At 32.5% G+C, this 288,358-nt stretch overlaps 24 protein-coding genes, 2 long non-coding RNA genes, 1 other non-coding gene and 1 pseudogene across 48 annotated transcripts; 17 read left to right on the top strand and 11 right to left on the bottom strand.

Annotated features, from left to right (window-relative positions):
• The first annotated feature begins 18,063 nt into the window (after positions 1–18,063).
• Positions 18,064–19,494, top strand: LOC105772680 (metacaspase-9). The gene is made up of 2 exons (XM_012594086.2): positions 18,064–18,453; positions 18,548–19,494. Exons 1-2 carry the CDS (start codon positions 18,102–18,104, stop codon positions 19,222–19,224), a joined length of 1,029 nt encoding a protein of 342 aa, XP_012449540.1. The 5' UTR covers positions 18,064–18,101; the 3' UTR covers positions 19,225–19,494.
• A 23,206-nt stretch (positions 19,495–42,700) lies between these two features.
• On the top strand, positions 42,701–43,964 carry LOC128041777 (uncharacterized mitochondrial protein AtMg00810-like). The gene is made up of 2 exons (XM_052632101.1): positions 42,701–42,957; positions 43,070–43,964. Exons 1-2 carry the CDS (start codon positions 42,701–42,703, stop codon positions 43,962–43,964), a joined length of 1,152 nt encoding a protein of 383 aa, XP_052488061.1.
• A 12,029-nt stretch (positions 43,965–55,993) lies between these two features.
• LOC105772679 (metacaspase-9) lies at positions 55,994–65,568 on the top strand. The gene is made up of 3 exons (XM_012594085.2): positions 55,994–56,076; positions 64,132–64,541; positions 64,636–65,568. Exons 2-3 carry the CDS (start codon positions 64,190–64,192, stop codon positions 65,313–65,315), a joined length of 1,032 nt encoding a protein of 343 aa, XP_012449539.2. The 5' UTR covers positions 55,994–56,076; positions 64,132–64,189; the 3' UTR covers positions 65,316–65,568.
• A 1,560-nt stretch (positions 65,569–67,128) lies between these two features.
• On the top strand, positions 67,129–68,129 carry LOC105771638 (metacaspase-9). Its single transcript, XM_052632100.1, has 3 exons — positions 67,129–67,135; positions 67,255–67,593; positions 67,669–68,129. Exons 1-3 carry the CDS (start codon positions 67,129–67,131, stop codon positions 68,127–68,129), a joined length of 807 nt encoding a protein of 268 aa, XP_052488060.1.
• A 4,654-nt stretch (positions 68,130–72,783) lies between these two features.
• LOC105772683 (uncharacterized) lies at positions 72,784–73,719 on the bottom strand. Its single transcript, XR_001126854.2, has 2 exons — positions 73,561–73,719; positions 72,784–73,252 (listed from the first exon to the last, which is right to left on the bottom strand). It is a non-coding gene; the product is annotated as an uncharacterized LOC105772683 (long non-coding RNA).
• Positions 73,720–80,485: 6,766 nt separating this feature from the next.
• LOC128041943 (metacaspase-9-like) lies at positions 80,486–81,931 on the top strand. The gene is made up of 2 exons (XM_052632958.1): positions 80,486–80,902; positions 80,997–81,931. The coding sequence occupies exons 1-2, from the start codon at positions 80,551–80,553 to the stop codon at positions 81,674–81,676; spliced, it is 1,032 nt and encodes a 343-aa protein (XP_052488918.1). The 5' UTR covers positions 80,486–80,550; the 3' UTR covers positions 81,677–81,931.
• Positions 81,932–83,408: 1,477 nt separating this feature from the next.
• On the top strand, positions 83,409–84,771 carry LOC105772682 (metacaspase-9). The gene is made up of 2 exons (XM_012594089.2): positions 83,409–83,803; positions 83,879–84,771. Exons 1-2 carry the CDS (start codon positions 83,455–83,457, stop codon positions 84,289–84,291), a joined length of 762 nt encoding a protein of 253 aa, XP_012449543.1. The 5' UTR covers positions 83,409–83,454; the 3' UTR covers positions 84,292–84,771.
• A 15,488-nt stretch (positions 84,772–100,259) lies between these two features.
• LOC105772681 (metacaspase-9) lies at positions 100,260–101,524 on the top strand. The gene is made up of 2 exons (XM_012594087.2): positions 100,260–100,654; positions 100,732–101,524. The coding sequence occupies exons 1-2, from the start codon at positions 100,306–100,308 to the stop codon at positions 101,328–101,330; spliced, it is 948 nt and encodes a 315-aa protein (XP_012449541.1). The 5' UTR covers positions 100,260–100,305; the 3' UTR covers positions 101,331–101,524.
• A 13,866-nt stretch (positions 101,525–115,390) lies between these two features.
• On the bottom strand, positions 115,391–117,457 carry LOC105772677 (polyphenol oxidase I, chloroplastic-like; annotated as a pseudogene).
• A 9,504-nt stretch (positions 117,458–126,961) lies between these two features.
• Positions 126,962–128,987, bottom strand: LOC105772676 (polyphenol oxidase, chloroplastic). Its single transcript, XM_012594084.2, has one exon. It carries the CDS (start codon positions 128,945–128,947, stop codon positions 127,088–127,090), a length of 1,860 nt encoding a protein of 619 aa, XP_012449538.1. The 5' UTR covers positions 128,948–128,987; the 3' UTR covers positions 126,962–127,087.
• A 17,331-nt stretch (positions 128,988–146,318) lies between these two features.
• On the top strand, positions 146,319–149,418 carry LOC105772675 (uncharacterized). Its single transcript, XM_012594083.2, has 4 exons — positions 146,319–146,333; positions 146,660–147,059; positions 147,444–148,454; positions 148,539–149,418. The coding sequence occupies exons 1-4, from the start codon at positions 146,319–146,321 to the stop codon at positions 149,129–149,131; spliced, it is 2,019 nt and encodes a 672-aa protein (XP_012449537.2). The 3' UTR covers positions 149,132–149,418.
• A 1,686-nt stretch (positions 149,419–151,104) lies between these two features.
• On the bottom strand, positions 151,105–159,974 carry LOC105772183 (transcription elongation factor SPT6 homolog). Its single transcript, XM_012593497.2, has 17 exons — positions 159,808–159,974; positions 159,616–159,705; positions 159,242–159,374; positions 159,005–159,071; positions 158,649–158,799; positions 158,436–158,565; positions 158,107–158,353; positions 157,832–158,017; positions 157,631–157,756; positions 157,157–157,543; positions 156,979–157,089; positions 156,105–156,884; positions 155,318–155,459; positions 154,034–155,202; positions 153,227–153,436; positions 152,183–152,648; positions 151,105–151,744 (listed from the first exon to the last, which is right to left on the bottom strand). The coding sequence occupies exons 1-17, from the start codon at positions 159,833–159,835 to the stop codon at positions 151,236–151,238; spliced, it is 4,932 nt and encodes a 1,643-aa protein (XP_012448951.1). The 5' UTR covers positions 159,836–159,974; the 3' UTR covers positions 151,105–151,235.
• Positions 159,975–162,111: 2,137 nt separating this feature from the next.
• LOC105772184 (uncharacterized) lies at positions 162,112–167,074 on the top strand. 2 transcript variants are annotated; one of them, XM_012593501.2, is made up of 2 exons: positions 162,112–162,251; positions 164,724–167,074. In XM_012593501.2, the coding sequence occupies exon 2, from the start codon at positions 164,810–164,812 to the stop codon at positions 166,754–166,756; it is 1,947 nt and encodes a 648-aa protein (XP_012448955.1). In that variant the 5' UTR covers positions 162,112–162,251; positions 164,724–164,809; the 3' UTR covers positions 166,757–167,074. The 2 variants fall into 2 exon arrangements, with proteins under 2 accessions (XP_012448955.1, XP_012448954.1); XM_012593500.2 differs by lacking the exon at positions 162,112–162,251 and adding an exon at positions 163,945–164,094.
• Positions 162,120–179,211, top strand: LOC105772185 (uncharacterized). 5 transcript variants are annotated; one of them, XM_012593504.2, is made up of 3 exons: positions 176,240–176,290; positions 176,482–176,553; positions 176,855–179,211. In XM_012593504.2, exon 3 carries the CDS (start codon positions 176,941–176,943, stop codon positions 178,885–178,887), a length of 1,947 nt encoding a protein of 648 aa, XP_012448958.1. In that variant the 5' UTR covers positions 176,240–176,290; positions 176,482–176,553; positions 176,855–176,940; the 3' UTR covers positions 178,888–179,211. The 5 variants fall into 5 exon arrangements, with proteins under 5 accessions (XP_052488110.1, XP_012448956.1, XP_012448957.1 ...); XM_052632150.1 differs by lacking the exons at positions 176,240–176,290; positions 176,482–176,553 and adding an exon at positions 162,120–162,251; XM_012593502.2 differs by lacking the exons at positions 176,240–176,290; positions 176,482–176,553 and adding an exon at positions 163,945–164,094.
• On the top strand, positions 168,173–174,326 carry LOC105772186 (SAC3 family protein C). 2 transcript variants are annotated; one of them, XM_012593505.2, is made up of 8 exons: positions 168,174–169,018; positions 169,533–169,633; positions 170,514–170,735; positions 172,121–172,339; positions 172,430–172,515; positions 172,623–172,719; positions 173,470–173,562; positions 173,773–174,326. In XM_012593505.2, the coding sequence occupies exons 1-8, from the start codon at positions 168,709–168,711 to the stop codon at positions 173,920–173,922; spliced, it is 1,278 nt and encodes a 425-aa protein (XP_012448959.1). In that variant the 5' UTR covers positions 168,174–168,708; the 3' UTR covers positions 173,923–174,326. The 2 variants fall into 2 exon arrangements, with proteins under 2 accessions (XP_052488111.1, XP_012448959.1); XM_052632151.1 differs by lacking the exon at positions 170,514–170,735 and having other exon boundaries at positions 168,173–169,018.
• Positions 179,212–181,784: 2,573 nt separating the features above from the next.
• Positions 181,785–186,044, bottom strand: LOC105773957 (transcription factor MYB33). Of its 4 annotated transcripts, none has more exons than XM_052632828.1 (5): positions 185,808–186,044; positions 185,586–185,695; positions 184,320–184,735; positions 182,783–183,779; positions 181,785–182,474 (listed from the first exon to the last, which is right to left on the bottom strand). In XM_052632828.1, the coding sequence occupies exons 3-5, from the start codon at positions 184,680–184,682 to the stop codon at positions 182,155–182,157; spliced, it is 1,680 nt and encodes a 559-aa protein (XP_052488788.1). In that variant the 5' UTR covers positions 184,683–184,735; positions 185,586–185,695; positions 185,808–186,044; the 3' UTR covers positions 181,785–182,154. The 4 variants fall into 4 exon arrangements, with proteins under 4 accessions (XP_052488788.1, XP_052488789.1, XP_012451646.1 ...); XM_052632829.1 differs by having other exon boundaries at positions 185,590–185,695; XM_012596192.2 differs by having other exon boundaries at positions 181,785–182,462; positions 185,808–186,042.
• Positions 186,045–189,706: 3,662 nt separating this feature from the next.
• LOC105774020 (protein GET1) lies at positions 189,707–192,998 on the top strand. Of its 4 annotated transcripts, none has more exons than XM_012596315.2 (8): positions 189,707–189,830; positions 190,720–190,911; positions 191,019–191,098; positions 191,185–191,255; positions 191,923–191,993; positions 192,086–192,167; positions 192,348–192,397; positions 192,786–192,998. In XM_012596315.2, exons 2-8 carry the CDS (start codon positions 190,732–190,734, stop codon positions 192,840–192,842), a joined length of 591 nt encoding a protein of 196 aa, XP_012451769.1. In that variant the 5' UTR covers positions 189,707–189,830; positions 190,720–190,731; the 3' UTR covers positions 192,843–192,998. The 4 variants fall into 4 exon arrangements, with proteins under 4 accessions (XP_012451769.1, XP_012451768.1, XP_052487895.1 ...); XM_012596314.2 differs by lacking the exon at positions 189,707–189,830 and adding an exon at positions 189,841–189,947; XM_052631935.1 differs by lacking the exons at positions 189,707–189,830; positions 191,923–191,993 and adding an exon at positions 189,841–189,947.
• A 686-nt stretch (positions 192,999–193,684) lies between these two features.
• LOC105774327 (type I inositol polyphosphate 5-phosphatase 10) lies at positions 193,685–198,396 on the bottom strand. Of its 4 annotated transcripts, none has more exons than XM_012596781.2 (10): positions 197,792–198,396; positions 197,546–197,637; positions 197,358–197,436; positions 196,194–196,275; positions 195,973–196,077; positions 195,264–195,774; positions 194,997–195,190; positions 194,744–194,852; positions 194,142–194,290; positions 193,685–194,007 (listed from the first exon to the last, which is right to left on the bottom strand). In XM_012596781.2, exons 2-10 carry the CDS (start codon positions 197,609–197,611, stop codon positions 193,863–193,865), a joined length of 1,440 nt encoding a protein of 479 aa, XP_012452235.1. In that variant the 5' UTR covers positions 197,612–197,637; positions 197,792–198,396; the 3' UTR covers positions 193,685–193,862. The 4 variants fall into 4 exon arrangements, with proteins under 4 accessions (XP_012452235.1, XP_012452234.1, XP_052488970.1 ...); XM_012596780.2 differs by having other exon boundaries at positions 197,900–198,396; XM_052633010.1 differs by lacking the exon at positions 197,792–198,396 and having other exon boundaries at positions 197,546–197,741.
• A 3,317-nt stretch (positions 198,397–201,713) lies between these two features.
• Positions 201,714–205,221, bottom strand: LOC105773711 (SUN domain-containing protein 1). The gene is made up of 2 exons (XM_012595794.2): positions 203,903–205,221; positions 201,714–202,262 (listed from the first exon to the last, which is right to left on the bottom strand). Exons 1-2 carry the CDS (start codon positions 205,007–205,009, stop codon positions 201,957–201,959), a joined length of 1,413 nt encoding a protein of 470 aa, XP_012451248.1. The 5' UTR covers positions 205,010–205,221; the 3' UTR covers positions 201,714–201,956.
• A 2,052-nt stretch (positions 205,222–207,273) lies between these two features.
• TRNAE-UUC (transfer RNA glutamic acid (anticodon UUC)) lies at positions 207,274–207,345 on the top strand. Its single transcript has one exon. It is a non-coding gene; the product is annotated as a tRNA-Glu (tRNA).
• A 4,286-nt stretch (positions 207,346–211,631) lies between these two features.
• Positions 211,632–218,983, top strand: LOC105773042 (heat shock 70 kDa protein 17). Its single transcript, XM_012594644.2, has 14 exons — positions 211,632–212,488; positions 213,383–213,615; positions 214,358–214,517; positions 214,684–214,929; positions 215,034–215,170; positions 215,481–215,820; positions 215,953–216,114; positions 216,366–216,440; positions 216,516–216,616; positions 216,740–216,809; positions 216,992–217,048; positions 217,144–217,205; positions 218,194–218,266; positions 218,374–218,983. The coding sequence occupies exons 1-14, from the start codon at positions 211,739–211,741 to the stop codon at positions 218,566–218,568; spliced, it is 2,661 nt and encodes an 886-aa protein (XP_012450098.1). The 5' UTR covers positions 211,632–211,738; the 3' UTR covers positions 218,569–218,983.
• Positions 218,984–220,967: 1,984 nt separating this feature from the next.
• LOC128041912 (uncharacterized) lies at positions 220,968–222,807 on the top strand. Its single transcript, XR_008196980.1, has 2 exons — positions 220,968–221,152; positions 221,394–222,807. It is a non-coding gene; the product is annotated as an uncharacterized LOC128041912 (long non-coding RNA).
• A 4,592-nt stretch (positions 222,808–227,399) lies between these two features.
• LOC105772131 (uncharacterized) lies at positions 227,400–229,601 on the bottom strand. Its single transcript, XM_052632098.1, has 3 exons — positions 229,140–229,601; positions 228,454–228,910; positions 227,400–228,349 (listed from the first exon to the last, which is right to left on the bottom strand). The coding sequence occupies exons 1-3, from the start codon at positions 229,599–229,601 to the stop codon at positions 227,400–227,402; spliced, it is 1,869 nt and encodes a 622-aa protein (XP_052488058.1).
• A 1,457-nt stretch (positions 229,602–231,058) lies between these two features.
• LOC128041853 (uncharacterized) lies at positions 231,059–232,563 on the bottom strand (the record flags this gene model as incomplete). The annotated part of the gene is made up of 1 exon (XM_052632381.1): positions 231,059–232,563. A coding segment is annotated over one exon (951 nt), but the record flags the coding sequence as incomplete, so codon positions are not given.
• Positions 232,564–235,937: 3,374 nt separating this feature from the next.
• LOC105772202 (uncharacterized) lies at positions 235,938–249,370 on the bottom strand. Its single transcript, XM_012593532.2, is given in 7 exon segments — positions 235,938–236,220; positions 236,727–238,197; positions 238,200–238,655; positions 239,371–239,962; positions 240,177–240,233; positions 240,235–240,382; positions 249,205–249,370. Coding segments are annotated over 6 exon segments (2,871 nt in total). The 3' UTR covers positions 235,938–236,220; positions 236,727–236,745.
• Positions 249,371–254,147: 4,777 nt separating this feature from the next.
• Positions 254,148–256,878, top strand: LOC105772208 (rhodanese-like domain-containing protein 9, chloroplastic). Of its 7 annotated transcripts, none has more exons than XR_008196671.1 (4): positions 254,148–254,356; positions 254,627–254,749; positions 254,835–254,939; positions 255,018–256,878. XR_008196671.1 is itself a non-coding variant. In XM_012593537.2 (3 exons), exons 1-3 carry the CDS (start codon positions 254,656–254,658, stop codon positions 255,086–255,088), a joined length of 270 nt encoding a protein of 89 aa, XP_012448991.1. In that variant the 5' UTR covers positions 254,151–254,655; the 3' UTR covers positions 255,089–256,878. The 7 variants fall into 7 exon arrangements, 1 of the variants encoding a protein (XP_012448991.1); XR_008196669.1 differs by having other exon boundaries at positions 254,605–254,749; XR_008196670.1 differs by having other exon boundaries at positions 254,148–254,507; positions 254,605–254,749.
• Positions 256,879–258,935: 2,057 nt separating this feature from the next.
• LOC105772204 (serpin-ZX) lies at positions 258,936–260,379 on the top strand. Its single transcript, XM_012593534.2, has 2 exons — positions 258,936–259,369; positions 259,453–260,379. The coding sequence occupies exons 1-2, from the start codon at positions 258,953–258,955 to the stop codon at positions 260,251–260,253; spliced, it is 1,218 nt and encodes a 405-aa protein (XP_012448988.1). The 5' UTR covers positions 258,936–258,952; the 3' UTR covers positions 260,254–260,379.
• Positions 260,380–269,341: 8,962 nt separating this feature from the next.
• On the bottom strand, positions 269,342–271,729 carry LOC105772130 (uncharacterized). The gene has a single exon (XM_012593454.2). The coding sequence runs from the start codon at positions 271,180–271,182 to the stop codon at positions 269,620–269,622; it is 1,563 nt and encodes a 520-aa protein (XP_012448908.1). The 5' UTR covers positions 271,183–271,729; the 3' UTR covers positions 269,342–269,619.
• Positions 271,730–288,358: the final 16,629 nt, after the last annotated feature.

The raw sequence follows: 288,358 nt of genomic DNA, 5'->3' as shown, positions 1-288,358 counted from the left end.
GAACTTGAAAAACAACACGATAGTGAAGGTCTATAGTTAATTTAAGATCAAACACCACAACTCGTCATCATATCACCCAAAAATGAATGGTACGGTGAAGGAAGCCAAGAAGAACATTAAGAAGATCGTCGGGAAAATGACTGAGACTTATAAAGATTGGCATGAGAAGTTACCATTTGCCCTTAATGCTTATCGAACGTCTGTTAGGACTTCCACCGGGGTAACACTTTTCTCATTTGTTCATGGAATAGAGACGATTTTGCCTAATAAAGTCAAGATTCCTTTTCTCTGAGTTTTGTCAGAGCTGAAGTTAGATGAAGCAGAATGGATCCAATCTCGATATGATCTGCTGAACTTGATTGAAGAGAATAGGCTAAAGTTATCCATCATGGTCAGATGTACCACAAACGAATGATGCAAGCTTATGACAAAAAGGTTCACCCTAAAGAATTCCATGAGGGGGACTTGGTATTGAAAAATATCCTTCCTATACAAAAGGACTTCAGAGGAAAATTGATGCCAAACTAGGAAGGACCTTGTGTGATAAAGAAGGCATTTTCTGAAGGAGCTCTTATTTTGGCCGAGATAGATGGAAAAAACTTGCCTAATCCTGTGAATTCAGATTCAATCAAGAAGTACTTCACCTAATAAACAAAATAAAATAAAAGAGGCCAAGGTGAAAACCCACAAATGGCACATTGAGACCAAAGGGGTTTTGAGTTAAAGACCCAAGAAAGGGCAGCTCAAATTTGGATTAAATATTGAATATGTGATGGTTGGGCCTTCTCAGAGGGGAGAACATTACATCTTGGGGCATCAACAAAATACTTTAGAGCTCATAAACACATATCAAGATCAAAATGGTTTTCGAGAAGTTTGTGCAAAGAAGCTCGTGCTATGATATTTGGGGTACCTGTTTTTATCTTACTCATTTTGTATTTTAACAGCGTTTGCTATTTTGATTAATCTATTCATTTCGAGTTTTGCTCCCAATAAATTTTAATCTTTTCCGTTGTTACAATCTTTTTCAAACATTTTTAATTGAAATAACGATTAATAATATTCAAGTAAAAGGACTTCTGCATATTGCTCTGAAAGGTTTCCTAAATAGTACAAGGACCTGAAACAGAACCACTAGTCAAAATTAACCAAATCTAGGAGTTAGAAATTTTTTGGAATGAATAGTTTAAATTGTGATTATTCTTTTGGGTTTTCTGTCAAAGATACCAACTGAACAAGAAGGTAGGGTAATGCGTCAGTGATAGAACCTTGAGGAACAATGAGCAGTGTCAACCTAAGCATTAAAAGGGGATCATTCTCAAAAAATGACATTCTGCATTCATGAAAATATTATCCATACACATCTAGTTAGGAGCATTTGATTCATTCTGATAATAAAATCCTAATCGCTTGGCATAAATATAGGCTTATAAAATGGATTCTACAGGTTATGTTCCCAGAGAACGATGTAACAGATCAGTTAAACCATAAATCTTATCTCCTTGAAGTTGTAATGGAATAGATTAAAGCGACAAATCCTATACCTCTGAAGTTGCAGTGGGTCGGATTAAATCTACCATAACAAGTCTTATCTCCCTGAAGTTACAGTGGAATAGACTAAAGCTACAAGTTACAAATCTTATCTCCCTAAAGTTGCAGTGGAGCAGATTGAAGCGACAAGTCCTATACGTCTGAAGTTGCAGTGGGTCAGATTCCTGAAGTTGTAGTGGAATAGACTAAAGCTACAAGCTACAAATCTTATCTCCCTGAAGTTGTAGTGGAGTAGATTGAAACAATAAGTCCTATAGCTCTGAAGTTGCAGTAGGTCAGATTAAATCTACCATTGCAAGTCTTATCTCCCTGAAGTTGCAGTGGAATATACTAAAGCTGCAAGTTACAAATTTTATCTCCCTGAAGTTACGGTGGAATAGAATAAAGCTAAAAGTTACAAATCTTATCTCCTTGAAGTTACAGTGGAGCATATTGAAACAATAAGTCCTATACCTCTGAAGTTGCAGTAGGTCGGATTAAATTTACCATAGCAAGTCTTATCTCCTTGAAGTTGCAGTGGAGCATATTAAAGATGACAAATCTTATCTCTCTAAAGTTGCAGTAGATCAGATTGAAACCAAAAATCTTATTTCCCTAAAGTTGCAGTGTAACAAATTAAAGCTACAAGTTACAAATCTTATCTCCCTGAAGTTGCAGTGGAGAAAATTGAAGATAGTGAATCTTATCTCTCTAAAGTTGCAGTAGAGCATATTGAAGATAGTGAATCTTATCTCCCTAAAGTTGCAGTGGAGCAGATTGAAGATAGTGAATCTTATCTCCCTGAAGTTGCAGTGGAGCAGATTGAAGATAGCAAATCTTATTCCTCTGAAGTTGTAGTGGAACATATTGAAGCTACAAGTTTCAAATCTTATCTCCCTCAAGTTACAGTGGAGTAGAATGAAGATGCTAATCTTATTTCCTTGAAGTTGCAGTGGAATAGATTAAAGTTACGAGTTACAAATCTTATCTCCCTAAAGTTACAGTGGAGCAGATCTTATTTCCCTAAAGTTGCAGTGGAACAGATTAAAGCTACGAGTTACAAATCTTATCTCCCTAAAGTTACCGTGGAGTAGATTGAAGATAGTGAATCTTATCTCCTTAAAGTTGCAGTGGAACAGATTAAAGCTATGAGTGACAAATCTTATCTCCCTGAAGTTACAGTTGAGCAAATTAAAGATAGCAAATCTTATTTCCCTGAAGTTACAGTGGGGCATATTAAAGATAGCGAATCTTATCTCCCTGAAGTTGTAGTGGAACAGATTAAAGCTACGAGTTACAAATCTTATCTCCCTGAAGTTACAGTGGAGCAGATTGAAGATAGCAAATCTTATTTCCCTAAAGTTGCAGGGGAACAGATTAAAGCTACAAGTTACAAATTTTATCTCCTTCAATTTGCAATGGAGCAGATTGAAGATGCGAATCTTATTTCCCTGAAGTTGCAGTGAAGGAGATTGAAGCTACTAAATTTATCTCCTTGAAGTTGAGTGGAGCAAATTAAAGCGACAATTCTTATACCCCTAAAGTTGCAGTGGGTTAAAACGAGGCTACTTGGAAAAGAGAAATACCAAAAAGTTGAGATTCGACAAGATCAGACAAAATTGGTCCTTCTTAAAGTCTTTACTCTATTCTCGCTACACGACAACAAGCAAAGATGGGCAGCTGTAGAAGCCCAATTTTGCCCCAGCCCAACCAAAAAAACAAACCAAATATAAAAAAATAAATAATAAGAGTCAAAATCTATTTACAAAAAAAAATCAAATCAAGCCCAAACTTACAAACCCAAATGGCCCAAAAAATAAAAATAAAAACCCTAATAGCCTAGTGGCCCACAACCTAAACTGTTTTAAGAAAAAACAGAAACCCTAGTGCCCCTTGCGCCGCGAAGTCTGCCACCATCAATGCCTTTCCCACCGTTGACTCAACCATCACCTGCAAAGAAGAAGCAACACGCAACAGACACAAACAGTAGCCAAAACAATAGAGAAAAAGAAAATAATCTTGTAGATCGATTATAAAAGCCAGAAAACAAATTGTATTTAGGGGGAGAAAAATATAGAAATACGAAAAAGTAATAAAAAAAAGAAAAGAAAAAGTTCAAAAAGAACAAAAGGTAGCCTTTTTTTATTTTTCATTTTTTACTTCAAAGCAAATATAAAAATATAAAAAAATGAAAAAGGGAGTTCTTTTTTTTACCTGTTCCACTGCGCCTTCTGCGCTTTTGGTTAGATCTTGATCGAGATTTTGAGGTTTCTAACCCTAGATTCGCGTTTTACATGTTTAAAAGATCAAAAAGTGGACTTTTGGAATTTTTCGGCCACCGGAGCCAGCGGTCACTGTCGCCAATGACCAGTGGCCATGGTGGACTGGCGACACCCCATGGCAGGATAGAAGGGAGGGGTTGAGACAAAAGAGAGTTTTTTTTTAAATGAGGTTGCAAAAGATTTTTTTAAAGTTTTTTTTACTTATACAAACCCCCCAAAACGACATCGTTTTGGGCTTGGCTTCTAACACCCAAAACGGCGTTGTTTCAACGACGGCTCGACGACCCAACCCTGATCCCCCTAGGATTCGCGTGTTTTTGAGGGAAGAGTCTAATTGCGGCTCCAGTCCTTCCGTTTTTAATTGTTTTTCAATCTGGTCCTAATTCCTTAATTTTATTTTTCTTCTTTTAGATTGCACCATTTAAATTTATTTTATTTTCAATTTAGTCCCCTGATTTGCCAAGGGAACGGTGCGCTTAATAGAGTTTGGGATAGTTTCCCATTTAGTCCCTATTTCTTTTTGCGCATTTCGTTTTGGTCCTTTATCCTATTAGTTTTTTATTTACAATTTATCCCCCTAAATTTCATTTAAATTTTGATTTAGTCCTCTATTTATTCATTCATTTATTTTATTACTGTTTAGCCCATTTATTATTTATTTATCTCGATTTACCCTTTTAATTTCATTTCAGTTAAGATTAAGTCCTTTACTTATTTTAATTCTTTTATTTATTTACCTATTTACTTATTTATTATTCCTTCACTTTTTTTTAATATTTAAAATTGTTTTTTATTTTCTTTTTATAGAGCATTTATTTATTTTCTTTTTTTCTTTTATGTCTTTATTATTATTATTTTATTATCTATTTATTTATTACTTTTTTTAAATAAAGTTGATATTCATTAAAACTGAGCGCATGGCTCAAGACAATGACTGACAATCATCCAGCCAACAACGCAGAAAAACCAAAAAACAGGAAAATAGACCGTCAAAGAACATATAAAAACAAACGGCCACAAAATCAAGGCTAAAACAAGAAGAAAAACCCAAAAGAATACCAGCAGAAAACTTCCGATAGAATGAACAACATGTAGAACTCCAAAAGTCGGAAAAGGAGGAGCTTTGAAAAAAAACAACCAAGGAGATTCTGAGAACCTTCTCCAAGCTTCAAAGCCCACAACAAAATCAGCAACAATGGAACCACTCATAGCGATCCGACTCCACCGCCTCAATAACAGATAAGGGTGCCTCTTCAACCCAGAAGCATGGCAATTTCTGATTCCGGCCTCATAAGCAGCCTTATCTGTTGAAGAGGCACCCTTTAAGATTGCGGACAGAGTAGGCACCCTCAACTGAAGCGTCACTAAAAATGATGCAATCATCAGCAAACAACAAATGAGTTATCGTGAGCTTAGTTCTACCAATCGGAGCTCCGTTTAGCTCTTTTTTAATCTTAGCCTCCCTCAACAGATAAGAAAGCCCTTCTACGCAAAGGAGGAAAAGATAGGGACTAAGAGGATCCCCTTGCCTTAAGCCTCTAGACGGAATAAAACTCTCACTAACATCACCATTAATGCCCTCCGTATAAGTGACCGAACAGACACAACGCATGATAAGAACCAACCAGTCTTGATGAAAGCCCGATCTGGACAACATTTTGGCCAAAAAATCCCATTCCACCCGATCATAAGCTTTACTAAGATCAAGCCTAAGTGCAAAGTTCCAATCTTTACCCTTCTTCTTAATCTTTAGAGAGTGAATAACCTCATAAGCAATAAGGGTATTATCCAAAATTTGCCTTCCAGAAATAAAAGCACCTTGAGCTTCATCAATACAGAAGCCTAGAAAAGGGTTCATACGATCAACGATAACTGTAGCAATGATCTTATTGAGAACATTACATAAGCTAATAGGATGAAATTGTGAAAGATCTTTAGGCTTATCGATTTTGGGGATAAGAACGACATGTGTTTTATTAATCTCACCCATTTCCCTTCTGTCGTTCAAAACCTCCGCAGAAATTAGAAACCTCATCACCAACAATATGCCAAAACCGCTGAAAAAATAGTGGTGGAAAACCATAAGATCCTGGGGGGCCTTCAATGGTACCATTGACTTAACTACTAGCGTAATTTTTTTACACTTAAGAATTAGATTGCATACATGCTTTTATTAGCGTAATTTTTTCTTTATTATTGTCATTTTTATTTTATTTTTATTTTTTTGGTATTCTTGTTATTCTATTATTTCTTTCATTATTTTTAGCACTTGCATGTCATGTCCATTTATTTATTTTTTAAATCGTGCATCTTCCTTCTTCTTCTTCTTTTTATTATTATCTTAAGACACATTATTTATTTATCATCACTATAATATGATTATTAATATTATTAATATTATTATATTATTATTATTATTATTACAATATTCCTTTATTTACTTATTATTTATCATTCTACCCACATAGCTATTTTATATTATTTCATTATCACTATATCATATATCATATTTAAACATTTATCCATTTTTATATTAAGGCCAAATAAATTAAATGCACATCACTTTAAGTGTTACGTTCGTTTTTTTTGCACGATGCATAAAAAAGGAATTTTTAAACCAAAGTGATGTTCATTATTTTTGAAATTAGAAGAGTCGTGTTCCTAACTTACGGAATATGGTTTCTTTCTAAAACTGAAATAGTCGAATATCCATTTCAAATATATCAAAACGAGATTTAAGTAACGATTAAAACGACAATTATTCTGGTTTTTGAAAACTAAAGGCATCGTGTCCTAACTCATGGGGCATGATCTTTCTCCTTGATTAATTCAAAATGAAGCCTTTTCTATTAAAATATCTTAATACAAAGGGATTGCACTTTAAATTCTCTTCAAATTTTCAATTTTCGACAATATACAGAGAGAGATTAACATGCTTACAAGCTCAAATATAGATATCAAGTATCTATATCAGACTAATCAGACAAGCATAACAGTATCTTACTCAGAGCAGAACATCAGACTATCAGATCACATAGTTTAAGGGCTTGGTTAGCCCTTACCGACCCTACAGTAGGCCCACAGTCGATCGGAATGACCCGTGCGGCCCTAAGGAAAATTTCAGTAAAATGGGTGCACATGCCCGTATGGCTTGCCTGTGTAGGCTCACACGCCTAGATTGGCCTTGCTTGTGTGGCCCACATGGCCTGGCCTAATACCCACACGCCCGTGTGGCCCACATGCCCAACTTGGCCTAGCCCATTTGGCAAACATGGCCACAGCCACATCACTACACGGACTTGTCTTGCACCGGCCATGCTTTCGTAGACCATACGATCGTGTTTTCTCATATGACCAACCATACAAGCAACCACACGCCCGTGTGGTGTCGATGTTTTCACTTTCGACTTTCTTCGAAACTCAATTTTTAGCGTAAAGAGTACACACCTATTTTGGTTTTGATGCTACCGTAAACACGAGCCTTCCGGAACCTAAGAATCGACATGCCAACCCTCAATAACAGTCTTAAAACAAGATTAAACTAAAAAATCGAGACCGAAAATAGTTTAAATCAAGAGTTCATCGCTTACCCCCAACACTCCAAACGACTGACTACGATTCCGCAAAAGTAGAGTCGATCTTCTCGATTTGCTGCTGCCAAAACATAAGTCCAACATCAACAGAAAATTCAACATAGCTCTAAACGGGGTTAAAAGAAAGGACTACCTACTCGAGCGAAACATATCACTTTTACTTACCAAACGAGTAAACGCAAAGATTCGAAACACCGCGATAAGGTATCACAATTTTCTTGCTAAAACAAGAAAGAAAAAATCAGAAAAATCCAGTTGAAAAGAAAAAGGGAAGAAAATGACAGAGGAAGAAAAAAGAACGTTAGTTTTTTTTCTAGAAATAAAGAATTTTGAAAAAAAAATCAAAAAAGCAATATTAACCCATATTCCCCCTTTTTCTCCCACTAACCCACTAACTTACAACCTATTCAGACTTTCAGTCCAATCGAAACTCTATCAGACAACTGAGCAAAAATAACACCCACATTCGTTTAGGGATTCAAACACAAGACCTCCAACATAACAACTCCTTACCACTTGAACCAACAAACTCATTCTAATATGGATTAATAGACAATTTTATATAAACCCACTCATCAAGGGCAATGTTTGGATAAAAAATAACAAAATTTGCAAACATGGAAATTGAACCCAAGACCTCACACACACACCTAAAACACCTAACCACTGAAGCAGATACACAATTATGTTAGATATTTACAAAAATAGAAATAAATCATTCAGGGCATTACAAATAAAATCAACTGATGCATTAAAATAGAAGGTTAAAGGATGGAACACAATCCTAAACCCTGCAACGTTTCAGCCTACCAGTAAGCTGGCAGAAGCCTATTGTTGCTAATAGGTGGTGCCTTGTGTATCCCTAAAAATACTAAAAAAAATTAAAGCACTAAAATGAAAAACCTAAAAAAAATCTAAACAAAAACAAACAAAAAAAAACCCAAATCCTTCAATCTTCCTTGCAAAATTATCCACTTTTGACGCACCAGAGGAATTCCTTTGTGGGAGTTGAAAACCCTCACCCGCTTCACAAATGTCTCTCAATTCGTCCCAACTCCGCAAATTTCTGAGCTCCTCAGAGTTTTCAAAACTAAAAACAGACACTCCGGGCTCAGAATGAAAAAAAATCTTCTCTTACCACCATTGCTCCTTTGTGACGATGGCCTCAATGTCTAGTGGAACGTCTACTATAAATCTATAATCTATCTCACTGCCATTATTGTGTTCGAATCCTAACACATATCTCACCACTGATTTTAATTACCTCATTGTTATAGCACTGTATTTTTTCAATATTATTTCGGAGCACTGAGATTTCCTCTAACTGTTTTAACTCTGCAATGTATACCTTAGTGAAACTGACAACTTCACCTAAAATCTACAATAAAAGTTGGTGGAGCCAAAGTGTTTGGCGCCACCAACATGCCACGACAACAATCTGTATTAAAAAATTAATATCTTGGCGGAGTCATGTAGAATGACGCCATTTGTATAAATACTAGGGAAATACTATGATTTTTTAAAGTATGGGAGTTTTAAGCAATTTTACCTTTTTCTGGTGGAGCCAAATAAATTCGCACCACTAGATTCCAAGACACTAGCGTGTTCTTTGTCCTATTGAAACAGGCTATTTTTTTTTCATTCGTTACTTTTTCTCATTCTTTATTCTTTTTCATTTTTTTTTGTTTTTCTTTTTAAGTTTCTTTATTTATTTACTTTTTACTTTTTTCTTATTTTTCCTTTATTTTATTTTATTATTATTAGTTTTATAAAATTTGAAATGCATATTTTAAATGTTTTATAATATTATTTTAAAAATTTTAAATATATAATTTTAAATTTATTGTATTTTTAAATTTAAATATTATTTTTAATATTATAAAATATTTAAAATATATTATGTTTAAAGATATGACCTTTCAAATTTATTATTTGTTTTATCATAATTTAAATGTATATTTGTTAAAAATTATATTTATATTTTAATTTTAAATATAATTTTTTAAATTATATATATTTTTAATTTTTAAAAAATTATATATATTAATTTTAATTTTAAATATAAATTTTAAAATTATATTTTTAAAATTATTTTAAAGATATTCAAACGTTTTTCTAATTTTATTTAAAATTAAAAAAATATTTTATTTAAAAAGTGAAAATTGAATTGATTGGAAAAAATAAAAATGATTTATTTGTTAAAAATATTAAAATTTATATTAGAAAATTTATATATATTAAAAATTTAAAAATATATTATAACTGGTCACATCATGTCAATAACATCAATGATGTGACTAGTCATTAGCCTAATTGTTAGTTAAAAAGAAAAGAAAGAGAAGAAGAACATCCTATTGAAGAAGGTAGGGTTTGGTTACCCTTCAAATATTTTGTAGAAGTAAGGAAGAAAAGAGGGAAAAAGAGAGAGTTATTTATAGTTTTATTTTTCATTTTATATTTTATAGTTATTGTAATATAATAATTAATTATATTTAATTTGTGGAATTTTTAAAATTATACAGATATCAAAATGTCTTCTGGAGCAAATACAGACCACACTTCATCAAGTATCAAAGGAACAATAAAATTAATTATAAATTAAATAAAAAAATCGTTTTGATTGCATGAAACCGATCTTTATTTGATTCTTATTATCCTTTTTTAACTTCTTTTTGCATGAAATTGATCCTTACGTGTAATACCCCCTACCTGTATTCGTCGCCGAAATAGGGTATGAGGCATTACCAGATTTTACCGAATAATTTTTTTGTTATTATGAGTTAAATACTATTCATTTATCGAACCATGTCATGACGTCCCTTGGATGGGCCTCCAAAGCCCAAAACATATATTGGGACCAAACCGGGATTAAATCGAAACTATAAGAAATTTTTCGCAAAATCCCAAAGTTTTTTTTTTATGAACTCAACCAATCCATTTCAATATATTTTCAAGATAGACTCAAACATATCCATAAAATAACCTCATCACATACCAAAACCAAGATTTGTTAGTCATACCAATGGCTAACCATACATTCATTTCACATTAACATTTACTTTATTAGCTTATACGTGCCATTGATTTCCAAAATAAATTTTTTTATATACCGAAATCTTGAGGTTGATAGTGTGATGCGTCTCCGACCAAATCCGACCTCCGAGCTCTTAACACTACAACACATGGGAAAAGGAAACAGGGTAAGCACTTTGTGCTTAGTAAGCTTATGTAACAAGAATTATATTTACCTAATATTTTCAATACAATACAATAAACATTCATACATCCATTCAATGCATTATTTCCCCTAACATGCACAAACTCAACATTCAAGTTAGTTCAATAATTTCCATGTATCAATAATATATATATCATGATTGATGAGCTCATCAATTCCATGATTTCCATTCCCTTGTTATTTTTTCATATTTATCCTGTTGAAATTCTTGGAATTTCGATAGATTTTCATTGGTACACCTAAGTGTACAAATCTGGGTCCGTCAATTCATATTCATGTGCGCACATTTCCATTTCAGAGAGCACACTCCTGCGAATCTCATCCTTACAGCGGGATTACCAGTCCAGGCTAAATCCCCTGCAATGACAATTACTCTAATGAGCTTGGATCTGAATTACCAGTCTAGGCTAAATTCAGACCCTAATAAGGATTACCCGTCCGAGCTAAATCCATTTTCCACATATTCTTCGGGAGAGCTATATCAGGATAGGATCACCTGTCTGGGCTAGATCCTTTTTACCGTCAATTCCTTTTCAGAGATCCATCGAATTTTCCTTCCATTCAACCGGGATTTATTTTCTCTTTTCATCAAGAATATCAATACTTCATCAATTATCATACAACAAACATCCAAATCATATTCACATCAAGAAAAATATATTTCAAGCATTTAAGAATATAATTCAAGTTACATGAACTTACCTCGACACTTGTTCATATGCAAAAATCTACTAATCCTGAACTTTTTCTTTTCCTCGATCTAGCTTCAGATTTGAATTTTTGGATTTAAATAAATAAATTTAATCATTAATTTAATACATTTTATGTTCATATGTAACATTCTCTATAATCCCATTATTATTTATAGTTCATTCAAAGTCGTCTCCTTGAGTCATAGTCACTAAATTATTTATATCTTGAGCTAATTTTCCCCAAAACTATACTCACATATATTCTTACCATAAAATTTTAAGAATTTTTGGTTTAGCCAAATAGTACAGTTTATTCTTTAAAATTTCCCCTATTTCACTGCTCGATAGTTCTGACCTCTCTTCACTAAAAATTAATTATCTCATTGTACAAAATTCAGATATTGTTTCTGTTTATTTCTCTTGAAAATAGATTCACGGAGGATTCTAAAAATATAAACTTATTCCTATAATTATTTTTTCAAATTTTTGATAATTTTCCAAAGTCAGAACAGGGGATTCCAAACTCATTCTGCTCTATCTAACTAAACTTAAAATATCTCAAAATCTATAACTCTTTTGCTTGATCTATTTCTTTTATGTGAAAGTAGACTCATTCAGCTTCAATTTCATATATTATTCAGTCTCTAATTCAATTTATAAATTTTTTGGTGATTTTTCAAAATTAACCTGCTGCTGCTATCCAAAACTTTTTCAGTGTATGATGTTAATTACCATTTTCCCTTAAACTTTCAATAAATGATAATTTCATCCCTGCTCAATTAACCTCTCAATTGAGCTGATTTTTCTCAATTAACACTTTATTCCATCACCTTAAAGTACTTTATAACCTTTGGAAATTAGAATTTTAGCACTAGACTTTAATTCCAATTTTTTCACAATTAGGTCTTACAAATCAATTTCTATTGAAATTACCTATTAAAATAATCTCATAAACAAATTAAAGTTTCAATTTCATGCTATTTTATCATAAACTTACAGCACTCAACCATGGTGACTTTCAATTTTATTCATGAAATCAAAAACTAATGAATTTAGTAATAGGACCTAGTTGTAATAGTCTTAGAAACATAAAAATTACAAGAAAAATGTAAGGATTAACTCACTTGGTGCAAAAATTATGAAATACCAGCTTGAATAAACCCTTAGGACGTTTTTTGCTGATGATAATGAAGAAAATATGAAGAGAATTCTAGATATTCCAATTTGGTCCCATTTTTATGTTAGTAAAATTTGTTATTTTCCCATTTTACCCTTATTTCACCAATTATCCTGATTTTTCTCAGCTTATGCCACCCAAAATATCTCTTTTTGGGCTTATTTACAATTTATGTCTCTTCTCATTTAACAATTGAGCTATCTAATCCTTCTAGTAACTTTTTCACCCTTTTCAATTTAGTCCTTTTCACTTAATTGACTACCCAAACATTAAAATTTTCTAATGAAATTTTAATACCATATTACTAACACTTCATAAATGTTTATAAAAATATTTTTGACTCGGTTTTACAAGATTGAGGTCTCGATACCTTGTTTTTACCTAATTTCTTCAATAATTTATTTTTCTAACTAACCACTAAATCGGTAAAAAAAAATTTATCGATATTTTTATACGATTTTTCTATCATATCAATATTCATGCAAAAATATTAAAATAAATTTCTCTTTAAATCGAATTTGTGGTTACGAAACCACTGTTCCGATAACCTTGAATTTAAGCCATTACCCTACGTGTTAGCTATAATTTTTTTAATTTATGACACATTCATAAGTTTATATATTAATTTTTAATATGACGACCTTTCTACTTAATTTTGCATTGTTACTGTGGTTGGTTCCATTTGTGGGGTATAAAATAGTTACATTTGTCTTTAACGAGTGAATATATATATTTTATAAAAGTTCTCATATGTAAGATAAATTTTCAAGTTTGAATATGTCTAGTTTATATTATATGTAAAACTCTATGAATTATTATAGATATCGGTTCAATAAAAATAAGTCTTTTTTATTTTTATATTTACTCATACCACCTATGTTTTTTAGGACATTATTGTTTTTTTTATTATGTATTTTTGTAGTTATATAGTTATATGATTAGGACATAATAATCACATTTGATCTCTACGTGTTATTATTAATATTTTATGATAAATCTTCATTCTATTATTAATATTTTATTACTCATTTAATTTAACTTAAATAAAAAATACTTAGAATGACTACGTTGGTATAGTATAAGTGTGATGTTTTTTTTTTCTCAAACTTTCAATTTTACTATTCAATTTATGTTTAAATTATATAGATAATTGATTTATCATATTTTTATAAAAATTTTACCATATAAGATGGGTTTCGAGTTTTGAGGTTGTGGTTTCATTTTTCCTAGTACAATCCAGACGAGTGGGTCATGCTATACTTACACTTGGCGGGATTTGAGGACGTTGCATTAATCCGAAGGTTTGGCCTGAGGGTGAACTTAATATCCGCCTTGGTTGAGCGGTGGTGTATAGAGACCCGCACCTTCAATATGCCCTACGGGGAGGGCATTATCACATTGAAAGACTTCGCTATGCAACTTGGGTTAGGAGTTGATGGTCTTGTAGTCACGGGCCGAAACAAAGTGTTGGAACCTTCAGTACTATGCCATAGATTACTTGGACGGTCCGCTAGTGATGAGGACCAAAATTTCACATGTATGAAATTGGCATGGTTAAGAGCAAATTTTAAGGAGTTATCGAGCATTGCCACTAAGCTCGAGGTGATGTGTGCTGCTTAAGCCTATATTATGCAGTTGATCAGGGGGTATTTATGCTGAACAACACGTCTAATAGGGTCCACTTAAAGTACTTGCCTCTATTGGAGGATTTCTCTCATGCCGGTAGTTACAGCTAGGGATCGACAGTGTTGGCCATATTGTACCATGAGCTTTGCCGAGCAACAAAACATGGGGTTAGTAACAAGGCTAGTTGTCTAGATTTACAGCAGTCCTGGGCTCTATACTGGATGCCGTTTCTAACGGATGTTAGGCACCAACCATATTCGTGGCCACTTATAAATAGGTAAAAACAAAATTATACTTAACATTTAATGACTCATAAATGTGGATAATATTTTCCCAAGTTTAACTGCTAACGTATTTGTTCCGATTTCAGATGGGCCACATCTTTGGGAATTGGTGCGAGCCAAACATTAATCATTTACTGCCAAATGATAGAGACGTTCGCTAGAGAGAAAATAATATATATTAATATGGTTTAAGTAACGTTGATTTAACTTATCCACTTGCAGTATGTGATGTGACTTGATTCATTATGTTATATTGTGCAGTTCTTGTGGATGTCGTATTCTACACCGAACATTGCAACCCTTCTTCCTCAGTGGGTTCATACTGAAGCCCATGTGTGGTGCATTAACACGCTGGTGCTCAACTTCTCAACCGTTGAGTGGTACAACATAGATCGAGTTATGCGACAATTGTGCTGGTCGAGCCACAACAATTGAAGATCACGAGGGGAAATATACAACAGATTGGAGCATGGAACATCAATGTTATGTTGCACTATGGAATACCCGGTACGACCGGCAGCCTGAGATGCGCTCTTGCATGTTTGACTTCAGTCCATCAACTGAATACATGTAGTGGAACATGACTCGATGATATTTATATAGTGGGGAACTTATGATAGTATCAAATTACGGCTACAAACATGGAAGTTAACTTATGGGGGAGCTAGAGGATCAACATATGGCGGAGCCTGACTTGGAGGACCAACTTTTGAACACATCAGACCAATGGGTTGATGCTTTTTGTGATGAGTCGCAGAGCAGTTCATATCACTCAGACATGGGCGGTTCGAGTTCATATCACCCAGACGTAGGCGGTTCGAGTTCATATCACCCAGACATAGGCGGTTCGAGTTCATATCACCCAGAGCAACCACCAATATCATTTGATATGTTTGGTAATAACATGTACTACACCCCACCTCAGGCCATGTTCGATCCAACTGTTGATCCTCCTGATGTGCTGATCCATTTGATATATCAATACACGAATGATTGGGCTATCTTTCACTAGTGGCATGATGTAGTTGCAAATACTTTTGGCATCCAATTTCTGGTGGTCTTGAGATATACGTGCGACAATGCATGTATGACGCCCTTCTAATTTTTGTATTTACTACTATTGAGTCCTCTGTATAAATGGAGCTCGAACCCGCCAACCACACCCATCTCCAGCTTTTCAATATTTCCCAACATATAATGTCAGTGTAGACTTGGCAACCTTGTAATCAATCGACAACTTCATGCTATACTATTTGAAGGCAAACACATAGTCTGTCTTGGTCTCAAACTATTTCCCAATGAACAACACTTCCAACTATGAAATTGACGTCAATCTATGAGCATGTACTATATCGAAGTACCCAGGGAACTCGGATGCATGCATTGCATTTGGATCTACGTTCAACATGTCGCCCTCAGGTTCATTTCATAAAATAATGCCACGAGTAAGGTTACTGAATGAAGGGCCGTGAACATCTTCAACCTTCTCCAGGCCTTCATCATCGATATCTTCTAAAACCTTATCAACATCGAGGTCACTAAAATCTTCAACGTCCTAATCAAAATCTTTACCATTATTGGTCATTTCTTTGACATCTACCTCTTTACTTATTATCACCTCCGGATGTATTTATAGATGGGGACCGGGGGCAGGGTTGTTATATGAACTCCCACAATAATTTGGATTTTTGAGTATCTGCGATGTCCCACCACATTTTAACTGGTCTGTCTATCCGACATTACGATTAAAGTCTAATTTATGATGTTAACTTTTTAGACTAACATTCTCAATAGGCTCAAAGTCTGTTAACTCAACAAATAACTCAACTGGTTGGGGGTTCTCACTCTCAGTCGACCACCATATTTCCATCATAGAGCCCAAGTCATCTTCATCTAACAATTACATATCACCAAATTTAGATGGATGTAACACCCTAAAATTTTTATGTCTGCTTCTGTAAAATTTTGACACACAAGTATCTGTTTACTTCAGTGGTTAAGTGTTCTAGGTGTGTATGTGTGAGGTCCCAATTTCAAGGCTTAGCTTTGGCAATTTTTTTTATTTTTGGAGTTAAGCCCTATCTCTATTCAATGGGCTTATATTTAATTGTTTGTAAATCCATATTAGAATGAGCCTGCTGGCTCGAGTGGTAAGGAGTTGGTGTATTGGAGGTTCTGTGTTTGAATCTCTATGTTAGCGTAGGTAATATTTTTGCTCGGCTTTGTGGTAGAGTTCAGTTGTAGTAGAATTCTGAGTAATGGGTGGTTATGATTGGGGATGTAGTGGGATTCGGGTAAAACTTGTTTCCCAAAAATCTCTCCTGGAAAAAAAATGACGTTCCTCTCTTCTTTCTTCTGTAACTCTTTTCTCTTTTTGCTTTCCTCTCATTATTCTTTCTTTTCTTCATTTTGGGTAAAAATTTGGGTCCTAATTTCGGTGTTTGATCCAAGGTGTTGTACGTTGGTAAGTGAACATAGAATGTTTTGCTCGAATTGGAGTTTTTCTTTAAAATTTATTTTTTGTTCATTTGAATCTTTCCATTTGGAACCTCATTCTCTGTTTTGGTAGCAGTAAATCAGAAAGTAAAGGCTTGTTTCGTGAAGAGTCGTAATCAAAATTGCTCGGGGTGTTGGGGTAGGTGTTGAATGGTAGTTTAGATTGGTTGTCGGTTTTTTAGTTACGATTCAATCATGTGTTAAGTCTGTTTCTAAGCATTGGTATGTCAATTTTTAGGTTCTGGAGTGTTCATGGTTGCAGTAACATCAAAACCGAACTAGGTGTGTACCAAAAATACAAAAAATGAGGTTTCGACAAAATTTAAAAAATGCCACTGTCGATGCCACACAGGCGTGTGGTCACCCGTGTGGTAGGCCGTGTGTGAGTGCACGACCATATGATCGACGAAGGCATGGCCGTGCACAGTACACATCCATGTGGTGGCTCGCGTGTAGCTGTGTGGGTTGATTATATCCCCACATGGAGTGTAAGGTTGGACGGAGATGGTGCATAGAGGCTGGATGGGTAGGATTTTTGTGACTGCATATCTGTTACTGCTACTGATACTGTGATGGGCTAAGGCCCAACTGCATGATTGTTTTTGTATTGAAATGGGCTAAGGCCCAAACCGGGACATCGACATCGAAAAAGGCTTAAGCCTGCATCGTGGTTATCTGCTTTCGTCTGCTTTATTTGTATGGGGATTACACACTGAGTTTACATAAACTCACCCCTTCTGTTTAATCTGTACAGGTAGTCCCCAGATATAGGTGGATCGGTGCGGCGGAGGACTCAGTGGTTGCCACACGACTTCTTTTATACTGTTTATTACCTATTTGTGATTTTACTTTTATTTGGGAGTATTTTGCTGTAACTATGGCCTTTACGGATTTTGGTTTAAATTTGGATTTTGCACGGTTTTATGATTTAAATCTGCTAGTGTTAGGTAAAACACGGGTTTCCAAATGAAATTAATGTTTTTTGAGGGTTATTTTTATAAAAAAGCCTTTTTTTTTTCTAAACAAAAAATAAAATAAAATAGTTGTACCTACCATGTATTATTTATTAGAGTATGGTCAGTGAGCATAGTGTAAACTACAGGGTGTATGTGTGTACATATATAGGTGTTTAGTGCAACGTCCGAAGCACAAGACAAAACAAGCGACCCAAATTAGAAGCAAGATGGCCACCGAATGTAAGAAGAGAGCCGTTCTGGTCGGATGCAACTACCCCAACACCTTCAAAGAGTTGAGCGGATGCGTAAACGATGCGAAAGCCATGAGAGATATGATCTTGAGCAGGTTTGGCTTTGATTCCGAAAATGTTGAGCTCCTAACTGATGAACCAGAGTCCAAGTATAAGCCTACACGGGCAAACATTATGGCTGCACTCAAGAAGATGGTGGACGCGGCTAAAGAAGGAGATGTCCTGCTTTTCCACTTTAGTGGACATGGAATTGTGGACCGCATTGACCACCACCAGCCTTCCAACAAGGGTGAAGCAATTGTGCCTTGTGATTTCAATCCCATTTTTGGTACGTAATCAACTCGGTAAATTAAATTATTAAAATTCTCTCAATCTAAGCAAACTGTTATTTATATCATATTGTGGTTGCGATGGTTGTGCAGACGTGGACTTGGGGCAATTGATTAAGCAACTACCAAGTGGATCAAGCTTCACAATGGTTTCGGATTCCTGCCACAGTGGTGGTCTGATTGATAAAAGTAAAGAACAAATTGGACCCCATAGTACTCTAAGGGGTATAGCACTACCTGTTGATTACAAGACTAGGGGCATTTCCTTAGGAACCTTATACCAGTGCCTACAAACAGTAGCCAACGTCATAATCGCGACACAAAGCTTATTTCCCACAAGAGCACTTGGGAATGCCATCAACACTGGAACAGGTAATATGGAGGGTATTGGCTCTATTTTGACCACAATCTTTGGGAACAATGTGAGTCTCAAATTCCTACCCCATGATGAACGTGATATTGTGAATTTGAGGTCACTGACGGAGGATGAGGGAATTCTGTTAAGTGGGTGCCAAGCCAATGAGGAATCGAGTGATATGGGAGCGAGTGACAAAACCGGAGGAATGGGGTTTGGGGCCTTTACCTATACAGTTCTGAAGGTCATCAGGGAGAGCAATGATGCATTAACCAATAGAGAACTTGTGGTGAAGGTCAGGAATGAAATAATAAAGCTAGGATGTGGACAGCAGCACCCTTGCCTTTATTGCACTGATGAGAATGCTGATGCAGCTTTTCTTGGCAACCAACCCAACACCACTACGGGTGCGTAAGCTGCCGGCTTTGAACCAGGGTTTTCGATCACTAGAGGTCGAAACTGTAAACTAAATAATAATGTGCTCCATCGGTGTGCACTACTACGAAGTTGAAGTTAGCCTTCATTACTGCGTCTGTGTGTGTTTGCTTATTACTATCGTCTGTGTGTGTGTTTGCGTATTACGATCGTATGTCTCTGTGTTTTAAGGCCTTCAAGCTTATGTAATTGCCATGTATGGCTATTTCATGAATAATTTTATGATAAAATAAAACGGCCTCTTTTGCAAGATTTTTATCTATAAGCGTCAGTGTTTGACATTTTGTTCTTCTGGTGTTGTATTGAAGTAATGCAAGGATGTAGCGATTTATAAAAACAAAAATTTACATGAAAAATATAAAAAGAGTTTAAAATTAAAAATTAAAATTAAAACAAAGTAAAAATAAATTATAAAACAAAAGAAAAGAAAATTAATGAGAAGAAACTCTAGAAGTACTAAAATCTTCGTTTGATTCAAAGATTCGATCATCAATGCAAAAATAACTTCAATACCTTTAATAAATTAGTTCTAGTTATTGACTCAGTGTCGGACAACCAATCTCTCATTGTTCGATAGCCAAGAGAAAACTCGTTTGAAATTATTTCCTAATCGATAAATAACCCTGTAACTCAACGCCCCAGATTTAACTTACCGCCAGTATTAAGAACGAGAGAGTCCAAATTCTAACCAACAAACTCATCCTAGTGAGATTCATTTTAGCTATATCACACATTCACACCACATAAACATAAACTACACAAACGAATTATGCAGTTTGTCACTAGTATTAGAATGAATTATACAATTATGGGTTTAACAATTCTAATTGACAAAACAATCATTATAGGCTATCAAATACCGACTGAACATTCAATAAACCTGAAAAGTTGTAATTAAAACAAAAAATGCATGAATACTAAAGAACAAAGAAAAATTAAAGTAAAAATTAAGTCTCACAAATTTATTAAATCAAAATTTGATAAAACCTTCGACTAGATGGAGAGTTTAAAAAGCCACAAAATAAAGAAAACAAAATAAAACTAAGAATGGCTAGGTTTAGGTCTCCCCTCGTCTTAACCTAATAATGTCTATCTATAGGGAAAAAATAATATAATAGAGAAAGTACAAAAGTGCCATTAATTATATAAAGCAAAAGTTTTCAAGATATTTTGGCAATTTTTCCGTCAAACTTCTAGGACATTTTTTGATGTCTTCCTGATGTTTTTGGGCTTCATCTGCAAAACAACTTTAGTTAGTTATGTCAATTTTCTTCAAATCTATATATTATGAGCCCAAAACTAAAATTTGTAGCTTAAGTTATTGCCAAAATACTGAAACTGTATTGTAAATGTTGAAAGTCCAACCCGCAAAACTTGTCAAAAATAAACTTTAAGCTTTTTTTTATCTCTAATTATTCTCTAAATCAATAATAAATAAAATAAAATATAATTAATATAATTGAAAATATAAATAACATCATTTAAGAGGAAAAATATCACAAATTATCCTTATTTTTTATAGAGGGTTTTTTGGGTGTCTTCAAAAAATATTTTGGAGTTTTGGTAATTAAACTGAATAAGTTTGAAGTGAAAATATTTATCTCTTTTTATTTAATTCCCAACATAAAATCCAAGTAAGTTTCCTTGGTTTGAATTAGGTTAGACTTAAAATTGGTTGATAAATTAAAAAAAAGAGAGTAAGTGTTAAAAAATTAAATTATAAAATTAGTTTGATATATATTTTAAAGTAATTTCTAATGTCACATGCCTATGATTTTACGTATTTAATTTTAATTAATTTTAAATAATGTATTTTAATTATTGTTACCTATAGTAAATTATAATATTAAGTTGAAAATATGAAAAATAAGTAAAATAACATGAAACAATTATAATAATATTTAATGATAAATATGAAAAATATTTACGCTAAATTAATAAACACATTTGATAATGGTGATTAAAAATAATTGATGAAATTTGACTCTTTTTAAAAACACAAACCCATAAAATATTTTTCGCTTACACCAAATAAATAACGGATAAATAAATAAAAAAAGAAACGGTTTTAAAACTACATCACATAGTATAAATAAGTGGTTCATAGGCATGTCGAAGAACACGACATCAAAAAGTTTGGAAAACAAATTACCATCTAAACTCAGTATTCAATTATGAACTCAGATTGAAGTTATTAGGTATGACAACTCAAATTGTCCAATAGATTTTGAAATGCTTCGCTTCGAATGAAATAGATTTTTTTTTTGTTTGAAAAGTGGATGCAGGGCTGAACGGGGTGGATTTTTTCTTTTGGGTAATAAGTACGAAGCAGTTACGATAATGCAGGGTGGGATGGGACGGGATGGGATTAGATGGATTTATACAACATGCAAATGATGGAGTGGTAATAGGTTTAGCAATATCTGCTCTCACCCGACTTTATTGTCATCTCTAGAAGCTACACCAGATTGAATCATAATAGTAAATTTTAATTAAATTATAAAAAAAATCTTTTTTGGCTAAAGAATAAAGTAATACTAAATTACATCTATAAAAACATAATCAAAATACTACTTGTCGAAACCATTTTTTATTTTGAAAAAACGGGGTCTACTTTTAAAACGAAAAAATGGAGTCGCCACCGATCTTTTATTGAGGTGTGATTGGATCACCTTGAAAACGATTTTAGGTCTACGAATTTTGAGAAAATAGGTTCAGGAGTCGGTTACGCACGTGGAAGGGTTAGCACCCTCATAACGCCCAAAATTGGTACCTAATTTATTATTAATGTCTTATAGTCGAATGTCGTAAATTTGAAAAGATTAAAAACAATCCCCCTTTATTAATAACATATCTTAAAATAGTACTTGGATAAATTTAAACGAATGTAAAAAAGCCTTCTCATCCCGAGACGACAAAATGTTGTATCCCGTAAGTTAGGATGCAACATTTCAATTCCCGAGCGTAAGCTAAAAAATCTTTATTGAAACTTTGTATATTTGAAAACTAAGATATTTAGCCGTTTTAGTTCGATGAGAAAGATCGAAACACTGTAAGTTAGAGCACGATTTCTCATCGTTCCAAAGACGACATATTGCAAACTTCTTTTTCCCTTTTTTTACGAAATTGGATTAAAGCGAAGGTTTAATGCAATATTAACAATGATATAAATTTGATTTATTCGAAATGAAAAGAAATGAAATAATCAAATTAACCATGATGTAATGTTCGGAACTGAAAAGTAAATGTATGAACATGGAATAATATACATGGGCAAAATACTAAACAATATGCGCGTACAAACCCCAAACACACATAATAATTATCGAACTCGAAATAATATATAAAACTAACTTAATTCCAAAGAAATGGTACATAAATGAAACAACATGAAGTAAGTAATATGCTAAAAAATCTATTATGCAAATCAATTAATTAAGATAAAATGAATACATGACATGAATTGAAATAAATCATTTAATAAATTATTTAAAACAACTAATAAAACAAAATATACAAAAATATTTAAGCAAATGAAATATGAAGAAAAATTAGAATATACATTATATAGAAAAATAATAAAAATAATTTAGAAAATAAGTAATATGCATAATCCAAAATAAATAGTATGTATATGGATGAAGTTTAAAACAATACATGAATTAAAACAAATAATATCTACAATTTGAAATGAATTGGATAATTTACAATAAATAATATATAATAAATTTGAAATAATAATACATATAAAATTTAAAAATTTTGATGATAATTCTAGGATAATCATACGTGATAAATCCAAAATAATAGTATATACTAAATTTAAAAATATTAATGATAAATTTGAAATAGATATACAAGATAAATTTAAAGTAATGTTAACAATGAATTTAAAATAATAATATTGATAAATTACAAATAACAAAACATGATAAATCTAAAATAATAATATACAATACACTTAGATAATATTAATGATTAATTTAATAATAATAAGTATAAACATTCAAATAATATCAGATTTAAAATTTTAAAAATCATAATAATCAATACTTAAATAAATAAAACACAAGCAAAATAAATCAAACTAGTGAGGATTAAATTGAATTTAAAATAGAATTAAAAGGAAAAATGAGAATAAAACAAAAGCTGAGGGCCAAAATATGGAAAAAATAGATAGTATAAAAATAAATTGCAATTGATAATATATGGAAAGAAATTTAAAGCAAATAATCAAACAATTTAAAATAGATGATTTATAACACGAGTTTTAAAAATAAACAACATGTGTGACATAATATTAAAACAAATAAAGTATATAATTAATGGAAAAAATAAAAGAATGATAAGAATGGTTAAATGGATGAACGATATGTAAATAAGAAAGTTGATGGATAAATAAACGAATAAAAGTAAAAGAATAATTAATGATTAAACAATTAAATGGATAAATAAAAAATGTTAAAAAAAACGCTTAAGTCAGCCTTACTCCCACAATATGAAGATTCAACGAAATTCTTCCACCAAAATCCAACTCAAATGAAAGCAACTTAAAATGAAACAAAGATGAACGAAAAACAAAATAAGAACAAGCCACATAAAATAAGAACGCAAGAGAAGGAGAAATTTGAGTGAATGCTCTTAAGAATTATTATTGCTTCCAACTCCAGTGTTTTACAATGAAGGAAAGGTCTCTATTTATAGTTGAGCCTCCCCAAATCCAACGGTATAGATCAATTACATCAACGGCTAAGATTTAAAGGGTATCTACAAATTAAATATCTAAGATTACAAAATATTATCTTCTAAGATTGCATATCTTATCTAAGATTGCATATCATATCTAAGATTGCATATCCTTTTTCAAGTAATGGGTCATTCCGATCGGGCCAAATGATACAATGTTGGACTAGACTTGGACTTTGTTTTATTATTTTGAGTTTATTATTTTTTTGTGAGCCCGGGCTAAATTGGCCTATTACAGCTGCCCCTCTTTGCTCATTGTCGTGTAACGAAAATGAAGCAAAGACTAAATTAGAAGGCCAATTTTGTCCGGTTGTGTTGGACATTGGTGCGCTTCTTCTTCAAGTAGCCTCTTCTTGACCCACTGGAGCTTCGGGGAGATAAGGCTCACTTCGTTTAACCTACTCCACTGCAACTTCAGGGAGATAAGATTGATATCTTCAACCGGCTCCACTGTAACTTCAGGGAGATAAGGTTGGTTATCTTCAGTCTTGATCTGCTCCGCTGCAACGCTATGGAAACAAGATTCGCTACCTTGAGCTTTAATCTGTTCTACTGTAACGCCAAAGAGATAAGATTCACTGCCTTCGATCTGCTCTATTACTGTTTAAGGATACATGATCTACAATCTTCGACCTACTCCACTGCTGCTCAGGGAGAAGGGATTGGTGGCTTAAATCTGCTTCCCTACTACCTTGGGAAGATAGGATTTGCTGCCTTCCATCTGCTCCACTACTGCTTAGGGAGACATGATTTACAATCTTCAACCTACTCCACTGCTACTCAGGGAGATAGGACTGGTGGCTTAAATCTGCTTCCCTACTACCTTGGGAAGATAAGATTTATCATCTTCGATCTGCTCCACTACTGCTTAGGGAGACATGATCTACAATCTTCAATCTACTTTGCTGCCAATACAGGAAGACAAGATTTGCTATCTTCAATCTACTTCGCTGCTAATACAGGAAGACAAGATCTGCTATCTTCGATCTACTTCCCTGCCAATACAGGAAGACAAGATCTGCTATCTTCGATCTACTTCCATGCCAATACAGGAAGACAAGATTTGCTATCTTCGATCTACTTCGCTACCAATACAAGAAGACAAGACCTGCTATCTTCGATCTACTTCACTGCCAATACAGGAAGACAAGATCTGATATCTTCTATCCAACAAGATGCCGCAATCGCCACTAACCGAAAGCTTTTTTGCAGACCTATCAGGGGCATGTTCCAGTACAAAGTAAAGAATTCTTCAAAATTCACCACATTCTTCCAATCAAAACTCTATCAATTAGAAATACGAGACCAAAAACTACATATTAATAAAAGGACATAGAAAAGACAAATGATTAACATTTTCTTTAACTCTATCACACCATGGACAGCCACTAGATAACGGGTCCAGCTGTATCCCTCACCTAATCAAAAAATCTTTCGTTGGTACAAGTTGTAGATTTAGTTTTTTACTTTAATTTAATCATTTTTTAGTCTTTATACTTGCTTTACTCTCGTACAAAATTGATAGATATTAAATACCACATCATCGAGAACTTGTTTATTATTTATGCCTTAGAATGCATGATTTGATTTATATGTTTGATTATTTATATTTTCTCGAATTTTGAAATTTCTATCCTAACCCAATCACTAGTCATTAAATATGTTAAGCTAAGTTTTTGTATTTCCACAAATTTGCTATTATCTATTAAGCTAAATTTCATAGCACTACAAAAAACGGGCAAATAACCAATAAAAGCCCCTTTATTTTTAAAATTACCGAAATTGGCCAGGTTCTGAATTAATTACCGAAATGGACCATTTCCCACAAAAACTCGTCCACGTCAGCGCGTTGTCAGAGGATAAAGCAGGAAAACGCTTCCTCAAGGAAGCGCTTTGTCCACGTGGACAGAAAATGCTTCCTCAAGGAAGCGCTTTCCTTGTTTTTTAGGATTTAGGGTTTTTTGTAATTAGAGTTAAGGTTTTGGGATTTTTGAGTTTTTAGATTTTAGGGTTTTAAGGAAAAAACTAAATAAATAAGAGTTTAAGGTTTAGGGTTTCTTAATTAAATTAATTATAAATTTTAACAAATTAAAAATTAATTAAAAATTATTTATTAAGTCTAACTTTGTTTAAATATAGTTAAATATTAATTACAATTATTATATTTTTCTCGAATTTTAATTTAAACTTCTACAATTTAAAATATATATTAAATATTAAAATATTAAAATTTATGTTAAATTCCATTAAATAAAGTTATTAATACTTATTTATAAATCATTCACTAACAATCAATAAAATATTTACCCATGATCTTAAGACCTTAATTAAGGAATTATTATCCTAAAATATTCTATTATTAATATGATTGTATTATATTAAATTTCATGTATTTTTGCATATTATATTATATTAATATTTATTATTTATTATAAATTTAAAATTACAGCAAAAGATAAATTTAATATATATATAAAGTTTTAACTCTTTTATGTTTTCATAAAAACTTTTTTATTTTAAAATTTGAAAATACAAAATTCATTATATATTTTATTTTAATTTATTATTAAAAATTCTTTTAATAAATTTAATTTTACTAAAACATTTAATTTTATTAGTTTATTTTTGGGCAAATAACCAATAAAAGCCCTTTATTTTTAAAATTACCGAAATGGGCGAGTTTAAAATATATAACGAATAACAACTAATTTTATTTGATTTTTCTTAAAACCCTAAATACTAAACCCCAATCTAATTTTTTAAAATTTATAATTAATTTACTCAAGTAATCCTAAACCCTAATTTATTTGATTTTTCATTAAAACCACGAACACTAAACCCTAATCTAATTTTTTAAAATTTATAATTAATTTACTCAAGTAACCCTAAACCCTAATTTATTTAATTTTTCTTAAAACCATAAACACTAAACCCTAATCTAATTTTTTAAAATTTATAATTAATTTAATTAAGAAACCCTAGACCCTTATTTATTTAATTTTTTTCTTTAAAACCCTAAAATCTACAAACTCAAAAACCTTAAAACCCTAAATCTAATTGCAAAAACCTAAATCTAATTTTTTTTCCTTGAGGAAGCATTTTCCTGCTTTATCCCTTGACAACGCGCTGACATGGACGCGTTTTTGGGAGAAATGGTCCATTTCGGTAATTAATTCAGAACCTGGCCCATTTCGATAATTTTAAAAATAAAGGAGCTTTTATTGGTTATTTGCCCACAAAAAACAAAGATAAAGTTCTATCTCATAATCCACGGTTTAAGTTTTGTACTTGAGAGTTGTGCACAATTATTATGGATGAAGCAAAAGTGAATTGATTATGGTGTCGAAACAACAACAACACAAGTACATTAAACTAAGGGTGTGCAAAATTTGGATAAAATCAAAAAAATTTGGTTAACCGACCGAATTCGGTTAATCAGTCGGTTAACCGAATTTTTTTGGTCGGAGGTCGGTTAATTATTTTTTGATTTTTCGGTTAACGGTTAATTTGGTTCAAAATCAGTCGGTTAACCAAATTTTTTCGGTTTAACCGAAAAAATTAATAAATAAAATTATAATATATAAATAGGCCCACTATTCATCTAAACCCAATCCAAATCCAAGTATTCAACCCAACCCAATTACCCAACCCAACCCAACTCAATCATAAAAATTACAAATAATTTAATAAATAAAAATAAAATTCTAAAACTAAAATTAAAACTAAAGTCTAAAAGTCTAAAAATAATTTAATTATGTAGTGATTCAATTCGGTTAATTCGATTAATTCGGATAATTTGGTTAATTTGGGTAATTCGGTTAATTCGGTTAGTTCGATTAATTTTTAACTAAAAATAAAAAAAACATATAATTTTCGGTTAATTCAATTAACCGAATAACTTAGTGATTTTATTCACTCTACCTAACAAGAAAATGCTTTATTTTAACTTGAGAATAGTTGTATCAATTTCTATCTTTGTTTGATGTGCTTTACAATGGAGACAGACCAAAATTTTAAAATCAATCTTGACTTTGGGTCACAACTTGAAAACCAAACAACCAAATCAATCTTGACTTTGGGTCACAACTTGGAAACCAAACAACGAGGATGGGGACAAACAACAATAACTGTAAGGAAAAGTATGAAATTGTGATTTCGCGTCATCACTATTCCTTTCTAATAGGAAGATGATAAATCGGATTTTTAGTATTTTTAATTGGATTTGAATTTTAAAAAAACTGAAAATTAATAGAAAAAATGATCTTATTTAATTCATTTAATTAACGAAATGTAAAATAAAAAATTAAATAGTAAAATTTAAATTAAAATTATAAATATATAACCCTCAACGTCACCACCATTATCTTCCCCGCTACCACATACATTTTATACAACTTTCCTCCTTTGATTATCCTTTTTGTTTTTTATATTCGGGTAATTTTTTAGTTGGAATGAGGGTGATGTAAGAATTTGTTTTTGAAAAGGCATAATTAAATTATATATTTTTTATGAAAATTAAAATCATTTTAATTTAGTTATATAAATGATAACTATTTTGCATTTTCTTAAATTAATAAGTTGAATAGCATATTTATAGGTTTTAAAATTAGAGTTTTATTAGTATTTTTTAAATATACTCGTGGGCAGCGAGATCAATTAATTTTGTGTCTCCTTTTAATTAATGGTTACGAATTACTATATATGTTTTTTTTATTTTACAAAAAATTCAACATCCATAAATGTCGAGTTTTGTTTAAATATTATCCAAAGCTATTAGAAAATTAAATCATATTATTACGGTTTAAGATTCGGTGTTAATGTGTTGTAATAATTTCAAAATAATTACTCTAATTCCAATGACACAAAAACTTGGTGGTACAATAAACATCACTAAATTAGACATCTATCGGTGTCGAGGTAAAAAAAATATATTCTATAAGATAACTTTCCAAAAGCATTTTATAATAAATATTTTTAAAAATATTTAAATAGAAAACACTATTAAATTATGAAAAATTAATGGTAAATAATGAACAACAAAATAACATATTAGTAAGTAATTGATGATAATTATATTTATAATTATATATATTTTTAAGTTACATCTTATAGTTGTATTAAAAGTTATAAAAAAATTACATTGAATCACTAAACTCAAATTAATAAACTAAAATACATTTAGATAAACTCATTAAAATAAATAATTAATTAACCATTAAAGATATTCATGAGCTAAATTGGGCCTAGACTCTTTTTTTTTTTTAAATTTAGGTTAAGTTTAAACTCGACTCAATTTGTCTAAAAAGCTTATATTATTGTTTATAAAATAATAAAATTGTTATGAATATCTTATTAAGTGGATGTCAATTAAGATTAAGATAAGTTTTGATGTACTTTAAATTCTTATAGTCATTAGAAGTGGATCTCTACTTTATTTATACTTCTTATGCCTATAAATAGAGACTTTAAAGAAACTTTGTAAATATTTCGATTGATCAATAAAATATGCTTTCTTTGCTTTCTCATTTTATTTGTTATTTACTTTCTGTCCTTTTATTTTATAACACGTTATTAGCACAATTTTCTTTTAATTGTTTTTCTCCATAAGTCACAATTTTTTTCCCTTTCACAAAGCCTTACCCCTTTCAAGCAACAACCAATGCAATAGTCGGTCACTCAAATTTGCTACTCAAGCTGTTGCCAATTGCCTTCTAGAGCTACTGTTATTTCAGTCTTCAATTGGGACCTGCACATTATGGGTAATTATTATACAGAAAAAATTATATAATCCTTAAGTGGTATGTTTTTCTCCTTTGTTGATTGATTTTTGGTAAAAAAATATTATTAATTTATAGTTTCTTTTAATAAATTATAGTATGTATGATATTTGGATGATTAAAAGTTTGTATGATTAAATTATTGTTATTAAATATGCTTGAAATTATTGTATAATATCTTTTAAATTGAATTTATAAATAGTTGATTAGAGCATCATAAGATTTTATAACATATATGTGGTATTGAAATTTGGTATAATGTGTATCGATAACTTTCAAGCATCGTACAATATTTTTAATTATTAACATATCCAAAAAATCTAACGCTTCACTCTCGTACAATTCATTAATTATTAAACATCTTTTTTTTAATTTTCACTTAATTTTTTATTTATTAAACAACATCTTACTTTTTATTACAATGTAAAATTAATTTAAATGAATGTGTTTATAAATTATTAATATTTTTAATACTTATTTAAAATTAAAATTATATTTATTTTTATCAAATTAATCAATCCAACTAATTGAAGAAAAATCATAAATCTAATTGACTTAAAAAGTAACTTAGTGGTTTTATTCACTCTACCTAACAAGATATTACTTTATTTGAACTTGAGAATAGCTGTATTAATTTGTATCTTTGTTTGATGTGCTTTACAATGGAGACAGAAGGCCAAAAATTCAAAGTCAATCTTGATTTTGGGTCACAACTTGGAAATTAAACAATGAGGATGGGGACAAATAATAATCACTGTGAGGAGAAAGGGTTGTATGAAATTGTGATTTCACGTCATCTCTATATTTTTCTAATAGGAGTATGATAAATTAGATTTCTAGCATTTTTAGTTGGATTTGATTTATATGTTTGATTATTTATATTTTCTCGAATTTTGAAATTTCCATCCTAACCCAAGCACATTAAACATATCCAAAAATATCTAACACTTCACTCTCGTACAATTTATGAATTATTAAATAACACCTTTTTTTATTTTTCACTTAATTTTTTGATTTATTAAACAACATCTTACTTTTTATTACAGTGTAAAATTAATTTAAATGAATGTGTTTATAAATTATTAATATTTAATCAATCCAACTAATTGAAAAAAACCATAAATTTAATTGACATAAAAAATAACTTAGTGATTTTATTCACTCTACCTAACAAGATAATGCTTTATTTGAACTTGAGAATAGTTGTATCAATTTGTATCTTTGTTTGATGTGCTTTACAATGGAGACAGACCAAAAATTCAAAAGCAATCTTGATTTTGGGTCACAACTTAGAAACCAAACAACCAAATCAATCTCGACTTTGGGTCACAACTTGGAAACCAAACAACGAGGATGGGGACAAACAATAATAACTGTAATTCTTTTTAAGTTTTGATTAAATGTGTTACATATTGTTTTAAGCATCTCATTTGTTCATGAAAATGAAAATTAATTGATTTATTTATATCGTTATAGTAGGTTTTATAATTAAATAATATATTTGATTAAAACATATCTAGTATGCAAATTTATGTTAACAAACCAATGAATTTTATGGTTATTCAGATTTGGTTTAGTTCAAAGAATTGTTAAAGGTAGTAGTTCATACGTTTTATATTATTTCATTTGCTAATTATTTAGGGAAATAACATGAGCAATTGTAAATGAAAAGTTCTATGAGCTTGAATGGTTGGATTTTGATTTAAATTCCATGCATGTTTATGATGATGATTATGAAAAAAATTGCTAGTTTTTCATTATGTCATATTTTTATGCTTGAGATGTGATGTTTATTGATATATTTAGTATAGACTTGTTTTTATACATGACCTGGGTAGTTATTTTTGGTAGTTAACTGATTATGCAAAAATTTTGTTAAAAGGGTTTTAAAAGTATTTTGAATCAAACTCAGGAATTTTCGCATTTGAAGCGAGAATCATACCACTAGACCAAATGCCCTTCATTTCAAGATTTTGGCATATTCCCTGAAGCAAATATTGCATATAATTATTTGAAAATTATATTTATTGACTTAGTGACATTATAGACTTCACATTGATTTAGACATTTTCAGTAGTAAATGTCACGATAGTACCTATATGTAGATACAAAGTAAAATGAATGATAGTAAAATTATCAATTTGTTACAATTTAGTACAATTGAAGCGTATGTTAAAGTAAACTAAAAGTTTACTAATACAAATGCAAGTACTACTTGGCGTGACTAGTTAAACCATCCTAGATCAAATATGATGTGAAAATTAATTGAGAATTCATATGATATTATTAAAGAACCATAATATTCTTTAATTTAAAGAATTCTCATTTGATGCTTGTTCTCAATGAAAATTGATTGTTAGAAACTCACTAGCTAAAGTTGAGATTTAATGTCTTACATTTTTGAAATGAATATGGGCCTATTCATCCATTATGTGAATGATTTTGATATTATATGATTTTGGTAGATGGATCTACAAAATAATCACGTATGTGTTATCAACTTGCAACCTATCGTTTGCAAGATTGTTTATTTAAATAATTAATTTCAGATCATGCAATTAAGATAATTCATCTTGCTAATCTTGATGAATTTATATCTTAGTATTTTATTGATGAAGTTTGAAAAACTTTTGTAAAAGTTTGTTATTTATGCACATAATAGTTTAGAGAAATTATTTTTAAATGCCTCGATTAATGCCTAAACCGTTACTTATGAAAACTAAACTTCCTATTTCAACATGAGATTATGTTGATTTACGTGTTGTACGCATCAAACCAATAAGTTATAAATACTTCCCATTATGATTGGTTTTTTATTAAGAGCTAAATATTTCTCATCTTTGAATTTTTGTATGTGTGTATATATTCCAATTACTCCGACACAATGCAAAAAGATGAGTCAATCCTCAAATAGAGTTGGGAATATATATTAATTACAAGTCTCTTTGTATGTATTGGAGATTCAATTATGACATGATTTGTGATTACTATTTTGATTCGATAGTTTTCCCAACATGAGGGGGAGAGAAATAACAACTTGTAATGAGTTAGGGGGAACGTAATTTGAACTAGCAGCTCAACGAGGAAAACTCATTACAAGTTAACTGTCAGATGTATTTAAAAACTTAATAAGAATAACCAAATATTATATAACATCTAATATTTTAATTTGAATCAAAGTCCCAGCAGGACAATCAGTTAGAATAAATAATAGATTGATCGATTCCAAAGATGAAAATTCTTCTAGATGGTCAAATAGTGGAGACAGGTGCTCCAAAAGAGACCCAAGACATAACTAATAAGTAAAACTCCAGAAGAGATTCAGGTACCTGAAATTGAAGAGTAAAATAATAGATCTCAATAAGTTATGCCAATTCGAGAAAATGTGAAACCAAATAATAAAAGTGGTTGACAATAATTTTGCATGCAATGTTATTATTGAAATAATGAAACAAAAGGAGGATCTTGAATAAATCTATTGAGAAATATAGATATAGAATAAATTAATCAAAATAGAAAGATGCAATTCAAGTACAATTAAATTTGTGGAGTTTTTGGACCAGTAGTCCAAATATCTCAAGGTATAAAGCCAGTGAGGGTGCAAATGAAGTAGTTTTGCAAAAGCAAAATTATAATATGAAGTTTTTTGCTAAGTCCTGGCATTTATTATGAAAAGAAATAATATTTTTTTTGTGGTGGATGCAATAATTTTTAGATATATTATTTTGACAATTCATAGAAGATTTAACTTATGTCTAATGGTTGTTGTTACAACCTTTTTGTGAACCACTATATAGTAAAATTTATATTCAAATCCTTGAAGGATTTAGGATGCTAGAAGCATATTGAAATTGTCGGGAAATTGTTCATTTATATGAATTGAAATAATTGGAACATATGTGGTAAATTTGACTCAATGAATAGTAGTTGAAGGAGGATTATAAAATGATCCAAAATACCTATTTGTGTTTTTATAGAGGAATTATGATTAAAGTTTGTTATGATTATTGTTGAAACTCTTCAAGAGATCAAAATATATTTCCCCTAAAATTTTCCCCACTCATGACTTCCAAAAGAACGGTGATATAAATGCTTAGCAAATTCATTAATATAGTCATTTGAAAACTAGTATTCAATTCAATAGAATATGAGAAAGTATATGATGTTTTTATGAAGGGGAGTAACTATGCATTGTACTATTTTTCCCTTAACCGAGGTTTTATCCCATTGGGTTTTTCTGGTAAAGTTTTTAATGGTGCAACATAATATACGCATTTAGATATGTTTACTTTTTTCCTGCACTAGGATTTTTTCCCACAAGATCTTTATCTTAGTAAAGTTTTAACGAGGCACATTATCTACCAATGGACATCCAAGGGGGAGTGTTATGAATATCTTATTAAGTGGATGTCCATCAAGATCAAGATAATTTTTGATGTACTTTAAATTCTTATAGCCATTAGAAGTAGGTCTATACTTCATTTATACTTCTTATGTCTATAAATAGAAATTTTGGAGAAACTTTGTAAATATTTCAATTGATCAATAAAATACGCTCTCTCTTTGCTTTCTCATTTTCTTTGTTCTTTACTTTTTGTCCTTTTATTTTATAGCAAAAATTATATTTTATATTAATATTTATCTAAGTTCTTGATTGAGTTAATGTCACCTTTAATCGGGTTACCAACTCGATTAAAAGTTAAGAAAATGTCATTTTGTAATTAAACTAAACAATATTATTCAAGGATATTTTAATCTTTTAACTTAAAAAAGCCAATAAAATATGTATATGGTGAGATTCGAACTCTTGCTAATTGCATTAATAAAATTTATATTTACTACTCAACTAAAGTTTTAATTTGATATTTTATACATTTTAATTTTTTGTGCACACTTTATTACCCCCATCATTGTATATATTAATAATATATTTAATGAGTTGGTGTCACAAGTTAACTCGATATTGACTCAAGATTGATGAAAAGTGTCAATATTATGATAAACAATTTAATTTGTTTTTTTTCATTTTAATAGCATACATATTTAATGCGCTATTATTAAATAGTTTTAAATAATACATTTAATTATTTATTATAAATTATTTCTCTTTTTAAAGAGAAATTTATTAATTCATTCAATAAATAAGACCATACAATTCAGGGGAAAAAAGTAACAAACACCCATTGAACGTGCTAAAGGACAAGCTCCATCAACATAACAAAAGCTTTAGCTTCAACATCAATAGAACATTATGGCACGTTGACAATCGACTCTGTCACAACTCAAGCACAACATAAAGAGTGATTGCAAGCACTTAATACAATAAGGAAATCAACCCCGGATGGTCCAAAACAGTGAGCATAAATCGACAAAAGAACTGAGCATCCACCAAACTAGAGGGCACAACGACAAAAGCAACCCTAAAATTACTCGCAAACACAAGATTATAAGGACTAAACTGAATTAAATGTAAAATTGATTATATAAATAAGAAATAGGAGGTCTCTAATGGACCATAGTGAAATCAAATTTTAATTTGGAGTTTTAAATTGAAAGTTATGTTAGTCTCAGTTTTAGGGACTGAATTGAATAAATTAAAATTTTGTATAAATTGACAATTGATTGTGAATTGGTTGTTTATTGATAGTGTTATGTGTTTATGTTAATCCATAACTAACGTCGACCTAGATTCATCGAGAGGAAAAGGAAAATCCAAAGCTATTGATTAGATCAAAATTTTTGGTTTGTAATTCTATGATTTGGGAACCATTTAGTTGTTTCATATTTATATCATTCTACATTATATGGAATTGGAGGTGAGTTATTGATAATTTTTGAGCTAAATTGATATGATTTGAATTGAATATCGAAGCAAGGACTAAATTGAATAGAATAGAAAATTTTATGACTTACTTGATATGTGAAATTCGGTTGATATATATATAAGTTATGTATTGTAACAACCCTATACCGATCTAACCATACGGACACTGGTATAAGACTATTACATTTGGTACCAAAACGATTATGGCTAGATATTGTTTGAACAAAACATTTATACATAGCATTATAACTTACCAACCATATTTGCAAACATACATATAGTTTTACTAATTCATTTCATATATATATATATACCAAAATACGTAAAATACCTAAAATAGATAGAAATCCAAGAGTTTACATTTTAATTCCTAACACATGGAAGCATAACTGACTGTCTATGTACATGCCATTTTAATTCAAAATATGGTACCTACTTCTGAAGCTCTTGAAGATGTGATGAGATGAGAGATCTTCTATCCTGACTTTACCTCTTCGAGTAAAAGCGTACCTCACGCGTTAAAATTAAACGCGTTAAGCGAATGAAGGCTTAGTAAGCACTACAAGAATAAACAAATAAATAAATCTAAACAAAATATGTCAAACTCATTCTGTTATTACGTATTTACGTACGTATAAGCTTCATAAAACTTACCTTAGCATTTTAATGATTCGCTTTTCCACAAATCATAATCTTAACCCAAAGTAGATTTTATAGAACACACCGGATATACGGAACAAATACAGAGGTGCATTGGTATGCACTAATGAACAGAGAGCACTAAAGTGCTATACAGAGAGCACAGGTGTGCTAAACAAAGAGCACTGACGTGCTAAAATCAGAGAGCACCAACGTGCTAATAATCAGAGAGCACCAACGTGCTAATAATCAGAGAGCGCGCTAAAGTTCCTTAATGGCATGCCACTAATATCCTGATAGTTCTAAATTCCATCTACTTGGGCATTAAAACTGAATCTCATTCAATTAAATACTTTATAGAATTATTTCGAAAAAGATTTCTCATTTCTCCATCATTACAATTTAGTGCACATTTCACAATTCACAATTATCACACCATTTTCACATATATACACTTTTGTCAATATTTACTTAATGTTCAATCAATATACCACTACATACTTTCCATCTATAATATAGGCATTTAAATAAAATAATTTAAAATAAAAATAACCTTGTAGTACTTACTACAAAAGGTTGAGATGATATCTTCCTTCACTCCTTAGCCTTCTCTTTTCCTTTTCTTCAATTTCATATAAAACACATAACATTTATATATTAGAAAAACAATCAAATAACTTTCCTATATGATTTAATAAGAATAAACATATATGATATAATAATTTCATAATTTCTTACCTTAGCTAATATTTCAATTTAATTCATAACTAAAATTATTTCTATTTCTATCACAATCTATACATTATTTTTACTTAAATTCTACTTACAACTTGACTTAACTCTCAAATTTTCACTAATAAACCTTAATTTCAATTTCTTATAATTTTACATTAAACTTATAACCGATTTCTCAATTTAATCTTTTCCCAATCCTAGTTTGAATTTCCATCAACTCAACCTCTAATTCATCCACTAATTCAATATAAACTACATAAAAAATTCTACAAACTTTCAAAATTTCAACATATACTTGCTAGTATTTTGATCTAGAATCATAAAAACTCAAAGATTTCAAGAAAAGGACTTAATTTGACTTACCAATTTGAAATTGAACCTTAAAATCCTAATTTTCTTCTTTACTTTTCTTTCTTTCTTTCTCCCTATTTCTCCCTGTTCCGTTTGAATTGTATTCATTTCTTTCTTTTCATTTCTTTTCTTTTGTTTTATCTATATAATAATATAATATAATAACTTACTTATTAATTAAATAACATAATATAATATATATAACTTAAATTAAAAAATATCTTAGATATTTCATTTGTTATGTCACTCAATTATAGAAAAAGGCATAATTGCCTATTTGGTCCTTTTAACTTTCTTTAATTTATAATTAAACTTTTATACTTATTTCAATCTAATCCCTTTTCCTAATTACTTCTAATTACATCAAATTCTCCTAGTCAAAACATAATTAGACACACAACTAACTTAGTAAATATTTATAATAAATATTTACAAATCGATTCTTAGGAACAAAGTCCCTAAATGTATATTTTATTTAATCTATTTAAATAAATTTTACCATATAATCAATAAAGTTTTATTATCAAAATTTTCATGCAACCTTCCTATCATAATATAGACCATATCACAATATTAAAATAAATTTTCTTTCTAACTCGGATTTGTGGTTACGAAACCACTATTCCGATTTACTGAAAATGGGTCATTACATGTATTGAATTGGTAAACTGATGATGAAAATCAAAATGAATAAACATGAATCAGGTTGTATATTGAAATTGAAATTTGGTTACCTTATTATTTGTCGGACCGAGTTAGTTGGCGTACCATAGGGTCAAGTTATTATTTGGAAACCATCGTTGCTCGGCAATCTGGGTGGTAATTACATACTTGAGTCATCGTTGTCAGGTAATTCAGGGTGACAATTTTATCAGATCGTTTTGTGGGTAATTATATTTTTTTACTAGAACATACGTGCCAAGTATTCATTAAGCACATTTGTTTGGTATGGATACCAAATTGAAGTAAAACTCATATATTAAATTTTAAAAAAAAACCCTACATACCAAATGGAATATTAACTCTTTCCCTTTAGAAACTAACTTTAATATATGCATAATATATATATGGGAAGGGATTTACTTAAAAAAAACTTGAAGTAAAATCATTAAAATAGAAGAATAAAGGATGGAACACAATCCTAAACCCTGCAATGTTTCAGCCCACCAGCTAGCTGGCAGAAGCCTATTGCTGCTAATGGGTGGTGCCTCGGGTATCCCTAAAAAGGCTGAGAAAACTTAAAGCACTAAAATGAAAAACCTAAAAAACAAAAAACTTTTAAACAAAAAGCAAACAAAAAACCCAAGTCCTTCAATCTTCCTAGAGGTGCTCATGGGCCGGGCCGGCCCGCCCGAAATATGGGAGGGTTTGGGTAAAAATATAGGCTCGAAATATGGGCTTGGGCAAAAAAATGAGGCCCGTTTAGAAAACGGGTCGGGCCTCGGGCACCACTTTTTTGGCTCGGGTCCGGCCCGGCCTGGCCCGATATAATAAATATATTTATTTTTTAATTTTTTTAATTTTAAAATACTTTTTTATTATTTTTAAAATAAATTTTTGGTATTTATTAAAAAAATGGGCCGGGCCGATCCGGCCCGGGCAAAATTTTAGGCCCGTATTTCGGGTCGGGCTGGGCCTGGGCCAAAATTTTTTATGGGCCCGGCTCGGCCCGGCCCATGAGCACCTCTAAATCTTCCCTGCAAAATCATCCACTCCCGACACACTGGAGGAATTCCTCTGTGGGAGTTGAAACCCTCACCCGTTTCACAAATGTCTCTTATTTCATCCCAACTCCGCAGATTTCTGAGCTCCTTGGAGTTTTCAAAACTGAAAACAAACACTCCAGACTCAGAATGAAAAAAAATCTTCTCTTACTATCGTTGCTCCTTTGTGACTATGGCCTCAACGTCCAGTGGAACGTCTTCTACCTAGTAGATCGGCCTTTCACGCCGTGTTCCCCAAGCTGCCATTCCGTGTATTGCTCTATTTGCCGCTCGCAGGACGTATCGAGAGGTAAAAATTTGAAACCTGGTTACTTTATCCGTAATCTCAATAATAATGTTGCCTATAACTGATCTATCAATCTCTGATTTTTTGATTCTTTTTAGGACTGTGAGTGCATTGCCTTCTATACAAACATCTCCAAAGCCCATTTCTTCTGCAAAGATAACTGCTTCTAAACATGAATGTGCTTATTCTATTGTTGGGTCTTAGACATTTTTAATCGGGTAAATGCATGAGCCCATAACCAATCCTAAAACAGATTTGTGAGTCTGCTTGTTGAAGTCAGCCCCCATGCAGCAGCCAAGGTGGCCATGCAAGGTGGCCATGCAGGGAACGTGCTTCAACATCAAACCGAAACTGCATTGTTTCATTTGGTTACTCAAATGAACATTTTGTATTTTAGTTTGTTTTAAACTTAGTTGGTAGCTGCATTTTGATGTAATTAGGTGCTGAATGACAAGTTTAGGTAGTTGCTTATGTGTTCAAACAAGTTTACCAAGTTACTAGGCAATTTAGTGGTGTTAGGTATGTTATTAGGTGGTAACTTGTTTGTTTTGCTGTTGTTATCTCATATATGTATTGGCATTACGCCTTGTGAAGTGGTTAATGAAAATTCAGCTCATTTTCATTCAAATTTATCTCTTTCTTTTCTGTTTTCCAATGCAAATTTCTTTTTTTTTCTTCCTTTCTTCTTCGATAGTTTCTTCAGAATGCTCGACACTTGCTGTCCAAGTAAAGCAGAAACAAGCTTGCTGCTGCCTCTTGCACCAACAATTGGTATCTAGAGCCCTTGTCTTAGTGGACCTGTTGCTTCAAACTAAGGAACCTGATGGCTTCTTTAGGATTTTCACCAGCAGCCCCACTAGTCTTCAATGGAGAAGGCTTTCACATATGGCTGGTAAAGATGAAGACTTACCTGCAGGCCTTTGATCTGTGGGAAGTTGTCAACACAGATCTTGAGCCAGACTGCCGAGGCCAATCCCACATGAGCTCGGATCGAGCAACATCTTGATGAGAGGACCAAAAGGCACAAAGCCATGTCCTGCATTCAGATCTGTGTGTCAGATGTCATCTTTACCAGAATTATGGCCTGTGAGACTCCAAAAAAGGCCTGGGACAAGCTTAAGGAGGAGTTTCAAGGCACTGAGAGGACAAGGCAACAACAACTGTTGAATTTGAGAAGGGATTTTGAGAATCTGAAGATGAAGGAAGAAGAAACAGTGAAGCAGTATGCAGATAGAATCATGGTAGTGGTTAACAGTATAAGGCTCTTTGGTGAGCACTTTGATGAGGCAAGAATAGTGGAGAAAGTCCTCTCCAGTTTGCCTGAGAGATATGAGGCCAAGATATCCTCCCTAAAGGACTCAAGAGACCTAGCTAGCATCTCTTTGACCGAGCTTATTAACACTTTTTATGCTCAGGAACAAAGAAGAGCTAGCAGAGCTGAAGATCACCAGGAAGGTGCATTTCATGCCAAGGCCAGAGAAGCCTCGAGCATCAATGCTCAAAGAGGCAAAAAGCCTTAGAAAAGCAGGCCTAAGCCTGATGCTGCAAGGAGCAATGACCAGCCCTGCAAACATTGCAAGAGGCCAGGTCATCCAGAAGACGAGATCTTGGTTCGGGCGGATGCGAGATGTCAACACTGCAAGAAGAAAGGCCATGTTGAAAGGGTTTGCAAAAACAAAACCAAGCCGAGGCAGAGTCAATTTCAACAACCAAAGGTTGAAGCTCGAGTAGCTGAGGACAGTAGTGACCAAGAAGAGCAGGTCTTTGCTGTTTCTTGCTTAGCTGCTGAGAAGAAATGTTCAAAAGACTGGTTATTGGACAGTGGCTGCACTAACCACATGTCACCAGATGCCTCCTTGTTTAAAACCTTGGATAGAAGTTGCAAAACCAAGGTCAAGGTTGGAAATGGTCAATTCATAAGGGCTGAAGGAAGAGGAGAGGTGCTGATATGTACTTTTACAGGCAACAAGATCATTCCAAATGTGCTATTGGTGCCTGAGATTGATAGAAACCTTCTCAGCATAGCTCAATTGCTAGAGAAAGGCTACTCTGTTGTGTTCAATGACAAACAGTGCCACATTACTGATCCAAGTGGATCAAGCCTTATGACAGTCATAATGACTGATAAATGCTTTGAGGTTCATTGGCCAAATGACTCAAAGTTAGCATACACAGCCTCTGTTGATGATTCTAACATTTGGCATCAAAGGCTCGGGCATGCCAACTTCAGATCAATGGCTCGAATGGCCAAAGAAGGCTTGGTAGAGAACTTCACCAGCTCAGTAGAGCATGATGATGTGTGTGAAGTGTGCCAAATGGGAAAACAGGCAAGGCTGCCATTTCCTACAAACTCAGCATGGAGAGCCACTTAAAGACTGCAGCTGGTGCACTCTGATGTATGTGGACCTATGATAACTGAATCACTCAGCAAAAATAGGTATTTCATTCTCTTCATTGATGATTTTACAAGGTTTTGCTAGATTTTCTTTCTGAAACACAAGTCTGAGGTAGCTCAAGTGTTTGTGAAGTTTAAAATGGCTGTTGAGACAGAAACAGGTTGCAAGCTGAAATCGATAAGGTCAGACAATGGCACTGAGTACACTTCAGCTCAGTTTCAAGCTATTTGCAATGATGCTAGCATCAAACACTAGCTTACAAATGTCTACACACCTCAGCAGAATGGGGTAGCTGAAAGAAAGAACAGAAGTCTGATGGATATGGCCAGATGTCTCCTGTTTGAGAAGAAATTGCCCAAGACCATGTGGGCTGAGGCAGTAAACACTGATGTCTACCTTCAGAATAGGCTTCCTACCAAAGCTCTTGCATCCAAGACACCTTTCGAGGCTTGGTTTGGATTCAAGCCTTCCTTGGCACATCTGAAGGTGTTTGGTTACCTGTGCTATGCACAAATACCAGCAGCAAAGAGGGATAAGCTATCTGAAAGGGCTCAACCAGGTGTCCTAGTGGGTTATAGCTCAGTCAAGAAGGGCTACAGGGTTCTGGATCCCTTGACAAGCACAGTCCAGGTGAGCACAGATGTCATTTTTTATGAAAAAGCTTGCTGGAATTGGGAAAAGAGTGAACCAGAAGCTGCTTCAAAAGACCTGGTGCCTGATCAAGCTGAACTCGAGCAGCTTGGTCCTGAGATGGATGTTGATGATGTGCCTGTGAGAGGCACAAGGCCCCTAGGTGAGATTTATGAAAGGGCACAGGTTGCTATAGCTGAACCTACCTGTTTTGAAGAGGCTGAGGCAAATGAGGGTTGGAAACAGGCTATGGTTGATGAAATCAACATGATTGAGAAGAACCAAACATGAGAGTTGGTTGAAAAGCCAACTAACAGAAAGACCATTGGTGTAAAATGGGTCTATCGAATGAAGCATAATGTAGATGGAGGTTTAAACAAGCTGAAAGCCAGGCTAGTTGTGAAGGGCTTTAGTCAGAGATATGGTCTGGACTACATGGAAACATTTGCTCCAATGAGCGGACTCGATACAATCGATTGTTTGGTTCTTTGTAGTCGCTCAGAACAGATGGACAATCCATCAAATGGATGTCAAGTCTGCATTCCTCAATGGATTCTTGGAAGAGGAGATATACATCGAGCAACCTCTAGGATTCATAATGCCTGGTAAGGAACATTTGGTGTATAGGCTAAGAAAGGCCTTGTATGGCCTAAAACAGGCCCCTCGAGCCTGGTATGCTCGGATTGACTCATACCTGGTCAGTTTGGGATTTTAAAGGAGTGCTAGTGAGCCAACACTATATGTTAAAAGAAATCGAGCTGAAACACAGCTCATTGTCTCACTCTATGTTGATGATCTTCTAGTGACTGGAGGAGACAAGTTCATGTTAGCTGATTTCAAAACAAAAATGAAGGAAATGTTTGAGATGTCAGACCTGGGATTGATGACATATTTCCTAGGAATGGAAGTAAATCAAGCAGAAGGAGGAATCTTCTTGAGACAAAAATCATTTGCCATGAAAGTTCTAGCCAAATTCTCAATGGAGAATTGTAAACCAACCAGCACACCTATGGCTGTTGGCATGAAGCTATCGAGCCAAGAAGACCATGAATCTGTCTGTGAAACTGATTACAGAAGCCTTGTTGGTTGTTTACTGTATCTGACAGCAATAAGACCTGATATTCTGTTTGCTATGAGCATGCTATCAAGATTCATACATTGCTGCAACCAGCAGCATTACAAAGCTGGAAAACGGGTGCTGAGATATATCAAAGGCACCTTGAGCCATGGAATACATTTCAGTAGGGCTAAAGAATTGAAACTGATTGGCTACACTGACAGCGATTGGGCTGGTTCAAAAGATGACATGAAGAGCACCTCTGGTTATTCTTTTACACTTGGCTCAGCTATGATTTGTTGGAGTTCAAGAAAACAAACAATGGTGGCTCAGTCGACAGCTGAAGCTGAGTATGTAGCAGCTGCCAATGCTCTTAATCAAGCTATGTGGCTGAGAAAAATTTTGAGCAATTTGAACCTACAGCAGAATGAAGCAACTGTGATACATTATGACAACAAGTCAGCAGTTGCTATTGCTAAAAATTCTGTCTTCCATGGCAGGACAAAACATTTCAACATTAAACTGCATGTGATAAGAGAAATGGAACAAGCTTGAGAGATCGAGCTGATTCATTGCAGCTCAGAAAATCAGATTGCCGATATCTTCACAAAATCACTTGGTACATCGAGATTTCTAAACCTAAGAAAGCAACTAGGAGTCTACTGCATAGAAGCTGAGGAAGAGTGTTGAAGTCAGCCCCCATGTAGCAGCCAAGGTGGCCATGCAAGGTGGCCATGCAGGGAACGTGCTTCAACATCAAACCGAAACTGCATTGTTTCATTTGGTTACTCAAATGAACATTTTGTATTTTAGTTTGTTTTGAACTTAGTTGGTAGCTGCATTTTGATGTAATTAGGTGCTGAATGACAAGTTTAGGTAGTTGCTTATATGTTCAAACAAGTTTACCAAGTTACTAGGCAATTTAGTGGTGTTAGGTATGTTATTAGGTGGTAACTTGTTTGTTTTGCTGTTGTTATCTCATATATGTATTGGCATTATGCCTTGTGAAGTGGTTAATGAAAATTCAGCTCATTTTCATTCAAATTTATCTCTTTCTTTTCAGTTTTCCATTGCAAATTTCTTTTTTTTTCTTCCTTTCTTCTTCGATAGTTTCTTCAGCAAGGCTCGACACTTGCTGTCCAAGCAAAGTAGAAACAAGCTTGCTGCTGCCTCTTGCACCAACACTGCTGTTGGAAAGAGGCATCAAAATTAACTTTCAGTTGATCTCCCTTTGGAGGTTCCCACTGTATTTCTTCAATATTATTTCGGATCACTGAGATTTCCTCTTAACTGTTTTAACTCGACAATGTATGCCTTAATGAAACTGACAACTTCACATACTCTTTCTCTTTTACCTTCATGATATAACTTGTTTCTATTATGCCAAATGGCCTAATATGCAATGGTTGTGTTTATGTTTTGCAAAATGTTACAGTTTCCGAAAACATACACAAACCAAATTTTCCATCCTTGATTTGTGTTTGTGTGCAAGGGTACCATTCCTATCTCCTGAAGCACTTGTTTCATAAAAGCATAGTCTCGAAAGAGATGGTCCACCATTTCGTCTTCCTTCTTACAGATCGAGCAGAGGGCCTCCTCCCTTAGTCTTCGATACTTTAGATTACTTAGCAAAGGCAGAAAATTATTTAGAAACCTTCCATAGGTGTATTATGATTTTGTTTGGAATTTTGAGGTTCCAGAGCTTTGTGTAATAGTTTTTTTGGTAGCAATGTCTTGTAAATTATTATCATCCTCTGTCCCGTCTTGGCCACCAGAAATGCACCACTTGTACTTGCTTTTGACCGAGTATTCTCCCGTATTATCACCCTTTAAGATTAAAGCATTTGATAAGAGTTGTTCACCAGTGGGATGGTTAAAATCAACTCGGCTTGCTTCTTCATGAACAATCTTTCTACTGGATCCATTTTCCAGGTATTAGTTTCACTATTAATGAGGTCTGCAACCTTCGAGCATCTAATGTCAATATTCTGAATTTTTACCTTTCCGTCTCCAGGTCCTGGAATCCAAGCATCTTCTATATATTCATTGTCATGCCATTCCCAATTCTCCAGCCAGTACCATCTTCCAAAATGCTACGAGCACCCCAAATGCTTCGCTAGGTAAAAGAAGGGTGATATCCTAAACCTGCATTCATAAACTCACTCCTTGGATAATACTTACCTTTCATTACTCGTGCAAGTAAACTGGTAGAATTGGTAATTAGTTTCCAACCCTACTTCGCTAAAAGGGTTTTATTAAAAATTGAAAGATCTCTAAAACCAATTCCCCCTTGTGCCTTTGGGGTACATATATATAGAACGCCAATTGCACCAATGAATTCCTTTATTTGTTTTCGAATTGCGTATCTAGAATTTGCACATCATAATCTCTTAATTCTCAACATAAAGAAATTGGCATAAAAAAACACTGCATTGCATAAATTGGAATGACTTGTAAAGTGGATTTGATAAATACCTCCTTCCCCCCTATTGATAGATTGCGTACACTCCATGCTTTTATTATATTAATGAACCTTTCCTTTAAATTGACGAATGCGTTCTTCTTTGTTCTTCTGACCATCGTTAGTAACCCAAGATACTTCTCTGGATTATTAGACATTCTAACTCCCAATTTGCACATTGTCTTCCTCACTTGTATTTATGCTAAAATAAATCAGGGATTCGTTAAAATTCACCATCTGTCCAGACATGCTTTCGTAGCCCTTAATCACTTCTTTCATCGCAAGAGCCCTTTCCATTGTTGCCTTGCCAAAATACTTACAAAATTAAAGTGGTTTTTATGTACTTCTGTAATTCTTTATATAATTAATATTTTAATAATCCTATCATCATATTTCATATTCCATTCTTATAAATCATGCATGTTGAGTTTTAAATAAATTAAAAATCGACCACGAGCCAAATATTTTATACCATATAACTAGTTATTCAACAAAACAAAATGTGCCTACCTACCTGTATATATCGTTGCAAAATCGCCCCCCCCCCCAAAAAAAAACCTTATCCAATTATGCCATCAAATTAACTAAAAAGTTATTATTTTGTTTTATTCTCCTTGAAATTTGGTATAAAAACCCTATCGAGGAAATGCAAATGCAAGGTTAACATTAAGAAATTGAATATAGAATCTTCTTCTTCATCTTTGAGTGTTGTAAGAAAAATGGTGATTAAGCAGTTAATAGCTTATGCTGCAGCTGTGATAGCAAGCTTGCTAGTGAAGTTCATGGCACTGAGTCTGATATAACCGAGTTCTGCTCATAATCTACTAAATTTATTATTTTATCCACACCTTAACTCTTGCCAATTCAACCCATTCAAAAGTATTATTATTAAATAAAACACATATTTTTCAATTCTACTTAAAATTTTTATCGAATTTAATATAATCAATTAACTGGCGGAGCCTAACTGTTTTGGAGGTTGGGATTAAATTGTAATTTGTAATTTTAATAGCCTATATATTTGTAATTTTAAAGGGTCAAATTAAATTTTATCATCTTTGGAGGGTTAAAGTACAATTTTACTATTACTAATTAAGAAAGGACTAAAGTATAAAATAAAAGGTGCAAATTTATAAAGGTATCTACATCCTTTACTATTTTAAATAAAAACCGAATTAAAATTGAGAATAAAATATTTGTGTTACTAAATCACATGCCTTTTATCATTTTATAAATTTTGAGTTAGGTATACTTAACCTAACTCAATAAACTGCATGTGAGCCGAAAACAATATTATTTAAAAATAAAAATAAAGCCCTATGCACTTTATGTTTATCTTTTATACCTAAATCTTAATTTTTTTAAAAATAAAACCCTATGCATTTTAAAAAATAATTTTCACTCTTTTTAAAGAATGGTTAATTTAATTCAATAATAGATACTATTTTTAATAATTTTATTTATAATATTTATTTTATTTCATTACTTTCAAATAATATATTTATAAATAATGAAATATATTTATAAATAATGTTAAATACATAAATTTAAATTATATAATTAATTTTATATATTAAAAAAGAATTTGCTTATACTATCGCGAAATTAAAGTAATTTTACACGCCCATATATTTTTGCATGATTCTTAACTTAACAATCCAATCATTGAATTTGTTGATATTATTGTAAATTCTCAATTGATTCGATATTTTTATCTATCCATCTAAAATATTGTATGTATTAACATTCATTCAAAGATTAAAAGTATTTTGCATAAAACAAATAGTTAAATTTTTTAATTTACGTGAAATTTCACATGCATGATTTATATAAATGAAATATGAAATATGGTGTTTTATCTTTAAAATATTAATCGTACAAAAATATACGGAATGGTGTAAACTTCTTTAGTTTAATTTTAGTTTAATGTCTATAATGGTCATTTTTCCTTTTTACTATAAATCTATAATCTATCTCATTTTAATAATCTCATTATTATAGTAATTAATCTCACCACCACTGTTGTTTTTAATCTCACTGGAACGAATCTGGTCACCATAGAAGGTGACCAAAGTAAGCAAGGGTTGTGGCTCCTTTAAAAAGAAAAATACTCTTTAGACCTCCTAAAATGAAAACCTATTATTTAAGCCATTATAAAATTCTAGTTTATCCTCAAAAATATAAAATGTTAATTTATTATCTCTAAAAATTTAAAAAATTATAAAGAAATAAACTAATATAATTATCAACTTTTATACTTTAAAAACAGTTTTCTTACTTCAGCATGATTCAAATAGACCCAAAAGACAGAGAAAATCAGATGCAGGATAGTAGGACAGACAGTACTTGCAGACAAAGGCCAAAGTGATTCATGACCAAGACAAAAACATAAAGATAAGGTGATGGACTAATGCGAAGCAGATCATATCACGTTATAATCATTTATCTACGACCACAACCCTCTATTTTCTATCATTTTTCTTCTTTGTGTGAAAAAGGAATACCTAGCTTAATTAATTACTATGCTCTTTTTTTATAAAAATAACTCAAAAATTTAATTAATTACTTAAATAACCTTTTTTTCACAAAATGTGAAAATAATAAAAATTTACAATACAAGTTAGAGGAGCCAAAGTGTTTTGCACGTCAAGAATCTACATTAATAAATCATTTTTTTAGTGAAGCCATGTAAAATAACACAACTTGTATAAATATTAGAGAAATATTATGATTTTTAAAAGTAAAATATTTAAGCAATTTTATCTTTTCTGGTGAACCAAATAAATTTATGCTACCAAATTCTAAGATACTAGCCGGTTCCTTGTCCTATTGAAACAACCTAAATATTTTTTTCATTCGTTACTTCTTTTCTCTGATTCTTTGTCCTTTTCATTTTTCTTTTAAACTTTTTATTTATTTACTTTTTAAGTTTTTATTTGTCCTTTATTTATTTATTTTATTTGTTTTATTTATTATTGGTTTTATAAAATTTGAAATGTATATTTGAAATGTTTTATAATATTATTTTTAAAACTATATATTATTTTTAATTTTAAATATTATTTTTAATATTATAAAATATTTAAAATATATTATTTTTAAAGATATATTTATTATTTGTTTTATAATATTTTAAATGCATATTTAAAAATTTTAAATATAATTTTAATTTTAAATATATATTTTTAAAATTATGATTTTAAAATTATTTTAAAGATATTCAAAAGTTTTTCTAAAATTCTATTTAAATTTTTTAAAATATTTTATTTAAAAAGTGGAAATTGAATTGATTGGAAAAAAATAAAAAATAATTTATTGGTTAAAAAGGATTAAAAATATATATTAGAAAATTTTTATATATTAGAAAATAAAAAAATATATTTTAACTGGTCACATCGTGTCAGTGAAATTAGGGGTGTTCAGTCGGTTAACTGACCTAAAATAACATTAACCGAATCAAAATTTTTTCAAAAATATAAATCGAACCAAAATTTTTCGGTTAATTCGGTCGGTTAACCGAAATTATATATTTTTTATTTTTGGTTAAAAATTAACCGAATTAACCGAATTACCCGAATTAACCGAAAATTATATTTTTTATTTTTATTTATTAAATTATTTGTAATTTTTATGATTGGGTAATTGGGTTAGGTTGGATATTTGGGTTTGGATTGGATTTAGGTGAATAGTGGGCCTATTTATATATTATAATTTTATTTATTAATTTTTTCGGTTAAACTGAAAAAATTTGGTTAACCAACCGGTTTCGAACCGAATTAACCGTTAACTGAAAATTTTAAAAATAATTAATCGAGCCTCGACTGAAAAAATTCGGTTAACCGACCGATTAACCGAATTTTTATAGATTAACCGAATTTTTTCGATTTTACCCAAATTTTGCACACCTCTAAGTGACATTAGCGATGTGACTAGTCATTAGCCTAATTGTTAGTTAAAAAAAAGAAAAAAAGAGAAGAAGAACATTATTTAAGAAGAAGAACATTCTATTTAAGAAGGTGGGGTTTGGTCGCCCCTTCAAATATTTTGTAAAAGGAAGGAAGAAAAGAGAAAAAAAAAAGTAAGTTATTTATAGTTTTATTTTGTAATTTTATATTTTATAGTTATTGTAATATAGTAATTAATTATATTTATTTTATGTAATTTTTTTAAATTATGCGAGATATCAAAATGCTTTCGGAGCAAATACGGATTACACTTCATCGAGTATCAATGAAACATTTAAATTAATTATAAATTAAATAAGAAATCATTTTGATTGCATGAAACCGATCTCTATTTGGTTGTTATTATCCCTTTTAACTTATTTTTGCATGAAATTGATCTTTTCCTATTAGCTATATATATTTTTTAATTTATGACACATTCATAAATTTATATATTAATTTTTTAATATGACGACCTTTACGCTTAATTTTGCATTGTTATTGTGCTTAGTTCCATTTGTGGGGTACAAAAATTTACATTTGTCTTTAATGAGTGAATTTTTTTTATAAAAGTTCTCATATGTAGATAAAATTTTGAGTTTGAATATCGTAGTTTATATTATATGTAAAACTCTATATATTATTATAGATATTGATTCAATAAAAATAAGTCTTTTTTTATTTATATTACCCATACCACCTATGTGTTTTTAGGACATTATTGTTTTTTTTTTGTTTTATGTATTTTTTGTAGTTATATGATTGCCCTCCACCCCCGATTAATCCATCTTTGATTCCTGTTATACCTCAAGTGAGTGATCCGTTGAGATTACTAAAGCCTCCTGTTGATAAAATCCGAAAACACGGGGCCAAAGAGTTCAGAGCCACTGATGATGATGATGCTCAGCGAGCTAAATTCTGGCTAAATAATACTATTCGAGTGTTTGATGAGTTATCTTGCATCCCTGACGAGTGCTTAAAATGTGCCATATCTTTGCTACGGGACACTGCATATCACTGGTGGAATACACTAGTATCAGTGGGTCCGAAAGAGCGAGTGACCTGGGAATTGTTTCAGTCTGAGTTCCGTAAGAAATACATCAGCCAGAGATTCATTGATCAGAAACGCAAGGAATTTCTTGAATTGAAACAGGGTCGGATGACAGTGACAGAATATGAGCGGAAATTTGTGAGACTCAGTAGGTATGCCCGAGAGTGTGTTTCGACTGAAGCTATTATGTGTAAAAGATTTGAAGATGGGCTGAATGAAGATATTAAACTGTTAGTTGGCATACTTGAGATAAAAGAGTTCGTAGTACTTGTTAAACGAGCTTACAAAGCAGAATAACTCGGGAAAGAGAAGAGAAAAGCTGACTTTGAAGCTAGAGATTTCCGTAAAAGGTCATTTTGTAAGCCATTTCAGTCGACCTCAAAGAAGTTTCGAGATGATACTAGTCGTTCAAAGACTATTGTGGGGTATTCACGACGGGATCCGGATAGACCACCTGTGAGCTCGAGAGCTACTTCAGTAGCGAGTGTGGGTAATGTCAGGTCAAATCAATTCGAGTGTGAACATTGTGGTAAACGACATTCTGGTAGTTGGAGATTACATGATCGAGCCTATTTTAAATGTAGATCGAGGGATCATTTCATTCGTGAGTGCCCAGAGTTAGTGGATCAAAATCTGGTACAAAATACGAGATTGGGTAACACTGCAGCTAGAGGTAGACCACCCAGAAACACGGGTAATATGAGTGGCTATCAGAGGGGGACCAAAGATACAACTGTTAGATCTGAGGCTAACGCACCTGCCAGAGCATATGCTATACGCGCTCGTGAGGAGGCTTTATCCCCAAACGTTATTACTTGTGCTTTCACTCTCTATGATACTAATGTTATTGCACTGATTGATATTGGTTTGACTCATTCATATGTGTGTGAGACTTTAGTATCCAGTAAGACTTTGCTTGTTGGGTCTACTGAGTTTGTGATTAGAGTATCAAATCCCCTGGGCCGGTGTGTTTTGGTTGATAAAGTGTGTAAGAATTGTCCGTTGATGATTCGAGATTTATGTTTTACGGCTGTTTTGATGTTGTTGCCATTTGACGAGTTCGATACTATTTTGGGTATGGACTGGTTGACTTTACACGATGCTGTGGTTAACTGTAAAAGAAAGACTATCGATTTAAGGTGCCAGAACGACGAGATTATTTAGATTGAATCTAAAGATCTAAATGGTTTACCAGCAGTAATATCCTCGATGTTGGCTCAAAAGTATGTGAGAAAAGGTTGTAAAGCTTACCTTGCATATATTCTTGATAGTAAAGTGACTGAAAAAAAGATTGAATCCTTGCCGATTGTGTGTGAGTATTCATATGTGTTTCCCAAAGAATTGTCGGGTTTGCCACCTATTCGAGAGGTAGAGTTTGGTATTGATTTAGTACCAGGGACGACTCCGTACCGTATGGCACCGACTAAATTAAAAGAGATGAAAGCATAGTTGCAAGAGTTGACAGATAAAGGTTTCGCACGACCGAGTTTCTCTCCTTGAGGTGCACCAGTTCTATTTGTGAGAAAGAAAGATGGAACGATGAGAATGTGTATTGATTACCGGCAGCTCAATAAGGTGACTATAAATAATAAATATTCATTGCAACGTATTGACGATTTGTTCGATCAGCTAAAAAGGGCTTCAATGTTTTCGAAGATAGATTTGAGATTGGGTTACTATCAGTTGTGAGTTAAAGACTCTGATGTGCCAAAGACAGCTTTCTGAACGAGGTACAGACATTACGAATTCCTGGTTATGCCTTTCAGGCTTACTAATGCACCTGCTGTTTTCATGGATTTGATGAATCGAATCTTTAGACAGTATCTAGATCAGTTTGTGGTAGTATTCATAGATGACGTTTTGATCTACTCTCGTGATGAAATCAAACATGCTGAACATCTAAGACTTGTGTTACAAACTTTGCGAGATAAACAATTGTATGCAAAGTTTAGTAAATGTAAGTTCTAGTTATGCGAAGTCAGTTTTTTGGGCCATTTTGTATTAGCATCGGGTATTCGGGTTGATGTAAGTAAAATTTTAGCTATACTTGATTGGAAACCTCTGAGAAATGTCTCTGAAGTTTGAAGTCTTTTGGGACTCGCTGGTTATTATAGACAGTTCGTGAAAGGTTTTTCTATGATTGCGACCCTGATGGCGAAGTTGCTACAGAAAGATGTTAAGTTCGAGTGGTCAAAAAAGTGTCAGAAAAGCTTTGATCAGTTGAAATTCCTTTTGACCGAAGCTCCAGTACTAGTTCAGCTAGAGACAGGTAAAGAATTTGTTATTTTTAGTGATGCATCTTTGAACGGTTTGGGCTGTATTTTGATGCAGGAAGGCAAAGTTGTAGCTTATGCCTCGAGACAGTTGAAGCCACATGAAAAGAACTATCCGACGCATGATCTCAAATTGGCCGCTATTGTGTTTGGTTTGAAAATGTGGCGCCACTATTTATTCGGTGAAAAATGTCATGCTTACTCTGATCACAAAATCTTGAAATATTTGATGACTCAGAAGGACCTAAATTTGAGACAGCGACGGTGGTTAGAGTTGCTAAAAGATTATAAGCTTGTGATTGATTATCATTCGGGAAAGGCTAATGTTGTTGTGAATGCCTTAAGTCAAAAATCACTATTTGCTTTACGTGCAATGAACGCGCATATAGCTATGTCTGATGATGGTGCAATGGTAGCTGAGTTGAAAGTAAAACCGCTATTTGTTCAATATATTTGTGAAGCTCAGAAAGATGATAATGATTTAATTGCAAAACGGGCTCAGTGTGATTTGAATGTTGATTCAGAGTTTCTAGTTGATGCTGAGGATTGTTTGAGATTCAGAAACCGACTATGTGTTCTGAATAATTCAGACTTAATTCATATGATCTTGATTGAAGCTCATAATAGTCGATTATCTATTCATCCGGGTAGCACGAAAATGTATAATGATCTAAAATAGCACTATTGGTGGCGCGGTATGAAGCGAGATATTTCTGACTTTGTTTCACAATGTTTAATATGTCAACAAGTAAAAGCCGAGCATCAGTTACCTTTTGGATTGCTTCAGCTGATCATGATACCTAAATGGAAATGGGACCGAGTCACAATGGATTTTGTATCTGGTTTATCGTTGACACCGAGCAAGAAAGATTCAATCTGGGTTATTATTGATAGATTGACAAAATTAGCTCACTTTGTTCCAGTCCATACTGATTATTCACTTGATAAACTTGCTGAATTATACATTTCTCAAATTGTGAGGTTGCATGGTGTGCCTATTTCTATTGTTTCGGACAGAGACCCGAGGTTCACATCGCGGTTTTAAAAGAAACTACAAGATGCTTTAGGTGCGAAACTACATTTTGGCACAGCTTTCCATCCAGAAACAGTTGAACGAATCATTCAGATACTTGAGGATATGTTGAGATGTTGCATTCTTGAGTTTGAAGGTACGTGGGAACAATATTTACCTTTGATTGAATTGTCATATAATAATAGCTTTCAATCTAGTATCAAAATGCAACCTTACGAGCCTTTATACGGTCGTAAATGTCGTACACCATTGTATTGGACTGAATTCAGTGAAAATAAGATACACGGGGTCGATTTGATTAAAGAAACTGAATAGAAAGTGAAAGTGATTCGCGATAATCTGAAAACATCATCGGATCGTCAAAAATCATATGCAGACTTGAAAAGAAAATATATAGAGTTTCAGATTGGAGATAAAGTTTTTTTAAAAGTACCATCGTGGAAGAAAATACTCAAATTCAGTCGTAAAGTCAAATTGAGTCTGAGATTCATTGGACCGTATGAGATTATAGAGCGTGTCGAGCCAGTTGCTTATTGATTGCTGCTGCCACCTGAGTTAGAAAAGATTCACAATGTATTCCATGTTTCGATGCTTCGTAGGTATAGATCCGGTCCTTTGCATGTGATTAGTCCTACCGAGATTGAAATTAAGTCTGATATGTCATATGAAAAAGAACCGATTAGTATTCTGGCTCGTGAGGTTAAAGAATTACGAAATAAGAAAATTCCGTTAGTCAAAGTACTGTGACATAAACACAGAGTTGAGGAAGCAACCTGGGAGCCAGAGGATGCAATGAAAGAACGTTACCCACACCTATTCACCCGTAAGATTTTCAAGGACGAAAATCCCTAAAGGGAGAGAGTTGTAACAACCCGATTTTGACCCTAATCGGAACAGTGGTTTCGGGACCACACATCCGAGTCTAAAAAATATTTTAATATTTTTATTCTGTATTTATTATGTGTGAATTTACATGTGTGAAAGTTTCGTGAATTAATTTTATTGTTTGAGTGCTTAATTTGAGAAAAAGGGCTTAATCGCGTAAAATGAAAATTTAGTGGTTAAATATGAAAGTGTCTAATTGTTGTTGTCTTTATACTATGATGCAATTAGCACATTATATAAGTTAGTGGATGGCAATGGTCAAGAATGACCTTATATTATATGTTTTGTATATTCTTTATTAAAGGTTATTTTGGTAACATAATAGTTTCTTATTATTATATGTTAATAAAATAAAACATAAAATAAGAAAACCATGCTATTGTTCATCTTTGTTTTCACCGAAACTACAAAAGAAATAAAGAAAGAAAAAGCTTTGAACATTCGGCAATTACAAGTCTTAATTAAGGTTAGATTTTGTTTCGATTTTTATAATTTTTATGTTTTAATATCGTTGTTTCGAGTACTACAAAGCCCATGCTTGAATTTTGTATTTGTTGTGTATTTTGTAAGATGCCATTGAAGAGAACTTGTTGTTTTTGTTTTTAGATGATGGAAAATAAATATATGTGGTTAGATTTTCATGTTTTAATTAGTAATTTTTTTGATAAAAATGTGTATTAAGGACTAAATTAAGAAAAGCGTAAATTGAGGGGTCAAATGCTAAATAAATGAAAAATATGGAGTTGTATGGACACTAGGAATATTCGACCCTTAAAGAGTGTAGTCAAATTTGGTGTATTTTGTGTTTTGAGCAAAAAGGGTTAAATTGTAAAAAGTGGGAAATGTTAGGGGTAAAATTGTAATTTGCCCATTCATGTGTTTTTAGGCTAAATTGAATAGAATCGTGTTTAAATAAGCTTAATTTAAATATGTTTAGATCAAGAATTAAAGAAATCGGATTTGGATCGGGGAAAGACAAAAGTGGTCGAGTAGCCGATTTATTATTCAACGACATCCGAGGTAAGTCTGTAAGCATATAAATGTTGTTAAATTTAATTATATACATAGGTCACATAATAAATTCAATTTTATGAATTTTATTTGATGATGGCCGAATATGATTAAGCTAGAAATATGTATTTTTGAGTTTGATTTGATTAGGTTCAATAATCAGAAGCCCCGTACGAGCCTTAGGAATAGATAGGATTTCCAATATGTGATTTTCTGTAAGACCACGTCTGGGACGTTGACATCGACTTGTGATTACGTGTAAGACCACGTCTGGGATGTTGGCATCGACTTGTGTTTACGTGTAAGACCTTGTCTTGCACAGTGACATCAATTTGTAAATACATGTAAGACCACGTCTAGGACGTTGGCATTGTACGAGCTTTCCGACTATTTGCATATCATTTTCAATGCAGAACGGCTCAACGGGCATCGTTAATTTAAGAACAAATGTGAAAACAAATTTAAAATTTCAGGTATGTATTATTACCATGTTAAGAAATTAAGGTAAGTTTTATATTGAATTGATGATTCAAGATTATTTAGTAAGTCTATAATGTGTAAATATGTTTGAAATTATGAGTGATTTTGGCTTATTATCATAATTGTGATATATATATATGATGATGATGATGAATATACTTGTATTCTAGTAGTAAAAATTCGACTTACATATGCTAAATGTATAAATTAAAGCCATGCGAAAATGGCTTAATTAGATTGTTGTGATCGGTTTGGGTGAATTATGGTTTAGGCATATTTTGATTATGATTAAGCATTTTATGGATGGTATTATATATGTGAATGTTATGTGTGATTTGTTTGGATATGAAATTGCAAATGGTATGTTTAATTCATGGGAATTGATGTTAAATGATATTATAGGTGTATATGTTTGATTAATTAATGTAATTGCCGATAGTTATAATTTGATATTTATTTTATAGCATATAATAATATGGATATATATATATATATATATATATATATATATATATATAACTGGTAATGAAATGCTTAGTTTTGTAAGGTAATGTAATGAAATATATATTTTGGAAATGGTTTAAGCATGAGCATTTATGCGCATGCATTTATATAGATAGTTCAATTATATGTATTTAAACAGGTAAATGATATGATTTATATGCTTTGGTATTGGATGATCTGTAATAGCCCGATTTTAGGCCTAGTCGGAACAGTGGTTTCGGGACCACAAATCCGACGAAAAAAAAAATGTAATGGCTTGAATTTTCAGAGGTGTCGGAACGGTGATTCGAGATCACTAAATTCGACAAATGGGTAGAAAATATTATTAATTTAGTAAGTATAAGTTAAATGTGAAGTTAGGAAAATTTTTGAAATAGTGAATAGTGCACTAGAAATAAATATTAAAATAATTAGAATCAAAATGAGGTATCAAGACCTCGGGATTTTAAACCGAGCCATAAATATTTTATAAATATTTATGGAGTGTTAAAAGTTAGTATTAAAGTTTCGTTAAGAAATTTTAAAGTTCGATAATTAATTGAACAAAAGGACTAAATTGTAACAAATGCAAAATTATAGGAAATAATTAAATAGCTTAAATGATAAAAGGAAGAGGGCTTAAAAGGTAAATAGACCCAAGGCCTATTTGGGCTGGACGGCAGGGCATGAAATCAGCAGAAAGTAAAGAGAATTAAGGGTAAAATTGGAATATTGCAAAATTTGCTTAATAAAGTTAGGACCAAAGTGGAATTATCTAGATTTCTCTTCATTTTTCTGAATTCTCATCAGCTAAAACACCATGGAAGGGCTTCTTCAAGCTGGTTCTTCATATTTTATTACAAGTAAGTTCAATTCTTGACTATCTCTTGAAATTTTTGTATTTTTATGACTTTTACAACTAGGCCCACTTGTTAAATTCATTAGTTTTGATTTTATGAAAGAAGTTGAAAGTTGATATGAATATGTGCTGGAAGTATATGATGATTTAGCATGAAATTAGAGCTTTAAATTGTTCATATGCTGATTTTATTGAAAGAATTGAATAGAAAGTGAATGTTTGGGACCTAATAGTAAAAGAGTTTGAAGATAGAGTTATATGTGGAAATTCTGAATTTCAATAGTTGTGTAACAACTTATAATGCCTAGTAAAGCAATAATAGAGAAAATTAGATTAATTGAGGGTTAATTGAGAAAGGACCGAATTGTATAAACTGTGAAATTTGGGGCAAAATGGAAATCAACATTTTGCACTAAAGCAGTTTTGGACAGCAGCAGTAGTGTAACTTTGAAAATCACCAAAATTGTAGAGATTGAATTAGAGGATGAATAAAATATGAAACTAAAGCTTATTGAGTCTAGTTTCTTATAAAAGAAATGATGTGAGCAATGGAATTGTAAATCATGAGATATAATAGATTTTGTGAGACAAGGTCAGAATGAATTCGGGTTCCCCTGTTCTGACTTTGGAAAATCATTAAAAACTGTAAAAAAATGATTATGAGTTATAGTTTATATGGTTAGAATCCTTAATGAGTCTATTTTTAGAAGAAACAAGCTAAAACATCATCCGAATTCTGTACAATGAGATAATTAATTTTTAGTGAAGAGTGGTCGAAACTGTCAGACAGCGAAACAGGGGAAACTTTAAAGAATAAACTGTATTATTTGGCTCAACCAAAAATTCTGAAAACTTTATGCTATGAATATATGTGAGTCTAGTTTCAGGGAAAATTAACGGATCTTAATTTGGAGCTCTGTAGCTCTGGGTAAAAATAATTTAGTGACTCTGACTCGGATAAACAGCTTTGAATATACATGTTAGTGAATATTGAAATTATGGTTAATGTTGTTTAAGTGTGTTATACACATTAAGGATGTGGAATGGAGAGGAGGAGGAGGAAAATTGAGAAATATATGAATGATTTGTGTATAATTGGTCATATGTTTGATTATAATTGATAGATGATGAAATAGAAATGATGCTTAAATTTGTGCATTATTGGACATGGTTTAAGCTCATGTGTGAAAATAAAGTTTCATAGCATGTGTGTATGGTATATTCGGTATATGATTTGGCATGAAATAATGTCATGAATGGTTTATCATGTGATTAGTTCCAAAAAGAGTTATGTTTCAATACACTAGCTTGCAACTATGGTTGAATGATATGTTTATATCTTGTGTAATGTGCATAGGAAACAAGTGTGGAAGATAATGAAATAGTAAGTTCATATGGCTGAAATTTAATGATTAAATGTTAATTTCATGAATTATACAATGTATGATGAAATGTATTTATTGTTGAAATGAGAATAAAATAAAAATGTGAAAATCGAATAAATGATCAAATTAAGTGGAACATGGATTTGAGTACTTCTGATCAAGTGACAAAGTGATAAGTGGTAGTTTTAGCTACACTTATCTGATCAAGTGACAAAGTGATAAGTGGTTACACTTATCTAATCAAGTGACAAAGTGATAAGTGCTAAACTTATCTGATCAAGAGACAAAGTGATAAGTGGCTACACTTATCTGATCAAGAAACAAAGTGATAAGTGGTTACACTTATCTGATCAAGAGACAAAGTGATAAGTGGCTACACTTATCGATCAAATGATAAAGTGATAAGTGGTAGCTTCACTACACTTATCTCGATCAAGTGGCAAAGTGATAAGTGGTAGCCTAGCTACACTTATCGATCAAGGACAAGTGATAAGAGGTCATATGTCAAAGTGAAAGTGAAGTACTCAATTTTCCGTAACCGTTCCCTAATTTGATTAAGGATGGTAAGTGACAAATGGGCCCAAATGAATTAAAGTAAATGAATAAGTGGTAGTGTATTTATACCGGGATGATGTTGTTATTTAAGCTAAAGTGATATTTTCATTGCAAAATTAAGAATTTCATAAATGTGTTATTGAATGATATAATCGATAAACGTTGAGTTAAATGGTAAATACGTATTAGTGTTAAACTTAGTGACATTGAATTGTACGTGAATTAAATGGAAATTGCTAGTGATATGATCTAAATTGTGAGCATGAGAAATTGCGAATTAAATGAAATGGAAATGAAGCATTGAATTGTATGAGTATGTACCGGGTCTCGTAGGCCCTAATTATTATGATTATAATATTTTGAGGATATATTGTGAAAAGTTATAGAAACATGTTAATTATTTTGAAAGTTTTTATTTAGATGAAATTTTATAACTCGGTTAAATACGTTTACAAGTGTATGTGTTTTGGTAATGCCTCGTACCCTATTCCGGTGTTGGATACGGGTAAGGGGTGTTACATGATCAATTTGGTTAGATTGATGTTAGATTTAATTTAGGCATATTATGCGCTAGACGAATTGGTATTACTTTGGCCACTTCAATTTAATTATTTAGTAAAGAAAATTTGCTATGCATGGGTTTGCATTTGGTTTTAAATAGGACAAATTAGTTTGATCATATGATTTTATTATAAGCCATGTATATTTGGTTAAAGGTTAAATTCATGTTATTTATTATATTTATTAGTATAAGGACATAATTTGTTATTCAAGTTGTAATTGTATTTGATTAATTTATGTAATATTTGAATAAGATTTTGAGATTTATTAAATAGGTAATAGGAAATATTGTATATACTGAGATAGATTATTTGGTTCATGTTTAATTCCAAAAAGTGTGGTTGACTATGAAATTTGAGTGAGTGTTATATTATCTTAATGAATATATATAATGTTTCTTGGAAATGGTAAGATTATATATTTGAATAAATATAGTGAAATATCAATTTTATTCAAATCGATAAATGTACACCTTTACTATATTTGAATGGATAGTCTATGTATTCCACTTGATTGTTAAGCATGCAAATTTGGTTTACTTGAATTTTATATTTGATTTTGCTATGCTATATATATATATAACATAGTGCATGATTCATTTTATTTTGGATTTACCATTTATTAATTAAAATTAGAATTAAGCTTTTGGTTCGGTAATGCCTCATAAACCCAATCCAACGACGGTCACGGGTTAGGGGTGTTACAATGAGGGCGACCTAATGTTGAAGAGGATTCTCCCTCTACAAAAAGATTTTAGAGGGAAATGGATGCCAAATTGGGAAAGACCTTATGTTGTAAAGAAGGCCTTTTCCGGAGGAGCTTTGATTTTGAGTAAGATGGATGGTAAAAACTTGCCAAATCTTGTAAACTTAGACTCAATCAAGACACACTTCACTTGAAAAAAAGAGAAGGGACAAAGGCAAAAACTCGCAAAGGGCGCTTTGAGTCCTAAAAAGGACTAAGGTGAAAACCCACAAAGGGCGCCTTAAGTTCTAAAAAAAAAAAAGAGAGATCAAGGTGAAAACCCACAAAGGGCGCTTTGAGTCATAAAAAAATAATAATAAAAAAGAAAAAAGAAAAAAGAAAAAGGAGAGGCCAAGGTAAAAATCTGCAAAGGGCGCCTTGAGACCAAAGGGGATTTGAGTTGAAAACTGGAAAAGGGCAGCTTAAATCTTTTATTAGAATGGGACATGAGGTGATCAGAACAGCTGAAATTTTGATCAAATTGGGGCATGTGATGATCTTCTTATACCTGAATCAACAGGAAAGGGTAGGCGACATATTGGGGCAGCGACAAAGTACTGTAGATCTCCTAAACACATGTCAAACTCGGAATGGTCTTTAGAAAGTTTGTACAGAGAAACTCAAGCTACGATATTTGGGGCATCTAGTCTTCATACTATTTATATTGAATTTGTTGTTCTTAGAATACTTCATTCTTTTTCAAGATACATGTTCCCACTTAATTCCTCTTTTATTTTACTATCTTCGATAATTTATTCATTTCGAGCCGTGCTCCCAAATCAATTCTATTTTTATCCATTGATATGATCTTTTGCAAGCATGTGGCATTGGAATGATGATTAATGGACTAATAATACTTTCTCAAAGGAAGTTTTGCATATTACTCTAGAAGTTTCTAAATAATACAAGAACCTAAAACATAACTATTGTTTAGAACGCACCAAGTTTAAAGGTTGAAATATCTAAGAAGGAAAAGTCTAAATTAAGACTATCCCTTCAAATTTTGTTGTCAAAATGTTGATTGAACAAAATGACAAGATGCCGTGTTGGTGACAAAGCTTCAATGAACAAACAAGCAATGATCACCCAGTGATAAGAATATGTTTTCTTGGAGAAGAAAGTTCTACAATTGTGCATAAACATTTGGTATGACACTCTAAGAAAGTGTAAGAGACCAAAGAGATTCAGATCTTGTATCCTTGAATTGTAGGATGAGAGGATTGAGAAAGAGCCAGATCTTATATTCCTAAATTACAGTGGGAGGAAGATAGTTTAAATTTTATGTCCTAAAAGCACAGTGCATTGAACCTTGAATATTACAATGGATTGAACCTTGAAGATTATAGTGGACGCAATCTGGTTAAGTAAGATATGAGTTTTACCAGCCGAACAAGATGGCGTTCTGATGTGTTGGTAATAAATCCTTAATGAACAATGAACAATAACAACTCAAACATTAGGGGATTATTTTCATGACATTTTGTATTCATGCATGCATATTTGATTAGGAGATTTTAATTCATTCCGATCATAACATCCTAATCACTAGGCATAAATAGGCCCATAAAAAGGATTCTACAGGTCATGTTCCCTAGAAAACAGATCGGTGAAACCACAAATCCTATCTCCCTGAAGTTACAGTGGAGTGGATTGCAGACACTAGTCTTATCACCCTTGCGTTAAGACTGAAGGCAACGGATGTTATTTCACTGACGTTGCAGTGGAAAGATTTGAACGGATCTGTAGAGATTGGAAACTTGTAAAATAATCTGGACATTGCCCTTCCACAACAAATAGCTATTTTTGCACTAATCTTCCTTTTCATTTCTGCCAGCTTTACAGTTTTTTGAATCGCAACCCTACCCTTTGCCGACCTTGAAATACACAACCAACATCATCTTCTACAATTTCGCCATAAAAGAGAACGTAAACCAAAAACACCTTATTATTAATCTTTAATAGAATTTTTGAACTCTCCTACTAAACACAACAATTTTACCATTCTATATATGCTAGAGAACCAAGAGGTGGAGCCATAAAGAATGGCTCCACCAAAATAAAATATTAAATATTAAATATTTATATTTTAAAAAACATATTTTAAAAATGACACTTGTAATAAAGTGGTGAAGCCATTCTAAAACACATATTATTTTTAAATTTTAAATAGAATTAAAAAACGTTTGAATATCTTTAAAAATAATTTAAAAATATATATTTAAAATTTTAAAAATATATTTAAAAATTTTAAATATACATTTAAAATATTATAAAACAAATAATAAATTTGAAAGGTCATATCATTAAAAATAATATATTTTAAATATTTTATAATTTTAAAAAATATTTAAAATTTTAAAAAATATTTAAATATAGAAAATATATTTAAAAATTTTAAAAGTAATATTATAAAACATTTAAAATACACATTTGAGATTTTATAAAACCAATAATAAACAAATAAATAAAATATATAAGGGACAAATCAAAAAACTTAAAAAGTAAATAAATAAAAAACTTAAAAGAAAAAAAATCAAAAGGACAAAGAATCAGAAAAAGTAACGAATGAAAAAAAATAAAAAATTTAGGCTGTTTTAATAGGCAAATAAGTAGAACAGGCTAGTGTCTTCGAATTAGAAAAAGGTAAAATTGTCTATCCCCACTCTTTCAAAAATCATAATATTTTCATAGTATTTATACAAGTGGCGGCTCTACTAAAAATTTAATTTTTTAATATAAATTGCTAACGTGACATGTTGGTGGCGCCAAACACTTTGGCTCCACCAACTTTTTCCATAGATTTCAGGTTTTTATCAAAAAAATAAGTCATTTAAATAATTAATTATTTTTGGGTTGTTTTTATAAAAAAAAGCCCCTTTTTTTTCTAAACAAAAAATAAAAGAAAACAGTTGTACCTACCAACATGATGTATTATTTATTAGAGTATGGTCAGTGAGCATAGTGTAAACTACAGTGTGTATGTGTGCATATATATAGGTGTTTAGTGCAACGTCCGAAGCACAAGACAAGACAAGCGACCCAAAACAGAAGCAAGATGGCCACCGAATGTAAGAAGAGAGCCGTTCTGGTCGGATGCAACTACCCCAACACCATCAACAAGTTGAGCGGATGCGTAAACGATGCGAAAGCCATGAGAGAAATGATCGTGAGCAGGTTTGGCTTTGATTCCGAAAATGTTGAGCTCCTAACTGATGAACCAGAGTCCACGTATAAGCCTACACGTGCAAACATTATGGCTGCACTCAAGAAGATGGTGGTCGCGGCTAAAGAAGGAGATGTCCTGCTTTTCCACTTTAGTGGACATGGACTTGTGCACCGCATTGACCCCCACCAGCCTCCCAACGAGGGTGAAGCAATTGTGCCTTGTGATCTCAATCCCATTTTTGGTACGTAATCAACTCGGTAAATTAAATTATTAAAATACTCTCAATCTAAGCAAACTGTTATTTATATCATATTGTGGTTGCGATGGTTGTGCAGACGTGGACTTGGGGCAATTGATTCAGCTACTACCAAGTGGATCAAGCTTCACAATCGTTTCGGATTCCTGCCACAGTGGTGGTCTGATTGATAAAAGTAAAGAACAAATTGGACCCCATAGTACTCTAAGGGGTATAGCACCACCTGTTGATTACAAGACTAGGGGCATTTCCTTAGCAACCTTATTCCAGTGCCTACAAACAGCGGCCAACGTCATAATCGCGACACAAGACTTATTTCCCACAAGAGCACTTGGGAATGCCATCAACACTGGAACAGATAATATGACGGGTATTAGCTCTCTTTTGACCACAATCTTTGGGAACAATGTGAGTCTCAAATTCCTACCCCATTATGAGCGTGATATTTTGAATTTGAGGTCACTGACGGAGGATGAGGGAATTCTGTTAAGTGGGTGCCAAGCCAATGAGCTTTCAATTGATATGCCAGCGAGTGAGAAAACCGGAGGAAAGGCGTTTGGGGCCTTTACCTATTCAGTTCTGAAGGTCATCAAGGAGAGCGAATTAGGTGCATTAACCAATAGACAGCTTGTGGTGAAGGCTAGGAATGAAATAATAAAGCTAGGAATTGGGCAGCAGCACCCTTGCCTTTATTGCAGTGATGGGAATGCTGATGCAGCTTTTCTTGGCCACCAACCCAACACCACTACGGGTGCATAAGCTGCCGGCTTTGAACCAGGGTTTTCGATCACTAGAGGTCGAAACTGTAAACTAAATAATAATGTGCTCCATCGGTGTGCACTACTACGAAGTTGAAGTTAGCCTTCATTACTGCGTCTGTGTGTGTGTTTGCTTATTAATTACTATCGTATGTCTGTGTTTTAAGGCCTTCAAGCTTATGTAATCGCCATGTATGGCTATCTCATGTATAATTTTATGATAAAATAAAACGGCCTCTTTTGCAAGATTTTTAGTTATAGTGTTTGCCATTTGGTTCTTTTGGTGTTGTATTGAAGTAATGCAAGGATGTAGAGATTTATAAAAACAAAAACTTACATGAAAAATATAAAAAGATTTTAAAATTAAAACAAAGTAAAAATAAATTATAAAACAACAGAAAAGAAAATTAATGAGAAGAAACTCTAGCTAGAAGTAAAATCTTTGTTTGATTCAAAGATTTGATCATCAATGCAAAAATAACTTCAATACCTTTAATAAATTAGTTCTAGTTGTTGACTCAGTGTAATGCAACCCATCTCTCATTGTTCGATAGCCAAGAGAAAACTCGTTTGAAATTATTTCCTAATCGATAAATAACCCTGTAACTCAACGCCCTAGATTTAACTTATCGGCAGTATTAAGAACGAGAGAGTCCAAATTCTAACTAACAAACTCATCCTAGCGAGATTCATTTTAGCTATATCACACATTCACACCACATAAATATAAATTGCGACATAAGGGAATTATGTAGTTTGTCACTAGTATTAGAATGAATTATACAATTATGGATTTAAGAATTCTAATTGACAAAACAGTCATTCTAAGCTATCAAATACCGACTGAACATTCAATAAACCTGAAAAGTTGTAATTAAAACAAAAAATGCATGAATACCAAAGAACAAAGAAAAATTAAAGCAAAAATTAAGTCTCACAAATTTATTAAATCAAAATCTGATAAAACCTTCGACTAGATGGAGAGTTTAAAAAGCCACAAACTAAAAAAACAAAATAAAACTAAGAACACCTAGGTCTAGGTCTCCCCTCGTCTTAACCTAATAATGTCCATTTATAGAGAAAAATAATATAATAGAGAAAGTACAAAAGTACCATTAATTATATAAAGCAAAAGTTTTCAAGATATTTTGGCAATTTTTCGGTCAAACTTCCAGGACATTTTTTGATGTCTTCTTGATGTTTTTGGGCTTCATCCGCGAAACAAATTTAGTTAGTTATGTCAATTTTCTTCAAATTTGTATATTATGAGCCCAAAACTAAAATCTGTAGCTTAAGTTATTACCAAAATACTTAAACTGTATTGTAAATATTGAAAGTCCAACCCGCAAAACGTGTCAAAAATAAACTTTAAGCTCTTTTTTTTCTCCAATTATTCTCTAAATCAATAATAACTAATATAAAATATAAATAATATAATTAAAATATAAATAAAATCATTTAAGAGGAAAAATATCACAAAATCCTTATTTTTATAGAGCAAAAATATAAATAACAAGGGTGTGTGAATAGTGTTGAGAGGAAGTCAGACTTAATTTTTAACTTAATAAGCCACATCTTACCATTTAGTAGAGTGTACAATTAATTGAAATGAACGTGTTTATTAATTATTAATAATTATTAATATTTGTATGACTAAATTACATCTATGAAAACATAATCTGCCTTTATCATTTTTAAAAAATTATGTTAGGTATACTTAACGTATTTAAATAAATTGGATGTTAGCCAAAAATAATATTAGTTTGTTAAAAAGAAAAAACAAGTAAAACCCTATCCACTTTATGATCATCTTAATGGACAGTACACAGGCCGTAAATTAGTGTACATATATATAGGGTCTTAGTGAGACGGTGGAAGCACATTAATACAAGGGTACAAGCAACACAAAATAGTCAAATTAGCAAAGCAAGATGGGTAAGGGTACGAGAGAGCAGTTCTGGTGGGATGCAACTACCCCGAGACCCAATTCGGCTTGCATGGACGCATCAATGATGTGAAAACCATAGGAGATGGGATCCTGAACTTTGGGTTCAAGGAAAGTGATATTAATGTCCTCACCGGTGCGCCAGGGTCGTCGGTTCTGCCTACCGGCGCAAACATTAGGGATGCACTTAATAGAATGGCGTGCAATGCTAAAGCAGGAGATGTCCTATTTTTCTACTTCAGTGGACATGGAACACGCATTCCAATCTTTCAACCTGGCCAGCCTTTCAAGCAAGATGAAGCAATCGTGGCTTGTGATTTAAATCTTGTCACGGGTAGGTTTTTGTTTGAATTTAAATATTTATTTTAGCAATATATATTCATACCCTATATATACATGGTTTCTGCAGATGTGGACTTCAGCCGTTTAGTTAACCGGCTACCAGAAGGAGCAAGCTTCACAATCCTATCAGATTCGTGCCACAGTGGTGGTCTCATTGAAAAAGAGAAAGAACAATTTGGTGTTGAGCATATGACGACACCAGTAAATCCCAACATGCCTAAACCGTCTAAGGTTAAGGTTAAGAGTCTTCCTTTTGATATCATACATGGTGCGATAGATACAGCAGCAGGCCTCCTACACGACGCAGTAAATATTGGCCAAAAGATTTTCGGAATCTTCGGGAAAGATGTGAGGCTCAAATTCCATCCTCACTACGTAGATGGGTTAATGGTGTTGGATCCACTGAAGGAGGATGATGGGATTTTATTAAGAGGGTGTGAAGCCTATGAGACATCATATGACTATTTGGGGATGCGGTGGTTAACGTACTCTTGGTTTTTAATTTTCACAACTTCAAATCAAAACTGAGCACGACCACACTTGGTTTCGCTAATCCAATTTTTTTTTAACATTGATTTTGTGATGTGACACCAACCATTGAATTTATCAATATTGTTGTACCTTTCATGTATGTAAAATTTTAAATTGATTCGATATTTCATCATAGCTATCTAAAATATTATATATATTAACATTTATTAAACGATTAAAAATATTCTTAAATAAAACAAATAGTTAGAAATTTTTAATTTATGTTAAAAATATGCACGATGTGTTTAAATGAAATATTAAATATGTCGTTTTTATCATTAAAATAATAATCATAGAAAAATATACGGAAAGGTGAAAACTAATTTATTTTAATGTCTATGATGGTCATTTTCCTTTCTTACTATAAATCTATTATCTATCTTCCCGCCATTCTTGTGTTTGAATCCGCATCTCACCACTAATTTTAACATCATCACTGTAGTAACTAATCTCACTGCTATAGTAATTAATCTCATCGCCATCCCTATTCTCAATCTCACAAGAATTAATCTTGTCTCCAAAGGCGGTGACCATAGCGGGTAGGGGTTGTGGCTAGACTTGATCATGGGCTCAATCGGGTTGGGATTCTAGGCTCGTTTTCTAGGCTTAAGCCCTACCCGACCAAAAAATGGGCCTAAATTTTTGATCAAGCCTGACCCAGATAAACAATGCCAAACCTGAGCCTTGCCCGGCCCGCCTATATTAGAATATTTTATACTTTTTTATTTTAAAAAATATAATACATCAAATACACTAAAAATATTGAAATAAATGTTTCCCAACTAATTGAAAATAGTAGCAAAATTAACAATAAAGCAATAATTATACAATATACAAATAATAGCAACAAAATAGTAACAATATAATAGCAAACAATAGTTAACAGTAGCAAGGAAAATTTTTTAAGCAAATTTGGGTCGGGTTGGGCCCAAGCAAAAAAATCTTACCCGAGGCTCGGCCCCTTTGGAAAATGGATATTATTTTTTGTCCAAGTCTGTTTTTTGGGGCTATATTTTTGCCCAATCTCTCTCACTTGTCAAGAGAACCATTTGACTTGGACAGGTGACCCAACTCATAATCAAGTCTAATCGTAGCGCCCTTAAAATGAAAATTACTCTTTATACCCCTAAAATGGAAAACTATTATTTAAACCTCTGTAATATCAATAAAATTATAAGTTAAACATTGTATAAATACAGTTTATCGTAAAAAAATATAAAATTTTGATTTAACACTTCTTAAATCTATATAGATACAAAGTTTAACACTTAAAAACAAATTTCTAATTTTACCTCTGCAAACCGCACATTCAAATAGATCCTATTAATACATAGAAATCAGAAGCTAGGCAACACAATCACGATAGTAGGACCGACATGCAGCACTTGCAGACAAAGGCCAACGTGAGTCACGACCAAAACAAAAACATAAAGATGAGGTGGTGGACGAAGGCGAAGCAGATCATATCATGCTGTTATAATCATTTATCTTCGTCTTTGTGTGAAAAAGGAATACCTAGCTGCCTTTTGCTAGAGCTTTCTTGCTTCAGTCGGAAACCACCTTGTCTTACGCTTTGTCCATCACAACACCTGTCCTCCTCCCAATTTGGATTAATCACCCACTCTATATGTTGATTTCTTATTAGAGGCCAAATATATCACATTATTGAAACACCCTCAATCTAAGCGAACTATTATTTATGTCATATGGTGGTTGCGATGGTTGTGCAGACGTCGACTTGGGGCACTTGATTCAACGACTACCAAGTGGATTAAGCTTCATAATTATTTCTGATTCCTGCCACAGTGGTGGTCTGATTGATAAAACTAAAGAACAAATTGGACCCCATAGTACTCTAAGGGCTATACCACCATCTATTGATTACAGGACTAGGGGAATTTCCATTGAAACCTTATATCGGAGCCTACAAACAGTAGCCAACGTCATGAGCATGACGTCAAGCTTTTTGGACAAAACAGTATTTGCCAATACCATCAACACTGGAACAAATAATATGAACATGTTACTAACTCTATAATACTGAAAAATATTGAAAGAAAAGACTAATTAAATTGTTTGTATTGTTAACCTTTTTCTATCAGTATAGAGATAATACTTATATGCATGAGACTTGAGCTAACTACTACTAACTAACCTACTAACAATATACCAGTCTTGATAACAGACTAACAGCCTAATACATTCACCTACTCTAACATTTACCCAGCTTCTCAATAGGTAAGATCCGAAGGAAATTACAAAACTGAGTAAACAAAGAGACAGACAACGGTTTCCTTAAAATGTCAGCAACTTGGTCACAGGCTGGTACCTCACCAACAATGAGTGAACTGTTAGCAACCTTTTCACGGACAAAGAAAAGGTCAAGTTCAACATGTTTAAACTTGAAGTGTAAAACCAGATTGGCAGCAATCGCTACTGCACTAGAATTGTCACATCAAATAGTAGGAGAGTCAGCAGAATGAAGTTGTAACTCCGTTAGCAGATAGACTAACCATATTATATCACTGGTGGCGGCAGTAAGAGTTCAATATTCTACTTCTGCTGTTGATCGAGAAATAACTTGTTGCTTTTTTGAACACCACGAGATGGGCGTATTTCCAAAATACACATAATTCCACCTGGAAACTTATTCTGTCACCAAGCGGTCGAAAGGTAATCGGGTGTAAATGGCTCTTCAAAGTAAAAAAAAATTTGGATGGAACGATTGCAAGTCGGATAGCTCGGTTAGTGGCTAAAGGATGTTCTCAGGTACTTGGATGTGATTTTAAGGAAACGTTTAGTCCGGGGGTCAAGCATGCTACTATTCGAGTTATACTATCAGTCGCTGTCTCAAGACGTTAATAATGTGTTTTTTAAATGGCAATCTTACTGATTAAGTGTTTATGCAGTAACCTCCAGGGTATGTTCAGTTTAGTCCTAATGGTGAACCTTTGGTGTGTCGTCTTAAGAAGGCATTATATGGACTGTGACAGGCTCCACGTGTTTGGTTTAAAAAGTTAAAGTGTTTCCTACTTTCAATTGGATTTCATATATCCAAGTCGAGTTCGTCCTTATTTATTCAAGTCATACCTTCTGTCACTCTATATGTTCTTGTGTATGGATGATATTATTGTTACTGGAAGTGTACCTACATGTATTGAAAGTTTTGTTCAGAAATTGCATAAGGAGTTTTCTCTTAAAGTATGGGTGATCTTCATTACTTTTTTGGAGTTGAGGTGACTCGTTCCTCTGATGGATGTTTCCATCAATGCCAGCAAAAGTACGTTCGTGATTTGCTTAACAGGTGTTGTATGACTCATGCAAAGAGTGTTCATACTCCTATGATTAGCTCATCATCTTTGTCTAAGGATGGCGGGGAATGACTTTTTGATCCCACTGAATACAGAAGTGTTGCAGGGGCGCTACAGTATGTGGTTCTAACTCGACCTGATATTGCCTACGCAGTAAATCGCATCTGCCAATTTATGGATACACCCACTACTATACATCTGGTTGCTTTAAAATGCATATTGCGGTATTTGTGTGGTACTCTAGACTATGGGATTGTGTTTCGTTCGTCTACTCAGCTCTCTTTAGTTGGTTATGCCGATGCAAATTGGGGGCTGGATCTTGATGATCGTCGATCCACAACTGGCTATTGTGTATATTTTGGTCACAACTTAGTGTCATAGTGTTCAAAGAAATAACAAGTTGTGTCTCATTCCACAGTCGAAGCTAAATATCGGAGTCTTACTGCAGTAACGAGTGATGTTCTTTTGCTGACTTCATTACTAAAAGAATTAGAACTTCAGTCTAATGATTTCCTTACTATATGGTATGACAACTCAAGTGCAGTTGCAGTTGCTATGAATCTGGTTTTACATTCTAAGTTTAAACACGTGGAGCTTGATTTGTTCTTTATTTGTGAAAGAGCTGCTGCTGGGTCTTTAGTTGTGGGTGAAATACTTGCGTGTGATCAAATTTTTGACATTCTTACTAAGCCTTTATCTGTTTCTTCTTTCGCTCGGTTTCGAAGTCTTCTTCAGGTGTTACCCGTCGGAAAGATAGGTTAATGTTAAAATATAAAATAATAGCTGTTAGTATTGATAGGCAACATTTAGTTTTTTTTATTCTCATCAATCTATTAATTTGTTAGCAGCAATTATAAATAATAGCTAACTCAAGTACTCTATTATTGTGAAATGGTAGAGGAAGGGAAATCACCTGTTTTCTTGATCAATATAGCATTACTTTGTTCATTAAGAAAGTTCTTAACACGTTCTAATTGTCCCAATTTGCCCAGCTCGTATGTAAATAAATAAAACCAAATACCAAATAAAAATTCAAAGTCCAAATACAGTCCAATTGCTAGCCCAAACCCAAACCCGATTTCAAAATACACTAAGACCCAATCTAAATCCCTAACCTAATAAACAGTGGCTCAATTACAGAGGCCCAATACCTAGCCCAAGACCACGAGACAAAACCTTAGCAGCAATAGATGCTTTTTGCCTTTGCGTCGTAGCCGAACCCAGGCCCCCCGCACGTGCGCCCCTCCGAACTTGTACTTGCACAACAAAAATGGCAACAAACAGCATAGGTAGGAAAAAAATAGTAAGAAAATAAAAAATCGCAAAACAAGGCCATCAGATAACAGAATAGATTTCTTTTTATGTTATTTTCTTGTTTCATTTTGGCTATAAAAAGCCATTGAAAATTTGTAAATGGGGGGTACGAAAAGAAATAAAAATTGGCCATTTCTAAATTCTTTGCTCCGTTCCCGTTACACGACAACGAACAAAGAGGGGCAGCTATAATTGGCCCAATTTACCTGGCCCCTATGTAAATAAATAAAACCAAATACCAAATAAAAATTCAAAGTTCAAATACAGTCCAATTGCCAGCCCAAACCCAATCCCGATTACAAAATACACTAAGACCCAATCTAAATCCTTAACCAAATAAATAGTTGCCCAATTACAGAGGCCCAATGCCTAGCCCTAGACCACGAAACAGAAACCTTAGCAGCAATAGTAGCTTTCTGCCTTTGCGCCGCAGCCGAACCTAGGCCCCCCGCGCATGTTGCGCCTCCGCGCACGTGCGCCCCTCCGAGGTTGTACCTGCACAACAAAAATGGGAACAAACAGCAGAGGTAGGAAAAAATAGTAAGAAAATAAAAAATCGCAAATAAAGGCCATCAGATGACAGAATAGATTTCTTTTTATTTTATTTTCTTGTTTCATTTTGGCTACAAAAGCCATTGAAAATTTGCAAATGGAGGATACGAAAAGAAATAAAAATTGCTAAAAGACAGAAATCCAGAGGTGATTTCATTTTTTTTCCTCTCTCGATAATTTTTTTCTGTTCTTGAATCTTTTTATTTATTTATCGTGAATGAAGAAAAAAGAAATAGTTAAGAGTCGGTTACCTGGTAGTCGAACCTTTGTTCGCTACATCGCAATCGGAGGCGGGCGAAGGGCGGAAGGCCTTTGAACGGCCTAATTGTTGAACGGCGCTCGGAGAGGGTGAGACAATTTTTTTTAGGGATTGATTTTTAAATCATAAATGGCTACTAATTTTAGGGTTAAAATTGGTTTGTATATGATAAAAGAAACGGCGCCGTTTGGGGCCTATTTTAATGACTCCAAAACGACGCCATACCGCCATGTATACCTGCGTAGTGACCCGACCCGGGGAAAGATCCGCGCATTTTGTAGCGCATGGGGAATTTGTGCAAATGGTCCCCCACTTTTATAACGTATTCAAATAAATTCTTTAATGGTTTTTAAATTTTGCCTGACATTTTCTTTTTGTATCATTTTGGTCCACATCAAAATGCAACGTTTTGAGGGAAGGCAATATTTCCCGTTTGGCCCTCATATTATTCGCGCGTTATGCTCTGGCCCTTCATTTTGTTTTATTTTTTTCCCTTTTAATTCTATTTTGAGTTCAATTTAATCCCTACTAATTTAATGTGCTTGATTTTTTTAAAATTTTATTTAAGCATCTATTATTCCCTTATTTTTAATGTATTTAATTTTAAAATTAAAATTATTTATATTTATTATTAACATTGTTTAAATTTATTGTATATTATTATTTTAATTTTATATGTATTATTTTTCTAAGCTCTTCATGCATTATTATTATTTTTAAATTTATTATATATATTATGAAGTTTTTCATTCCATATGTATTACTTTTTAAATTAATATATGTATATTATTTTGTGTGTTTTGATTTTCTTCTTATATAATATTTATTTTAAAATTTATTTGGATACTATTATTTTATGTAGTATTTATTTTGAACTATGTTTTTGATTTATTTCAAACTTTGATATATGTATATATTATTTTAAATTTATATAATTCCCTTCTTTCATGTCATTTGTTTTTTAGTTGTTTTAAAATTTGTTACATTTTATTTGTGTTAATTTGCTTCGTATTTCTTTCAAAATGGACTTTTGATTCATTAGCTTTTAAAGTTAGTATTTGTATAAAGATGATTGCTCTCATGTGTATTGTATTGCTTATTTGTATTTATTTGTCGCTCATTAGCATGCACTTTAGTGTACGAATTATCCTTTCGCGTTATACATTATCATTCCATCGTTTTTTTCTTAAAGGATTACGCTTAATTAAAGTAATTAAATTGTTTTATTCAAAGGTTTTCAAAATAACACAATACTCGGTATCCAAGATTCTCGAGAAGATTGTGCCCTAACTTACTGGGTTTTAATTTTCCTCGATGAATTTAGGTAACCCTGTATCCTTTTTTCCGAAGAACGTAAAAATTCCAAAATTAAAGCTTATCTCGAGGATTCAAAACGTTGGGTCCTAAATAATTGGATATGACATTTTATTATCTCGAGATGAAGTTTTCTAATAAAGGCAAATTCATGTTGTTATCGGAACTTCAAAGAATCATACCCTAACTTATGGGGTTTCGATTTCTTCATTGAAGCAAGATGATTAAATTTTTTAGTTTTCAAAATAATAAATTCCAATAAATATTTTTCTAAAGGGGAATTGTTTTTAAGACATTAATAATCAATTAGGTAACAATCTTATACCATATAACTAGTTATTCAACAGAATAAAATGTGCCTACCTACCTGTATATATCGTTGCAAAATCGACCCCAAATAAAAAAATAAAAAAAAAACCTTACCAATTATGCCATCAAATTAACTAAAAAGTTATTATTATTTTGTTTTATTCTCCTTGAAAATTGGTATAGAAGCGCCATCAAGGAAATGCAAATGCAAGGTTAACATTAAGAAATTAAATATAGAATCTTCTTCTTCATCTTTGAGTGTTGCAATAAAAATAGTGATTAAGCAGTTAATAGCTTATGCTGCAGCTGTGTTAGCAAGCTTGCTAGTGAAGTTCATGGCACTGAGTCTGATATGACCAAGTTCTGCATATAATCTACTAAATTTATTATTTTATCCACACCTTATCTCTTGCCAATTCAACCAAATTCAACCCATTCAAAAGTATTATTATTAAATAAAGCACATATTTTTTCAATTCTACCTGTGAAGTTTAAAATTTTTATCGAATTTGATATAATTATTTAAGTGGCGGAGCCTAAATTTTTTTGGGTTGGAATTAAATTGTAATTTGTAATTTTAAAGGGTTAAATCAAAATTTTATCATCTTTGGAGGGTTAAAGTACAATTTTACCATTACTAATTTAATATTTTATAAATTATAAAGGGCTTGAATAAAAATTTACCATTTTAAGGGATGCCATGCTACCTGGATCTCCACTATGCTCCGTCACTGTATACAATAAATCTCTAAATGAAATTAAGAAATGACTGAACTATAAAATAAAAGGTGCAAATTTATAAAGGTATCTACATCCTTTACTGTTTTAAATAAAAAATTGAATTAAAATTAAGAATAAAATATTTGTATTACTAAATCACATGCCTTTTATCATTTTTATAAATTTTGAGTTAGGTATACTTAACCTAACTCAATAAACTGCATGTGAGCCAAAAACAATATTATTTAAAAATAAAAAATAAAGCCCTATGCACTTTATGATTATCTTTTACACCTAAATCTTAATTTTTTAAAAATAAAACCCTATGCATTTTAAAAAATAATTTTCACTCTTTTTAAAGAATGGTTAATTTAATTCAATAATAGATACTATTTTTAATAATTTTATTTATAATATTTATTTTATTTCATTACTTTCAAATAATATATTTATAAATAATGAAATATATTTATAAATAATGTTAACTACATAAATTTAAATTATATAATTAATTTTATATATTAAAAAAGAATTCACTTATACTAGTGCGAAACTAAAGTAATTTTACACGATTTCCTATATTTTTGCATGATTCTTAACTTAACAATCCAATCATTGAATTTGGTGATATTATTGTATATTCTCAATTGATTCTATATTTTATCTATCGATCTAAAATGTTGTATGTATTAACATTCATTCAAAGATTAAAAGTATTTTACATAAAACATGAAATATGAAATATGGTGTTTTTATCGCTAAAATATTAATCGTACAAAAATATACGGAATGGTGTAAACTTCCTTAGTTTAATTTTAGTTTAGTGCCTATATTATGCAGCTAATCGGGGGTACTTATGTCGAACAACACGTCTAATAAGGTCCACTTAAAGTACTTGCCTCTATGTGAGGACTTCTCTCGTGTCGATAATTACAGCTGGGGATCGGCAGTGTTGGCCAAATTGTACCATGAGCTTTGCCGAGCAACAAAACATGGGGTTAGTAACATGGCTGGTTGACTAAATCTGCTGCAATCTTGGGCTCTATACAGGATGCCATTTCTAGTGGTTGTTAGGCACCAACCATATTCGTCGCCACTTGTAAATAGGTAAAAACAAAATTATACTTAACATTTAATTGCTAACATGTTTGTTTCGGTTTTAGATGGGCCACGTCTCCGCGAATTGGTGCGACCTAAACATTAATCATTTACCAACAAATGATAGAGGCATCCGTCGGAAAGAAAGTAATACATATTAACATGGTTTAAGTAACGTTGATTTAACTTATCCACTTGCAGTATGTGATGTGACTTGACTCATTATGTTATATTGTGCAGTTCTTGTGGATGTTGTATTCAGCACCGAACATTGCAACCCTTATTCCTTAGTGGGTTCACGTAGAAGCCCATGTGTGGTGTATTAACATGCCAGTGCTCAACTTCTCAACCATTGTGTGGTACAATACCGATCGAGTTATGTGACAATTTGTGTAACACCTCAAACCCAGCATAGACATTATCGCCAAATTTGGTAATGCTGCGATGAAGGGTTTTGAAATCAGAACCATTTCGATAAATCAACCAAGTTTTATAAATAATACTGAAAACATTATTTAATTAATTCATATTCCAAAACATAATTTTGAGCAGAAATATTAGAAATCGTTATATTTGAAAATCCCGTTTGCATTTTCAAAAAAACCTTTGTTTAGTAAAAACCACGGTTTTAGCCAACCGTCACAAATGAAGAGTTAATTCGAAAATCCAAATCTAAAATAAAACCAAACAGTCCGGAGAGTCCCTTAATTACAAAACTCCCAGAAATAATCCATAACTAAACAAAAACCACCAATTAAAATTAGTTCACAAACTTGTGGTTACCGTGAAACTCTGCCGCACCGATTTGCCTAAGACTGTGGATTACCTGAACATAACAGACAAGTAGAACTGAATTTTCGCAAACTTAGTGTTTAACCCAACAGAAATAGACATGCAGTACATACACAAAATCTCATATACAGTCAAATATAGATTCAGACCTAAGTCCATAGTAGATGCAATTATCAGAATCAGATAAGCAGAATAGATACATGTAGCACTATGGAATGCCCGATACAACAAGCGGCCTGAGATGCACTTCTGCATGTTTGACTTCAGTCCTTTGACTGAATACATGTAGTGGTACATGACTCGATGGCGTATTTAGTTATATGGTGGGCAACATATAATAGTACCGGACACAGCTATAGATATGTAAGTCAACCTATGGGGGAGCTAGAGGATCAACATATGGCGGAGCCCGACTCGGAGGACCAACCTTTAAACATATCGTACCAATAGGTTGATGCTTTTTGTGAAGAGTCACAGAGCAGTTCATATCACCTGGACATGGGCGGTTCGAGTTCATATTACCCAGAGCAACCACCGATATCATTTGATATGTTTGGTAATAACATTTATACACTCCGCCTCATTCCATGTTTGATCCAGCTGCTGATCCTCCTGATGTGCCGATCCATTTGATATGTCGACACAAGAATGATTGGACTATCTTTCATTAGTGACATGATGCAGTTGCAAATAATTTTGGCATCCAATTTTTGGGGATCTTGAGAATACGCACGACAGTGCATGTATGACACCATTCTAATTTTCGTATTTGCCACTATTGAGTCTTCTGTATAAATGCAACCCGAACCCGTCAAGCACACCCATCGTCGGCTCTCCAGCATTTCTTAACATATAATGTCGGTGTAGACTTGGCAACCTTGTAATCAATCGATAACTTCATGCTATAATTAATGTTTGATGGCAAACACACAGCCCGCCTTGTTCTCGAACCATTACCCAATGAACAACTCCTCCAACTACGAAATTGACGTCAATCTATGAGCATGTACTATATCAGTGTACTCAGGGAACTCGGATGCATGCACTGCATCTGGATCTAGATTCAACAGGTCACCTCCAGGTTCATTTCGTAAAATAATGCCACGACTCGGGTTATTGAATGAAGGGCAGTGAACGTCTTCCACCTCCTCCGGGCCTTCATCAACGATATCGTCCGGAACCTTATCAACATCGAGGTCGCTAAAATCGTAAACGTCCTGATCAGAATCTTCATCATTATTGGTCATTTCTTTGATATCTGCCTCTGTGCTTATTATCACCTCCGAATGTATTTGTAGACAGGGACCGGGGGTAGGGTTGTTATACGAACTCCCACCATAATTTGGATTTTCGGGTATCTGCAATGTCCCACCGCATTCTAACTAGTCTGTCCATCTGGCATTACGACCAAAGTCAAATTCGCGATGTTGACTTATTGGACTAACATTTTCAACAGGCTCTGAGTTTGCTAACTCAGTAAATAACTCAACTGGTTGGGGATTCTCACTTCCAGTCGACCACCATATTTCCATCATAGTGCCCAAGTCATCATCATCTAACAGTTGCATCTCACAAAATTTGAACAGATCTGTAGAGATTGGAAACTTGTAAAATAATCTGGACATTGCCCTTCCACAACAAATAGCTATTTTTGCACTAATCTTCCTTTTCATTTCTGCCAGCTTTACAGTTTTTTGAATCGCAACCCTACTCTTTGCCGACATTGAAATACACAACCAACATCACCTTCTACAATTTCGCCATAAAAGAGAACGTAAACCAAAACACCTCATTATTCATCTTTAACAGAATTTTTGAACTCTCCTACTAAACACAACAATTTCACCATTCTATATATGCTAGAGAACCAAGAGGTGGAGCCATAAAGAATGGCTCCACCAAAATAAAATATTAAATATTAAATATTTATATTTAAAAACATATTTTAAAAAATGACACTTGTAATAAAGTGGTGAAGCCATTCTAAAAACACATATTATTTTTAAATTTTAAATAGAATTAAAAAAATGTTTGAATATCTTTAAAATAATTTAAAATATATATGTAAAATTTTAAAAATATATTTAAAATTTTTAAATATATATTTAAAATATTATAAAACAAATAATAAATTTGAAAGCTCATAATTTTAAAAATAATATATTTTAAATATTTTATAATATTAAAAATAATATTTAAAAATTAAAAATAATATTTAAATTTAGAAAAATATATTTAAAATATTTAAAAATAATATTATAAAACATTTAAAATATACATTTGAGATTTTATAAAATCAATAATAAACAAATAAATAAAATATATAAGGGACAAATAAAAAAAAAACTTAAAAAGAAAAAAAATCATAATATTTCCGTAGTATTTATACAAGTGGCGGCTCTACTAAAAAATTAATTTTTTAATATAAATTGCTGACGTGGCATGTTGGTGGCACACTTTGGCTCCACCAACTTTTTCCATAGATTTCAGGTTATTTTCGTATTTTATCAAAAAAATAAGTCATTTAAGTAATTAATTATTTTTGGGTTGTTTTTATAAAAAAAGCCCTTTTTTTTTTCTAAACAAAAAATAAAAGAAAACAGTTGTACCTACCAACATGATGTATTATTTATTAGAGTATGGTCAGTGAGCATAGTGTAAACTACAGTGTGTATGTGTGCATATATATAGGTGTTTAGTGCAACGTCCGAAGCACAAGACAAGACAAGCGACCCAAAACAGAAGCAAGATGGCCACCGAATGTAAGAAGAGAGCCGTTCTGGTCGGATGCAACTACCCCAACACCATCAACAAGTTGAGCGGATGCGTAAACGATGCGAAAGCCATGAGAGAAATGATCGTGAGCAGGTTTGGCTTTGATTCCGAAAATGTTGAGCTCCTAACTGATGAGCCAGAGTCCACGTGTAAGCCTACACGTGCAAACATTATGGCTGCACTCAAGAAGATGGTGGTCGCGGCTAAAGAAGGAGATGTCCTGCTTTTCCACTTTAGTGGACATGGACTTGTGCACCGCATTGACCCCCACCAGCCTCCCAACGAGGGTGAAGCAATTGTGCCTTGTGATCTCAATCCCATTTTTGGTACGTAATCAACTCGGTAAATTAAATTATTAAAATACTCTCAATCTAAGCAAACTGTTATTTATATCATATTGTGGTTGCGATGGGTGTGCAGACGTGGACTTGGGGCAATTGATTCAGCTACTACCAAGTGGATCAAGCTTCACAATCGTTTCGGATTCCTGCCACAGTGGTGGTCTGATTGATAAAAGTAAAGAACAAATTGGACCCCATAGTACTCTAAGGGGTATAGCACCACCTGTTGATTACAAGACTAGGGGCATTTCCTTAGCAACCTTATTCCAGTGCCTACAAACAGCGGCCAACGTCATAATCGCGACACAAGACTTATTTCCCACAAGAGCACTTGGGAATGCCATCAACACTGGAACAGATAATATGACGGGTATTGGCTCTCTTTTGACCACAATCTTTGGGAACAATGTGAGTCTCAAATTCCTACCCCATTATGAGCGTGATATTTTGAATTTGAGGTCACTGACGGAGGATGAGGGAATTCTGTTAAGTGGGTGCCAAGCCAATGAGCTTTCAATTGATATGCCAGCGAGTGAGAAAACCGGAGGAAAGGCGTTTGGGGCCTTTACCTATTCAGTTCTGAAGGTCATCAAGGAGAGCGAATTAGGTGCATTAACCAATAGGCAGCTTGTGGTGAAGGCTAGGAATGAAATAATAAAGCTAGGAATTGGGCAGCAGCACCCTTGCCTTTATTGCAGTGATGAGAATGCTGATGCAGCTTTTCTTGGCCACCAACCCAACACCACTACGGGTGCATAAGCTGCCGGCTTTGAACCAGGGTTTTCGATCACTAGAGGTCGAAACTGTAAACTAAATAATAATGTGCTCCATCGGTGTGCACTACTACGAAGTTGAAGTTAGCCTTCACTACTGCGTCTGTGTGTGTTTGCTTATTAATTACTATCGTATGTCTGTGTTTTAAGGCCTTCAAGCTTATGTAATCGCCATGTATGGCTATCTCATGTATAATTTTATGATAAAATAAAACGGCCTCTTTTGCAAGATTTTTAGTTATAGTGTTTGCCATTTGGTTCTTTTGGTGTTGTATTGAAGTAATGCAAGGATGTAGAGATTTATAAAAACAAAAACTTACATGAAAAATATAAAAAGATTTTAAAATTAAAAATTAAAATTAAAACAAAGTAAAAATAAATTATAAAAGAAAATTAATGAGAAGAAACTCTAGCTAGAAGTAAAATCTTTGTTTGATTCAAAGATTCGATCATCAATGCAAAAATAACTTCAATACCTTTAATAAATTAGTTCTAGTTGTTGACTCAGTGTAAGGCAACCCATCTCTCATCGTTCGATAGCCAAGAGAAAACTCGTTTGAAATTATTTCCTAATCGATAAATAACCCTGTAACTCAACGCCCTAAATTTAACTTATCGGCAGTATTAAGAACGAGAGAGTCCAAATTCTAACTAACAAACTCATCCTAGCGAGATTCATTTTAGCTATATCACACATTCACACCACATAAACATAAACTGCGACATAAACGAATTATGTAGTTTGTCACTAGTATTAGAAAATGGGCATTATTTTTTGTCCAAGCCTATTTTTCAAGCTTATATTTTGCCTAAACTCTCACTTTTCAGGAGGGCTATCGGACTTAGAGGGTGACCAAACTCATAATCAAGTCTAATTGTGCCCCTTACAATAAAAATTACTCTTTATAGAAATAGAAAGCTATTATTTAAATCTCGCTCAAATCAATAAAATTATAAGTTAAACTTTATATAATTACAATTTATTCCCAAAAAAAATATAAAATTTTGATTTAACAATTCTTTAATCTATATAGATACATAATTTAACTTTTAACCCTTAAAATCCATTTTGTAACCTCACCCCTACACCAACCTCACATTCAAATAGACCCTAATACATAGAAATCAGAAGCTAGACAACACAACGACGATAGTAGGACCGACAGCACTTGCAGACGACGGCCAACGTGAGTCACGACCAAGATAAAAACCTAAAGATGAGGTGATGGACGAAGGCGAAGCAGATCTAATCATTTATCTTCGACCACCACCCTATATTTTCTATCCTTTATCGTCTTTTGTCTGAAAAAGGAATACCTAGCTGCCTTTTGCTAGAGCTTTCCTGCTTCAGTCGGAAACCACCTTGTCTTACGCTTTGTCCATCACAACACCTGTCCTCCTCCCAATTCGGATTAATCACCCACTCTTTTATTTTTAATTTATTTCGTATTCGATATTATCAAATAATTCCATAACTCCAGAGTCACTCTTTTATGCAGTACTGATATGCAAATTCCTTGCACAAAATGTTTGCATATGCATGGATTTCGCATGCATTTTCAAAAACACAAAAGACAAACAAAAGTGTTGTACCTGCCTACCTACCTACCTACCTACCTACCTACCTACCTACATGCCGTCATCTTTATGGTCAGTACACATGCTGTAAATTAATGTGTATATATATAGGTTCTTAGTGAGACAGTGGAAGCACATTAATACAACGGTACAAGCTACACAAAATAGTCAAATTAGCGAAGCAAGATGAGTAAGGGTACGAAGAGAGCAGTTCTGGTGGGATGCAACTACCCCAAGACCCAATTCAGCGTGCATGGATGCGTCAATGATGTGAAAGCCATAAGAGGTGTGATCCTGGACATTGGGTTTAAGGAAAGCGATGTTAATGTCCTCACCGATGCGCCAGGGTCGCCGGTTCTGCCTACGGGTGCAAACATTAAGGATGCACTTAATAGAATGGTGAACAAGGCTAAAGCAGGAGATATCCTATTTTTCTACTTCAGTGGACATGGAACGCGCATTCCAATCTTTCAACCTGGCCAGCCTTTCAAGCAAGATGAAGCAATCGTGGCTTGTGATTTAAATCTTGTCACCGGTAGGTTTTTGTTTGAGTTTATATATTTTTTTTAGCAACATATATTCATACCCTATATATACATGGTTTCTGCAGATGTGGACTTCAGCCGTTTAGTTAACCGGCTACCAGAAGGAGCAAGCTTCACAATCCTATCAGATTCGTGCCACAGTGGTGGTCTCATTGAAAAAGAGAAAGAACAATTTGGTCCTGAGCATATGATGACTCCAGTAAAACCCAACAAGCCTAAACCATCTAAGGCTAAGGCTAAGGCTAAGAGTCTTACTTTTGATATCATACACAGTGCGATAGATACAGCAGCAGGCATCCTACACGATGCAGCAAATGTTGGCCAAAAGATTTTCGGAATCTTCGGGAAAGATGTGAGTCTCAAATTCCATCCTCACTACGTAGATGGGTTAATGGTGTTGGATCCACCGGAGGAGGATGAAGGGATTTTATTAAGTGGGTGTGAAGCCAACGAGGGGATATTTACTAAAATATTATAACAAAAATAAAAAATTACCAAAATGTTATAACTTTTTTTATTTACCAAAATAAATATATTTTTTATTTACCAAAATATATAAAAAAAACCAAAAAAATAATGAAAAAAAAAATCTAACCGATGTGACGGGTGTACCTTGGTCACGCCAATGGGATTGGCGGCACCAAAGGTGCCATAGCCATTGGCGGCACTAATGGTGCCAATACCATTGGCGGCACCAATGTTTATGGGGGGGGTCGGTGGTGGGGGGACCAGAAGGAGAGGGAAAGAAAGAAAGAAAGAAAAAAAGAAAGAAAGGAGATGAAAGAAAGAAAAAGAAGGAAAGAAAAGGAAAGGAGAAGAGAAAAAAAGAAAGAAAGAAAGAAGAAGAAAAGGAAAGGATAAGAAAAAAGAAAGAAAGAAGGAAAGAAAAAGAAAGGAGAAGAGAAAAAAAGAAGAAGAAGAAGAGGGAAGGAAGGAAAAAGAAAAGAAAAGAAAAGGTATTTTTTATAAATTTAATTTTTTTAATATTTGTGTGTTTAAAATTTATGTTACGTACATTATAGTTATTTTATTATTTTGTTTAGCATATATATTTTATGAAATATATTTAGAATGAAAAAATAATGGTATGTACATTGTATGTTGAATAAGGATTTTTTATGAAATTTATTTAGGAATTTGAAATTTAAATTTTAGGAAAATAGCATTAAAAGAAAATGACAAAGAAGTATGTTTAAGAAAACATAAAATACTGAAAAGAAAAATGGGAATTGTATATTTATCGAAAATAATAAAATGGGAATAAAAATGCAAAAAGTGTACATGTAATAAATTTCAAACATAATAAATTGAAATAATATAAAATTATAAAATAAAAATTACGATATTGTTAAAAATAATAAAATACTGAAAAAATATGAACAAATGGTCAAGTAAGAGTGTATTAGTAAATTTTTTAAAAATTCGAAATAAGTTATACAAATAATTGAAACAAAATGTCTTGAAATAATATAAAATAATAAAATACGAAAATAATATATTTTTCTTGAAAGTAATAAAATCGGAAAATAATAATACGACCAAAGGGCGGGGAAAGGGTTTATTTCGGTTTTTACCAAAATATTAGAAAAATATGAAAATATTATAAAATTTTTTATTTACCGAATAATGGGTTTTACAAATATATTAAAAAATTAAAATTAACCAAAATGTTATAAGTTTTTTTATTTACTAAAATATATATATATATATTTTATTTACCAAAATATATAAAAAAACTGCAAAAAAAGGGTGATGGTTATTTTTTACGTAAAATTAATACTGAGCAAAGGCGGGGGGTAAGGGTTATTTTTATAGAAAATTAATTTAAATAACACACTAGATTAATAAATTTCAAACATTATGCACTTTGGAATAATGTAAAATTATAAATTTAGAAATTATGATATTTTTTAAAGGAATAAAATGCGGAGAAAAAAATACGAATAAATGGCTGAAGTAAGAATTTTTTTCTAACTTTTTTTTCAACTTGCAGGCATCGCAATGGCTGGATTGATTCAAAGCAATATTAGACACATATCTGATGCGACTAATAACGCGGTATGATTTATTATTTGTTAATCAGAAGTTCTATTTATTTTAAAAGGATATATGCAGTATATACAAAGAAATTATGTTATCGTAATATTTTTCTGTAATTTAACACTATCAGGACTCGTTCTGAGTATTAAGGGGCCGCGTGAGTGTTTTAAAGAAAGCTCCGGATGATCGATTGCTGCCATACCTGGAGCTAGCCAGATTTGGGTCAGTAGCATTCATCCGGTCGTCCGACTTGCGCTTTGATTTATTATCTGCGCTAGTGGAGCGGTGGCGTCCGGAGACCCATACTTTCCATTTTCCGTGCGGGGAGTGCACGGTGACCTTGGAGGATGTTGCGGTCAATTGGGCTCCCAATTGATCGGAATCCGTGAACGGAGTATCATCATTCACCGATCCGGTTGCAGTTTGCTATCAACTCCTAGGAGAGTCGCCAGAGGACGGCGACAAATATTTTTCCGGCATCAAATTTACATGGCTAAAAGCCAAAATTAGACAATTATCAGCGACCGCCACTGAAGGTGAGTTGATGTGCGTTGCCCGAGCGTACATCATGCATATGATAGGGGCAGTACTCATGCCTGATGCAAACGGCGACAGTGTGCATTTGTCGTACCTGCCCCTGCTAGCTTATTTCTCCACTGCTAGGCGGTATAGCTGGGGTTCCGCCGTTCTAGCAACGCTCTACCGGGAGCTTTGTCGGGAGACAAAGCCGCAGGTTAAAGACATCGGCGGATGCCTCATACTGCTGCAGTCGTGGGCGCTTTATCGGATGCCATTTTTGGCACTCGTTAGTCACCAACCCTATCTGTATCCACTGCCACTCAGGTGATAAGACGCTAAATTGTCATTATTTGTAGTCATAATATATTGAGTAATGTTACCAACCCTATACCCTATACTATTTTTTATAGGTGGACGACCCGTCCTGGCATCGGGAAGTCGTCTGATGTCCCAATATACCGCATGAGGATTGAACAGCATGCCCGGGAAGGGGTAAGCTGCTATTCTAATATTCATGACATCTATTCTATTTCTATATCTTAATCACATGTTATCGGTCTAACTCGTTACAATGTTATTACTCATGCAGTTTATATGGATGCCATACCGGAGGCGGGAAATTGCAAATGTCGTACCCTCGTCCGCACTCGTTGATTCCCACATATGGTGCATTAACACACCAATTATTAATTTCAACTCGTCAAGTGGTATCACGTCGATCGCGTGCTTCGGCAGTTTGGGTGCATCCAACCTATCCCGGATCCGCCGGCCCAGTTGGAGGATGATCACGGCTTGACAAAGAGAGGAAGAGTTCAATTGGGCTTGGGAATCAAGCACCGGAAATACGTCGCACTGTGGAACGATCGATTTCGTCGAATTCCTCAAATGGTTATGGCTACGGACCTGCAACCATCATTGGAGTATACACAATGGTACCATAGTTGCAGGAAGCCATATTTACTTGAAGTACAATCGAACTATAATCCTCCCGTACGTACAGCAAGTTGGGGCATCCGACGAACCGAGCCCGATGGATCCAGATCCGACGGCATATTGTTCTCCGCAACTGACAGAGCCGGAGCAGGACCCCCAGCCAAATCCTGGACATTCACAGTCAAATGTGGATTCACATGGCTATCGTCCGGATTTGGTGGGCGATGATATTATCCGAAGCTTCGCAGAGGCGAATACGCCTCGAGTTTGAACTGCTTTGGATCCCCTTGCCGATGACGGCATGCCCGGCCCGTCCGACACGTATTCGCAGCATTATGGTTCAAGTTCGTCGGCGGCGAACGAGGCACAGGACCTTTCCTCTATGTTTTCCACGCCCCCACCTGCGGACGATGAGGATGTTGGTCGTCTCCCAGACCGTGAGCGTCGACCTCCGCAGAGGTATACCCCCCGGACAACACCATCGAAACATTGATTTTAGGGATTTGATGCACTTTTTGTATAAAAAGCCATATTTGTATTTTAATTGACCTTACTTCTGATTTTTTTGTATAAATATCCATTATTATTATTTTTCATTATATTAAAGCTCAATCGAATTATGAATGCCTCTATTTTCGATATAATCTTAATAATTCCAAGTGCGCACATGGTACAAAGCTGAATAAAATTACTGTTTATAACAAAATACAAAGCATATCAATTTCACCCCGATCCGGACGACTGACCAAAATGAAAGTTTCGGTTAGGGCATTTATTCCGGCTATGACCACTTAACCGGCATATTCCACAACGCTTTCCATCAAATTTTTCCCTAATGTCCATCCCATTACGGATTCTGCTTGACTGCAGACGACCACTTGGATTCCTCCTTAGCCCTCTGTCTGGGATCAGCTCAAAAGTCATCGGCGACACCTCCCACATAGATAGGTCCGGCAGGACAGGGAACTCATTCTCCCAGACACGCAATGTGCGCTCCAGCGTGTACACATCATCGACATATTGTTCAACATCAAGGTTGACTTTAGCACACGCCGCCACGATATGTGCACAGGGATAATGAATTGTTTCAAACTTCCCTTTTCGATCGTATGCATTAGGAGATCAACTCAGAGGACCTAGGTCGACGATCGATGTTCTCGAGAATCAAACGTTTCCAGTCGTCGTGAATATATTTCCACGTTCATTGACCTCGCCAACCGACGGTTTACGACCATTGCATCCCTTACATGTTCGACAAACACATGTCCCGCCTGAATTTGGCCGACTTAATGCTAGCCCATTCTTGGCATCAAAGTAGCCAGCCTGTAGAAAGTAGCAGGAAATACCGATACAATCGGAAGATGACGTGTTTTCAACAAGACAGCATTGATCCACTCGACTAAGTTTGTGGTCATGTGGCCGTAACGAAAGCCCTCGTCAAAACTTTGAGCCCACTGCCACGGCTCCATTGTGCGCAACCATTTTCGGAAAGATGTGTTTGTCTGCCCCTCCATGTCACTCTCAAGTCGGATCATTCTTTGCCGGAAAATATGTGGCTCTAACTCGTACGCTGCATACATATTAACGAAAAATAAGTTCTAGTAAGTCGATAACATCAAACATTACAACTTATAGTGAAAAGATAAGGTTATCATTTACCCATTGCCACGACTTGTCTCTTCCAGTCTGCATTCTTATAATTTTTATGGAAGTTAGACGCAATGTGACGAATGCAGTAAACGGATCTCCATGGTAAACCAGAACGCCTAATAGCTGCAATTAAACCCTTCCCTCTATCAGAGATGATGCAAATGTTATCGTTCCTAATAACATACCTTCGCAGATTTGTGAGGAAGAATTCCCAAGACTCCATGTTCTCTTTATCTACGATAGCAAATGCTATCGGGAGCACGTTTCTGTTACCTTCTTGAGCAACTGCAAGAAGTAGGATCTGTGTATATTTTCCAAATAGCCATGTCCCATCCACCTGCACAAGTGGCTTGCAGTGGGAAAATGCTCGCACACATGGATCGAACGTCTAGAACATCTGATGGAAAATCCTTTTTGCCGGCTGTAACTGGTCATCCGGGCCGTAATATGGACTTATCTGTAACTCAATCACAGTCCCCGGTACGTACTTCCACATAGCAGCTATCCAACCTTGAAGCTCGTTATACGACGAATCGTAATCCCCATACAGTTGCTCCATCGCCATCTGTTTAGCTATCCATGCCTTCCGATATGAGACTCGATACTGGAATCGTGCTTGGATTTTCGCAATGAGTATCGAAACTTTAATGGTCGGCATGTCCTTCACCATTGGCATGATACACGCACAAATAGTTTTTGAATCAAGTTTTCCATGATCTTCTATCATACGTGTTGATGTGCATGTATGAGGACCAACAAATTTTCGTATCTCCCACAGCTGAGAACTTCTAATGAATGCAGCTCGTACCCGCCAATTGCAGCCTTCCGCTGCCTTCCAACACGCCTCAACATATATTGTCGGAGTAGACACGGATACTTTATAATCCACCGATATCTTCATGCTGTACCGTTTAATGGCATATACGCACTCTTCTTTACAGCTGAATCTCTGGCCTATGAATATCTCATCATCATCAGATGTTACGGGCAGCCCGTGAGAATGAACTATTTCAGGGTACTCCAGAAACTCAGCTACATACGCTGCGTCGGGGTCTATGAGCGACATATGTGGCTTAGGATTATTGTGTATCACAATACGCCGCATCTGCTCCCCAACCGAAGAAGCGTTAATGCCTTCATCGTTGTTGACATCTTCATCGTCAATATCATCAGGTACATCGTCAACATCGGGATCACCGTCACTATCGACCTCTTCATCCCAATGATCGCCACTACCTTCTTCTTCGCCAGCACCTTCTTCTTCACCACCAACCATGTCAACATCGGGTGTAATATTCAGGTTGATACCGATCCCTCCCATAGTTGATTCACTATCAACGTATGATATTGGAGTCACCATCCACGGTTCTTCAGCCCCGTCTTCTTCATCAGATGCATTAAAATCTTCATTTTGCTCCATCCCGACTAACTCAGCAAATAAGTGAATCGGTGCATTCTTCTCACTCCCATTCCCACAGTAGAGATCGACCATTGTCTCCACGTCTTCGTCGTCTACAAGTTCCATCTCGACGAATTTGACCAGATTTGTCGAAACCGGAAACTTGTAGAAAATTTTTGCTATCCTTCTCCCACAACGTCTATGAATTTTTGCACTAATCCTTACCTTCATTTCATCGAACGATACATTTCTATTAAATCTCATTGCTATTTGTTGCCGACATTCAAATACACATCCAACACTTGTTGTCAAGATGACTCAATCGAAATAAACGCATACAAGAAACTTAGCATCCATCTTCAATATTTAATCTGTCAAAAAAAAAACAAAATCTCATAAAAATTCTCGAACGGTAACTAAATTACTTAAAAAAAATTTTATACTCAAAATAATATACAAAATGATACACACTAAAATTATTAATTTTACTAAAAATAATAACTAACTAACTAACTATAATAATAATACTAGTTTTTACTAACTAGTTTATTTTCAGAAATAAAAATAATAAGTAACCATAATAATAATACTAGTTTTTGCTAACTATAATATTACTAAGTTACATCTTAATACATTAATAACATCTTAATACTAACAACAACAACAACAACAACAACAACAACAACAATAATAATAATAATAATAATAATAATAATAATAATAATAATACTAACTAATACTATTATTTTGAGTTTTATTAATCTTAATAACTAAAGTAAAACAAAAAATATTACAAAATATACAAAATAATAACAACAATATAATCAATTATTTTTTAAAAAATACCTTCTTTTTCTCCTCTTTTTCTCTTCTTTTACGCAGTAACTCTTCTTCTTCTTTTTTTATCTTTTGATTTTTCTCTCTTCAGCTGGACAAAGGTCGTTTTTATAATACGAGTAGTGCCGCCAATCAATACGGCACCATTGGTGCCGCCAATGGTATTGGCACCATTGGTGCCGCCAATGGCTTTGGCACCTTTGGTGCCGCCAATCCCATTGGCGTGACCAAGGTACACCCGTCACATCGGTCAGATTTTTTTTCAGGTTTTTTTTTTGTTTTTTTGTTTTTTTTTATATATTTTGGTAAATAAAAAAATATATATTTTGGTAAATAAAAAAAAAGTTATAACATTTTGATAATTTTTTATTTTTGTTATAATATTTTAGTAAAAAACCCGCCAGTGAGACATCATATGACCTGGTCTTGGAGAATAAAGCCTTTGTGGCTGAGGCTGCCAAGATTTTGAAGAACAATGGATTCGAGCAGAACCCTTGCCTTTATTGCAGTGATGAGAATACAAACACACTTTTCTTGGGTGGCTTTGCTTAAATTTCTGATCAAAATGCTGGTGCTCAGGCTGTCAGTAATGTGCTTATGTTTTGCACTACTACTAGAATAAATTTGACAGCCTGTTGACTTATATCTACCTACCGCTGTTTTCTTATGCATCTCCTATATAGTGTGCGTTTGCTATGTGTGAAATTCTAGTGTAATAATAAATAAATAAATAAAGTCTTATTTCGTCCTATAGAGTCTTTTTAATTTTATAAGTTAGAGTAAGGAAGGTTCTGGATTGTTATAATCAAAGGAGAGCGCACAATAGAAAAATGGAGTGGCGAACTTCAAGGTGTTGCAACGATATTTATCGATAACCTTCCGAATAACATGCATTACGTGAGTGATTTCAAAGTTAAATGGTCCGATTCTATCATAAACGGCCTGTAGTAAATATGACACGCTCCAATTTAAGAGTTTCATTTTGGAAGAGATCTTTTCTGGTTAGAGACAAAAGATATATGCGGATGAACATCGACCACTAGGAGTGAGCGTTCGATCGGATCGAGTGAAAAAATTAAAATATTTTTACAATTTAACTAATTCTATATTAAAACACATAACTTTGAAATCATTTATTTTTTTTAATTCATTAAAAAAAAGAGTAAAAATAGTATTATAAAATTGAATTATTAATTAACTTATTTAGGTCCCAAAATGATAATTTTAGAGTTTTCTAATTTTATATATATTCTTTTGAGTTTTTAATATATATTTTAAAATATTTAAATTCTTAAATTTTTATAAATATTTTGTAATTTTTGTAATTTTTTTGAGAGAAAGATCTATTTGCTCAATTTTAAAATCGATAGGGACCAAATGTGTATTTACACCAATTTATTGTAACATCCCAAAATAGGACCTAGGAGTTTTAGAGGTAATTTAGGAATTTTAGCCTTAGAGTGTTCGAAATTTTACGAAATGGTTTATCGATAATATTTTTACTATGATTAAAATTAAATCAATTTCTGAAAATGAGTTTTAAATACCTTTAATTTTGAAGGTAGTATTGATTTGTAAAAAAGTTAAAATTGTGAGTTTTTAAGAGGCAATTAAAACAAATTTTAAAAATCAACCTAAAATCATCCCCACCTATAAGTTTCACGTTAGTCTTCTCCATCTTCATGCTTTTCTTCCACTTTTTGATCTTCAACCTTAATTCTCTTGATTTCTCTCATCACCCAAGCCAAATATCTCCATAAAAATAAGCTTTTAAAAATGATTAGTTTTGAATTTTAAAACTGACTATATTTAGGAAGTTCTATAGAAGACTGTCATTCATATCTTACATAAAACAATTAGTTTGAACATTTTTAATTTACATTAAATAGGTGGAGATTGTTAGAATTAAGTGACCCAAATCATTATTTAAATAAAATATCAGGTAAAATAAAATAAAAGTAAAATCCCTATAAAATTATACTTCTTTTATTTTATTTTAGAATAAGGTTTTTAAACCTTATTAAACTCTATCTATTTGATATTGATTAGAATAAGGTGTTTTACTCCTATTAGATTATGGTTTTACAAGCCTATAAATAGGTATAGTCTACTCCTCTTGTAATTAATTCGAATTCGACATAGTAAATTTTCTTCTCCTTTGCCCGTGGTTTTTTTTTCCCAAAAGGGTTTCCACGTAAAATCTGTGTGTTTTTTATTTTTATTTTTTATTTTTCTTTGCGATATATTGTCATTACCGACATTATATTTTTCACAAATTGGTATTAGAGCTTTCGGGTTATTCATCTCAATCACGATAATGACGTCTTTGAAGTATGAAATTTCGCTGTTGGATCGCAACACCAGATTCGCATTGCGGCAAATAAAGATGCAAGTAGTTCTTGCATAGATAGACTTAGAGGAAGCCCTACTAGGGGTAGATAAGGTGCCTTCAACATTGACGGAGGAAGAGAAGAAGCGCAAGGATCGAAAGGCGTTAACACAGTTACATCTGCATTTGTCTAACGAAATTTTGCAGGATGTGATGAAGGAGAAGACCGCCGTTGGATTATGGAAAAGGTTGGAACAAATATGTATGTCGAAAACTCTAACTAGTAAACTGCATATGAAGCAGCGTCTTTATGATCATCGTTTAGAGGAAGGTGCGTCTGTGCACGAACACTTGACAGTGTTTAAAAAAATTCTCTCAAATTTAGAGGCCATGGAGGTTGAGTATGATAAGGAAGATCTAGGGTTGATTCTACTTTGTTCGTTGCCCCCGTCTTATTCAACCTTTAGAGATACAATTTTATATAGCCGCGAGTCTCTCACAGTTGATGAGGTTTATGATTCTTTAACCTCGTATGATAAGATGAAGTATCTTGTGGTTAAAATTGACTCTCAAGGAGAGGGTCTCATTGTTCGTGGGAGACAAGATCGGAATTTTGATGATGATCGTGGAAGGACACAGGAACGGAATCCTCGCTGTAAATCTAAAGGTAGATCGAAGTCTTCAAACAGAGGTAAAACTTGTAACTTCTGCAAGAAGAATTGTTGACACCATTTTTTGGATGAAAAAAGGGTCAACTTGGATTTTGAAAATGAAAACGGGAGTCGCCACCAATCCTTTTTTGTGAGGTGTGATTGGATCACCTCGAAAAGTGGTTGTTTTGAATAAACGGTTTGATTTTATTAAAACAACAAGTTCGGTCCACGAAATTCAGAAAAACGGGTTCGGGAGTCGGTTACGCACGAGGAAGGATTAGCACCCTCGATACGCCCAAAATTGGTACCTAGTTGATTAGTTAATGTCTTAATGTCGAAAATTGAAAACTTTGAAGAATTTTAAAAATACGATCCTTATATTATAATGTTGAAAATTTTCGGGAAAATGAGGCATATTTCACGTTAATCGAGGAAAAGAATCATATCCAGTAAGTTAGGACACAATTTCTCGAATTTTCGATGCGCGAATGAATGCCGAAAATTTAAAAGATGTCTGACTATCTCGAATTTAAAAAAGGGATCAAGTCCAGTAAGTTAGGACTCGATCTTTTCTTAATTTCCAAGATCATTTAAAAATTCGGTTAAAAAACTCGCGTATTTAGATTTATCGTGAAAATCGAAACCCAGTAAGTTAGGGTACGACTTTCTCGAGTCTAAACATGAAATTTTATTTATTCAAAAGTCATAATTTATACATTGAATGAAAAATAATTTAACGCCTAATAGTAGAAATAAAACATGATGTTAATGCTTGTAACAAAACAATAATGAATTCGATAATGTAAGTATGAATAATACGAGTAACAAATAAAAGATAAATAAATAAAAACGAATTAAACATGCAAAAGAATAAGCAAATAAACTACTCGAATAAAAGTGGGCATAAATAAATAAAAGAAAATAAACACATGCGAAATAACGAAACCATAAAAGAAATAAAAATATATAAATACATGTATATATATATATTTTAGAATTATGAAAATATAGAAAATATTTAAAAATATGTATACGTATATCTATGTGTAATAAAATACATAGAAATAGATATAGGTATGTGTAAGTATGAAAATGAAATATAAAATATATTTATAATAACTTTAAAATGTATGTGTATATGGATTAGGAAAATGTATATATTTACACACAATAAAATAAAATAAAATAAAATATGTACATATATATTATAAAAAAGTATGCGTTTGTATATGTAAAATATATAACAAGAATTTTAAAATTAAAAGAGTATAAACATAATAATAATAATAATAATAATAATAATAATAATAATAATAATTTGAAATCATGAAAAGCTAGAAGTAAATAATAAATAATAAAAGATACAGTAAGATAAAAATATATATATAAAAACTAAAAACTAAAAAGAAATATATAATATATAATATAATATAATATATAAAAAGGTAATGCAAAACTAATTTATATAATAATGATGAATAAATAAATAAATATAAGGGAAAATAAAAACTAATAATAAATAACAATAATAATAATAACATCTCATTTATTGATTTAATAATAAAACAAATAAAATAACACAAAAAAAAGGCTAAACTAGATATTAAAGCAAAATTCGGGGCCAAATCTATAAATAAATAAAAGAGGAAGGACAAAGTTGAACGCGCGAACAACAAGAAGGGATCAAGAGAGCAATTTTTCCTTCTTTCCCAAAACGCACAGCATCATAGGACCAAATTGTAAAGAAAAATAAACTAATGTGCGAATTTAAAAAAAAACAAAAGGGCCTTGATTGTAAAATTATTTAAAAGCGGAAGGGCTAAAAACGCAATTAGCCCTTCCGCTCAAAAACACGCGGATCTTGGCCTGGAGCGGGTCGGGTGGATCGGGTCAAAGCCAAAATGACGCCGTTTTGGCGTTTTAGAGGGCTGAGCAAAACGACGCCGTTTTGCTTCCCTATTTAAACCAACTTTTTTCCAGAAACTTTCATTTTTCTTTCTTCTTCAAAAAAACTCCCTCATTCTCTCTCAACCCCCTTTCTTCTCCCCCAAAATCCGGCCAAGCTTCCGGCGAGCCACCACCGTAGCGCCACCGCGCCGGCCACCGTGTACGGTGGCCGGAAAAATAAAAAAAAGGTAATTTTTTTATTTTGCTAATATAAACTATTTTTATATGTATATATATATATATGTTTGAAAATAGGAAATGAACGTATATATAAAAAAAAGAAAAAAAAGAATCCGAAATGAAAAAGGAGAGATCACCTTTTAGTGTCTCTTTTTTTTCTATTGATCTTTCTTCCCTTTTTTGTTACAAAAGTCCCTCAAAAAACCCCCGTTACATTTTTTTAATGGCCTTTAAATAGCCATTTTTTACATCTTTTTAATCTGTTCTTGCGCTCTTGTCACTTCTTTCTTTCTGTTTGCAGGCGCAAATGGGTGAGCAAGTGGGCTGTGGCGTCAGAAGCAAGTGGCGGCTAGGAGCAGGTGGTGGCAGTTGGGGTTGGTGGCTGCAGCAGCTGAAGCTAGGGTTAGGGGCTAGGGTTTCTTTTCTTTTGTTTTTTTTTTTGTTATTGTTTTCTGATTTGGGCTGAAAAGTTTTTTATTGGGTTTGGGTTGTTATTTGTTATTGGGCTAATTGTTTTGGTTCCTTGGGCCCGGGTCAAAAATTGGGCTTGTACAGCTGCCCCTCTTTGCTTGTTGTCGTGTAACGATAACAGAGCAAAGACTAAGAAAGACCAATTTTTGCCCGGTCTCACCGAGTCTTGACTTCTCTAACGCCTCTCTTTCCAAGTAGTTTCATTCCAGTCCAGTATGTCTTGTTGCTTCGATCCATTCCGGTGCAACTTCAAAAAGACAAGACTTGTAGCTTCAATCCACTCTGTTATAACTTCAGGGGGACGAGATTTGTGGTTTTAGTCTGCTCCACTACAACGTTAGGGAGATAAGGTTTGTGTCTTCGATCTGCTTCGCTGTCAATGCAGGAAGGCAAGATTTGTTATCTTCAACCAGCTCCGTTACTACCGAGAGAGGCAAGGTTTGTGTCTTTGATCTGCTTCGCTGTCAATGCATGAAGGCAAGATCTGTTGTCTTCAACCAGCTCCACTACAACCGAGAGAGGCAAGGTTTGTATCTTCGATCTGCTTCGAGTGATGTTAGGAATGAATTTTCTCTACTTCAATTAACATCTCCCTGTTAATCATATATTTACCAAGTTTTCGTTTGATAAACCCAAGAAAAATACTGAATTTGTATTATTAAAATTTTATGTATGTCACAGAAAATTAAATGCTGAATATATTTATATTATTGGGCAAGTGTAAATACTGAATTTTGAAAAGTACTTATTTCATGATTTTAACTTCTTTCATGTAACATTTTGTATTAGTCTGAATTTTAGAGTGCAGGTTCCAGAAGCTCGAGGCATTCACAGAGTGATTGGAAATGCTTACTTAATCCCATTCAACGTTTTCCATATTTTTCAACAATTTTAATATTTTTATTTATAAAATTTGTTTTATTTCATTACTTCAAATCGTATTTAATATTTTATTTACATTAGTTAGGTGTATAAACAAATATATTTATAAATAATATTAAATGCATAAATTTAAATGATATAATTAATTTTGCACATTAAAAGGGAGGGATCTGCTTACACCAAGTGTGAAACTAAATTAAATTTATACGCTTTCATATATTTTTCGATATTATTGCACTTTTCATGCATTTAAATTTTCAAATTGATTCTATACTTCTATCATATCGATCTAAAATATTGTATATATTAACATTTATTAAACAATTAAAAGTATTCATGCATAAAATAAATAGTTAGAAAATTTTAATTTATGTTAAAGATATGCATGATTTATATAAATGAAATATTAAATATGACGCTTTTATCATTAAAATATTACTTGTACAAAAGCATATGGAAGGGTGTAAGCTACTTTAGTTTAATGTCCATAATGGTCATTTTGCATTTTTACTATAAATCTATAATCTATCTTACTGTCCTTGTTGTGTTTGAATCCCAAAATCATTTCACTACTGATTTTAATCTTATCACTATAGTAACTAATCTCACCACTATAGTATTTAATGTCATCGTCACCGCTATTTTTAATATCATTGAAATTAATCTCATCGCTAGTAGTGACCAGAGCAAATAGGGACGTGGCTAGAATTGATCATGGGCTAAGTTGAGTTGGGAATTTAGGCCCATTTTCTAGGCTTGGGCCTAACTTGACTTGAAAAAGGAGCTTAAAATTTTGATCAAGCCCAGTCCAGATAAGAAAATGCCAAACCTATGCCTGGTTCAGCCCACCCGTATTAAACTTTTTTTATATTATTTTTATTTAAAAAATATAATATATCAAATACACTACAAAAATAAAAATAAATATTTTCCAACAAATTGAAAATACATTTAAAAAAATTATACTTGAATAACACTAAGATAGTTGCAACTTAGCAAGAAAATGCCTCTAAAATAATAGCAAAATTAATAGTAAAACAAACTTATACGATATTCAAACATTAACAATAAAATAGTAGCAATATAATAGCAAAATTGTAGCAAAGCAGCAGGAAATTTTTTTTAAGCAAATTCGAGCAGGGTCGGGTCTGAGCAAAAAATATTAACTGAGACCCAACCTGTTTGGAAAACAAACATTATTTTTTGTCCAAGCCTATTTTTCAAATCTATATTTTTGCTTAAACAATCCCGCTTTTTGGGCAGGTCTTCGAGTTTGAAAGAATAACCCAACCCATAATCAGGTCTAATCGTAGCCCCTTCAAATAAAAATTACTCTTTATACCGTCTAAAATAAAAAATTACTATTTAGACAAATCTATTAAATTATATGTTAAACATTGTATAATTACAATTTATTTCAAAAAAGAATAATAAAATTTTGATTTAACACTTCTAAGTACTATATAGATACATAATTTAACTTCAACCCTTAAAATCAATTTTCTAACCTGACCCTTACACAAACCGCACATTCAAATTAATATACCATAAGACATAGAAATCAGAAGCTAGGCGAAACAATCACGATAGTAGGACCGACAGCACTTGCAGACGAAGACCGACATGAGTCACGACCAAGATAATAACATAAAGATGAGGTGGTGGACGAAGGCGAAGCAGATCATATCAGTGCTGTTATAATCATTTATCTTCGAACACCACCCTATATTTTCTATCTTTTATCGTCTTTGTCTAAAAAAGGAATACCTAGCTGCCTTTTGCTAGAGCTTTCTTGCTTCAATCGAAAACCACCTTGTCTTCCTTTTTGTCCGTCACAACACCTGTCCTCCTCCCAATTCCGATTAACGACCCACTCTTTTATTTTTAATTTATTTCACATTCAATATTATCAAATAATTCCATAACTCCAGAGTCACTTTTTAATGCAGTACTTTAGAGTTGTGTGACCCAAATTCTAAGAGATTGCTTGCAAGTCAAGTTAAACAAAAATATATTTTCTTTCTAGAAGATTTGGTATTTATTAGTATAATATATTTAGCATTTATTAGCATAGTTTATTTGGCTTACTAATTTAACCTATAAATAGGCTCTTTTACAATCTTAGAAAAATACACCCAGTAGATTAGAACTGATAACACATTCAGAGAATTTTGTGTTTACGTTTTGAGGGTTCTTTGTTTTTTGGGTTTTCGGGGTTTAGTTTTTATCTCCATCTTTTGTACTCTTCATTCTTTTGCAGTTATAGTAAAATTATCTTTGCCCGTGATTTTTTTATCCCCTTTGGAGGGATTTTTCCACGTTAAATTTGTATGTTCATCTTCTCAATTTCTTCTACTATTTTTACTTATTCGTTGCTTAATCGGGACCATCCTAACAAGTACTGATATGCAAATTCCTTGCACAAAATGTTTGCATTTGCATGGATTTCGCATGCATTTTCCAAAACACAAAAGACAAACAAAAGTGTTGTACCTGCCTACCTACCTACCTACCTACCTACATGCCGTCATCTTTATGGTCAGTACACGTGCTGTAAATTAGTGTGTATATATATAGGTTCTTAGTGAGACAGTGGAAGCACATTAATACAACGGTACAAGCAACACAAAATAGTCAAATTAGCGAAGCAAGATGAGTAAGGGTACGAAGAGAGCAGTTCTGGTGGGATGCAACTACCCCAAGACCCAATTCAGCTTGCATGGATGCATCAATGATGTGAAAGCCATAAGAGGTGTGATCCTGGACATTGGGTTTAAGGAAAGCGATGTTAATGTCCTCACCGATGCGCCAGGGTCGCCGGTTCATCCTACGGGTGTAAACATTAAGGATGCACTCAATAGAATGGTGAACAAGGCTAAAGCAGGAGATATTCTATTTTTCTACTTCAGTGGACATGGAACACGCGTTCCAATCTTTCAACCTGGCCAGCCTTTCAAGCAAGATGAAGCAATCGTGGCTTGTGATTTAAATCTTGTCACCGGTAGGTTTTTGTTTGAATTTATATATTTATTTTAGCAACATATATTCATACCCTATATATATACTTGGTTTCTGCAGATGTGGACTTCAGACGTTTAGTTAATCGGCTACCAGAAGGAGCAAGCTTCACAATCCTATCAGATTCGTGCCACAGTGGGGGTCTCATTGAAAAAGAGAAAGAACAATTTGGTGGTCAGCATATGACGACAACAGTAAATACCGACAAGCCTAAACCGTCTAAGGCTAAGGCTAAGAGTCTTCCTTTTGATATCATACATAGTGCGATAGATACAGCAGCAGGCATCCTACACGACGCAGCAAATGTTGGCCAAAAGATTTTCGGAATCTTCGGGAAAGATGTGAGTCTCAAATTCCATCCTCACTACGTAGAGGGGTTAATGGTGTTGGATCCACTGGAGGAGGATGAAGGGATTTTATTAAGTGGATGTGAAGCCAATGAGACATCATATGACCTGGTCTTGGAAAATAAAGCCTTTGGGGCGTTCACCGATGCTGTGGTTAACGTAATCAATCAGAACTTGGGTGTTGGAATAAGCAACAGACACCTCGTGGCTGAGGCTGCCAAGATTTTGAAGAACAATGGATTCGAGCAGAACCCTTGCCTTTATTGCAGTGATGAGAATACAAACACACTTTTCTTGGGTGGCTTTGCTTAAATTTCTGATCAAAATGCTGGTGCTCAGGCTGTCAGTGTCGTCAATAATAATGTGCTTATGTTTTGCACTACTACTAGAATAAGTTTTGACAGCCTGTTGACTTATATCTACCTACAGCTGTTTTCTTATGCATCTCTGCGTTTGTTATGTGTGAAATTCTAGTGTATAAATAAATAAAAGTTTTTATTGTCTTATTTAGAGTTTTTTTTTTTAATTTTATAAGTTAGGTTAAGGGAGGTTCCAGATTGTGAAACTCAGGGTGTCCGAATGCATTAGGAGCGGTCCGATTCCACCGTAAACGGTTTGTGGTAAATATGACACGCTCCAATTCAAGATCTTTAATTTGGAAGAGATCCTTTTTGGTTAGAGACAAAAGATATATGCGGATAAATTTCAACCAGTAAGGATGTGTTTTGTTCCAATAGAGTGAAAAAATTATTTTTTTTACAATATAATAAATTCTATATTAGATTACATAAATTTAAAATTAGATATTTTGAAAATTCATTCAAAGAAAAATAAGAGAAAATAAAGATACTTCAGTATGAAAAACTTGAATAATTAATTTACTTATTTAGGTCTCAAAATGATTATTTAAGAATCTTTTTAATTTTTATATATTCTTTAGATTTTTTAAATTTTATAAACATTTGGAATTTTTTTGTAATTTTTGTTGAGAGAGAGATCAATTTGCTCATTTTCAAAATTGACAGGGGCCAAAGGTGTATTTACACCACTCTACTATTTGAGTTATTCAAATTGTAAAATTTAACCCGACTTCAATCCAAAACTAGAATTACTTATCCTAGTTTACTAAAAACAAATTAAATAACTCGAATAACTAAATTCAATTAACTCGAAATTTAATTTTTCTAAATCAATCGAACTCACTCCTATCCATCACTATGAGCCAATCAACAAGGTGTTTATAGTGGATTCATTAGGTGAGGAGGTTTGGAATGCAGGTTCCAGAAGCTCGAGGCATTCATAGAGTGATTAGAAATGTTTACATTAATTCTCTTCAACCTTGGGAGAACGGTTAACAAATTTAATTTAATGTTTTTATTTATAATATTTGTTTTATTTCATTACTTGCAAATAATATTTTATATTTTATATACGTTTGTTAGGTGTATAAAGAAATATATTTGTTAACACATCTCACTATTGATTTTAATCTCATCATTATCACTATTTTCAATCTCATTGGAATTAATCTCGTTGCTAGAGGCAATGACTAGAGCAAGTAGGGCTCATGGCTAGACCTGATCATGGACCAAGTTGACTTGAAAAATGAGTCTAAAATTTTGTCCAAGCCTAGCTTACGTAAAATTGCTAAACCTGAGCTCGACCCGGCTCACCCGTATTAAATTTTTTATATTATTTTTATTTAAAAATATAAATACACTAAAAATATTAAAATAAATATATTTAACCAATTAAAAATTATATTTAAATAGCATAAGGTAGTTGCAATTAGCAAGCAAATATCTCTAAAATAGTAGCAAAATTAATAATAAAACAAAGTTATACAATATCCTGATATAATAACAACAATATAATAGCAATATAATAGTAAAATGATAGCAAAACAACATTAAATAGCACCAAGAAATTCTTTTTAAGCAAATTTGGGTCAGACTAAGCTCGAACAGAAAAATCTTACTCAAGGCTCGACTCGTGTAGAAACGGGTCTTATTTTTTGTCTAAGTCTATTTTTCAGGCCTATATTTTTATCTAAATCCTTTCACTTTTTAGGCAAATCTTCAAGTAGTCGTCCATAATCAGATATAGTCATGACCCCTTAAAATGAAAATTACTCTTTATACCCCATAAAATAAAAAATTGCTATTTTGATCAAAGTCTACGAAATTATAAATTAAACATTATAAAATTACAATTTTTCCAAAAAATAATAAAATTTTAATTCAACACCTCTAAAAACTATAGAAATCAAAGGCTAGGCAACAGAATCACGATTGTAGGACCGACAGCACTTGCAGACGAAGGCCAATTCAGAAAGTTAGTGAATAGAAGTTGTTAGTAAGTTAGTGAGGTTGTTACTCAATTCAGAAAGTCTATAAATACTGTACATTAAGAATTAAGAAGTAAGCAAATTTGAATAAACAAACAAGAAGTTTATTCTATTATTTTCTCCATTTTCACTCTGTTTGGATAGATATCTCCTTCTTTTATCTAGTTCTTTCAGTCACAACCAAGATAAAAACATAAAGATGAGGTGATGGACGAAGGCGAAGCAGATCATATCAGTGTTATTACAATCATTTATCTTCGACCACCACCCTATATGTTCTATATTTTATCTTCTTCGTCTGAAAAGCAATACCTAGCTGCCTTTTGCTAGAGTTTTCTTGCTTCTGTTGGAAACCACCTTGTCTTCATCTTTGTCCATCACAACACCTATCCTCCTCTCAATTCGGATTAATCACCCACTCCATATGTTGATTTCTTCTTAGAGGCCAAATATATCAAATTATTGAAACACCCTCAATCTAAGCGAACTATTATTCATATCATATGGTGGTCGCGATGGTTGCGCAGACGTCGAATTGGGGCACTTGATTCAGCAACTACCAAGCAGATTAAGCTTCACAATCGTTTCTGATTCCTGCCACAGTGGTGGTCCGATTGATAAAACTAAAGAACAAATTGAAAAGGGGTATAGCACCATCTGTTGATTACAGGACTAGGGGCGTTTCCATTGAAACATTATATTAGAGCCTACAAACAGCAGCCAACGTCATAAGCACGACGTCAAGCTTCTTGGACACAACATCAGTTGCCAATGCCATCAACACTGCAACATATAATATGTTGGAAGGGTAATAAAAATAACTCAAATACTAATTTTTTATTACACACAAATAAACACAATACAAATATAAACTCTTTTTTCTCTCTATACTAGCTGCTGCTAGTTTTTCCTTTTTATATAACTCACAACACCTTTCTTTCTTTTTTCCTCTCAAGCTCACTAATGTTTTCAACACACACTCATTTAATTTTAATTTCATAAGACTCTACTTAGGTATTTATAAGCATAGTAAACCGACTTAAACTTTATCAAGCCTTGCCGTCTAAGACTATTCAAGCTGTTGTCATCATTATCCTTTGTCCTTGATTTTTCATGAAACTTCCAGCATGATAATGCTTTATCATTTGTGCAGGCCAATTTACAAAGTTGCAGGCTACCTTCCAATTCAATTTCAAGCGACGTTTCCATGAGGTTTGAAGTCAATTTGGATAGAAATTCTTTGGCTGCAATTTTTATGCCGACTTTGAAAGTCTCTAACACTCCCCATCAAACCGAACTTTTCATTCCAAGCTTTTCTGGCTTCGTAAAAATGCCCGCCAATTAATCTTCTGCAGTAAATTAACTCCATATTTTTATTTTTCATTTAATTTTGAATAAAATGATACTTTGTATCGATATGCTTGTTTCGACTATGAGACACTAAATTTTTTGCAAAAGATATTGTAGACTTGTTCTCAACATAAATTATAATTGAACCTTATTGTATAATAGATAATTTACCCAAAATATTCTTCAACCAAATTGCTTGATACTTGCATGTTGCAACAGCCATGTATTCTGCTTCAAATGTTGAGAGGCTACTGCTTGTTACTTTTTCGATGACCATGAAAATGCCGCGAAGCCAATATGGAATAAATATCTGGATGTGCTTTTGCGATCATCCAAGTCACCACCATAATCACTATTTGAATAGCCAATCAATTTTGAACTCTGTGAGTGTGTATAAAATAAACCATGATCCATCGTACCTTTGATGTATCTCAAAATTCTCTTTGCTGCAATCAAGTGATCTTGTTTTGGCTTCTCAATGTATTTGCTAACTATTCCCACTACGTACATGATGTATGGCCCTGTGATAGTCAAGTACCTTAAACTTCCAATGATACTTTTAAATAAAGTTGGATTTACCGGCTCTCTAGATGAACCAACACTTAATTTCATGCCTGGTTCTGCTGGCATGGCTACCATGGCTTGCAATCTTTCATTTTGAATTTTCTTAAAATCTGTTCCGCATACTTTTTTTGAGACACAAATGGTCCATCTTTCATTTGCTTCACTTCGACTCCAAGAAAGTATGACATTTCACCGATATCTGTCATTTCAAATTCTTTAGTCATAGCTTTCTTAAAGTCATTGAACATACCTGGATTGTTTCCTGTGAAAATCATATCATCCACATATAAGCACATGATCATTATGTCACCAACTTCATTTTGCTTCGTATATAGAGCATACTCGTATAAGCTTTTCACGAAACCCGTTCTTCTAAAAGTATTCATCTATTCTTGTGTTCTATGCTCTCGGGGCTTGCTTCAATCTATATAAAGCTTTCTTCAAGTGATAAACTTTGTCAATATCCAGGTGGTTGTTCAATGTAGACTTCTTCTTCCAAGTAGCCATTAAGGAATACTGACTTCACGTCCATCTGATAAATTTTCCATTTATTTTGTGCTGCAATTGCCATGAAAAGCCTTATAGTATCAATTCTGGGGACCGAAGTAAATACTTCATCATAGTCCACACCATATCTTTGCTTGTAGCCTTTTGCAACTAGTCTTGCTTTGTATTTCTCCATTTTTCCTTCTTTGTTGGTCTTCATCTTGTACACCCATTTGATTCCAATTGGACTATGTCCTTCTAGTAGACTTGTTAACTCCCATAAGCCATTTCTTCTTATTGTTGTAATTTCTTCATCCATTGCCTTTTTCCATCTGACATCTTCAATTGCATCTTCATATGTTATTGGATCACATTCCGTCATTAAATAGAATAATGAGTAATCGAGTGTTGTTTCTATGGGTTCTGTGACATCATAAATATCGCGTGAACTACACATTCTTGTAGGTGCTTCCTCTGAGTTGCTGGTACTGTTGCTGGTTGGTGATGATGATGTTGTAGGAGTTGTTGCAACAGGATGGAGGAAAGCTTTGATCGTCGCCTTGTTCTTGATTAATGAAGTCATCGTCTTTGTCATCACCGAAAAATAATCCTTCAATTTTCCTCTCTTCTTCGCTCCATCTCTAGTAATCAGCTTCATCGAATTCAACATCTCTTGAAATAATAACTTTCTTGGTGAGAGGGTTGTATAGCCTATATGTCTTGCTTCTCTTTTCATAACCAATGAAAATACATTTTACTCATTTATCGTCAACCTTCTTTCTCATCTGGTCAGTAACATAAGCATATGTGATGCATCCAAAAATCTTGAGATGTCTGACTCCTGGCTTCTGATTGCTCTAAGCTTCATTTGACGTCTTGTATTTCACACTTTTTGTTGGACGCTGGTTAAACAAATAAACAACACGTTGAACAGCTTCAGCCTAGAAAGTTCTTGGTAATGCTTACATTTAACCATGCTTCTTGACATATCAAGAATAGTGCGGTTCTTTCTTTCAACGACCCCATTTTGTTGTGGCATGTACGCAGTTGTCAACTGGTGAATAATTCCATGCTTCTAGCAGAAGCTTTCAAATAGCTTTGAAGTATACTAACTGCCTCTATCAGTCCTGAGTATCTTAATGAAATGTCCACTCTGTTTTTCTACCAGGGCTTTGAACTCGATAAATTTGTCAAATGCTTTTGATTTTGTTTTAAGAAGATATACCCAACTTTTTATGCTAAAATCATCAATAAAAGTAACATAGTACCTATTTCCACCAAGTGATGGTATCTTAAAAGGACTTGCTATGTCAAATTGCACGATCTTCAATAGTCTTTTGGCTCGTCAAGTTTTTTCAACTTCAAAACTCTATCTATGTTGTTTTCCTTTAATGCAGGCTTCACACAGTTGATAAGAGGATTAATTTCTGGCAGCCCATTCACTATATTTTCTTTTAACAATAGCTTCAGACCAGAAAATCCAATATGCCTGAACCTTAAATGCCACAGCCATGAATCATCTTTAATTGTGTTCTTCATACATTTCACTTCTCCAGATTCAATGTCAATAGTAAACAAACGGTTACGCGTCATATCAACCTGGGCAATTAATTCACCACTCTTATTTTTTAGAGCGAGCATGCAATCCTTCATATGTACTTCATATCCTTTTTTCTAGAAGCTGTCCAAGGCCGATGATGTTGATTTTCAAAGCTGGTACGTAATAAACATCTGATATGAACTTTTTTTCTCCATTTTTTGTGTAATCGTAACTTTGCCTTTACCTTTGACCGTGGTGTACAATTCATCTCCAGACGTTACTAATCCATGAATATTCTCATCCAACTCTAAATGTAACACCCCTATACCATGTTCAACTTAAGAAACCTGATATAGGAATATTACATTTGGTGCCAAATTAATTCTTGGCTAATTACTAATATAATTGAACATAAAAACTAATACTTGGAACATACCTAATATTTTTCCTAAGTACATGCCATTCTAATCAAAACTTTAAAACATACCCTGTTGTTGCTTGAAGATGTGATGAGATGAAAACTTGCAATCTCAAATTCAACTCTTCAAAAATTTCTGTACCTAATCTGCGCACTGAAACAAACCGTACGCTGAGTATACACCCAGTGGTATTACTATAATTCAAATACTTAAAGTAAAAACAATATATATACATTAATTCTTACCACTATTTACCATTAATAAATCATTCATGCATTTAAACTTAAATTTTAATTTAATAATATATATATATATATATATATATATATAAATAGTTTCTCTTCATTGTAATTTATATATCTTCTTACTATATCAATATCAATTTCTTGCATTTCTTCAATATCTATTTCATAAAACATTATTTCATATATTTCATTTCTATATCTCTATTTAATAACTTATTCTAATTCATATCCAAAACCTTACAACATTAATCTTTCGATGACTATTTCACATTCATTTCAACTTCCCATTCCATTTTAATAAATCATCCATCATCGGTTTTCATTGTCAATTTGTTCTTTTATATTCAATTTATAATTGTAGTCTTTAAATACTCAATTTATACATTAAATCCATAATTATATTTCAATAACTTGTATTCAATTAAATTCAAGTATTATTTCACTATTTCAAATCATTTTATTTTCACTTCTCATTTTTACATAATTTCATATTACCAAGAACTATTTCGTAAAATTTATCATCATCTATTTCTTGAACCATAATTCTCACATTCCATTATCACATATCAATTCAATGTCTCATTTCAAATCAATTTAGTTCAATTCAAATTGCTTTTAATTTCCAATCAATATACCTTCAAATATTCACTTAATTCATAATTCAATTTCATTTCTTACTTCAACTCTTTTATTTTCCCATATTAACATGACTCGGACTTTAACGGATACACGGATCCAACCAAACACACCAGTATGGCAACCAGTGCCTCATCGGATAGTTCGAAGCAATAGTTGACACCCAGTGTCTCATCGGCCAAGCCGAAGTAAGTTGGTACCCAGTACCTCATCGAATCTATCCGAAGTAATATAGTGACACCTAGTGTCTCATCGACTCGAGGTCGAAGTATCCCTGAACTCTTCCAATCCTATGGCATGCCAACTATATCCGACTCAGCCCGACTAGTTAATAGGGTATTCAAGTCATTTTCTATTTCAAATTCACTTTCAATTCAATCACAATTCAATTCAATTTCACTTTCCACTTTCTAGTCAATACACAGTTCAAATAATTTCACTTCGATTCAATTCAATTCAATTCACTTTTCCAATTAATATGCAATTCATATATTCACACGTATTCATAATTTCATTCACTTTTATTCAATGCATATTTTTAATTCATTTTCCAATCAAATTCAAATCACTAATTATTTTTCAATCAATATACATTTCAAATACTCACGTATTTTCTTCATTCAATTCAATTTGATTCAATTCAAATCAATATTATCATTTCAATTACTTACCTAATTTTACTTACCATACATATAAATTTAAATATAACATTTAATAATAAGTAATTTGAATTATAGTAATACAAACCCGAATCTCGCAATTACTCCTCGACGACCTTCTCCTTCCCTTTTTATGTCAATACATCGAATTCTTTATTAGCAAATTAAAGCTTAAAGCCTCAAACTCTAGTTTTTCCCTTTTCTTTTCTTTCCCCTTTCCTTTCTTTCATTTTCGTCTGTTCTTTGTTTCATTTTGCCTATTCTGTTTCTTTTACTTCTTTTCTTTCTTTTATTTTTTAGTTTCTTGTACTCACTTTATTTTATTTACTTAATAATTAATATAATATCTTATGCTTATATATTAAGTAAACCAATTATTTAATTACACTTGTACATAATTATATTATTACACTTGTATAAATTTTGTACCATATATTTGTCAATTATCTTATTTATTCAATAAAATATATTTAATAACAAATAATAATATTACAAATATACATATATTTTATTGATAAATGTACAATATCATCTCTACCATACATTTGCCATCATTTATTTTATTTATCACACAAAATCTTATAATTTAATTATTTATCTTTTTACATGTATTGATTAATCACAATACATTTGGCACAATATAATATCATGATAATAATATTAATTAATATTATAAATATCTTTTTACTTAAATTTTAAGCAAATAAATAATTTTAATACAAGTGTATATATATTCACATATTACACATGTACCACTTATCACCCTACATTTGTTATGTCTTAATTTATTTATTTATTTATTTCATAATATAATTGTCGAAACCATTTTTATTTAAACGGGGTCGACTTTTATTTAAAAACGAAAATGGAGTCGCCACCAATCTATTTTTATGAGGTGTGATTGGGTCAACTGGAAAAGTAGTTGTTTTTAATAAACGATTTGATTTTATTAAAAATAACAATTTTGGTCCACGAAATTCAGAAAAATGGGTTTGGGAGTCTGTTATGTACAATGAAGGATTAGCACCCTCATAACGCCCAAAATTGATACCTAGTTGATTAATTAATGTCTTAATGTCGAATATTGAAAATTTAAAGAGATCAAAACAATTCCCCTTTTAAAATCCTTATTGAAATTTATTATTTTGAAAGCTAAATAAAATTTGGCCATCTTACTTTAATGAAGAAATCGAAACCCCGTAAGTTAGGGTACGATTCTTTGAAGTTCCGATGACAACACACAAAGTTGTTTTTATTAAAAATCTCATGTTGAGATAAAAAAACGTCGTATCCAGTGAGTTAGGATATAACATTTTGAATTCTCGAGAATATGCTTTTATTTGAAATTTGTATGATTTTATTGAAAAAGGGATACTCGGCTATTTTGAATTTAACGAGAAAATTGAAGCCCAGTAAGTTAAGGCATAATCTTCTCGAAAATCTTAAATATCGAGTCTTGTTTTATAAACTTTTGAATAAAATGTAATGTGATTAAATGATAACATACGACAAAAAAGGATAATTTGTAAATGAAGTGAATAACAAATAATTAATAAACAAATATAAACATGCATGGCAACAATAATTTCAATCATACATTATATAAATACCAATATCAATATTTTAAAATTAAATGAATTAATAATCAATTTTAAAAGATATACTAAAGAAATCAATGGCAAAAGGAGAAATTATAATCAATAAATTATACGTTCAAAGTTTTAAAATAAACAATATATATGAGTTAAAACAAATAATATATATGAATGTACAATTTAATACAAATAATATCTACAATTTGAAATGAATTGGATAATTTACAATAAATAATATATAATAAATTTGAAATAATAGTACATATAAAATTTAAAAATTTTGATGATAATTCTAGAATATAATAATCATATGTGATAAATCCAAAATAATAGTATATAATAAATTTAAAATATTAATGATAAATTTGAAATAGATATATATGATAAATTTAAAATAATGTTAACAATGAATTTAAAATAATAATATTGATAAATTACAAATAATAAAACATGATAAATCTAAAATAATAATATACAATACACTTAGATAATATTAATGATTAATTTAATAATAATAAGTATAAACATTCAAATAATATCAGATTCAAAATTTAAAAAAAACATAATAATCAATACTTAAATAAATAAAGCACAAGCAAATTAAATCAAACTAGTGAGGATTAAATTGAATTTAAAATGTAATTAAAAGGAAAAAATGAGAATAAAACCAAACTGAGGGCCAAAATATGGAAAAAAATAGATAGAATAAAAATAAATTGCAATTGATAATATATGAAAAAATTTAAAGCAAGTAATCAAACAATTTAAAATGGATGATTTATAACACAAGTTTTAAAAAATAAACAACATGTGTGACATAATATTAAAACAAATAAAGTATATAATTAATGAAAAAATAAAAGAATGATAAGAATGGTTAAATGAATGAACAATATGTAAATAAGAAAGTTGATGGATAAATAAACAAATAAAAGTAAAAGAATAATTAATGATTAAACAATTAAATAGATAAATAAAAAAGGTTAAAAAACGCTTAAGTCAGCCTTACTCCCACAATATGAAGATTCAACGAAATTCCTCCACCAAAATCCAACTCAAATGAAAGCAACTTAAAAAGAAACGTAGATGAACGGAAAACAAAATAAGAACAAGCCACAGAAAATAAGAACTCAAGAGAAGGAGAAATTTGAGTGAATGCTCTTAAGAATTATTATTGCTCCAAACTCTAGTGTTTTACAATGAAGGGAGAGGTCTCTATTTATAGTTGAGCCTCCCCAAATCCAACGGTATAGATCAATTACATCAACGGCTAAGATTTAAAGGGTATCTACAAATTAAATCTCTAAGATTACAAAATCTTATCTTCTAAGATTGCATATCATATCTAAGATTGCATATCATTTTTCAAGTAATATGTCATTCCGATCGGGCCAAATGATACAATTTTGGATTGGACTTGAATTTTGTTTTATTATTTTAGGTTTTTTTTTTGTGAGCCCGTACTAAATTGGTCTATTACAATAATAATTAATATAATTTATAATTTAATAATAAATAAAACCTTAATAATAAAATCATATTAAAATCTTAGATTTTAAAGGCTTATGCCGCCTCACTTATGCTAAATGGCTTATTTGCCATTCTGGTCCTTTTTTTTTCTTTTAATCTATAATTAGACTTTCATTCTTTATTCAATTTAATCCTTTTTCCTAATTACTTTAAATTAGGCTAAATTCACTAAATAAAAATCTAATTAAACACACTATTAAACTCATAATTACTCCTAATATTTATTTACTAACTCAGTTTACTAAGACGGAGGCTCGATATTGCACTTTTCCGATGTCCGTGAATTTTGGGTCATTACATTAAAAATAAGTCTTTTCAGTCATACATGTGATTGCTGACGCAATTATCAAGATACCAAATATTTTTACTTGATTTTTCACTTTTTTTATAAGTGAGGAATTACCTAGATTCCAAGTTTTCTTCTTCTTTAGTTGTTGCTACATGATTTCTCTCCTCCACCTTGGGAGTTGATCTACACTCGTAACTATAATGGTCATATTTATTGCAATTATAACATTGTATTTGAGATTTATCTCCTTGTTGAAATCTATCTCTGCCTTGACCTCGAACTCCTCGTCCACGACTTGATGTTTGATATTCTTCACTTGTTTGGGCTCTACCATATGCTTGGTTGCCTTGTTTACGTGTTCCTCGCCCACCTCTATTTCTACCTTTATATCCTCTACGGTATCCTCCACGATTGCTTGTACCTTGTCTAAAATTATCCCAAGCTCCACTTTTGATGAAGGACAACTTGCTTTGTAAGACTTGATCCAAATTTCCAATATCATCATTTTGCTTCATTTTATGCTCATGGGCTTAGAGGGAACCTACAAGTTCGTCGATTGATATTTGTGACAAATCTTTTGACTCTTCAATGGCAACCACCACATAATCAAATTTGCGTGTCAATGACCGCAAATTTTTTTCCATTACTCTGACATCATCAAGTGTTTCTCCATTCCTTTTTATTTTATTTACCATTGCTTTAACTCGGGTGACATATTCATCAACACTTCTAAAGGTTTCATTTTCAATGTCTCAAATTTGGCTCTACGGGTTTATAAACATACCTTTTTGGCCTTTTCCGCTCCTTGAAGGGATTTTTGCAAAATTCCCCAAGCATCCTTTGATGTCTTCACATCTAAAATTTTTTCAAAGGTTGATTCATCAACACCTTATAAAATAAAGAACAACACTCTCATATCCTTTTTACGAGCTTCTTTCAATACTCTTTTTTCTTTGTTTGTCAAAGTCGCTTCGATAGATGCATTTCCGGGCTCGACACATCCTTCTTTGACAACGTCCCAACAATCTTGAGAACCGAGCAAAGCCTTCATCTAGTTGCTCCAATTGCCATAATTTGGCTTTGTTAATTTCGATATTTGCGGTTGAATCATGGTTGCCATTGTGATATTGACACAAACCTATCTCTGATACTACTTGTTGGAAGCGTAATAAAAATAACTCAAATACTTTTTTTTTTTTTTGCACACAAATAAACACATTATCAATACAAACTTATTATTCTCTCTATACTAGCTACTGCTAGTTTTTCCTTTTTATATAACTCACAACACTTTTCTTTATTTTTTTCTCTCAAGCTCACTAATGTTTTCAACACACTCATTTAATTTTAATTTCATAAGACTCTACTTACATATTTATAAGCATAGTAAACCTTAAACTTTATCAAGGCTTGCCGTCTAAGACTATTCAAGCTGCTGCCATCATTATCCTTTGTCCTTGATTTTTCATGAAACTTCTAGCATGATAATGCTTTATCCTTTGTGCAGGCCAATTTGTAAAGTTGCAGGCCACTTTGCAATTCAATTTCAAGCTACGTAGAAATTCTTTGGCTGCAATTTTTATGCCGACTTTGAAATTCAGGTTTGTTCTCTAACATAATATGCGGATGTTGGCCCTCTTTTGACCACAATCTTTGGGAACAATGTGAGTCTCAAATTTCTACCCATTATGAACATGATATTTTGAATTTGAGGTCACTAACGGAGGATGAGGGAATTCTGTTAAGGGGTGCCAAGCGAATGAGTTTTCAATTGATATGCGAGGGAGTGACGAAACCGGAGGAAAGGCGTTTGGGGCCTGGGTCAAAACGAGGTTCAAATTGTTTAGAAAATGGTTCTTGTTTTTTGTCTAAATTTACTTTTTAGATTTATATTTTTATCTAAATCTTTTCATATTTTGGGTAGACTTATTTTTTATTATTAAGTTGTAATTCGAGTCAGGCGAGATCAGTTTTATTTCGAAAAGTTTTCTTCTAAGGCTTGGTTTATATGGACTGAGTTGTTTCTGCTTTTTTTCGGCCTATGGTGAAAAAGATCATCTTATATAATTATTTTATTTTTTTTAATAACACAAAAATCTGATGATAATTATAGTGACAACTTCTAAAATGAGAATCAAAATAATTTTAGCCATTAGATCGAAATAAATGGTTTTAAGTTTTAGATTTTGTATTTATCTTATTTTACTAAAATAAAATTAACAACACCTAATCTTTCCTCTTCTTTTTTTCTTTTCATCGTGTAACTAAAGTCTTAGGTTAAAAAAACTTGATAATCTTTATTTTCAAATTTAACTGTATTTTTGAGTAAAATTGGAAAGAAGAGCAAGAGGGTTATTAAGATTAATCAATATTGGTATTAGATATTTGTTTATCTTGATTGAAAAATTGATCCATTATTTGAGATTTTTTGGTTGAGTAAAAGTGAAAAATTAAATGACCATTTCATTCTTACAAAAAAATTGAGATTTTTCTTAGTTGATTTCAACCCTCGCTTTTACTCCGCCAATGAAAACATTCCAATTTTTTAGAATGAAATGATCGAACAGTTTTTCAATAAAGAAAACAAATACTTAATACACAAATTGATTAATCTTGCTAACTCTAATATCTTACTTTCAAATTTTTTTTTAAAAGATAAATCTGAATGTAAAGATTATTCAATTTTGTTTTGATCTAAAAGAACAAAAAAAAAAATGGAATGTTGTTGATTATTCAACTTATTTTGATTTAATATCTCCCTGTTTGTTGTTCATAATTAAACACAATGAGTTACCATCACCATCCGGTATCCCAAACATAAAATCCAAACAAGTCCCCCTATCTGAGAACATAACAAAGGATTCAATGGGCATAAACATGATGGCCTTATTCAGCAAATTAATCGATTAGTCTCGAATGTAGTCGATCTTAACGTTACCAATCGAAACAAGACCCTCCCCTTCTTGAGGCACCAATGTCACCACAATGTTGTCTTCACCTTCAATACCCAACTCCTCCAACAAATCCGATATTGAAAAAGTCAAGGTTGTGGTAAGCTTTGCCCCAGTCTGGCCATGTCCATGTGGTAAATTCGTAAAGCTCCCGACGAATTCTGAGTCTTCTGGTCCCACTGGTTTCCCATCATCTTCATCATCGTCGTCGTTAATGCACACATCGAATTTCACTGGAGCATCTTTGTCTAACTGGATGTTTTCAATAACCAACACTTCTTCTTCTTCTTCTTCTTCTTCTTCTTCTTCTTCTTCATCTTTTTTTCCAATCTTAGTCCTTGATTTCTTTGGCCTTGGAACCTCAAAGCGAACTATCTTGTCTAAAACTATAGGGAAAGCAATGGTATTGTTTATTTCGGCTGCCATTGCTCGACCAGGAGCACGACCAGATGGGGGACGGCGACGGGGAGCCCGACCACGACTTCGAGGAGTTGCCTTGCTTCCAAGCCATGGAATATCAACACTTTGGTAATCGTACCCCAAAGCTCTGGAGTCAAGGCAATCGCGAACCTTAACACGAACCGGATTTTTATTCTCATCGTAGAAAAGAAATGCAGAATCGAGCCAATCCCTGTCGTCGATATCACGTCGCTTCTTCCCCGGTAATGTCTTCCAAATGTTCCATATTCGGTCAACATTGGCGTGATGAGCGTAGAAAATTGGGTCTCTACCGGCAGGATAGAAACTCCCCATGTCTTCATTATAGGGTTCTTCCTTGTCACCAACCCAAATGTGAACGGCAATGTGAGAGCCGTCCTCAACGGAACCCGCTCCTAGATCGCGAGTAGAACCAGCGCGGTTACACCTTTCCAAAGAAAAGAGAAGGGATCTTGGTGCGTACCATTTCCCTATACATCAAATTGAGATTACATTTTATTTGACGTTCCCTTGATAAATCATTGTCTCTGCCACCGTTTAGATTAACCAAACTGGGCGGTAGGTGACTCAAATCGCGCTTGCTATCGTAGAGTGGTGAATTAGAGCCTACATAGATTTCAGGCATAGATATGCCACTGGGAGAATCCCAGTTCCAATATGGAATCGCGAAATCTGGATCGTTAATTAATTTCCCCAATATCCTCTCGAAGAATTACAGATAAAACCTATGGAATGGGAAAAATAGCCATGAACCGTGAACTTGAATTGGTTGACTGGGGAACAACGTTTGAGGACAAGCATCATTGCAATAGGGACAATGAACATTAGCTTTTTGCATGAAACTACGAGGATCATCCTTATCAAGTTCTCTCATGAGCCTCAATGCTTCTTCAAATTTTTTCAAGTACCGAGAATCAACTAAATGTGCTGCCGGCCTATACCGTATTTTACGAACGGAAGGTGGTTTGAAATCTATGATAGTTGTTGATACTGGTGGGCAGCAGGCGACACCCATGGTGGGAAGACCCGTCTTTTGAACCGTTGCTTCCGCACATTGAGACAGGTCAGGGGCGGCTATTGGGGCTGCCAATGCAAATGGGTCACCACCAAGAAGGTTGGTTGCACCATAAAAACTTCCTCCAAGGCCTAGAAGGATATCCCTCCTATCGAACCTATTGAGAGAAGAGTCTGCATTTTTGGTTTTGCACGACACTACTTTCTTGGAAACAAAGTTGAAAAGCTTTTTCTTCCTAAATATGGAACCTCGACATGTTTTGGAGAAATTGGGAAGAGTGATGAAAGTTGATGGGAAATTGGCAGTGGAAGCCATAGCTAAATAGCTTGACTTGATTGTGTGATGATGATTAAACTAAGAAAGCATGGAATTTATAGCGAAAATCGATGGGGTTGGATCCTTTGTCATTATTCATGTGCAAAAGGAAGGAAAAAGAAAACGTTGAACAAATCAGTATTCTGGATAACGTGGTGTTTTATCCACAATTTTTATTTGGTTTTTTTAGTGCAAATAATCGTAAAATTTTATGGTTGCAGACGGATTCACATGATTTCATGCAACAAATTTTCACTTGGGTCATTCTTGGAAAGGTGACAAAACGTGAAAAACATTTGAAATCGTCGGTATATATATACACCCTGTCTATACAGGGACGGGCCGCACGGAAAATTATTATTATTTTAGATTTTCTTGAAGCTCTTTTAAAATTATAAGTTAATGATAAAATACATTTTGACCCTCTAGAGATAAAAATTTCCCACCTTAGTCTTTTGAAATTCTAAATTAATAAGTATATACAAAATAAAATTATACTTTCATCCTTTTAAAATTTTATAATTGAATTTTGACCCAAAAATAAACTTCTGACTTCATCCCTATGTTTATTTAGGGATGACACCCCCAATAGCCCCCCAAAGTGGATAATTTTCTATTTAAGCTCTTTACAATTTATAAATTTTTAAATTACTAATGGTAAAATTGTACTTTGGTCAACCAAAAATGATAAAATTTTGATTTAATCCTTTAAAAATTATAAATGTCGAAACCATTTTTTATTTTGAAAAATGGGGTTGGCTTGGATTTTGAAAAAAAAAAAAAGAAAATGGGAGTCGCCACCGATCCTTTTTATTTAGGTATGATCGGGTCACCTCAAAAAGTGGTTATTTTTAATAAGCAATTCGACTTTATTAAAACAACGATTTTGGTCCACGAAATTCCAAAAAACGGGTTCGGGAGTCGGTTACGTACGAGGAATGATTAGCACCCTCGTAATGCTCAAAAATTGGTACCTAGTTAATTAATTAATGTCTTAATGTCGAAAATTGAAAACTTTGAAGAGATTTAAAATACGATCTTTTGTTTTTTTTAACTTATATAAAACAAGTTACTCGATAAAACCCTCTCATTTCGAAAAGAGAAAATGTCACACCCAATGAGTTAGGGCATGATATTTCACTTCCTCAAAAACAAGCTTGTCCAAAAAAAACTCGTGCAATAAAATTTAAAAGGATATTCAATTGTTTAAGTCAGATGAAGAAATCGCAGCCCAATACGTTAGGGCACAATTTCTCAAAATTCTAAACATTGAATATTACCTTTATTATTTTTAGAAAAAAAAATCCTCATCTCGAGAAAACAACATGTCATATCCAATGCGCTAGGGCACAACGTATTGAATTCTCGATAATGAGCTTTTTATTTATGTTTTGATTAAAGAGCATTCTCGATTATTCAGATTCAACGAAAGATTTGGAACCCAATACGTTAGGGCTCAATCTTCTCGAAGATTCCAAATATCGAGTATTGCCTTTATTTTTCAAAATTTTCTCTTTATACAAATTTGGGTAACAATTATATAATGGAGTACTAACAATTGTAATAATATAAATATAAATAGCATGATCAAGAACAATAATAATAATAATAATAATAATAATAATAATAATAATAATGAAAAGATAAATAAAAAACAAATCAATCATGTATACACAATATCAAGTAAATAAACAAATAAAACCGAAACATTTAAAGAATATAATAATGGTCATGTGAATAAAGAAATAAATAAACATCAAGTAAAGCAATAATAATAATAAAGAAAATAGATAAAAATTATAAAATATAAAAATATATATATGTACATTTAAGAAAAATATTTATGTATGTGAATTATAAAAATAAATAAATAAATAAATAAATATAAATATACATATTTTAATATGTAAAAAAATATAAGTATGTATATAAAATTATGAAACATAGAAAATATATAAAAGTATGTGTATATATATTTATAAAAAATTAAAAATGTGTACGTATATGTATATATTATAAAACGTATGTATGTATACATGCGTATATATAACAAAATTTGAAATTTAAAGGCATAAAAATTAAATAATAATGATACAAGATTAATGATGCCACATAATAGTATTAATAATATTAAAATAATTAATTTAATAAAATAATAATAAATAGAGGATTAAATAGCATCAATAATAAAAGACCAATGAATTTAAAACAAAGAGTATAAAATAAAAATATAAGGCAAAATAAAATGTAAACAAATTTGAAAATAATGAATTTGAAAATGAATAAAAAGGGAAAAAAAGATTTGAAATGAACAATATACAAATCAATAGATAAATTATACACAAATCAACAAAATAAGAACAAGCCACAGAAAATAAGAACGCAAGAGAGAGAGAAATTTAAGTGAATACTTTTAAGAATTATTATTACTCCCCACTCCCCCCTTTTACAATGAAGGGAGAGGCCTCTATTTATAGTTGAGCCTCCCCAAATCCAACGGTACAGATCAATTACATCAACGGCTAAGATTAAATGGTATCTACAAATTAAATCTCTAAGATTACAAAATCATATCTTCTAAGATTGCATATCATATCTAAGATTGCATATATCATATCTAAGATTGCATATCCTTAAAGATTATGTTTCCATAAGCTTGTAGATGGACCTTTAACCTTTTCAAGTAATGGGTCATTCCGATCGGGCCAAATGATATAATTTTGTACTGGACTTAGACTTTGTTTTATTATTTTGGGTTTATTATTTTTTTGTGAGCCCGAGCTAAAATTGGGTATTACAATAAACATATATGCTATTAAATTGGTGAAATTGTATTTTCACTATCGTTAAAATAAACAATTTAATTCCACCCCCTCCCCAAAAAATGAAATTTCCTGGCTTCACCCCTAAGCTAATTATTATTTTAGTCCCTTGAAGTTTTTAAAATCATAAGTTAGTTTAATTGTAAAAATACACTTTGGCACTCTAAGATGAAATTTTTCCAATTTAATCCCTTCAAAATTCTAAATTAACAGGCATATACAAAGATAAAATTATACTTTAGCCCCAAAAGATTTTTTGTGTTTCTTTTATTTATTAAAATATATTTTTATTTGATATAATTGATGTAAAATAATATCATCCAAGTCATTTAATATAATTAAAAATATTAATTATTTCAATAATTAAAATATTACCAAATAAAATATTATATTTTTTCAAAAAATTATATTTAAAAGATTAAAATTATTTAAATAAAAAAATTAAATTAAGTGAAGCGGGGAGAAGATAGATATATCCAATATCTATGGAGCTAGTAATGGTAGTGTTCAAGATCATACACCCATGATGGAGCATGGCAGATATTAGGACCAAGCATACCAACTGTGGAGCGGTGATGGAATTGACAATATCCACCCCGCCTAACTTAATTACCATCCCTATATACTTTATCATGCACATTTGTATGTGTTACAAGTTAAAGATTACACAATCGAATTAAATGAATAATTTTATTATTTTTTAATTATTTTAATATTTATTTAAATTTAATATTATATTTATTTTTATCAAATCAATCAATTCTCACTTATGTTGGTTTTCTATAAATGAAATTTTTAACATTATTTTAAGTTAGATTTAAGTTTAGTGGCATCAAAATAAGATAGTGTGAAAGGATATTATTGACTCTACCAAAGGAGAAATTGTACCTGAACTTGAGAATTGATGCATAGTTTGATGTACATGCAAATTGACTTCATGTTTTACTAATTACATATTTTACACGTGTGTTTATTTTTAATTTAAAAATAATATACATTTTCATATAATTAATATTAAGTGTTTCTTATAATTAAATATGACTGATCATCAAGAATATTGAGTGAATAATAATACAACATCAAACCTCGTTATTGAATGAAACAAAGGCATAATGATTTATTTGGCCTCAACTTTATAAAAAAAAGTCATTTTATTCCTCAATTTAATTTTTCATCTCTTTTAGCTATTGAACTTGCATTATTTGTCAAATTACCTCAAAATAGATGGAAAAAGTAATGTCGGTTAACTTTGCTAACATGGCATCCATGTGAAAGTTCACGTGTATCTCACATCAGCAATTAATTGATTTTTAAAAAATTAAAATATTAAAAAAATATTTCTTGTATTTTTAATAATTTTTTTACTTTTTTAAATTTTTTTATATTTAAAAAATTAATTAATTTCTAACGTGACATTTATGTGGATTGACAGATGTTAACTTTTTCATCCAATTTAGGGTGGTTTGACAAACAATGCAAGTTTAAGGGCTAAAAGAGGTAGAAAATTAAATGAAGGGTTAAAATAATTTTTTTATAAAGTTGGAGGGTCAAAAAAATCATTATGCCTAAAAAAATAGTGACAAACATATAAATAAATCCGAGTAGCTTTGTTTAAACCATAATTAAATAATAATTAATTATAAATAAATACTAATAACCTAAACTCTAAACTTAAAAGACCCTAAATCCTAAAACCTAGACCCAAGAGTTATTAGTAGTTATTTATAATAATTACTAAATTATATTTGATTATGTTTGTTGAGGCAAAATGTGTTGAGAATTGCTGAGTGGCACTCGATAGTGCCAACTACAGATTGCCATTGAAGTGGTTAAATACTTAATTACCTTATTTGCTTTGGTAATTTAACGAAGAAAATAGTTGGACCTGGTTATGTGCTATTTAATTGAAGATTTTTTTGGTCCATTTATGGAAACTAAATCTTAGCTTTTGAAAATTAGATTGGATTGGAGTGAATCAAATAAACCCTTGGAATATGGAGGATCAATCAAGATTTAATGATTTATTTTGTAACTTTTTGAAGTTAAATGACCAAAATGTAAACATATTAATAATTTAATGATCTTTGGTGTAGTTTACCCTAAATAATAAAATATAAATTGATATTATAAATATCCAATCCCTTATACCACCTTACCAATATTAGCTTCCCCACTACCACATGTATACTGCCTACCGACACTTTCAACATATTGTACCACCTGCTCGCTACCTGCCACTTTCAGTCCACCTTGATTTATCTGTTTCCGTCTCCTTCCCCTTTGTCTTGCTTCTTGTCTCCTATCAACGCCCTTAATTCTTACCTTTTCCATGCCTTAAATATGTTAGAACTTTTTCGGCTTTTTTATTTTAATCCAGGAAATCATCAACCATATAATTAGAGAAATAGGTCAAAGACCATATTACATCAAGGTGGTGAAGACCATTGTGCAGGATATTGCAGAGCACGAGAATAGGGCCGAGAGGCGCACGGCTATGCCCTAATGAAAAAACTCTCCAAAGGAGAGAGCAAAGAAGCGTACAAGAGGCGCTTGGAGATGAGCACTCATTCAGGCTCAAGTTTGAGCAATTTTTTATTTTTATTTTTAGGAGATAGATTAAACAGGACCCAACTCACTACGTTTGAAGGTTTTTTTTTTTTTTTTTAAAGTAAGCTGGAAATTTTATTTCTAGTAAAAATAAATTAAATAAATATACAACTATTGATACGTCCACTGAAAATAGTAATATAACCTGATAGAATTCATTAAAACAAAACAAAAAATTAAAAGTATTTATTAAGATTGAAACAAAATTAAAGCCAGATGAATCCACAACTAAATTCCATTGCCAGCAAGCAAACTGAAAACGTCTCTATTCAATTCTTCAGAAAATAATCACTTTAATCGATCAAGAAAGAGAGAATCGGAGTTCAAGAGTCGATAGTATCTCCGCTACCAAGACCAAGTATCACTAATTGAGCGGATCCACCCATCGTCGATCCATTACTGCAGCGTTTTCGACACCCACCGAGGTTTCCTCCATCTAGTGCATGGAACAAGAATATGACTACCCTATACTGACGAGCGTACATGTGCGGAGTTGTTAAATCGACACGGTACAAATCGAAAAGTTAGTTCTCGGACCTATTGCTTTTTGCCTTAATATCCTTCACAATAATACTAACCGTTGAGTCGTCATCCATAGAAGATTGAAGCTTCTTATTAGGCCTGGTCAGGTCAAGTTGCAGTTAAGCTTTTTTTCTGGTTTAGCTCGTCTAAAAAACTTGTTTTATTGTTTAAAATAATAAAATATTAAACATATATTTTATATTAATTTTTATAATCAAATTCAAATTTAAAAATATTTTGATTACTTAAATTCTATTTTGGTTTGGTCTCGGCTCGAGACATAAAACCTTTGCCGAAACCAATTTATGGATAAGTCTAGTTCTTATTACTTTTTTTTTTTTTGAATTTTTGAAATAATTTATATTTTTTGAATTTTTAATTTAATTTTGAATTTTAAATAATGCATTTCATAATTTTTAGTAAACCTTTTACGATTTTTTATTGAAAATAAGAAAAATTTTTAATTTTTAATTTTTAAAAAATATTTTTATGTACTTTTAATGTGTAAGAATTAAATTGACAATCACCACATCAATAATAGGGACGAAAAATATGGTATTGGCAAGTATCGTTGGAGGCCCAATGTGGTGAATTCTCAACAATGTCGAAGGTTTGGAAAGGAGTTGTGGAAGTTAGAAGACACGAAGGGATGGACAAAATGTTAGGTGAAGGAAGCTTTATATGGTGCGTCGGCAGTGGGAGATCAGTTTCATTTTGGATGGATCATTGGATTGGACTGTGTGCTTTGAAAGACAGATTCCCCAGACTTTCTTCTTGGCTTTGAAGAAAAATATCACGGTGGACGAGGCTTGGGATGATCTTCACAAGGGTGAAAGATTTTTCAAAAGAGATTTGTTTGAACAGGAGAGGGTGTCTGCAATGGAGTTGTGGCAGATTTTCAAAGGGGTCTCTTTAAATGAGAACAAGGCAGATCAGTTAATGTGGGAGGTGGACAGCAAAGGGAAATGTACTGTGAAGAAAGTTGTGTTTTCTCTTGATTGTGAGGTTCTTTGGCGCATCAAAAGGTGTGGTTTTCTTTCATTTGGAAGCTATGCGTTCCAACAAAGGTGCAACGCTTCCTATGGCTGTTATTCCAAAATGGCATACCTTCAAAATGCATTTTTAAGGGATCGAGGTATTCCAACAGTTAATGGTCGTGTTAATTGTTCTTGGTGCAATGAAGCTGAAGAGAATTGTGATAAATTTTTCTTTCGTTCTTCCTCTTGGAAAGCTTAGGACTGTTTTTCAATGGTGGGGTGTTATGTGGGTGATTCCTTGGAATGTCAGTGATTTTGTGTACGTTGCTGCATGTTTGGAAGATCGAATGTTAAGAGGAAGTGGCTTCTTGCTTGTGGCGCTATGTTATGGTCATTGTGGCTAGCTAGGAATGAATTAATACTTAATGGAAAAGAGTGGATTGCTGAAGAGATCATTTTCCTTTGCAAAATGCGATCTATTTGTTGGATTAGAACCATTATTGGTGGTAAGTGAGCTTGGTTGGTGGCATGAACCATGGTTTGAGAATGGTCGGTTGAAAGGGGGCAACATCCTTTCCTTGCAGATGGAGGAGTCGTCTCTTCATTTTTATTTTATGTCTTGTATTCAGAGTGAAGAAAGGCTTGGGGGATGGTGTGGGGCGATTGTTGGGGTTGATTTATGGCCCCTTGGAGTGGATGGGATTGTTTGCAACGGAGTGTAAGGCTGTTCGTCGACAGAAGTTAGTGATTGGGCTGCCTACTGATGATATGGTGTAGATGTTGAAGTATGCTGGAAATGCCCAAGGGTGAATGTTGGATTAAGAAAATTATATATTATTCATGAACTATATAAAATTCTTAATTTCTTGCATAAATATATGTAATTATTTATTGTGATTCCAACTCAAATTAAATATAATTCATATAAAGGTTTAATCAACATGGTGAAATTTCAAAACAGAATTAATCACCGACATCTCAACCTTGAGCGAATCAATTTTAAGTATTGTTGGTATTAGTAGGCATTATAAAGGAAGAAAAATAAATAAATAAAATATATAAAGAGAGAAATAATGTAAAATAAATAGAAAAAGTTAAAACAATTAAAAGTTTATATGAAGTGACAATCTATAATTGGTTGTAATTTTTTAACTAATATAACATTTTGGTGTAAAATGGTGATGGAAGAATAGTTTAGGTATCACTTATGATAAAAAAATTTAAGTACCAATTTGGGAAAAAGAATATACTAATTTGTGGGTTGAACTTTTTTAAATAGACTTAATGGGTTAACTAGCAGATATACCAATTTGGGGAAAAAAATAGCTTAAGGATAACTGATAACAAAAAAAAAAGAGTTTAGATACCAAAATGAAAAAATAACATAACTTAGGCACCAATTTGCGAATCAAGCCTTCATATAATTATAATATATATTAGATTAGATTATATAAATGTATTCTTTATAAAATATTGCATGTAAAATATAAAGCTACCTATCATATAAATAATTAAAAAATTCATTTAAAAATAAGTAATATAACTTTTTGGGTTAATGAAAACATAATAATTTAATATAAATTTTAAATTTATTTATTATTTTATAAACTCATTTAATTAAAGTATTTTAATTGACTCGAAATTCTTATAAATGTATGACAATTTTTTATAAAGTAAATATATTTAATAAAATATTTTAGTAAAATTAAAATTTTTATTTATAAATATGATAAAATTTAAGCATAATGACTTATTTAGTCCTCCAACTTTAGAAAACAAAAAGTCATTTTAACCCTTCATATAATCTTCGCCACTTTTAACTATTAAACTAGTTTTTTTGTCAAAACACTTTATAATGAATAGAAAAATTAACGCTTAATAATTTTGTTTATGTGACATTCCACATGTATGTCACATCAATAATTGATTAAAATTTTAAAAATTATAAAATTTATAGAATTTTATTATAATTTTATTATTAAATAAAACTTATAATTTTATAATATTTTTATAATTTTAATGCTTTTTAATTTTGTAAAAAGAATTAAGTAAATGTTGATGTGGCATACACGTGGATGTGTCAACAAAGTTAATAGATATTAATTTTTTCATTTATTTTGGGACAATTTGATAAACAACATAAATTTAAGGGTTAAAAGAGACAAAATTAAATGAAGAACTAAAATGATATTTTTTATAAAGCTGAAAGATCAAATAAACCATTATACTTAAAATTTATAAATAATACAAAAAGTAAATGGTAAAATTTAATAATAAAATTTGGCAAGATTGGATTGTCGGGTTCAATCATAATTTAGATGTTTGTTCAATCTTTAATATTGAATTCTAGAGTACCTCGGACGAGTTAGTCTTGTAAGATATGTCAAAGCCTTAATTTAAACAGATTACTTGGAAGCATTCAATGCTATTCAAGATGGCTATTTGGAGGTATCAAATTTAGTTTTGGTTGGACGAATTAAATAGATGTTACAGTGCAAGAAGTATTGGATAGTTAAAGAAATCAAGTTGTTACTCTGTTAACTAAAATATCTCGTGATTGAATTGATGATAGGCAGAAAATATCAGGCGCGTTTAGGAGTTGATTATCTTCTTGAGCAAGATAAAGCTGCCGCTGCTTTTGTTCATTTAGCTTGATATTTTTATTAAAAAAAAAAGAGACACATGCAAGAAACAAATTAATGAACCCCATCAATCCGATCTAGCGAGAACACAAAGGATGAAGCAAAATATTCACCCCCAAATCAACAAACGTAGTCGATCTTAATGTTACCAATCGAAACTTCCCCTTCTTTAGGCACCAAAGTCACCACAATGCTATCTTCAAATGGATTAATCTTCAAATCCTCCAGCGCTTCTGATAATGGCAAATACAGATTTGTACTAAGCATCGTCTCGGAGTGGCAATTATCTCCGTGCGGTAAATTCGAAAAGCTCCCCACGAACTCCGCATCTTCCGGTTTGCAAGGGTTGTCGTCGTCTTCGTCGTCATTAATGGAGACATCGAATTGCACTGAGTCATTTCTGTCTAGCTGTATGTTTTGAAGAACCAATACTTCTTCATCATCTTTTTTCTTTGATTTCTTTGGCCTTGGAATCTCAATGCGCACGGCCACCTTGTCTAAAACTATAGGAAAACCCCTGCGGTTTTTACTCTTTCGTCTGGCTGCTACATCCTGACCCCGATCCTGACCCCGCCCCACACCAGGACGACTCCTTCGAGGTGTTGGCTTGCTTCTAAGCCATGGAATATCAACACTTTGGTAATCGTACCCCAAAGTTTTAGAGTCAAGGCAATCGCGAACTTTAACACGAACCATATTTGCATTCTCATCGTAGAAAAGAAACGAAGAATTAAGCCAAACATTTTCGTTGAAATCATGTCGCTTCTTCCCTGGCAATGTCTTCCAAATGTTCCACATTCGATCAACATTGCCATGATGAGCGTAGAACAAAGGGTCTCTACCAGCAGAATAGAAATTCCCCATGTCTTCGTTATAAGGTGGATTCTTGGCACCAACGAACTTGTGAACGGCGATATGAGCACCGTTCTCAATGGTACCACCTCTCGGTTCGGGAGTACAACCGATATCGGTTTCGGATACACAACCGCCAAGGTACGCCGCTCCATGGAAACAAGAAGCGGTCTTGGCGGACCGTACCATTTGCTGATACATCACATAGAGATTACTATTTATTTGTTCCCTCTTTGCTAATTCATAAAAATCATCCTTTTTTTTTGGTTTTACAAAAGATTTACCGTCATTAAGATTAACCAAAACGTCCGGCTGATGCTCCAAATTGCGGTTTTCATCGTACAATGGAGAGTAAGGGTCTAAATATATCTGAGGCATAGTCATCCCACAGGGAGAATCCCAGTTCCAAAATGGCATTGCGAAATCTGGATCACCAATCAACTTGCCCAATATCCTCTCAAAGAAATACAGATACATCCTATGGAATGGGAAAAAAAGCCACGAGTAGTGAACTTCAAGTTTTTGATCGGGGAACCCCACTTGACTATAAGCCCCATTGCAATAGGCACAATGAATATTGGCTTGTTGCATGAAATTACGTGGATCATCCACAGGGAGAGCTTTCATTCTCTCCATTGCCGATTCAAATTTATACAGGTAATCACGATCAACTAAATGTGCTGCCGGCCGATAACGGATCTTGCAACCTAAAGGTGGTTCGAAGTCTATGATCTTTGAATCTTTTAACTTTGGTGGGCAGCAAGGGACATTCATGCAGGTTGTACCGGCATCTACGGTTGATTCCCCACAGCTGGACAGGTCAGGCTCAATTGGGACGACTGCCAATGCAAATGGGTCTCTAACAAGGCTGGTTGCACCGTAGAGACTTCCTCCAAGGCCAAGGAGGATGTCCCTTCTATCGAACCTATTGAGAAAAGAAGTGTGATCTGCATCGTTTTGTTTCCCATTGCTGGCTTTGCATGACACTACTCTTTTGGAGTTAAAGTTGAAAGGCTTTTTCTTCTTAAATATGGAACCTTGAGATGTTTTGGGAAGGAATGTTGAAGTTTGAATGGAGAAATTAGGAAGGGTGAGGAGGGTTGATGGGGAATTGGTAGTGGAAGCCATTGCGAACTAGCTTGATTTGATTGTGTGAAGATGGTTAACCTAAAAGCATGGAATTTATAGTGAAATCAATGGGCTTGGAGCCGCTGGCACAATTAAAGTGCATTGAATTACTTTTTGTCATTTGACGGTGATGGATCTTATATGGAGCGGGGTATAGTAACAAAAGTCTTCAAAAACAAAGGTTTTTAGAAAACGTTAAATTTCATGTGAAATTTTAATTATGAAATCGACAGTACAATAATCACCAGAGGTGATTCTACAACGAAAATTATCATTTAAATACGAAAAAAAATACTACAACCTATATCCACATATTATACATTTGTCTCAGCTTCCTTTTCAATGTGATTGGTTAACCGGCAGTGGAAGCTTTTACTAGAGGGGGCGCTCTTGGTCCAGTGAATGTCGCTTGTTCATCCTTATCATTTAGTAGCCTAGAATAACATTCAAAATGACAATGACCAAATTTTTACCTTATGAAGCATTTTATTTTAGATTTATCAAAATCTCGTCATTTATCCTTACTTTGGTCATCATTGATTTTGTAATTCTTGCTACCATTTCTGTTGCCACTTTTTCTATTAGCTCAAACTTCTCCCTATATTGTTGGAAAAAAAATTTAGAAAATACAGAGGAAAATAAATTTAGGTTGTGATATCTAAAATAATAAACACTTAATCCAAATTATATCTTTTTGATTCGTTTAGGATTAGCGCTTCGACCGAGTAGCCTTCTCCACAATCCTCAAGCTCATGTCTGCCAAATGTGAGCTCACTTCGAATTAGAAAATTTTTCATAAAAATTACCAGTGGGGTAATTTTGCAATCTCTCTAAACTTTTGGGTCAAGTTATAAATCAAAAAAATATCTCTAGAAATTTTTTAGAATAATCTCTTCAGAAAATTTTCTCTCTACAACTTTCTCTTGAACTCAAGTGTGTGTAAATAATGACTCAATGCTCTCTTTATATAAGGAGAGTTTAGAGAGTTCAACTATGATTAAACTAAATCACTTTAATATTCAATTAATATAATATAATATTTATCAAGATAAATATTAGATTAAATTTAATATTAAATCTTATTAAAATAATAAAATATTTATCTACAAGATAAACATAAAATTAAATTTAATGTTAAACTATTAAAATAATATTATTTTTGAAGTAGTTAATTTGAAATCAAATTCTCTGGTAGAGTCCCAATAGGAGAGTAACCCTTCCACAACTCAATCATCGATGACCAACTGCCGCCAGTCACCAGGACGCCGCCGTTGCAGCCACCCACACCGACATGTCCGGTGACGTAGGTGCGACACCCTTACGGCACCCTAAGCTGGTTTGGTTCGGGTCAATGTCAACCCGACCAATTCAATCTAGTCACCAATTGGACCGTCGGCCCGGTTTCACATACCGGGCCCAGTTCGACCAGTTTTTGGGTCATGGTCTTGGTCTTGGTTTTGGGCTCTCACGCTCACGATCTCAGGTCCAATTTTTAAGTTCAATTACCTATTGGGCCAATTGTCTTACTTGAAAATTAATTTCCAAAAATATCATATTAATTTTAATTGATTTGATTAATTTAATTTTACTTGATCAAAATTAATTTTCCCAAAAATCACTTAGATTTTCCAAATTAATTTTTTAAGAAAAATTTTTAATCAAATTCTCTAGTTGAACAATTCTCACGACCACCTAATTTAATTCCATATCGAATAAATTAACTCAATTAAATCATTTCTAAAGTCGTAGAATTTTCTTCTGATTCAAATGCAGAACGATCAAGCTTTTGTTGAGCTAACGGATGGACCAATTGAACATATACAATTAGGCTCTAATGATTGTAATTATGTCCAAAAGCATCGTTACGATAATTCGCAATTACTTAATCAAGAGTCAGTCCATAAGAAGTGCCATAATTGAAAACTCCTTATTGTATACTCTTTAAGAAAGCAATTCATCCAACTACTTTGTCCAATGACCTCATGATGTGTGTTACCCTCATATGATATCATTGATTCCTTTGAGTTAAAGTCGTTCACTTAATACAATCTTATTTTATCTCATTATCACCATTGTGTCTTCTTAATGATTAATACGACCACTGTCAACAAATGACTGTAATAAATTACTCTTTCGAGAATAAGCACCCTGTGGCCACGTTTTATATTTATCAATCCATACAATGCCAATGAGAGGATATCATTAACTCTTTAATTGAGCTATGAATTACATTGTTGCTAGTAAAGTCATGTCATACACAAGTTATGTACCCAACATACCGACTGTGGGCTCGATCATCCTTAGAGCATAAGCCTCCACTTGTATCAAAGCACATGGGTTCGATACGCATGGTCAGTGGCTAACTTAAGATTTGGGTAAACCACACCATGAACGTCACAAGTGAATTAATTCACAAATAGATTCAAAATTAATTCATTTTGGGTCCAGTCCAATGTATCATTCTACCAATGAATACATCTATTTCTCTACTAATGGAGTCAACTGCTCCAATAGCCAAGACTAGCAATCTCCCCAATTGGAATTGTAGAAGACATAATAATCCTTCTCAGTATGTGAATCAAATGCTCACTTTGATTCTTTTACGAGATTACGAACTAATTTAGATTATCTACTAAAATAAGTCGTCTTTCTCACAATGTAAATATTCTTTACAATGTCACTTATCTTCAGTTTGAACTTTAGACAATCAATGAGCTAATATTTGCTTGTCACAATTTTGCTATGTATTGTAAATATAAAAGACCGAAAATACAAAAGACATAATAGCGAAATGTGAAATTAATTTTATTTATTAATTCACTGTTTAAATAAATAAAAAGCAGTTACATGTTTACTAAAATATGGGCACATTTCCCAATATATACCTCTACCTTTACCTATTCCTCTAAAATTGAAAAAAAAAAGTAAAAGCCTTCAAAGTTTGTTCCTTGAAGGCTGAAGTACAATTCATCTTTTGCTCATGTACAAATAAAGAGTTTTACAACTCATCAAGAGACAAGACATGTCAAACTTCAGCATCATGGAGTGCAAAATCTTCTCCACTATGGTGGCACCCTCCATCTTCTCATCATAGAACTACATCCTATTACAAATCTCCATGGTTCTAACACAATTGCTAGTGATAGATTCCCATTCATTTATCTATAGAGTCTCGAAGTCCCTCCTCAAGGCTTGAAGATGTTATTACTTCACTCTGGCAGTGCCTCGATACTTTTTCTTCATGGAATCTCATATATCCTTGAAAGTTTTTTTGCAAAGAACAGTTTTCAAGATGGGACAATCAATAGCTTGAAAGAGATGATTTTTCACCTTCAAATCTTTCAGTATTCTCGCTTCGAACTTTACTTTCCAGGCATTAGTCAAAGTTTCTCCTTCTGCAGGCTCTTCGATACCTGCCTCAACCATTGGCCAATACTTTTTTGACCATAGGAAATTCTCCATTAGCGTACTCCAATGGTCATAGTGATCATCAAAATAAGGAATAACTACTTGAACAAAACTACTTTCCGAGGCCATAGGTGAAAGGTTTTCTAAGCTAACAAGAATAAACTTGGCTTTGATGCCACTGTTGGAAAAAGGGTATGTTGTCACTTTCACGAATGGTGCTTGTGAGATTTCTAATCCATCTAGAACAGTTGTTGCTATTATGGAAATAAGTCAGAATAGGTTGTTTCCATTGAAGATTGAGGTTGTTCAATCTTGTTTAATAGTTGTACCAGCCCAATTTTGCCCACCAGCCCACTGACCTAATGACCCAAACCCCAACAGCCAATTACAGGCCCAATGTCCTAGCCCAGCAAACCCAAAGTCAAACTAGGGTTTCAGCTTTTCTGAAACCCTAGCGCCGTAGCTACCTGCCCTTTGACACTGCCACCGCTTGCCACCGTCGGCCACTTGCACCGTCACTTGTAAAGAAGAGAAACAAACAAGACAGGAACAGTAACAAAAATTGACTTTAAAAGCCGAAGAACATGTAACTTTGAGGGGGCTTTTTCTTTTTTATTTTCCCAATTTTTGTAACAAAAAAGCAAATATCAACAGAATAATAAAAAAAATCAAGCTTCAAGGTGATTTCCTAGTTTTTTCGATTACAATCTTTTTTTTGGTTATTTTATTTTCTATTTTGATTTCTAAAAACGAAAATAAAAAATAAATAAAAAGGAGAAACTCACCGCGGGTCACTGGTTTCCTCCTCGTTGGAGACTCCTCCGGTGACGAAACCGACTGTAGGGAAGCCTAACGACCTTTTCCCCATCGTTTTTGGTTATTTTGAGGCCGAATCCGAGTTTAGAAGGTCGGGATCTATAGGGGCACGCCTTTCTATACTCGCCGGCCACTGTGTACGGCGTCGTCGGCGTCGGCGATCCGACGGCCGATACGGTGGCCCTTGGCCAGACCCGAGACCAGAAAATGGGGGGTTTGAGAGCCTTTTTTTTTGTTTTTTTGGAGAAAAAAGGAAAAATGAGAAGTTTTGACAAATTTTTGGCTTTTATAGCTTGCACAAAACGGCGCCGTTTAGCCCCATGACCCGCGCGTTTTCATGGAATAGGTTATTTGCAATCCTGGCCCTGCAACTTTGTTTATTTTCACTTTTTAATTCGGCCCTGCAACTTTGTTTGGATTTCAATCGGATCCCTGACCCCTCAGCGCCCTAAAAAGTGGACACGTGTCCAGGGTCTGGTATATTCACTCATTTGGCCCCCCGCCCTTTCATGCTATTTTCCATTTTCATCCCTCCGTATTTATTTTATTACAATTTCGACCCTTTAATTTTATTTTTATTCCTAATTAGTCTATTTGTGTTATTTTTGTATTTTATTTACATACTTATCTATTCATTGTTATATTATTGCATCATATTATTATTATTTTTATTATTATTATTATTATTAGTGCATTTTATTTATCCATTTATACCATTTTTAGATTTTGTTATATATATATACTTTTTTATGTACTTTATAATTTGTCTATACATACATTTTTATATATAAATATACATACATACATGCGCTCTTATAATATATATATGTATATATGTATATATACTTGCATGGGCAGATTTTCATAATCTATCTATACTCATATACTCATATATATATTTTAATATCCATACGCATGTCTATATCTATATGTATATAACCGTGTACCCTTTTATATTCACAATTATGTATATATTCATACAAATGTTTTTTTATATATTTTATATATACACATCAATACTCTTTTTAAAAATACACACATGTACATATTTTTAAGTGTTTTTTAAATGTGTATATATATACATACTTTTATCTTTTATATACTTCATAATTTTTATATACCTACATATATACATATTATAATACATACTTACATATATTTTCATGTATAATAATTTTAAAATATGTATACATGTATATACTTTTCATATTTCCGTAATTTTATACACATATGTATATACACTTACACATTTTGTATAATTTCAAATACATACATATACATTTTTATATACATTCCTTTTATTTCTTCTATAATTTCATTGTTTCGTGCGACATTTGCTTTCTATCTTATGCTCATTTTATTTGAAAAGCTTATCTGCTTATTACCTTGTATAATTAGTTTGTCTTTTATTTATCTTTTATTTGCTACTGCTCGTATTATTTTTACTTGCATATCATAATAGTTATTCTATCATATATAATTTTTACTCGAATACGTAAAAAGCGAAAATTTTAAAAATATAAGTACCACTCGGTATTTGGAATCTTCGAGAGAATCAAGCCCTAACGTATTGGGTTCCGATTTTATTTGTTGAATCTAAATAATCGAGATTACTCTTTTTATAAAAAAAATATAACTAAAAAGCTCATTATCGAGAATTCAATACGTTGTGTCTTAACGCATTGGACGTGACACGTTATTTTCTCGAGACGAGGATTTTTTCGCAATAAACGCAATATTTAATGTTTAATATTTTGAGAAATTGTGCCCTAACGTATTGGGTCGTGATTTCTTCTTTTGATTTAAACGTTTGAATATCCTTTTAAACTTTATTACATGAATCTTTTCAAACTCAAGTTTTAAAAATCACGTCCTAACTTACTGGTCGTGATCTCCCTTTTAAATTCGAGATAGCTAAAATGTCTTTTAAATAAGCATTTTTATTCGCGTATCGGGAATTCGAGACATTGTGTCCTAACTCACTGGATATGATTCTTTTTCTCGATCAACGTGAAATATGCCCTTTTTCCCAAAAATTCTCAACATACAAGGATCGTATTTTTAAAATTCTTCAAAGTTTTCAATTTTCGACATTAAGACATTAGCTAATCAACTAGGTACCAATTTTGGGCGTTATGAGGGTGCTAATCCTTCCTCGTACGTAATCGACTCCCGAACCTGAATTTTTTTCTTCTGAATTTTGCAGACCAAACTCGTTGTTTTCATAAAATTAAATCGTTTATTAAAAACAACCACTTTTCAAGGTGATCCAATCACACCTTATCAAAAAGGATTGGTGGCGACTCCCGTTTTTTTCGTTTTCGTCAAAACCCAAGTTGACCCCGTTTTCATCTAAAAAAAATGGTGTCAACAATAGTAGAAGTTAAATATCCTTCTTGGTTGTGGTATTTTTGCTATGGTCATTTAAACTTTGGTGGTTTGAAGATACTTAAAAATAAAAATATGGTGACTGGTCTTCCTCCAATTATCTTTCCTTTGCTAGTTTGTGAAGAATTTGTTGCTAGCAAACCACATCGATCTCAATTTCCTAAAGGTAAGTTATGGAAAGTAAAAGAGGTATTGGAGTTGGTGCATTCAGACATTTGTGGGCCAATAAATCCAATTTATAATGGAAATTTATTACCTTTATTGATTATTATACTTGTAAGACATGGGTTTACCTTTACAAGAAAAATCAAATTTAAAAGCTTTAAAGCTAGTGTAGGAAATGAGAAAGGAAGAACCATTCAACCTCTTCGAACTAGTCCTGGTGGTGAATATTCCTCTAAGGCGTTTGAAGACTTGTGATGTTCACAGCATCCAAAGAGAGCTCACAACTGCTTATACACAACAAAAAAATATAATGTATCAGAGAGGAAAAATTAAACCATTCTCAACATGGTTCGAAGCCTACTAGTAAGAGGGAGAATTCCAAAGGTGTTTTGGTCAAAAGCTATAAATTGGAACATCCACATCTTGAATAGGAGCCCTACTAATTCTCTTCAAGATGTGACTCCGGAGAAGGCTTAAAGTGGAAGGAGACCGGTGATAGATCACTTCAGAATTTTTAGGCGCATTACCTAAGCACATGTCTCAAAGGAGAAATGGAAGAAGCTTGTTGATGTGTCTTTTTTGGTATTAGTGAAACATCAAATTGAGGGCATACAAATTGTTTAATCCTGTGAGAAAGAAGGTCATGATTAGCCGAGAGTTATGTTTCATGAAGAGAAAACTTGGGATTGGGATGAAGCACAACCTATACAGTTCTTTATGATAATAAAGCTGAAGAAATGCTCAAGAATACTTCTCTATTAGCCACTAAAGTATTGTTTACACATAAAGAAGAAACTAGTACAATAGCTGAAGCACTTCGTCATGTTCGAAGAAGGCCAGCATGGATGTAAGATTATGACGTAACCAAAATTAGAGAAAATGATGATGCAATTGCTCAATTTGCATTATTTACAGATTGTGGCCCAACAAGTTTTGAAAATGTTGCCAATGAGGCAAAATGGAAAGAGGCAATGGATGCTAAAATCAAAGCCATTAAAAGGAATGATACTTAGGAGATGACTGATCTTCTTGAGGGGCACAAAACCATTGGTGTCAAGTGGATCTACAAGACGAAGTTGAAGGAAAACAAAGAGGTTGAGAAGTGCAATACGCAATTAGCGGCTAAGGGGTACAAACAAGAGTATGGTGTAGACTACACAAAAGTTTTTACCCTAGTTGCAAGACATAACACTATCAGATTGGTGATTGCTTTAGTAGCGCAGAACTCTTGGTCAATCTTCCAGTTAGATATCAAGTCGACATTCTTACATGAATACTTGAAGGAAGAGAAAAAGTATGTGAGAGAGATTTTGGACAAATTCAAGATGAAGAATTGTAACTCTTCCAACACTCCAACTGAGTTTGGTTTAAAACTTATTAAAGAATGTGGATAGCATAGTTTACAAGAAAATTGTAGGTAGTTTGATGTATCTAACTCTATTAGTATTCTATGAGTCTTATTAGCAGGTACATGAAGAGCCCGATTGAAAAACATTTATTAGCTGCTAAGAGAATCCTTCGTTACTTATAAAGAACCAAAGATTTTGGATTTTCTACAAAAAGGGTGACAAACATGATTGGCTTCACTGGTAGTGATTATGCAAGAGATCAAGATGACAGAATAAGCATTTTAAGTTATGTTTTTATGCTTAGAACAGGAGCTATTTCGTGATCATCTAAAAAACAATCCATTGTCATATTTTTTGACACTACAGCTTGTGCTTGTCAAGCTATTTGGCTTAGGAGAATCCTTGAACAACTACAATTCAAGCCAAAAAGAGCCGCTATATTTTTTTGTGATAACAACTCAGCCATCAAGTTGTCAAAAAATCTTGTGTTGCATGGAAGAAGCAAGAATATTGATGTAAAATATTACTTTCTGTCATATTTCAGCAATGAAAGAGCAATTAAGGTAAAGTATTACAGAAGTGAAAATTAAGTTGTTGATGTATTTACTAAGCCTCTCAAGTTGGCATCATTTGTCAAGTTCAGGAAAATACTTGGTCTTTGACATCGAGTAGTAAGTATTTATTAAACTGAAAGTTCATTGTACTTTCAGTTTAAGGGAGGGATTGTTGAGTTTTTTTCGTAAATAATCCCTAGAAATTAGGGATTGTTGAGCTCATTCGGCTTTGCTATTTTTAGCTTTGAGTTACTAATTTTAGCTATTATAAAGCCTATGAAAGGCTAGAACCATTTGAAATTATTCATCAATTCAATAAATATCATATTCTCTCATTTGAGTTGAAAGCTTATTTTTCCTCTCTTTCGCTACTTGTAAGTGCAACATGCTTAAAAGATTTAATCCCAATAATTTTATTTGGTATAGTTTATTTTAAGTATAGAGAGCCTTCAACCATATTTTGTTTTTGATCCTTAGTATGTATAAATTTGAGATTTAATTCTTATACTTTTTTAATAAAATTTGGTCTCTTTACTATTTCAGTTAAAATGTTAAAGCAGACTTATTCTTAAAAAAACCCATTCAAAATCATTTTGATAAACTATTTTTGTTTTGTTGGAATAATATTCTTAAGAAAAATTGGCGTCAATATTATAACAAACAAAATAGAACAGAAGGCAACAAAAGGGAGGAATAGAGGAAAACAAAAAGAAAAAAGAAATTGACAAAAAGAATAAAAGTGGAACGATAGAGAAAGAGGGAGGAGGGAAGAATGTGAGAACGTGGAAAGGAAGTGGGAGAGTTTTGGGGGAATAATTTAAAAAAAAATTCAATTAAACCACCCATAAGCCCACTAAATTTGATTAGTTATCCTTATTAGATTTTCCCCAAAGTTCAAAACAAGAATTTACACACAAAGGTTCAAACATAAGACCTAAGGGTTAGCTAACACCTTACCATTATACTAACAAATTCATTCTTGTCAACAAATACACACAAATATTTCTTAAACCAGATACTAGGCCCATTCTTGACATTTTTGAGGCCCTCGGTAAAACAATAAAATAGCGTTTGAGGTTCCTTAAAAGTTGGAGAAAAAAAATTTTAGGTCCCTTAAGAGTTGATAAAAAAATTTTGGGCCCTTTAAAGCTAAAAAAAGTTTTTTGAGGCCCCTTAAAAATTGAGAAACAATATTTTGGACCCCTTTAAGCCTTGGACCCTAGGTGGCCGCACCTTCAGACAACCCCCAAGGTCGGGCTGCCAGATACCCAAAGCTAGAGGTTTAGACAAAATTGGAAAAATACAAGGGGAAAATATGTGAACCTAGAACCTCTCTCACACAAGCACAATCTGTTAACCATTGAACTAAATCAATTCATTTTACAAAATTTCCACAACCTTAACTCAAAAGCCGGACGTAACCACTATTGGTTTCACTAACTCGATTTCTTCTTACCCAGTTTTTGGGATGTGACAGATTCTACTTGTGTGGCATGGGTCATACCGCAGAGAGTCACGAACTCCTAGTAGCAACCCCAGTCCGATTTTATGCTTAATGAGAATCTGTGGGGGCAAGAGGTCGAACAAGTTACAAGATTCGGGTCACACAAACTCTAACAAATATGATAAACAAATTAATCTATTTTTTTTCATTTTAATAACATACATATTTAATGTGTTATTACTAATTAATTTTAAATAATACATTTAATTATTTATTATAAATTATAATTTCTAAATGTATATTTATACTCTAAATTTATAATTTTCACGCACATATACTTGTAATAAGATTTCTAATATACATTATAATTAATCCGTCGGGTCAACAACTATCCTACCTATAAACAGCTCCGTATACGTACAATTAATTTTGGAGGGACAATTAATTGCAATTAATTCACTATTTATGCTCATCATCTGCACCACAACAAAGTTAATCAATACCTTCGTCTAACCCCTGACACCTCCGCACCATCCTCCAGTCAGAGGTATTGATTATAACACTGTTGGAATCACCCTTGCTTTGATTTCAAACGTACTGAGCTTCCCTTTGAGTAACGTCTGTTTCTTTCCTATTATATCCTTGCCTTTTATTTATATAATTTTATTTCTTCTTTTGTTTATTTTTTTAATTTAAATTTTTGGAAATAACTCTAATAATTTAATTTTTAACGAATATTACAAGATCTAACACCTAAAGCGGACAGTTTATTTAACTAAGATGTAAAATTTTGAAGAATGAAATAAATTTTGAAAAGTTTACGTATTTTTTTTAATATTTAAATTTGTTATCATTATATTTATCAATAATATAAAGTATTATAAATTTAAAAGCAGGTCGAATTGGGCTTGGTCCTTAAATGTTCAAGCTCGAGTTTGGCCCATATTTTAAACAAGCCTAATTTTTTGGGGTCAAACCCATTTTTCAAGCCTAATATTTTTGTTCAAACCCCCTCAAATTTCGAACAGACCTTCAGACCTATGCGGGTAGCCCGACCCACGAACAGGTCTAGGTGTATGATCTATTTTAAACGATTTTAATGAATAGTACCAACTTAAATATAACTAGTTGTAAAATGGTATAATGATAAATTTAGCCTTCAATGTTTATATTTTTTATCAATTTGGCCTTTATTCTTTTTTTGAGCTAAATTTTACTCTTAATTTTTTTCAAAAAGAGTCTAATCATGCTAAACAATTCAAAATTATAAAAATCAAAATTAAAAAATATAAAAGGTTCATAAAATTTCAAAAGAAACAACTCGGAGTGCACGTGGATTGCCATGCAGGCTATCGTGTTTAAATTTTTGGCATTTTAACTAATATTCTCATTAAAAAAAGTATCATTTTAACTCTTTTCTAAAAGGTTGAAGGCCAAAATTTATCTCAAAAAAAAAACAAAGGTCAAATTGATAAAATATATAAATGTTAAGAACTAAATTTAACATTATGCCTTGTCCTCATATTTAATTAAAATCCATAGAAATAAAGCTAAAAGCTTAAAACGTGTAATAAATATTCATTCATCACCTAAACAGTTAATATTTCAGAACATAAGGATCAAATCATAAAGTCTGTAAAACTTAGGATTTGTTGATTTATTTGTAAATTTTTGTAATATTTAATAGCAAAATAATAAAACATATTTATATATTTAATATTAAATAAATACACTTAAAAATAAAAAAATAAAGGCCGAAGAGTCTTAAAACCAAATAGCCCAATATTAATGCAATAAGTTTATTAACAAAGCTCATACTAAATAAAATCCAAAATTTAGCTTGTGATCTACGATAACCATTCATCCAATATAATAAAATTTAAAATAATGCTTAGAATTATTTATAACTTATTTATGTCTCAGTGTACTCGAACTCATATTCTCCTGCACTAGCAACAATACCGATGTCAATAGATTTAAGACAATGGGCAAAAGATTCTAACTTTATGTAAAGATGAATTTTTATGTTATTTGATCAACATTTATATTAATTGTATTTATAAAATATTAGTTGATTTTATTAGTATGTAAAGCATTCATGGGCCGCTAGGTTTATGTTGGATTTATATTTAGTATCAATATGTTTATTTAAGTTTGGTTTAATTCGAAATATTAAATTATTTTATTTAAATTTGAATCGAGCCCAGATATCATATACTAGAAGAAAAGCACCTATACCAAGCAAAATGAAGTGAATACCCAAAATTATGGTCATTTTATTTCTATCTTTCTATACATAAAGAGTTTTAGGTCCTAAAGTGCATGATAAATACCGTCAAAACTCAATACAGCAAAAGAAATTAAGTGAAGTATTCCAGAGTTACAAAGTATGAAAATGTGTCTATAACTTCTCCGTCAGGACCTACCCCAACCAAGAGTAGTTAGGTAGGGAAGTAAAATTAATATTCATTAATGTTCGTACATGGGATTTTTTAGGACAATATGAACCGCTTTAAATAGGTTCATTGCTCTGGCCCGAAATATGATTAAGCCGACAAACAAATAGCATAATTTTTAAATAAATCTAATATTTGTATAGCAATAAATAGTGAAAAGAATTAAATATATATTGAATAACAAAATATAAATTAATCCCTTAGCATCTCTTCCCCGCTACCACATATATTTTATACAACTTTTCTCCTTTGATTATCCCTTTGGTTTTGTATTTCGTCTTCATCCCCTCGTGAATCTCGTTTCCCTTTTTTTTGTTGCCTTAGTCAGCAAAACTTTTTTTTTTCGAGTAATTTTTGAAGTTCGAATAAGGGTGAAGTCAAAAATTTATTTTTTCGAAAAGTCATAATTAAATTATATATTCTTTATGAGAGTTAAAATGAAATCTTATCATTTTAATAGTTTATATCTTTTTTAATTTTTAAAAGATTAAATCAAAATTTTATCATTTTTTAAGAGTTAAAGTAAAATTTTACAATGTACTAACTTAAAAATAAATTTTAAAAGACTAAAAACGAGATTTCTCGTTTTAAGAAGGGCCAGGGCGCTCCCAACCCCAAAATGAATTTGATACATAAATTCATAAATTCATCTGGATTCCCATTTTACAAGGGGTCGTATATATAATTACATAAAATTAAAATTTACGTATTAAATTACACATTGAATAAATATTTATATAATTTTAAAATTTATCCCAAAAAATTATAAATTTTGTTTAATTTTCCCAAAGTCATCCCTTACTACTCAAGAGATAATTTTTATGGGTAGTTTACTAGATATAGGGACAAAAAGAATATCACTAGTTTTTCTTCACAAACTTATAAATCTAGAGGCAAAAAAGAAAGGGGTTCGTGGACTCTTTCTTCCATAGCTTTTTCTACATTATATTCATGTCATTTAGTCATTGAATTCTTCTTCCTTCGATATCAACAATTATAGGTATGGACCGTGCTATTTCCACATTGGTGATGTCGCCCTATTGTGGAAAAGTCCATCTTGTATTTGATTTTTAAAGTCAAACAAGAGAGGGTAAATTACATTCAAGGTTACTTGGCTATTAGTAATTTAAAAAGTTACAAATTAGTCATTTAACTATTCAAAATCTATCATTTAAGTCATTGGACCATTAGGTTGCTAGTGGATGTCTGACATGATCGTTAACTCACTATTCATCATAGGGTAAACTACACCCAAGGTCACTTAAATATTAATAAGTTTGCACTTTGGTCACTCAATTTCAGAAGAGTTACAAGTTGGTCACTAAACTATTCAAAAGTTTTAGGGTTTTAGGAACCTCTTTCACTATTGTATTCCAGTAATCTCGCCATTGTCCAACCTCCTCCTTCAGCAAAGAAACACATAAAAGTATAGCTCTATCCTCCCTCTTTCAACTTTATGATTTAATTTTCCTTAAAATGGCCTAAAACTTCGTTGATTCAAACTCAAAACTCTAACAAGGAAGCTATTTGATCTTTGTCTGCCATCATCGGATGGTCACTTGAGTCCAGTATGTTCATCTTCTCAATAAAGCTTTCTCCTTGACCTTTTGTTTGAGCCTCCATGCCCGAAACTCTCTGATTAACTCCTAACTGAATCTAGTATGTTTATGTCTCATTATATATATATATATATATATATATATATATATATATATTTCATTCTCTTTTCTTTGATTCTATAAGTCCTATTTGAGGATGCTAACATAGGAGACTTTCTTCCTTCTTTTATTTGTTATTATTTGGCATTTTTGTATGATTTATTGTGGTTGTAGTGATATTTGGTTGTTGGTTTGGGATAAGGGTGTGTGAATAGTGTTGAGGGGAGGTTAGATTTTCTCTTAGGAGAAGTCTTTGAAGTATTGCCCACTTGAGAGCCAACAGAATCCTCAACAGAAGGTATTGTCCTCGTGTCAAGGTTTTTTCCTCAACCTCCACAAAGAGCCATTGTACCTATATCCACCAACCGAGCCCCCCTTTGAGAACCGCATAGCGGCTCTTTGTGGAGGCCAGGGAAAAAACCCCGACACGAGAACAATACCTCTTATTAAGGGGTCCATCAACTCCCAAATAGATGACACTTAGAAGACTTCTCCCAAAAAGAGAGTCCGACCTCCCCTCAACAAATAGCTTGATTGTGGATTTTCTTTACATTAGTTAGGCGTATAAAGAAATATATTTATACTTATATTTATAAATAATATTAATTACATAATTTTAAACTATATAATTAACTTTATATATTAAAATGGGAGAGATCCGCTTACACTAGTGTGAAACTAAAGTAATTTTATACGCTTCCATATATTTTATATGATTATTAATTTAACAATCCAACCATTGAATTTATCAATATTATTGTATGATTCAAGCATGCAAATTTTAAATTGATTTGATATTTCTATCTTATCAATATAAAATATTGTATATATTAACATTTATTAAACAGTTAAAAGTATTTTTACATAAAACAAATAGTTAGAAATTTTTAATTTACGCAAATTTGACATGCATAATTTATATAAATAAAATATGAAATATAATATTTTTATCTTTAAAATATTAATTGTACAAAAATATACAGAAGGGTGCAAACTACTTTAGTTTAATTTTAGTTTAATGTTCATAATGGTCATTTTGCTTTCTTACTATAAATCTACAATCCATATGTTTAAATCCTCTCACACATCTCACCGGTGATTTTAATCTCATCACCATAATAATTAATTTCACTGTCACATCTATTTTCAATCTCACTAGAATTAATCTCGTCGTAAAGGCGGTGACCGGAGCAGGCAAGGGGAGTGGCGCTCTTAAAATAAAAATTATTACTTTTTAGACCCCTAAAATGGAAAATTGTTATTTGGGCCTTTCTAAATTAATCTATAAATTATAAGTTAAACATTGTAAAATCACAATTTATAAATTTTGATTTAAAACCTCTAAAAACTATAAAAATATAAACTAATATAATTATAAAATTACATTTCAACTCTTATAAAAATATATAATTTAACTTCAATCCTTAAAAATATCAACATATCAACAGAAACACAATAGTAGGACTGACAGCACTTGCAGACGAAGGCCAACGTGAGTCACGACCAAGATAAAAACATAAAGATGAGGTGGTGGACGAAGGCGAAGCAGATCCTACCAGTGCTGTCATAATCATTTATCTTCGACCACCACCCTATATTTTCTATCTTTTCTCTTCTTGTCTGAAAAAGGAATACCTAGCTGCCTTTTATCAGAGCTTACTTGCTTCTGTCGGGAACCACCTTGTCTTACGCTTTGTCCATCACAACACCTGTCCTCACCCCAATTCGGATGAATCACCCACTCCACATGTTGATTTCTTATTAGAGGCCAAATATATCCAAATTGTACTATGGAAAGCTTTTCAAATTATTGGTTTTTTGTGTATAAATTTACACGTAGTCAATCAAGCATTTCATGCAACTCCATTAAAAGTGTTTAAAAATAAGTACAAATAGTTGATGATACATTGGTTTAATGGTAGGAAGGAAACTTTAGATGAGGTTTGGATGGGTGGTTGGGTGTGATACGTTGCGTTTAGTTTATTTTTATCTCATATTACATCTAATCTCACCACCACTGTTGTTTTTACACTAACTATAGGTAAAGACACCGCTCATCCAAACTAAGCCTTAATTTTACATTTAAGTCTAAAAATACATTGGTTTGTAATTATTCTTTTGAGTTGTTACAACGGAAGTTATAACTTGTTTCGACAATTAAACAATGCAATATAGTGATTGAGTAACTTATGTATGAAACATTCTATTACGAATTTAAATATATTTTGATTATTAATTTAATATTTTAATTAATTATTGAGTAAAGCATGAATGTAATGTTTCGTTAATATTGTACCTTCTAATTTTAAAAATACTTTCTTTTTTTTGATGAACCAAATATTGAAGTGATGAGTCATCTAATTAACTAATAGTACATATAAACCCAATTTTTTGAATGGTGCACGTGATTTGCTCTATCCATGACACCAAAAGAAACAAATAAAAATAAGCAATTATTATATCATTTATATATTTGGTCTTTTTTTAGTTAAATTTGGTCTTTTAATCTTTTAAAAGTAGACATGTCCATAGATCAAGCCGGACTCCTAGAAAGTGAGAGGGCTTGGAGAAAAAAATAAACTCGAAAAATGAGATTGGATAAGGGCCTCAAGTAAGGTGTTTTTTTCCCAGCCCGACCCGAATTTACAAAAAGAAAAAAATATATATGTTGTTTTCTCACTGTTTTCATGCCATTTCACTATTATGTTACTACTTTTTTGCTGTTATTGTTAGGATATTATATAAATCTTATTTTATTGTTAATTTTATTATTAGTTTAGTGGTATTTTCTTGTTAAGGTGCACGATGTTAGTGTTATTTAAGTATAAAGATTTTTTAAAATTTATTTTCAAGTTGTTGGGAAACATTTATTTGAATGTTTTTAGTGTTTTATATTTTTTTTAAAATAATATAAAAATTTTAATACGGTAAGCTGGGCCAGGCTCAAGTTTTAGCATTTTTATTTGGGCCAAGCTTAGGTAAAATTTTAGGCCCATGTTTCGAGTCGGGTCAAGAATGAACTTATCAAATGGGCCTAAAATTTTGTCAAGCCCCAACTCATGGATAGGTTCATTAAAAAACAATCGAATTGATGTTTTTAATAAAAATACTAACTAAAACATTATATTTAAACATGGCAGCCCGCATGGTAAACCATGTGTATTCATGCTATTCTTTTAAATTTATATAAACATTTTTTTAATATTTTTTTCATAAATTTTAAATTATTTATTGCTGTGCCATATATGACAAATAATATTATGTCAGCATAAAGTACATGTGCACTACCACACGAATCGTCATGCCAACATCGTTAAAAAAATTAATATTCTAGTCAAACATTTTTATTAAAAAATAATTTAAAAAATTTAACTAAAAAAAATAACAACCATAAATTTTGAAATAAAAATATTGTAGGTGCCAACTTGTCGTGAGCTTATGAGTTATATGACATTGCATGGTAACGTAAACTAGTTTGTGTGTGTGTATATATATGGGTTCTTCCTGCAACATCCGAATCAGAAGACAAGCAAACTCAAAGACAGAATGAAGACAGCTCTTCTGGTGGGATGCAACTACCCCAACACCCCCTACAAGTTGAAAGGATGCATAAATGATGTGCATGCCATGAGAGACGTGATTTTGAAAAGGTTTAACTTTGATCCTCAACATGTTGAGCTCATAACTGATGAACCAGGGTCCCCAAAAATGCCTACACGTGCAAACATTATGGCTGGACTTGCAGAAATGGTGAAAGAGGCTAAAGAAGGAGATGTCCTATTATTCCACTTCAGTGGACATGGAGTTGAGGCAGACATGAAACCAGGCCGGAAGGATGATGCGATCGTGCCTTGTGATCTCAATCTCATTTATGGTAGGTTTTTTATACTTCCTAATTGATGGTGTCTTATAGTGGAATTTGCACAATAATTTTATTTTATAAAGTAAATTATATTATTTTAAAGAAATTTTTTGTCATTTTTATTCTTTTTATGAATAAAAAATATAGAAATATAGTACACATAGTAGGGTTTGAACCCACAATTTCATAGTTTTCGAAACTCAAATTCAACAAATCAAAAATTCAACCTTAAATGTCAAAATATAAATCTAACTTTAAATCTTAAAAAATAATAATTAATTTTTTTTTTTAAATATTAATGTTGATCATGATTCCAAATTGGGATCACAACTCGTCAACTACATAATTTCCTTTATTAATCATATCATTTTTTTATAAATATACATGGCTGTGCAGACGTGGACATCAGGCACTTGATTCAGCAGCTGCCAAAAGAAACAAGCTTCACAATCGTTTCAGATTCGTGCCACAGCGGTGGTCTCATCGACAAAGAGAAAGAACAAATTGGACCCCATAAGGGTATAGCACCATCGGTTGACGCCCAGAAGAGGGGAATTTCACTTGAATCAATACACCAAGGCCTACAAACAGCAGCCAACGTCATAAACGCCGCATCAGACGTATTGGGCACAACAGTTGCCTTCGGCACTACTGGATTAGATATTGTCAGCAACATTGGCCATCTTTTGACCGGAATCTTTCGAGACAACGTCAGTTTAAAATTCCGACCCTCTCAGGAGCCAAGGTCATTAACGGAGGATGAGGGGATTCTATTAAGTGGGTGCCAAGCCGATGAGCTATCCCTTGATTTGGAACCGGGTGACAAAACCCAAGGAAAGGCGTATGGGGCCTTTACATATTCACTTCAAAAGATTATCAACGAGACCCATGGTGCATTAACCAATAAACAGCTTGTGATGAATGTTAGGGATGAAATAACCAGCCTTGGATTTCACGAGCAACACCCTTGCCTTTATTGCAGTGATAAGAATGCTGGTACAGCTTTCTTGGCCACCATTCCAACACCCTTAGCCTTTCCCATGATTAACGAGCTGGTGCCTAAAAAGAAAGCTGTTCTTGTGGGTTGTAATTACCCAAAGACCCCTTACAACCTGAAAGGATGCATAAATGATGTGGAGAACATAAGAAGGTTGATTATGAAAAGGTTTAACTTTGATCGACATTTTATTAAGGTGCTGACTGATAATTATATACCAGGCTCATGCGCTATGCCTACGGGTATAAAAATTAAGGCTGCACTTTATGAAATGGTGAAAACTGCTAGACCAGGAGATGTCCTGTTCTTCTACTTTAGTGGACACGGAACAGCTGTTCCTGTTTTGAAACCCGGTCAGCCTCTCAGACTGGATGAAGCTATCGTGCCTTGCGATTTTAATCTTATCACTGGTAAGCCTACGCCTAGCTTTTAATTTCCCATTGCATCCATGCATATGTATATGTTACAACTAATTAATTATACTGTTTGCACAGACGTGGATTTCAGGGATTTAGTTAACCAACTACCCGAAAGAGTAAACTTCACGATCCTTTCAGATTCGTGCCACAGCGGTGGTCTCATCGACAAAGAGAAAGAACAAATCGGACCCAACACTTTACGGAAGGGCGAAAAATCACCGGAGTGTATAACTCGGGGTAAGAGCATTGAATTTCCTGTCATACATGATATCATAGACCTAGTATCAGATGCTGCCCACCAAGCAACAAACATAGCGGAGCAGTTTTTTGGATTCTTCGGAAGGGATATTGTGTCTCTCAAATTCAATCACGAAGCTGCAAAGCAAAAGGGGTTATTGGGTTTGCAGCCACATGAAGATAAAGGGATATTGGTAAGTGGGTGTGAAGCATACGAGACATCATTCGACGTGGTCCTCGACGGAAACTCGTATGGGGCGTTTACCGATGCAGTGGTGAAAGTATCTATGGGAGGATATGTTAAAATCAGCAATAAGGATCTTGTGACGAAAGCTCGAGATATTTTGAAGCAAAATGGATTTGATCAAACCCCTTGCCTTTATTGCAGTAATGCCGATTTAGATGCAGATTTCTTGGGTGAGGTTGCTTAACTATTGATCGAAATGGTGTTGCTTCGGCTGTCAAAACGTAGAATAATAATGTGATATATGTTCATCGTTGGTTGCACTACTAGTAATGCTGTAATAAATTTGAGAGCAACTGCTATCATTGTTTAACCAAGGTCCCTACCTTCTTATGTGTTATCATATGTTTGTTTTGCTTGAAAATCTAGAGCACCCTCTGTATTGGAAGTTAAGGCTTTCATCCTTATTCCATTTCCTATGTTTCATCATAGTAAATAAATAAATAAAGGTATAATATCAAATTTAACCCTCAACATTTGCATCTTTTATCAATTTAAACCTTATTCTTTTTTTGAGCTAAATTTGACCATCAAGCTTTTAAACCATAGTCAAATCACATTTTTAATGAAAATATTGACTAAAACATTAATCTTTTAGCTATGTTAGCGTGGCAACTCACGTAGCAGTCCTTACGTACTTCTTGTTGCCCATATAATGGGGTCCAATACCATTTGAAATAATAGAACCAGACACAAGCACTAAAAACATCTCACAAACTCTTTAATTTGAGTCATTTAAAACTTCAAAATGTGATTGAGAAGAATTTTGTTCTAAAAAACAATTTCTCATATTAACATCGACTCAATAAAGCATAAAAAAAAAGCTTGGATCATACGTATTAGCATATTGCATACTTCATAACTTTATTCGTATGTAGAATTGAGATGATCCATAAGTTGAAGAGTACATGATAAAAAATATCTTGATAATATTAATAATACACATTCGATTCGGATGATGAATAACTCTATCAAGGAACAGACGATGACAATGAGTATTTGTTAAATGTTAAAGAGGAAATAGTCCAAGAAATATGAAATGCTAGAATAATTAAATAAAATTACATATAACGTAATGAATTACAATTTGTTGTAATTACAAGAGAGTATAAGTTTTGTAATTACTACTCTAGTAATTATACTTTCATTCAATTATATTGTGTTGTTCAAACAAACCCTAGATCTTTTCGAATGTAAAGGATAAATAAAATATTTATAGTGTTAATGAATTTTGAAAACTAGATGAGAATTAAATTTTAATATATTTAATTTTAAAAATTAAATTTACATATCGAATTACATATTAAATCAATATTCATGTCTAAAAAAAGTTTGTATATAATTTTGAGATTTAAATGAACTATAAACTTTAGTTAATTGTCCCTAAGCCATTCCTCTCTCATTCAAGAGATAACTTTTATGGATAGTTATAAATTATCAAGGGCGGATAATTTTTATGCATCTTGTGGAGAGCATTATGCCGAATTGCTTGATTATTTTTCTCTTAATTCAATTAGTAGACATTCTTTGTGAGAGGTTAACCTTTTGTAAGAAGTTGGGACTAACTATTGAGGTCGCAATTACTTCATCAATTGTACAATGAAACCTTCACTGAACGAGGCTCAATAGAATAAGAGTTTTCGAACTGCGTTAATAAACAACTATGTACGAAATCTTTTTTTTATTTTCGTTTCATTATGAATGTATTAAAATTATTACAAAAATTTATTTTTCACCTATATTATAGGCATATGATAATCTAATATAACTTAATTAGATGTTATGTAATACATCCCTTGTATTAAATCTTTTAAACATGAACTGGTTAAATTTTCTTAATATTTGCATTTTAACCTCAACGTGCTATAATTACATATCATAAATAAAGAATAATACAAATAACATCCCTACTCTTACTTCAAATTATCAAACAATAAAAATATATACAAGAAGAATGAAGGAAAAATGGAACCAAAACTCCATCCTCCAATGTTGATCCTTGATTCGTTTTTTTTTTTTTTACCTACATTCGTATTTACTTGCTAGTTGTAAGACTTAATATTTTTACTCAAAACCCTTTAAAACCTTTAAGCAAAAATCTACCACTGCCATCTCTATGCCTACTTGATTTAAAGTAATAATAAATATGTACACTTGCAGTACTAACAAGATTTGATTTTTATTAGCAAGAGTGAATAGGTAGCCTACACGCAAAGCTAAAGATGCCTCTTAAAAACTAAGCCCTACAACCCATGGCTTGGCTAAGGGGAAAAACAAAATTTCTGGGGGTTTCACCAACCACCAGAATTACCGCTCTTGGGAGCAGATCCCCAGCCAGAACCCCCATTGTCAGTACCACCACTTGCTTGGTCCCAACCTCCACTACCACCACCCCAACCACTGCCGCTGCCATTGCCACCTCCACTTTCAGTTCCAGAAGCACCCCAACCACTGCCACCGCCACTGCCACCCCAGCCACTGCCGCTGCCATTGCCATTTCCACTTTCAGTTCCAGAAGCACCCCAGCCACTGCCGCTGCCACCTCCACTTTCAGTTCCAGAAGCACCCCAACCACCAGGGAAAGCGTCTGTACCTGGAGAGTTTTGAACTTTAGCTCCCGGGAAACTGCCCCAACCACCATCATCCCCTTTCTTGCTGCTACCTGAATCCCATTTGGGGGTATCATCGTAAGATGAATCTTGCCCATTGTTACGCCCCCGGTTGCTGTTATACGAGCCACCCCTACCACGTCCACGACCACCACGTGGAGCACCACTTTGATGCCCATCTCGGCCACGACCTACATGAAACAACCAAATTGACCACAAATTAGACAAAACTTGAATATACAGGAATGCATACAAATAAAGGGAGCAACATTCTAGGTAGCTTAATTCGAAGTTTTTCTAATGTACAGGCAATTATTACTAATTTTCTCGCACAACGAATGAACTTCATTTATTTACTGCAAGAAAATTATAAAAATTCAACAAAAGCTAAATAATTAGTCAAAACTAAAAAGATGTATTTACTGAAACATGTAGTCAAATGGTTCGGAATCAGGCTGGCTTTTCCATTGTCAAACAAACTTTGGCAGTTCACATTCAAAAGACTAATAGAAGAACTAGTGGAGAATTCGAAAATGTCAGTATGTCATACTCAAGTGGTACTCAGTAAACGGAGATGCATTTAATAGATATTTTTAACACAAACAATAACTGGTTATTTCAATGTTTACCTGTTCTAGAACCTGGAGTGGAAGATTGACCCCTGTCATGAGAATGCCCTTTCCAACCACCCATAGATCCCCCAGAAGAGCCATCAGCAGCAGGGCTCCGCATTGGTACCATTGCCGCAACTGATCTAATTGATTGAGCTGACTCATGCTGTGGATCGTCAATATGCTTCTGGAAATAAGCAACCAGACGATCAATGTCCTCGAACATCCTTTTTCGGAACTTGAATCCCTTAGGATATAAGCCAATATACTCGTGATGTGGATTCGAAGTCCGTATATAAGTAAGAATAAAAGTGCCAGGATGTTCATGAGAAATGCCAAAGCAATACACTATTCTCATAGGATACTCTGATTTCTCAATCTTTAGAAGCTCATCAACCTCTACTTTAGTTCCCTTCCTGAACTTGCGATAACTCAGCATCGCCTTCAGATGAGACACAAGGGGGTCGACATATCGATCCATTACCTGCAATTTAAATGCATTCAAAAGAAATCCATTACATGCATTCTTATGCCTTGCAATATATCATTTTATGTTACAACAATTTATTCAAAAAAAACAGATTTTCAATGTTAATGGTTTCTTCCTAATTTTGTTTAGGGGGCTTCTGCATTCAAAGATAATGAATAAATATCATTTAGTTCATTTTTATTAAGATGATCCATACAGCTTTAAAGCCAAACACATCAAGGGGCAACCATGAATTCTTGCCCATGCAAGAAGAACAGTCAATTAAAAGTTCAGAATCCTCCAGTGTAAGTCCTCAAGGTTTAAGGCATTGACAAACAGGTTTTTTATATGATGATAACAACCAAAAAACAATCAACATTCAATTCTTCAGCATCTATGTTCTAACCCTGAAATCTGTCTTCCAGTTTATGATCAGCCATTGTTTCTACAAATGCACAAGATTCTTACTGCAACCTCTCTCCCAATTAAGCAAAATGCCTATATGGTTATTTCCAATTTATTCACATCCCTTGCAAAGTTTAAGGCATATATCAGAAAAACCCAGGAAAATAAGAATTAAGAGAATGACTTACCTCGTCCAAATCCTCAAAAGTGTCTTCCCCAATTTTCAACGTCTTCCCAATGCGGAGCAGGCTGGTAATGTCCTTGTGTTCTTTTCCACCTTCAACTATATCCTTGTGAGCATAAACTCCATTATAAACTTTGAGAGTTAAGGTTAGAAAAGAAGGCCCACGAGAACTGGGACGGATGATGCTTTCTCCAGGATCCTTATCGGATAAATACTGCCCAACACAAGAAAAGAAAAACATGATTAAATCCAAATATATAGTCAGACATTAGTTTAAAGAAGCAAAACAAAATGAGATTGCAGATATTTCATATTTGAGAAGGAAGCAAGGTGTCATGGCTTTAAGCAACCACAAGCTGCCTTGGATAATAAATGCATCCAAAAGCTGCCAAATGTGCAACATCATCAAACAATCAAGTCATCATTTGTTAATTTTGTATATTCTATGGGATTAATTGTATTATTAGATGTTTGGATACCTCAGGTTACAGCAACTGGTCTACTTATTTACCATTACATATTCATCAAAACAGGGTTATCAATCCAAAACCTGCCTAACGTGCAACATCATCACAAACAATCAAGTCATCATTTGTTAATTTTGTATTTTCTTTTTGCACACAAAAGATGCATTAAGGTTGAAATAATATTATTGCAAGACTGGAAGTTGGAACAAAGAAATTGAGAAGAGTTTATATTTATTCTTTTGAACTTATAGAATATACTATATGACCACAGACAAGGGTGAACTTAAAATTAATTCAAACCAATCAAAGGTAAACTTAAAAAGTTAATTACTAAAAAAACTTACCTCAATAGCTTCATCAGCAGTAATATTTTGGAAGCGTGGATGGACAATCATCCTCGGCTTAAAATGTTTCTTGGCCATTTCCCTCTCTTTACGAGCTTTCTCTTGGTCACTCTGTATGCTGCTTCGCTCCTCATGGTAGTAAGGGTCAAGGTTCTGGACATGCTGGTGTCGGCTTCTCATCTCACTGTCTTTACAAACCAGGAACACCTGATACCTATTCTTTTGAATTGATTTGATCTTGCATGTCAAGATGTCACCTTCATGCAGCCTATCAGACAACTCGACAATATCTCTCGAGTCATCTGCATAGTCTTCTTTCATAATCATCCCAGTTAATCCAGATTCAAGTGCACAAATAGCCCGTCCACCTTGCACTCTGCGAACTGTTGCTTGCACAACCCGGCCTTCTGCCAGGGTATCCTCAGTTTCACCTGAAATCATGTAGAACTCCTCATCTTGACTTGGTTCTTTATATGGTTTCCGCCAATCCTGAAAGCCCTGAATTAATTCCCTTCTTATATCAAAAAAGGTCTCCCTCTTATTCCCGCGCTTCTTGCTTTCTAGATAGTTATCAAGACGAAGGCTTTTTAACAAACTTGGTCGGTCCCTAACATGTTCTATTGCCATTTCCAATGCATCATCCTCATCATTGTCACCTTTAAAATCCTCATCGTAAACATCTTTGGCCAATTCCTGGGCAACAAGATAAGATTCTGGATGTATTCTAGTGTCATCCAACAAATCAATGAACTGGCTGCTATTGGCAGCAAGCCCACTCCGACGGACACGTAGAAAGGCTACTGCATTGACAAAAACCTTCTTCCCAAGTCCATGGGCTTGCAAAAAGTCTTTTCGACTGAAAATTGTTCCAACTCTTACTAATGACCTCTGCAGTGATGCTGCCTTTCTACTCCCAATTCCGGAAATGAATTGCAAAGGAGCAAACAACCATTCATGGCTTGCAGCCAAATTAACATCAAGGCCAACCTGGTTTGCGACATCAACCAAAACCTGTTCAATCATGCTATACTTCTCATCTGCTGTTAGAAAGTTCTCCATAGGATTAAGCTTCCAAGACAATATTTCCTTCTCAGGGCCACAAAGAGTTGCAACCATTGCCAGTGGATTTTGAAGATAACGCCCAAGAGCAACAGCCCGTTTAACAATGCCTGACAATATTTATAATGGACTAGATCATCAATAAATCAAGATGGATAGAAACTTGCATACCTAACAACAATTCAAAAACTACAGGCAGAATATCGTGAATGAAGATCTATTCACCTGATGTGCCAGGTAACTGATCCGCTGAAATCCGAGAATTTTCATAGAGACGGGGTAGAGACTCATCCCCATATACAATGCTCAGCTCATCCATTTCATGCCCAACATCTCTAGGATTTTCCTCCACCATCTTAAAAATAATCTGGTAAAGAAGACATAAACTACATAAGCAGCAAATAGCATGAAGAACAGACCATTTAAGAAGCACAACTTATTGAACACTGAAAATTCATTCGTTCTGCAAAAAATGACATTATACTTGATATCAGAATATGATCTGATAACAATGGAATATACTAAATAAGCACAAGGAATAAAAGGACCAACTATACAAGACAATTAAAAATTGAGAACCCAACAACTTCATAAACAATTACAGTTCCATTATTATAGTTAATCAGGATGCTTGAAGCAAGTATTTCAGCAAGTAATTTGGGTCCTTTCAAGAGGACAAGTACAGAAATTTGTTCTTGATAACATGTGGGTCTTTTTATGAGGACAAGTAAGATTTACCTTTAGACGGTTCCCAAAAAAAAAAGATTTACCATTAGAAGATAAGAAATTCACTGAAAGGGACTTAAATGACAATAGGCCTTAACAAAGTGAGACACATCTCAAACAAAGACCTGCAAACTTAGAAGTGGTAGAGACATGCTAAACTAATATTTTGCTAAAATAACAACAAAAAGAAATTAACCAAGAAAAACAAAACTAAAACATAAAGCTAAAGGAGACTATTTCAGATAAGTGGAAAAGAAAGCCTACAGCTCAACAATGATAAGCCTACCTCATAAATATCATCTTTCAAACGGGTACAAGACAAATTCACAGCTCCAAGAACAACAACATGTGGTTGATGATCAGTCATAAACTTCAAAACACGCTGCTGATCATTTTTCTTGCGTTGCTGGTCATTAACATTTTGAGACCGTAATGTAAGAGAACCAGTGTAAAGCACATCAAGCACCTCTCCGGATGAATCTAACATCACAAAAGTAGTTGCAGGCTTCCCAGGGCCCCAACAGCATGCCATGACACGTGGTGCAGCTTCCTCTTCAGAATTAATATCATTTTCCTTCTTTTGATAAGGCCCCACGGAAACTTTATTCCACAAATCCTTGCCATATTCCAAAAGTAACCAGTTCTTAGCTCCACTAGCCAACAAGGATCTCGCTTCTTTCTCCATCGATGGCAAAAGGAAACCAAAAAGAGCATCATTCAGTATCTGCTTTCTCTGTTCATTCCATTGTTGAGCAGATTTACTAACGCCATTACTGAGATATCTTTCGTTACATTCTTTAATCAAGTCATCCATAATTTTTTCTGGCAGCTTAAAAGTTACTTGAAGAAGCTTCTCCTCTTCAGCCTTCTGGATTAGAAGCCACTGTGCGTCCTCAAATTTGCTCAATGGTTTTTCCCGCAGCCACTTAACACCAGCAAACTGATGGAAAGAATCTATGGCTATTTTTCCATCAGATGTTGGACTGGTTGATACTACAGCATTCTCCATATAAATATTACGAACATATTTCTTGACAGATGGCTCACAACTTATCTCAAGCGCCGCCTAGAGGAAAAACAATAAATAAGTAGACATGATAAAACAAGGTTGTTATGGTCAACAGTAGTACTTGTTTGCTCATAAGAAGAACACTGTATACCATATGTCTGGCTCCTTTGAGGACAGATTGTGGAGTCTCAAACATTGCACATGTAAAGTTTGAAGCCATCTCTTCTGGTATCTCCTTAGGATCTTCCAACTCATCAACAGGCTACAATCAAAGAATGAGCATTAGATCTCTCAATAGAATATAACAGAAATTAACCAAGCACACTTACCAACTTTTCAAGAGATAGCTGAGATCCAAGTTGCTGAGCACTGTATCCAAACTTGCTTGCAACCTCCCAGAGACCAGCCTTATAGCAAATACTATATTGTGATCTCCTCTTTGGCCTCTTATATTGACCTTCATCTGCACCAACCTCACCTGGTGGGAAATGCAAGTTAAACTTGGCATCAACATCATCAACTTCCCTTTCTGATTCTGCATCCTTGAGATCTTTAAGAATTGACTCAAAAAGTTGTTGGTTCAAGTTAAGTCTTGTCTCATCATATATCCGACGAGATTCTTCTTCAAATCGCTTACTATAATGTGACTGAAGGCCACTCTTCCTCTTTTGAAGAAGCAGCCATTTCCGGTCCAAATCCTGAATTGCCCAAAGTACCTAAAATGAAGCATAGTATCCATTATTAACAGGAATAAACTTCTGAAGTTGATTAGATACACAATAAAAAAAATTTTGATTAGTTACCTTGTGCCACTTTATTGTAGGTTTTTTATCAGATTTTTCCTGATCAACATCATCAACCTCATGTGGCCCAGGATCTTGCAGCAGACTTAGGCACTGCTCCTTGCGATACATCGCAATAAAGGGAATCTGAAAGAAAGAATACTAAGAAAAACGAAAGCAGTGCAACAGTAGTCATGTATCAATCAAATCAGTAAGTCGTACATCTAATTTCTGCACATGTGTTAGGTCCAAAAACCTCATGATGTCATCCTTGTTTATAGAAAGATCCATCCTTTCTTTACCAAATAACGGTACTGCACCACTTGTAAGCTGTTTATGCATCCAGTTGCTCTCTTCTATTATGCTCTCTTCATCCATTGGAGGACTGCCAGTGCTTTCCTCAGAAATCTACAAAAACAAATGTGAAGCCAATCGACTTGTGTTAAGAGAGATCAAGGAAATAAATAGTTAGAACATTAATAACTACATCAACAAACCTGCATTCTTTCTGGAAGATCAATCGTCCGAATTTCATCATCCTTTACTGTCATATACTTTTCAGAAAGAACAGTGGGTTCGAATTGATCTTCAAGTCTCCTTTCTTTCTGATCACTATAATCTAATCCCTGTTTGCGTAGCTGCAGGAGTTCATCAACATCACCAAATATATCTTGAGCTTCCTTTAAAGCAGATGACGAAACATCAAATGCATGCCTTGATTTCTTATTCTTCATCTTCTTCCGTCTACAAAACAAGTTACTTCAAGGGACTTCCAAAATTAAAGTACAAAAGGGATTGGCATATTCATGCAGCACATAGGTTGTACCTAACAGAAGCCCCAGGCACATCATCTTCTTCTACAATAAAGTCTGCCATTTCATCTTCTTCACCCATATCTCCATCCTCTTCCTCTTCTATTTGTTCTTCATCTTCAGGAAGATCTTCAAGAGGTTGCCCTAAAATATTACATATGCCAACCAGTTATTTAAAACTGAATTCAAATGATAATGATAATGGATGCTATGCTAAATATACAAACCATCATCATCGCCAAATAAGGTACGCTTAAGCTTTTCCTCAGCAGTTGCTCCACCCTTCATGCTACCATCAAACTCATCATCAGAGAGCCCATATCGTATCCCATCTAAATCCCTTTGAGCCTTTTTTAGCCGCTTAAATTTCTTGCTACCCTGGAAAAAATTGTGAAGCAGAAAGCTCAATTATATAGGTAAAATAGTTGCGCAGGGAAACAAATTATACAAAAATAATCACTATGATCAAATCTAACATTAATTCAGCAAAACTAAAAGAACTTAAATGAGATAAAATTACACTCATAGAACTTAACAATCATCATTTTTTATTTCTTCGGGGCAGGGAATCAAATCTAACAACCTTTGGTACATTAACGTCATTCTCCCGGAGGAGCTCATAGTCATCTTCATCAAGGTCCTCAGCTTCCCTGAAAACATTGATACAAGCATCATCAGAAATTAGCTAAACTACCCTCTCTGACTAATAAAATGATATGAAGCTTTTTTAAACTAAATAAACAAAATACTAATAATATCTCATCTTCATTTTACAGAAAATGTAGCAGTAGCATAGCATCAATGGAGGAAAAATACTCACTTCTTCTTTCTTTTTTTCTTTTTTTTCCGCCTCTCCTCATCGCTATCTTCCCTCTCTTCAGCTTCATCTACCTCTTCATCCTCCACATCATCAACTATGAATCCATCATTCTCATATTCATCTTGCCCCTCATCTGTTCAAAACAAAAATAAATAATCAAATAACTACAACGAATTTATGAACCCAGACAAAACTGAAGAACACCCTCCCGCCCAAATGAGCAAAATATAACACCCATCATGGCATTCAGCCCTAATTTTACTTTCATTCTCATTGTTTCTCTAAAAATTTAAATAAATAAAAAACGAATTCAGAACTCAAAAAAAGATCCCCAATATTGAAAGGAGAAATTGGATATCAGAAACAAGCTATACCGTCTTCTTCTTCGTCGTCGTCGTCAGGGTCGCGGCCATTGAGTGTGTCTCCCTCAATGGGCTCTCCATCTTCGTCGAGTTCCAACTCCTCTACACGCATTGAACCCCCAAACCCAAAACAAAAAAAAAATTGTAAGAAAATTTAAGGGTTCGTTAGCCAAAAAAAACCAAAAAAGCTTATAACGGTATCACCTTCGTCAGACACCACGTTTTTGCCCATAGTTCAGAAACGGGAACCAATGCAGAGAAAGAAAGACTTCAATTTGCCAGTGGGATTGAAACCACCTAAAATCGTTCTGCTTTCATCTGATAGAAAACCCTAGTTATTAAATATTTAAATAAATAGGAACATTTACTGGTATATTTGTGTATTCTTAAATAATAATTTACCTAAAAATTCTATAACAAGCATATGAAAATATAAGCATGTATTTAAAAATATTAATGTATATTAAAATAAAATTTTAAATTTAAGAATATTAAAAAACTATAATTATTTATTATGGTATTTTTAAATTAATTAATAATAACATATATAGTATGTAAATATTAAAATGAAAAACTGATTAAATTGTGAGAAAAATTAAATTAATTAATAATAACACATCAATATATTATATTAAGTGGATGTACTTTGTAAAAATCTATTGATCAATAAAATATTCTCTATTGCTTACCATATTTTCTTTGTTCTTTACTCTCTTTATCTCTCATGATATTGTCAACAATACTGAGTTGATATCGAGTTAACCCGTAACAACTCAATGAGTCCAATGAGTAGTGAGAGTGGTTTTAAAAGTAGTTTAAGGTGATTAAGCATAGCCCAATGAGTTCGATACGATTCGAGAATACGAATTATTAACCTTTCAGTGCTTGTTGTGAAAAAGATTCATTTGCGTTGCAACATAGAACTGCGAAGCGAAAAGATTTTGAAATTGCAGGTCATGTCGCGACAGACATACCATTATGTTGCGACACATAACTTCAAGCCCAGAAAAATGAAAAAAATTAAGGGCGTCTCGTGTCACAATAGCATAATCTGCCACTTCCTTATTTTAGACTTTCACAAAAATCTTCCAAGATTTTATGTGACAATCACGTAAAGTTAACCCTAAAACCCTATATAAATCACCCTTGAAAGATCAAAAGGGTAATTTTATCATTAAATTATCTTACAAATTTATAATTATTAATGTGAAAATATAATTTCACCTTCTTTTATGGTTAATGTTCTTCCTTGTATGGTTATTCGATTCGAATCGAATAAAATTTTAATTTTGAGTAGTTTTAATAAATTAAAAATATTATATAGAAATTTATTGGTAAAAAGATTTTCTAGTCCCTTTTAATTTAAATATTATGTAAATTGGTCCTCAAAAATTGAAATAATTTAATCATTGTCAATTTAGAAAGCAAGCAAATAAGGATAATTGTACATAATTTTGATTGGTATAATAATAAATTTTGTCCTCGTTTTGGCAATTCGGTCATGATTTATCGAATTTAGCTTGTAAGTTTATACATTTTGTCAATTTCATAATGATTTAACAATTCAGCCCGTAATAATTACACATTCCGTCAACATTCGTGTAAAATATATAAACATTAAAGATTAAATTTTTTATTATACCAACCAAAATTATGTACAATTGATGGAAAGCATTAATATTGTATTTAATTGCCCTTATTTGTTCACTTTCGAAAATTTCAGGGATTAAATTGCTCCAAATTTTTTAGAGAATGATCAATTTTATCAAAATCAAAATCAAGAGGGACCAAAAAGATGTTTTTACCAAATTTCTTTAAATAAAAAGTATATTTTAACTAGACTTGATAATGAGACGGGTTACTTGCCCAAACACGAAGGTTGACCCAAAAAGTAAGAAGTTTTGGGCAAAAATATAGGCCTGAAAAATGAGCTTAGACAAAGAATAAGGCATTGCTTTTAAACGAATTGGGCCTAGGATAATATTTTTTAGCTTGAGCCCGACCTGATATAAATTTGCTTAAAAAATTTCCCCTGCTATTGTTTGTTGTTGTTTTCTGCTATTTGTTATTGTTTTGTAGTTGTTTTGCTATTATATTGCTATTATTTGGATATTATATAATTTTTATTTTATTATTAATTTTACTATTATTTTAGAGATATTTGCTTGCTAAATTACTATTATTTTAGTGTATCTGATGTATTATATTTTTTAAATTTATTTTTATATATAAAAAATAATATAAGCGAGCCGAGCCGAGCTCGGGTTTAGTATTTTTTATCTGAGTTAAACTTGGATAAAATTTTAGACTCATTTTTTGAGCTAATCTAAACTTAAAATTTTACATTTGCATGGACCAAATCCGACTCGACTCATGATAAGGTATAATCTCAACTAATTAAATTTTGTACATAATAAGTGAAAAAGAAAAAAGAAAATGCGCCCCTGTTTTCAGTAATTAGGCTTAAGATTTGGGCTAGCCCAAGTGTCCCAACTGCATACCCTGCTTATCTTCCCTACTCGGCCAGGAGTCGACTCATTTACCCTTTTCCCTATACTATATATACACATATGTAATTCCCGAGTTTCAGATCAAAAGAAACTGCGTCACCAATAACATCCATTGCCTCCTCGCCACGTTAATCCAAGGTAACCCTAGTTTTTCTTGATTGTTGTTGTGTATTTTTAGTTTTTTTGTGTTCAAACTTGAATGAAGAAAGAAAAGCATGTAATGGAACAAATTGTTGAATTCGAAGGTTAGATTGTAGGGAATATGGGAAGAAACGGTTTGTGTATGAGAAAAAAACTGAAAGGGGAAGATAAAAGAAGTTATTATATGTTTTCTTAATGAACGAGAATATAGGGTTTAAATAATATTGTTTCATTTGTGATTGGGTGTGAAGCGTTTTATCATAATTGATTAAATAATTTTCCTTCTTTCTCTTGTTTGGAAGGATGGAAAAAAAGGGTTTTTGAAGGAAAACGAGCTTATCCACCATCTAAACTTGGCTTCTAAAGTAAATGAGTTTTAAGATTATGTTAGAATTCGTTTCATGCGAGTTGCTAAGCTAATGGAACGAATTGTTAGATGAATTTAGGCAATCAATAATTTTCCTTCAAAAAAAAAAAGAAAAAAACCCTTTGACGTCTAGCTGTATCTTTCTTAATAGTTTTGATTGAAATCTTTTTCTTTCTCTTGTTTGGAAGAATGGAATAAAAATTGGCTTTTGAAGGGAAAGGGAGTGATGGTCCATTTTGTTACATTCCCCCCCCCCCCTATACAAGCTTATTCACTGTTTAAACATGGTTTCTTTAATAATTTAGTTTTAAGATTCTGTTTGAATTTGTTTTGCGCGTGTTGCTAAGTGAATCGAACATTTTGTTCGATGAATATAATCAATGAAAAATTTTTCCTTTTTGTAATCCATTAGATCAAGACTTTTACTTAATTGCAAACCTTTGATGCCTAGCTATCTATTTGTTCGTAGTTTTGATTAAAATATTATTCCCTCTCTTGGTTATGAGGATGGGAAAATGGGTTTTCGAAGGGGAAGGTAGCGACCATCTGTTTCACTCCATTTCTGTTCCATATGAGCTTATTCACTGTTCATTATTGTCCTCTTTAGTAAATGAGTTTTGAGATTTTTGTTAGAATTTGTTAAACATGGCTCACTAAGTCAATAGAGAAGAGACTCCTATTATACATTAGGTCTAGACTTTACTTAAACTAGGCACATCTTTTATGAACAAAGATAAAGTGTCTTTTTTTTTCTACTTTTGATGATGTGTGCACTTCTGCAAGAATAATGAGTCTAGTTTCAAGTAATGACTTTTAGCAGTGTGCAGAATTCGGGTCAAACCACCCAAACCAACCCAACCGACCCGGTTCGGTTTTCTGGTACAATTTGGGCGGTTTTGGTTTTATGTTGGTTTCTTACATCGGTTTGGGCAGTGATCTTGGGTCGGTTCTGATTTTGAATTTTAGAACCGCTGAAACCGAATTAACAGACTTAACATAATTATTAAATATAATATATATTAAACCCAAACCCAATATCTCATAACACAAATTAAATCTCAAGCCCAAATACCCCCTAGCCACAACCGGCCAAGGGCCTAAACCCAAAAAAAAAGTTGGGAATTAGGAATGAAAAAATAATAATAATAATTCTAATTCCTAAATAAAAGTTACTAATCCTAAAACTAAAAACTAAAAAAAAGGAAAAAAAAAACATTCCCCTCCCTGCTGCAGGCGTTATCCCGTTGTCGGTCGCCCACCCCGACCCCCGTCGTCCAGCAGTTAGCCTCTGTCTGTCGGCCATTCCCCCCTGCTCACCCCTACCGTCGGCCTCTCCTGTCCTCCTCACCTCTGCATCGTAATCATTGTCTGTTGGCCATTGACCTCTGCTCCTCATCTATATCCGTCGGTCGGCCGTTGACCTCTGCCTCTCTCAGTCTTTCAAATCTCTGTTCACTGAATCATTGTTCTAAGGTAATTTCTAGGGTTTATATATTTATTATGTATTTTTGTGTTTCAACTATATAATATATTTCAATTTATGGGTAATGAGTTTGGTGGTTGCATTGTACTCAATTATATAAATTTGTGTTTGTATTTCTTATTGTCTCTGCTATTTTGTATTATGTTATGGTTGGAACTGTTTTATCATCATTTTATCATGTTTGGAAAAAAAGGAAACTAATCTCGGTTTGGTTAGTGGCCGACCGAACCGATCGACCCTAATTCGGGTCGGTTTTGTTGGTTCTCCCCCAAAATCAGTCGGTTTCGGTTTCATAAAAGGAGGAAGTCGGTTTAGTTCGCTTTCGGTTTTTCTGCACCAAACCGACTGATTGCTTGCCCCTAAATTGACTTTAATTTTAGAAAGGATTGAGCTAGGGGTTGTGGATGAAGAGATAATTTACTTTTCTTTCTAGTTTTTTACTTTAATCGTACATTTGCTAGCTCCAATCGAGCATTCTGGTACTGTAGGGCTAAGCCAACTGTATAGTGCCTGCTCACCAGCCAATACCATGAAAAAATCTTTTGGTTGCATCATTTTAGCATTATATATCTGTTGTGACCATATTAACACAAGCTGTACTGATTGCATCTTTTTGCAGATTGTCAAACTAGCAAAAGCTATTCCCAGATATTGGTATTGGTATTTATTGTCCTTTTGTGGTTTTGTGCATCCACCATAAACATTATGGCGGTCCGCACAAGCATTCAGCTTATAGCGTATTCTCAGGAGCTTGTGGACGGACAGCCACTCTATGTTTCTTCAAATTGCCTTCCTGTTAAGGCTTTAAAATACGAACCTGCTGGCCATGCCTTCCATAATGCTGCTCTTAAACTCTTTGGCTGTGAGGAGGATGATACTACTGAAGTTGATGATCAGAAAGTTGGTAATGATAAGGAGCAAGTGTATATGCCATCATCCGATTCATATAGCAGCAAAGGGAAAAAGAAATCTGGTGCTGATGGGAAGCAGCAAGATCACTATGCATTGCTCGGGTTGAGCCATTTAAGATACCTTGCCACTGAGGATCAGATAAGGAAAAGCTACCGTGAAGCTGCCTTGAGACATCATCCTGACAAACTCGCGAATCTTCTTCTTGCAGAGGAGACTGAGGCTGCAAAACAAGCTAAGAAGGATGAAATTGAGAATCACTTCAAGTCCATCCAAGAAGCATATGAGATTTTGATCGATCCTATAAAGAGAAGAATCTACGACTCCACTGATGAGTTTGATGATGAAATTCCTACCGAATGTGCCCCGCAAGACTTCTTCAAGGTTTTTGGTCCAGCTTTCATGAGGAATGGACGATGGTCGGTGACCCAGCCTATCCCATCTTTAGGAGATGACAGTACTTCGCTAAAAGATGTGGACAATTTCTATAATTTTTGGTATAGTTTCAAAAGCTGGAGGGAATTCCCACATGCGGATGAGTATGACCTCGAGCAATCTGAGTCTCGGGACCATAAAAGGTGGATGGAGAGGCAGAATGCAAAACTATCTGAGAAGGCTAGGAAGGAGGAATATGCTCGGATTCGTGCACTTGTTGATAATGCCTATAAAAGAGACCCAAGAATACTTAGGAGGAAGGAAGAGGAGAAAGCTGAGAAACAGAGGAAAAAAGAAGCTAAGGTTCGTGCAAAGCAGTTGCAGGAGGAAGAAGCTGCTAGGGCTGCTGAAGAGGAGAGACGCCGGAAAGAGGAGGAGGAGAAACGAGCTGCCGAAGCTGCTTTACAGCATAAGAAAAATAAGGAGAAAGAGAAGAAGCTCCTCCGGAAAGAGCGAACTCGACTTCGAGCACTTTCTGCACCTGTTTTATCACAACATTTACTTGATCTTTCTGAGGAGGATGTAGAAAGTTTATGTATGACCCTTGGCTTTGAACAGCTTAGAAGTTTATGTGATAAGATGGATAACAAAGAAGCATTAGAGCGGGCTAAACTAATCCAAGATGCCCGTGGATACAATAGCAACACGGAAGAGAAAAAAATAGATGATACGAATGGCTCACATCTGAATGGTTCCGTGGACTCAAATGGAAGTATCCTCTCGAGCAGCAGCTCTGAGAAGAAGGAGAAACCTTGGACCAAGGAAGAGATTGAGCTATTGAGAAAAGGAACCCAGAAATATCCGAAAGGGACATCTCATAGGTGGGAAGTTATTTCAGAGTACATTGGTACGGGTCGGTCTGTGGAAGAGATTCTAAAAGCTACCAAAACAGTACTCCTCCAGAAGCCTGATGCTACAAAAGCATTTGACTCTTTTCTCGAGAAGAGGAAACCGGCAGCAACTATTGCATCTCCACTTTCCACTAGGGAGGAAGTAGAAGGGGTTTCTATGCCTTCAAGGACTGAAAACACAACTGCGAAGACTAGCAGCGCTGAAGACTCTGGTAAAGCTGCAAGTAATCCTGTCGATGTGGTTTCTGGCAATGGTGTTTCATCAAGTTCAGAACAAGATGTATGGTCTGCTGTACAAGAGAGAGCACTGATTCAGGCTCTGAAGACATTCCCAAAGGAAACCAGTCAGCGTTGGGAACGAGTAGCCACTGCTGTTCCCGGGAAGACTGTAAACCAATGCAAGAAAAAATTTGCATTACTGAAGGAAAACTTTAGAAGCAAGAAAAGCACAGCTTAGTCACTTGATTAAATACCAAGGGGGCCGAGAAGTGATATATCTTAAAGAGGGAGTCGTCTTAACACATCTTGGAACCTGCCTGAGCTACAACATATGTGTAACGAAACCAACCTCTCTTCTTAGTTCCTACATTCTGACTTCTGCTATGCCATAGAGGTTTCCATAACAAATGTTTTCTACAGCAATTAGCTTTATATATTGATATAAAATATACTATTTCTCATTGATTTTGTATGGAGCAGTATTTGCTTAGGTACCAATAACAATGGCTATTTTTGTTTTATTTAATGCTATATGGTTTCAATCATTGTTTTGATATATTTGTTATGTTCTTATCATACTTGTATTTCTTTTTATCATTATATTTGTTTTAGTTATTTTTGAGTATCAAATCATCTAATCCATTAGTGTAGGCTCTATTATATGTAACGTATGTGTGTATGGGGCCAAGACGGATCCCAGTTTGATATTTTTGAAGATAAAAAAGGTTAAGGTGGTCAGTATCCTTTAAAAATATTTAAAATATCAAATAAATAAATTAAACAAATTTCAGTAATAAAATATTCATGAATAGTTCTCAATTGATTTTGTGATTGATTTTTTGGTGGAAGGTTGTTGATAGAGAAAAGTTCATTCTATTCTATCTTTTTGAAAATTGTGGTGTTAGTTTTAAAGTGATTTGGATAGACGGTGGAGTGCGATGTGTTGTATTTAACTTATTTTTTTGTCTCACATTAAACTATTTAATTTTTTTTAGTTTTTAGATTATTAGGATCGAGGTTTCTTGTTGAGATACTTTTCAGATGACCAAGTGTCTAAAAAATCATGCTGACTAGTAATGACAAGTCAACAATTCAAGATTAAAAATAATTGTGGCGGTAAGTTTAATTATTATAACTATGAAGTAAAAAATTTCCACACTCACACCAGCATAGTGTATTGTATAAATTTGTAACTCCATTATTGTAAGATAAGTTTCATTTTTTAATGAACTGAAACAAGTATTTCCTAAAAGGAAAAAATTCATCAATCAATTTCACAAAAGTTAACTCATTATTAACAATTTTAGAATTGATTCACATAAAAATTTATTAAAATTATATATTAATAAAATGAAAAATTTATTAAAATATTCTAAAAAGTCTTCAATCTTTGAAATTGAGTGAGTATTGAATATGATATTTGTGAATTTACTTAAATATTAAAATATTTTTATGATTTTTATTAAAATTTAAAAGGATATTTTATCATTTTCTGAAAATTCTTTAATTAATATTTAATAAATATTATTTATTATTTTTAAAATTACTATTTTTATATCTTTTTCAAATTTTTAGTTAATATTAAAAAAATTATTCTCATAATATTTGGATTTTTTTTATTTATGATATTTATATTTTAACAGCCTAAAAGTCACGAATGCATGTTATTTCCTTCTCTGTCACTGCTGACCGACTTCCGTTGAGGGCTTTCCCACCACCAGCTACTTAATCAGATATCGTCTACGATCGCCACTGCCGCCGTGTATCCTCCCCCTTTCTTTTTCCTTTCCTCCCCATCGTTTTCTCTTCACAGTTCTCCCACCGCCTCGTCATTCGATTCGCCGGATCTGATCCGTGTCGGCACCGGTACGGCACCCCTAACTGCCGAGTCCGGGTAATGGAGGTCTTAAGTAATGATTTTTATTTTTGGAAGGATTGTGGTTGCGGGTTCTGGATGAAGAGATAATTTACTTTTCTTTCTAGTTTTTTTTCCCTTTGATCGTACATTTGGTAGCTCCCATTGAGCAGTCTGCTACAGTAGGGCTAAGCCAACGGAATGGTTCCTGCTCACCGAACCAATATCGTGAAATAATCTTTTGGTTGCATCGTTTTAGCATTATATATCTGTTGTGACCGTATTAACACTGCTGTCGAAGGTGAAAACCGAAGCTCAACCGGGCAATAGACGCCATGGACGACAGCAGCCGCCGCCTTCAACAGCGTCGAAACCAGCCCTCCTTTTCTTCTTCTTCCTCGACCGGCCCAACACGTTTCCGGTCTCAAAATTTCTCTACAAATCCAACCAAAACCACCCAATCCTCAAACTTCGTTCCACGCTCCAATTCTACCACTGCAACTACCCCTAACAATACTAGAAATCCCGGCCATATCCGTAACCGGAAATCCGAAACATATGATGGGATTAATCAACAGCAAGAAGAACAAGAAGCAAGAGAAGACGTTGGTTCTATAATTGGAACTTGCCCTTTCATGTGCCCTGGTAATTTATTCATTTAATTATTTCAAAATTTGTGATTAGAAGCTAAAAGTTAGCAACTTTAGTCTTGTTTTAATGTTCTGAAAATTGGGTTTTCCGTATTTTTTTATGTTGGTTTATGATTTTTCATAAATTTGCTCGATTGTTACTTTGGTTACTTATCTTTGGTTCCTAGAAGCTGAAGAAAATGGTAGAAACATGAAGCTCTAATTGCAACTTCACTTTGCAGACATAAATACGAAACCAAGTAGCAATCAGTTTATGCTAGATTGCTAGCTACCAAGATACCTCTAGTACCGAAAATATGTCCGTACGCGTCCAACCATGTTATGATCATGTTTTAACAGTGTCCGACTTTGTTTTTAATTTTTAATTTTATTTTTCCGACACATATTTTATCGTGTTGGAATTGTATCCCACACTTGTACACTGCGTTGAGAGAAGTATCTGTGCTTCTTAGATGCTAGTTATTTATCAAAATATGTAGTTTGTAACCTTTTCATCACTGTTACAACAGATGGGGAGAGGGCTCAGCGGGAACGCCTACGAGATTTAGCTGTTTTCGAAAGGTTACATGGAGATCCTAGGAAAACATCTCCATCTTTAGCTGTCAAAAAGGTAAGCTTTTGTACTTTCAAGCATTTAAATTTTTTTTTGTTTTATTTGTTCGGACAGCTTTTTAATATGTAGTTCATTAAGGTGTTCACAATGGGTATTCATGCATTGCCTTTGAGGTTGATTGAAATTTATCATCTTAAATAAATTGTTAATAAAATTACAGATTGTAATGGCGTGGATTCAGATATCCGCAAATATTTGATCTTTTTTTTTGCGTATTCGGATACAATAATTATCATCCATAACAAATTAGGGGCAAATGCAGATATTAACCATCAGATATTCTTTATCCAAATTCATATGTTAAATAAATTTTGTACTGCTAAATATAATCAATCTTTTATGTTGTTATGTTTATGAATTTGCTATTAATATGATCCTAAAAAATGAATCATGCATGTCATCTACCATGATATCAAAATTCTGGTTGTGTCTATGTTTTTTTAACTCTTTATTTTTCATAGTATTTGTGTTCGATGCATTTTTGGACATGGTCTATCCAATGATTTGAACATCACAGTTAAATCCCCCGACCAAGAATTTAGGAGTCTTGTGCACTTTTATTCTATGTTACTTGGACTCTGTTTTGAGTGTCAGATGTAGAGAGTCCTTAAAGGATCATATCCCCATACCCATTTCCAGATATGTGTTGAATCTGAGTTTTAAATATTGATACTTAAATAAAAATGAAGAGTTGGAGTAACATAACTATGCTACTACTCCTTTATTAGATTAATCACAATCACGTGGAAAGCAATGTTTAATAAATAAGGAAGTTAATCTGTATGCTTAATCCAGTTGCTTAAATATGACAATATCTATTATTTAAATGCATTTTATCGAATGTTGAAGGCTGTTGATAATCCTTTGCTTTTGCTAGTTTTGCCGAACCATATCAGTAAAGCATGTCCAAGCATCGGATGTGCGCCCTCTTGCAGTATTAGAAGATACATTAAACTACCTTTTAAACCTACTGGACTCGAGTGAACATCCTTTTGAAGTGGTTCATGACTTCATTTTCGATAGGACTCGATCAATAAGGCAGGATCTTAGCATGCAGCATATAGTCAATGATAGAGCAATTTGCATGTACGAGAAAATGGTACGATATTCTTGCCCAGGAACATATGCCTTTTATTATTTGGAATCAAATGAGAGTGTTGAATAAGGAGTGTGTTTGTCTAACATGGGTATATTAATTTTTTCTTTCAAGATTTTCATATAATTGGAGGGAATGATTTGCTTGCCATAAACATTTGCCTTTTGTTTAAACCTTTATATTTGTTGTATCAAGAGCCTATGTTACTCAAACTCAAGTGAAAGTGTTGGATACAAATGTTTCTAACATGGGTATCTTCATTTTCATACCTATATCCAAATTTTAGACACAAGTGTCAAACACATATACTTACAGAAAGATGAATAGTCTGAGCAACATAATCATGAGTTGCACCTATGTTCTCGAAGTTGATTGTGAGTGGTGGACACAGATATGTTCAATTTTTCAAGATATTCATATATTTTGAGAGTCGTTGGAGGATTATATCCTCATACACACGTCAAGATATGAGTTGAGTATGAGTGTCAAGCATAGAAACTTAAAAGAAAAATGAAGAGTTGGAGCAACTGTTGTATTGCTTGATTTACTCTTCTCCAGATTCTATGTCAGAATTATGCCTATTGATGATACTTCATTCTTATCACTTGCATTGCATTCTAAACCTTAAAAAAGCTTACATCCTTCATCTTATTGATGATGGTATCTTACTGGTGGATACTGTGTTTTTAACTCATTTATCATTGTAGGTTTCGGTTGGTTATGTTGCTCCAGCCCTTCATTTAACTTGAAGTATCAATGTTTGATATTTGTATTTGACATATATTTGGACATGAGTGTGGGGTTTTGACTCCACAGGGATATTGTCACATGCATGAAAAAATTTTAAACCAATTGAGCGAACTTGTGGGGGACACATGCCTGTAGCCAACTCTTGCGTCCAAATCCGAGTAACATAGCTGGTTGTATTGTGGCAGAGTAGCTTGAATAGTCTTGCTTAGATAGAACGCAATCCAGTGTTGTCAGAATTGAGCCAGACCAGTCGGTTGAACCGGGAATCAAAGGTCCAATCAGTGAGAAATAACTGGAATTAGCCAAACAAATTTGAAACAGTAAAAAGTTGGAAATTGGGAATAGAAAAAACCAGATTTTTTGTTTTTCCTTTATTATTTTTTATCTTTTAACAAAAAGATTTGGATTTTTTCATTGTGTTTTGGTTCATTGTTTATCTTTGAATTTTGAAAATATAGTTTTCTTCAATTTAAAAAAAATTTAATTATTAATTTATTCTTTTTCTAAGTGGTTGAATTGCCCGGGTCAACCAATTGAACCGGGATTGGAGGTCCAACCAGTTCAATCTCTGATTCAGTTCTTACCACATAGGTAAAAGCTTGATCCAATATAGAATCTTTATATATTTCCCCACACAGGTAAAATTTCATGTAATCTCTCACCAAAGGCTCAGAAACTGTACCAGTTCGAGTATTTCGTCATTGCAATATCTAAACATGGAGCAGCTTACAAAGGCTTTGGCATCTCTGTATGTTTTGTATGCAGCTAATCGCAACAACAACTTTGTTTACAAGAATGAAGCACAGTTTCGTTCATTTTATGTGCTTCTTCACCTCGATTCAAAGAACCAACAAATGGTGATATCTATATTTCACTGTTTTCATGACTATGTACTCCATCCATAATTTCATCCTTATTGGTTCTGAACTACTGCTTCGGATTTGCAGGAGGAGTCGTTGTCATATTGGTTTCGCAATGTACCTTCTCCCGTAATGAAGTCTAAAGAAATGCATTTTGCCCGGCAAGTTCTAAGGTAACCTTGAAGTTTCTCAATGCCTACCGCTGCAATTTCTTAATTATTTTCTCAGAAATTAATCTCAAATCAGAAGGGAACTAAGATATCTCTTTATTTCTCTACAGATTTTATCGAATGGGAAATTATAAGCGTTTTCTCTGTACCGTATCGTCTGAGGCATCATATTTACAGTACTGTATTATAGAGCCTAATGTGAACGAGGTAATCTACCACATCATTTGTTGCATAACCTTTCTCTTTTTGGCATTTTCTTTTTTGATTTGTTGCACATAGTTTTCAACCATAGTATTGAGTATAGTGGTACAATGCTTTATGGACATAATGTTAGAAACTTATGTTAACAGGACTCGAGTGTGTGTGACATTGGTTTGTTCATTTTCTTTTCCCTAAGTTTCTTTTCTTGTATTTGAGTTCTTGGAGGATATCCCATACCTATATCCGGATATTTATCGGACACGAATGTTGGACATGAGTACTTCAATAAACAAAGGAAAAAAAAAGCCAGATATAAAAGTTGACATATACAAATTCTGTTATAGTCAATTTATGTGTAAACTATATGAAAAAATTGCTAGAAATATATTTTAACATATACTAAATCAAAATAGAATGATTTTTTTTGTGGAATTATAAGATTGTTTTATGATAAATTTTCATTTTTTAAGCTTAAAGATAAATTGGAAATAGGTTAAATATTCTTCAATTTTTTTTAATATCCTTCAAATTTTAAATTTTACAAAAATTCCTAATAAATGTTAGCCAGTCTTTGGTATTGAGATATGGTCTTTCAAGGACCTTTTAAATACATGAAAAATTTTGAGAATGCTTGTGCCGATACATATCTATGTCTAATATTTACACCCAGGTTCAAGTAACATAGATAAGTTCCTTGTATTTGTTGTACGTGTTTTGCCCTTTAATTTTCATTTCCACTTTCAAATTTTTTTACAGGTCCGAGCACTGGCAATTTCCTATATAAATAATTGTTGCTACAAGCTTCATCCTTATCCTTTGGAACAATTGTCCAAACTTTTGATGATGAAGGTATTATTTCCTACACTTGAGATTTTTTATTATGTTACTTGGATTCAGGTACGAGTGTCAGATATTAGCATGGTCAAAATTTTCTAAGTTTTTAGATACGTGTTGAACACGAATTCTTCAAAATAAAAGAAGAGTCGGAATAACATAGATCCTTTATTTTAGCATTGTAAATCTATGTATTATGATTTGGATGTGGTATTGTTTTTATAGGAATTGGATGTGGAATCCCTTTGCCATGCATGTGGCCTCAAGATTACATCAGACGATGGCGAAAATAAGTCATTACCGACGAAGCAAACAACGTTCTCAATCCCAAAAGAAAGTTTGCAGAGCTACGAACTTGTGGGATTACAACAATAAATGAGGTAACCTTCCCTTCTAACTTAACGGGTTAGACTTTCGATTTTAGGTTAGGGTCCCTTTTTGTATTTCGGGTTTAGAGTACAACAAGACATTGAAGGAAGAAATACAAAAGATAAAGCAATTGCTAAAATTCGAACTCAAAAGCTGTGATACCATATTTGTCTATATATGCATTTTTCTGCAGACAGGTTACAACCATTATATTTAAGTTTCAATAAGAATGGTGGGTGGATAATTCTTGTATACCATATTTGTCTATATATGCATTTTTCTGCAGACAGGTTACAACCATTATATTTAAGTTTCAACTAGACTGGTGGGTGGATCATTCTTGTATACTGTGTTAACATTATATTGTTTTTTTTATCAATAAATATTTTGTGCTGTGAATAATATTATAACTAGGGCTGAATTCTTATGTTGATTGAGCTTTACCATTGTTGATTAATAAATTGGGTATAATTATCACTCAAAAATATCACTAGTTTAGAGTTTAGATAGCATAAAATTTAGCTAATTATTAATATTAATATTATATATATTTTATAATTTAGATGTTAAATGTCAATTTAAATTTTATGTAAAATGCATTTAAAATACATAATCAAATTGTAAGCACGTATATAATTAATATTAAAATTAGGAGATTATTTGTTTTGAACCTATTTATATTATAATATGATTCATGTGTTTTAGTTATGCTCTATGTTATATCTGAATTATTGGTTACTTGATTGATGTAATATTAATATTTTAATTATTTAATTAAAATTGAACTAATCCATATATTAAAGTCTTAATACCTATTTTTATTCTTGTACTATGCATAAATTTTGAATTTGGTACCTCAAGTTTTTTTATTACTTTGGTTCTCATGTTTTCATTTTTGTCTGTCTCATTAGTCCAGTTCTTAACAACCTCAATCAATTAAATGATGTCACATGACAACTTAAATTTTAAAATTTGAAGATATAAACGGGGTTTAAGGCCTTCCAAAGGGTGGTTTTATATTTATATTAATTTATATCTTTATAATTATTTTGAAAGTCTAATTTATATCTTTATAATTTATTGATAATTTAATTTCAATCAATTTCAAAATAAGTAAATAAGAACCATTAAACATAATATTAATATTTTCATCAATTATAAATATTTTTATTGGGATAATAATAAATTTAATTCTCAAAGTTTACATACTTAATCAATTTAGTATTGATTTAAAATTTGGCTTGAAACATTTATACATTCCATCAACAGTGACACAAAATACATAAACATCAAGGGTTAAATTTGTTATTATACCTATCAAAATTATATATAATTGACGAGAATGCTAACACCGTAATTAATTGTCTAAAGTTGCCCACTTTTGGAATTGGCAAACACTAAGTTGCTCTAATTTTTTGAGAGAGATCAATTTACTCAAAATCAAAATTAAGAGGGACTAGAAAGGTGTTTTTACCAATTCTGTTTAAATATGAAATTGGTCTTAACTAGACCTAATCATGGGTCGAGTCACTCAATCAGGCTTAAAGGTTCACTTGAAAAATGTGAGAGTCTGAGCAAAAATATAAACCCAAAAATGGATTTGGACAAAAAAATATTCATTTTTTAAACAGGTTAGGCATCGAGTAGATTTTTTCTACCCAGGCTTGAATGAGCCTAAACTTTCTCTCTATTATTATTTTGCTATCATTTTGCTATCATATTGTTACTATTATTATTATTATTATTTGGATATTATATAACTTTTGTTTTATTGTTAATTTTGCTACTATTTTAGAGGTATTTGCTTGCTAAGTTGTAACTATCTTATTGTTATTTAAATATAAAAGCTTTTTAATGTATTTTCAATTTGTTGGGAAACATTTAATTTAATATTTTTAGTGTATTTGATGTATTATATTTTTTAAACTTGTTTTTATATTAAAAAATAATATAAAAATTTAATACGGACGAACCAAGCCGAACTCGAGGATAGCATTATTAATCTGGATCGAGTTTAGACAAGATTTTAGACTCATTTTTCAAAATCGGACCAGATCTAAACCTAAAAAACGGATTTAAAAATTTATATCGATTTCATTTAAACCCGATTAGACCCGACCCATAATCATGTATAATCCCAAATAATAAATTTTGTTGGAGCTCATATTTTGAGTAATTAGGCTTAAGATTTGGGCTAACCCAAGTGTCTCAGTTGCGTAGCCTGCTTATCTTTCATACTCGGCCGAGAGCCCACGCATTTACCCTTTTACTTACATTATATATATACACACGCACATATGTAATTCCCGAGTTTCAGATCAAAGGAAACTGCATCACCAATAGCATTCATTGCCTCCTCGCCCGTTAATCCAAGGTAACCATAAAACCCCATCATTAACACTAAAACCCTAGGAACTAAAACTGTAAAAGTTACGAGTACATGTTATCTTCTTCTCTGTTATTGCCGACCGACTGCTGTTAGGGGCTTTTAGCAGATCTCTACTATCGCCGCAGCCGTGTATCCTCCTCCTTTTTATCTTTCTTCTCATCGTCTTTTCTTCTCAGTTCTCCCACTGCCGCGTCCGTCGATTTTGCCGGATCTGATCCGTGTCCAGTGTCGGAATCCGTGTCGATCCGGTACGGCTCCCCTAACTGCTGAGTCCGGGTAACGGAGGTTTCAAGTACTGATTTTTATTTTAGGAATGATTGTGGTTGGGGGTTGTGGATGAAGAGATAATTTATGTTTTCTTTCTGGTCTTTTTGTTTCTTTAATCGTACACTTGTTAGCTCCGATCGAGCAGTCTGGTACTGTAGGGCTAAGCTAACCGAATGGTTCCTGCTCACCGAGCCGATATCGTGAAATAATCTTTTGGTTGCATCATTATATATCTGTTTTGAACGTATTAACACAAGCTGTGCTGATTGCAACTTTTTGCAGATTGTCAAACTAGCAAAAGCTATTCCCAGATATTGGTATTGGCATTTATTGTCCTTTTGTGGTTTCGTGTATCCACCATAAACATTATGGCGGTCCGCACAAGCATTCAGCTTATATCGTATTCTCAGGAGCTTGTGGACGGACAGCCACTCTATGTTTCTTCAAATTGCCTTCCTGTTAAGGCTTTAAAATATGAACCGGCTGGCCATGCCTTTCATAATGCTGCTCTTAAACTCTTTGGCTGTGAGGAAGATGATACTACTGAAGTTGATGATCAGAAAGTCGTTAATGATAAGGAGCAAGTGTATATGCCATCATCTGATTCGTATAGCAACAAAGGGAAAAAGAAATCTGGTGCTGATGGCAAGCAGCAAGATCACTATGCATTGCTTGGGTTGAGCCATTTAAGATATCTTGCCACTGAGGATCAGATAAGGAAAAGTTACCGTGAAGCTGCCTTGAGACATCATCCTGACAAACTCGCGAATCTTCTTCTTGCAGAGGAGACGGAGGCTGCAAAACAAGCTAAGAAGGATGAAATTGAGAATCACTTCAAGTCCATCCAAGAAGCATATGAGATTTTGATCGATCCTGTAAGGAGAAGAATCTATGACTCCACTGATGAGTTTGATGATGAAATTCCTACCGAATGTGCCCCACAAGACTTCTTCAAGGTGTTTGGTCCAGCTTTCATGAGGAATGGGCGATGGTCGGTGACCCAGCCTATCCCATCTTTAGGAGATGACAGTACTCCGCTAAAAGATGTGGACAATTTCTATAATTTTTGGTATAGTTTCAAAAGCTGGAGGGAATTCCCCCATGCGGATGAGTATGACCTCGAACAAGCTGAGTCTCGGGACCATAAAAGGTGGATGGAGAGGCAGAATGCAAAACTTTCCGAGAAGGCTAGGAAGGAGGAATATGCTCGGATTCGTGCACTTGTTGATAATGCCTATAAAAGAGACCCAAGAATACTTAGGAGGAAGGAAGAGGAGAAAGCTGAGAAACAGAGGAAAAAAGAAGCTAAGGTTCGTGCAAAGCAGTTGCAGGAGGAAGAAGCTGCTAGGGCTGCTGAAGAGGAGAGACGCTGGAAAGAGGAGGAGGAGAAACGAGCTGCCGAAGCTGCTTTACAGCATAAGAAAAATAAGGAGAAAGAGAAGAAGCTCCTCCGGAAAGAGCGAACTCGACTTCGAGCACTTTCTGCACCTGTTTTATCACAACATTTACTTGATCTTTCTGAGGAGGATGTAGAAAGTTTATGTATGACCCTTGGCTTTGAGCAGCTTAGAAGTTTATGTGATAAGATGGATAACAAAGAAGCATTAGAGCGGGCTAAACTAATCCAAGATGTCCTTGGATACAATAGCAACACGGAAGAGAAAAAAATAGATGATACGAACGGCTCACATCTGAATGGTTCTGTGGACTCAAATGGAAGTATCCTCTTGAGCAGCAGCTCTGAGAAGAAGGAGAAACCTTGGACCAAGGAAGAGATTGAGCTTTTGAGAAAAGGAACCCAGAAATATCCAAAAGGGACATCTCGTAGGTGGGAGGTTATTTCAGAGTACATTGGTACGGGTCGGTCTGTGGAAGAGATTCTAAAAGCTACCAAAACAGTACTCCTCCAGAAGCCTGATGCTACAAAAGCATTTGACTCTTTTCTCGAGAAGAGGAAACCGGCGGCAACTATTGCATCTCCACTTTCCACTAGGGAGGAAGTAGAAGGGGTTTCTATGCCTTCAAGGACTGAAAACACAACTGCGAAGACTAGCAGCCCTGAAGACTCTGGTAAAGCTGCAAGTAATCCTGTCGATGTGGTTTCTGGCAATGGTGTTTCATCAAATTCGGAACAAGATGTGTGGTCTGCTGTACAAGAAAGAGCACTGATTCAGGCTCTGAAGACATTCCCAAAGGAAACCAGTCAGCGTTGGGAACGAGTAGCCACTGCTGTTCCTGGGAAGACCGTAAACCAATGCAAGAAAAAATTTGCATTACTGAAGGAAAACTTCAGAAGCAAGAAAAGCACAGCTTAGTCACTTGATTAAACACCGACGGGCCGAGAAGTGAGATATATCTTCACTAGGGAATCGTATTAACGCAATTCAGAACCTGCCTGAGCTACAACATATGTCTAACGAAACCAACCTCTCTCCTTAGTTCCTACATTCTGACTTCTGGTATGGCATAGAGGTTTCCATAACAGAAGTTTTCTGCAGCAATTAGCTTTATATATTGATATAAATTATGCTACATGTCATTGATTTTTGTATGGAGCAGTATTTGCATAGATACCTATAACAATGGCCATTTTTGTTTTAATTAATGCTTTATGGGTTCAATCATTATTTTGATTCTAATTTACCCTACATTTTTGTGATTTATACTAAGTTGCTATGTGTTGTGTATCTTTTACAAGTCATGAACATCATTTTATATGTGTCGTTTATTGCGATTTATAAGCATAAATGCGTGTGCATGTATGTATGTTAAATTTACTGGAGAATCTGAGTGACTCTTACCAAAGCAGATGTTGACACATACCAAAGCAAATTTGGGTTCATAATTTCATTTGCTTTCACCACTGTTGTTGATGCCATCACCACCGAAGCAGGAGGAATTGGGTGGTTGTGGTCGCCCTCGTTTTTAATATTCAACCCATTTTTAGTTGTTTATATTTTTAAATGTTTTATAATATTTAATTTTGTTTTTATATTATTTATTATTATTTATATGTTTTAATACTCAACACTTTTTTGTTCTCGAGATGGTAATTTCATTTGTCAAATCATTAATATTTTATAGGAGGCTTAACTTATAAATTAGTATTTAAATTATGTCTTATTAAATATTTTTTGGCACGAAAGATATCTAAATTTTTTTTAAGGTGGTATCTTTTTAGTTTTTATACAATATTGGGGTAGGGATAGGGTAACATATATTGAAAACGTGTGTCTGCTCCATAAAAGTCAATGTGGTATCTTTGTTAGTTCAATTGTTAATTAAATTGTAAATCTTTTCTCTTTTTAGAATTAGATCGGTAGTTGAACTAGTCAAGCCACTAGTTTTAAATATTATTAGTCTGTCCAACTCATCAAATAAATCATTTAAAAATTCATAAAGATAAAAATATTTAAAATTAAAGAAACTTAGTTCAATTGGTTTTTTAGCTTGGTTCAATTGGACTGTATCGGTTCTTGGATCAATACATTCAACCCTGTCTCCGGACCACTACCCCGACCAATTCCTGATTTAGTTTTGAAAATTCTAATTTTAATTGATGAAACATAATTTTGGATCTTGTTAGGTAGAGCAAGTAGGTAGCGAAGTTTGAAAATAAAATTAATCGCCAACATCTCAATCTTTAGAGGGCAAATTTTGAGCATTGCTTCTATTCCTAGTCATTATATAGGAAGAAGAAAGAAAATAAAGAAAAAATAGAGATAACTAATGTAAAAAGAAGGAAAAATAAAAGAACTAAAAATATATTTTTGAGTTTATAAGAATTGGAAATTCATTATTTATTGGAATTTTTAGCGAATATAGCATTTTGATGTAAATTGGGTAAATAAGAATGGTTTAAGTATCATTTCGACTAAAAAAACTTAGGTACCAAAATAGGAAATAAGTCATAGTGTAAGTACCAATTTGTGGGTTAAGTCTTTTAAAATAATTAGACTTAACAGTTTAACTAATAAAGGTATCAACTTGGAGGAAAAAGTAGTTTATATACTTGTGACCAAAAAAATTTTAGGTGCTAAAACGAAAAAAAGGGTATAGCTTAAATAACAATATAGCTTAAATACCAATTTGTGGATTAAGTTCGTAAGTTAATTGAATTTTTAGGATTAGGTCCAAATTGATGGCATATGCAAAAATTGAGGATAAATTTATTAATTTTTTTTAGATTTAAGATCAAATTAATAGATTATTTATAATATTAAGAGCTAAACAATAAAAAGAAGAAAGTAATATCAATATTCTCATCTGGTGACGAAAGTATTTTAATGATAAAAGTGAGTAAAAGATTGAATTAAACTAAGGAGGACTAAATTAATAAAAAAATGTAAGTGATGAAAACAAGAAAAGATTAGAAAGTGACAAACCGAGTAGTTTACACAGCATAATACTCCGAGTAACACAAATAAAAGTAATAGAAAGAAAAAGCATAAATATGTATACCTATAATGGCATTTCCCATTCTTTTCGCCTTCCCAATACATAGAAGTCTTGAATTTCAATTTTAAGTTCTATACTTAGTTTTAATATAATTATTATCTATTTCTATTACAACTACAGTGTTGATGCTATTTTTCTATTCTAACAAAAACATTATCTTATCATAGGTGATTTTAGGAAAAGATTTTACATCAATATTTTTAACATTTGAACTTTTTCTTAATTTTGAAATGTCACATTTAATGGAAGAATTTTAACAACTAAAATTGAAATTTTAAATTCCTAAAATAAATAAATTAAATTCCTAAAAATAAAAGTAGAGGTGTTATTTGAACTTCAAAATTTCTTTTCTCTATAATTTGGAATGAACAACCAACGTGAAGCATGGGAAAATCATACTAAAAAATTAAAAAGGGGGGAACAAAAACTAAATAAGGCAACCGCAAGGAGAAAGGTACCAATCCAATCCACCGCAACTCCCCATACCAAACCCTAAACATTAAAAGTAATAAGCCCCAAAAGTGCAAATAAATAAGTCTTCAAAGAAGTTAATAAAATAGAACTTCAAAGAAGGAACCAAACACCAACATACGTTTATTTCAAAGCCATGTTGCGGACTAAAAGCACCTTTGTCCGATATAAGTATACTAAAGACACTCCGAATACATGAAAAAGAACCTAAGAGATTATTGGAACACATACTCCTATTTGATACTTGTACCCGAATCCGAGTAACATAGATGCAATGTTGGTATGACTGAAAACTAGAAATGGGTTTCATACACAAATCAGCATCAGCTAAGACACATGCATCAAATAGCCAAAATCATGGTACCAAGATTCCATGCTAAAAGTGCACAATTATTCTAAAATTTTAACAACATCTTGAACGCATCTGTATGCCTAATAGTTCTGTATCGGCATACACACATTCAACAGTTCAACATGAAAAACATCGAAAACAACAAACCGAACATTCACGACTCTCACCATATTATAGTCTCACCCCAAATGAACTTCGTTACATCAGGCCCGCTTGACCACACAGGTCAAACAAATCATGCAATGAATGAAACAAAAAGAACATAGCTTCAGAGAAGTTCATACAATCAAGATGGCACATCTCAAGGGAGTTCGGACATTTGACAGACGGCAGGCATATTGTTCCATGCACAAGAACCAAGGCCCCATGCTTGACTTGAGATAGATGTTCCAGCTGCCATATTCTTGTATTCACTACTCAAATCATCACCAAGAAGGGCTGCTATGGAGTCGGTCATGATGGTTTGGTCCTTATCGTAACCAGAATCTTGCTCAAGCCAATTAGAAGCAAGTAATGTATCAGGGTGACAACTGTCCAACCGAATAGGAGCCTCATTTTGTATCTCTGGGGTGAAAACATAGTCAGCTGGCTCTGATTTCACATGAGACTCTGAAAAACAATCTAAAATTGAGTTACTACACACTAGAAAAACAATAGAGAAATTGAGCACGTACATTTCTCGCCAGTACACTTGGAATATTAGATCAAGTAGGGATGACGATGGATAGTTAAAAGTTGGATATCCAACACTATTTGATCCGATTTTTGCGGATTCATATCTGATATACAGATATTAGATTTATAACCTGAGACAAATTCGGAGCAGATACAGATAGGAATCCTAGGATATCTGAATAGATATCCATTTACATTTTAGTAAAAACTAAAGAATATCATGTTTATCAAGTTTAGATCAGAGAGGTGCTCACCAGTAAAGGTTTCAGCAGGTGGCTGTTCATCCAACGTACTGCCACTTGCACTGATACACTCACTTAAAAGAGAAGTTGCCGAATGACCCATTGGAGAAAGAGGCTCACCACAGTTTTCCCATTCTGTCTCACAGATGTTGAAGGTGGAACTTTCAGCTATATCACCAGGAGTAGCTGAATATGAACTCTTCTCAGATGCATGGTTCTTTGCACTGCTTAGAGTTTTTGCCTCATGAAGTAAAGCATCCAGCAGGCCACTATTACGGGGTGAAAGGCTATCTGACTCTGCTATGCTGGTTGGTGGTGGTGACTGGATAAAAGCATCAACAGACTCAAGTAAAGGTGGTGGGCAAGAAAATGTGCCCCAGTTACCTAATTCAGTTTCTGGATATTGGAGTGAAGGGAGCTCCAACTTCACAGCCTCCAAAGGAGGCTCTGAAGCAGAGAAATTGCCATTTGAAAGGTTATGGCTACCTGGGAATACACCAAATTGCAAGGAGTTCTTGGTTGCAGGATCTGGTTCAATTGGAAAAGACAACCCAAAGGATTGAGCAGCCTTGTCTGAGATATCATCTTGAAACTGCTCAAACAAGGGGCATTCATTTTTAACAGCACCAGTGTAACCAGGGAAAAAGGCTGTAGCTTCTCGAAGACGTTTCTGGCGATGGATTGTTGGTGGCATGAAACTACAATATTGAGAACCTAGACCTTTCATCAGCATGCTGCTTGTAGATATATCAGGAAGTTCAGGGACGTAAGGCAGGACATTTTGACTTGTCTTTAAACTGTCAAATATGACATCAGGTATCTCATAGCTGTTGTTCTGCAAGATATCATGAGGTCCTTCATCCCCTCCATTAACTGCACTGGTACCATGACTGTCCTGCAATGCTTGCAAGCACACTTCAGGAGGGTAGAGAGGTAACCCAGCACGCTGACGTCTCTTAATCCGGGTATTCCAATAATTTTTTATCTCATTATCTGTACGACCAGGCAACTGCACAACAGAGCAAAGAGAGTTTCAGACACCTAAAAGACAGATGTATAAAACTTTGGTAGCTGGAAGTTTTATCATGCTTTGAACTAGTGTTTAGCATTTCCAAGGTGAAATAGCTGCCATAGAATTCTGGAAAACATAATTTGCTATTGTTCAGCATCTAGCACAAAAAATCATAACACAGAAAAAATGCTAAATGTGGTTTATTCAGGAGTAAGATCTGATAAGAACAGGGGATGGAAGAAGGGGAAATCATGATACCGAGCAGTGTTTTTTATTAATTGTTATAATCCGGGGATATGACCAGTTCAACCAGGCCAGGAATAACATTGCTCTTATGTGTGAAATCACATAAAAATCACTAAACCACTGTCTCAAGTCATTTAACCTGCCATAAATTTATTATAGAAGGAAAGTGTCCAAAGTCTACTTTTTTTATGTAATACTTTTTAACTCTTTTTTATTTCAGGTTCAAAAAATTTCTGTATTCAACCAATCATGAAAATAACTAGATCCACAGTAACTGAATTGAACACTCACATGTGCAGCCATTCGAGCCCATTTATTTCCCATCTTTGCATGGAGCTCAATGATCAGCTGTTCTTCTTCTTGAGTAAATGCCCCTTTCTTCAAGTTTGGCCTCAAGTGATTTGCCCAACGTAAGCGACAACTTTTTCCACAACGAAATAGTCCAGAGTGCTTCTGAACAGCATTCCAGTTGCCTTCCCCATGCTTCTTCACATAGTCAATTAAAATTGCATCTTCAGCAGACGTCCATGGTCCTTTCTTCAGAACAATTCCCCCACCGGTACCTCCTCCACAGTTGCCATCATCAATCAACGATGATTCTGTCTGATCCTTAGAGAGAATCCCATCTTCCCTCTCATTTTTGGTGTGACTCATCTCTTTGTAATCACACACAAACTCCCTACCAACAAGTGAGAACCATCCAAAACCTGAAACAAGAGAAAAGATGGAAAACACGCAAATTTAAAATACCAAGAACCAAAGAAAACGCAGAACCTTTTCCTCTCACTTTTTCATAATTGCACTCAAACTGCTATAGGTACATGATTATCTCTCTCTCTCTCTTTTTACGATATACTCGCTTTATGCATCACGACAAGCTACAAGTGGATCAACCAGCTGACTCATTTATTCAAATATTAAAGAAGAAATTAAGAAAGCATAAATACACATTTTAAATCTATGGAACCAAACAAAAGTTGTTGGTAAAATATATTCACATCTCTCCACATAGAACGAATTCGGAAACGACATATAAAGTCGTCTCTCAAAGGATAGCTGTTTTGCGGCAAAAGAAAACGTCATCTCTCTACAGATAACCGATTCGCAAATGACCGAAAAAGTCATGGAATGCAGAAAGATTAGAGACGGTAGACAGAAAACAAATTTATCCGCAGAGTATAAAATACAGCAAACATGGATGTAAACCGTGTATCAAGGTCCAATTCTATTCCAAAAAAGGAAAAATCGCTTCAATCTTTGGAAGTTCAATTAAACCCTTTAACTTAATTTAGAAAGCGAATAACACATTTCCAGAAATGATGACAATAAATAAGTTCAGATAAAAGGTAAAATCCAAAATGCATTTATTGCAGAATAATTCTGTCATAAGTTACTCCAATAATCCATCATTAATAATCTATACGCTGCAATAATTGCACTGTCAACTATCTAGTTACATTAGATTAATCCATATCTACCAATTTCAATAAAGAATCAGAAAAAAGAAAAAAAGAACTACGCGAAAAAAAAATCCAAGGAAATGTAGAACTCGATTACCTGCCTTAAGGAGTAGGAGAAATTTTTGCCAAGAATACGAACTCTTTGAATTAGCTCAAGAATGGTTTCTGATTGAACTGAGAGCTGAGGTAATACCGAAAACTAGAAATCTGAAAATCAACACAAAAAAGATAATTAAAATTACAACAAAATCCTTGATCTAACAATCATTAATAACAAAAGAGGAAACCCTTAAACCAATATATATATATGAATTCTAACCGTAATTTTTGAGCTAGAAGAAAAAGGATCCGAGAATAGAAAGAACAAAACATCGAGATTCAGCAAAACAAACGATTAAAAAAACACAAATGGGAAATTTTTTTTTTCCTTTTTATTTTTTTATTGGAATTTTGAGGATTTGTGATTGGGGAGAGAGAAAATCGAATGAGAAAATGAAAAAAATAATAAAGAAAAGAGAAGTAAGAGAAGGAAATGAGAGAGAATGGGAAGCTAAAAGCTTAAGAGAGAGAAAGAGAATAAAAATCGTCAAAAGTAGAGGAGATATTGGAGAAAAAAAAGGAAGATTTATTATTATTTATTTTTTTAAGCAAATTATATAACTCAATTATCCAACATTTTTATTTTAGGTATTCAAATAAAAAATTTATAATTTAGACACTATTTTAATCATTTTGGCCACTCTTATTTAAACCCTATCATAGATTGAATTACATGTTAAAACTTAAAAAGATCTGTTTAAAAAATAAAAATATTTGAAAAATAAATATAGCTTCGAAAAATGAGCTTGAACAATAAATAAGACTTCTTTTCTAAATGAGTTGAGCCTCGTGTAAGTTCTTTTTAGCCCTTCTCGGCCCAAACTTGTTTTGTTGTTGTTTTGTTGCTGCTTTGTTACCATTTCGCTATAATATTGCTAGTATTTTGTTGTTATTGTTTGGATATTACATAACTCTTATTTTATTATTAATTTTGCTACTATTTTAGAGTATTTGTTTACTAAGTTACAACCATCTTAGGCCAGTTTAACATTGCTTCTCAGAAGCACTTTTGAGATAACAGTATTGCTAAACAAGATGCTTCAAAAGTGCTTTTGGAACAAAAAAATTGCTTCAGAAAAACATTTTTTTATGCTAAAAGTAGAAATAAAAAATTTTAGCTTTTACCCAAATGTGTTTTTTGACCCAAAAATGCTTTTGAAAAGTATTGCTAAACTAATGTTTAGTGTTATTTAAGCTTAAATAAATTTTGTATGTATCAAAGTTTTTAAATTTGTTTTATATAAAAATAATAATTTAATACTGAACAAAATGGATCGACTCAGGTTTAACATTTTTAATTTGGATTAGATTTGAACAAAATTTTAAACTCATTTTTGGACTAAGCTAAACTCAAACCTAAAATTTTACATCAATCTGATTCAACCCAGAGTCGGGTCCATTAAAATCCAAACAAAAATAAAAATTTCTGTTAATATTTAATAATATTATTATTTTAAAATTACACATTTTATTTCTTTGTTTCATCGTCACCACCGTCCTTTGCTCACTACAAATTTAGAAAAGGTTAGGTACATTTTTATCCATCTGATTCATACACAAAAAAATAGTCTAAAATGTTAAATCTAGATTAATATGATGTAGATCAAAAATAAATCTAAAATAATCTCATTTCATATTAAAAATGCTAAATTCGAGTAGCTTCAAAAATGAATCTCTTGTTTCATCTTTCTAATAAAATCTTCACATTTCTTGTTTAACTCTTCATTACTCAATGACTTAAAAGATCTTCAACTTCATCCTCCTCTATTGAAACAACCTCATTTGATCCATCTTCTTCATCTTCATCTTCTAGTTCTACAACCAAGGGCACCTCTTCTTCTCTTTCAACATATTCTGCAACAAGTCTCTTTTGAAATGGACCCTTTTGGCTCTGCCTTTGATGATTCCACCTCTAAATTCTGTGTGGCTACCTCCCTTGCTCATCTTCACACCCTTTTCAGCTTTAATATCGGTCTCTACACTACAACTATCGATCAAACCAGAGCTGGTGGCAATGTAAAGCAAAGCAAAAACATGCAATTCTTGCCTACACTGAAACTAAAGAGCTCTAAACCATATGCCAAAGCTTAGAAGTTGAATATAAATGGGTAGGATAATATAACAGAAAGAAGTGAAAATGGGAGCAAAATCTTGGTGAGTAGCTTCAGCAAATGAGAGGTGGTGATGAATTGAAGTGGGGTTTGAATTCTCTGGTTTTTGTTCTTAATCTCCATGCTTTTTATCTTCTCTGTTGGGCCATGGAATAGGGATTGAGAAAAATATTTGAAGAGAAACAGAGAGGAAGCTTTTGGGGGAGTAGATTCATAACATTAGCTCAAGGGAACAGATAGATTTTTTTTATTTTTGTAATTTTTATCATTGGAAAAATATAATTTCGTCATTTTAATAATTTATTTTTTATTTTTAAAATATCAAATTAAAATTTTATCATTTTAAGGGATTAAAGTGTATTTTAACTTTTATTAATTTAAAATTTTAAAAATTTTAAACGACAAAAAATTTTCATTTTAAGATAGCCGAGTTCTTCCCTACCTCTAGTTACGCCCCTGAGGAAATTATTGACTCCAATTTTCTTTTCTAAATTATTAGTCAACTTTTTTGTGATTTTGGTAACGAAGGATGATGATGATGAACATGATGACGATGAAAGAAAGAAAGCAAATGCGGAAATTTTAAAATAATAATATTATTTAATAGAAAATTCTATTTCTGTTTAGATTTTAATGGGAATGATTAAAATAATTAAATTGTGTAATGTAAATACTTAAATTGTAAATTTTATTCAAGTTTTTGATAATTGGTTGACTATCCATATAATTTATCTTATTTTTTAAGGATTATTATTATTATTAAGATTAAGATTAATTAATTATTTATATATAAATATAATTAATAAATTATTTTTCAAATATTTACAAATGGATAAACATTATCCTGTTTTTACAATGACATTTTAGATGGTGATATTTGTGATTTGGAAGTAGGGATGTTGATTTTGGATTTTTTTAATTCTCAATTTTTATATATATTTTTATTTGCTTTTAACTTTTTAACAATTTATTTTCTTAGATCGAATTTATGTATAATTTATAAGTGTAACTTTTAAATTTTTAAATTTATAATGTTGATATTAATTATATAAAATATTGATGTAAATTGGGATTGAAATTATGTTTTATACTCAAATAATTATATTTCACTTTTAAAGTAGTGATTTAAAGTCTAATTATTTTATTTAGCATGTTTAAAATTGATTTTAATTTTTGGTATAATGATTTATTTCGCCTCCAACTTTATAAAAAATATATTTTAACCTTTCATTTAATTTTCCGCCTTTTATCCCTTAAATTTGCTTTTTTTGTCAAATCACCTCACAACGGATTGAAAAGTTAATATTTATTAATTTTACTAACATGACATATATGTGGATCACATGTCAACACTTAATTTTTCAATATTTTAGAAATTCAAAAAATTATAAAAATTATTTTAAAATTGAAAACAATATTTTTAAATTTTTAAAATGGTAATCTACATATATGCCACTTCAGTATAATTAACAATCGTTAATTTTTTCATATAAAGTGAGGTGATTTGACAAAAAATATAGGTTTAATAGCTAAAAGAGGTGAAAAATTAAATAGATGGTTCAAATGACTTAATTTTTAAACAATTTTTTTTTTCTAAGTGAGGGAACGAATTTATCGTCAATGGCTTAACTCGTTTGACCTGTCTCCCCACGGCTAAAACAATTAAAAAGAACATGAAAGAAAGGACATTAATTAAATAAACAGAGGTTAGAATACGAAGAATAACAATTGAACTGGAGCCATCACATTACTGGATTTTTAAACAAATGGAGGTTTCGATGTCTACTGTAACAACAAAACGAATATTTTCAATCATGAAAATTATGAAAACTAAGCTCTGAAATAAAATAAGAGGATGATTTTATTTCAACTTTCTTTGTGATGTATATTGAGAAAGACATAAATCGAGAATTTTGGACTTATTATTAGTCAAAATTAACTTTTCGAAATTCGAAAAAGTATAGAGATTAAAATGATTAAATTAAAATACAAAGTTAAATCCATAATTTACACATACTAGAAGGACTAATAGCAGAATTTAATCATTATTTAACTTTCTTACTTTTTCTTTCCATTTTTAAACAAAATATCCGCATCTCTGCATTTTTATTTAGCAATCGGCTGTTTCCCAGGTAAGTTATTAATTTCATGTCTCTCTCCTTTAATCGATGCTCTTTATGAATTATTGTTGATATTTGTGGGGGTATTTAGCAATTAGCGTTTGGAATTTTACGCCATCTTCGAATTAGGTAATGTTAAAGGGCTTTTTTCGGGATTCCTATGGTGGTTTAGAAAGAGATTAATGGGTGGGAATTTTGAATAAATTTGCTTGTTTAGGGTTTGGGAATGCCTCTGTTAACGACTCTTTGATTTATGAGACTTATTGGATGCATGTTAGATCGTTATCATTACAGAAATTAGGGTTTCTCTTTCAATTTTGTTTTCAAATTTTTGTCACATTCCTGAGTCTATATCCAATGGTCTTTCCTTCCGTTTGTTGGAACTGGTTATCGATGTCTGTATTTATTTATTTATTATTATTTTGAATTTTTGTGTCTTCATCTCCTAGTAAATAGGTTTGCTGCAATATCCATTAAGTTATTGATATTATTAATCTGTTTCTCCTTTCATGTGGAACTAATGACATTGAGTTAAAGCTCTGACTTTCAGAGTGTGTCGTGTTCAATTTAATATCGGTGAAGGTGAAAGATCTAGTAAAGACAAAAAAAAAAAAAAAAAAAAAGGTTTATTTAAAGAAAAGTTCATATGGGGATTCAAAGGAAGATTTCATCAAAGTCGAAATTGCCTTGGGGAATCAATTTTAATTATAATACTTATTTAGTTAAACTCATGCTTATATAATCAGGAAGAACAAAGGCTTGATTTTACAATGGAACATTTATTTGTATAGGACTTTAATAAGGTAAAATGTAAGTCAGGCTGCAAAAAAGAAGGAAAATTTCATTCCTAGGTTTATTTCCTTGATACGTTTTTCTTTCCCTCAAAATTTTCATGTAACAGCTTAAGAGAAACATGGAAGGAGAAATAATTGGAGAAGGAGAAATCCTGGGAGGAGGAGAAATGCCAGGAGGAGGAGAAGTCCTGGGAGGAGGAGAAATCCTAGAACGAACAAGATCTTTGGCAGCTCCTTTTGTTTTCTTCATTATCATTTCCTTTCAATTTGCTGCCAAACGGCTCCAAGATTTGAAGAGGGTACCAAATTCCGCTTGATATTGTCATTTATGGTTGCTTAATTTTAATATACTAGATTCTCTTGTGGTTTTTCACAATGGTGATTAGATTTCTCTTTTCATGGTTAGGGAGCATCCAAAACTGATAAAGAAATGCAGCTTCGTGCAGAGATTAAGCAGCTTCTAAAAGAGGCTGCCTCCTATTCGCAGTAAGTGATTTAAATAGCATTTAATTCCATTTAATCAGCTTATCAATCACAATTGGCGCATAAACAACATCTATTTTGCTGCATAGGCCATCTACATTTGCACAAGCAGCTAAGCTTAGGAGGATGGCTGCTGCCAAGGAGAAGGAACTTGCAAATTGTGAGGCCATTTTTGGTTTTAGCCTTTGGTTAATTGCTTAATATTTTCCCATTGCATAAGCTTTTATGAATTTGATTCTTTGAACAATCAAATAATGGTTGATATGGAGATTTGATTTATGTTACTCGGACTTGGGTGTTAAGTGTTGTATGGGTATGTCTCTGACACAGGTATGGTTAATTTTTTCTTAAATTTTTCATGTATTTGAAGACTCATTTGAGCTCATTATTCCCGTATCCATGAGCTGGACACTGAGTATTGGACATGGATACTTCAAGAAAAATGAAGGGTCCAAGCAACATGGGTTTAGTGGTCTAAATTGATGGAATATCAGGTTTTTAAACCTTGTTTGGGGAAATATACCGTATATTTCTGTTAAGTTTAACAGGTGAGGAGAGTAAGGATTAATTTAATCCTGAGAGACAAATGAGATCAATATCGTTGCCGTACAGATTATACTTATATTATGGAAAAAGCCGGCTTCAATTACTTGAAGATATCATTAAATATTCTTTCTTGTTCTTCAGCTATATTTCTTTTCTTTTCCAAAAAAGAAAGCTTCATTCCATTAACATTCACTATAGTCTAGTTATTTCCCTTTCATTCTTTTTAACCCCTAAGTTGTTACCATATCATCTGTACTTATAGAAGCAACATTTGATTTCAGATCAGGCACATCTGACGCAAGAGATGAAGCTGTCATATGATTTGTATTTGAAAGTTTTGTTCATTGTAAAGGTGTTTCTCTGTGTAACGAAACTATCTAGAAGTTTGTATATGCTTGTTGGCTTGATTAAATATCCTAAGAGATTTATCGTCTTCTTGAGCAGGTTATAGCTCATGTTGTGATAATCCTTTGGTTTTGGAGCTCCCCTGTTGCTTACGTATCTCAACATCTTGTGCAACCCTTTGGTAATGCACGATAATGATATTGGCAAATATTTAGATTTTAGCTCATTTTCCTCATTGACTGTTAACTTCAGTTTGTCTAAATATGCTTGAGCTGACACTATCAGAAGCAAATGGAGGACAAATATAAATTACACAAAATCAGAGAAAATTGATTGGATTACAACCATCCAATTTTTGCAGGGAGGCTGTTATCCTGGAAGATTGGGGGTTCTTCAGACAACAATGTCCGGGTAAAAATTCTTGTCAATATTAGCAAATCTAACAGTAATTAGAATTTTAACTTCTTCCTTCTATAGAAATAGGATATGAATTCCATCTCTGATTTTCTCTTGTTTACTCCAATTGTTTTTAACATGGCCTATCTAAAAGACCATCTAAAATCTATATTGAGGTGTTTAATGCTATGAACACAAGTACTTTGCCTCAGCCGTACTTGCCTGTTTCTCATATGGATTAAAACTATATTACTCCGACTCTTCATCTGTTCTCATATGGATTAAAACTATTTTACTCCGACTCTTCATCTGTTTTTGAAGGATTCATGTTCGATATCTTTGTCCAACCCATATCCTAACATAGCAAGTTTATTGGTTTTGCCATTTATCTCCTAAATTGCAGGTTGGGATTATACCCTGGTTGATATTATGTTCCAGAGTTAGCAAGTTTGTTTGTTGACTCATCAAGTAACGGCGCAAAGGACCTATGTAACAACATACTTTTTGGTCAATGCATGTTTGAAGTTATGAATTAACATCTGTTCAGAAAAATTGGTTCATTTCATTTTATCAATAAATAAAAGTGAGCAATTTTGGTGTGCTTTTTCTTTGATCATCTACTTTTCTCTCTTCTACCATTTGCTTTATTTTGTTTGCTTATCAATTTATACATAATCAATACATGTCTAATTTTCATGGCTCAAACTTGAAAAAAACTATGAAGAAATATAATCATTCATGGCTTGATTATTTTCCTTGTACCTGAAAATTCTTAGTCTTTTTAGTTTGTTTGAAACTATATTATTTTATTAAAATACATAACTGAAAAGTTTTGGAATTTTATGACTCGGCCTGCCTTATGGATACCTTTTTTGGTACTTTTTGCATTTCCTAAGAGAAGTTATTTAAGTGTTTGTAGATTGGGTAGAGTCTATTATGAATTGGATAAATTATCAAAATAATCACTTTTATTTGTCTCAAGCTACTTATGTTTGAAATGTTATATTTTAGTCATTTACGTTATTGTTTTGTTATGAAATGATTATTCTGCCGTCAAGATCTGTTATAAAATAATTTTTTATTGGGACTGTTATTTGGGAGGTAACAAACGGCAAAATGAACATTTCATAATAAAATAATAATTTTACTAACTAGAATGCAACATTTTAAATATAAATGTAACCTAATATAAATAAAAGTGACTATCAAATGTTTCTAATTTGGATAAAGTTTTCAAGGGAAAAAAGGAAAATTTAACAATTTTTTTCTAACAATTCGAATTTGAGTAAAATTTCTCCAATGTAGAACAAATAATAAGTTTTTATGATCTTAGCAGAATAATTATTTTTAATTTTCAAAGTGATTTAATTTACATTTGCTGTATGCCTAAACATGGAATAATTGTAGAAAATAACCAGATTTTATGATTTTTTTTTCTTTTTGGAAATTGATTTCTTCTTCCTGTCTATTTAACAAAAGGTCATCTTCTCTTTGATCCATCCTCCATTGCTTCAACGCTCACCCAAAATGTCGCACAAACCGGCCGATGATCGGAAAACCTTGATTCTTTCCGTTCATACGAAAGCTGATATATTTCACTTCCACGCCATAGTATTCTGTCACACCTGAAAACTCAAAACCGTTAGAATCAATAAAAGAGTTCGTTCTTATATAGGAGACATGCAAATTATTTTTATCTGACCAGTTTAAACTCCAATCTGATCCGGGTTTTTTAACCAGAAAATTTACAAATACATACCAAGCTGGAGTTCTCCTTTTGTTTTTAGTTTCAACGGTCTCTCCGGCATAGATGTCCGAGTTAAGAGAGTATTTGTAAGTTGGTGCAAAGTATATTTTTCCTTCTTTCCATCCCTTGAATACTCGCCCCGCCTCTCTTTCGATCTTTAGCTGTGCATCCAAATGCACAAATAGGTCTTGTATTAGCAATAATCATCAATGACCCGAATCAATCCATGTCATCTACGATTACTTTGAGAGAGTTGAATATGGATATATGTCTGACAAAAGTATGCATTTTTTGAAGCTTTCATGCATATATGTGTCGGACATTAAGTGCCAAATGCAGTACTTAAAAGAGAAATATAAAGAGCCGGAGCAACATAAATCGATGTAATATAGAAAATCCTGCAACGGTTGAAATCTGTGTTGCTCTGGCTCTTCATTTCTTTTAAGTACTCGTGTTTGGCACTCATATCCCACACTCGTGTCCGAATGCTTACTCAGTCTGAGTAACAAAGGAAGCATCGGATATGAGTACGTATCCAACACGAATGCTTACAATACTTCTCGAAAATTTCCATGTTCGGGTCTTTTCTTTTTTAATATGGTATACGAAATTACCTGATCATTGTTATACAATGTATCCCAGGCTCTCTCTTTTAGAAGCTTTCCGGTATCAGAGTAGCTTAAAGCTATCCTGTAGTTCAAATCCCCTAGCCATATGACCCGACTGCAAAAATTTTCCGATGAAAATAAGTAAAATAATACGAATTTTTCTGAAGAAAAAAATTGAATAATACGGGATTGTAAATGTCAAAAACTGCAACAGATTTGACAATTTTAAAACATGGTTCATAGTTTCATAGATGCATACTCATGATCCAGAATTTTTTCTGGCACCCTACTGTTCGATGTTTTGCAGATCCTTGGAAACTGCGTGTTCCGAAGTATCTCTATGACATCCGAATTTCTCCGAAGTTCATCGCCTTCTTTTTCTCCAGATGCCAAATGACTGCACAAGAAACATAATGCTGTCTTGTGGAAAAGCATGCTCACTGATATACAGCCCTGCATTCATAAATCTTCATTTCAATATATATCCGACGGAAATAAACAAAGCATGGTTCAGTTCTCAACTTACTTTGTTGCCAAGGCACCCGAGAATACCGCGACCTACGCAGGATATCCGTAGGTGGCTTACGTATTGTACAAGCTCTTTCCTCATCCATACCGTGAGAAAAATTCCGACCATTTGCTTGCTTGCTACAAGGCTATACTTAATCGAGTTTGCACTAGAAGGACCGTTAGGTCCGTCTTCATCATCTTCGGATGAAATATCATTTTCATTCGTTTGCGATTGAGGGCACCGGAAACAGAATTCTTTGCTATTCTTCCTTTCCAAACCTATAGGACAGTTGCAGCTCTTCAGCTTCCGTTTATTCTCTGTCCTCAAAGCTTTGCTGGCCTTTCTAAGTTTAATTTTAGGGAAAACCAGTGAACCCTCGGGTGAACCAACGGGTCTGGGTCCTCTTAAAGGAACATAATTCGCCTTGTTTAGTGACCGGTTTATTAAGGTGAGCCATTTCACCGCAGGCTCGTTGTCTTCGATCACAAGCACATTTCCAGCATTCAACGGAACGATTTCCTGAAAACTAATAAACCCAAAAGAAAAAATTCAATTTAAACAATTCCCTTTGCATGATAAAAACATATCCAACCAGAATATTAGTGAAAATCCTATAACAAAACCCTTCCCAGGTTAACTCAACCAGCTTATACATGCTTTAGCACAAACTAAATGTTAATCCAAGAATCTCAAGGTAAAATCTGAGAGAGATTACAAAAATTACCCTAACACATATATGTCTGATTCTTCACGAACTTGAAGAATATCATCGAGGTTGAGTTTGCTATCTGGAGATTTACCTCCTACATTCCATGTCGCAACGAAGACACTAACAAATCAAATGTAACATTGATAAGAGCCTGGTTTATCAAATAAGCAAACCTGCTTTTCAAAAAAGACCAAGATAATTATAAAAAAAAAAAAAAACCCATCTAAGGACACTACCGGAAAGATATATTCTCACTAGCAGCTTTCGTGCTTTTTTCTCTCGAAAGCAAAGGTTGATGTGGTAAATCATATTGTTCTTCTGCAAAAGCGAACAAAATCAACAATCAATTACGAAGAAAGACAAAAAAATAATAAAATAAAATAAAGAAACAAAATTTACTGAATTTGTTGCAATTTATAACCGTATAAAGAACAAGAACTTTCTTTTTCGACGAAACATTCGTTGCTAGAAATCAAACACTCGATTTTCCTACCAGTACTCGATTCAAAACTAAGAACTAAGACTATATAAAAGGCAAAAAAAAAAAGAAAAAAGAGAAAGGAAACATCAACAAAAGTGGTGGTGAATGCTAAGCTTCCATGGATAAAAGTTCCAAAACAAGAATATATTCTCAAACGAATTGCCATTTTCTTGCTTTTTTTCCGTGGTAATTGTCGGAAATTATATATATATATATGTATTTATCCATGTTGTATCACCATAGATACGTATACATGCTTTCATCATCACCATAAGAATCAACCTTATCATCTAAATGAATAATAGAAAAAGATAGAAATTCCGGGACTTAATATAGTTGGTTCATGTAGCCACCTTTAAGAAGGACCAGCAAATCTCGAATCTCGACATCTACAACCCCTCTTTCCCAAGTTCCCCAACCCGAAACTCAAATCTATCCATAAACACCTTTTGCTTTTCACTTCAATAAGCAAAACAAAAAAGCAAGCAATACACATAAAGATCAAAAAGTTGCTTTGGATAATAACTCCAGAACCGGAGCATAACTCGGTTCGTTCATGCAGTCGTCCTTAAACCGTGGCATCGGATCAATCCGGCTTTGGAATCCCAATATCTGATTTATCCTATTCCCAAATCTCAACATATTTTTGTACCCCAAAAAGCAAAAATAAATGGATGCTAATTACTTTCCATTTAAAAAAGGAGAATAGAATAGCATCTTCGACAAATAATCAATATAATTGAGTTTCTTTCATGAAGAACAACTTTTCTTCTTGAATCAAATAATTAAAAATATGATAAGAACATTTTCTTTTCCGATCACTTTTTTCCTAATTTTCTTTTTGGCAAATGCTAAAATATCTTCAAAGTGAAGAAAATTATGATAATTGGTAAATTTATTTGATACTATAAGCACTCACCTGAAGAATCAAATCTCACTTCAATCTCTTTATTACTTTGATTTCTTCCCTTCACACTCAATATTTTACCAATCAAAGACTGGAAAAAAATAATACAAAATAAATTGAAAAATATTTAACAAATAAAATTAATTAAAATTTAAAAATAAAAAGAAAATAAGTAAAGTGGGGGGGGGGGGGGAATTTACTGAAGCCTGCTGGTTTGTTCTGTCTTGATTCATTAGTGTAATGCCAGAAAATCCAACTCCAATCATCACCAAATTAAAACCCTTTAAATTACCTGCAATAAATGAATAAATAAAAAATAAAATTAAATAAACAACAAAAGCAAAATAATGATTCAAAACATGAATTTAACAGTAAAATTTGTGATTTTTTTTTCTCATTAGAGAAGGAAAAAAAAAGAAAGAAAGAAAGAAAGAAAAAACCCATACTTTCTATTTAGAAATCAATCAGTTTTCATGGAAGGAAGGAAGAAGTCAACTGAAGCAAACATATATAAATATATATAAATAAATTAATTGTCTATATATATTTGATACCTCCCAATATGAGAAAAACTTAGTCAAAAGAAGGAGTTGAAGGGGACAAAAAGGGTCAAAAGAAAAAGAAAGAAGAAACCCTGAAAAAATGTAAGAATGTTGGGATGATTTTCTTTTTAAGTGTTCTAGAATTGGTGGTTGAATTGAAACCCAATGACCAATTGGGGTTAAAGTAAAACAATAACAAAAATACAAAAGTATTGGAGTTTCCCAAAAAGCTGTCTGCCTTTAGATTTATTGTTCAAAGACAAGAACCCAAATTTGCTTTGTTTCCATGAATGTTAAATAAAATATAAACATTGGGTTATTATTTTTTTTGGGGGGGGGGGTGGTTGTTGTTTGTTCAGTCGGATTTTGAGAGAGAGATTTTCTCGAGAAAATAAAATGAAAAAGAAAAAACCCAAATGTTCAAAGACAATATTCAGAACCCATATTAGTATTAATATTAATAAAAATATAAGAGTGGATTTTTTTTTTTTTGGGTTATTGCTTGGTTGGTCGGATTTTAGGAGATAGATTTTCTGGAGAAAATAAATTGAAACGCCCCAATGAAAAGAAACTCCTCAAAACGAAACGGTCAAACGTGGGGATCGAATCTCCAATGTCCCCCCCATTATTTTTTATGGGTAAAGAGTTAAAAAAGATGCTTTGTTAGATTTTTCTTGGCTTTTAAGTATTTTTTTTCTTGGAAAATAAAATAAATTTGGTTCTTTTCTTTGTTTGTGTGTGATCTTTTTGAATGAAGAGTCCAAGAAAATTCTTTTATTTATAATCCTTTGGATTTGGATGTAGCTAAAGCGTGTATAATCCGAGTTTGGTCCAACTTATATTTGTTTAATTCTTTTCTAGTTTAAATAAATTATTTTTATAAATTTTATATAAAATATTGAAAACAAAAATATTATCATAATAATAATTTTATTTTTAATTTTTATTAACTCGTGATATCCGTTTTTCATTTTGATATTTAATTTTATCTTATTTTATTACTTAAATTTTAATTTTGATTTTTTTGTAAATTATAATCTCGAGCTTGAGGACGAAGTTATTTAATAAAAAGATTCACTTATAACTATTGCATTGAAAGATTTTGAATTCGAACCACTTGACAGATATATACTGAACCCAAAACTAAAAAATACATGATGGCTAAAAAAGGGATAAATAAGAACACAAATATGACATATCCTAATATATAGTAGTGAAGGATTATAGGGTAAAGCCTTAACAGTAATGTGACTAGTGCAACTTAAACCCACACCAGATCTGGGACTGTGAACACCCTAACTATCAAACCAACACACGGAGTTCAACTTTAATTTTGATCTATTTTACTTTAAAATATTACTCTTGATAACAATTTATCATTTTTCATGTTTTTATGAATGAATTTTATTTATTTTAGATAATTTGAGATAAAATAATAATTCAGAATCAAAACGAATTTTTTAAATATTAAAGTGTTAAAAATATATATAATTGACACCCATACACTTAAATATTATTTTTAATGCAAATTTTTGGATATATTAATTAAAATATAATTTATTTTTAATTTAATATTAAAAATCAAATAAAATTTAAATTAGATTATAACGAGAATTTTAAATCTAATAATAACAAATTTAAATATTAAGATAAATAATATTTATCTTTATGATAATTAAATAATATTTATATTTATATTTATGATATTTATCTTGATTTTATTTTTTATTTTCTTACTTAAAAATTTAGGTTAATTTTTAAATTTTGCTTAAGATTTTAAATTTTATTTTTAAAAATTATTAAAAATAATAATTATCCACGAGTTAAATAAATTATTCAAATCAAAATCTAAAACTTGTAATATATAATATATTATATGAAATTAATATAATAAATATTTAATTCTCGTCATTAGTAAAGTATTTATAATTTTTATTTTTACTTAATCCGACCGTATTAATAAACCCATAAAAATGGGGTCAGAAGCCGCTCGGGGCGGTCAAAGGCATTGCCTACCCTTTAAAGCATTGACTCCGCTAGATCTACGCTTCATGATCAATGGTCCCCCACCGGTCTAAACCATTCATTTTGATCATCAAACCGGATTCCGAAAAACCGGTCTTTTAAACTGATTTTAGTATTTAGAAACCAAATTAGCTACATAAAACATTCAAATAAGCATGGGTTTTGGTTCAAAAGATAAAGATTTAAAAAATTTAAGTGGTTTGAGTGTTAACTCGATTGATATGGGTATTGTTGTCAATACAAGAGAATATTGGTTCGAGTGTGCTGAAGCACATTATCTATCCATTTATGGGTTGAGAAGGGGTTATTAATAGTTTTAGATATTGTGTCAAAAAAATATGACCAAAATATATAATGAGATTGCTAAAAAAAAATCAAATCTAAAAGGTTATATTTTTGAACATCATAATTAAAAAAATCTGATTCTGACTTATTGAGATTTAACTAAAACCCAACATATTATTCGATTTGACAAGCGATATAAACTGATAATTATAGATAGTGGTGATCATAATCCATCCAACAGTGCATATTATAAATAGTATGTCAACATTCAAATCATTGAAGAAACCTTTGTCCCCTCTCCAACCACCGAAGGAATCATCCAGCAAGAACAGCCCTTTTTCCTCCCTTTATTTGCTCATTACAGTTCATAAAACACATGTACCAAAAAAAAAAGGTTCATAAATCACTACTTTATCTTTGAATTAATAAATAAACTAAATTAATAAATTAGGCATTGTAATTTTTATCCGCTAAAAGTACTAGACATGGAAAAGAAAAAACATAAATATGATATTACAGAAGCAAATAGAATATATATATATATATATATGATAATATTATTTTGTTGAAATAAAAAATTTGAGAGCAAGCATTATTTTTCTAGATTTTTATGAATAAATAAAAATATTTTCAAATTAATATTTATTATTTTGTTAAAAATAAGAGTTTTGGTAATTTAACAATTGAGTTAAAATTGATTATAGTTGACACCAACTCAATACCTTTATATATAACTAAATTTTATCACGCGCATATGTGTGTGAAGATCACATATTTAGAATACTATAGGTAATTTTGATTTAATAGTAAAATTTTGGTTCAAATCCAATCAAGTGCAATATTTTTATTTTAAAATAAAATATTAAAATACCCTAAAAATATAATTTATTTTAATGATAAACAAATATTTTAGTAATTTCCTTAACCGAGTTTATATTCACACCAATACCAACTCAACTAGGGCTTAAATAATTTTATAAAAGTAAAATATAGATACAACCGATGAAAGTGATAAAACATGTAAAATACAATTAAAATGTAAATGTTATATTACAATAAAACTTTGATTTAGTGGTAAAATTAATATTTTATATGATGTAAATAGCATGTGCTCAAATCCAATAATGTGTAAAAAATAAAAAAATAAAAAGATTAAATATAATTTATTTTAAGTAAGGAAAGACAATTTTGTAATTCTTCTAACTGAGTTGGTGTCTAATTAATTTGTGACACCAACTCAATCTCAAACTTAAATAATAGTATAAAATAATCTCAGGCTTAAATAATAGTATAAAATATAGATGGATACTGATAGATATATGGCATAGATATAGATGTCAGAATTCATATGAATAAATAACACCTTAAACATGATTTTGACACAGAAAAATAACACAAGCATGACATGAATACACAAGCTATCAAATCTGCTACATACCATTCCGAATTTTCCGGTTATCACGTAGGAAACAAAATTCCATGAAAATTTTCCTACCAGGAGACAAAATTCATCTACTTCTGGTTCATATATATATATGTGTATATATATATCAAAATCATTGTTCTTAATTCAAGTAGAACCTAACTGGAAAGTGGAAACATAAAAGTAGATTCACACTCATTTGCTACACAGACGGAATTCTAACAGGATAAGGAATCTGTATCTAGTTAGTAGAATGATCTGAGTCAATATATAATTAAATGAAGAGACAAAATCGATAAGTACCGAGAAGAATGCAGATAGCAAATACAATATGGATCACAACTCCGTTTTCACCATTAAAACAGAATTGGGTTCGTGACCATGCACCCTCAAACGGTAAATGCAGGTATGTGAAGCACTTCCATGGTTGGAAGAAAAATCCAGCCTAACTGTGTCAACAATTCCGATACCTGCTGTATCCAATACATCAAAGGTCTGAGCATTACTCTTCTCAAGGTCATACGTGAATTCTGCCAAAAGAAACATCTTGTCGGCATCAACAGTGACATCAAGATCACGGCCTTGCAGCCAGCCAGAGACGCGGCAATCCTTGGGTGCACTGGATCTATCGTATGCAACACTCTGTGCATGGGACATGCACAACACAATAAGCACTTGTGACAAGGTTGATAGAGAATGAAAACAGAAAGAGCTTTGCCTTTGAAAATTATACGAAATTGTCAATTTGCCTAGGTCTATCTTGAGTGAACCAGCTTGACTGAATTCCAAAGAGTTTTGGGAAAAAAACTATTTTTTTTTTCATCTTGCAACAATCATAGTAAAAATTTCTCATTGCCCCTACCAAATTACGCTTAAAGCCAAAACACATAAATCCTAGTATTCTTGTGCTCTTATTTTTCCACATTATTTCTAGCTATGTACTTGGTTATTTTCAGTAAATTGCCATTGTTATATTAGCTTGTTCTGCCTGGTGTTTCAACATTTTCCATAATATTAAATTCTTTTGCTATTATCTTAAAATTATGAAAAGGGCAAGGCTGCAAGAAACAAAGGCATGTATATTCATACAAATAGCGGTGAGCTATCCTAATTCTGACATCATAAATGAAAGGTGCTAAACCAAGAATGATTCTTTTATTCATTAATCAAGTGACAATGGTAAATTGCAACTTTGGCAATCCATCACTTGTTGGTTTAGTCAAGATAGGCAAAACAACACGACAGATTAACAAGAACAAATAATGGCACTTCAAGATGTTGTAAGTTAAAATGGAAGGCCAAAACGAAACCCCTTTTGGCATTTTTCAGCCATCTACCAAAGGGTCCTTTCTGTTCTTCAAGCAACAGATACCTAATATCTTAAGATGAAAATCGCCTGCAGTAAACTAAATATAAGAAACAAAAATTGACAACCAATCAAATGTCTATTCCTAGCAATCAATTATTTTTCTACATATACAAATAGCTCTCGTACTCTTTAGATGCAAATCAAGCAGTGCCAGGAAAATCTATATCTTCACTCACTAGTTCCACAAGTATGCCACTATGCCTCTGCTGAAAGTAATTACATATATATACAATGTCCTCATCAGCACAAGCTATTCAAACAATCCTCAGTATTTGTATTGTTAACCAATATCTCTTTGCATGGAACCACTTTTGAAGGAAAGGAAACACTATTAAAACCTCGTTATTTACATATAACTGTAAAAAATAAGACAAAAATATTTACCTATTTGAGGTAGGATGCAGGGAAGGATGGTGTTATATTTACCAATCCTTATTCAAAATCCATATATATCCAGATATATGTTGTTACCTAGTAATTGTACATGTGTTTTTTTTCCTTTAATTTCTAAAAGATCCATATACATATATATATATATATATATATATATCCAACTTTATAAAAGTTGTGGCCCTCATTAAAATTGCGATAGATCTCCTAACTAAAACAAATCTAGCAAAGTTATTAGCTGTTAGATAGGGGAAACAGTGTCCTGAAAGAATAAGAAGCAGAATGCTATTGCAAGATCAGGGGTTGAATCAGAGTTTAAAGATACAGTTCATATTAAGTGTAAATTACTTTGGCAAAAAAGGACTGGCTAAATGAGCTCAAGTTTGAATATTCCCATCCAATGGATCTTATGTTAGAGCTTCAGACTAATCAAACGAAATGCATTACAGTTACACGTTGCATCATAAAACAAAGACAAATATAAAGAAACTTTACAACAATGTAAGCATAATGACAATAATACCTTGGCAACATGTTCCAAAGTAATAGCCTCTGGGATAATAGCAGTGCGCAGCTTAATCTGAACAAACCCATTGCTTCCTTTCAATGGAAAGCACTGCCCTGGCTCTCCAAAACTTGGCTTCAACATCTTGTCTGCATCCTGATGAACTCCATTTCGGCTAGTTTTTAGAAACCAGTTGATTCCCTTTCCAGCAAGAAAGGGCTCTGAATGCCGAACAACCTTTCCCCCACCTGACGAGAGAGCATAATCAGCCCTGCCGAGCCCATCCGAGGCATGCTTCTCAATCTCATTCTTCACAATCTCTCTCGCATAGGCTCCTAGATCGCTTAAACTCACTGCATTCTCGGACTCACCATTTTGACCCTTCTCTTTTAACATTTGTTCGTACATCTTTCCAAACTCTTCCTTTGTCAACAAATTCGCACTCTTCAATTCACTCAAGGACTTATCTAATTCCTCATTCTTTTCTTCCAATTTTTTCAATGAATTCTCCAATACCACAGTTTGATCCACAATTCTCTCATTCAATTCCTTCCTTAACCCACCAATTTCGTTTTCAATTTTCCTATCAACAACCTCTACCTGAACCTGAATCATCTTAGCCGTGGTCTTCAAAAAACTCTCAACCTCAGCAACCCTACCCTCAAATTCAGTTAATCCCGCATGTGTCCCAACGCTACTAACATCCCCAGATTTCAAAGCCAATCTCCTAATAATCTGAGCTAATCCAACCAAAACAAGCAAAAGTGCTAAATTCTTAGCAAAAATGCTAACCGCAGTCGACCACCGAGGTTTCTCGGCCTTGTTAACCGCTCCTTTCCGCGATCGTCGCAGCGAGCCGTTCGAATTCTGACCCACGACAACCCTTTTCGCTTGCAACGAGTCCTTTGACGGCTCCGCACGACCCGAATCGTGGCTCAGATCTCTTCTGTAACCGGCAGTGCCAACGGCAGCAGCGGCGGCTTTGTCTTCCACAAGGTTAACCCCAGTAGCATTTGGATCAACAACCAAAGCTTCAATGTTCGATCTCTTATCGGCGACGAGGGAACGCCGGCGAGGCGTCGCCGCCGCTGGGTTGGCGGTGATCGAGACGGTAGATGCGGACATTACTGTTTTCGATTCAAATCAACCCCAAAGTTCGATTTTAAAACCCCCAAAACAAAATAGAGGAAATTTAATTATATATTACTCAGAGTCGCTGACTTGTTGGTTTGGTTTTGGGGTAAAAAGGGGTCGCCGAAGATGTTTTCTGAGCGCTTCGTATGCTTCTGGGTTTCAAATGATTTTGAAATTATTCTGTTCATGTTTGATGTCGGGGTTTCAATATCCTTTTATAATAACATGTCTACTTATCATCGGTCTACGCTTACTTCTGTTTGCACAGGAGTAAATCTCTTGTAATTTTTGTCCTAACTATATACAATAATGTTAAATTCATTATTTTTACCGATTATATCTTAGTTCGATTGGTATGGTTATTATTGTTAATACAAAAAAGTGAGTTCGATTGTATTAAAACATATTATCCTTCTATTTATGAGTTGAAAAGAGATAATGTATAGTTTTAATCATTTAATAATATTGTTACAACTATTAACAAAATTTAACTTATACCATTTGTTCGAAATTTTAAAAATCGAAAAGTATATAAACTAAAATTAACTAAAATAAAAAGTACAACACAAATTTAACCTAAAATATTTATTCTTCCAAAAGGAAATATCAAGTCATATTTAAAAGACGATGATACCAAGTTAGATGAAATTGGAGGAGATGAGATTAATTAATGCAATAGTGATAGACAAAATCAATGGGATGATAAGTGTTTGAACTGATACTAGTAAGATAATAATCGAAAATGATCTTTAAGAGACGTTGAAGTAAAAATTGTATATAATTAAAAGTTCTGTTTATTTGTGAGCCTCATGTGATGGTTTGATGGTTAAGAGTGTTCGTTGTCTCAGGCATAGCTCAGATTCGAGTTGCGCTAGTTTTATAAAATTAATAAAAAATATGTTAAATTATAATTTTATTATTAAAGTAATAATATGTTTATTTTTTATTTTTAAGTAAATATTTATTGTTGATTTAAATAATTATATTATAAGCATGAATATGAGTGTTTGAGATGGTTATGACTAAAAATTTATTTTATTTAAATATTAAAAATTTTATAAAGTTATGGCTATTATAAAAATATCATAAAATATTTATTTATAAAAGTTATAGCTAAGCATGTACATAATTTATGTACGTATCCATATTATATATTATACAAATAATATACTTATTTATAAAAATAACTTATTAAAGTTATGACAAAAAATTATATTATTTATAAAAGTGATATTAAAGTTTTGGAAAATTTATAAAACTATTTTTATAGAGGTTATATATTATAAATTTTATATTATTTTGACTTAATTTACGTATTATAAAAGGGATACAATCTTGCATAAGACTTTCTTCAAATTAAGTTTATACGTGTTTTATAATTAAAGCTACAAATTGTTTGGATGGTGAACTCAAATATTATAAGGGTAGTGCTAATTATGTAAATTGAAAAGTTATTCTGCACTATATTATGGGGTATGATACCATTTGAGAGAATGGTGTTAGATACAAGTACCATAGATAGCTCACGAACTCTTTAATTTAAGACATTTAAGGTTTCGGAATATGATTAAAAAGACATTTGTTGTTCTAAAAAAATTATTTTATACATTAATAGCATCACATTAATATAGCATAAAAAAATAAGGTTAAATCGATTAGCATGTTCCATATTTCATAACTTCAATCATAGGTGAAATTAAGTTGATTCATACTTTGTAGAGTACATGAAAGATGGAGATCGATTGCAATTTTGCCTGATCTACTACAAAAATAGACAAGTTAGTTATTGAACATTAGATTAAAAAGCAAATTGATTATTTTTATTAAAATTTTGATACCTTTATCTTGTTAAAAACTTGTGTGGCTAACAAAATAACCATACAATAACATGTGACGTATCACATGTACCTCATGGTGATGTATAAAGATTCGTTTTTAACAGTAGAAATACATAAAAATTTTAAAAAAATAACCACTTTACTCTTTGATCTAACGTATAGAAACTAATTTGTCTATTTTTTAGTAGAATGATCAAAATGCAATCTAACTATTAATATAGTGCTTCTGTAATAATTTTATGAACGTTTTTCGAAGCAACATGAGAAAATTGGGTTAACTTGTAAAATCAATTATATTGACCAAAAAATCTGTCCGCAAACAAACATAGAAAAATAAATAAACTATATTTTGTAAAAGATTTACACCGATCAATCAGATTCTTATTTATAAATATTTTTAAAAATTTTACCAAAAATTCCATTGTCGTCCAGTGGTTAGGATATCTGGCTTTCACCCAGGAGACCCGGGTTCAATTCCCGGCAATGGAAATGAAATATTTTAATAGCATTATTTTGAACCGGCTCTTCAGTAATTGGGCTTTTAAATTGTTTCTTAAAATAATTTATTAATGGCATAATGATTTATTTGATCATCTAATTTTATAAAAAAATTATTTTAGCCTTTGAAGTGATTTGAAAATAATGTAAGTTTAAATATTAAAAGAGATAAATAATTAAATAGAGAACTAAAATGATATTTTTCTATAAAATTGAAGGGACAAATAACTTATTATATATTTATTAAATGTCCTGATTTATATATGCTTTTAATAACGTGACATACGCCATATTCTTATTGAAAACCAATAATTTTTTAGGTAAAATAGAATAAAAATGATACTTTATATACCAATGCAAGATAAAAAAATTGGTTTCAAAATGAGAAAACACATTAATTCGAGGGTTAAATCATAAATAAATAAAGGCTAAATTTTATTTCAAAATTGTCTTTTACATTATTAACAAAATGCTTAATTTTTAATTGTGGTTTTTAGATTATATAAAATATCACATTTTAATTTCAATTTCGATCTTTATATTATATTTAAATTTGAGATTTAGTTTTATAAATAATTTTTGACATAATTTGATACCTCAATGTTTATAATGTTATTAGTTAGTTTAAACATTTTATTTTGATTAAAATGTTAATCTGAATTTTAAGAATGGTTAACATCGTCAAAATTTTTCCGTTGAATTTTAGAAAAAAATATATAATCCCGACATAAAACATAAGTTAAAACCAAACTCGTTATAAATATATTGTACTTCTAAACTTAGAATAACCTCTTGTCATTAAAATTTTACGTAATTTAAATCATGGGAGTTAGGTGATATGGTAATTGATTTATCTTAACACATCGAAATTATCTTTACATTGATATTGATTTTACCTTCGACTAGATTCACATTATATAGATTTTCTTATAAGGAGAAGCCAACTTAGTTGACGAAATACAAGTTCATGAGTCAACTACATCCAAAAAAATTGGGGGCCAATTAAGTAAAAATGGACAAGTTCAAGGGTTAAAATATATATTGACCCTTCGTTATATTGTATCTTGCAATATTTCTTTTGATAGTTTTAGTTATAATTTAGTTTTTTAATTTCAAAACTCCCACATTGTTTTTATTTCACTTGTTTTTATTTAAGAAATAAAATTGTTAGCGGTACTCGTAAATTTAACCCTGCTCACCGTTATATACAAGGTTTATATTTTTTGTAGGGCATTATTTTTATTGAATTCGACACCCATTATAAATAAATCATTAATCTTAGTGTTTGTTGCTTCGTGTATCTACTTATTTCTTACAAGTCATATTACTCATATTACTACTATAACCACTTTACATTTTATTAAAAAATATTGTAACCGATCCTAGATCGGTTTGATCATTACATAATCTCTCAAAGAAAGGGGCGAAGGCAGAATTTTTTTTAGGAGGGTTGAAATTAAAACTTTTTTGATAGTAAAAATACAATTTCACTATTTGAATAGCCTATATCTTTATAAATTTAAAGGATTAAATAAAATTTTTATCATTTTTAGAGGGATCAAAGTGTAATTTTATCTTTATTAATTTAAAATATTAAAAAATTTTAATGTCTTAAATAAAAATTTTCCATTTTAAAGGGGGTTGAGGCCTCTTCCAGTCCCCCTGACTACACCCCTGCTCACCTTGTGAATTGCATCTTTATGAGGTTTTTTTTTAAACATTAATATCATTATAAGTTTTTATTATATCTGCTCTTTTTGATACAATGCTTAGAACTACCTATAGCTCTTCCCCAACCCTTAAATAGGAGGATAATGCACTTCAACGTATTCGAAATCACGTCCTCTTGCACCGAAAACAATGCATAAAATTAATAATTTATCATAGATTTTGTAAAGTATGAATCAAATTGAGATGAAATTTCCACCAAGTAATTTTTATCTTTCACAACATTGTTAATTGCTAAAGTGAAATCTATTTTGAAAGTATAATAAATTAATAATCCATTATAGGTAATAACAATAGTTCATTGTCAAACGATTTGAAGGAGATATTTACTTTTTGATTCAATACAACAATAGTTCTTTTGGTTAACGGAGGAAATTTTACAATTAAGTGAAAATGAGTGTCACGGTAATTAAAAAACAAGTGCAATGGTAGGTGACGGTGATGGAAGTAATAGGGGATTGAGAAAAGTAAAAGCTATGAAAGTTGTTGTGATTGTAGAAAGATGAGGGAATTTTAGAGTGTTCAAATTTGTCAAAAGATGAAAAAGTCTCAAATGAGATATTCAAACCTCTATTTATAGTGTAAAACACCTTACTCGAGTTAAACCGATAACTCGAGCAAAGGATATCACATTTAGGCACTAAGTTCACTGACTTCACAAAACTTTATAAACAGTATCAAACACTTAAAGTGAAGTTTATTAGAATATTTTGGGGTAATTTGAATAATTTCTAAGCTTTCTTTAAAGTTTGGTTGCAATCGGAGATTGTTTGGGGCTTGTTTGAGCGAGCTTTAAGCAAAAATTGGATAAAACAGGGCACTTGTACCTACACTCACTATTTTAAGTATAGGTACAACTCCCCTGGCATTGTTCATTTTTACTCTCTGGAGTACTCATACTGATACAAGTTCACCTGGTATCAATCAAGGGTACTAGGACCTAAAATCAAGCCTAAAACATCTCAAATTCATGTATAAACAACCTTTAATCGGTCCCTGCCATTCTTAACCATTTTTAGTTCTCAAAATACCTCAAAATGTCATCCAAAACTCACATGTTCACCGCTTATCAATTATCCACAACGTAATTGAGCATTTCTACCTGAATTCAATATTACAATTCATTTGAAACTCTAATTTTCAATTTTGACCAAATTGTATACCTGTGTTCATGCCACTTTAATTCCATAATTTATTTTTACAATTCATAATTCATACATTGCCAATGATGAGATGTGATTCATGTAGCTTAATTGAACTCTTTTCCTCCCCAACACTATCTGCATACTACGCGTTAAGCTTCACAAAAGCTTAATAAGTACTCATATGAATCATAACTTTAATCAAACATTATAAATTTAAGTAATATCACTAGCTCTTTTTTTAAGTTGCTTTAATTTAATTAATGCACTATAATATGCCTATTTATATTTTGGTATAACGCATTTAGATATAATAATGCTCTCACTACATATTTCCCTTGCCATATCTTTCTTTTAACTCTTATTTAATCAATCACATATCTCTCTTTCTTAATATTTTTAATCACTTACCATTTAGCTCATGATTGACTCAAATGAACAAGCAAGATATGTTAAAATAACACTGAAATGTATCGAAGTATAGAATCACTAAAATACTCCGAATACTAACTTTACTTTTCTGCATTGAAATGTAAAATCACTAAAAGTGCTACCCATACTTTCACAAATTCCATCACAAGAGATTTGCATAATCAATTAACTACGAAGAATAATCAATGAGATCATGAACAAAGTAAAAAATTTGTATGGATAAAATTCACATCTCAAACACTAAAGTCCGACATAATGCAATTACTAACAAAATTTTTCATAACCATCATCTCAAATATGCATGAATTTTTTTTGAATAATCTCATTATAGATTCTGATAATATATATCTATTTTTTTGACATAATGTCTAGAACTACCCATAGCCTCTCCCAACCTATAAATATAATGATAATACGTTTTAGCGTGCTCGAATCCACATCCTTCTACATTAAGAACAACTTATAATCTATAACTTTAATTCCACTTTATATAAGAGAATGTTGTATGAAACTATGATTCCATATTGTTCCTACCCCTTTTGTCATTAGGAAAAAGTTAAAAATCAGAAGGAAAAATCTTATTTATCATTCTATTGTTGGAAAGGAATAGAGATAATGTCGAATAACAATTTCATACAATAATTCCTCTTATAATAATTATGGAACTTGTTTTAAAAGAATAAATTTAATATGAAAGTCTCTATTGAAAATGAAAAAAAAAAACTTTATTTTATTTTATTTTTGAGGATATTTATTTTATAAGATGTGAAATTTAAAAGGTGAATTTGCCCAAAGAACCCGCAAACGACCAAGTAACGGACACGAAAGCACAACACATCTAAGCAGCTAAAAATTCGCCACGTGCCAGTTATTCCACGTGGCTTCTTCTTATAGGACATTTTATACTCTCCACGTCAAACACACTCCCTAGTCAGCTCACGGTATAAATAACCAGAACTCGATCTGCAGCAGCCCCTCCCTGACTCACTGCGTCAAGAACCTTCGCCTCTTCTCTGAAGTCTTCTCTCAAATTACTTTAGAAAAAAAAAAAAAAATTGTAAGTAACACATTTGAGGAAGAATATGCTATTCCGATTAGGGATATTCTTATCCCTGCTATCGTTATTCCTAATTAGGTCGGAATCGGCTGTTTCAAGCATAGATCTAGGTTCAGAATGGCTAAAAGTGGCCGTCGTGAATCTGAAACCTGGCCAAAGTCCGATCACCATAGCCATCAACGAGATGTCCAAGCGGAAATCCCCAGCCTTGGTCGCATTCCAATCGGAGACTCGCTTGCTCGGTGAAGAAGCCGCCGGGATCGTTGCTCGTTATCCCGACAAAGTGTTCTCCAATCTTCGAGACATGATTGGGAAGCCCTATCAAGACGTCAAGCGCTCCGCCGATTCAATGTACCTTCCGTTTGATGTAGTTGAAGATTCTAGAGGCGCTGCCAAGATTCGAGTTTCGAGCGATGTTAGTTACTCCGTTGAGGAGTTGTTAGGGATGATTTTGAAGTACGCGTCGAATTTGGCGGAGTTTCATTCTAAAGTGACGGTTAAAGATGCGGTGATTTCGGTGCCGCCGTATTTCGGACAGGCGGAGAGGAAAGGGTTGTTGAAGGCGGCGGAAATGGCCGGAATAAACGTCATTTCGCTGATAAACGAGCATTCGGGGGCGGCATTACAGTATGGGATCGATAAAGATTTCTCGAATGAGTCGAGGCATGTGATTTTGTATGATATGGGTTCGAGTAGTACTTATGCAGCTCTTGTTTTTTATTCTGCTTATAATTCTAAGGAGTTCGGGAAAACTGTTTCTGTCAACCAATTTCAGGTAAAAAGCAAAAAAACTTTACAATTTTAAAACGCATATGGAACTTACTTTTTGCTATTGTCTTTAAACTGTTAAGCATCCAACTTGAAATCTCTTAGTGTTAGTGTTGATGATATGTTAATGAGTTATAGGGTTTGTAATGAATGCAATTGTTAGGAATTGAAATCTGATTGTTGATAATCTGTAATTCAGTGAATTAGATTGATCATTGATTCTTTATTCTGTTAATCAAAAGAGGATAATTGGTAAACTTTAATTAAATCGATGAATTAGATAAGATCATTAGTTTTATTCTTTTAGTCAATAGAAGGTGATTGATAATCTGTAATCAAATCAGTGAATTGGATTGATCATTGATTTCTTTATTCTGTTAACAATTCTATGATTAGGAATACCAAGATGCTAAAAGCTTAGGTTTCTCTTAAAAGCTTCGCTGTTTCTAACGGATCCAGTAGTCTATTCTTTTATTTGGCATTAGGAGCGAATCTTTATTCTTTAATAAGGCTTTTCGTTGACTGCATCAATACCTTCCATGCTGAGAAGAATGGGTCTGATTGAGCTTAAGCTTACTGAAAGTTGGTAAAAGATTTAATAGTGCTGTAATTTCATCACTGTAATCCACAATTTATTTCTTGCTGACTTATATTTCCACTTAACAAGAACCTTTTAAAAACCCTTCACTTTTTAAAATGCTTTTCTACTGATAGTTGTTCCAAAAGGAGGACTGCTCCTGCGTCTGCTTTCTTCCTAGGACAATATCGAATGGACTTCGGATTTACTCTTCTGATAACCAGCTGTTGCCTATTATTCCAATCTGGTCTCACAGTTAAATGTCTCATCATACCATATCTGGATATTGTTTCCATGTTCTTTGACATTTAACATCTTTTTCAGGTGAAGGATGTTAGATGGGACTCAGAACTAGGAGGACAGAACATGGAATTACGGCTGGTGGAGTATTTTGCAGATGAGTTCAATAAACAAGTTGGAAATGGGGTCGATGTGAGGAAGCATCCCAAGGCAATGGCTAAGTTGAAGAAACAGGTTAAGCGTACAAAAGAAATTTTAAGTGCAAATACAGCAGCTCCAATATCTGTTGAATCCCTCTATGATGATCGGGATTTCAGGTATGTAGCCTTTAAATCATCTTATCTAATTCTAGGTACATGCTTATGTATGGATTTGTGTATTTCTTGTCCATGATAGAAAAACTTGAGATAGAGTATGACTTTGTTTCATATTCTTCTTAGGAAAAAAACTTATGATTGAAGCCAAGGATTGAGATGTTTACTGTTTCTCTAAAACTGTTGACTAGTCTTAACTGCTTGAGTACTTTTGGGATCAACATTTGCTTCTTCTAGTTTTCTGTTTTCTCTTCTAACTTGTTTCATATTTTTATCTTATTAATGCCAGGATATCATGTAAGAATCTGTGAACAATTTATAGATATTGCTCTCTTTGACCTTCCCCTTTAGGGCCTTAAATCTTTCCTTTAGGAAATATCATCGTTTCTGTGGAGTTCGCAAAAATGATAAAAAAATCTATTAATTGTTCTTTACCCATTCATTCTCATCCTGTCCTTAGAAGTTATAAATTGTTTTGCTTTTTCTTATCAAATAAATGGTAGTGGACAGCTAGGTGTCTATATTTATGGATACTTCGTAATTTGAATATTAAATAAATAGAGAAAATTAAATGAACAACAAAATTCTAAGCTAGAAAGAGTGCATAGGCGTCATGCAATGATTTCGTCACACAATCACAGAGAAAATAAGTTTGAACATTATCTGGAACTTGTGGTAATCTTTGGGTGCTATGCTTGTGCTTGTGCTTGTCTGAATTTGCTTTTTTTTTCTTTCTTCCCTTCAGGAGCACCATAACTCGTGAGAAGTTTGAAGAGCTCTGTGCAGATCTTTGGGATAAATCTCTTGTACCTGTAAAAGAAGTGCTTAAGCATTCAGGTCTTAAAGCTGATGACATATATGCTGTTGAGCTGATTGGAGGTGCTACTAGAGTTCCAAAGTTGCAGGTTTGTTCTACATTTTCCCCTGTTGCATTTGTGCAGAAACGAATCATTAAAAGAATTGAAAGAAGAAGGTTTACTTACCTAGTTGCATTTTTGTCGAAGGTTCACATTTTTATACATGAGAAGGTGTGGTATAAAATCTTATTCTTGTTTCTGTTTTCCTTAACAGGCTACGCTTCAGGAATATTTTGGAAGGAAAGATCTAGACAAACATCTCGATGCTGATGAAGCTATCGTTCTTGGTTCTGCACTACATGCTGCAAATTTAAGTGATGGAATTAAGTTGAATCGTAAGCTGGGGATGGTTGATGGTTCCTCCTATGGTTTTGTTGTTGAATTAGATGGGGCTGATCTCTCAAAAGATGAGGCGACCAGGCTTTTACTTGTTCCAAGGATGAAAAAACTTCCCAGCAAGGTAAAACAGTGTGTTGTTTGAACCCTTGTAGAGGTAGGGTTTAAAAGGAGTACTTATCTTCTTAGTAGTTTTACTAACGGTAATGCCTGATTTTTCATTTACAGATTTTCAAGTCCATTAATCACGGTAAAGATTTTGAAGTATCACTTGCCTATGATCGTGAAGATCTTTTACCTCCAAGGATTACCTCTCCTGTATTTGCTCACTATGCGGTGTCTGGTTTAACAGATACAGCTGAGAAGTAAGGATCTATGCAGATCTTTGTCACCTTTCAATGATTCGGTGTTAATAGTTTGGTTTAGTTTCTTTTGAAGGGGATTTTGAGACTGTATAAAAGATCTGGTATCATAACATTTGAAACAAATGAAAATGACTTAGGAAAGACCTCATACTTTTTGGTTGGGAGGGTGAGGGTCAAATGTGAACTTATCAGTTATGGTGACATTATGAATTAATTCATAGAAAAAAACCTACTTGATGCTTTATTATAATTTTATTTTACTACTTCTGCAAGAAATAATCGGAGGTGTTTTATTATCTGCCTTATGCAGGTACTCATCAAGGAATTTGTCTGCTCCCATCAAAACAAACTTGCATTTCTCTCTTAGTAGAAGTGGAATTCTTTCTTTGGATCAAGCAGATGCTGTTATCCAAATAACAGAATGGATAGAAGTTCCTAAAAAGAATTTGACTGTAGAGAACACAACCAGTGCTTCCCCCAATGCTTCTGTTGACAATGGTGCTAACAGCACTTCTGAAGAAAGTAACAGTAACTCGGAGTCAGATGGCGGAGTTAGTAATGGGTCTAACAGTACTGTTGAAGAACCAAGCACAACGGATCTTGGTACAGAAAGAAAACTAAAGAAGCGGACCTTCAAAATTCCACTGAAGGTGCCCACAATGTTGGAACATTTAGTTACATGCAATTATTTGCCTTGCTTTTGCTAGAATATATTTTTTTGTATTAGCTCATTACTGTTGCTTTTTTATCTTATCCCTCTTCCCATTTTCTTTTCTCTGCAGATAGTGGAGAAAACAACAGGACCTGGAATGCCTCTTTCAAAAGAATCTTTGGCTGAAGCTAAACGTAGATTGGAAGCATTGGACAAGAAGGATGCAGAGCGAAGAAGAACTGCAGAGTTAAAAAATAACCTTGAAGAATATATATATGCTACGAAAGAGAAGGTGTGGGTTTTTGTTTTTCTGTTTAATTTTATTTAGCTGTTATATTTGCTTTCTGTCATGATGGATGTTTTTTGAGTTATGTCTCACCCTTTTTTCAGATTTTCTGCATACGGAAATTGTTTTAGTTTCTGCACTTTATTTAATTTTTCACTGTCTGGTCTATTGTATGAGTTTTTTATTTGTCTGTGGCATACAATCTTTCTTTTAGCGAACAAATTCAGTTTTAGTAATATGTTCCGTATTTTTTTCAGCTTGAAACATCTGAAGACTTTGAAAAAGTATCTTCAAATGATGAACGCCAATCTGTTATCAAAAAGCTTGATGAGGTGAGTACCATCTTTTCAGAGATTGTTTTAGTAAGTTCACTCATAAAAACTAAGCATAGAGCATTCTTTTTTCAGGTTCAAGAATGGTTGTATACTGATGGTGAAGATGCGAGTGCCTCGGAGTTTCAAGATCGTCTAAATTCATTAAAAGCAACAGCTGATCCAATATTTTTCCGGTATCCTCTTTTTTCTTGGGATTATTTTTTCGTTTTTAAATGTGACAATATAATCTGAACAATTTTCCATTAAAAGGGCTTAATGGTGGACTGAAACAATTTCTATGACTAACGAATGTGTAGATTTAAGGAGTTGACTGCACGGCCAGAAGCGGTAGAAGTTGCTCGACAATATCTCTCTGACTTGAAACAGGTACATCAGATTGTTTATCTGTGACATGCTTTCTACTAAATGTTACCTATAAGGTTTTATGTAGTTGTTATGCCTTAATAAATCAGAATTCAGACCCATCTATCAAAAGACCATCATCTCTGAGACAAAAAAGGTTTAGTTAACTGATATACGGATATTTACTTTTGTGGGTATCTGTGTAGACTATTCGTGGGTGGGAGACAGAAAAACCCTGGCTGCCAAAAGACAGAATAGACGAGGTATTTGTTCACTTTTGAAGTTCTCTGTGTGATATTTTCTAGATTAGGTATCTGCTTAATCTGTGGCAAAAACTTCTAAACATTTTGCTTTTCAGTTGTCAACCAGTATGGACAAGTTGAAGACTTGGTTGGATGAGAAGGAGGCAGAGCAAAAGAAGTAAGTTATTGCTCTTAGTATTATGTTCGAAGTCATTCATATAGCACAGTGAGATGTTGGATCTTTAGAAATATATATTTTTATGTGCATACACTGACCTCTCTCTAAAGTATTATATAGATCATCTGCATAGGTGAAAGATAAAATAGGAAAAGGTACCTTTTGGCAAAAGAAAACTGAGAAAGTAAAAGAGACACGGACATCATAATAACTTATATTATTTTTGAATTATTTAGATCATTAAAGTTAGGGTTTTTTTTTTGAATTTAATGAAGATACAATGATTTTTGGGTTGGAAGAATAAGGATTTTCCCCATATGATTTGGCCCGCAGGAGCCAGACTTGGCTCCTCTCATTGTAAGATAAGTGCCAAGGAGGGACCTGTTTAGCCCATTTATGATAAAATGGTTATGATGAGTGATGACCCTGCCCAGTTATGACTCGTTTTTTGTGCTCGCCCTTGTGGACCCTTAATCTGTATTTCTTTGATTTATTTTTCGTGAAGCATCCGTGTCCATTTCACTTTTCTTTTAGTAGCCATGTCCAATCCATGTCTCGTTGTAGGTATAGGATATGAGGATATGATCCTTCATCGACCTTCCAAAATTATGGAAATCTTGAAAAATAATTGATGACACCATAGTCCCCTATAACCTAGTCATATCAGAGTCCAAGTAACATAGCCCTTAATGATGCCATACCTTTTCTGATCTTCTTTCTCCCCCGTAGATTATTTTGTTTGAGTTCTTATAGTTTTCTGGAACTGGTTTCTTTTATGCTAAACATTCAAATCATTACTGGTGGACAATTTTTGCGGCCTTTTTATTATTGAATATTTGCTTTTCTTGATCCGAAACTTAATGGTCATAATATTTTTGTCAAATGCTCTGAGCAGAACATATATTCGTTATGGTTCTCTTTTAATCCTGCTTTTGAACCTTTTCTTACATGTTCAATTTGACAACTATCATGTCAACCTTCTGTCCAGGACGTCTGGATACAGCACACCTGTTTTCACATCTGAAGAAGTATACGAGAAGGTGTTCAATTTGCAAGACAAGGTATTGCTGCCTGTTCTAGTTGATCAATGCCAGAAAAAACGATACTTATACTTATTAGTTTGCTTCAATGTGCCTAGCTTGTGTTTAATATATTGCTATTGGTTTAGGCTGCAAGTATCAAGAGAATTCCCAAGCCAAAACCTAAAGTCGAGAAGCCCGTAAAGAATGAAACTGAGACCAAATCAGAGAACACAACCAGTTCTGAGAAGGATACCTCTGAAAATGACAAACCCGCGGGGGACTCAGATAGCTCGACCAACGAAAAAGTAAAAGGAGGATCCGAGCCCCACGACGAGTTATAATCTGTTTTTAACACAACAAGCAAAGACTCTTTTGAACTAAATTATCAGCCTTTCAGTAACTAGAGATTGAGGGTAGCATCCAAGTGGTTGAAAGGCAGTTTTGCTGATGGGTTTTCGGTTCCCTCCATCGGCAACGGTGATAGGCAAAGGAGCATTTCTTGGTAGTCTATCTAAACGATGTTAGGGAATTTTGGTATAGAAATGAACTACCACTACAATTTTATTAAAAAAAAAAATCGAACGAATCGATAGATAGATAAATAGATCGATGGTAGAATGTGATGCCTGAACCAATCTTCTTTGGAATTAAGTTAAAAAGTTGTTATGCATTTGGGTGCGAAATGGTTACTCTATGGAGTTAATTGACACTCCACACTCCCCTTTTTGATATTACATATTTTGCTACGTTGGACTATATTGCTTGGTTGAATGAGCCATTCATGGTATGAATGAACTTAAATTTTATATATACACAATATTTTTAATGATTAATATATACCATAAATTTCTATATATTTATATTTTTTTTGTAAATTAAGAATATACTCTATTTTTATTTTAAAAAATTAACTCTTGTACTCATTTCTATATTTTTTTTGTGTAAATTAAGAATATAGCTTGTATTTTTCAAGTTTCAAATTTAATTATTAATATTATTAACTTTGGTGTAAAATTTAAAAATATTTGATAATCATGTAATTAAAAAATGATGTTATAATGTATTCGACAAAAGAATTTTAATTGTGTCAATCATTGAACTTATATTTTAATGTGAAAAAGTAAGAAAATTAAATTTTAAATAAACGAGAAATACATTTTAAGTGTTTTAAATATAATTTATATGGCAATGCCTGAATTTCTCTCTCATCACCTACATATACATCTGGTTTTATTTAATTATCTGTCTATTTTACATTATATTATACTTGATAAAACATATGTTTATATTTATAATAAATAAAAATTTTATATAAAAAATAGAGATAGAGAGTCGTCGAATGGAATCCATTGAAACCTTAAAAATAAGTTTAATAAACAAAAAAAAAAAGAAAAAGAAAAAAGAAGACAATTTCTTTATGGGAAAGAAAGGAAGAACGTAAAACACGTCTTCACACTGCAACGTAATAAATGTAAAGCTGAAATAGATTGGAAAACCCTAACCCTAGGGCATACTGGTAGTGTGTGTATATAAATGTATAGCGTGATAATTGAATTTAATAACTAAAATTAAATATCCAATTAAACACTGTAACTCACTTCTTCTGTTTTTCCCGGTTCTGTATGTTGGTCCCATGCTATCAATCAACAAATTCAAAATTTCAAAAGCTTGGAAAACCCCAAATTTGAGATTGGGGCAAAAAAAAAAAAAAAAAGAAAACCCATACTTCTAAATCTCCAAACTTTCACCTAAATCTTGACTTTTCCAGGTTTAAATATATTTTTATATTCAAAATTCAGTCTTTCTATTTTTAAATTTTAAAATGTAAACTTTATTAAAAAATTCTATTAAATTCATATTTATTTATAATTTTACCTTTTAGTAAACTAGATAAGTAATAATTCAAATATTAGTAAGCTTGTTTTCAGGGTAATCCTTTTAAAATTGATATAATAATAATTTTAACCTCAATATTCATACAATGTGTCAACGTAATTTTAATTTTAAAATTTTGCCTCAACATTTACATATTGTCGATTTGGTCTCTTTAGAGATTTTATTTTGTAGTAGCTATTTCATCTAAAAGCTAAAAAATAAATTTATTAGTTAAATTTAATTGAAAATATACAAAAAAACTCTAAAATTCAAGATTATAATTTTTTATCTTTTCACATTCTTTTAAAAGTAACCTTTAATGTCACAAAGAAAAATAAAATCATGGAAAAAGATCAAATTACATAATGTGTTAATGTTTAGAGTTAAAATTTTTATAATTAAGACTAAATCGACATAATTTATAAATATTAAGGGTTAAAATTATTATTATATCAATTTTAAAAGTTGTCACTAATAAAAAGATAAAATTGAATAGTTATGTAATCATTTCGTAATTTTTAAAATTAAGTGATAAAAAATTTACTAATAGTTATATGATCATTTTGTAACTTTCCGGTTAGATGATAAAAAAATTCTCACTAGTAAATTTAATAAATAAACTTTAATGATATTAATAATTAAATTTAAAATATAAAAATAAAATAATAAAATAATCATTCGTTAAAAAATACTATTTCATTTTTATTTATTATTTTAAAATATAATATTTTAAAAAAATATTTTCAAAATTTTACACCACATAATTCCATTTAACATGGAAAAAACTTAATGTGTATATATATATATATATATGTATATGTATATTTCATTTTCACCCACATGGGTAGGTATATTTATCTCTTTATTTATTCTGAAGGAGAACGAAAAAATATAAAATAATATATATATATATATATATATATATATTCTTAGAATATATATATATATATATATTCTTAGAACAAAGCTTTTAAGCACCCCAAATCCCATCTATCAACACCTCAAAGGCGGTCCACTGTTCTTCGCTTTCTTGCTTTTCTTCTTCTTCAGGTAAACATCAATTCCATTTCGTGTTAATATTTTATGCTAAAAAATATATAATAATTGCTTCCTTTTTCAAGATAGAACCCTAGATCTCTTTGTCTTCACACTTTCTGTTTATTTATTATTTTTGGCATAAAAAGGGTCAGGAATCGTGAAAAATGAATGGGTATTTTTCTTGTTTGTAAGAAATGTTTTATTTTAAAGATTTGATTTCTTTTTTTTTTCTGTAATATTTTTTTCCACATAGGACATTGATTCAGTGCTGCTGAATGGGTATTTCCTGGTTTTGAAGGAAAGAAAAAGGGGAAATTTTTTGGGTTCACATAAGAGCTTGGTTTAGTGCTTAAACAAGTCAAGAATGGTGAAAATTGAAGTGGGTATTTCCGGGTTTTGACGAGGATAGGGGAAATTTGTGGTTCAAAGGGCTTATCTTTCTGTAATTTTTGTGGTTTAGTTCATAAACAGGTGAAGAATTGAAGTGGGTTTTTACGGGTTTTGAAGAGAAAAAGAGGGGAGAGAATTTTGGGTTCAAAGTGCTGATCTTTGTGTAATTTTGGGTCACATAGGAGCTTTGTTTAGTGCATAAACAAGTCAAGATGGAGGACACTTATATGGGTTTTTCATGGTTTTGAAGAAAAAGGTTCAAAGGACTAATATTGCTGTAATTTTGGTTCACATTGGGGCTTTAGGGTTACTGCATAAATTTTGTGGTTGAAAGACTTGATTTTCGTTTGAAATGGAAGGAGTGATGGGTGGAAACACCGTTCATCCAAATTCAATCAATAAATCTGAAGTTTTGGATGTAAAACCAGTGCGAACCTTGGTTCCTATATTCCCGGAGCCATCCGAGGGTCCTCCGTTTGTTTGCGTTCCTCCTAACGGACCTTTCCCGTCTGGGTTTTCGCCATTTTTCCCATTTAGTGGATCAAACCCAAATCCTAACCCTAACCAAAACGATATCAATCCAACTCCTGCCCCGGTTCGGCCATTTACAGCTGAAACTTCCAATGGCCAAAATGTTTCACCGATGGGTACACATGTTAATCAAGGACAAAAACCGGCTCCTTCGTATCCTGTCAAGAAAAGGGGAAGGGGAAGACCGAGGACTCGGTTTCCTTAGTAACCCCAATCGGTTAGTTTCAATCCTGGAATTAGTTTGTCTGAACAATAAAGATGTTAACATGGAATAAGTAGAAAAATGTGCTTTTGAGGTTTGATGCTAGCAGGAGAAAAGCTTAGCCAAATGGAAGAGGCGAACGAGTCGAATTCCGGCATTGTTTAACGTGCAGGGTTGAAAGCTGGCAACATGAGAATCCGGGCTATTTGATGTTGGAACCGGCGACAATCGTTATCTTCCAAATGGAGTTGTGCTTGGTGAGGTTATATTCTCGGTTTAGTAAGGGTGTGATTTAGAGGGGATAGCTAGTAGCTTTAAGCATTTGTATTCTGAGAGCAAGTAGATTTTCATGTATCTGTAGAGTCGTCCGATTAACGTACCCTTTCACTGGAGACTTGTGGGATCTTTGCTTATCTTTGTGTAATCATGCAACTCTCTCTATGTAATCCTATGTTAAATGTTAGTAGCTTTGTATTAGGGAGTGAGTGTCGAATATTCGATATGTTGGATATGAATATATTTCATTCATCGTGTTCCTAAGTTATGTGAATTGTATTCTTATATTCATGTCCAAATATGAGTGGTTTACGATCGTCGGATATGATTAGACAAGAGATCAAAATGAGAGAACCTGGCTAACTGTATTAATTCAAGTTTTTGTTATCATACTTAAAATTTATTAATTAATTTATTTTTATTGTATTATATATATATATATATATATATATATATATATATATTCAAAGAGGGATGTGGGGTTGAAATAAGAAATAAGAAAATTCCAAAATAATTGGTAGGAAACCTTAATATAATCAAGAATCACACCATTGAACTATAGTTATGATTTTATTGTATGCATTTCCTCAGATATGCTTTTCATATATATATATATATATATATATGAATTGTATTGATAGATTTGATGAAATCAAGAATTGGTGATTGATTTGATCAAATTCTAAAATTATTGACCATGAGAGCTTGTGTTTAGAGGATAATTTTTTTAGGAAAAAGTAGGTTGAAATTTATTAAATTATTAGTCAGTTTAGATCTTTCAACTTTAAAAATTATAAAATAATTATTGAATTATTTTAAAATTTTATTTAAGTCACTTAATTATTCAAAATGTTTTTGTTATAACTATTACCGTCGACTTTTTGTTTGCATTCCATTGTGCAGGTTTTTTTTTGTAAAACAATTGTAAATGTGAATTAAAATCTAAACAACATAAAATAGTCACTTTAAAATAAATTTTATCATGTTTTGGTCACTCTAATTCTTTTTCAATTTAGTTATTCTAATCATGGCCGTTAAATATTTAGTATATAATTTAGAAATGGGTGCATTCACTAATTTTCTATCATTCTCTATTTCTATTGCTATATATAATTTTTAAAATATTTTAATAAAATTACATAATGAAATTAAGATTAAACTTTTGATTATTCATATAAAATTTTATTTTTAAAATTGTCCAATAAATGTTGAAAGAGTAAATGATAATTAAATCAAATACTACTTGAAAAGATATCGAAGAATTAAAACTTAATAACTTTTATTTGAGCATTTTATAAAAAATATTTTTATACGGCAATTTTGAAAGATTTAATACATTTTACCATTACAAAAAACTCAAAAATATTTATATAAATAAATCTAAATAAAAAAATATTAAGTTTATTATTAAAATTTTAATTTAGAGGGCAAGGTAGATGTCACAATACAAAGAACAAAATTTGAAAAGTCTAACCTATTATGCCACTAAAGTTTACAAAATCGGACTAATATCCAACTAATCAAACCACTAATTATTGATCCAATCAATTCGACTAATTCATTTAGATTCATTAAATAAATGATTAAAAATTTAATATTTTTAAATTACCAATAGTGATTAATCATCTTGTCACGAGTATTCTCTAAAACGATAGATGATTGATCACGGAATGTAGTCAACTCCTTACCACATTCATGTTTTTTATTAAATGATAAATTTATCCCAAAACATTACAACTCTACATGACAACCCAAGCTGAAAAGTAGAAAGTCCATTCTAGAAATTGGTGGCTTCTAAAACCCATAAATCAATACTGTTGAGAATAATTAAATTAATTAAGATAATTTAAATAAGAAATAATTCAAATCTTACAAACCCAAACAAATCATACATGACTCCCAAAGTAACAATGAAACCAAATCACACTTAGAATTCGAGCATCCTTTCATCAAAGAAGTAGGAATGAAATGCCAAATCCTTTGTGAACTCCTTTGATCAAATAAATCCGTTGGTGCTTTTCATTTGAATAAATCACATCTACAACCATGAACACAATTAGAACTGATGCTGATAATGAAAACAAAATCATGAAATAATAGCAATCAACAACATTGATGATTGAAAAATTGTAACGACCCAAAATCCGTGGGCACCAGAAAAGTGTGTATTATCGGGCCTCCGTCTTAGTAAACTGAGTCATAAATAATTATTAGAAATACTTACGAGATTAGTTGTGTGTTTAATTAGGTTTTAGATAGGTGAATTTGGCTCAATTAAGAGTAATTAGCAAAAGGGATTAAATTACAATAGAAGTGAAAATCTAATCATAGATTAAAAGAAAGTAAAAAGGGCTAAAATAGCAATTAAGCCATTTAAAATGATTGAGGCGGCATAAAGGAATAAAATTTAAGAATTTATTTGTTTATTATATAATTAATGATATTTATTATTTATTATTAGTTATTAGTTATTATTAAATTAAAAGATATTTAGTAATTAAATAATTAGTATAAGATTTTGGGTAATAATAAATTATGATTTTGCCAAGTGTGTGGTAAAAATAAAATACAAGTGTATTATATTTATTTATTTACTTGAAAATTTAGTAAAAGATAATTGTTAATTAAATAATAATATTATGAGATTTTTATTTGATAAGTTAGTTAGATTGAAACAAGTGTATGGTAATGATTTAATGCAAGTGTACTAATGAAATACATACATTTGTAATATTTATAATTAATTAATATAATATAAAGTAAATGAAATAAAATGAAATAAAAACAAAGCAAAAGAAAGGAAAGAAACAGAATAGAAGAGACGAAACAGGGGAGAAACAGGGGAGAAAGAAGAAAAAGAAGAAAAAAGGGAAAATAGGGTTTTTGAAGCTTGAAATTTAATTTGGTAAGTCAAATTAGCCCTTTTCTCTTAATTCTAATGTTTTAAAAGCTTTAAAACAAAGTTTTGATGGGATTAAGTTGATGTTTTGTAAGTTCATAGGTTTTCAAGTATAGTTTATGTTGAACAAAAGAGATGAATTAGGGATTAAATAGCATGAATTTTAAGTTAGAATTGAAAAGGGATTAAATTGTAAAAGAAACTATAAGTTTTATATTTTAGGGATTAAATTGAAATAAATTCGAAATTATGAAAATATGATAAAAATTAGATAGTTACATATAAGTTTGGCAAGAAATTGAGTAGCAAGAAGGTATGAATTGAGAAAGAAAAATATATAGATTTAGTTAGGATTAAATTGAAATTAAAGTAAAAGTTAGATAAAAATTTCAGCAAGTAAATTGTGTTGTGCTAATGATTATGAAAATTATCTTAATTTCTTTTCGTAGCTAATATCGCACCCGAGGCATCCACGAGGAAAGGAAAAGAAAAAGTGGACGAGGAATAGACATGGGAATTACGGTTTGTATCACTATAATTCAAACTTTATTATTATTAAGTGTTTAATTGCTAATTATGTGTGGTAAGTATTTTAAGGTAAATGTTTAATAAATAATAAATTTATAATGTAGTAATGAAATTGAAACTGATACTGAACCGAATTATGGAATACTGAATATTGTCTTGATTACTGAGTGAATTGTGAAAATACTGAATATTGTTATGCATAATGCATTGAATTGTGAAATTACTGAAGTAAAGAATTACTGTAATACTGTGAAACCGATTGAATTAAGGAATTATAATTGATCTTGAATTAAGATGGAAATTTATCTTTGAAAAGTGAATTAAATACCCTATTAACTAGTCGGGCTAGTCGGATATAGTTGGCATGCCATAGGATATGGAAGTGTATGGGGTATTTGCTTGCCTTCTTGATCGAGGCACTTATGTGCCGACTCATCGTTATTCATCGATTCGACACTTTGTGTGTCGAATCATTATCTTATCAATACTGACTTCGGCACTTTGTGTGTCGAATCTTTATCTTATCTTTATTACGTGTTCAAGACTTTGTGTGTTGAATCTCGTTATCTTTATCGACATCTTGATATCTTGGTGTGTTGGTTGGAATCCGTGTATCCGCCGAGGCCGAGTCGAGTTAATAGGGGCAAATGAAATAAATTGACTGATAAAATTAAATTTAGTAACATAGTATATGTGAAGAGTGAAATTTGAAATAAAGAAATAAGAATGATAATTATATATTTAATTAATTGATAATATAAAAAGGTTGAATTGTTTATTAGTAGTGATAATTGAATTATAGTGATACCACTGAGTATATGCATACTCAGCGTACGGTTGTTTCCGTCTTGCAGTTGTAGAAGTCAAGTACCGAACCAGCATCCAAAGCCAGACCCGACTTCAGCAAACTTTTGGTGATGTATAATTTTCCTTGGTAATGTGGCATGTACATAGGACATGTATAAAGGTTACTATGTTTTAATATAAACGGTTGAAAATGTTAGTATTATAAGTTTATGAATTATAATGAAAGAAGTTTATCTATATTTATTTAATTTAGTATATTGTTAAATTTAAATTGATATTATGTTGATTAAGTTGATTAGAAAGTATTTGGAATAGAAATTGAGAATGTGAAATGAATTGGTTGTGATTTGAAAATGAAATGGTTTTAATTGCAGGGGGTTTTATGTAAAAACAAGCAGAAATGCTGCCGAAATTTAAAAAAAAAAAAGAATGAAGTCAATTACTAAAATATTATATGATTTTATGATTTTATCTTAATGTGTTTAATATTTAATTAAGAATTATCGTAAATTACCTGATATGTCCGGTAATGCCTCGTAACTCTATTCCGGCGACGGTTTGGGGTTAGGGGGTGTTACAAAAATAATTTTTTAATCATTTAGAGTACTTACCACAAAGCTTTAGGCTTAGTGACCCCTCCGGCATTTGTAGTGGACAATAAAGTTGCATGTAGAGTTTTCACACTTGAGAATTTCTTCTTGGCAAAGCTTACCACAATAAGAGCATTCAGGGAAGCCCTCGACCTCCCTAAAAAAATTAAGATCATGATGATGATTGTGATAACCATAAGAAGCAAATGTGACCCCATCATTGAGAAATGGAAATTTTCCAAGAACACATTCGGGATGAGCAGAAGTATCACAGATTGAACAAGAATAATACCAAAGCCTTGGATCTCTATATTGCTCACAAATATCACAATAACTTTGCTCCTTATCATCATGATAAGTAAGCTTTAGCTTGTGTTCATCAATTTTGTGAAGAGCTGAATGTGGTAATGTTAAGCATCCAAAATCCAAAGCAAATCTGCACTTTCCACATCTGAATGCACCATTCCAACACCTATTGCCACAACCATTACATTTCTCCTCGCATTTGAAATCAAAAAAGAGAAAGTGTTGGTGTCCTTCACATTCAATGATATCAGCAACTTTAGCACACCTTAAGCACATGTCCATATATCCTCTAATTCTATAGAAGAAACCACTAGAATATTGACTGCAAAAGTAACATTTCGTGAAGGTGTGGAAATTGAGGGTGGCATTGCTTTGATGAAACCAATGTTGCTTGCTTATTGGCAATTCAGCACAGGTTTTATGAAGAAAAAAGGGGCATTCTGAACAATAATAGAAAATATTTGAGACAGGTAGCATGCACCCATCACATTTTCTATCAATTTCCTCCTCCATCTTGTCTGCTAACACCAAGCAATGTTGATGACTAAAATGCTCAATTTTTGTAGCTTCCCCAGCTTCATTCACCTCAATAATACGAATGATGGCAGACTGCATAGATTTTTCTTCAAGCTCCTCACATTGCTTTTCTTCCTCAATTACCTTGTACAAACTTCGATGCTCTAAGACACAATTTACATGGACAACATAATAGCAACCTGGCTTCCTACAAGAGTAACTCTCACGATCTAGTTTTACTTCATTGAAACAAATCTTGCAATCATGCCTTGTAAGCTCTCATGTTTGAAGAAAATGTTTGTGAAAAATGCTGTGATCATGTCGAGAAAACTTGATGATGCGTGGGAGTGAAGTGCAATCCTTATGGACCATGAGGCTGCATGTTGAACATATATATGAAATATAATTTCCTTCAGTGCCACATGCATCACAATTGAACGAATCTTGTCTGCTAAGTAAGGTGAATGGATGCTGATGACGATTTCTATCTTCAACAGTAGACCTCGGCCAAGCACATTCAACATTGATGTTAAAATGGCAAAGAGAACAACTGTAAAAAGGTCCGGAATGTTGCTTTTGGCATGGGTTGCACAAGTAATCACTATCACTACGGTTAAGAATAAGAGGGTGTAAGCGATGTGTAAGGTGATCAATTTCAGTGGGTAACTCATCAATGCATTTCTTGTGAATGATGAATGGACAATCAGGACAAAGATATATAGCATCTGTCAAAGGTTCATGACACCAGGAGCAGCTGAATCTTTTGAATACATCTATGGCCATGGGACTTTCTATGAAGGTCAATGGGTGTTTGTGGATGTCATGTTTGGACAGTTGGCTAAACTTAAATGAAGAAGATAATTGAGCACATTTGATGTCAATGGAAAAATAACACCAATGACATTCATAAAAAAACATGTTACGTTTTTCCTTGCATAATGCACAACCATATACCAGGTCATCATTAACGTGTGGCCTTTGTCGAAGAAAAAGACCTACGCCTGAGTGCTCAGGATGTAGAGGGTGATTTGGAATTTCAAGGGGTGCCTCTGCACATTGCTTGTGAAGGTGATAATTGCAATGAATACAAGTGAAGCATGGAACTGAAAGCAGTTCCCCACATCCATCGCAGTGAGCTTTGAGACCTTCATTGCTTTGCTCTGCCACTAACACCAAGGGATGTTGCGGATGACAAGGATGCTGAATCTCATTCACATTCTCGCTCACACTCTCATTCTCACTCTCACTCTCACCCTCACTCATACTCTCATTCTCAAACTCATTCTCGCTCTTATTCTCACTCTCACTCACACTCTCATTCTCAATCTCATTCTCACTCTCATTCTTATTCTCACTCACACTTTCACTCTCATTCTCATTCTCACTCACACTTGCACTCTCATTCTCGTTCTTCATCTCGATTAATTAGTGTGGTTGTGAGAAATGAAAAAGAAGAAGGAGATGATAGGAATGAAAGAAAGGCAAAGGATGAAGAAAGGAAAGAGTGAAAAAGAGATGGGTAGGAAGTAAAGAAAGAAAAGAAGGGTGAAGAAGGTGGAAGGCATTGCAATTCATATTGAATAAAATAAAAAAGAAAAGATGCCAACTATCTTCTCTTTCATATCATTCCTTTTTTTATTTTGTAACAAACTATTAAGAAATACTTACCACTCATCATATGCTGCCATCAACCTCATGAACTTTATAAAAAAATTATTTTAGTTGTTTATTTAAAATTTTGAAATTAAGATGTCCAATTGGGCCAAATATTGGAATTAGTTGAGATTGAACTCAATTCAGCTTCATATTTACATAATTTCAGTAACTTCCTTTTATATTATTGTATTCAAAACTTTATATCATTATATTTGTCAAATAAATATATGCAGAGAAAAGCATGTAGCATGAAGGAAATGTGTGGCTTCCAAAAGTTTCATTATATATGGGGTAAAATAATTAATTAACATTGCGAAATAAATAATTCAAATAATTATTAATTTTCATAATTCAAATCCAATAAATCACAACATCATACTGAAATCAAATTTTACAAACTCAAATATATCATATATAGGTGAATCCCAAAGTAATAATGAGTTCAAATCATACAAACCCAAACAAATTTTAAACAAACCAACACTTAAATCAAAATACACTTAAAATTTGAGCATCCTTCATCGAAGAAGTAGGAATGAAATGTCAAATCATTTGTGAACTCTTTGGATCAGATAAAACCTCTAGTGCTTTCCATTTGAGCAAAGCACATCTGTAGCCATCAAGACAATTAAAACCGATGTTAATAATGAAAACAAAATCATGAAATAAAAACAATTAATTGCATTGATGATTTAAAAGAAAACAATAGCTCTTTAATCATCTAAAGTACTTACCACAAAGCTTTAAATGTAGAAATCCAGACATTTGCAATGGACAATATAGTTGCATGTAGACTCTTTACATTTGAAAATTTCTTCTTGACAAAACTTACCACACTTAAAGCATTCAGGGAAGCCCTCGACCTTCCTAAAAAATTTAAGACCATGGTGATGATGATTGAAATATAAATGAGAAGGAATTATGGTCCCATCCTTTAGAAATGGAAATTGTCCAAAAACACATTTGGGATGAGCAAAAGTATCACAGATTGAACAAGAATAATACCAAAGGCTTGGATCTCTATATTGCTCACAAATATCACAATAACTTTGCTCCTTATCATCATGATAAGTAAGCTTTAGCTTGTGTTCATCAATTTTGTGAAGAGCTGAATGTGGTAATGTTAAGCATCCAAAATCCAAAGCAAATCTGCACTTTCCACATCTGAATGCACCATTCCGACACCTTTCGCCAAAATCATTACATTCCTCATTGCATTTGAAATCAAAAAAGAGAAAGTGTTGGTGTCCTTCACATTCAATGATATCAGAAACTTTAGCACACCTTAAGCACATGTACATATATCCTCTAATTCTATAGAAGAAACCACTAGAATATTGACTGCAAAAGTAACATTTCATGAAGCTGTGGAAATTGAGGGTGGCATTGCTTTGATGAAACCGATGTTGCTTGCTTATTGGTAATTCAGCACAGGTTTTATGAAGAAAAAATGGGCATTCTGAACAATAATAGAAAATATTTGAGATAGGCAGCATGCACCCATCACATTTTCTATCAATTTCCTCCTCCTTCTTGTCTGCTAACACCAAGCAATGTTGATGACTGAAATGTTAAATCTTTGTAGCTTCCCCAGCTTCATTCACCTCAATAACACGAATGATGGAAGACTGCATAGATTTTTCTTCAAGCTCCTCACATTGCTTTTCTTCCTCAATTACCTTGTACAACTTTTCATACTCTAAGACACAATTCACATGGACAACGTAATTGCAACCTGGCTTCCTACAAGAGTAACTCCCACGATCTAGTTTTACTTCATTGAAACAAATCTTGCAATCATGCCTTGTAAGCTCTCGTGTTTGAAGAAAATGCAGTGATCATGTCGAGAAAATTTGATAATGCGTGGGAGTGAAATGCATTTCTTATGGACTGTGGTGCAGCATGTAGAACATATGTAAGAAATATAATTTCCTTCAGTGCCACATGCATCACAAATGAATGAGTCTTGTCTCCAAAATAAGGTGAGTGGGTGCTGATGACAGCTTTTATCTTCAACAATGGACCTCAGCCAAGCACATTCAGCATTGATGTTAAAATGGCAAAGAGAACAATCGTAAAAAGGTCCGGAATGTTGCTTTTGGCATAGGTTGCACAAGTAATCACTATCACTACGGTTAAGAATAAGAGGGTGTAAGTGATGTGTAGGGTGATCAATTTCAGTGGGTAACTCATCAAGGCATTTCTTGTGAATGATGAATGGACAGTCAGGACAAAGATATATAGCATCTGTCAATGGTTCATGACACCAGGAGCAGTTAAATCTTTTGGGTACATCTATGAAGGTCAATGGATGTTTGTGGATGTCATGTTTGGACAGTTGGCTAAACTTAAATGAAGAAGATAATTGAGCACATTTGATATCAATGGAAAAAGAACACCGCCAATTAATTCTACATTGATAAAAAAACATGTTACGTTTTTCCTTGCATAATGCACAACCATATACCAGGTTATTATGAGGAAGTGGCCTTTGTCGAAGAAAAAGACCATAGTCTGAGTGCCGGGGATGGAGAGGGTGATTAGGAATGTAAAGGGGTGCCTCTGCACATTGCTTGTGAAGGTGATAATTGCAATGAATACAAGTGAAGCATGGAGCTGAAAGCAGTTCCCCACATCCATCGCAGTGAGCTTTGAGACCTTCATTGCTTTGCTCTGCCACTAACACCAAGGGATGTTGCCGATGAAAAGGATGCTGAATCTGTTACATTGACTCGTCTTGACTCTCATTCTCATTCTCATTCTCGTTCTTCATCTGGATTAATTAGTGTGGTTGTGAGAAATGAAAAAGATGAAGAGATGGTAGCAATGAAAGAAAGGCAGAAGAAAGGAAAGAGAGAAAAAGAGAAGGTAGAAAGAGGAAGTAAAGAAAGAAAAGAAGGGTGAAGATGGTGGAAGGCATTGCAATTCATATTTAATACAAAAGATCTTCTCTTTCATATCAATCCTTTTTTGTAACAAACTATTAAGAAAGAGTTAGGACTCATGATTTCTTCAAATTTCAATTTTGTTGTTTTCACGCAAAAGCATTTTATTTTATTTAATGAAAGTAGTATTCCTTTCAAACAAGTTTGGTATATAATTCTTTATACTTTGTTAACACTTCATCAATAAACCCTTTTATTTTATTTCTTAATTAAATTATAGAATAAATTTTCTATTATTATATATAAATTATTAGTCGGTTTAGATCTTTCAATTTTAAAAATTATAATATGATTATTGAATTATTTTAAAGTTTTTATTTAAGTCACTTAATTATTCCAAATGTTTTTACTTTTGCTAATTAAAATTAAGAAGGAAGCAACTTAAATAGTTACGACTTCTTCTTTTTCAAAATTCAATTTTATTTATAATATTTTGTAAATTTTACTAACAATTTTAATTGTTTTCTATATTTTAAATATTTACGACTAATGATTTCTTCTTCTTCTTCTTTTCAAAATTTAATTTTTTATAATATTTTGTAAATTTTAAGAACAATTTTAATAATTTCCTATATTTTTAAATATTTTTCATAATTTTAATTTTTTGTAATTTACATTTACTTTTTGTTATTTTAATAATTATTAATTTTGGCAATTTTAATAATTTATATATTTTATTTCATTTATAATATGTTTTTATTTTTTTGTACTTTTATATATTTTTATAAATTTATAATATTTTAAATTTGTATATATTTGTATTATTTTAATATAAAATATCATATTTTGCTGCATAGCACAATCCTCGTGTGCCACGTGGTGAAAACAACCTTTAAAAATAGTTACCGTTACTCTTTAACGATTGACAGTTAACTTTAACGGTTAAACAAAAATAATATAATATGTTTATATATATATATTACTTTTATATCATAGTTAAAAAGAAATAATGCATCAAACGTATGAATTAAATCTCTATTGATTATATGATTAATATATGGATTTAGTAAGTTAAAAAATATAATATAAATCGAATATTTCAAATTTAAATATGTTTCTTAAAATTAATATTTATTTTATTATAGAATTACAATTAGTTATTTAAGTATATCATACCAACAAGTGTAGGGTGTAATGATAAGATACACTGTACTCTTAAACAAAGAACGTGGGTTTAAACATCAAAACGACATTCTTGAGGAAGATAATCATGAACTCGGAAAATAAATAATAAAACAAACGTAAAACAAATAATAAAAATTTCATTGTTTATAATAATAACTTATTTATTTCAAAATACTTAAGTTTTGAAATAATCCAAATATTCATTTCAAGTTTTCCAAGAAAATATGTATATGGTTTATAAGTTTTGGAAAAACACTCAAAACCATATTTATTGATCCAGTATTAACCATACTTAAAATTATTATTCTATAACTCTTAAATTAATAAGAACAATAATAGAATGTGCTATACATCAGTGATCATCAGTCCGAGTTCTAGATAAAACCCGGGTAACTTACCTGTGATTCGAATAGGTTCCACCAAATGATTGAATGCAAGGCGAACCACGAGAGAGTAGCAAGAGAGTTCACAGATCTAGTACTTAAAATATTTGTGTTCGTCTTCTCCAAATTTACTTGTTTATTGTTTATACGAGTCAGTCCTAGACACATTGTTAAGGTAGTACAATTTTTTTCTAATAATGAGTTTAAATTTCCCATTAGAGTTAGTGATTCATATTTGTATATTTTATTATTTTTAATGGACTTATTAGCCAAATAGATCACATATGATTTTAATAAATACGATTATATATATTGGATAAAGATGATAATAGATCACATATATGCAATTTTTAATTAAATTCAAATATAAAATTTCATAATTTGTTTATTAATGAATTAAATCTAAATATTACTATTTGAATCCAAAATAATAATTATCTATTAGTTATCCAAATATGATTAATATATAAATCTAGTAAGTTAGAAAATTAAAACAAATTTTTAAAAATGTAAACTGAATCACTCAAATCCAAAATAAATACTTTTTTTAGTATAGAATTACAATTAGTAGTTTAAATATATTATACCAATAATCATTAAAAAGAAGGCATATTAGAGTAAATGGTAGCAAGCTGGGAAAGTCACATATTTGAGATGCTGAAGTATGACTTTTAAAAAGAAAAAAATTAAAGAATTGTGCTTTGCTTCAATGTAAGCACAAAGAATGTTAGTTTTGGTAACTAAAAGGAAGCATGCCTTGTTCTTCAAGACTTAATTTCATTTTTCATATATTAAAGTGTAAGCTTTGAAATTTAAAGAGATCACATCAATATAATTTTTGTAATCTTTAAAGATGAAACTGCTTTAAAGTCCAAAATAAACATCAGAATCAGAGTCATCCTCACCGGGAGTCATTCCTACGACGACCTTTCTTAACCATTTCCTTCTTACGACCTCTCGCTCTGTCAGTATCAGAATCAGAATCAAATTAATTAATTCAATTAATTATCTAACTTCGAACCGAATTAACTAATAACTAAAATTCCAAAAAACCATTAACCAACCTCCGGTCGAACTAAGTTCGGCCACAAACCGACTAACCGAATTTAATCGGTTCGATCGGTTAGCTAGATTTTAATCGAAGCCTGAACACCCCTATTGGATGCAGTGATAATATGCATTGCACTCTTGAAGTGAAAATGTGAATTTAAACATTGGAGACAATATTATTGAGAGTAATCCATAATGATTAACAAATCAATCGATCCAACCCCTCTAATGAACCGCCTAACCGGTTTCGGATCCAATCGGCCAGGTTCAAACAACATTGCAAGCCACTCAATTCATGAATATAAAATATGCATGCCACTATCATTTCAACCACTCAATCAGAAGGATAACAAGATTTTCCTATCATTAACTGTTAGCTACATATTTTCTTTCTTCAAGCCTATTTTGCACTTCAAACACCGCCCTTTTCTTCTAAGTAACTAAGTCCAACACATACCCGAACACAATATCGAGAGGGGTACAAGAATGACCCTCTAAGAACCTTCCACTTTAAAGCTTCAAGCTAATCCTTTTGGACCATACTGAGGGGAAGAAGAAACTACGTCTCACTACTTGCTTAATGGGATAGCAGCTAACAAATACCAAATATACATTAAAGAAGAAATAGTTTGGACATGCAACCAAAAAGCCATTATAAATACTACTACTTCCTCCAAACATCCACATGACTTATTCATTAGTCAGAATATGAAAAACTCCCTTACCAAGTACCAACGGAAATGAGAGAAGGAAGATGGGGAAACAAAACACACGCACAAAAAGAACATTCAATTTCCACAACATTCAGAAAAAAGGACACCCGCCTTCGAAAAGCCTGGAGACAATTTTGAAGTGGTTCCATTTCGTACTTGCAGCCTTCACAGATGAAGAAGAAAGCAAAAATAAAACAAAGTCAGCTCCCAATATGTATCATCAGGAAGGCAAAAACGAAAATGAAAACAAAGAATCAAGACAAGTTTTGTTAAGGCATGCTACAGCAGAGCCCTTAATCATCAGTCGAACCACCCAACCCCTTAGGGAGGCCTTTTCACAGGCTTTAGGTTCTTCAGCGCACTTCTTTTTAAGCAAAAGGCACCAAAAAAGACCCATGTCTAATCTCAATAAGTGAACAAAAAAAAAGAATAACATAGCCTATCAATAACTTTTTTGTTGAACATCAAGTATCAAGATAATCGAAAATCCCTTATTTCGTCATCAACGGAGCAACCAATGTATAAGCAAGAAAATTCAAATTGCCAAGAGAAGTAAAAGATAATATACTTGAGTCAACAATACGAAGAAACAGAATTTGTCAAAGATTTTCATCGCAAATGCAACTCAAAACTAACAGATAGTAAAATATAACAAGTTTTACAACTCACCAGTATGCTGCCACAACCATCAACGTCGGTCATCTCTACACGATCTTCTGTCACTAGACCGAGTATCATTATATGCCATTTTCTCAGAATGATCCAATTGTCTATCCCGCACATGACCTTTGTTCCCTCGATCATCTTCCTCCCCTTTTCTGTGCCTACGACTTCCATGGTGCTCCTCCTCATCCCTTCCACGACTTCTATATTTATGGTCAATCTCATCTCTTTCTTGTTCTCTCCCTCGTGGCTCCTCTTCATCCCTACCACGCTTCTGTCCACCTCGCCAGTCATCATAATCTTGATCGTCTCTCATAGATCCACTATCTGGTTTGGTGATCTTACTTTGAAGTCTGCCATCTTGTCTACCATTATCATAGTCAATCTCTCCTCCAGACCTAACTGACCTAGAATAATCATCCCTTTTCAGATCATCTTTCTCCCACCTAGAATATTCATCCCTCTTCTGATCATCTTTTCCCCATCTAGAGTATTCATCCTTATTCCGGTCACCCATCCCCCACCTAGAATATTCATCCTTATTCCGGTCATCTTTCCCCCACCTAGAATATTCATCCCTATTCTGATCATCATTCTCCCCATAAGCTTTGGCATTTGATTCAGAATCAAGCCTAGCATCCTTTGGATTATCCCTTTTGCGCTCCAATTCACTTCCTAAGTTTCTACTTCTTGACTTCAATTCTGGCTGCTCGTCATGATTTTCATCATCAAACTTCCTCTTGCCTTTCATCATTTCTCTATTGCTCTCTGATTTCTGCAATCTCTCTAATCTATCATCCTCATTTAAGGTCCTTCCCCTTCTATCATCATTCTTGGCTGCATAAGATGGAGAGTCTTTTTCTTCTTGATACCGACGAGTACCTCTAACACCATGACTGTCATCATCACCTCTATGTCCTCTTCTGTCTTTGTCAGCAGCATTCTTCTTTTCAATGGTTTGACGCTTTACATCGGTGCTGTCAGAGTCACTAGAACTTGCATCACTATCATCTGTCAAAGAGCCCGATCCCCTTCTACCCACCCTTTCTGTAGCTTCTGTAGCCTTGCCAATTTTCCTGCCATAGGATGAATTGGAATCTTCATCATCAGAATCACGTCTTCTACCTCTTCTCCTACCCTTTTCTACCATTACATCACTTGTATTAGAATCACTGTTATCTCCTGTATCATACCTATTACCACGTTTATTTACTATTTCCTTTTTATGATCTCTTGCTCTGTCTACATCGAAATCCGAGTCACTATCACTGCCTCTCCTCTGGCTCCCATTCAACTCGATCTTCCCTTTCTGAACTTCACCTCTCTTCTTTTTCCTCTCAACATCAGAATCAGAGTCATCCTCACTGGAGTCATTCCTACGACGACCTTTCTTAACCATTTCCTTCTTACGACCTCTCGCTCTGTCAGTATCAGAATCAGATTCACTTACCATGTCCCTCTCTCTCCTCTGGCTCCCAGTCAACTCAATCTTTCCTTTTGAACTTCACCTCTCTTCTTTTGCCTCTCACCATCAGAATCAAAGTTGTCCTCACTGGAGTTGTGCCTATGACGACCTTTCTTAATCATTTCTTTTCTATGACCTCTTGCTCTGTCAGCATCAGAATCAGATTCACTACCCATGTCCCTCTCTCTCCTCTGGCTCCTAGTTGACTCAATCTTCCGTTTTTGAACTTCACCTCTCTTCTTTTGCCTCCCACCATCAGAATCAGAGTCACCCTCACTGGAGTCATGCCTTTGACGACCTTCCTTAATCAATTCCTTTTTACGCCCTCTTGCTCTGTCAGCATCAGAATCAGATTCACTACCCTCAAACTTTTGCTTTTGAACTTCACCTCTATTCTTTTCCCTCCCACCATCAGTTTCAGAGTCATCCTCACTACAGTCATGTCTACGTCGATGTTGTGCCAGCAAGATTTAAGGAAATCAAATAATTGAAATACAAATGACAGGGTAACAAAACATCATACAGATCGGTAATAACTCACAATCATCTATCAGACCACTGTATTAGCTCTCAATTAGCTCATCACAATGTCATAAATGCAGGGGGAGTAATAGCCTCACAATGGCTACAAAACAGGTAAAAAAGAGTACTTCCTGTTATAACCTAAGATCAGTATAGACATTTCCAATCATATACATGTTGGTTCTGCTGGAACTTTTCCAATGACCTTTTAAGCTCCAACGTTGTTAGGGAAGGAGAAAAAAAGAAGGAAAAGTGGGATGAGGACGGTTGGTAGCTTTGTAAAATGCCCCTTAATTTAACAACAATAACAGATTTTCAATCTTACTTCTTGAATGATTCATGAGGGAGTTCCAAAAACCAATAGGTCAGTGTATTAACATTAAACATAAATCTACACTATGTGATTAAATGACAGCATAGCTTTCAGTAAGTTCAGGTCAAAATCTTGCAAGGAAGCAGCTATCCAGTCAATCAATTTTGATGAAAATTAAAATATCGCAATCCTCTAATTTATTCTTTAATATATAAGAATCTCATCCTTGGTGAAAAAAATTTCCTGAATGCACATTATGATGTGCAATGCTTTACCTAATTAACTTGTTTATCAAGATTCATGCAAATTAGTATATTCACCACTAGATTGCATTCTGCAGGATACATTCACCAGAAACGCAGAAGGCTATGGCAAAATTTAAGCTTGGAACAAGGATCTAAATTAAATATAATTGTCACCTGTCGATCATCAACATCCAAACTAGCAGCACCAAGCTTCGACCGATCAGATTGTCTGCGTCTATCATGCTTCTTCGCTGATTTTTTTAGCTTACTGCCACTGGCATAGTTATCAAAATCACTACTTCCACTATCATAACCCTTACGACTCTTCTTCTTGCGAGTAGCTTTCTTCGAATGCTCTAAACTGCTATCTGTATCAGTATCATCTGTATCCGAGTCATGATGCCTGGACCTCTTTTGCTCCTTTTTCTTTTTCTGGTGTCGTGACTCATCAATTTCATCTTCAACTACTTGACCTTTTTTCTTGTCTGCTTTTGCCTTAGAATCATCCACATCCATGGCTACAGAAACAGGTGGATCTCTATCCAAAAAGGAATGTTCACGCTCATCAATATTCTTTCGACGATTTGGCAGAGGAGGAAACCCAGATTTAGATGCTCCAATCTCGAGAGCAGCCCTAAAGGTCTCCATCTACTTCTCCTTCCTTGCAGCAACTTGGTGGGTCTGAGTATCCGAAACCCTAACCAAAACATGAATGAATCAATAAATAATAAAAGAACATAAATCATTCATTATTAATCAAAGTAATTTAAAAAAAGATCAAATATTAATCCACTTGGTGAGCCTGCGTAACCGAAAACCAAAACCTCAATAACATGAATTAATCAATAAATAAACAACCAAAAAATCCATAATCACTAAATTTAAAAACAAAATAAAAGACAAGAAATTACTTTTGCTGGCGAGTAGGGATTGGTATAACTTCTCCTTCTTCTTCGTCTTTCTCTTGTTGAGCATCTTCGGAGAGCCTTCCTAGCTTCAACAAGCTTATCAGCAATATCAGATTCAGTGTAACCTTGTTCAGCGAGTTTATCTTCCAAAATCACGAGCTTGAGCTCAATCTGACGCTTGCGATCATGCTCAAGGATTTCCTTGTTAGCTCAATCCAGATGTGCCACTTGGTTAAACCTCTAAAAATAGCTATCATTACACTTTCAACAGTAGAGCGTTAACTTAACAATTAAATGGTTCAACAAATCAAAATTTTAATGGTTAATAACACAATTTTAATACTATATATTTTTATAATTTTTAAAAAATAAAATCAAATTTTTATTATTTTTAAGGGGTCAAAAGTACAATTTACTTATTTAAAATTTTAAAAATTTTAACGAGCCTAAATGAAGAGTTTTACATTTTAGCGAGGGCAGCTGCTCCTGTTAACCCTCTAATCACATCCCTAATCTACTTTAAATTTGCTATGACCAGTAATTAAAAGATCTAAATTCAAATATTATTGGAATCTATAATTTCCCTATGATGTCATGGAGTCTAATCAAACTTCTTAAAATTAATATTTTTAGTATACAATTATAATTAGTAGTTTAAGTAAGTCATACTAACAAGAATGGATTACAATGATAAGATACATTGTACTCTTAAGCGAATAACATAAATTTAGATTTTGAAAATGACATTATTGGGAGAATAATCATGAACTCGAACATAAACAATAAAACAAACTTGAAAACAAATAAATTATTAATCCAAAATTCATAAAGTTTTCTAAGAAAATATGTAACTACTTTATAAATTTTAGAAAACACTCAAAACCATATTTATTATTCCAATATTAACCATACTTAAAATTATTATTCTATAACTCTTAAAATAATAAGAAAAGTAATATAATGTAAACTTTATGTTTTGAAGCCTAATTATTTTAAAATTTGTTAAAAATTTATCATTTCATTTTTTTAAAGTAATATAACTCTTAATTACGAAGTAGAAAGCTCCGAATGAATCTTAGGAAACGTATAGGATACTTATGTCATGATATTAGGACTTCTGAGGTGTAATTTCGTGTAAGACCATGTCTGAGATATTGGCATTGAAGTGAGAAAAACGTGTAAAACCATGTCTGGGACATTGGCATCATATATGATTTGTATAAGACCCTGTCTGGGACAGTGGCATCGATATGCTTTAGCATGTAAGACCATATCAGGGATATGTCATTGCACGAGTTTTATATGATTTTCGTGTGTTCTTAACAATTCCGAATGTGAACTTGAGCTAAATGGTTCAGGTATGTGTGAAGTTTATATTTTCATGAAATACTAAGGTAAGTTTAGTACTTAATGTGATAATATGAATTTATATGAGATAGTTAAATGTATATGTGTTTGAGATTTATTTAAATTTGACCTAGTTGAATTGAATTATAAATATCATTGAGATGATTTATTTGCTTATGGCTTACTAAGCTTCCAAAGCTTACTTTGTGCATCCTTACATTGTATTATAGATATAAAGCTAGCTCAAGCTCGGGGATCGTCAAGAATTATCGTCACACTATCAATCGTCATTTTGGTATTTTGAAAGTTTGATATTATGACATATGGCATGTATTGACTATGGCAAATTTTGAATTGTATATAAGTTGTCATGCCAAATGACTTGTTAGAGATATTAATTTTTATGTATATTCAGTCATGTTATAAGCTCTTTTAGGAAGTATGTTTCGAGGTATATATGTATGATAATGTTTGGTTATAAGATTCGGCTTGAGTAAAATGATTTAGTTGGTGGATGTGTTTTTTTATAATGTAATATGATTAGACGTATGTTAGTTGGTTCGAAAATTTGAATAGTAGAATGATTATGACTTGGTTAAATTTCAGAGTATGATTTGTATTGTGAAATTGGTTTGCACGGAAAAGAAGTATGGTTTGTATATGAGATATGATTAGTAGACATGAATTGTAATAAATGACTGTGTTGTGTTAGGTAATGCCTCGTAACCCTAATCCAACGATAGATACGGGTTAGGGGTGTTACACCTTACCAATGACCAGTGAACAACTCTATCTTTCTTGTTTCAGTAAACAACAATTGTTGAACAATGATCATACCAGGATCAAATGAAACCCTTGACAATGATCAATGAACTCTCACCTATTGAACCTGATCTCGGCCCTGTAAATGATGTTAAGAATTATGGTCAACACATAGTAATATAGCTACAACATATGCAAAGATGGCACCATCAACACATTGTTAAACCCATATTGTTGTACTATATGAAAAGATGGCAAGCAAAAGGCCATCACACATTGTTCTACTTTAGAAGCTATATCCTAATTGTTCTTCATGGATTCATAGTTGTTTAAGTCCAAATAATGACATTGATTTCACTTTTCTATATTTTCTGATACATTTGGATAATTGTATCCCATAACCATGTCCGAGTATGTGTTATGTAAAAATATAGAGTTTTTTTTCTTTAATTGAAATTACAAGTACAATTACTTACAAGTAATACATTTGAATAGTTAAAACAAAAATCAATCATTACAATGCACACTGATTGTTAGACTAGCTTATGTTTATGTACCTGGGTATTACTATATTCATATACTGTATCTCATCAATTCATACTATAAAGATACTATTGGAAAATAATTGAGCTAATGCATATCAAATTCGTGTTTGAATGCGGTTAGATTCTGGGTGAACTCAAGGGTGTAGTTAGGGAATGGCAGAAGTCCAGCTCCCCTTAAAATGGAAAATTTTTCATTTAAATCTTTTAAAATTTTAAAATTTTAAATTAGTAAAGGTAAATTTACACTTTGACCTCCTAAAAATAATAAAATTTGATTTAATCCTTGAAAAATTATAAAGATATAAACTATTAAAATGATGAAATTACATTTTACTATTGAAAAAGTTACAATTTAATTTCGCCACTTTAACAAAATTTTGTAACTCCACCCTAGGTTAACTTATTTTGTTTGAATCTAAGCTTGAGTGACATCCCTCATAAGCTTGTCAAAATGATGCATCAAAAGAATAAACAAAGTTAAAATCATGGAAAAAAGTTCATGTATTGTAAATAAAATAAAATTTGTTCCATGTACACTATAACATAATAAGTCAGTAAGTTCGTCACTCACTTGCGAAAACAAACTAGGGCAGGCCAGCCTGCAATATGCTGGGCAAGTTTAACAATAGTAGATGAAGTGGGTGCCTCCACCATTGTAATGTTGTTGAAGTAGAATGCAGCAAAATTGTTGATGGCAGATGCACACTAAAATAATGTGTTCATACTCCTACATTCAACTTTAAACAAAAATAGTATTTTGGTTAAGGAAAAGTCAGCAATATTTTATTTTAAGTTATAGTAAGCACTTATATGAATCTGTAACACCTCAGACCCAGCCTAGACGTTATTATTGAATTCGGAAATGTCACAAAGATGGGTTTTGAAAACTGAGTCATTACGATAAATCGTTCTAGTTTTATAACTCAAATTTGTTTATATCTATTATCAAAAGTGTTATTTAATTAACTTATTTGCCAAAATGTAATTCATAGCGGACGTCATAGAAAACGTATTTTTTTTTGGAAATCCCATTCGTATATATATATATATATATATATATATATATATATATATATATATTTGAAAACCTTTGTTTTAGTAAAACCACATTTTAAATATCTGTCATAAATAAAATGTTAAAACAAAAATCTTAAAATTTAATCAAACAATCGGAGAGTCAAATTATAACAAAACTCCCAGAAATAAACCTTCAATTAAAAAAAAAAAACCACAATCTTAAACAGTTTATGAATTCATTGTCACCGTGAGGTTCTGTCACACTGATTCGCCTAAATCCGTGGATTACCTGAACAAAATATATAGGCGTATGAGTTCTCATAAAATCAAGTAACCCAATGAAATAGATATACAGTTCATACAAATCACAGATCTGATCGATTCGGTCTCAAATCTATGTCCTTTACGAATCTGATAATGTAATCAAATATGCGAAATGATATACGAATCTTACCCCATCCTCTATACGCCAACTCCGACCATCCCATTACACAATGTGGGATTAAAAACACCTACCGATCCCTACACACCACATGGTGTCTTTACGACACATAACAAATAATATGTAACCAAGCTGCCAGAATATAGGCGAAGGTCACTATGCAAATTACTTCATCCACATATACAATACCCACCCCAGACATAATTATAGATTACAGATAAAGAAATATCATACTTAACATGCTTGCATACAGATGTCAGATATATATAGTAGAATAATCAAACATGTATTACAATGTCCTACTCAGAGCAAACTATCAGAATATCAAATCACATAATCTAAGGTTTGGTTAGCCCTTACCGACCCTACGTTAGGCCCACAATCGATCGAAACGACTCGTGCAATCTTAGGAAAAATGTTAGGATTATAGGCCTATATGCCCTTATGGCACGCTTAGATTGGCCTCACATGTGTGGCCCATACGCCCTGTGTGGCATGTCCGTGTGACTCATATGCCCACTGTAACAGCCCGATTTTGGGTCTAGATGGAACAGTGGTTCGGGACCACAAATCCGACGAGAAAAATTTATTTTAAAATTATGACATGGGTTGCATTATGATAAGAAGGTTGCATGAAAATACTGATATGAAAATTTTATCGAATTAGTGATTAATTAAGAAAATGACCTATTTGTATAAAATGTAGAATTTGAATTCTAGAAGCTAGAAGGGTTAACTAGCTATGAAATTGTAATACCCCGAAAATTTCTATAGTAAGAAAGTAAGATAATATCCCTAATATGGTAAATTAAGGAAATAAAGTGATAAAAGAGTAATTGAGTTATGTCAACATTGGAAAGTATATTATGACATATTAATTCAAGAAAGGATTAAATTGCAAAAGTGAGAAAAGTTTTATTACTCAAGAGTAAATACTCAAAATTTGAGGGGTTAAAGTGTAAATATGAAAAAGTTGAAGGACCAATAGTGTAAATATTTTAAGGGTGGAATGATCTAGAAACTAAGAAAAATGGTTGTATTAGGACCAAATTGAAAAAGGTGAATAAGTTTGAGGGACTAAATCATAATTTTACCAAATTAAGTGATGACTCAAGGATGGAATTTTAAAAGATCATGAAGGGCAAAATGGTCAATTAGAAGAGAGAGAAATCTAGAAGATAATGATGATGTTGGAGATATTTTATATTAATAAATAAATAGTTTATTAATATTTTAATTTGATTTTTTTTAAATGATATTTTATTATTTTATTATTAATTTATTTAGTATATATATATTTGGAAAGAAAGATGAAAAGGGGACCAACCCATCATCTTCCATGCACCAACGTGAGAAGAAGAAGAAAGAAAGAATGTTTTTTTTCTTTACAATTTGGTCATTTTTACCAAAAATCCACCATTTTCACTTAGAATTCAAAGAAATTTCCATAACCACCAAGAGAGAAAATTGATAAGGAGACTATGGGGAGCTAGAATATCAAGTTAGATTCAAGAAATAGAGGCTGGAGGAGAGAGAAAATCAAGCTAAAGATTGAAATCAATAGAGCAAGGTAAGAACATCAAGTTTTCAATATATTTTTGAGTTTGATGTTATTGAAAAAGTATGAAATTGATGTTAATGTAGGGTTTTATTATATAAGGTTATATGTTCTTGATATGTTAGTGAAGAAAAAATAAAAGAAAGTGATGGGAATTACTATAGAGAAAGGGAATAAGGGTGTTATAAATTTAGTAATCACCATTTTGCACTAAAACAGTTTTGGACAGCAGCAGTAGGTTAACTTTGAAAAATTACCATAAATCTTGGAAATCGAATTAGAGGATGAGAAAAATATGTAATTAAAGCTTATTGATTCTAGTTTCTCATAGAAGAAACTATGTAAGTAATGGAATTGTAAATCATGAGATATAATGAATTTTGTGAGACTAGGTCAGAATGAATTCGGATTCCCCTGTACTAACTTTGGAAAATCATAAAAAATTGGAGAAAAATAATTATAGGTTTAAATTTATATGTTTAAATACTTAATGAGTCTATTTTTAATAGAAACAAACGGTAACATCATTTGAATTCTGTACGAGGAGATAATTAATTTTTAGTGAAGAAGGGTCGGAACTGTCAGACAGTAGAACAGGGATGACTTTAAAGAATAAACTGTACTTATTGGCTAAACCAAAAATTCTGAAAATTTTATGGTAACAAGATATGTGAGTCTAGTTTCAGATAAAATTAACAGATATTAATTTGGAGTTCTGTAGTTCAAGATATAAATAATTTAGTGACTATGAATCAAGTGGACAGCTTTCCATGAATATATAAGTAAATGATGAAATTATAGATAATGTTACCTATAAGCATGCTATATACATTAAGGATGTGGAGTGGAGAGGAGGAGGAGGAAAATATATGATTATTCAACTAGCATGAGTTTTCATTAAAAATGACCAATTTACATGTTTTAGGTTCAGGGACTAAATTGAACAAATGTGAAACTTTATGGGTAAATTTGTAAAAATGTCAAAAAGTGACCAAATTGCATGAAGTGAATTGTTTTATTATTTGAATTAGTAAATTGAATGAAATATTAATTTAGATCAAGATTGGGTGGAAATTCGAGAAAAATAAAAATTTTTCAAAATGTCCCTGAATTTTGGTATTTCTGCAATTTAGCCTGTTAAGTTCGTATGAACTATATTTTGTATAATTTTAATTGAAGTGAATGCTATTTGGTAATGAATGTTATATAGATATGTGATTTATTATCGTAATTGAATTATTATTGGTAATATGTACAATTATTAGATGTATTGAAATGATTACCGGAAGCTCGATTGTGGTTGGCAGGAAATGTTGCATTATTTATATTGTGAAGAATTATAAAAATATGTTAATAATTTGAAAGTTTTAATAATTAATGAAATTTTATGACTCGATTTAATACATTTACAAGTGTATGTTTCGGTATTGCCTCGTACCCTATTCCAGCGTCGAATACGGGTAAGGGGTGTTACACCCACTTTGGCCTAGCTCATGTGGCTCACACGGCCACATTCACACCATCACACAACCATGTCCTGCGCACGATTACATCTTCGTTAAACACACGACCGTGTCTCACACACGGCCAACCACACGCCCATGTGACATCGACAGAATACCTTTTTTGACTTTAACTCAAGCTCAATTTTTTAAGTTAGGAGTACACACCTGGTTCGGTTCTGGTGCGAAAACACTCCTGAGACCACTAGCACCTAAAATTGACCAATAAATCACCGAATTAGCCGCTCAAATCGATAACAAACTGAACTACCTCAAAATAGATAATCCTCTAATCCACAAAAACTCTTACCTTCGAATGAACAACGGTGATTTCACCTAACTAAAGCATCGATTGGAAACCCCCAGCCCCTTAATCTTCTCCTAAACACAAAACGAACCCCATTAATCAACGATTCACTAACCCAAAATAATAACCACACTCGCCATACTTACCAGAAATGCATAAAGAACACTGAAATATGGAGACATGATGAATTATGCAAAAGAGATGTGACAAAATAGGAAAGAACAAAGAAAATTGATAGAGAACCCAAAAGGAGAAGAAAAGAATGTCAGAATTTCTTTTCTAGAAGAGAGAGAAAAATTCTAAAAAAATAATACCACATAATTGATAACACATCCCCTATTTTTCTCCTACTAACCCACTAACTCCCAACCACCTCGGAATTTTAGCTTACCAAAACTATATCAATCAATGAAGCAAAAATTAACACCTTTGCACACATAGAGATTCAAACACAAGACCTCAAATACCTTAACTCCTTACCACTTGAACTAGTAAGCTCACTCTGATATAAATTAACAGACAATTTATATAAGCCCACTCAACAAGGGTAAGCCTTGGATCTGAAATAACAAAATTTGAGAATAAAGAGACATGAACCCAAGACCTCATACACACACCCAAAACACTTAACCACCAAAGCAGATACACATTTATAAATACACATTTACATTAGATATTTACAGGAATAGAAATAAATTAAGCAGTTCGTTATAGAATTCTCAATAATTAATTTAACTCTAATTAACTAACTAGTCAAAATAAAAATGGAGGACAACCTACAAATTTATACAAGACGAGAATCGAATATAAATCTCAAAGTTATTAAGGCCTCAACCTTACCATTAAGTTAAGGTCTTATTGACAAAAAAAAAAGGTCATACAAGAGAAGAGAGAATGGCAAACCACCTGTAATGGTCACCGTCCACCAAAAAGTAGCAAACTCCATGGTACAAAGTGAACCGCTCGAGGCACATCATGCCTAAAAGGATGCAAAACTGAGATGGAAGAGTTTAGAATGTCCCAGATTGTGGCAGACACTTCTAGTACTCGTTGGAGAAGTCTAGAAGGCCCGAAACATTTTGAAAGGTTACAGAAAGGGCTGGACCCTTGTGGAATAGGGTAAAAGGTTTTAGAAGATCTAGAAACACCCACTTGTATATAACATTAAATATTGTTAGGTGAGAATATTCTAGATATTGTTACGGTAGAGGCAATTTAAGTTTTTGAGTACATCTATGGACATGGGATTTTCTATGAAGGTAAATGGATGTTTGTGGATGTGGTTTTGGACTGTTGGTTAAACTTATATGAAGAAGATAAATGAGCACATTTGATGTCAAGGGAAAAATAACAAAAATTAATGACATTCATAAAAAAATGTGTTAGGTTTTTCCTTGCATAATGCACAAACATATACCTTATCATCACTAGGATATGGTCTTTGTTGATGAAAAAGACCATAGTATGAGCATCGGGGATGGAAAGGATGATTAATAAGTGAAAGGAGTGCTTCTACACATTACTTCTGAAGGTGATAATTGCAATGAATACAAGTGAAGTATGGAGCTGAAAGCAGTTTTCCACATCCACCACAGTAAGCTTTGAGAACTTCATTGCGTTGCTCTGCCACTAACACCAAGGGATGTTCCTCATGAAGAGGATGCTGAATTTGTTGCACCAACTTGTGGCGTCTCTCATTCTCATTCTCCCTCTCCATTGATTAATGTGTTTGTGAGAAATGAAGGAAATAATAGGAATGAATAAAGGAGATGAATAAAAGGAGGGATAATTTTGAAGTAGAGGAATGATTGAGAAATGGTAGTTTGAAGAGTTGTGGTTTAACACTATTATTTCTCAATTTTAATAAAAAGAGAAAAATGAAAAGTGGGATGCAATTAATAATTGAGTAAATATAATAATTTGGATAAAGCGAGATTTGGTAGTGTGAGATTCGATTCGTTTTCTTTTCTCAAGTATCCAAAGATTATCACTTCTAAAAATAAAAAAATTAAAGTATTGTGGTTTGCTTAATTGTAAGCACAAAGAATTTTAGTTTTGGTAATTAAAAGGAAGACTGCAAAACTTGAATAGATTTTATGCATATGAATGATATTAAAGAGTAAGAAATGAAGAATTAAGAGACATTATTACCGCCATATGATTTTAATAAAGATGATAATAGATCACATATATGCCATTTTGTAATAAAATTCTAATATGAAATTGCATAATTTCTTTATTAATGAATTAAATCTAAATATTACTATTTGAATCCAAAATAATAATTATCCAAATATGATTAATATATGAATCGTAAGTTAAAAATTAAAAATAAATTTTAAAATGTAAATTGGATCATTCAAATCCAAATATGTTTCTTAAAATAAATAATTTATTTAGTATAGAATTACAATTTGTAGTTGAAGTATATCATACCAATAAGTATTGGATGTAGGTTTGAACATTGAAGGTGACATTATTAAGAGAGGCAATCACGAACCCGAACATGAACAATAAAACGAACTTGAAAAATAGTAAAAAAAAGTCATTATTTATAATAATAACTTAATTATTTTAAATATTTTATTAACAAATTTATGCTTTTATAATAGTTTTAAATTTTATTAACAATTTTAATAATTTTCTATATTTTAAATTTTTTCATAATTTTACAATTTTTATTTTTTGTAATTTTAATAATGATTAATGTCATACTTTTGTTATTTTAATAATTATTAATGCTTTTTTGCAATTTTAATAATTTTTCTAGTTTATATATTCATTTATAATATGTTTTTATATGTTTTGTATTTTTATATGTTTTTATAAATTTATAATATTTTAAATTTGTATATATTTGTATTATTTGTATATTATTTTTAATATAAAATATCATATTTCGTTGCATAGCGCAATCTTGGTGTGCCATGTGGCAAAAGCAACCCTTAAAAATAGTTATTGTTACTCTTCAACGATTGACTGCTAACTTTAACGGTTAAATAATTTAATAAATTAAAATACGTTCAATAGCTCAATCGAAAAAACAAGAGGTATAAGGACTTAATTATTTTTGAAAAATTCAGGACTTTTAAAGATCATTTACCCTTAATTTTTACATCATAGTTAAAAAATTTAATACATCAAACGCATCATACACTCAAAAATTTCTTAAAAGAAAAGACAATTAAATACAAAATAAAGTTTATATGTTATAAAAAATCCAAACAAAGTAAAGCATTTCTACAAGAATAATATTTTGCTTTCTTTATTAAAGTAAAATTGTTCTTTTCTTTTACTTACAAATTAGGTAACTATTTTGGTTCTTTACGGATTTAAGATTACTTAATCATGCTATGAATACATGGATAATAGTCGAAAACCATAAGAAACTATTATACTTGCATGTTCCACTCGAAATTATTGTTATTTATATATTCTTATATATATAATTCACCCATCAATCGAGGTAAAGGAGATGCTTTGTTTTTGCTAATTAAAAGGAGGAGTACAAAGAATTTAAATACAAAGAATTTTACTTTTGCTAATTAAAAAGTATTTTGCTTTGATTAATTGTAAGCACAAAAAAATGTTAATTTTGGTAATTAAAAGAAAGCACGTCTTATTCTTAAAAAATATAGGTCCAAGACATAAATTTAGACTTAAAAATAAGGTTCGTTTAAAAAATAGGTCGAACTTGAGTCAAAATTTTTCTACCCTATTCCCTCCCAGACCCAATCCTTTATTCGGTCATTCCCCTTCCCCTTCCCCTTCCCTATCCCAATCCCAATCCCAATCCCTAATTCCCTTCCTTATCAGTTCCTATTTCATAAAAAAGAAAACCCCTAGCGCTAAGTGTCGCTCACCACCTCCACAACTACACCGGTGACCTCTAGCACCACTACCCATACGTCCGTCTACCCATGAATATAATTGTACATGCATTAATTTATTGAATGATGATTGCATAATGCGTAATATGCTATTATGCTATGAATTAAATACTTTAGAATAATTATGTATAATGATTTAAGATTAGTCTCATACTAAGTCGTTATAAGTTCATTCTCTCTTTCTTTTCCTTTCAAGTAGCACAGAAAATTAAAACTCGAAATCACATCGAAGGAATACTAAATTAGTAGTTTATTTTACTTTTATTTAAATGTTTCAACAGAGTTTTTCTTAATCGCTTATATTTATGTTTGTAATTATTAATTATTTCTTTATTTTATAACGTAGGTTTGAGATTGTTTAGCTTATCTATTTAAAGTATGATAGTTAGTTAAAACTCTGATATTTATTTTCCCTGCATGGTTTTTGAACTATATGTTCTCTTTCTATCTGTCTTTATTTCTTTGGTGTTTATGGATATAAGTTAATTGTTTCTGATATTTGAATCTTGCGGGCTGCACCAGCTAGCTCCTCTAGGCTGGCTCTTGAAGCATCAGCAACAACACCATCAAGGCTTAGATTTTTTTTCCTTTTAACTCCAAAAGTCATTGTCTATTTCTATTATTATATATAGTTTTTTATGGTTGTTTTATTTTTCTAGAAAATATGTTTGGTAGTTAATGGATTAAATATTTAAAAAATTAAATGGTCAATTAAGATCAATAAAACCATTTTTAAAACAACAAGTTATTAAACTATTAATAAATTTACGTTTTAGTTATTCAATTTCAAAAATTTATAAAATGATCCTTGAATTATTTTAAAATTTTTATTTAAGTCACTTAATTATTACAGCTTCTTTGTTCGCATCGTGAAAACTTTCCTTGCCCTTCTCTTCCATTGTTCAATTTTTTTATGAAACAATTCTAAATGTCACGAGTTAATTAATAAAAATTCAAACAACATTTTGGTCACTCTAAACTTTTTTCCTCTATTTAATCGCTCTAATTAAAATAATTATGTAAAATAATCATTTCAGCTAAAATTTCCATTTCCTTCCAATGATTTGTTCACATGACATTTTTTTTTTAATTTTCAAAACTCTACTACAGTTAAAATTGGAAATTATATTTCCTCCATCATCATCATCAACCTCTGTGACAAGCGACTTTTACCAAAAACAATGAGAAGAGCAGCCTGGATAATGTATAGCATAGAAATGGGTCCATTCACTCATTTTTCTATTTCTATTATTATATATAATTTTCGCAATTGTTCTATTTTCTTAAAAAATTGTTGGCAGTTAATAGATAAAATATTTTAAAAATTAAACTTTTGATTGTCCAATAAATGTGGAAAGAGTAAATGATAATTAAATAAAATAATACTTCAATAATATAACAAAAGTTAAAATTCAATAACTTTTATTTGAACATTTTATTAAAAAATATTCTTATATGAAAATTTTGAGAGATTTAATCCATTTGACTATTAAAAAATTCAAATATATATTTTTATAAATAAATCTAAATAAAAAATATTAAGTTTATTATTAAAAAAATTTAATTCAAGTGAGGGCGAGATAGATGTCATAATACAAAGAATAGATGCCATCAAATTTTGTAAAATTGGACCAATGATCCAATTTGTTAAACCGCTAATTCTTGATTTGGTCAATCCAACCAACTCATTTGGTTTGGTTAAATAATATATATTAAAAAATTAATTCAATCTTATCATGATGCATGAAATTGAAAAATAGTAAAATAAAAATAAAAATATAATTGTTTAAAATATTTAAATTTCGAATATTCCAAAAACTCTTTTCAAAATTTTCAAGTATACATTCAAAACCATATTTATTAATCCAATATTAACTGTACTTCAAATTAGTTTTGAAAACTAATTATTTTAAAATTTATTTAAAATAATTAAAAAATTAAGATATTCACCGTGAGTGACATAATAATGATTAATCCTTTAATCGCAAGTGTTCTCTAAAATGATAAACGGTTAATCACGAAGTGTAGTCTAAAGGGAATCAAATCCTCTACCACATTAATGTTTTTTATTAAACGATAAATTTATCTAAAACATTAATATTATAAAATTTGATATTTAAATTAGGAAGTGAAACATGATTTTTCTCCTCTGTTTTTAATATTTAAATTAGGTATATTTTTGAACAATTTTGGATTCATTTCCGTTTTAAATTGAGAAACACAATATCTTCTCTAACTTTGATAATTAAATTAAACATTTACTATTTATTTCTTTCAATGAAGGATTATTGTGTATGTTTGAATTATGAGTTCCGCAACCCAAGCTGAAAAAGGCGGAAGTCCATTCCAGATTTTATTTACGTTGGTAAGGTGCTGGAAGCGGAATTGTGGGGCATTTTTCATGCTAGTGGTGGAATGTGACAGTTCCCAAGCTGTCCAGCTGTTGAATGATGGCCAGGCTGCTTCTCATAACTTGGCATTGGTTAGAAATATACGACTGTTTGGCATTTGCTTTGTTTGGCTTGTTTAGGTACCTTGTAGACTGTTTAGGTGTACAATTAATAAATGATCTCAATGTTTTGTACATCTTTCTTACTCTCTATTTGTTTATATGTCTTTGTAACATCAGGTAGACTATGCATGTACACCTGAGGAAGTTCACCAGCAATTCCAATCTTCTGCTCAGGGTAACAATTTTGACAGACAAGTTTGGTCAACCTAAAGGATTTTCCTATGTTGAATCTGTTGAAGTTGATGCTGTTCAAAGTGCTCTACTGTTAAATGAATCGGAATTGCATGGTCATCAGATGCAGGTTTGTAACTTGATCTACATGTGGATTATTACTTCATTAAATACAACCCTTTATTATAGAAACCAGCATACGACATCAATTATTAGCATGATGGGAAAATCGACAAATGGTTCACTCATTTTATCCTGATTTTTCTTGTGCAATTTTGGAGGTCGGGTTCCTTCTCTGTTTACTTTGCATTTGTACAATTAGCTTCATGGATTATGCTCACTTAATATTGCAACTTAAAAGTGGTTTTATGGGTTCAGTCTGTTTTGCTCTGTTGAGTAGGCATCGGACATGGGTGTCCCACATGCTTAATGAAAAGATGGACTTCTGCAGCCAATAAATTGGAGCAAGCTGGTTTTCAGAATATAGCATGTATAACATCAGGGCTTCAAACTGTAAAACCAGGTTAAACATCAACTGCTTGCTGTTGTAATGACCGGGTTGTGATGTATGCAGGGAGCAAAGCATGAAATAGTTCTTGTTTTTGCAGGTACGTTTGATTCTGTAGGTACAACTAAGTTGCAAGATGCTGGCAAAGCTGGTTTGGTCACAATTCAAGGCAAGAATTCAGCCGTGCTTGGAACTGCACAGATTTGTATGTGATTCAATATCCATAAAAAACTTCCGCTGAAGTCCTTTTTCTCTTTTAATCTAACCTCATGAAACGGCGCAGGCGCATATCTGTTTATAACTTTGTTCCCAGATCAAGCGGAGAAGCTGCTTCAGATGAGTCTTGCAAGGTAGCCATTGCAAAACGAGTCCGGGTTATACTTTACCCAACTAACATCCGAGGCAGTCCAAAATGATTAGACCACCAAGATTTGACCACCAAGATGATTCCTTACAAAATTGCTTTAGTCATCAAGCTGCCAAATGATTTTATCGGCTCTCTAGGAGACCAGCTCGTGAATGGAGATGATGTGTCTAAGATCATTAAGCATCTCTTCCCAATCGAAGATTTCTTCTAAAGACAAGCCTCCAAGAGTAATGGTCAAATCTCTCATCTACTGGATAATCATGGACTGCAATGAACCATATCTTCTCCTTTATCTCTCTTTCTTTCTTTGGTTTCAAGATTTCACTACGGTTATAAATAAATTGTTTCTGATATTTGAATCTTGCCGGCTGCACCAACTAGTCCCTCTAGGCCAGCTCTTGAAGCACCAGCAAGAACACGATCAAGGGTTAGATAGTTGTGCTAAAGTGTCAGATAATACTTTTCTACAGTTGATTTGAGAGTAGAGAGCATAAAGCATAAAATTTGGTTTTCTGGTTAATGGCTTCCAGCATCCTATTTAAATTGCCAGCCATATAACTTATTTCATTACTCTAAAAATGTCAAAGGTACAATTTTTTTAGTTTTTTTTTCTTTATTAGCAACCTAAACCACGATTTTAACAGCAGAAGAAATGTGTTGTGTCAAAGGTACCTTTTTTTTTTCGAAGTTCTTAGCTTCTTCTTTATTGCTCTAAAAAGTTTGTTTTTATTGCTCTAAAAATGTAATATATTTATTAGTTTGAATAGGTGATAAACAGTGAATCTGTCTCGGGTGGCTCTGCTGCATCTGTATCAACCTGGGAATGTGTTGTGTCATCTGGGAGCGATACTTGTGGAAGCGTGAGGCAGACATTATTTTGCGGCCAAGTTGGCTTGAAGCCCGATTGCGCATAGAAACTGTTTGATAAAATACTTGAGAAAAGCTAGTGTCTATTCCTGCCTGACATTGTTCAGCTCAGAAACTTGACATATTAAGTTGGCAATTTTTTATAAGAAAAATCTTTAGGCTTTCATTCTTGCTAATACTTTGATGACTGCAAACCCATTCTTAATATCTAAACTGTTTATAGCAACATATCTAGGAGTTTTGTTTGGATTGAATTGAGGAAAATGTTTTTCTAATGTTTTCCTAACTTTGAAGAAATTGGATCGGATTGGATAAACGCAGAAGCTCGTCCTGAAGATACAATACTTATCTTGAGCTCGTTGAAGATAATCTCTTAAATAGGACCGGTTAGTTTCAATCCTGGAATTAGTTTGTCTGAACAATAAAGATGTTAACATAGAATAAGTAGAAAAATGTGCTTTTGAGGTTTGATGCTAGCAGGAGAAAAGCTTAGCCAAATGGAAGAGGCGAACGAGACGAATTCCGGCATTGTTTAACATGAGAGTTGAAAGCTGGCAACATGAGAATCCGGGCTGTTTGATGTTGGAACCGGTGACAATCGTTATCTTCCAAATGGAGTTGTGCTTGGTGAGGTTATATTCTCGGTTTAGTAAGGGTGTGATTTAGAGGGGATAGCTAGTGGCTTTAAGCATTTGTATTCTGAGAGCAAGTAGATTTTCATGTATATAGAGAGTCGTCGGGTTATCGTATCCTTTCATCGGAGACGTGAGGGATCTTTGCTTATCTTTGTGTAATCATGCAACTCTCTCTATGTAATCCTATGTTAAATGTTAGTAGCTTTGTATTAGGGAGTGAGTGACGAATATTCGATATATTGGATATGAATATGTTTCATCCATCGTGTTCCTAAGTTATGTGAATTGTATTCTTATATTCATATTCGAATATGAGTCGTTTAAGACCGTCAGATATGACTAGACGAGAGATCAAAATAAGAGAACCTGACTAACAGTATCAAAATACATGGTATTTAACTTTTGCCAATTTAAATTATTTGCCAGTTAAGTTTTTGTTCTCATACTTAAAATTTATTGATTTATTTGTTTTATTGTATTATATATATATATATATATATATTCAAACAAGGATGTGGGGTTGAAATAAGAAATAATAATATGCTAAAATAATTGGTACCGAACCTTAATATAATAAAAATCACACCTTTAAACAATAGTTGGCATTGTATTGCTATATGATTTTATTGAATGCATTTCCTCAGACATGCTTTTGATATATATATATATATATATATATGAATTGTATTGATAGATTTGATGAAATCAAGAATTGGTGATTAATTTGATCCAATTCTAAAAATATTGACCACGAGAGCAACTTGGATAATATATACATTGTGTCTAGAGGATAACTTAATCATTTGATAATAATAGGTATAGAAATTACCCATGATTTTCTATTATTATAAATAAATCATTTTTAGGAGAAGCGGTTGAAATTTATTAAATTATTAGTGAGTTTAGATCATTCAACTTTAAAAAGTTATAAAATGATTATTGAATTATTTTAAAGTTTTCATTTAAGTCACTTAATTATTCAAAAGGTTTTGTTAAAACCATTACTTGTATGACTTTTTTGTTCGCATTCCATTGTTCAATGTTTTTTGTAAAACAATTTTTTAGCGTCACGAATAGTGAATCAAAATCTAAACAACATAAAACAGTCACTTTAAAATAAAATTTGTCCTGTTTTGGTCACTTTAATTCTTTTTCAATTTAGTTATTCTAATTAATATAACTAGGTGAAAGAATCATTGCAGTTAAATTTTTCAGATATAATTTAGAAATGAGTGCATTCACGATTTTCTATCATTCTCTAATTCTATTATTATACATAATTTTTAAAATATTTTAAAAAATAAATAATTAAGATTAACTTTTGATTATTCATATAAAAAATCAATTTTTTAAAATTTTCCAATAAACGTTGAAAGAGTAAATGAAAATTAAATCAAATACTACTTGAAAAGATATCAAGAATTAAAACTTGATAACTTTTATTTGAGCATGTTATAAAAGCATATTTTTATACAGCAATTTTGAAAGATTTAATACATTTTACTATTACAAAAAAACTCAAAAAATATTTGTATAAATAAATATAAATAAAAAACATTAAGTTTATTATTAAAATTTTGCAAAATCAGACAAATAATCCAACTGATCAAACCACCAATTCTTAACAGGGCTAGTTTAGTATTGCTTTTGAGAAGTGTTTTTAAAAAGTGTCGTGGAAAATGGACTTTGGGAAGTATTTTTGAAAATTTTGGTTTAAAATTTAAGTATTCAGTATTGCTGTCAAAAAGTACTTTTGAGAAATAAAATATGCATTTTAGACATGATGTTAGAAAGTAACAAGTATGCATTTAACTAATGTTCAAATTAGTTAATATTATGATATTTTAGTAAGAATATAAAACATAATATATCATAATTTGTTGTTAATATTTTAATATATGAAATATAAAATATAAAATGTAAATATTTTTAAATAATTAATATTAATTATTTATAAAATTTAATTTGAATATATAAACTATATTTTAAAATTTAAATATAACTCATAAAAATTTAAATATACAATATTATATATTTAAAATAAATTTAAGTAATAAAGAATTAAAATTATCATATGCTAAAAGGGCTTCTCTTAGTAAGTGGAAGAACACTATATACGATTGTAATTATTCTTAGTTTTCAGGTTCGTATAACTTCCAACTGGCTATCTCACAAAAACAAATAATTTCCTCGTAAAGTCTAAGTAATGTCTCTGGTATTTAACTATGCATAAACATTATGAACAAGTCAACAGCCAGCTAACCCAAAATATTGCTTGCAAACTAAGCAACCACCCTTCAATTCTTTCTATATAAACAAGACAAATTTCATGAGCTTAAGCAGACAGCAATGGAGGTTCCAATAGAGGCAGAAAGCAGTAGTTTCAACACCTATTTCTGTCTGCTGTTGGCTAATAACATTCTTCAAGAAAAGGGTGTTGAAAATGGATCAAACACAGTGATCTCACCATTTTCATTCCATCTTTTGTTGAGCTTGATTGCAGTTGGATCCAAGGGACGTACTTTGGAGCAGCTATTCCACTGTTTAGGATCCAAAAGCCTGGAAGATATCAATTCACTAGCTTCCCAAATGGTTGATCTGGCATCACCATTCAATGAAAGCAATGGGGCTTCCATTGGTGAACCAGACTTGTCCTTTGTTAATGCGGCTTGGGTTGCTCAAAGCTTAAAGCTGAAACCTTCTTTCCAAGAGATTGTAGAAGGTGTCTACCATGCCATTGCCAAAGAAGTTGACTTTGCCAATAAAGTAAAATTTCCTTTTGTTTTTCTTATATTTTATGTATATTCACATTAATTATCGTTTATTAATTTGATACTTTGACAATGAAGGCTGAACAGGTTGTAGCTGAAGTAAATGCGTGGGCCGAGACTGCAACAAGAGGGCTCATCAGGAACCTTCTCACAGCTGAGGCCTTGAAGGTTATAAATGAATATACAGCTTTGATACTTGCAAATGCACTTTACTTCAAAGGAACATGGGCTCAACTATTTGATACATCAAAAACTAAACAAAGGGTCTTTCACCTCTTAGATGGTGAAAAAGTTCATGTTCCTTTCATGACTAGCAATAGATTTGAGCGTTATCTTTACAACGAGTTTGAGGATTTTAAAATCCTCAAACTCCCTTACAAAACTAGTCAACCCATTAGAAAATTCGCCATGCATTTCTTTCTACCAGATGCAAAAGATGGCTTGAAGAACTTGCTACAAGTGTTCAAGTCCAACCCTGAATACTTCAACAAGCGATTCGATCTCGTCAACCGGAAAATTTCCGACTTCTGGGTTCCGAGATTCAAGTTCGAGTTCGAGTTTGAAGCATCGGAGGCGATGATCAAAATGGGACTAGACCTACCTTTTAATAGAAGAAAAGCAGAGATTACTGAAATGGTAGATTCGGTTACTGAACCTCTATTTGTGAGGAAGATGTTTCACAAATGTTTCATTGAAGTGAACGAGGAAGGAACCGAAGCTGCTGCTAGCACTGCAGTTATAATCGAACAGCAGCAGCAGTCGGTGTATCCAAATCCAAGCTTTGTAGCGGATCATCCTTTCATGTTCATGATCAAGGAAGAGATATCTGGAGTTGTGTTCTTTGTTGGAGCAGTGCTCAATCCCTCGTTGGACTCCTAATATCAAACAAATGGGTTAAGAATGTAATAAAATTAAGAAACAATTTGGGGGCAGGGGATTTCTATTCATCAACTACTGCTTATATTCCAATTTTCATTAATTACATGTTGCAAAAGCATCTCGTTAGTTGAGAGGGACTAAAACGTTGACTTTTAGGATGTCGCAAAAGCTTTCTAGTTCAGTTCTTGCCCAAAAATGGTATGATATTAGTTAACTTTTAGGATCTTAAAAATTTTACCAATAAAATTTTATCACATCATCAAATTTTAAAAACCATCCATAGAGAAATTATTTTATGCACCATCCCCGTTATATTATTTATGGTTCCTTTCCAATTATTTAATAACATTTCAATAATTTTTTCCATGTCGTTACACATAATTTTAGTAATTTTTTTACCCTAAAGCCTAAATCTAGAATCTTGAACCTTAAATCTAAGACTTAGAATCCCAACCCTTAAACTCAAACACGTAATCCCAAACCCTTAAACCCTGATCTTCGAACTCGTAACTTGTAATCTCGAATCTTGGAACATAAACTCCAAACCCTAAATTTTAGAGTTTGGGGTTTAAGGTTGAAAGTTTAAGATTCAAGGTTCGAGTTCAAGGTTCAAAGTAAAATAATTGCCAAAATTACGTGTCGATGACATGGGAAAAATTACACAAAAATTACTTTTTTTTTAAAAAATTGATTGCACAAAAATAAAAAATATTAACTTATGGAAAAAAATGATTAAAATTTGTAAAAGAATAAAAGATGTTGGTTTATAATTTAAAATAATTATTTTAAGTAATTTAATTAAAGTTAAATTAAATTAGAGAAAATATTAGATATAGCTGAATGTATAACAATATTTTATTTTTTAATTTAATGATATTATTTTATTGGTACGTATTTCTAAAAAAAGTGTTTAATATTTGATAAAATACCTTTTTCAGTTGTTCTCAATTTCAAATATGAGAAAATTAATCTCTCTAAAAATTTTTTTGAATAATATAACTGGGCTATATAAATAAATAATCAAAAAACAAAATGATACCCAATATGTTTGAGCTAGTTCCTACTGTCTGCAAAAATAAAACAAAACTTGGGCTACGTAGTTTGCCCAATAAAAATGAACTTAAAGAAAAAAAACAAAAAAATGAAAAGACAAAGCAAAAAGAAAAAATAAATGCCCAGTCATTTCAAACAGTTGGACGTAGGGGTGAGCAAAACTCGATTCGACTCGAAAAAATCGAAAAAAAATTCGAATTTCGAGTTAAACGAATCGAGTTATTCGAGTTAATCAAGTTATTCGAATCAACTCGATTTTTTTTTCGAATTTCGAGTTCGAATCGAGTTGAGTTTTCGAATTCGAATAACTCGAATAATTCGAATATCAAACTATAATATTTTACATTTTTACCCCAAACTCCCAAACCTTTTTACTTTTCCCTCAAAACTTTTACTCATTCCCACTTTCCCCCCCAAAACTTTTACCCTCCTCCCCTCTCAACCCCCCAATCTACTCAAAATCCATTTCCCACCAAAATTTTACTCTCCCATTTATTTTTTCTCAAAATTTTACTCCCAAAAACCCTCAAAACCTTTTATTTTCCCCCAAAATTTTTATTCCCTCCCACTTTTCCCCTAAAACTTTTATTCCCTTCCCATCACACCTCCCATCTATCCCAAACCCTCCCCCTCCAATTTTTTTTAATATTTTCCCTCCAAAATTTTACTCCCCCTATTTACTTTTCCTCAAACTTTTATTCCCCAAAACTTTTTATTTTTCCCCTAAACTTTTACTTCTCACCCTTCACTCTCAAATAAAAAATCAAAATTATCCAAAAAAAATCACTAAACATAAATAGTAATAATTTTATTTATATCTACTATTTATATTATTAAATTAAATTTCACGTTTTATATTATTTATAATATTGAATTGTTTAGTCATATTGAATATTTATATTAAAATTAAATTATTAATTATGCCATAAAATATTCGTGTTAAAATTTTATATTGATATCAATTTCACATTTTATTTTTAAAATAACTTTTATTAAAAAATCATATTTTTACCTTTAATATATTTTTAATTCTAAAATACATAGTGACAAGAATCAAGATAATTGAAACAACTAAACAAGCAAAGAAGCTAACCAATATATAAAAAATTAATAAATAAATTATGAAGTGATGAAAGTTAATAAAAAATTTGATTAATGTGGACAAATTTTATTACGATGGGTGACAATGGTTACAATGACCCAAAATTATTTTTTAAAATTTAACTCGAACAAATATATTCGATTCGATTCGATTCGAATTCCATCTCACTCACTCGATTCGAGAAAACTTCAAATAAAGTTAGGATGATAAAATGAGATTCGAAAACTCGATTAACTCAAAAATTTTCGATTTGATTCGATCGAATGCTCACCCCTAGCTGGACGCAATTAATTTTCTACCTTTTCATGTTGACGCGTCCCTTCTGTTTCAAAAGATAACAGTTACCAAAAAAATTTCTTCAATCTGTTATCATTATCGAAATCCCTTTTCTTCTGAAAACTTTTCAGTCCGGATTCATTGCTTTACTCTTCCTCCAGCACTCCTTCAATTCCATCACTGACTCAGCCATTAAATGTATCAGATTTCCCCAAATCTTATTTCTGTTTGCTACTCCTTCCAACAGTCATCTCTGTTCTCACAATCTTAAAATCTTGGGTTCATCTTTTCAGCAACTAGACGAACGGTATTCGGAATCGCCCCAACCAGGTAATGTTCTTCTCCCTTTTTTAAAGCTTCGATGGCAATCGAATGGACAACAATATTTGCATTTCTCGGAATGTAACAAAAACAGATGCTATTAAAAGTGGTTCTAAGCTCTTGAATATCTCTGATGAGTGCTCCAATGACCGATTTGTCTTGTTCTGAATTTTGACACTTTTTGATAATCGTTTTCGAATATCCCTTTATTTGTAAATATGTAAGCCACATAGATCTCCCTAACTCTAGTGCTTGTAACCCTGCATGTGCCTCTGCCGCAAATGGAGTTGCAATATTGGTGTGAATGACTGACTTTGAGACCAAAATCTCCCCTCCCTCACCTCTAACAAGTAAACCCGAAGCAGATCTTGCATTTTGCTGGTCAAAGGCCGCATCAAAGTAGATTGAGGTTCTCGTACTACTCTCTTCAGTTCTCGGGGCACCATCATCTGCCAAGATAAGTTTCTTCTCCTGGATTCCTTTAAGCTCAGCGAAAAAATCTGAAATTTTATAAGAGATATCACTGCCTGTTGTTTGTCTATTTTCGTAAACGAGTTTGTTTCTGCTTGTCCAGATAGTCCAAAGCCCGCAGCAGAAGATTCGACATTGTTCCGTTGTACCGCGACTAAAAACCCATGTAAGCCAGTTCCAAAAAGTATCTTGAGTATTATTAAGCACCCATGATAACTGTGTGAGTCTCCAAACTTCTTTTGTTGTAGAGCATTAACGGAAGATATGATTGCAATCCTCCTCTTCCAGTTTACAACGAGGACATCAAGCATCTGCAACTATTCGTTTTTTCTTCAGATTAGCAAAAGTAGAAAAGTAGTTCCAAGAGAAACCCCATATTGAAGCTTTGATTTTTGAAGGAATTTGTAGATTCCAAAGTTTTTTTGTAAAAAGCTTTAGTCTCGGCTTGTAAATTAATAGGAATTTGAGTATCCTCTTGTAATAGTTTGTAGGCGCTTCGAACCGAAAAAATGCCAGAAAGTTCTCCTCTCCATACTTGAAAATCTTCAGTTGCTGTCGTTGCCAGTGGAATTTGCAAGATCTTTTTAACAACTTCAGCATTGAAGGTAGTAGAAAGAATGTCAGCTTTCCACTCTCTTTTATCTGCATTAATCAAATCCGAAATTAACTTTATGTTTTCATCTCTCTGATGATTTTACAATCTGTCGTCTTCATTGCCCGAAATCCAGAGATCCTCCCAAACATCAATACGATCTCCTTTGCCAACCCTCCAGCAAAGTCCTTTTTCAAGAATACCTCTTGCCGACCAGATACTCTTCCAGGTAAGCGAAGGTAAATTTCCTAATTGAGCCTTTGGAAAACACGCATTCGGATAGTATTTAGCTTTCAATACTCAGCCTATCAAAGAGTCTGGATAATTAATAAGACGCCAAGCCTGTTTAGCTAATAATGCGATATTAAATTTGTCAAGTTTTCTAAATCCAAGTCCGCCTGCTTCCTTTAAGTCACATACCTCCTTCCACATACACCAATGAATCCCCTTCTTGCCCCTTTTCTTCCCCCACCAGAATCTGGCAATTATACCTTCTAATTCATTGCAAAGAGACTTAGGAAGTAAAAAGCACGCCATAGAATAAGTTGGAATTGACTGTAAAACTGCCTTGATAAAAACCTCTTTTCCCCATTGAGAGAGAAATTTAACACTCCAATTATCAATTCTTTGTTTCAAGCTGTCCTTCAACCTCTGAAAAGCTGCTTTCTTTCCTCTGCCCACTAAATTTGGAAGTCCTAAATACCTTTCTGGATTGATCGAACTGCGAACACCGAGCATCCCAATAATAGTCGTTTTTACATCCTCCTGTGTATTTGTACTGAAGAAGATTGCGGACTTATTATAGTTAACACATTGGCCAGAACTAATCTCATATTCTTTTAAGATATTCTTCAAAACAGTAGCTCCTCTTTCTGTGGCTTCTCCAAACAGAATACAATCATCCGCAAATAATAAATGTGAAATCAGCGGACCGTTTCTGCTAACTCTTACTCCTCGACTTAAATTAACTTCCATTGCTTGCCTTAGAAGGCTAGAAATTCCTTCTCCACAAAACAGAAATAAAAATGGGCTCAAAGGATCTCCTTGTCTAAGGCCTCTAGACGGGAAGAATCTTTCTCCATTGACGCCATTAATGACCACTGAATATGATACTGTAGAAACACATTTCATCAGCTTTTCAACCCACTCTGGATCAAATCCTAATTTCTTCATTATTTCTTCGACAAAACTCCATTCAACCCTGTCATATGCCTTACTCATATCTAATTTCACTGCCATAAGCCCTTTTTTCCCGATTCTTTTATTCTTTAAAGAGTGAAGAACTTCATATGCTAATAAAACATTATCACTAATTAGTCTCCTAGGAACGAAAGCACTTTGAGCTTCATCAATGCATCTATTCATCACGAGACGGAGACGGTTTGCAATAACTTTAGCCAACAACTTATAAAGCACATTACATAGACTGATTGGTCGAAAATTGGAAATATTCACAGGATTAGGAATTTTAGGGATTAAAATTATATTCGTTTTATTAATTGAGGTAACATCCATACCTCCATTCAGAAGAGTAAGGCAGAACGAAGTAACTTCCTCTCCGATAATTGACCAGCATTTCTGATAAAAAATTACCGGAAATCCATCTTCTCCTGGTGCTTTTGTTGGACCTAATTCTGAAAGTGCCACACATATATCTTCTTTTGTGTAATTTTCCTTCAATTTCTGATTGTCCTCTTCAAATATACATTGCTTGATTCCCGCCATAATTCTATCGTAATCTCCCTTCCTCCCAGCCGAGAACAACTTTTGGAAATAACACCTGGTAATTTCCTCCATTTCTGACAAATCATCAGTTTCCTTACCATCATCTGATTGCAAACTGTTGATAAAATTTTTCTGACGTTTTTGAGTTGCCTGTTTATGAAAGAATGCTGTATTTTTGTCCCCAAATTTCAGCCAATTAATCCTCGCCCTTTGTTCCCAATAGCTCTCATCTTTTTCAATCTCAAAATTAAGATGAATTTTTGTATCAATAAGATCTATTAAATTTTCATCGTTTCTTTCACTCTCCTCCAAACTGCCCAGCTTTGAGATTAGTACCATTTTCCTCCCCTTCTTGATCTTTTGTATCTTATCAGCCCATATTGTAAGGCCTCTCTTCAAACTTTCCATCTTACTCAGCACATCACCCTTGGCCATCCCCCAAATACTTTTGACTTCAGAATAAAAGCTTTCCTCAAGCACCCACCATGCTTCAAATTGAAATCCTCTAGCAAATATTCTCTTATCTTCCTACTTGGTAGTAATGAGCAGCGGACAGTGATCTGAAAATGAATGAGACATATGTCTAACCTAAAAATCTGGGAATAAAGAAATCCATTCTTCCACAGCCACTCCCCTGTCCAATCGTTCTCGAATATTTGTTTCTGGTAGATTACCTATTTCCCAAGTGAACCATCGTCCAGAGAACCCTATGTCTCTAAGATTACAATCCTCTAAAACCGTTCTGAATGCTTCCATTCTCCCTTCCTCACGAGGTAAACCCCTCTGCTTTTCTGCGCCATACAAAATTTCATTAAAGTCAGCACAAACCATCCAAGGCAACTCACTTGCGTTACTCAAACGTCTCAGCAAATTCCATGATTCTTCCTTATTCGAATAAGGAGAACCATAAAAACTGATAAATCTCCAATTCTTTCCTCTCTCCACGTCCTCAATAAGCACATCGATATGACTTTTGGAATAGCTTTGAATTCTGATACCGATATCCCTACGCCAAGCCAAACATAATCCACCTCGAGACCCTGTCGCATCCACTTCAATTCCATTAAGAAATCCACACCTTCTTCAAATTTGTTCCATTCTCCTACTATCAACTTTTGTCTCCATAAAGAAGACTATATGGGGATTATATAACCTCAGCCAGTGCCGAAGTCTATGCACTGTCCGTAGGCTCCCTAAACCCCGAACATTCCAACTTAAGATTTTCATTGTGACTGGTCAGCTTGCCTTTTGGCAGCCGCCGATATATCAACAATAGCATCTCCTACTCTTCGGATCCTTAACGCCAAGGTGCTATTATCTTCCTCGACAAGAACCTCATCATCCTTCCCCTTGCTCTCTTCTTCCCTTCCTCCAACGTTAACACCCTATCCTCTGAGTCATGATCCATCGAAGTATACGGAGATTCACCCTTTTTGAAGGTTGATGACTGTCCTTCCAGATTAAATCCTAGTATAGGATCTATATTTCTATGTTGTCCCAATCTTCTCTTTGAAACTCTGGTACTAGACCTTAGCACTTGACCCTCTTCTTTCGTTCCATCCCAATCTTCTTCCTCTTCTCGCAACCAGCCGCTATTCATCACTAGAGCTCTTCGAGATTGAGCTCTCAATGATAGATCCCATCCCATCACCCTAACTTCTACTCCTATCGCCATCTTCGCTTCACAAAAAGAGTCGTTGTGTCCCAATCGCCCATAATAAAAGCAAAAGAGAGATAGAGGCTCGTATTTAAATCTAACATATGAGCTTTTCCCAAAAAATAAGATATGTTTCTTTCTTTTCAAGGGGAATCTGACATCAATTTGAACTCTGATTCTCATAAAATTTCAGTTTTCTTTCCCCAGATTTGACCCATCATACTCCATATAAGTGCCTATAAAATTTCCCAATTGAATTGCCAGCCTTTCTGAAATAAAACCTGCAGGAATGTCATGGATTTGAACCCAAAAAAGGGTAAATATCAAAGGAATTGCAACTTATGAAGAAGTAGAAGATGATTGTTAAATGTCCATGGGGACCCCTTTAACACCCTCTCCATGTCCATAGCATGAAAAAACTGAAATAGATACCTTTTCCCTCCTAAATCACGAATTTGCACCCCCTAACTGGATGCCAAAGATTGGCCAATGTACTTTTCATCGCTGGAAAGTGAATAATACTAGCAGTTAAAAAGCATCCCACTAATTTAAAAGTCTCTACCTCTGTTTCAGTTCTTGATTCAAAATCAAACTGTAAAATTTCTTCTTCTTCCTCATTGATCTTCAGTTCAGCAAACGCTGTCTCCATAGTCGTAGATGAAACCGAATCAAAACACCAAATCACAAGAACCAAATCACACAAAAACCTAACAGCCACCGCTAAATTAAAAAAAAGACTTAAGAACAATAAAACAAAACCCTACCAGAGGAGGCAGACAGAGACGTGCCAGAGAGGGTAGACTTCTCAATGCCTTGATTATTTGTACTTTCTCTCTAAAAAAAATTAAAACAACATAATTCCTGTTAATTTCGAGCAATTAAAGACAATACATAATAGCAATAAGATTTTCTATCCAAAAATCCCTCGTGACAAGAAGAAAAAACCCTTATTTCCTTTTGTCAAATTCTTATTGGATGATGTAATTTAAAATTAAAACTTTATTTCCAACCTATTTAAAACAAGACAAAACAAAAACACATAGTACTATAAATTTTATATTAGGTTTTCAAGCAATTTTGTATATTTTAGTGCTATAAATTTGGTATTTCATAAAATGAATAATAGTAAACTCATATTATTTATGTTTTTATATGATATATATTTATAAAATAATTATCCACTCTAAAAAAAAACTGATCACCTTTTTTAAAAACTACATATTGTCCTAACAATATTTTTATATGATAACTAGACATGTTCATGAATCGGATACCTAGCATATTTAAAAAACTAATTATTTAAAAAATAGACATTTTCATATTTTGTTAAAATTATTTAAAGAAATTAAGATATCCATCATGAACGTCACAACAGTGATTAACCATCTTGTCACGAGTATTCTCTAAAATGATAAACGATGGGTCACGAAATGTAGGCAACTCCCTACCACATTCATGTTTTTTATTAAATGATAAATTTATCCCAAAACATTACAACTCTACATTTATATAATAAAGTTTGGTATTTATATTCCTTTAAATTACCAAGTGAAACAAGATTCTTCTCATCTTTTTTATGTACCTTTTGAGCCATTTTCAGTTTAAAATTGAGAAAGAAAATATCTTCTCTAATTTAAAAAAAATGTCTTTATTATTAATTTTTAGAATTATGGATTATTGTGTGTGTTTAAATTATGGGTTCCACAACCCAAGCTGAAAAGTAGGAAGTCCATTCCGAAATTAGTAGCTTCTAAAACTCATAAATCAATACTGGTGAGAATAATTAAATTAATTAAGATAATTTAAATAAGAAATAATTTAAATGTTACAAACCCAAACAAATCATAGATGAATCTCAAAGTAATATTGAAATCAAATCATACAAACCCAAATCAATCTTAAACAAAGTAACAATGAAACCAAATCACACTTAGAATTCGAGCATCCTTTCATCAAAGAAGAATGAAATGCCAAATTCTTTGTGAACTGCTTTGATCAAATAAATCCTTTGGTGCTTTTCATTTGAATAAATCACATCTACAACCATGAACACAATTAGAACTGATGTTGATACTGAAAACAAAATCATGAAATAATAGCAATCAACAACATTAATGATTGAAAAATAATTTTTTAATCATTTAGAGTACTTACCACAAAGCTTTAGGCTTAGTAACACCAACGGCATTTGTATTTGTTGTGGATAATATAGTTGCATGTAGACTTTTCACACTTAAGAATTTCTTCTTGGCAAAGCTTACCACAATAAGAGCATTCAGGGTAGCCCTTGACTTTCCTAAAAAATTTAAGATCATGGTGATGCTTGTGATAATAAATAAATGTGACCCCATCTTTGAGAAATGGAAAGTGTCCAAGAACACATTTGATATGAGCAGAAGTATCACAGATTGAACAAGAATAAAGCCAAAGGCTTGGATCTCTATATTTCTCACAAATATCACAATAACTTTGCTCCTTATCATCATGATAAGTAAGCTTTAGCTTGTGTTCATCAATTTTGTGAAGAGCTAAATGTGGTAATGTTAAGCATCCAAAATCCAAAGCAAATCTGCATTTTCCACATCTGAATGCACCATACCGATTCGTCTCGCCACAACCATTACATTTCTCCATGTATTTGAAATCAAAAAAGAGAAAGTGTTGGTGTCCTTTACATTCAATGATATCAAAAACTTTGGCACACCTTAAGCACATGTCCCAACCTTCTCTAATTTTGTAAAAGAAACCACTACAATGTTGATTGCAAAAGTCACATTTCTTGAAGCTGTCGAAATAGAGGGTGGAATTGCTTTGATGAAACCAATGTTGCTTGATTCTTGGCAATTCAGCACAGGTTTTATGAAGAAAAAAGGGACATTCTAAACAATAATAGAAAATATTTGAGATAGGTAGCATGCACCCATCACATTTTCTATCAATGTCCTCCTCCATCTTGTTTGCTAACACCAAGCAATGTTGATGACTCAAATGTTGAATCTTTATAGCTTCCCCAGCTTCATTCACCTCAATAACACGAATGATGAAAGAATGCATAGATTTTTCTTCAAGCTCCTCACATTGCTTCTCTTCCTCAATTACCTTGTACAAACTTTTATCCTCTAAGACACAATTCACATGGACAACGTAATTGCAACCTGGCTTCCTACAAGAGTAACTCCCACACTCTAGTCTCACTTCTTTGAAACAAATCTTGCAATCTTGCCTTGTAAGATCTTTAAGAAAATATTTGTGAAAAATGCAGTGATCATATCGAGAAAATTTGATGATGCGTGGGAGTGAAGTGCAATCCTTATGGACCATGAGGCTGCATGTTGAACATATATATGAAATACAATTTCTTTCAGTGCCACATGCATCACAAATGAATGAATCTTGTCTCATAAGTATGGTGAATGGATGCTGATGACGACTTTTATCTTCAACAGTAGACCTCGGCCAAGCACATTCGACATTGATGTTGAAATGGCAAAGAGAACAACCGTAAAAAGGTCCAGAATGTTGCTTTTGGCATAGGTTGCACAAGTAATCACTATCACTACGGTTAAGAATAAGACGGTGTAAGCGATGTGTAAGGTGATCAATTTCAGTGGGTAATTTATCAAGGCATCTTTTGTGAATGATGAATGTACAGTCAGGACAAAGATATATATCATCTGTCAATGGTTCATGACACCAGCAGCAGTTCAATCTTTTTAGTACATCTATGGCCATGGGACTTTCTATGAAGGTCAATGGATGTTGGCGGATGTCATGTTCGGACAGTTGGCTAAACTTAAATGAAGAAGATAATTGAGCACATTTAATGTCAATGAAAAAAAACAATCATTACATTCATAAAAAAACATGTTACGTTTTTCCTTGCATAATGCACAGCCATATACCAGGTCATCATAAAGGCATGGCTTTTGTTGAAGAAAAAAACCTGCGTATGAGTGCTTGGGATGGAGACGGTGATTAGGAATTTCAAGGGGTGCCTCAGCACATTGCTTGTGAAGGTGATAATTGCAATGAAAACAAGTGAAGCATGGAGCTAAAAACAGTTCCCCACATCCATCGCAGTAAGCTTTGAGACCTTAATTGCTTTGCTCTGCCACTAACACCAAGGGATGTTCCTTATGAAAAGGATGTTGAATCTGTTGCACCGACTTATCGTGACTCTCATTCTCATTCTCGCTCACACTTTCATTCTCGTTCTTCATCTCCATTAATTAGTGTGTTTGTGAGAAATGAAAAATATGAAGGAGATGATAGCAATGAATGAAAGGCAGACGATGAATAAAACAAAGAATAAAGGAATGATTGAAAAATAGTTGCCTACAAAGTCCTAGCAAGTAAATAAAGAAAACAATGGTTAAGATCCTTTCAAGCATCAACCTGAAGCCATTGAATTCAATTCATATTTAATAAAGACTCTTTAGCCTTAATTTTTACATCATAGTTAAAAAATTACAATGCATATGTTATACTCAAAGAATTTAAATATTTTAAAGTTCAATAGCTCAATTGGATGCAAAAATATATATATATAAGGGCTTAATTAGGTTTTTTTTGGAAAAACTTGGGGACTTTAAAGACCCTTTAGCCTTAATTTTTACCATATGTTATACTTAAAGAATTTAATCTGAAAACATAAATTTTCTTAAAAGAAAAGACAATTAAATTAAAAGTAAAGTTTATATGTCATAAAAAGTCCGAACAAAGTAAAGCATTTCTACAAGAATAATTCTTTGCTTTCTTTATTACAATAATTTTGTTCTTTTCTTGCAAATTAGGCAATTACTTTGGATGGGTCTTCATCATGCCATGAATACATACACAACAGTCCACAATCATATGAAATTGTTATCTATATATTCTTATATATCTAATTGGTCCGTCAATTGAATTTAACTATTAATATGATTAAAGAAGAAAATACTTAATTGATTTTTTTATTAACGGCAAGAATTTAATTGGAAACCAATTAAGTCGATAAGCCAAAAACAATTGCACATTGCATTGATAATACACATTGCATTCTTAAGCGAAGAACGTAGGTTTGAACCTTCAAGACAATATTATTGAGAGAGGCAGTCACGAACCTAGAACATGAATAATAAAACAAACTTGAAAAATAGTAAAAAAAAAATGTCATTATTTATGATACTAACTTAATATTTTAAATATTTTGTTAAAATTTTATGCTTTTTATAATATTTTGTAAATTTTATTAACAATTTTAATAATTTTCTATATTTTTAAATATTTTTCATAATTTTATTTTTTGTAATTTACATATACTTTTGTTATTTTAATAATTATTAGTTTTTTGGCAATTTTAATAATTTATATATTTTATTTCATTTATAATATGTTTTTATATTATTTTTTGTACTTTTATATCATAGTTAAAAAATTTAGTGCATCAAGCGTCGATATACTTAAAGAAGTTGATTCGAAAACATATCAATTAAAAAACACGAATTTCATGAAATGAAAGACAATTAAATTAAAAGTAAAATTGTTCTTTTCTTTTATGTACAAATTAGATAAGCACATTGATTGTTTTACTTAATGATGCATTCATGCCAAAAGGAATTTTTATGCTTATATGTTTTACTTGATATAATTGTAGCAAGTAAGGTATATGCCAAAGTGACTTATTTGAGATGTTGATGTAACATTCTGAAATAGGGCCTAAACGGAACAGTGGTTGCGAAACCACGAATCTGAGATAAAAAAGTTTATTGTCATTAATTTTTATGATCTACTGATTTGTTGGATGCATGTGTTAGCATACCGATAAGAAATTTCAGCGATTGCATGTCTGAATTGCATATTAGGGTTTAATTGCAAAAGTGGGTAAATATGAGTTTTAGATGATAAAGGATTTAATTGAAGTGCATAGTTGAAGTAGAGGTCTTTAAATGGTAATTAGAACATTAGATTTTCATGGACAAAAATGGGCATGCATAGATAAAAATAACTAAAGTTTTAATGAAGGGTATTTTAGTCATTTGGTAATAAAAAGAATTGAAAAGGGAAAAAGATGGCAAAATGTGCTCATCTTCTTCCATAAGGCCGAAAATTCAAGGACACCATAGCTAGGGTTTCTTCACTTTCTCAAGCTCATAATAAGTACATCCAAGCCCCGTTTTTAATTTTTTTACGTTTTTGGAGTCCTTGTAGCTCGATTTAGCTTATTCTACCATTAATTCATGTTAGGGTTCATATTTGGAAAAATACCTATAGGTGAAATGTGTTTATTTTGATGTTTTATGGTGAAGTTTAAAATTATGTTAAACAATTTTTGCTAGGTGATTTTAAGTGAAAACGAGTAAAACGACATAATCGGTAAAAATACCTAATGTTCATAAGTAAATGTTAGAGTGGAAATTTGATGTTTCCATATAAGGGAAAGATGTTCGGCATGTCATAAAACATAAGAATAAGGGATGAAGTTTAATTTTCGAGCTTTGGGGGCAAAAGTGTAAATATATAAAAGTTTAGGGGTAAAATTATAATTTTGCCAAAGTTCGAGTCAAGGAATGTTTTGATGAATGTGAGTATTAAATAAGCTAAATTTTCTATTATAAATCAAGAGGAATGAAATCCGGAGTTAGATCGGGAAAAGAAAAAGGTTGAGGACTAAGTTGCTAGATTTGATCGTATTTTGTACTGAGGTAAGCTTACGGTAAATAAATGTGATATTTCAATAATAATTATTATTGTTTTTATTTTCCAGCAATTATGTACTTATTTCATGAAATTATTTAATGTTGACTCAAGTATGAGATGATATAGAATCAGTGTTAAAAAGTCCCATTGAAACATTAGGAATGTATTGGATACAAATGTCATGACATTAAGGGGATGAGATCCCATGTAAGACCATGTTTGGGACATGGCATTGGCATTATTAAGATTATGAGAGGTCTCATGTAAGACTATGTCTGGGATATGGTGTAACAGCCCAATTTTAGGTTTAGTCGGAATAGTGGTTTCGGGACCACAAATCCAATGAGGAAAAGTTTATTTCTTATTATATTTTTATGGTCTACAATTTCACGGAAAGATTTCGCGAAAATTTCGTTCAAAAATTTTGACGTTTGGGCACTTAATTTAGTCAAAAGGACTAAATTGTAAAAAGTGCAAAAGTTGAGTTCTACAAGTTAGAGGTGTCTAATTATTATGAAATTTTAAATTAGAGGTCTTTAAATGGTAATTAGACCATTGGTTATTTATGGACAAAAATAGACACGGTTAGTAAGTAAGCTATTTAAGGGCATTTTGGTAAAATGCCTTAATTAATGAATAAAGACAAAATAACATGAAAAAAAAATTATCATATTCTTCAATTCTTTTCTCCATGGCCGTATGTAGCAAGGGAACACCATGGCTAGGGTTTGTTCATCTTCCAAGCTTCATGGTAAGTCCGTTCTAGCCCCGTTTTTCTTGTTCTTTATATTTTTCAAATCCCGATAACTTGCTTAAGCTATTTCTACCATTAATTCGAGCTAGAATTTATGTTTGAAAAATTACCAATAGATGAAAAATGTGAATTGTGATGTTTCATGATAGAATATGAAGCTTAGAATTATGCTAAACGATCTCTGCTAAGTGATTTTCAGCGAAAACGAGTAAAACGACTTAATCGGTAAAAATACCTAATGTTCATAAGTGCACTTTAGAGCAAGAATTTGATATTGCTGTAGAAGGGAAAAATGTTCAGCATGTTATAATACATAAGAAAAATAAATAAAGTTTAATTTCCGAGCCTAGGGACAAAATCATAATTTTGTGAAATATTAAGGGCAAAAATGTAATTTTTTAAAATGTGATTTTTGGACTGGATTGAATAATGTGAATGCTATATAAGCTAAATATGTTATTATAAGCTAAGAAAGACAAGGAATTGACTTTGATTAGTGAAAAAAAAAAGAGAAAAAGTGAGAAATTTCCCGATTGAACATTCGGAATAAAAATGGGTGTTTTGAATGAAGTGACAGAAATGATTACATATGTGGCATGGACTGTGTGTAGGCCACTATGTGAAAGTGAAAGTAATGGTTGAAGTGATTCAAATCGAATTATTAAATTGGTTATGGAGTTGAGTGGAAAGATTGGTATTATAATGTGTTATGGAGAAATTGTAAATTATTGGGAAGTAAGAATCTTTGTGGAACTGTCGGAACGGTAAAGATTTGAATAAGGTATCGATGAACACGTGTGTAGTACTGTGTGAAGACTACTACGTGTATCGATAAATAATGGTCACATGTGTAGTACTAAGTGAAGGCTACAATGTGTACCGAGAAGCTTTGGTCACGTGTGTAGTACAGTGTTAAGGCTACTACGTGTATCGATAAATGATGGTCACATGTGTGGTACTAAGTGAAGGATACTATGTGTACCGAAAAGCTTTGATCACGTGTGTAGTACTGTGTGAAGGCTACTTCGTGAACCGTAAAAGTTGATCACGTGTGTAGTACTATGTGTAGGCTACTACGTGTACCAGAATGATAGGTCGCATATGTAGTAATATGTGCAGGCTACTATGCGTACCGGATAGCTTCGATCACGTGTGTAGTACTATGTGCAGGCTATTACGTGTATTGGATAATGATGGTCACCTGTGTAGTACTATGTGCATGCTACTATGTGAACCGGTATCATTGATTACAAAGGGTGGTTGCTGTGTGCTGAATCCATAGTGTATCTATTATTATTCCGAAGTGTTCATCGGGAAATTGACTAAGTGTAATTGATTAATGAATATAGGTGTGGAATTGAATTGAATATCGACTTAGAAATGGAAAGGTGAATTTTGAATTGAATTGTGATTGAAAGAGGAAAAGTGAAATTATGAAAGTGTACATTTAGCAACAAAATAGTTTAGACAGCAACAGTTATGTGATTTTGAAAAATCACCAAAAATGGTGAAAATTTAATTAGAGACTGAATAATATATGAAACTGAATCTGAATGAGTCTATTTTCACATAAAAGAAATAGAGCAAGAAAATGAGTTTTATATAATGAGATATTTGAATTTAAGTGAGACAGAGCCAAAATGATTTTGGAATCTACTGTTCTGACTTTTAAAAATCACTAAAAATTGTAAAAAAATAATTATGGCTTGTAATTTACATTCTTGAATTCCTCATTGAGTCTATTTTCAAGAGAAACAAACAATAACATCATTTGAATTCTGTACAAAGAGATAAACAATTTTTAGTGAAGAGGGTCAGAGCTATTGAGTAGTGAAACAAGGGAGAGTTTAAAGAATAAAATGTACTAATTGGCTAAATCAAAAATTCTAAAAATTTTATGGGAAGAAGATATGTGAGTCTAGTTTCAGGGAAAATTAGCAGAACTTAATTCGAAGCTCTGTATCTCCGGATAAAAATAATTTGGTGACTATAACTTGATTAGACAACTTTAAATTTAAATATAAGCGGATAGTGAAATTATGTATAATGCTATTTAAGCATGTTTTATACATAAAGGATGTGGAATGGAGAGGAGGAGGAGGACAATAAAGTATATGAATGAATTGTGTATAAATGGTCATATGCTCGATAATCGATAAACGATTGAAAAGAAATGATGTTTATAACTGTGCATTATTAGTTATGGTTAAAGTTCATGTGAGAAAATAAAGTTTTATAGTATGTATATGTGGTGTACTTGGTATATGATTTGGTGGGTAACAATGTCAGAAAAGTCTTATGAATTAACTCATGTTAGTAAGTTTGATACGTGAATAAATGTGGTGCTTATCTATGTTTATAATGCTTATACTATATGTTTACTTGGCTAGCATGTTTGGTGTGTATGCTTAGGCTTTGGCCAAGTTGTGGTTGGATTACGCCACATTAAATTTATAAAATTATGTATTGAGATGGTAAATGTCTAGATGGAAATATGCTTGTAATCATAAAAGAGTGGTAAGGTTTAACGTTTGTAATCTTTATTAAAATGGTTTATCATTTGGTTAGTCTTCAAAAAGACTAGCTTGCGACTATGGTTATGTGTAATGTTTATAACTTGCGTGATATGCATAGGAAAAGGGAGTGGAAAGGAAATGGAATACTAAGTTCATGCTTGAACTGTAGAATGACGCAAAAAGAGGACGTTAAACTGTACGTGAATTAAATGGAAATTGCAAATGATATGATTTGAATTAAATGAATTATTGTGGTATTGAAATATATATTGGATTGAGAAATTGAATTGAATTGTGAATTAAATGAAATGGAAATGAAGTATTGGAATGCATGAGTATGTATTGGGTCCCAGAAACCCTATTTATTACAAACATAGTATTTTGAAGTTATAATGTGAAGATTTATAAAAGCATGTTCAAAATTAGAAGAGTTTAAAATTTGAATGAAATTTTACAACTTGGTTTACTACGGTTAAAAGTGTATATGTTCTGGTAATACCTCATACCCTATTTCGGTATCGAATACGGGTAAAGGGGTGTTACATATGGCATTGGCACCGAGATGAGAGGTCCCCAGTAAGACCATGTCTGGGACATGGCATGGGTACCAATATGAGAACTCTCATGTAAGACCATGTATGGGATATGACATTGACAGTATAATAAACATCCCATGTAAAATCATGTCTGGGACATGGCTTTGGCATGTTATTATCATATAGGAGACCCGAGTATCCTTAGTATTCTAAGTGGTTCAACGGGCAAGTAAATAGACTATGTTACATGAAATTTCAAGTAAAAGCATAATAAATAGATTCAGGTGAGTTATAAGGGTTAAGAATATCTCAATTATCAGTTGAGAAAAATATTTCAGCAAGGGAGGAGTAAGTTATAATCATGAGTTATTTAGGCAAGCAAGTAAGTAAACAAGTAAGAGAGTAAGTAAAGAAGAAAGTAAAGATCATGGTACTTGATGATAACTTATGAGTATAATTATTTATGATAAATGTTATTATTTATTTGCTTGTAAACTTACCAAGCTTTATGCTTACTTCCTTTATTGTCCTTATTTTTATAGTATCACCAAGCCAATTTGGGAATTGTAAGGACGTCGGAGATCATTTCACACTATCAATAGACCGTTTCAGTATTTTATGATTCCAAATATGTAAAGTTATGGTATGTATAGGGACTTAGTCATTTTGTATGTGTCCGTATGATATGGCCAATGAATGGCATGAAAATACTCAATGATGATTAGCTATTGAAATGGCTATTTAAGAACATGTTTTGGTGTTATGTATGCTTAAATGATAGTTAATACAAAGAAATTATAATAGAGTAAGAATTTACAATGGAACAGTTTTTGGACAACAACATATGATGTGATTTTGAAAAATCACTAAGGATAGTAGAAATGGAATTAGAGAGTGAATGAGATATATAATTAAATCTTATCGAGTCTATTTTAACATGAAAGAAACGGTGTAGGCAAATGAATTTTATATTATGAGATATTTGAATTTTAGTGAGACAAGGTCAGAATTGTTTTTGAAGTCCCCTATTTTGAATTTAGAAAATCATTAAAATTGTACAGAAAGAATTATGAGTTATAATTTATATGTATAGATTTTTAGTGAGTCTATTTTCAATATAAACAAGCCGAAGAACTATATGAAGCCTGTACAATGAGATAAATGATTTTTAGTGAATAAGGATCAGAACCATTAGATAGTGAAATAGGGGAGAATTTAACAAATAACTGTACTATTTGGCTAACCTAAAAATTCTGGAAATTTTATGATAAGAAGATACATGAGTCTAGTTTCAGGAAAAATTTACGGATCTAAATTTCGAGTTTCGTAGCTCGATTTATAATTAAATTAGTGACTATTGCATGTGTGGACAGTTTTATTGTGAACAGTGAAATAAATTATTTTGATTTGTTTAAGTATTCAAAAAAATTTTAATGTTCCCGGTTTGGACCAAAACCGTTTTTGTTACATGTTTTAGGGTTTCGAGGGCTCTTTTTAGGTACATATTGAATGAACCTGAGTGAATTAATTTTAAAAGCAAATTTTTATGCTCCGAACTAGTAAGTTAAGTCATGTAACGCCTCATGCTTGACTCCGACAATGGTCTCGGGTAAGGGGTGTTACATGTTGAAGTATCCAAATCTTATCACTTTAATAAAAATAAAAATAAAAGTATTGTGGTTTTGCTTAATTGTAAGCACAAAGAATGTTAGTTTTGGTAATTAAAAGGGAGGCCTACAAAACTTAAATACATAATCATTAGTATTCTAAAGAGTAAGAAAAGAAGAATTAAGAGATGATTATATAATTTAAAGATATATATGTCATTTTATAATTTTATAATATGAAATTTCATAATTTGTTTATTGATGAATTAAATCTAAATATTACTATTTCATCTATTGATTATACGATTAATATATAGATTTAGTAAGTTAAAAAATAATATAAATTGAATATTTCAAATTTAAATATGTTTCTTAAAATTAATATTTGTTTTAGTATAGAATTACAATTAGTTGTTTAAGTATATCATACCAACAAGTGTAGGGTACAATGATAAGATACATTGCACTCTTAAACAAAGAATGTAGGTTTAAACATTGAAGACGACATTCTTGAGAAAATAGTCATGAACTCAAAAACAAATTATAAAACAAGCGTAAAAACAAATAAAAGAATGTCATTGTTTATAATAATACCTTAATTGTTTTAAAATACTTAAGTTTTGAAATAATCCAAATATTCATTTCAAGTTTTCCAAGAAAATATGTATATGGTGTATAAGTTTTGGAAAACATTCAAAACCATATTTATTGATCCAATATTAACCATACTTAAAATTATTATTCTATAACTCTTAAATTAATAAGAACAATAATAGACTGTGCTATACATCAGTGATCATCAACCCGAGTTCTTCATATTGTACCATCATTTATTTATTCAATTACTGAAAAGCTGAAGCCTTCTTTACCTGTGATTTTTCCCTCTTTGAGGGTTTTTCACGTAAAATATTTGTGTTCGTCTTCTCCAAATTTACTTGTTTATTGTTTATATGTGTCGGGGAGTCAAGGTAGTACAATTTCTTTCTAATAATGAGTTTAAATTTCCCATTACAGTTAGTGATTTATATTTTTATATTTTATTATTTTTAATGAACTTATTCGCCAAATAGATGATGATCTCCTAGCCTATTAAGCCTGTCCCACCTTGACTCAAGAACGTGAAATGTCAAGCTTTAATATCAAACTGTGCAGAAATCGAAACCTTTATGTAACAGCCCGGTTTTAGTTAAATTAGAACAGTGATTTCGGAACTACAAATCTGAGGTCGAAAAATTATTTTAGTATTATTTTTGGTATTTACAGCATGTGATTATATATGTGTGAAAGTTTTATTCTTATGCTCTTTTGGAAAGTATGTTTCGAGGTATATATGTATGATAATGTTTGGTTATAAGATTCAACTTGAGTAATGATTTAGTTGGTGGATGTGTTTTGTTATAATGTAATATGATTAGACGTATGTTAGTTGGTTCGAAAATTTGAATAGTAAAATGATTATGACTTGGTTAAATTTCAGAGTATGATTTGTATTGTGAAATTGGTTTGCACGGAAAAGAAGTATGGTTTGTATATGAGATATGATTAGTATACATGAATTGTAATAAATGACTGTGTTAGACTGTGTTGTGTTAGGTAATTCCTGGTAACCCTAATCTAGCGACGGATACGGGTTAGGGGTGTTACACCTTACCAATGACCAGTGAACATCTCTATCTTGCTTGTTTCAGTAAACAACAATTGTTGAACAATGATCATACCAGAATCAAATCAAACCCTTGACAATGATCAATGAAATTTCACCTATTGAACCTGATCTCGGCCATGTAAATGATGTTAAGAATTATGGTCAACACATAGTATTATAGCTACAACATTTGCAAAGATGGCCCCATCACACATTGTTGAACCTATATTGTTGTACTATATGAAAAGATGGCGACACATTGTAATACAACATATGAAAAGATGGCAAGCAAAAGGCCATCACACATTGTTCTACTTTAGAAGTTGTATACTAACCGTTCTCCATGGATTCATAGTTGTTTAAGTCCAAATAACGACATTGATTTCACTTTTCTATATTTTTTGATACATTTGGATAATTGTATCCCATAACCATGTCCGAGTATGTGTTACGTAAAAATAAAGAGTTTTTTTTTCTTTAATTGAAATTACAATTACAATTACTTACAAGTAATACATCTGAATAGTTACAACAAAAATCGATCATTACAATACACACTGATTGTTAGACTAGCTGCATGTTTATGTACCTGGGTATTACTATATTATTATACTGTATCTCATCAACTCATACTATAAAAGATACTATTGGAAAATAATTAAGGTAATGCACATCAAATTCGTGTTTGAATGTGGTTAGATTCTGGGTGAACTCAAGGGTGTAGTTAGGGAATGGCAGAAGTCTAGCTCCCCTTAAAATGGAAAATTTTTCATTTAAATATTTTAAAATTTTTAAAATTTTAAATTAGTAAAGGTAAAATTACACTTTGACCTCCTAAAAATAATAAAAAGTTGATTTAATCATTTAAAAATTATAAAGAAATAAACTATTAAAATGATGAAATTGCATTTTTACTATTGGAAAATTTACTATTTAATTTCAGCACTCTAACAAAATTTTGTAACTCCACCCTAGGTTAACTTATTTTTTTCGAATCTAAGCTTCGAGTGACATCCCTCATAAGCTTGTCAAAATGATGCATCAAAAGAATAAACGAAGTTAAAATCTTGGAAAAAAGTTTATGTATTGTAAATAAAATAAAATTTGTTCCATGTACACTATAACATAATAAGCCAGTAAGTTCGTCACTCACTTGCGAAAATAAACTAGGGCAGGCTAGTCTGCAATATGCTGGGCAAGTTTAACAATAGCAAATGAAGTGGGTGCCTCCACCTTTGCAATGTTGTTGAAGTAGAATGCATCCAAATTGTTGATAGCAGATGCACACTAAAATAATGTGTTCATTCTCCTACATTCAACTTTAAACAAATATAGTATTTTGGTTAAGGAAAAGTCAGCAATATTTTATTTTAAGTTATAGTAAGCACTGATATGAATTTGTAACACTTCAGACTCAACCTAGACGTTATTGTCAAATTTAGAGATGTCACAAAGATGAGTTTTGAAAACTGAGTCATTACTATAAATCGTTCCAGTTTTATAACTCAAATTCGTTTATATTTATTATCAAAAGTGTTATTTAATTAACTTATTTTCCAAAATGTAATTTATAGCAGAAGTCATAGAAAATGTATTTTTTGGAAATCCCATTCGTATAAATATATATTTGAAAACCTTTGTTTTAGTAAAAACCACATTTTTAAATATCTGCCGTAGATAAAATGTTAAAATGAAAATCCTAAAATTTAACCAAACAGTCCGGAGAGTCCAATTATAACAAAACTCCCAGAAATAAACCTTAAATTAAAAAAACCCACAACCTTAAACAATTTATGAATTCATTGTCACCGTGAGGCTCCGTCACATCGATTCGCCTAAGCCCATGGGTTACCTGAACAAAATAGATAGGCAGAAGTGAGTTTTCGTAAAATCAGTGTAACCCAACAAAATAGACATAGAGTTCATACAGAAATCACAGATATAGTTAGATTCAGTCTCAAATCTATGTCCTTTACAGATACAGATAACAGAATCAAATATGCAGAACAAATATACAAAATCCTACCCCCATCCTCTATACACCAACTCCGACCATCCCATCACACAATGTGGGGTTAAAAACACCTACCCATCCCTACACACCACATTGTGTCTTTACGACACATATCAAATAATATGCAACCAAGCTGCCAGAATATAGGCGAAGGTCACCATGCAAATTACTTCATCCACATATACAATACCCACCCCAGACATAGTTATAGATTACAGATAAAGAAATATCATACTTAACATGCTCGCATACAAATGTTAGATATATATAGTAGAATAATTAAACATGTATTACAGTGTCCTACCCAGAGCAAACTATCAGAATATCAAATCATAGAATCTAAGGTTTAGTTAGCCCTTACTGACCCTACGTTAAGCCCACAGTTGATCGAAACGACTCATGTGACATTAGGAAAAATTTTAGAATTATGGGCCCACATACCCGTGTAGGCCCACACGCTCAGATTGGCTTTACCTGTGTGGCCCACATGCCCCGTGTGGCATGTCCGTGGTTCATATGCCCAACTTAGCCTAGCTCGTGTGGCCCATACGGTCGTATTCACACCACCACATGACCATGTCCTGCGCACGGCTACACCTTCGTCAAACATACGACCGTGTCTCGCACACGGTCAACCACAAGGCTAGGCACACGCCCGTGTGACGTCAACAGAATACCTTTTTCAGCTTTCGCCGAAGCTCAGTTTTTCGCGTTAGGAGTACACACCTGGTTCGGTTTTGATCCGGAAATACTCCTGAGACCACCAACACCTAAAATTGACCAATAAATCACCAAATTAGCCGCTCAAATCGATAACAAACCGAACTACCTCGAAATAGACAATCCTTTAATCCACAAAAACTCTTACCTTTAACGGTTAAATGATTTAATAAATTAAAATACATTCAATAGCTCAATCGAATAAAAAAAAAGAAGTATAAGGGCTTAATTATTTTTTGAAAAATTTCAGGGCTTTTAAAGATCCTTTAGCCTTAATTTATACATCATAGTTAAAAAATTTAATACATCAAACGTATCATACACTCAAAAATTTCTTACATGAAAAGACAATTAAATACAAAGTTAAGTTTATATGTTATAAAAAATCCAAACAAAGTAAAACATTTCTACAAGAATAATATTTTGCTTTCTTTATTAAAGTAAAATTGTTCTTTTCTTTTACTTGCAAATTAGGTAACTATTTTGGTTCTTTACGGATTTAAAATTACTTAATCATGCTATGAATACATGGACAATAGTCGAAAACCATAAGAAACTATTATACTTACATATTTCACTCGATATTATTGTCATTTATATATTCTTATATATCTAATTCACCCATCAATCGAGGTAAATGAGATGCTTTGCTTTTGCTAATTAAATGGAGGAGTTCAAAGAATTTTACTTTTGCTAATTCAAAAGTATTTTGCTTTGATTAATTGTAAGCACAAAGAATGTTACTTTTTGGTAATTAAAAGGAAGCATGCCTTATTATTGGAAAATATAGGTCCGAAAAATGAGTTTGGACTTAAGAATATGGCCCGTTTAAAAAATTGGTCGGGCTTCAGGTAAAGTTTTTTAGTCCGAACCCAGCCTTATTTTATTACCTAAATTTTTCTACCCTATTCCCTCCTAGATCCAATCCTTTATTCGGTCATTCCCCTTCCCAATCCCAATCCCTAATTCCCTTCCCTATCAGTTCCTATTTCTTAAAAAAGAAAACCCCTAACGGTAAGTGCCGCTCACCACCTCCACAACTACATCAGTGACCTCTTGCACCACTACCCATACGTCCGTCTGCCCATGAATATAATTGTACATGCATTAATTTATTGAATGATGATTGCATAATGCGTAATATGCTATTATGCTAGGAATTAAATATTTTATTGTTTGAATAATTATATATAATGATTTAAAATTAGTCTCATGCTGAGTCATTGTAAGTTCATTCTCTCTTTTCTTTCTTTTCAGGTAGCACAAAAAATTAAGACTCAAAATGGCATCGAAGGAATCTCAAATTAACAGCTTATTTTGCTTTTATTTAAATGTTTCAATAGAGTTTTCTTAATAGTTTATTTTTGTATTTGTAAGTATTAATTTGATATGATATGATATGTTGTGTGTGTATATATATATATATTGATTTTCGATATTCAATTTGGTTGGTTGATGTTAGACTTAAATTTAGGCATATAATGTAATGGATGAAATGGCATTAGTTTGGCCACATTAATTTGGTTTTAGTAGAGTGAATTTAGCATTAGGTTTTAAATAAGACAAGTTAGTTTGATTATAAGCATGTTTATATTCAGTTTATGAACGAATGGCTTAACTCGTACCATTTAAGTGGTTAATTAAACAAGAACAATTTAGAAAGCATATGTGGGATTGGCATACTATATAGCTTTTCAAATTTCAGTAAGATATGGCAAATAATAATCAAGGTTTGAACATGAAGAGCATAGAGTTTTATATGGTTTATTGATAGCCGAATATAGGTTATAATGTGCACTTAACCATGCTAGAATGACTTATCTGGGTGAGATTTTTGTGCATAACTTTTAATATTAAATAAAGTATGATTATTCATGTTACTCAATGGTTAGTGCCGTATTCATGTGGACATCAAACTATGATCAAGTATATATATATATATAGATTGTATAACTTTAAGGCATGTTTAACTTTCTGAATATTATAATTATATTCCTAAAATGGATTCGAATAAATTTACTAAGGTATGATTTATATTTTTAATGTGAGTATGTCTTGCTTGAACGTTAAAATTTGCACTTGTGCTTGGCAATACCTCTTGACCTTAATCCGGAGACGGACGTAGGTTAGGGGTGTTACAATGTTTCTTAAATAAATAGTTTATTTAGTATAGAATTCCAATTTGTAGTTGAAGTATATCATACCAATAAGTGTTAGATGTTGTGATAAGACATATTACACTCTTAAGCAAAGAACGTAGGTTTGAACCTTGAATGTGACATTATTGAGAGAGGCAATCACGAACCCAGAACATGAACAATAAAATAAACTTGAAGAATAGCAAAAAAAAAAAAGTCATTATTTATAATAATAAGTTAATTATTTTAAATATTTTATTAACAAATTTATGCTTTTTATAATAGTTTTAAAATTTTATTAACAATTTTAATAATTTTCTATATTTTAAAATATTTTTCATAATTTTTCAATTTTTATTTTTTGTAATTTTAATAATGATTCATGTCATACTTTTTGTTATTTTAATAATGATTAATGCTTTTTTGTAATTTTAATAATTTTTATAGTTTATATATTTTATTTCATTTATAATATGTTTTTATATTATTTTAACTTTTATATGTTTTATAACTTTATAATATTTTAAATTTGTATATATTTGTATTATTTTATATTATTTTTAATATAAAATATCATATTTCGTTGCATAGCACAATTTTAGTGTGCCACGTGGCGAAAGCAACCCTTAAAAATAGTTATTGTTACTCTTTAACGATTGACCGCAAACTTTAATGGTTAAATAATTTAATAAATTAAAATACATTCAATAGCTAAATCGAATAATGGTCAAATCTCTCATCTACTGGATAATCATGGACTGCAATGAACCATATCTTCTCCTTTATCTCTCGTTCTTTCTTTGGTTTCAAGATTTCACTATGGTTATAAATACATTATTTGTGATATTTAAATTGCCAGCCATATAACTTATTTCATTGCTCTAAAAATGTCAAAGGTACAATTTTTTTAGTTCTTTTTTTTCTATATTAGCAACCTAAACCACGATTTTAACAGCAGAAGCAATGTGTTGTGTCAAAGGTACCTTCTTAGCTTCTTCTTTATTGCTCTAAAAAGTTTGTTTTTATTGCTCTAAAAATGTAATATATTTATTAGTTTGAATAGGTGATAAACAGTGAATCTGTCTCGGGTGGCTCTGCTGCATCTGTATCAACCTGGGAATGTGTTGCGTCACCTGGGAGCGATACTTCTGGAAGCGTGAGGCAGACATTATTTTGCGGCCAAGTTGGCTTGAAGCCCAATTGCGCATAGAAAATGTTTGATAAAATACTTCAGAAAAGCTTGTGTCTATTGCTGCCTGACATTGTTCAGCTCAGAAACTTGACATATTAAGTTGGCAATTTTTTATAAGGAAAATCTTTAGGCTTTCATTCTTGCTAATACTTTGATGACTGCAAACCCATTCTTAATATCTAAACTGTTTATAACAACATATCTAGGAGTTTTGTTTGGATTGAACTGAGGAAAATGTTTTTCTAATGTTTTCCTAACTTTGAAGAAATTGGATCAGATTGGATAAACGCAGAAGCTCGTCCTGAAGATCTAATACTTATCTTGAGCTCGTTGAAGATAATCTCTTAAATAGGATCGATTAGTTTCAATCCTGGAATTAGTTCGTCTGAACAATAAACATGTTAACATAGAATAAGTAGAAAAATGTGCTTTTGAGGTTTGATGCTAGCAGGAGAAAAGCTTAGCCAAATGGAAGAGGCGAACGAGTCGAATTCCGGCATTGTTTAACATGCAGAGTTCAAAGCTGGCAACATGAGAATCCAGGCTGTTTGATGTTGGAACCGGTGACAATCGTTATCTTCCAAATGGAGTTGTGCTTGGTGAGGTTATATTCTCGGTTTAGTAAGGGTGTGATTTAGAGGGGATAGCTAGTGGCTTTAAGCATTTGTATTCTGAGAGCAAGTAGATTTTCATGTATTTAGAGAGTCGTCGGATTATCGTATCCTTTCATCGGAGACGTGTGGGATCTTTGCTTATCTTTGTGTAATCATGCAACTCTCTCTGTGTAATCCTATGTTAAATGTTAGTAGCTCTGTATTAGGGAGTGAGTGACGAATATTCGATATGTTGGGATATGAATATGTTTCATTCATCGTGTTCCTAAGTTATGTGAATTGTATTCTTATATTCATATTCGAATATAAGTCGTTTAAGACCGTCAGATATGACTAGACGAGAGATCAAAATGAGAGAACCTGACTAACAGTATCAAAATACATGGTATTTAACTTTTGCCAATTTAATTATTTGCCATTCAAGTTTTTGTTCTCATACTTAAAATTTATTGATTTATTTGTTTTTATTATATATATATATATTGTTGGAACAA

This window comes from Gossypium raimondii, chromosome 6 (genome assembly GCF_025698545.1).
Source record: "Gossypium raimondii isolate GPD5lz chromosome 6, ASM2569854v1, whole genome shotgun sequence".
NCBI classification, from domain to species: domain Eukaryota; kingdom Viridiplantae; phylum Streptophyta; class Magnoliopsida; order Malvales; family Malvaceae; genus Gossypium; species Gossypium raimondii.
This window is presented reverse-complemented; position numbering and strand designations above follow the sequence as displayed.

Coding starts and splice junctions, on each gene's coding strand:
- LOC105773042 (XM_012594644.2), top strand. CDS start 211,739: ATGCTATTCCGATTAGGGATATTCTTATCCCTGCTATCGTTATTCCTA. Junction 213,616..214,357: donor TATGATGATCGGGATTTCAG/GTATGTAGCCTT, acceptor TCTTCCCTTCAG/GAGCACCATAACTCGTGAGA. Junction 218,267..218,373: donor TGTTCAATTTGCAAGACAAG/GTATTGCTGCCT, acceptor CTATTGGTTTAG/GCTGCAAGTATCAAGAGAAT.
- LOC105774327 (XM_012596781.2), bottom strand. CDS start 197,611: ATGATTGGAGTTGGATTTTCTGGCATTACACTAATGAATCAAGACAGA. Junction 194,291..194,743: donor CATTGTATAACAATGATCAG/GTAATTTCGTAT, acceptor TTGGATGCACAG/CTAAAGATCGAAAGAGAGGC. Junction 194,008..194,141: donor AAAAGGAGAACTCCAGCTTG/GTATGTATTTGT, acceptor TTGAGTTTTCAG/GTGTGACAGAATACTATGGC.
- LOC105772186 (XM_012593505.2), top strand. CDS start 168,709: ATGGACGACAGCAGCCGCCGCCTTCAACAGCGTCGAAACCAGCCCTCC. Junction 170,736..172,120: donor TTTGCATGTACGAGAAAATG/GTACGATATTCT, acceptor TTCCCCACACAG/GTAAAATTTCATGTAATCTC. Junction 172,340..172,429: donor ATTCAAAGAACCAACAAATG/GTGATATCTATA, acceptor TCGGATTTGCAG/GAGGAGTCGTTGTCATATTG.
- LOC105772682 (XM_012594089.2), top strand. CDS start 83,455: ATGAGTAAGGGTACGAAGAGAGCAGTTCTGGTGGGATGCAACTACCCC. Junction 83,804..83,878: donor TGATTTAAATCTTGTCACCG/GTAGGTTTTTGT, acceptor TGGTTTCTGCAG/ATGTGGACTTCAGCCGTTTA.
- LOC105772131 (XM_052632098.1), bottom strand. CDS start 229,601: ATGAAGAACGAGAATGAGAGTGCAAGTGTGAGTGAGAATGAGAATGAG. Junction 228,911..229,139: donor CACACGTTAATGATGACCTG/GTATATGGTTGT, acceptor AACCTTTGACAG/ATGCTATATATCTTTGTCCT. Junction 228,350..228,453: donor CAAACATGAGAGCTTACAAG/GCATGATTGCAA, acceptor ATTGTGTCTTAG/AGCATCGAAGTTTGTACAAG.
- LOC105772680 (XM_012594086.2), top strand. CDS start 18,102: ATGGCCACCGAATGTAAGAAGAGAGCCGTTCTGGTCGGATGCAACTAC. Junction 18,454..18,547: donor TGATTTCAATCCCATTTTTG/GTACGTAATCAA, acceptor ATGGTTGTGCAG/ACGTGGACTTGGGGCAATTG.
- LOC105773957 (XM_052632828.1), bottom strand. CDS start 184,682: ATGAGTCACACCAAAAATGAGAGGGAAGATGGGATTCTCTCTAAGGAT. Junction 183,780..184,319: donor GGGCTCGAATGGCTGCACAT/GTGAGTGTTCAA, acceptor TCTGTTGTGCAG/TTGCCTGGTCGTACAGATAA. Junction 182,475..182,782: donor ACCTGCTGAAACCTTTACTG/GTGAGCACCTCT, acceptor ACTCAATTTTAG/ATTGTTTTTCAGAGTCTCAT.
- LOC128041777 (XM_052632101.1), top strand. CDS start 42,701: ATGAAGCATAATGTAGATGGAGGTTTAAACAAGCTGAAAGCCAGGCTA. Junction 42,958..43,069: donor TCTAGGATTCATAATGCCTG/GTAAGGAACATT, acceptor GGGATTTTAAAG/GAGTGCTAGTGAGCCAACAC.
- LOC105772130 (XM_012593454.2), bottom strand. CDS start 271,182: ATGGCCATAGATGTACTAAAAAGATTGAACTGCTGCTGGTGTCATGAA.
- LOC128041943 (XM_052632958.1), top strand. CDS start 80,551: ATGGCCACCGAATGTAAGAAGAGAGCCGTTCTGGTCGGATGCAACTAC. Junction 80,903..80,996: donor TGATCTCAATCCCATTTTTG/GTACGTAATCAA, acceptor ATGGGTGTGCAG/ACGTGGACTTGGGGCAATTG.
- LOC105772185 (XM_052632150.1), top strand. CDS start 176,941: ATGGCGGTCCGCACAAGCATTCAGCTTATATCGTATTCTCAGGAGCTT.
- LOC105772204 (XM_012593534.2), top strand. CDS start 258,953: ATGGAGGTTCCAATAGAGGCAGAAAGCAGTAGTTTCAACACCTATTTC. Junction 259,370..259,452: donor AAGTTGACTTTGCCAATAAA/GTAAAATTTCCT, acceptor TTGACAATGAAG/GCTGAACAGGTTGTAGCTGA.
- LOC105771638 (XM_052632100.1), top strand. Junction 67,594..67,668: donor TGATTTAAATCTTGTCACGG/GTAGGTTTTTGT, acceptor TGGTTTCTGCAG/ATGTGGACTTCAGCCGTTTA.
- LOC105772681 (XM_012594087.2), top strand. CDS start 100,306: ATGAGTAAGGGTACGAAGAGAGCAGTTCTGGTGGGATGCAACTACCCC. Junction 100,655..100,731: donor TGATTTAAATCTTGTCACCG/GTAGGTTTTTGT, acceptor TGGTTTCTGCAG/ATGTGGACTTCAGACGTTTA.
- LOC105772679 (XM_012594085.2), top strand. CDS start 64,190: ATGGCCACCGAATGTAAGAAGAGAGCCGTTCTGGTCGGATGCAACTAC. Junction 64,542..64,635: donor TGATCTCAATCCCATTTTTG/GTACGTAATCAA, acceptor ATGGTTGTGCAG/ACGTGGACTTGGGGCAATTG.
- LOC105773711 (XM_012595794.2), bottom strand. CDS start 205,009: ATGTCCGCATCTACCGTCTCGATCACCGCCAACCCAGCGGCGGCGACG. Junction 202,263..203,902: donor CTTTGGAACATGTTGCCAAG/GTATTATTGTCA, acceptor TCCCATGCACAG/AGTGTTGCATACGATAGATC.
- LOC105772183 (XM_012593497.2), bottom strand. CDS start 159,835: ATGGGCAAAAACGTGGTGTCTGACGAAG. Junction 158,018..158,106: donor ATCTTCCAGAAAGAATGCAG/GTTTGTTGATGT, acceptor TTGTTTTTGTAG/ATTTCTGAGGAAAGCACTGG. Junction 156,885..156,978: donor TCAAAGGAGCCAGACATATG/GTATACAGTGTT, acceptor TTTTTCCTCTAG/GCGGCGCTTGAGATAAGTTG.
- LOC105772675 (XM_012594083.2), top strand. Junction 147,060..147,443: donor TGATCTCAATCTCATTTATG/GTAGGTTTTTTA, acceptor ATGGCTGTGCAG/ACGTGGACATCAGGCACTTG. Junction 148,455..148,538: donor CGATTTTAATCTTATCACTG/GTAAGCCTACGC, acceptor CTGTTTGCACAG/ACGTGGATTTCAGGGATTTA.
- LOC105774020 (XM_012596315.2), top strand. CDS start 190,732: ATGGAAGGAGAAATAATTGGAGAAGGAGAAATCCTGGGAGGAGGAGAA. Junction 191,994..192,085: donor AAGTTTTGTTCATTGTAAAG/GTGTTTCTCTGT, acceptor CTTCTTGAGCAG/GTTATAGCTCATGTTGTGAT. Junction 192,398..192,785: donor CTTCAGACAACAATGTCCGG/GTAAAAATTCTT, acceptor CCTAAATTGCAG/GTTGGGATTATACCCTGGTT.
- LOC105772676 (XM_012594084.2), bottom strand. CDS start 128,947: ATGGCTTCCACTACCAATTCCCCATCAACCCTCCTCACCCTTCCTAAT.
- LOC105772184 (XM_012593501.2), top strand. CDS start 164,810: ATGGCGGTCCGCACAAGCATTCAGCTTATAGCGTATTCTCAGGAGCTT.
- LOC105772208 (XM_012593537.2), top strand. CDS start 254,656: ATGAAAAGATGGACTTCTGCAGCCAATAAATTGGAGCAAGCTGGTTTT. Junction 254,750..254,834: donor GCTTCAAACTGTAAAACCAG/GTTAAACATCAA, acceptor TTGTTTTTGCAG/GTACGTTTGATTCTGTAGGT. Junction 254,940..255,017: donor GCTTGGAACTGCACAGATTT/GTATGTGATTCA, acceptor GAAACGGCGCAG/GCGCATATCTGTTTATAACT.